General features: G+C 43.4%; 2 protein-coding genes across 3 annotated transcripts; one reads left to right on the forward strand and one right to left on the reverse strand.

Annotated features, from left to right (window-relative positions):
- Positions 1-44,356: 44,356 nt before the first annotated feature.
- Positions 44,357-68,979, reverse strand: ppm1h (protein phosphatase, Mg2+/Mn2+ dependent, 1H). The gene is given in 10 exon segments (NM_001140246.1): positions 44,357-46,009; positions 47,633-47,784; positions 48,086-48,193; positions 55,094-55,157; positions 55,324-55,442; positions 56,157-56,241; positions 56,824-56,936; positions 57,239-57,574; positions 58,800-58,917; positions 68,624-68,979. Coding segments are annotated over 10 exon segments (1,512 nt in total). The 5' UTR covers positions 68,884-68,979; the 3' UTR covers positions 44,357-45,852.
- Positions 68,980-85,511: 16,532 nt separating this feature from the next.
- Positions 85,512-226,301, forward strand: LOC106566044 (chemokine-like protein TAFA-2). Of its 2 annotated transcripts, none has more exons than XR_001319791.2 (5): positions 85,512-86,051; positions 172,351-172,463; positions 195,350-195,499; positions 200,379-200,516; positions 225,375-226,301. XR_001319791.2 is itself a non-coding variant. In XM_014133851.2 (5 exons), the coding sequence occupies exons 2-5, from the start codon at positions 172,352-172,354 to the stop codon at positions 225,384-225,386; spliced, it is 399 nt and encodes a 132-aa protein (XP_013989326.1). In that variant the 5' UTR covers positions 85,512-86,051; position 172,351; the 3' UTR covers positions 225,387-226,301. The 2 variants fall into 2 exon arrangements, 1 of the variants encoding a protein (XP_013989326.1); XM_014133851.2 differs by having other exon boundaries at positions 200,379-200,503.
- Positions 226,302-288,358: the final 62,057 nt, after the last annotated feature.

Genomic DNA, 288,358 nt, shown 5'->3' on the forward strand with positions numbered 1-288,358 from the left:
TTTATACCTGTGTTTCCTGTCTTTCTGTGCCAGTTCTTCTTGTATGTTTTCAAGTCAACCAGCGGTTTTCCCATTTGCCTGATTTTGGATTCTCCTTTTTCTAGTCCTCCTGGTTTTGACCCTTGCCTGCTTCTAGACTTTGTACCTGCCTGCCTGATCATTCTGCCTGCATTGACCACGAACCTGTCTGCCACTCTGTACCTCCTGGACTCTGATCTGGTTTTGACCTTTTTGCATGTCCACAACAATTCTCTTGCCTACCTCTTTGGATTAATAAACATTGTAATACTCCAACCATCTGCCTCCTGTGTCTGCATTTGGGTCTCGCCTTGTGCCTTGATATTATGAGCGTTTCCTACACACAGTTCCACTGCTGCAGTTGATGGGATTATCATTAAATTAATGTGAACAAAGACGGAGCATATTTATTTTACATAAAAGTTTGTCATTCAGCAGACACTCTTATCCAGAGCAATTTACAATTAGTGCGTTCATCTTAAGATAGCTAGGTGGGACAACAACACATCTCAGTCATATTAAGTACATTTTTCCTCCAAGCTAGTCGGGGGAAAGAGTCAAGTGCAAGTATTAGAAGGCATTTTTTTGGTGGGGGGGCTGTGGGATTATTTAAAATGAAGAGGTGGGGTTTCAGATATTTTTGGAAGATGGTCGGGGACTCTGCTGTCCTAACTTCAGGGGGAAGCTGGTTCCAGCATTGGGGTGTCAGGACAGAGGAGAGCTTTGGGCTGAGCAGGAACTGTACGAAGTGTTGAATCTTGCGTCGGTTTAAATATCAACTCATACATCCTGTGCCATGGAATCAGTGTATTTATTTTCTTCTCAGCTATTTTACAATCTGTATAGCACAGCGGTCCACATCCCGGTCCTCAAATGGAACTGGTATACTGTCCTATTTCTGCCGTTATTTTTTCTCTGCCAGTTTTGATTCTTTGTATTGGGCAGACAGACCAATTCCCTACGTTCTCCCGCTGACTCCTCCATTTTTGGGGTATTGCTGTAATCAATTGGTTGTAATTGAGTCTGTGTTACGTTCCCCAGCAAGAAAACCAAAAATGTCACTCACTATAATGGCGCCGGAGGGGATGGCTGCCGTTTTATGGGCTCCTAAACAACCATGCAATTTTCATTTTATTTCGCATTGTTTGTAACTTTTGTACATAATGTTGCTGCTACCGTCTCTTATGACCAAAAAGAGCTTCTGGACATAGAAGTCTTCTTTAATGAGTCGGATGAGAGGGATTTACTCCAGACACCCAACAAAGTCCTCATCCACGTCATTCACAGGAGAAAGAGACGGAGATATCGAGGACAAAGGTCGGGGTGCCTTGTAAGGATCCGACGCCGAGAGGGTAATCTGCCTTTACCATCGGTCCTATTAGCTAACGTACAATCATTGGATAATAAAATAGGACGAACTACAAGCACGTATATCCTACCTACGGGACATTAACTGGAATATCTTATGTTTCACTGAGTCGCGGATGAACGACGACATGAATAACATACAGCTGGCGGGTTATACACTGTATCAGCAGGATAGAACAGCAGCCTCTGGTAAAACAAGGGGTGGCGGCCTATGTATATTTGTAAACAACAGCTAGTGCACGATATCTAAGGAAGTCTCAAGGTTTTGTTCGCCTGAGGTAGAGTATGTCATGATAAGCTGTAGACCACACTATTTATCAAGAGAGTTTTCATCTATATTCTTCATAGCTGTCTATTTACCACCACAAACTGATGCTGGCACTAAGACCTCACTCATTGAGCTGTATATGGCCATAAGCAAACAGGAAAACGCTCATCCAGAGGCGGCGCTCCAAGTGGCCAGGGACTTTAATGCAGGGAAACTTAAATCCATTTTACCTAATTTCTACCACCATGTTAAATGTGCAACCAGATGGAAAAAAACTCTAGACCACCTTTATTCCACACACAGAGACGTGTACAAAGCTCTCCCTCGCCCTCCATTTGGCAAATCTGATCATAATTCTATCCTCCTGATTCCGGCTTACAAGCAAAAACTAAAGCAAGAAGCACCAGTGACTCAATCAATAAAAAAGTGGTCAGATGAAGCAGATGCTAAGCTATAGGACTGTTTTGCTAGCACAGACTGGAATATGTTGTGGGATTCTTCCGATGGCATATAGGAGTACACCACATGAGTCACTTTCTTCATCAATAAGTGCATTGATGATGTCGTCCCCACAGTGACTGTAAGTACATACCCCAACCAGAAGCCATGGATTACAGGCAACATCTACACTGAGCTTAAGGGTAGAGCTGCCGCATTCAAGTAACGGGACTTTTTTTAACCTTTATTTAGCTAGGATAGCCAGTTAAGAACAAATTCTTATTTACAATGATGGCCTACACCGGCCAAACCCGGATGACGCAGGGCCAATTGTGCGCCGCCCTATCACGGCCGGTTGTGATACAGCCTGTATTCGAACCAGGGTGTCTGTAGTGACGCCTCAAGTACTGAGATGCAGTGCCTTAGACCGCTTAGTTTAAACTGAGGTTTCCTTTGTTCTCTCTATGTGTCTCTCTTTCTCCATGGCCAGGGGAAGAGTCTCTTCCAGGAATTTGCGACCCGAGATAACAGAACCTGGGTGTACGAGAGAGAGAGGGGGATGCCACGATCTATACCCAGAAAGGGCCACGTCATGACACAAGTCTAGGTTCAAAAGGCTTCTTAACAGCTTTTACCTCCAAGCCATAAGACTCCTAAACAGCTTATCATATGGCTACCCAGACTATTTGCATTGCCCCCCTCGCTATTTTACGCCACTACTCTCTGTTTATTATCTATGCATAGTCCCTTTAACTCTACATGTACATATTACCTCAATTACCCTGACTAACCGGTGCCCCCACACATTGACTCTGCGCCGGTACCCCCTGTACATAACCTCACTATTGTTATTTTAATACTGCTCTTTAATTATTTGTTACTTTTATTCAAAATCGGGAGAGCCAACTAAAGGTGTTGACCCTCCACATCTATAAAGACAATTGGAGCACTGGGCCAGCCATTCTCAAATAGCACCTGGGCCATCACAGGTGAAATACCATCCCACTAACAAAATGGCAACCAGCACAGGTGTAACACATACTGACTAACGAGGTGACGCCAATCGGTGAGCCCTACATGCTAACAAGCTATACGTGCTAAAGTCCAACCTCAAAACATCAAAGGAAAAACCAAAGCCTGTAACAGTCTGTAACTTTGTCACTCATCATTATTCACCATTCATTCAGCATTATACGTAATCATGGTAGCATCCACATTAATGTAGAAGTGTTTAGAAACATATCATATTCTTATTTACAATAAAAGCTACTCCAAAATGACACAATACATTATTTACCATTCATTTCTATTGGGCACAAAATAATCTGAAACACAACCTAAACAAACTGTAAATGCATCCAACAAATATGAAGAGTCACAAGCTTGATGTAGTCATTGCGTGCTATGAATATGGGACCAAAAATACTGTACATAACATTTACTACTTTAATACACATACTGTATAAGTGAATCTGTCCCAAAACTTTTGGTCCCCTAAAATGTGGGGGACTATGCAGAAAAAGTGCTGTAGATTCTAAACGGTTGACCCGATATGGATGAAAATACCCTCAAATGAAGGCTGACAGTCTGCACTCATAGTCATGTATTGTATCAAATCCAAAGTGCTGGAGTAGAGAGACAAAACAACCAAAAATCTGTCACTGTTCCAATATTTTTGGAGCTCACTAAGTATTCTGTGTTTTTCTCAATGATATTCACCAGGCCCAGGGTGTGGCAGAGAATAGGCCATCCTGAGGTGTCTGTCCTGAAGGTGTCCAGGTCTGAGGACAAGGTCCAACCCATCACAGTGTACACAGGCTATCTTCACAGAGTGAAGCTAGAGAGAATAAATCTGGACTTCTCAAAGATGAGAGAGACCCTCATAATGCAATGTATGATCTGTGTCTATCTGTAGGATACTTTCCAACCCCATTCTCTCTGCCTTTCAGGCTGGTGCAAAGCTTCATCAGTAACATGAGGTTTGACTTAGAGTTTACCATCAACCGTTTCCCCTTAAAGCTGCAGCACAAGGCGGTGGACCTGGCAGAGAAGCACCAGCTGGACGAGGTGCTCCTCCTTTTGGGCTCTGGGATCTGGACTGCCCCCATACCCAAACTCAGGTCTTGGTCTTCCCTTCCAGCCAATAGCAAAGCACTCAAGCTGGCTTTCTGAATTAGTTCCCTAAGCTCTGTTGTTGTGGGTAGATGGTTTTGTCATTACACAAGAATAGAGACATCCTTATTCCACTTGTAATAGCAAAAACTCAATTAGTATGGAATCACAAGACCAATTACTATTATGTAATTGCAGTAATGAGTGTTGCTACAGACAGAATCTTTGGTGGGATTCCCATTATACAATGCCATTTTGTAAAATGAAGTGTCACAAATATTTTATTTCAAAATGTATATTGTGAATTGCTCCTCTCATATTTCTCGTTGCTCCCTCTGGCCTCTTGGTTTCATGTCAGTGGCTAGACTTTCTCATTAATGAGTCTAGATGGTATGCCTTTTGTCAGCCTAAAAAATCCCACTCTTCTCACAAGATAGGCTGACATTTTCCCAAGGAGGTTTTATTCAAATAAAGGAACCAACTGGCAGCTTTGCCTCTGTCAAGTTGGTATGGCCAATTTCTTGATTTTACATGACATACAGTTCAGTGTGCTTTCAAAAGCACATTTTCCTATACCGCTTCAAACAGTTGATGACAGCAGAAAAGTCTGGCATCAGAACAGAGTGACCATTCTCTCCTTGTGCCTTCAGCATCTTCTTTTTAAACATACAGTATACAAAATACAGTATACAAAATACAGTATACAGTATACAAAATACCTTATACAAAATACCTTATACAAAATACTGTATACAAAATACTGTATACAAAATACAGTATAACACAGTTCATGAATCTTCTTACATCTATGATGTGTGTTAATATTCGTCTTCGTTCGCTGTTATGGGGCAGAGGGCGATACCATATGTATTACATTACATGTACATAGCATAACACAGCATCACATAAAAACAATAGAAACAATGTATTTTCCCCCTCAAACCTGCCTTAAATGTTATGCGTGTTGCAGCTAAACAGAGTGGATCCTTCATGCCACATCCTGGCATTTGCTCCATCTAACAGTGCATCAGACCTGCTGTGTGAGAGGTTACTGGGTCACATGACACCCACTGTGTATTCCGTCTCTACACCAGCAGCAGAGACCTCAGCAATGAGCCCCAAAACCCTCCTGGTGAGACTCTTGTGTTTTAGAAAAATACAGGTTCACACATATTACATGACATTGTAAATGCAATAGAATTAAAGTCCACAGAGAAGAATGCAAGTCTCAACAGATTTTCAAACTCACTGACATTTCACTGTGTAATGTCTCCCGATGTCTCTCCCTCTAAGAAACACTGTAACTGAGACTCGAGCCAGGTTAGCTTTGTGTTTCCAACGAAGGAGGTTCTGGTGGGCTACAAGGATACCATCAACACACTGGTGACAACAGGAAGGTACGGTTCACTTTTACAGTAGAAAGGCCTAAGGGATTTAAACTGCTCTAAGAACGGATTTGCATTGAGTCATTACAGTAGTTGTTACATTGTTCTTCAAATTCGGAGTGTTTACATGTACAGGTTTGCAGGTTTAATTGCAGGGTACAGTGTAAATCTTATGTTCCAACATGCAAGACTGAGTGAAATAAAATAATGAAAATGGTAATTAAATAGAAATAGCACTATAGACACTGAGTGGACAAAACATTAGGAACAACCTTCACAATATTGAGTTGTAGCCCCCTTTGCCCTCAGAACAGACACAATTTTTCAGGGCATGGACTCAAAATCAAATCAGATTGTATTGGTCACATGCACGTGTTTAGCAGATGTTATTGTGGGTGTAGCGAAATGCTTGTCTTTCTAGCTCCAACAGTACAGTAATATCTAACAATTTCACAACAATACACACAAATCTAAAGTAAAGGAATGGAATTAATAATATATAAATATTTGGATGAGCAATGTCAGAGCGGCATAGACTAAGTTAAAGTTGAATAGAGTAGAATACAGTATATAGATATGCGATGAGTAATGCATAGACTAAGATACAGTAGAATAGAGTAGAATACAGTATATAGATATGAGATGAGTAATGCAAAATATGTAAACATTATTAAAGTGACACTTTACAAGGTGTCGAAGGTGTTCCACAGGGATGCTGGCCCATGTCGACTCCAATGCTTCCCACAGTTGTTGGCTGGATGTCCTTTGGGTGGTGGACCATTCTTGATACACACGGGGAAACTGTTAAGCATGAAAAACTAAGAAGCGTTGCAGTTCTTGACACAAACCGGTGCGCCTGGCATCTACTTCCATACCCTGTTCAAAGGCATTTCAAGCTTTTGTCTTGCCCACTCACCCTCTGAATGGCACACATACACAATCCATGTCTCAATTGTCTCGAGGCTTAAAAATCCTTCTTTAAACGGGATCATAGCTTTCACCTGGGATTCACCTGGTCAGTCCATGTCATAAAAAGAGCAGGTGTCTGTAATGTTTTGAACACTCAGTGTACATCATAACTGTACCAGTGATGAATAAATAAATGTCCATTGTGGTGGAGGCAGAGTAAAGACTGTTTAGGAGGTGTGGGGGAATGACCATTACACAAAATAACACCTTTGTCCTGATGAAGTCTCTATGGTTGACCACACTGTGCTGGTGTTCCTCCACCTAGGCTTGTGTCCGGGTCGTCCCAGTCGGTCACCTCATCCTCGTGTTCATAGATGATTCGGGTAAAGCAGTGGAGCCAGAGACAATCATTGGGATTTCAGGTAAGAGAGAAAATACCAAGCATTTCGCTACACCCGCTAAATATCTGTATGCGACCAATAACATCTGATACCAGTGAGGGTAATGCTCAATGTGTGAGCCCTATAGTAATCTGTGCATGAAAAGCCTGGCTTGTGGCACAACATTTTGAAACAGAGAACAGCCATTTTTTACCTTATTGGACAAGTTGCTGTTGCACTTCATTTTTATTTGTTTAACATTTTAGCAGATGTTCTTATCCAAAGTAGTGAGTGCATACATTTTCATACTGGTCCCCCATGGGAATCAAACCCACAACCCTAGCGTTGCAAGCGCCACACTTTAGCAACTGAGTCACATGGGACCTCCGTTTAACTCTATTTCAAAACGCTTCATCCAGTTTTGGCCTAGTCAACATTACCATGTAGTCTGTCTACTATCCAGTAGCCAATGGCTGCCTCTTGTTTCCACAGGCCTGCTCCATCCACAGGCCTGCTCAGTCCAGACGAAGGCTGGTGTTGGCTGGAGACCCTCAGCAGCTAGGACCCATCTTACGATCACCCTTGGCCCTGCAGTATGAAATGGGTAGGGACTAATATGCAATCAATTAATCATACTGTTGCGTCAAAAGACAGGTATTCATATTCAAGGCGTTCAGATTTTCAACTGATTTCAAAGATAAAACACCAACAGAGGGCGAAAGAGTGTATGCATTGTGGAACCCATCATTAGCTTGTGTTTCCCTGGGGAACATATATACTGGTGCACCTTTGTGATAGCAGGTGGTGAAATGTTTGGTGGAAAAGCATTTCACTGGAAGTCCTTCACGGAAGAGGAGACTCTCATCCATACACATTCAGCTCATTTAGGATTCTGGAGACTCAACCGGTAGGCACATGGACATTGTTGTGTCAAATTGTGGCCAGTTTGGTGTTTATTTGTGTTGAGAATTGAGAGCAATTGTCTAATTTAGTATATAGTATAATTTAGATAATATGACTATATTAAGATTATATATTTAATTTGAAATGACCTTACTTGAAGTAATGTATATTTATTTTTGTGTTTTGCCTTTAAAGGTTATCAACCTAACTAACTAATTAACTAACTAACTAACTGACTAAAGAAATAAAATAAGTCATAAGAAAATTGAGTTGTCCCTTGCGTCCTTCAGTCCTTAAAGGCCTTTTTCAAGTTTGGGCAAAGAGCTGCAGTGTGAACCATACACAACTTGACAGTTGATAACCGCGTGGCAGTGAAGACAAAAGGATTAACGGCCTGAAGTCAGGAAAGCTGTCGTCGCAGAGAGGAATATTGACTGACATCTCAACATGGCGGAGGAAGCTCTTGGAATAACAGGGAAGGAGCTGAAGCAAAAAAGAACTTTAGCTAAAAGCACTTTTACCAAGCAGGCAAACTTCCTCAGCAGAGTCGCAAAGCACATGACTAAAAGAGAACTACAAGAGGAGTACAAGAAGCTCAAGTCGGAGGCGAGGACGGTCAGTGAGACAAATGACGAGTACAGGGCTGGCCTTCTGGCAGACATTGAAGCTGGAACCGATGAGGGTGAAGAAGCTAAACTGAGCAAGGAGAAGCAGACTGAAGTTGAGAAGACGTTCCAAGAATGCGAAGCACGATTGGATGAGGTCAGGGAGATAGTCCAGTCCAATCTATGGCCTAGATATGGCAAAAATGAGGTGAAGTCTGCAATCCATGAAGCCGAGACAGCCTGTGATGGAGTTGCTCAGATACCTGTTACCGCTGTAAACAGAGATGGCTTTGAGCTACGGTGGGATTGTGTGAAAACACAAGTCCAAAATGCAATCGCAAGCCTAGCAGAGTGGGAGATGTGGATTCCGGTGGCAGAAAGGAAAGGCTCGGAGGGAGAGTGAAGGATCTGAAGGCATTCGGCAACAACCTTGAAGCAAGGAGGGCAGGATTTCTCACAGCACAAAGAATTGCAGGAGACGAGAGAGACAGAGGGAGAGTGCCGCAGGTGCCCATGCCAGCTCCACAAACGACACTGAGGATAAAGCCAATCTGTCTTCCCAAGTTCAGTGGGTATAAAAGGAACTTCCATCGATGGAGAAGAGACTGGGAGAGTCTGCAAAAGCAGGGGGAACCAACAGGCTCAGTCGAAGTAAAGAGGATCCAACTCATTGACAGTATAGATGAGAGGATATGCAGAGGCCTCCGTTTGTCTTCCTACAACACTGCTGAGGACATGTTCAGGCTGCTGGAAAACAGATATGGAAACAAGTCTACAATTGCCTTGGAGATAATGGAGGATCTGGAGAAAATTCCTGCTTTAAGGGCAAATCAGCCTAGAAAAGTTATCGACATGATCCAAACTATAGAGAAGGCCCTGGATGACCTCACGGAGCTTGGAAACACAGGAGCCATCAACAACCCTCTAGTGATCAGATCCATAGAAAGCAAGTTACCTGACGACATCAAGAGAGAGTGGCTTGTCTTCATGGTTAATCCGAGGAATAATGTCACACCAGATAATCACTTTGAGAACCTTCTTAAATTCCTGAAGACACAAGAGGAAATTCTTGAAAAACTGGAGCAGCTGGGAGTGAGTGAAAGGCCAGAAAAGTGAAATGCTTGCATGGAGAGGAAATATGCGTCCACGCGGTCCACAACGAAAGGAGGCTGTGTTGTGTGTGGTGATGAAAAGCACAGAGAACATATATTCTTTTGCAAGCGTTTCAAGGAACTGAAGCCGGTGGAAAAGTTGGCTGCTGTAGAAAAGCTGGGGGCCTGCAAGAGGTGCTTGGTCTGTCATGGAGAAGATGATGAATGCAAAGAGACATACCTGTGAAGGAACAGAAACTGTAAAAAAGACAATTTCTTTCTATGCCTGAAGGGAGACTTCAGGAGGAGTGACTCAGAAAGAAGACAATTCAATGTGAGAACGCGGACTGAGGAGCAGGAGGAATTTGTATCTAAACTCTCCCCAGAGATGGCGGACAAATTCAAGAGAGCGTTCACCAACATCACCGCAAAGACAAACTGTGGTGAAAAGATCCAGCTTGGAGAGATTGTGTCAGGTGCAGTAGAAGAATTGCCAGTTATTCTAATGCTGCTCGAGGTAACTGCCAATGCAGGACAAAAAATTGGAACCCTGATCGACTTGGCATCAGACACAAATTATATCACCCACAGAGCTGCCAGGAGATTAAATCTTCGAAGTGAAAACATCACTTTAGTCGTCCATGGAGTTGGGGGGATGGCCATGAAGGTTAAAACCAGAAGATATCTCCTCAGAGTGAGGGTCAAAATGCCTAGAGGCACAGAAAGAGCCCATGAGCTTGTCTGCTATGGTTTGAATGAAATTGCCAACATCCACAGAGTCATCAAACCTGAGCAACTCAAGAAGTTCTTCCCAGAAGTCAGTCTAGGAGATCTGAGGAGACCGGAGAGCATTGAGCTACTGATAAGCCACCGCGAAGGAAGACTTGCTCCGCAAAGAGTGAAGGTGATTGGAGACCTTGTCTTATGGGAGAGCCCGCTAGGAAAGATTGTTGGTGGAGCACATCCAGATCTGTTTGAAGAAGTCGATATGGCCGCGCACAGGTCTGGAACGCACTTTGCTCGATCCATGAGAGCAACCGCTGTCAAGTATCAAGAGATAATTAAAACACGAGTTCACAGCTGAAACCAAAAGCACAGTTGCTCGCAGAGAGTTCTTGGATTGGTGGAAATGGGATAGCATTGGAGCAGCTTGCGAACCGAAGTGTGGAGGATGCCGGTGCGGCAATTGTCAACCAGGAGGCAAGGAAATGACTCTGAGTGAGGAAAGGGAGCTGGGGATCATAAGGAAAGGCCTCACCTACATCAAAGCAGATGCTCACAGCGATGAACCGCACTGGGACACAAAATACCCCTGGATTCAAGATCCAAGTTCCCTTCCCTACAACAGGAGTGGGGTTGAAGCCACCTTTTTAAGAACAGAAAAACAACTCAAGAAAGAGCCAGAGTGGAAAATAGCATACACAGCTCAAGTGCATGAAATGGTGGAGAGAAGAGCAGCAAAGAAACTCACCAAAGAGATGATCGCCAGCTGGAAAGGACCAGTATGGTATGTCAGCCACTTGGTGGCACCAAACACACTCTGTCACAACACCTGTGCGACTGGTATGGAACAGCAGCCAGAAGTTTAGAGGGGTCAGCATGAATGACCTGCTGCTGAAATCAAATCAAATTCAAATTTATTTTTATATAGCCCTTCGTACATCAGCTGATATTCTCAAAGTGCTGTACAGAAACCCAGCCTAAAACCCCAAACAGCAAGCAAAGCATGTGAAAGAAGCACGGTGGCTAGGAAAAACTCCCTAGGAAAAACTCCCTAGAAAGGCCAAAAACCTAGGAAGAAACCTAGAGAGGAACCAGGCTATGAGGGGTGGCCAGTCCTCTTCTGGCTGTGCAGGGTGGATATTATAACAGAACATGGTCAAGATGTTAAAATGTTCATAAATGACCAGCATGGTCAAATAATAATAATCATAGTAGTTGTCGAGGGTGCAACAAGCACGTCCGGTGAACAGGTCAGGGTTCCATAGCCGCAGGCAGAACAGTTGAAACTGGAGCAGCAGCACGGCCAGGTGGACTGGGGACAGCAAGGAGTCATCATACCAGGTAGTCCTGAGGCATGGTCCTAGGGCTCAGGTCCTCCGAGAGAAAGACAAAGAGAGAATTAGAGAGAGCATATTTAAATACACACAGGACACCGGATAAGACAAGAGAAATACTCCAGATGTAACAGACTGACCCTAGCCCCCCGACACATAAACTACTGCAGCATAAATACTGGAGGCTGAGACAGGAGGGATCAGAAGACACTGTGGCCCCATCCGATGATACCCCCGGACAGGGCCAAACAGGCAGGATATAACCCCACCCACTTTGCCAAAGCACAGCCCCCACACCACTAGAGGGATGTCTCCAACCACCAACTTACCATCCTAAGACAAGGCCGAGTATAGCCCACAACGATCTCCGCCATGGCACAACCCAAGGGGGGGGCGCCAACCCAGACAGGAAGACCACGTCAGTGACTCAACCCACTCAAGTGACACACCCCTCCCATGGACGGCATGGAAGAACACCAGTAGGCCAGTGACTCAGCCCCTGTAAAAGGGTTAGAGGCAGAGAATCCCAGTGGAAAGAGGGGAACCGGCAAGGCAGAGACAGCAAGGGCGGTTCGTTGCTCCAGCCTTTCCGTTCACCTTCACACTCCTGGGCCAGACTATACTCAATCATAGGACCTACTGAAGAGATAAGTCTTCAGTAAAGACTTAAAGGTTGAAACTGAGTCTGCGTCTCTCACATTGGTAGGCAGACCATTCCATAAAAATGGAGCTCTATAGGAGAAAGCCCTACCTCCAGCCGTTTGCTTAGAAATTCTAGGGACAATTAGGAGGCCTGCGTCTTGTGACCGTAGCGTACGTGTAGGTATGTACGGCAAGACCAAATCAGAAAGATAGGTAGGAGCAAGCCCATGTAATGCTTTGTAGGTTAGCAGTAAAACCTTGAAATCAGCCCTTGCCTTAACAGGAAGCCAGTGTAGGGAGGCTAGCACTGGAGTAATATGATCACATTTTTTGGTTCTAGTCAGGATTCTAGCAGCCGTACTTAGCACTAACTGAAGTTTATTTAGTGCTTTATCCGGGTAGCCGGAAAGTAGAGCATTGCAGTAGTCCAGCCTAGAAGTAACAAAAGCATGGATTAATTTTTATGCGTCATTTTTGGACAGAAAATTTCTGATTTTTGCAATGTTACGTAGATGGAAAAAAGCTGTCCTTGAAACAGTCTTGATATGTTCTTCAAAAGAGAGATCAGGGTCCAGAGTAACGCCGAGGTCCTTCACAGTTTTATTTGAGACGACTGTACAAGCATCCAGATTAATTGTCAGATTCAACAGAAGATCTCTTTGTTTCTTGGGACCTAGAACAAGCATCTCTGTTTTGTCTGAGTTTAAAAGTAGAAAGTTTGCAGCCATCCACTTCTTTATGTCTGAAACACAGGCTTCTAGCGAGGGCAATTTTGGGGCTTCACCATGTTTCATTGAAATGTACAGCTGTGTGTCGTCCGCATAGCAGTGAAATTTAACATTATGTTTTCGAATGACATCCCCAAGAGGTAAAATATATAGTGAAAACAATAGTGGTCCTAAAACGGAACCTTGAGGAACACCGAAATTTACAATTGATTTGTCAGAGGACAAACCATTCACAGAGACAAACTGATATCTTTCCGACAGATAAGATCTAAACCAGGCCAGAACTTGTCCATGTAGACCAATTTGGGTTTCCAATCTCTCCAAAAGAATGTGGTGATCGATGGTATCAAAAGCGGCACTAAGATCTAGGAGCACGAGGACAGATGCAGAGCCTCGGTCTGACGTCATTAAAAGGTCATTTACCACCTTCACAAGTGCAGTCTCAGTGCTATGATGGGGTCTAAAACCAGACTGAAGCGTTTCGTATACATTGTTTGTCTTCAGGAAGGCAGTGAGTTGCTGTGCAACAGCTTTTTCTAAAATTTTTGAGAGGAATGGAAGATTCGATATAGGCCGATAGTTTTTTATAATTTCTGGATCAAGATTCGGCTTTTTCAAGAGAGGCTTTATTACTGCCACTTTTAGTGAGCTTGGTACACATCCGGTGGAGGGCCTGATGTTCTCAATCCCATCCGAGCAGTACTACTCAGGTTCAGAAGAGGAGTCCATGCTGCTCTTGGCGACATCAGGAAGATGTACAATTCGGTGTGGTTAGAAAACCTGGAGATGCATCTCCACAGATTTCTCTGGAGAAACACTGAGGAGGAATAGATTGAAGAGTATGCCATCACCAGAGTCAACATTGGCGATCGACCAGCAGGGTGCATTGCACAACTGGCCATGAGAGAGACAGCAAAACTGACCATGTTCGCTCACCTGGAGGAGGAACGTAGGATCCTTGAAGAGGATGCCTATGTCGATGACATCCTGACTTCCCATAATGACTTACAAAAGCTGGACAAGGACACCAAAGGAGTTGAAGAGATCCTGAGGACAGGCGGATTCTTCCTAAAACCCTGGGTCCGGTCAGGCCAAAGTGGGAGGCAGGAGATCGTACCAGGAGAACAAGGAGCGGTGTCTGGCACAGTACTTATTCTCCCAAACCAGATAAGGAAAGAGACAATAAAGCCCTTGGAGTTGGATACCTTGTTGAAGAGGACAAACTGTACCTTATGACTTCAATCAATTTCTCAAAGAGGAAAAAGAAGATGAGTCAGACAAAATCTCCTTGAAGAAGAGGTGAGAGGGAAAACTCCAAACCCACTGACAAGAAGAGAACTGCTAAGCCAAGTAGCTAGCCTGTATGACCCAATAGGCCTCGTCACACCTGCCAAACAAAAGGGCGCCATTCTTGTCAGGAAGGCGTTTCAAGAAGCTGGAGGCAAAACTCTGACCCGAAACACATGGGACAAACCTCTGTCTGAACAATTGAGAGAAGAAGCCATCAAACTGTTTGAGGAGTACACACGTCTTAGCCAAATCACCTTCCACAGAAGCCTCACACCAGTCAACTGGCTTGGTAAACCTTGGGGAATAACATTCTCTGACGGAAGTGAGAAGAGCTATGGAGCCGTAGTGTACTTCAGATGGGAAACCGAGCAAGGCATCCAAGTCAGGTTGGTTGAGTCCAAAGCAAAACTCACACCCTTGGACCAAAAGGGGGAGGCAGTGAAAGCTGAAATCTGCGGTGCTGTCTGCGCAGCACGACTTCGAAAGTACATTGAAAAACACAGTCATATAGAAATTGAACGATGGCTCCATCTGCTGGACAGTCAAACTGTGGTGGGAGCTATCCAGAGAGACAGTTATGGGTATCAATCTTTCTTCGCAAACAGAGTTGGAGAGATCCAGAAATCCACATCCGTCGAAGACTGGTGGTGGATCCCGGGAGGCCTGAACAGTGCTGACATCATAACAAGAGGGGCAGCCCCGGAAGACCTCCAAGAAGATTCCATGTGGCAAAATGGACCAGCGTTCCTGCGGCAACCCATGGAAGAGTGGCCACAGAAGTCAGCCAAAGCAATTGCAGCTTATGCCAAGGAAGGCATAAACAAACTTCAAAGGAAATATTTCTCTGCAGCACTGACCAGAGCGCAGGCCAAGAGAAACAAGAATGATATACTTCCTGAAGTGGGAGTTCAGAAGGAAAATCAGAGTGATGCACAGCAAAGCAGGTAAAAAACTTCCGGTTTGGAGCGAGCAGCCGCACCACGCTTCGCTCCACAGGTAATATTACACTTCACTACATTACAACGGCTTGATTTGTTTGGTCTGAGCAATTCTTCTTAGCTAGCTACATAGCCGTCTTTGTATCAAAGATAATTGTGTAGTTTAGAGTAACTGAGTAATTATCGAGGCTAGCTATCTTCGTCCTCCTAACGTAGTCAACACTGCTAGCTGCTAGCTAGCTAGTCATCACTGCTAGCTAGCCAACTTCTACCGACTAGCAGCACTGCAGAAACTATTACATCGTAACGACTTGATTAGTGTGGTGTTAGTGTTAGTTAGCCAGCTACATAGTTGTCTTTGCTGTCTCTGTATGTAAGATAATTGTGTAGTTTGAGTTTGAGTATTATCGAGGTGAGCCAGCCGCGACGCGGCGCCAGACTTACTCAACACACCTAGTCATCATTAACCCACTGCCAGCTAGCCAACCGTTACCGACTAGCAGCGCTGTAGATACTAATACTTTACAACGGAACGATTTGACTAGTGCAGTGTTACCTAGCTAGCTACTTAGTTGTCTTTGTCATAGCTTGATAATTGTTAGCTAGCCAGCCATCGAGGTTAGCTAGCCAGCTATTTCCGTCCCCCGCGACGCCATTTTTCCTAACCCAGCCAACTATTACCGACGAGCAGCATTGTTGAAACTAAATACACTACAAGGAACGTCTTGATTAGTGTTATGTTAGCTAGCTAGCTACAAAGTTGCTTTGTATCATGACAAGGTGTAGTACTGAAACTACCGAGGTTACCTAGCCAGCTACACGTTCAAAGTCAACAACGCAGCCACTGCTAGCTAGCCTACTCCACCAGCCAGCAGTACTGTATCATTTTAGTCAATAAGATTTTTGCAACGTAAGCTTAACTTCCTGAACATTCGAGACGTGTAGTCCACTTGTCATTCCAATCTCCTTTGCATTAGCGTAGCCTCTTCTGTAGCTTGTCTACTATGTGTCTGTCTATCCCTGTTCTCTCTTCTCTGCACAGGCCATACAAACGCTCCACACCGCGTGGCCGCTGCCACTCTAACCTGGTGGTCCCAGCGCGCACGACCCACGTGGAGTTCCAGGTCTCCGGCAGCCTCTGGAACTGCCGGTCTGCGGCCAACAAGGCTGAGTTCATCTCAGCCTATGCTACCCTCCAGTCCCTAGACTTCCTGGCGCTGACGGAAACATGGATTACCACAGATAACACTGCTACTCCTACTGCTCTCTCCTCGTCTGACTACGTGTTCTCGCATACCCCTAGAGCATCGAGCCAGCGGGGTGGTGGCACTGGAATCCTCATCTCTCCCAAGTGGACATTCTCTCTTTCTCCCCTGACCCATCTGTCTATCTCCTCATTTGAATTCCATGCTGTCACAGTTACCAGCCCTTTCAAGCTTAACATCCTTATCATTTATCGCCCTCCAGGTTCCCTTGGAGAGTTCATCAATGAGCTTGACGCCTTGATAAGTTCCTTTCCTGAGGATGGCTCACCTCTCACAGTTCTGGGTGACTTTAACCTCCCCACGTCTACCTTCGACTCATTCCTCTCTGCCTCCTTCTTTCCACTCCTCTCCTCTTTCGACCTCACCCTCTCACCTTCCCCCCCTACTCACAAGGCAGGCAATACGCTTGACCTCATCTTTACTAGATGCAGTTCTTCCACTAATCTCATTGCAACTCCCCTCCAAGTCTCCGACCACTACCTTGTATCCTTTTCCCTCTCGCTCTCATCCAACACTTCTCACTCTGCCCCTACTCGGATGGTATTGCGCCGTCCCAACCTTCGCTCTCTCTCTCCCGCTACTCTCTCCTCTTCCATCCTATCATCTCTTCCCTCTGCTCAAACCTTCTCCAACCTATCTCCTGATTCTGCCTCCTCAACCCTCCTCTCCTCCCTCTCTGCATCCTTTGATTTCCTCTGTCCCCTATCCTCCAGGCCGGCTCGGTCCTCCCCTCCTGCTCCGTGGCTCGACGACTCACTGCGAGCTCACAGAACAGGGCTCCGGGCAGCCGAGCGGAAATGGAGGAAAACTCGCCTCCCTGCGGACCTGGCATCCTTTCACTCCCTCCTCTCTACATTTTCCTCTTCTGTCTCTGCTGCTAAAGCCACTTTCTACCACTCTAAACTCCAAGCATCTGCCTCTAACCCTAGGAAGCTCTTTGCTACCTTCTCCTCCCTCCTGAATCCTCCTCCCCCCCCCCCCTCCTCCCTCTCTGAGGATGACTTCGTCAACCATTTTGAAAAGAAGGTTTACGACATCCGATCCTCGTTTGCTAAGTCAAACGACACTGCTGGTCCTGCTCACACTGCCCTACCCTGTGCTTTGACCTCTTTCTCCCCTCTCTCTCCAGATGAAATCTCGCGTCTTGTGCGGCCGGCCGCCCAACAACCTGCCCACTTGACCCTATCCCCTCCTCTCTTCTCCAGACCATTTCCGGAGACCTTCTCCCCTACCTCACCTCGCTCATCAACTCATCCTTGACCGCTGGCTACGTCCCTTCCGTCTTCAAGAGAGCGAGAGTTGCACCCCTTCTGAAAAAACCTACACTCGATCCCTCCGATGTCAACAACTACAGACCAGTATCCCTTCTTTCCTTTCTCTCCAAAACTCTTGAACGCGCCGTCCTTGGCCAGCTCTCTTGCTATCTCTCTCAGAATGACCTTCTTGATCCTAATCAGTCAGGTTTCAAGACTGGGCATTCAACTGAGACTGCTCTTCTCTGTGTCACGGAGGCTCTCCGCACTGCTAAAGCTAACTCTCTCTCCTCTGCTCTCATCCTTCTAGACCTATCTGCTGCCTTTGATACCGTGAACCATCAGATCCTCCTCTCCACCCTCTCCGAGCTGGGCATCTCCCGGCGCCGCCCACGCTTGGATTGCGTCCTACCTGACAGGTCGCTCCTACCAGGTGGCGTGGCGAGAATCTGTCTCCGCACCACGTGCTCTCACCACTGGTGTCCCCCAGGGCTCTGTTCTTGGCCCACTCCTATTCTCGCTATACACCAAGTCACTTGGCTCTGTCATATCCTCACATGGTCTCTCATATCATTGCTATGCAGATGACACACAATTAATCTTCTCCTTTCCCCCTTCTGACAACCAGGTGGCGAATCGCATCTCTGCATGTCTGGCAGACATATCAGTGTGGATGACGGATCACCACCTCAAGCTGAACCTCGGCAAGACGGAGCTGCTCTTCCTCCCGGGGAAGGACTGCCCGTTCCATGATCTCGCCATCACGGTTGACAACTCCCTTGTGTCCTCCTCCCAGAGTGCTAAGAGCCTTGGCGTGACCCTGGACAACACCCTGTCGTTCTCCACCAACATCAAGGCGGTGACCCGATCCTGTAGGTTCATGCTCTACAACATTCGCAGAGTACGACCCTGCCTCACACAGGAAGCGGCGCAGGTCCTAATCCAGGCACTTGTCATCTCCCGTCTGCATTATTGCAACTCGCTGTTGGCTGGGCTCCCTGCCTGTGCCATTAAACCCCTACAACTCATCCAGAACGCCGCAGCCCGTCTGGTGTTCAACCTTCCCAAGTTCTCTCACGTCACCCCGCTCCTCCGCTCTCTCCACTGGCTTCCAGTCGAAGCTCGCATCCGCTACAAGACCATGGTGCTTGCCTACGGAGCTGTGAGGAGAACGGCACCTCCGTACCTTCAGGCTCTGATCAGGCCCTACACCCAAACGAGGGCACTCCGTTCATCCACCTCTGGCCTGCTTGCCTCCCTACCTCTGAGGAAGCACAGTTCCCGCTCAGCCCAGTCAAAACTGTTCGCTGCTCTGGCACCCCAATGGTGGAACAAGCTCCCTCACGACGCCAGGACAGCGGAGTCAATCACCACCTTCCGGAGACACCTGAAACCCCACCTCTTCAAGGAATACCTGGGATAGGATAAAGTAATCCTTCTAACCCCCCCCTTAAAAGATTTAGATGCACTATTGTAAAGTGGTTGTTCCACTGGATATTATAAGGTGAATGCACCAATTTGTAAGTCGCTCTGGATAAGAGCGTCTGCTAAATGACTTAAATGTAAATGTAAAATAACCCAGATGAACCTAAGACTAAGATCCGAAGACCACCAGCTGGCTCTGCGGTAACAAAACTGATTGACATCAGGAAATTCAGCAGCCTGACCAGGCTGATCCGAGTCACTGCCTGGGTTTGGAGAGCTGCAACGAAATGGAAAGAAGTGTTGACCAGGAATTCAGCCTCAGATAAACCAAAGTGGGAGGAAATTCTTTCAACAAACTGGAAGTCCAGAGGCAAACAAGCTGTACTCACTGTTGGGGAGTGTGAAGATGCACTAAGAGACCTGTTCCTTGCAGCACAAGAAGGTATAACCTTTCAAGGCACCACTCTCAACAGACTCGCTGTTTACAGAGATGAAGAGACTGGGCTCTTGGTTTGTGGAGGGAGGTTCAAGATCTTTGATGAGGACAAGACTGCTGTACCAATTCTACCATATGAGGCATGGATATCCACTCTCCTAGCCCAAGAGGCCCATGATGCAAACCATGAAGAAATAGCAGGTACACTCCTCCGGATGAGGAAGAAGGCCTGGGTCATAAAAGGCCGGAAGCTGGCTAAAAAGAGAGTTGACAACTGTGTGGTGTGCAGAAAGGCTAGGGCCAGAAAGTGCCAACAAATCATGAGTGACCTTCCACCCGAGCGTATAACACCAGCCAGACCATTTGAGTACACAACAGTGGACTTATTTGGACCATATGAAGTCAAGGACGAGGTGAGAAAGAAAGTCAAGCTCAAGGTGTGGGGAATTGTCTTCTGCTGTATGGCATCCAGAGCTATACACACAGATGTTGTCAGTGACCAGTCAACTGAAGGCTTCTTACTAGCCTACCAAAGATTCACGGCACTGAGAGGGCATCCAAAGAAACTGTGGTCAGATCCTGGAAAGAACTTTGTGGGTGCCAGACCTGCCCTCAAAGAGCTCTACCACTTCCTGGATCAACAAATTACATCTGAGCTTGAAAATGAAGCTTCAAAGCATGGAACAGAGTGGAGCTGGAAGATCCACCCAGCAGACTCCCCTCACAGGAATGGCGCTGCAGAAGCAGTTGTTCGCACTGTGAAGTGGGCCTTGCACAATATGAGAGGGGAAGGACTCTTCACATGGAGTGAGTTTCAAACATTTATGTTCATGGCTGCTAACCTTGCCAATGAAAGGCCCATAGATGCCAGGACTCAGAGCCGGGAGGACTGCATAGAATACATCAGCCCTAATTCTCTTCTGCTTGGAAGGACTGGACCTAGGGGAGACTTAGGAAGCTTTGAGTTTGAAGACTACTCCTACAAAAGGTTAAGAGTCATTCAAGCAGAAGTTAACTGGTTCTGGAGGAAGTGGAGTCAGTTGGCTGGACCTAACCTGTTTGTGAGGAGTAAGTGGCACACAAAGCAGCGAAACGTGGCCGTTGGAGACGTCGTCTGGCTTGCAGACCAGAACGCTTTGAGGAGTCAGTATAAGCTTGCTAGGGTCGTCAATGTCAACGCTGACAAGGAGGGCATTGTGAGAGATGCAAATATACGAACCTTCCCAAGTTATCCCATCTCAACTTTGAAGCATGTTTGTGGAGACAAAGCAAAGAAACGTTCAACCAAAATCCCTGCTACAATTCTTCACAGGGACGTCAGGCGTTTGGTTGTGTTATTACCTGTAGAAGAGCAGAAGTAAAGCCATCGAAGATGGAGCCGATGTGACCTCCTTGGGTTCAAGAACCAGGAGATCAAGTGGGAGGTGTTGCGTCAAAAGACAGGTATTCATATTCAAGGCGTTCGGATTTTCAACTGATTTCAAAGATAAAACACCAACAGAGGGCGAAAGAGTGTATGCATTGTGGAACCCATCATTAGCTTGTGTTTCCCTGGGGAACATATATACTGCACCTTTGTGATAGCAGGTGGTGAAATGTTTGGTGGAAAAGCATTTCACTGGAAGTCCTTCACGGAAGAGGAGACTCTCATCCATACACATTCAGCTCATTTAGGATTCTGGAGACTCAACCGGTAGGCACATGGACATTGTTGTGTCAAATTGTGGCCAGTTTGGTGTTTATTTGTGTTGAGAATTGAGAGCAATTGTCTAATTTAGTATATAGTATAATTTAGATAATATGACTATATTAAGATTATATATTTAATTTGAAATGACCTTACTTGAAGTAATGTATATTTCTTTTTGTGTTTTGCCTTTAAAGGTTATCAACCTAACTAACTAATTAACTAACTAACTAACTGACTAAAGAAATAAAATAAGTCAGAAGAAAATTGAGTTGTCCCTTGCGTCCTTCAGTCCTTAAAGGCCTTTTTCAAGTTTGGGCAAAGAGCTGCAGTGTGAACCATACACAACTTGACAATCATTATTGTCAATACACAATCCCTATTGCCATCATGTCTCATAGCTAGGAATCACAGGAGGTTGGTGGCACCTTCATTGGGGAGGACGGGCTTATGGTAATGGCTGGAGTGGAATGGTATCAAATACATCAAACACATGGTTTTCATGTGTTTGATGCCATTCCATTTGCAGCATTCTGGTCATTATTATGAGCCATCCTCCCCTCAGCAGCCTCCTGTGACAGAAATATTAGCAAATGACATCAAACGCACCCTTTTTGAAATGCTGCTTTTGACATGTTGTGGTTTAAGACCAGATGAGGCTGCAGAGGGGAGGACGGGTCTTAAACTTTTTATTTTTGTATTTTTTATTACACTAATTAGATTTATATGGGGGCGTGAACATCGACCTTAGTTTTTTTTTGTTTGTGTGTTTTCTCAAATGTAGTGCGTACTAGATTCTAATCTGAGGTCTGAGAGGTGTGTGAGTTAGTGTTGTCACACCCCCGGAAAGGGACTCTTCTCCCCAGGCAGCTCACTAGTTACAATGTCTGTCTGTCTGTCTGTCTGTCTGTCCACAGAGCTATTCCTGAATCCTCATTAACATAAGCAGCAGTATATTTAACAAGACATCTTCCTCTGTCTAAAACATGCAGCTACAGGTCTGTTTCGACACCTTTTTCTCCTGATTTCTTTCCATTAATATTTCAAAATAAAATGCTACAACAAATATGAGTGCCCATGTTGCAGGAAGCTGTATGGTAATCATGGGTTAAGTTGTGATTGTGTGGGGGGTGGAAAAGTCTCCAGTATTGGATGAATTCCGGTGGTGCTTCTGTACAGGGATTCCCAGGGATATTCTATGGAGTGATGGGGAAGGATGAGAGAAAGGCCAACAGTCCGTCCTTCTTCAACGTGTTGGAGGTGGAGGTCCTAGTGGACTACCTCACCAAGCTGATGGAGACCAAGGGCAGACTCTCCCTTAAAGACATCAACATCATCGGTCCCTACAGGAGAGTTAAAGCACCCATCACTAAATATCTTATGTGAAGGAACAAGAGTTTTACCTACGTTCATCTGCTGTTTTGAACAGGTTGAGAAAATCCAGAATGCTCTAAAGTCTGTCAAAGAGTTGAGTCAATGGAAGGACATCAAGAAGCTCAAGGTGAGTCCCGTCTTAAAATCTGAGTGTGTACGGGGCCCTAGTTCAGACGAGGCCTTGAGTGTTGACGATTGTTGTTGTTTCTTAACCATGTTGTTGTTCCAGGTGGGTTCAGTGGAGGAGTTGTAGGGACGGGATAGGACGATCATCATGGTGTCCGCCACAGGAGCTTCGTGGCACCTTAATGACTGGAGTGGAATAGGTGGAATGGTATCAAATACAACAAACACATGGTTTCCAGGTGTTTGATGCCATTCCACTGGCTCCGTTCCGGACATTATTATGAGCCGTTCTCCCCTCAGCAGCCGCCACAGGTGTCTACTTCAAGATAGACCAAGACTTTAACCTCAGCTTCCTCACTAACAAGGTCTTTCACTGCACTTCCAGAACCTTTTACTCACCCTTTCCCTGAATGACATCTGTGTCGGCATGCATAAATCATAGTCTAGTAGTTATAGCCAAGAGAAAATGTTAGCTTTTCACCATGTCCCGCAGCTTTAAATCAGCACCCTCTGTTCAGAAGTCAGCTGACCCTACCATTTCCTCTCTCCTCTTTTGTTTACATTTTAGTCATTTAGCAGACGCTCTTATCCAGAGCGACTTACAGTAGTGAATGCATACATTTCATTTCTCCGTACTGGTCCCCCGTGGGAATTGAACCCACAACCCTGGCATTGCAAACACCATGCTCTACCAACTGAGCCACACAGGACTACTTGTTGTTGTACTTTTTATCGCTTTTTCTCCCCAATTTTGTGATCTCCACAGAGGTTCAAAGTGGCCATGACCAGAGCCAAGGCCCTGCTGATTGTGATGAGAAACCCTGTTATCCTCAACAAGAACCTAACCTGGGAGCAGTAACACCTCTGTTCTTCTAAGGGCCAAGAGTAGTTAACCTGGGTACACTATTTACATTTTAGTCATTTAGCAGACACTCTTATCCAGAGCGACTTACAGTAGTGAATACATACATTTCATTTTCATTTCATGCATTTTATTATTTTATTTTTTTTCTGTACTGGCCCCCCGTGGGAATCAAACCCACAACCCTGAACCCACAACACACCATGCTGGCGTTGCAAACACCATGCTCTACCAACTGAGCCACACATCCTCCACACACTGTACACCTACTGGTTAGTGTTCTGAGACTGTTCACTATCCTCCACACACACACCTGTTTGGTGCTCTTTTCTTCTTCTCTGTTCTTACATAGCAAATCAGAAAACAGAACCCAGGAAAACTACTTGTCCTCGTAGTTATAACACTGAACTTTGATAGGCTTTTTAGCTCATTCAACATTCTCTGTGTGTTCAGGTTAATCAGCTGTTGTGTGGAGGAGGAGGCGTACACTGGCTTCTCTTAAAATCCTGGTGGAGTCCGGCTCAGGTCCGACAGAGGAGAAGGACCTCCAGCAGCAGGTCCATCCAGAGTGGAGGACTGGGCAGTAACCCTCTGGACACCAGCAACGTTGCGCAGGTACTACTAAGATCATACTGGAGGTACTTCTCAAACTGACATTCAAAATACAGATTTTGCTGCCTTTCTGAACTTTATACCAAAATGAAGTATCGCAATGAAATATATAGGCAAGAACTGCACTTTAGAACATTTTGGGATGGGTTGAAAGTTTTGCCTTGATGGGTGACTAAAATCCTTGCTCAGTAGAAACTGGATGAAATCTTCAGCCTGATCACTTCAATGTTTGGTAATCTGAAATGTCCCACTGACAAGTGACCAATAAAAACAAACATATAATTCAAAGGGCAGCATCTCCTCAGAGCATATGATGGAAGAGTGTTTTATCAACTATTTAATATTCACAATACATTTGATATTTTCTGTTTTTGTCGGTCTTTTTAAGCCTCCACTGTATTTTTAGTACGCGGACAATTGAATCACTACATTTTAGATGCAGTAGTATGATGACTACTGGATCAGTGTCACCTGGTCTAACGTAATTACATCATGTTTCAGTCATTTATCCACAATAGTTGCTATCCATCTCTCAGGAATCTATAACCATGCATGTTCATTTCTCACTACTGCGCCCCTAACTGAAACAGTGGCTGCTAAACTGGAAAACAAGCAATACATGTGTAAAATAGTCTGTGTAAAATGGAAAAACTGAACAAGGAAGGCTGTGTATAATTGTCTCAAAAATAATTTATTAACATTGTTTTGTGTTCACTTTAAATCAAACATTCACTACAACACTTTCCTTTTACAAAGCATTATTACAATGTTCTTTCATATAAACCTGGATTATGAATTGAAACACTTCCAGAAAGAGGAGAGTTACAGACACTGAGCAGATAGAAGCTGTTCCCATAGTTGAGCCATAGTGTCCTGTAGACCATGGAAATACTGACATGATAAAGCCATTCTTAGTTTAGTAGCAGTGTGATCTTTAGCTTACACAAAACAGCAGTATACATGCTTCTCTTGGTGATATGTGGTTTGCCTTCTGCTTTGTGGGTGCGGGTTGGTTTTAACATTTTGTTGTGCTGTTAGTATTATGCTGGACTTCTACAGCCTCACAAATGCCTTCATCTAGCTCAGTGTTTCCCAACTCCAGTCCTCCAGTACCCCCAACAGCATACATTTGTTGCTGTAACCCCAGACATGCACACCTGATTCAACTTGTCAACTAATCATCAAGCCCTCAATGAGTTGAATCATGTGAGTTTGTCTGGGACTACAACAAAACATTTGTTCTGTTGGGGGTACTGGAGGACTGGAGTTGGGAAGCACTGAGATAGATGTCCCAGAATTCCTTGGCATTTAGGTTAGCGTAAAGGTCTGACATCTTAAACGTTTCTATCCTTGGTGTCCTTATCATGGCGTGGCAACACTGTTTACACATACACCCATACAAAAAGGTCATTCAAATCACACATTTTATTAATATGTTCTATGTTGTGTAGACAAACATACTCCTGAAGGAGCAAACTCATATTCCTCTGAGCTACACGGTACTGGGCGATACTGGGAGAGCGCTAGTAACACAGCCCGGATTCTGTCTGCTTGAACATGAAGTAATTTTCCTACCACAGTAGAATTTCTGTTAACATGGATGCGTGGCCAGCAGAGGGCTCTGTCCAGCCCTGCTACACGATAGCCAGTTAGATCAAAACGACTCAAAATGCCAATCAAACCATCCGATATGCTTCCGTTGGCATTGTGGAATACCGGTTATCACAAGCATCACACAACAGGTCGCACGCAACACTTAAAACACGTCATGTGACATTTCTGATATGAGACATTTGGAAAGTTGGACTGACCGTGACGGACAGGTTGAACGACAGACAGACGCACGTCAGGAGAACTAGGGATCCTGTGAAGAATCAGTACAGAGGAAAGCTTATCGGGCTACTGTTAGACGAAGGGTCAACATCATAAGATACAAAAGAGTCAACTTCAAAGGTCATGTCCATGCAAGTGAAACGTCTAATCCAGTCCAAGCAGTACAGAAAACACAGACCATGCACATTGGAGTTGTTGTGTTATGTTGTAGCCAGGGAGGACACAAGTAAAAGGTTTCATAGAAAGAGGTGGTTTATGAGCTAAAGACAAACACACGAGGATACAGTATATTCCAGCCCCAGAATGTCTCTGGCATGTTAAAGCTCCAGTGATGTTACATTATGTAAATCAAGTCAAATGACAAACACTTCCAAAAACCACAGCCCAGCTTGATCAGTGACCTCAACACCCCCCGATGTATGTTATTGTTCTCAGCAGTGAAATAAAATGACGGAAGACAAGCAATTGTGTCTGAATGTCACAACATTTCCAACTCCCATACACACGTTACAGTTAACACAACAAGGTGCAGAGCACGTCATTTTGACTGAATTCTGTGGGAGAATTTCTTGGTAGCCGACAAATGTCTCACATCTTCAAAAAATATATATATTTAGGCTACCAATTTCTATTCAGACAGAACAGAGACAGAAGAAACAGAATTTATAAACCAGTTCCTGAAAATCATGCAAAGACACACTTCCTTGATTGAAATACAATATACTTCTCTGCTCTGCTCTCGGGGAGGGGAAAGCCAAAGGCATACAGGTTGCCAGGAAAGAGAAGGCACTGAAAAACACTCATGTGGCTCTTCACTTAGAATGCTGCTTTAGAATGCAGTCAGACTGGAAATCCACAGGCCAGTCAAACCTGACAGGGTCACTTCAGACGGGATCCACCAGTCAGTCCCCAATACCATGTCCCACATACCCCAGCCTTGTGATAATACATTTACATTTTCATTCTAAAAAGAGGATGGCATCAACTCATACAAATCTATACTGTAGCTATGTTCCTCTATTCATGCGACACCTGTTTCAACTTGTCCCCCTGTGTGGTGGGTCCGTTAATTTCATTTTATTGTTTATTTAACCTTTATTTAACTAGGCAAGTCAGTTAAGATCAAATTCTTATTTACAATGACAGCCTACCAAAAGGAAAAAGGCCTCATGCGGGGACGGGGACTGGGATTAAAAATATATATAAATAAATACATATAGGACAAAACAGACAACACAACAGAAAGAGGAACATAAGACAACAACAGCAAGGCAACAACACATGACAACATAGCATGGTAGCAATACAACATGGTAGCAGCACAAAACACAGTACAAACATTATTGGGCACAGACAACAGCACCAAGGGCATGAAGGTAGAGACAACAATACATCACCAAAGCAGCCACAACTGTCAGTAAGAGTGTCCATGATTGAGTCTTCGAATGAAGAGATTGAGATAAAACTGTCCAGTTTGAGTGTTTGTTGCAGCTCGTGCCAGTCGCTAGCTGTAGCGAACTGAAAAGAGGAGTGACCCAGGGATGTGTGTGGTTTCAGGACCTTTAACAGAATGTGACTGGCAGAACGGGTGTTGTATGTGGAGGATGAGGGCTGCAGTAGATATCTCAGATAGGGGGAGTGAGGCCTAAGAGGGTTTTATAAATAAGCATCAACCAGTGGGTCTTGTGACGGGTATACAGAGATGACCATTTTACAGAGGAGTATAGAGTGCAGTGATATGTCCTATAAGGAGCATTAGTGGCAAATCTGATGGCCGAATGGTAAAGAACATCTAGCTGCTCGAGAGCACCCTTACCTGCCGATCTGTAAATGATGGTCATCTGAATCAGGGTTAGTCTGTACTGTACAGTCAAGTCGGCTTCGGTTTGTGGGGCTATTCTTTAAAAAGCCGGTCAAGCTTCTCTCTGCAGGGGTTCAGAACGACTGTGAGGACCAGCTGTTTATTTGAGGGGCGGATTAACCTCTCCTCTGCACCCACATCTGTAGGGCTTTGTTAGTGCCTTGAGGTGCTCCGACTAACAGTCATTTACCGTGTGAGGTGGACTGATTTCAGACTATGTATGCTATACCAATTGGCCGACTGATGCTTTACGCTAAGTAAAATTAAGTCTGAAGTTGTTTCTTGCAGTGGTGGAAAAACTACCCAATTGTTATACTTAAGTAAAAGTAAAAATACCTTCATAGAAAATGACTCAAGTAAAAGTGAAAGTCATCGAGTAAAATACTACTTGAGTAAAAGTTTAAAAGTATTTGGTTTTATTTATACTTAAGTATCAAAACTAAATAATCACTGCACCTGTACACAGCCCATCTGTAAATAGCCCACCCACTATCTCATCCCTATATTGTTTTTTTGTTGTTGCTCTTTTGCACCCCAGGATCTCTACTTGCACATCATCATCTACACATCTATCACTCCAGTGTTAATGCTAAATTGTAATTACTTCGCCACTACAGCCTATTTATTGCCTTACCTCCCTAATCTTACTACATTTGCACACACTGTATATAGACTTTTCTATTGTGTTATTGACTGTATGTTTGTTTATCCCATGTGAAACTCTGTTGTTTTTGTCGCACTGCTTTGCTTTATCTTTGCCAGGTCGCAGTTGTAAATGAGAACTTGTTCTCAACTGGCCTACCTGGTTAAATAAAGGTGAAATAAATAAAAAAAATACAAATGCATGTAATTGCTAAAAATATTCTTAAGTGAAAGTATTAATCATTTCAAATTCCTTATATTAAGCAAAACAGACGGCACCATTACATTTTTTATTTACGGATAGCCAGGGACATCATTTACAAACTAAGCATGTGTTTAGTGAGTCCGCCAGATCAGAGGCAGTAGGGATGACCAGGGAGGTTCTCTTGATAAGTCCGTGAATTGGACCATTTTCATGTCCTGCTAAGCATTCAAAAGTACTTTTGGGTGTCAGGGAAAATGTATGGAGTAAAAAGTACATCATTTTCTTTAGGAATTTAGAAAAGTAAAAGTTGTCAAAAATATAAATAGTAAAGTACAGATACCTAAAATCACTACTTAAGTAGTACATTAAAGTATTTTTACTTAAGTACTTTACACCACTGATTAAACCTAGATTTCATCAGTAGGGCCTGATATACAGTATCTTCTGAGGGTGGAAAACACCCCTAAAACCACTGAAATATAATCATACTAGCCATAATGGAAATGCCTCTGCCTATGATTACAATTAATGAAAGTAGAAAGACTCATATTGATGCTGCGCTCCTGGTCTTGGCTGCTTGCATTCATAAAACATGAAGATTACTACTTAAAAACTATTATGCAATCTTGGAAAGTTAATGAAACTACTCTAAGGAGTTAAAATAGGCCTAGCTAAACAAATGGTTCTTGACATAAATACAAAAAACATACACAATGCAAACCTCCCTTATACTCCTGTTGTTAAAATGCTGGTTGTGTGGAACCACCAGGCAGCTTCAGAATAACTCAGAGAGAGACGCCTACATTTTAGCAGACGCTCTTGTCCAGAGCGACTTACAGTAGTGAATGCATACATTTCATCTCATGCATTTTTGTTTGTTTGTACTGGCCCCCCATGGGAATCAAACCCACAACCCTGGCGTTGCACACACCATGCTCTACCAACTGAGCCACAGGGAAGCTACACTCATGCTACACAGGGATGCCTACACCCATGCTTCAACTTCCCTCTCAAAACATTATCCTCTGGAGCCATCAGTTGGTTAAATACACATCACTAGCCAGTATCCACTACATTGATGAAGAGACTGACATTTGATTAACAGCCTTATATAGCAATCTAATAAGAATTGAGTCCTCAACAGAACTTAAGACTGTACTAGGAAAACATAGCCTAGTTGTTTTCTATTCACATTAGAGCACAATAATACAGGTGGCTCCAAGGGATAAGAATGTGTGTAACCTTTAAATATATTTAAAAACAACAATACAAAAATATTTGTATCCAGTGGGATGGCAGGCATGTTTTAATTGACCTAGCATACCATTGAGACATATCCAGCTAGATATGGAGGAATTTGTATACCTCCACTAATATACACTACATGGCCAAAAGTATGTGGACACTGCTTGTCGAACATCTCATTCCAAAGTTGTGGTCATTAATATGGAGTTGGACCACCCTTTGTTGCTATAACAGCCTCCTCTTCTGGGAAGGCTTTCCACTAGATGTTGGAACAGTGCTGCGGGGACTTGCTTCCGTTCAGCCACAAGAACATTAGTGAGGTCGGGCACTGATGTTGGGTGATTAGACCTGGCTCGCAGTCGTTGTTCCAATTCATCCCAAAGGTGTTCAATGGGGTTAAGGTCAGGTCTCTGTGTAGGCCAGTTAAGCTCTTCCACACCGATCTCAACAAACCATTTATGTATGGACCCGCTTTGTGCACGGGTGCATTGTCATGCTAAAACACGAAAGGGCCTTCTCCAAACTTTTGCCACAAAGTTGGAAGCACAGAATTGTCTAGAATTTCATTGTATTCTGTAGAATTAAGATTTCCCTTTACTGGAACTAAGGGGCCTAGCCCGAACCATGAAAAACAGCCCCAGACCATTATTCCTCCTCCACCAAACATCACAGTTGGCACTATGCATTCGGGCAGGTAGCGTTCTCCTGGCATCCGCCAAACCCAGATTCGTCCATTAGACTGCCAGATGGTGAAGCGTGATTCATCACTCCAGAAATCCAATGGCAGAGAGCTTTACATCAGTCCAGCAGATGCTTGGCATTGCGCATGGTGATCTTAGGCCTGTGTGCAGCTGCTCGGCCATAGAAACCCATTTCAAGAAGCTCCTGACGAACAGTTCTCCTGACGAACAGTGCTTCCAAAGGCAGTTTGGAACTCGGTAGTGAGTGTTGCAACCACTCGGCCGTCCTGTTCTGTGAGCCTGTGTGATCGACCACTTCACGGCTGAGCCGTTGTTGCTCCTAGACGTTTCAACTTCACAATAACAGCACTTACAGTTGACCAGGGTAGCTCTAGCAGGGCAGAAATTTGATGAACTGACTTGTTGGAAAGGTGGCATCCTATGATGGTGCCACATTGAAAGTCACTGCGCTCTTTAGTAAGGGCCATTCTTCTGCCAATGTCAGAGATTGCATGGCTGTTCCATCGATGGAGATTGCATGGCTGTTTGTTTTTATACACCCGTCAGTAACGGGTGTGGCTAGAATAGCCAAATCCACAAATTTTAACAGGTGTCCACATACTTTTGTAGTGTATCTGTGTTGACTGTGGAGAAGGCATAACACTCTGACACGGAACCCAAACCGGCTGCGCGCGTGCATAAATGTATTTTGTCCCCCCACAGCAAACGCGATCACGACACGCAGGTTAAAATCTCAAAACAAACTCTGAACCAATGATATTAATTTGGGGACAGGTCGAAAGGCATTAAACATTTATGGCAATTTAGCTAGCTAGATTGCACTTGCTAGCTAATTTGTCCTATTTAGCTAGCTTGCTGTTGCTAGCTAATTTGTCCTGGGATATAAACATTGAGTTGTTATTTTACCTGAAATGCACAAGATCCTCTACTTCGACAATTAATCCACACATAAAACGGTCAACCGAATCATTTCTAGTCATCTCTCCTCATTCCAGGCTTTTTCTTCTCTTGACTTTATATTGCAATTGGCAACTTTCATAAATTAGGTGTATTACCGCCACTGACCTCGTTTGTCTTTCAGTCACCCACGTGGGTATGACCAATGAGGAGATGGCACGTGGCTACCTGCTTCTATAAACCAATGAGGAGATGGGAGAGGCAGGACTTGCAGCGCGATCTGCGTCAGAAATAGAACTGACTTATATTTTAGCCCTTGGCAACGCAGACGCTCGTTGACGCTCGCGAGCAGTGTGGGTGCAATAATTGAATAATATAGATTTCTACATTTATTTTGCAACACTCGCGCAAGCGACGTGAGCGGTGTAGTCAGCCTGTGAGCTGTTTGCTATTCTCAGTTACACTTCCTCAAAACCAGAAAGACACTGAGGTACAAAACAAGGCACTTTCGCAGGTTTATAACCAGTGCTTAATTTGTAAATCGGGAGGTGGGGAAACAGAAAGTGAGCGCAAGAGGGGGGTGACCTGGGGAGCTCTGAGGTACCGGAACTCATGAGGAAAAAAATAATAATTGCATGCATATCATCGTATTTGCGTAGTGGCATAGAGCAGTAGACTTGAGGAACTTACATTCCGGGAAAAATGTGGCCTTTTATAAACGCATTTCATGCAGTTCTACTTCATTTTACACGACTGGAGACTCATGCTCCCTCACCCATGCTATAGTCGCCCAATTGAAAATGGCTTCCGTTTTTTTATCGCTTCCCATCATGTTCAGTTAACACATATTGTAACTTCACATTTCTATGCAACAAGCTTAGTAATGATCTTATGATTTGGGCCTAGGATCCTTGGTCCTTAACAGACAGAGTGCATTTGGCCCTACAGTCAGACCTGGCGCAAGGATAAAGTGACTAAGGGGGCAGTTGAAATCAGTGAAGGTGCAAAACGTTTTTGGGGTTCTTGCATTGGAATTATATTTTATCACGCTATACCACAATAAACACAGTTCACATGCCGAGACTCCGAGACCATTGAGTGCTTTTGTAGTGACAGGTTGGCGCAAAATCTGTAGCCTATCAGCACAATGGACAGCGTCCCACACACTAAATCAAGGCCGTTTTGGTGATACATATACATGTAGGCTACAAGATAGATAGGGTAATTGACCTATTACAAACAGCGTATGTGAATGCAACCTGTTAGCTGTCTTACCAGAATTATGCAAACTAAATGCTGATAGTAGTAGCCTAGTTATTTATGCATGCAAACAAAAATACTGAATAGCAGTTTGGCTTAGAATACTGATGCAAATGCGAACAAATTAATGTGAACAGAACAAAACAGTGGTACCAGGTAGGCCTATAAAAATATCATGACACACTGGCTATACCACCAAGATTTGGATAAAAACCAACCAGCTAGATTGTTACTTACCTTTTCAGAAGAGTCACACACCAGCTTCTCGACGCACTCCAGACCAGTGTAAAGATACGCTACTTTTGCCTGGAGTAATTAGTTTGGAGGATGGAGAAAACTGAGGATTCTGTGTACCATGGTGACTGTAAACTTAAAGCTGGGGTCCTTCACCGCCGTTAGCAGCCCTGTAGCCTCCAGTCGTCTGTTGTACATGTCAGAGAAGAACTTCACAATGCTCACAACTTAATTTTTTTGCGCTTTTTCTCCCCAATTTCGTGGTATCCAATTGGTAGTTACAGTCTTGTCTCATTGCTGCAACTCCTGTATGGACTCGGGAGAGGCGAAGGTCGAGAGCCGTGCGTCCTCCGAAACACAACCCAACCAAGCCAAGCCGCACTGCTTCTTGACACAATGCTCACTTAACCCGGAAGCCAGCTGCACCAATGTGTCGGAGGAAACACCGTACACCTGGCGACCGTGTCAACGTGCACTGTGCCCGGCAAGCCACAGGAGTTGCTAGTGCGTGATGGGACAATGACATCCGGCCAAACCCTCCCCTAACCCGGACGACGCTGGGCTAATTGTGCGCAGCCCCATGGGTCTCCCGGTCGGCTGCGATAGAGCCTGGACTCGAACCCAGAATCTCTAGTGGCACAGCTAGCACTGCGATGCAGTGCCTTAGACCACTTGGGAGGCGCCTCAATGCTTACAACTTTTAACAACTATTGACACAGTATTCAGGTTCTTCTCCTTTGGTATTGTTTGGGTACTTTGGCAAAGTCCATTTCTGGTATCCATCGTGGCAATGGCAGATTAGCTGGTTTGAGCCTGCTGAATAGTCTAAGGCTGATAACACTAATGCTTTTTACAGATAGCCTACAAGCAAACTAAACTCTGTAGTGGTGGATTGTGAGGCAGAGTTGAGTGAAGCAGCTTCAACCGTAAACTCAACCCCGCCCCTAATAAAAATCTAATATTACAGGCAGAGGCGTAACGCTATTCACTTAGCCTACCAGTTTATGGAAAACCCCAAGGAGTCATACCTAATCGCCCCAGTGGCTTTCCATAGCCCCCCTACACACACCTCGGCGCGCTCTGTCCATTGTGCTGTCACTCAATCATTTGAACTTTTTTGCTTATATAGGAAGATAAAAAAACTGAGGGGGCCCCTCGTGGAACCAGGCCTGCCTATAGTTCCCATGGCTGCCACAGATTAGGCTATTTCATTTTATAGAACAGTTTCTCAGTGTAAATGGTATTTCTTCCCATGGGCTTATACAGGTTACAGAGATTAATCCTGGCAGTGTGTGAAATTAGCATAATACTGTGTGTGGACTGGAAATGCTGCATCATTTCATTCTCGGTCAGTGATGGGTCTTACACAATATCACAATATAAATGATGTTCTTTCTCCTCTATTTCAATACTGTATAAGCCTATTTCCCTTACCGGAACCTTGGATGTAAGAATCCAATCATCCACTTCTAGAAATCCAAAGACGTGGAACAGAAACCTTCCTGTCCTTATAATGTACTTCCCTTTCAATAATCAATGTTTATTAGAGCAATGAAGGACATATTTGATACTTTTAAGAGGAATGCACTCTGTGCCATGTTCAAAAAGAGAAAACAAACAGTGGATTTGTCGGTGTGTGCGGCCATTAGAAATCCAAATAGGGCCTCCCGAGTGGCACAGTGGTCTAAGGCGTCACTACAGAAGGATGTGTCGCAGCCTGCCGCGATCGAGAGACCCATGAGGCGGCGCACAATTGGCCCAGCGTCGTCTGGGTTAGAGGAGGGTTTTGCGTGTCAGGATGTCCTTGTCCCATCGCGCTCTAGCAACTCCTTGTGGCGGGACGGGCGCATGCACGGTGTTTCCTCCTACACATTGATGCGGCTGACTTCCGGATTAAGCAGCCAGTGTGTCAAGAAGCAGTGGCGCTTGGCAGGGTCGTGTTTCGGAGGACGCTTGCCTCTCCCGAGTCCGTACAGGAGTTGCAGCGATGGGACAAGACTGTAATTACCTATTTGGATCTCACGAAATTGGGGAGAAAAATAGAAATCCAATTGATGAAATAGTTGGCTACAACAGATGACATACACTCTGCTTTACCATTGAAAATGTTTAGCATTAGGCTCAGGGATAGTGAAACAGACAAGATAAAAAAGTGTGTTGTCCGACATAGTGACCCTGAAAGGTATGCCATTGGCAATCTCTCATGTGGAGATGCAGAAGGCTGATATCTCATCATGGGAGACCCAGACTAAACTCAAGTGGATTATGGAATATTTAAAATGTTATTGTAATTTTATTTACATGGCAATTTCCTACCTTCCACTATGGGCAATGCAAGCACCAATTACTATCTAGTAGGCTTGTGACGAGCTAGGGCATTGTGGTTGGGGTTAAATCGCAAGCTAAGACTGAGGATCGCAGATTCAATCCCAGTGATAGGCACTTGTTTTGTTATTTTTGTTTCTGTTACTTTAACCATTTGGAATTAATACTTAAACTTAACTATCGAGGTTAGTTTCCATTTGACTGACAGCTAACATATGTCAAAAATAAACGGCAACACACTCCATAATCTACAGACGGCATCACACACCATAACTAAAACATCCAGACATGCCATATCTCTGTTGCTGAAGTTATGGCGAGGTATGGTGTTTTCTTCAGAGCTTGTGTTGCGGAGACCAGACACTTCATGACTCAATGTCACTTTTACTCAACAACAGGGAAAGCAGCCCTAACAGGGCTGGATGGCTGACAGGTCGGCTCTGCAAGCTTCCCATTACAGCTCTCTTCATGAAGGGCCACTGGCACGTCGCCTACATTCCTTTCCAAATCACAGAACAGCCCTTAGCCATTCACCATGACCGATCTTTTTTTTTTTAAGTTGGGGATTTGTTTTAGCTATTCAACTTAAAGTTGAACAAGGTCTGTTCACAAATGAGTAGGCTAGTAGGCTTATAAGACCAGCAAATTACTGTTTTGTTTTCTGACACTTTTATTATTTGGAAATCCCTCTGTCATATTTTCTTCCAGGATCAGGCTGAAACTCAGACAGTGCCCTCGCTTGAGTTTAGGCTACATTATTCAATTCCTAAGCCAAAGAAGCTCAACAAGGCCTGCGTGTTTTAAATTGACCACTTTTAAAAATAGCTAGGCCTATTGTAAACCTTTCAAATGAACATCAATCGTTATACGACTTGTCAGTGCAGTATGAAAAACCAAGGCAACAGAAAACATGTTGTACCCCATGAATGATGCAGCGTCCCCCTTGGGCCAATTGAGATATTGCGTGTGACTAAGACATTTCAGTTAATTACTATAGCTCCACAGACACCTCCCCGATCATTTCATTGAAACGGTACTGGGCGGTAATAAAAATGACTGAGTCGCTCTGGAATAACCAGGAATAGATTATATATAAAGAAAATAAGAAATGTAGTCTTAACTTGTCGATTGACTAACTTTGGTCCAGTGGTGTCAGTTCAGTTAAACCTAGGGTATGGTAAAATTCCCCTCCAAGGAATTCTTTGGAAGTTGGAGCTCATTTACTGCATTTTTACTAAAATGCTATTTGGAGAACAGCAAAAACAAACAAAAATGACCCCAGACATTAATTACCAATGCAGTATAAGGTTTAGAGGTCTGTGGAATGACATACCATAATTTCCAGACTATTGAGCGCACCTGAATATAAGCCGCACCCACTGGATTTAATTTTTTTTTAAATTTTGAACATAAATAAGCCGCACATGTCTATAAGCCGCAGGTGCCTACCGGTACATTGAAACAAATTAACTTTACACAGGCTTATAATGAAACACGGCTTGTAACAAAAATAAATAGGCTTTAACGAAACACGGCTTGTAACAAAAATAAATAGGCTTTAACGAAGCACGGCTTGTAACAAAAATAAATAGGCTTTAACGAAACACGGCTTGTAACAAAAAATAAAACATTTGCAGTAAACAGTAGCCTACCAAGAAAGTCATTGGTCACTATCTTCCTCCTCCTGTGCACTGAAACCACTGAAGTCATCTCCTTTGGTGTCGGAGTTGAATAGCCTCAGAATTGCTTCATCCGATAATGGATCGTTTTCATTGTTGCTCTCGTCATTGTTTGACCTTAACCAGTTCGGCAATTTCATTGGTCTAATGAAAGCTTCATGCCGGCAAAAAACTGAGCACGTCACAGAATGTGTTTAAAAAAAAATAAAAAATTGAAAGCGGGAAAAATCCATATATTAGCCGCGTCATTGTTTAAGCCGCAAGGTTCAAAGCGTGGGAAAAAAGTTGCGGCTTATAGTCCGGAATTTACGGTATACAATGTCAACCACTGCTCAACCTCATCATAAATGCACTCATTTACTTGTGGAACGGCGCATACAGTGCAACATGAAATAGATACATAATACACGCTAAGTCACAGTAAGACCGACTTCAAATACCGACATCCATAAGCGGCGCTTGATTTTCAAGTTTGGGGAAGCTATTTTTTCACCACAAGATTGCAGCTTTATAATAAAGGACTGCATGCATCTATCATCTAATCTGCAGACTAATGTACAATATGATGTCCATCTAGCCTGGAGGAGGAAATGATTGACCCAAAAAAAGCATTCCAGTGGTACTGATCAATGAGGGAGCGGTGGTCGTGTCAGTCTCGTTGCAAAACTAAGACCATCGCCGTCACAATTCTCTCTCTCTCTCTCTCTCTCTCTCTCTCTCTCACACTCTCACACTCTCTCACTCTCTCACTCTCTCACTCTCTCACTCTCTCACTCTCTCACTCTCTCACTCTCTCTCTCACTCTCTCACAGCTTGGTGGCTCATTGCAATCTTACGGAATTGGGCTGTGGGCAGCTAAGTGAAAATGGAGGAAAACTAAATTTCCGAAGGACCTATAATCCTTTCACTCCCTCCTCTTCCGCTGCTAAAGCAACTTTCTATCACTCTAAATGTCAAGCTTCTGCATCTAACCCTAGGAAACTATTTTACACCTTCTCCTTAATCCCCCACCCGTCCCTCTCTGCAGACAACTTTGTCAACCACTTTGAAAAGAAAGTTAACGACATCCGCTCCTGATCCACTCAGCATATTGAGTCCCCTGGTCCAACTCACACAGTATTACCCTACGCCTTGACCTCTCACCTTTCCCTCCAGATGAAATCATGCGACTAGTGAGGTCTGGCTGCCCAACATCCTGCCCACACGACCCCATCCCCTCTTCCCTTCTCCAGACCATCTCTGGTGACCTTCTCCCATTCCTCACTTCCCTTATCAACTCATCTATGACCACTGGCTGTGTCACCTCTGACTTCAAAATGGCCCGAGTATCTCCCCTCCTGAAGAAACCAATACTCTACTCCTCTTACGTCAAAAACGACAGACCAGTATCCCTTCTATCTTTTCTTTCCAAAACACTTGAGCGTGCTGTCTCTGGCCAACTCTCTCACTATCTCGCTCAGAACGATCTTTCTCACGCCCCAAAGGGGTGCACATTTTGTGTTTGCCCTAACAATACTCAGCTGATTAAAATTAACAAAGCTTGATTAGTTGATTATTTTAATCAACTGTGTAGTAGTGCCATGACAAAAACCTAAATGTGCACCCCTTAGGCTCCCGAGGACCATGTTTGGGGAAACCCTGGCCTAACCAGTAAGGCTTCAAGACGGGTCACTCAACCAACACTGCTCTTCTGTGTCATGGAGGCGCTCCACACTACCAAAGCTGATTCTCTCTCCTCTGTTCTCATCCTAGATCTATCCGCTGCCTTCGACTCCATGAACCATCCGATCCTCCTCTCCACCTTCTCAGGGCTGGGAGTCTCAGGCACTGGACACTCTTGGATTGCATCCTACCTGGCAGGCTGTTCCTACCAGGTGACATGGAGAGGATCTGTGTCTGCACCATGTACTCTCACTACTGGTGTCCCCTAGGGCTTGGTTCTAGGCCCTCTCCACTCTCTATCCACCAAGTCATAACATCGGTAGCACCGTACCTCACACAGGAAGCGGCGCAGGTCTTGATCCAGGCACTTGTCATCTCCTGTCTGGACTACTGCAACTAATTGTTGGCTGGGCTCCCCACATGTGCCATCAAACCCCTCAACTTATCCAGAACTCTGCAGCCTGCCTAGTGTTCAACCTTCCCAAGTTCTCCCATGTCACCCCGCTCCTCCGCACACCTAGCTATCTTAAGATGAATGCACTGACTGTAAATCGCTCTGCTAAATGACTAAAATGCTCTCTGCTGGTGCCAATAAAATAGGCTACTGTCAACACAATTTGTCAGTTGATAATTTTAAGGCAGAGAATCTAGAGACAGATTAGTATTTTCTTTGTCTTCTCTTTTCAGCAATAGCATTTGCTTTCTAAACTTTTTCTTATGATTCCTATGTCTGTATACTGTAGGCACGAGTAATTATATAGCTAATGTGGGCAAGTTATATTTAATTTACTGGGGAATCTGTGCCACCTACATTATGCCAACATCAATGGGAAAGTAACTGCGCCAAGGCTCTCTCAGGGCTAGAGGCGTCACTACAGACCCTGGTTCAATTCCAGGCTGTATCATAACCGGCCGTGATTGGGAGTCCCATAGGGCGATGCACAATTGGCCCAGTGTCGTTAGGGTTAGGCCGGGGTAGGCGGTCATTGTAAATAAGAATTTGTTCTTAACTGACTTACCTAGTTAAATAAAGGAATATTAAAATGGCTGGCTACAAAGACACATTCAAATGCTGACATCAAGTTTCCAGTTTTTCTCGATTGCATAAACACAAACTGGTTCCTGTAACACAAAAACCCCATACCCTTACATCATTCCCAAAAACAAACACACATTTCCCATAACCAAAAACACTATTCACCTGTTTAAAACATGTTTCAATATTCAAAACTCTTTCTGCAAAACCCTACACAAAAGTGGCCAAATAAATCATTCATTGCACTATATATTCATTCAGCAAACACATGCTCTCAATATAATTAACTCAAGTCCTCACAACCTAAACTAAAAAAGCACACCTTTCTCCAGGTGCAAACACTAAGCCTCAAAATTGTTAACACACCAATCAGAATTGCAGGATCAATAAATAGGGCTTAGAGGCATGTCCATGTGCTTTGCAACAATGGATCCTAACAATGTCGAAGTTGCAAGACAGCAGAGAGGAAGAGGACAAGTACGACGATGACAACAACAACAACAAAGACAAGTAATCTCAGATGAAATCCGGTTGCATCCATTACCCGTACTTTCAGAAGGGAAACAGATCATTTTCCTTGTTGCTACTGTGATACATGTAATGTTGTAGTGCGTATAGACTGAATCTCCACTTTGTTCTCAGTGTATTTTTTACCACAGTAATGGATGACCATAGTTCAGTAATGGTCAAATTTCATTTTTGAAGAACTGAGAGGCGGCCATCTATTGGAGGGAGGTGGAGACTTCTCACAGCTGAGCAGGAGACTGCCCTGGTGAATATCGAGGTTAGGTGGAGACTTCTCACAGCTGAGCAGGAGACTGCCCTGGTGAATATCGAGGTTAGGTGGAGACTTCTCACAGCTGAGCAGGAGACTGCCCTGGTGAATATCGAGGTTAGGTGGAGACTTTTCACAGCTGAGCAGGAGACTGCCCTGGTGAATATCGAGGTTAGGTGGAGACTTCTCACAGCTGAGCAGGAGACTGCCCTGGTGAATATCGAGGTTAGGTGGAGACTTCTCACAGCTGAGCAGGAGACTGCCCTGGTGAATATCGAGGTTAGGTGGAGACTTCTCACAGCTGAGCAGGAGACTGCCCTGGTGAATATGGTGATTGCCAATACTGTCATCTGTTCGAGGGAAATTCAAACCCAAATGGTTGCAGACCAGGTAGTCTTCCAAGGAATTGACAGCATCAGCATTTCCGCCATTGACCGGATCATTCAGAAGAACCACATAAGGACAAAGCAGCTGTACCGTGTTCCTTTTGAAAAGAATTCAAAGAGTTAAGGAGCGACGATTCCAATATGTGCAGATAATTGCTATACTGAACAGATTTTTTACAGCATGAAGAGTATGGCCCATCACTCCAGCATATCAATACAGTACTGTGTGTACTGCAGTTACTGTAACACATTACTATAATCTTTCATTCCAGTACAGTAGTGTGTTTGTAGTACAGTAAAATGTGTTTTTACTAATGTAGTGTCACGACTTCCGCCGAAGTCGGTGCCTCTCCTTGTTCGGGCGGCATTCGGCGGTCGGCGTCACCGGTCTTCTAGCCATCATCGATCTACTTTTCATTTTCCATTTGTCTTGTCTTTCCACACACCTGGTTTCAATTCCATCATTACATGTTGTGTATTTAATCCTCTGTTCCCCCCCCATGTCCGGAATTGTTTATTGTAAGTGCTTGTGCACGTTATGTCTGGTGTGCGACGGGTTTTGTACCCATTGATTGTTCTGTTTTCCGGTGGTTTTTATTATTAAACTGCGCCATTGTCAACAGTTTTTGCTCTCCTGCGCCTGACTTCTCTGCCGCCAGTACGCACCCCTTACATGTAGAGAATCTTGAGCTGGATGCCATGGCTGACCCACAGGAGTACATCTTCATCGACGAGGCATGGTTCAACCTAACAAAGGCGCAAAAGGGGACGCAACATCATTGGTCACCATACAAGTTCCTGGCCAGAGGGGAGGCAACGTCACCCTATGTGCAGCCATCAGCAATTGTGGCGTATTCCACCGCCATGTCAAAGTGGGTCCATACAACACGGAACAACTCCTTAAATTTCTAGATCAGCTGCACAATAACATCCTTCAACAGGAAGGGGAGTCAGGGCAACCAGAACAAGCTCAATATGTTGTTATTTGGGATAGCGTGAGTTTACATCAAGCTGCTCTGGTTCGCGCCTGGTTCAATGACCACCCCAGGTTCACTGTTCTTTTTTTGCCAGCATATTCCCCATTTCTGAATCCGATTTGAGGCATTTTTCTCTGCATGGTGGTGGAGAGTGTATGACCGCAACCCCTACGCACAGCAAAACCTCCTGGAGGCAATGATGGTTGCCTGTGGTGATGTGTCTGTGGAGTCTATCCAGGGTTTTCTAAGGCATGCAAGGGCATTTTTCCCACGCTGCCTGGCAAGAGCAAACATAATGTGTGACGTTGATGAGATATTATGGCCTGAGATGAGAACGCTGATGCTGAGTAACCTGTACATTTGCTGCATTTGGAAGTAAAGCTTTTGTAAATTGGAAATTTTACTGTGCATGGACTCTTCCTTACATGTTTTGTCATTGTGACATTTCAAAGGTCAGGTTTTTGACCAAAACAGCATATACAGTAGTGTTCCCTTATCCACTAATGTAAGAAATATTTATTACGGTACTGTTTTCAAGTTCTCTTGCTAGGGTGTTCCTTAAAGGGTTATCTGGATAGTCAGTGCTGTGATTTTACAAAGTTTCTCTGAAATCCTATTCTAAACATTTTGGTAGCAGTGTTTTGAATTAATCCCTCCAGTGTGTAACTAACAGTCATGTAGTCTGTGTTTTTGACAGCGTGTGTGTGTGTTGTCTGAGGGCAAAGTTTGATTTGGGACCCAGAAGTTACATGTTTGTACCGTTGGGTGAGTTTTTAAAATTGTGTGTGAAGATTTAAGAAAATTGAATTGTTCCAGGAATTGTGCCTAAGCAATTGAGAAACTAATGCAATCTCTGCACTGCCTAAACAGCTGACCATCAAAGTAAACTGTATCTGTTTTGAGAGAAAGGCGTGCAGGCTGCCATCTGCTCTCTAAACGATTGTACTAAAGCAAGCCAACCAATAAACTAAACAGCCAACAGCCGGGATTGGAATGATTAGACTTTAACATTTCTGGTCTTCAGCTATCCTGCCATACCCAACTGACGCCCCTGCTATGGTCACGAGCCACCACCTACTTTTCCACTCAACGCAAAGTAACCTAATCACTTATTTCCAAATGGACAATCCTAGTCCACACCAGTAACTGTAACACTTGAAGATGATATTTAAACGAAAAATAATTAACCTCTTCTGGTCACTATTCAGATTTGACTCCTGTCTTGTCTTCATTCCCTCTGAATCGTGCCATCCTTTCTGCAGTATTCAGTAAATTAGTCCATTGTTTCTTAAACCTCTCGTCAGGGACCCCCAGCCGTTCCAGGTATTTGATCTATTCCAGAGAGCACATCTGATTAAACTTGTCAACTAATCATCAAGGCCTTGAATAGGTGAATCAGGTGAGCTAGTTCAGAGCTACAACGAAGCTGTGAAACGTCTGGGGGTCTCCGAGTGAGGAGAGGTTTGAGAACCACTGAATTACTAGCCTACATAGAGGGTTCTAAGAAACAGGCCAGATGAGGTGCAGCCGTTGGAATCAGTGAGGTCCTTTCCACGGTCAAAAATAATGTCAATGGTGGAGTTCGTTTTGCATTATACGGTGCCCTGGGTGGGTGGAGATTTCACATAAGGACTAATGAAATGGCTTAAAATATGCAAACTCCGTTCACCCGGGGCACCGGGCCATGCAAAACGAACTCTATGATTGTCATTTTTTTTACCGTGGAAATGGAGGGGACCTCACTGATTCAAAAGACTGCATGTCATCAAGCCAAGGGGCCAAGGAAGTACACTTCCTTTCTAGGGAGTTCCTAGCTACCAGGATTCTACAACGGCATTGCTTGCTGTTTGGGGTTTTAAGCTGGGTTTCTGAATAAGCACTTTGTGACATCTGCTGATGTAAAAAGGGCTTTATAAATAATTTGATACACTAGTAGGGTGTGGATAAAATGGTAACCTAAACAGTTCTTATTTAACAGCATCCTCAGAGCTATTACTGCCCTATAAAATATAGAATATATTATATATGTGGCTTACTGTGTTGCAGGATTTGTATTTAGGGTAGTAATTTAATTTTCCATAGCCTATAGTTACAGTATTACAGACGATTCCTTCTTTTTGTCATCTGGATTAAACATCTAAGAAATGATTATAATTAACAACCCATCAAAATGAACATAAACTAAACACTGGTATCACCTAGTAATTTATTTAATAAGTCAAAATGGTTTTCCTCTACCTTCCCTTTCCAGATGTAGAGGCCAGAGATCTCTGTATAATTGTAATGGATTGCACACATTTCTGAAAGATTAACAGGGTTTATTCCTGGACTTAATGGACATTATCTAACTGCATTAGGCATAATTCCATAATTTACCAAATGATTAGTTCAACATACGGTTCAGAATTACTGGGAGTATGTTCAAAGGATATGGGGAAATGAGCAAGGAACATAGCGTACTTCTTATTTTGGTATTAAAATATACTTTATTCTCTACCTCTTTTTATTATAAATAAAGCAATGTATGATACCGTTTTTAACCAAAGTTCTCAAAAGCTCTGGATAACGTACCTAGTGGCTACAGAGAGATGTAAGACATTTGAGGGCATACATTTGTCTTAGCAACTTTTAACATGACTGAAATGAAGTATTTGATATGAATGAGTTAACATTAACATACAGGCCCTGGCACAGTGTCCCTCGAGTGTTAGTAAGGCAGTCAAGTGAAATTGATCACATACTGACAGATACTCTACTACAGGTTGTCAATCCAGAAAATAAAGTAGAAGATAACACATCCAGTGCACTATTTAATTGCAGCATAAAAGTGTGTATCTTTTTTAAATCTGGGAGAAAATACTCAAACTGATGCATAGGATCACTTTGAGAGGAAAGAAAGCTTTGTTTCATTCAAATTCAAAACGACATTGCGCCTATATGCCAAAAGACCCTTTGATATTTGAGTTGGATCGAATTACATTACAACAGACTAATGTCATGAACATCTCAGTCCAGCTTAGTCATTTCTGACACAAAAAAATACAATCTACTTTCTTGGTGACAACAATAAAAATCTAAAAGATATCTCTAAACATACATAATTTAAGAAAGGCCATTGAATTTATAACCACTAAACAGACAGACTGTCTTAAAGTGCTTCAGGTTTCACATCTTAATCATCATTCACTGCTGCTTTGACATTGGACATTGAAACATTGGCACGGGACAGGTCACAGACTTTTCCCTCTTCATTCTCTGTGTCTTCCTCATCCCTGTCCGTGTTTCAGACGCATCTCCCGACCTTTGACATGGGGCTTATATAGATATTTTCTCACAGTGCTCCACTGCCTTCTGAGAAGTGGCGTCACTCCTACTTGAGGCTAGTCACGCAATCTGCGTTAAACAATATGCATGGCCATCTACCTTCACCTGTCATACTGTGCTCTACCCAAACCATAAGTTAGATTATTTTACCAATTTAGCATGACATAAATCACATGTGGGGGTCATAAGCTAATAGGCAGATTTTACTCAGAAAGGCGTACCTAGCACTGCTATAAGATGATGGCCAAACCAACCCTGATGAAATGATCAGCCATTCAATTAGAGAGATTCAAATGTGAAACTACAGGGGCAGATGTCTGGTTAAATAGCGATCATAAAGAGCAGGTTTCAGAAATGGACATGTGTCAGTCGGTTGGTCGGGTAATGTTATTGAACACTGGTTACAGGAGTACCAAATATAAACAATAAGGAGAACCCGGTGGGTGAGTGTGTTGTTGTAGGAGCCAAGGGAATGGGCCGGTCAACACGTGTTAGTGGCCGGCTCTCCAACCTGAGGCTTCCCTACAAGAGAGGTGTTTTCTTTCCCCCTCCCCCAGGCTAGGGTAGGGGGGACGGAGTGACACTGGTCGGTCCTAGGGAACTAGTCCTCTCCTGGCGGGGTGGTGGGACAGGGCCTGTCATGTCTCTGTCTCGGGCCCTGCCGGTCCCGCCAAGGGGATCACATAACAAGTGATGTCGTCTCCTGAACCCAGCCTCTCATTGGGTAACCGCCAGCCCCTCTCTTTCAGGACCCCTCGCGACCGCATCAACAGGTCCTGGGCAGCCAGCGTGTATCTGGATGAGAAGAGTTGGGGTCAAAACATGGAAAAGTGCAATTTATTTCAAATTAGTATTTTTTTAATGTTCATGAATTGAATTTGCAATGCATCCCAAATATGTGTTATGTGAAGGTGTTTGTCAAAAAGGTATTGCCATTTCAAAAGTACCGTAGTCATTTGTACAGGCTAGATACTGGCCTCTAGTGGAGATATCATTTAAATACTCCTGATTTACTAACCGATATTCAGTAGTTTTTTTCAAGGCTACCTGAATATTCAATATTTAGCAGTGGAGGCTGCTGAGAGGAGGAGGGCTCATAATAATGTCTGGAACGAAGCCAATGGAAACCATGTGTTTGATGTATTTGATACCATTCCACCTATTTCCCTCCAGCCAAACCACGAGCCAGTCCTCCTCAATTAAGGTGCCACCAACCCCCTGTGATATCTACACTGTTTTAATTGGTAGCAACTGTAATAGTATGAATCACATCTTTCTATGACAAGGCAACCAGCCATTCTCTGCCTCAGGTGTGTCTCCCTGGCTCCGCTGCCTTGGGCGTCAGGTGAGTTTAGAAAAAAAGCAGGGAAATGGGCATTCGGTAACACCAGTAGTAGAGATGGCCTAGTTGTAGTTTAAGTAGTGAGTACTATTCATTCAATGTTGACTGTGCTTACATAGTTATGATACTTCTGAACTTCACGTATGGCTCTTACCTATATGACCACATGTCCTGGTATCGTTTCACACTACCGCAATAGTTTATTAGATTATGGTTCATAAAAAAGGCATTGCCATATTTATGTCAAGCTATTTATTGTGGCACTCATAGTTCTGCCTACCAAGCATGTTATTATATGTGTCTCTGTGTTTGGTTAGTTTCTGAATGTGGCCAATCCATTCTTATGTTGGCCTAGTCCAGATATGACTCAGTACTCATGTTCAGGTTTTAGCTGGCCTCTTTAGGCCTATAGCTGTGGCATATTCTTCATTGAATTGGCCATTCATTCAGAGCCATTCATTGCTCTGTTCTTGCCTGGCATCCCTGTGGTCCGTCAGACATCTCTGAATCAGTGCATAGTTCAATGCCTCTCAAAAGTGAAGTACATTGCAAGGATATTAATATTTATCTTACAAATGCAATGCAGCAATGTTTTGTTCTAGCTTTATGTGTTTCCTTTACTACCTGTCTGGGCTAGCACCTGTCCGTTTATAGGGACTCATTAGCTGACAACAGACAGGTGTGAACCACAGACAGGTGTGAACCACAGACAGGTGTGAACCACAGACAGGTGTGAACCACAGACAGGTGTGCGGGCAAAGAGAAATAAAAACGTTGACATTCATATTATATTTTGATTTGGGGAGGGGGGCGGCATCTAAAAACTGGATTGAATGGTTTATTGTTCACTGCTCGGCGACGCAAACAGCGATTCTTCAATCAGGACCGTCTACCGATTATGGATGTAGCTTCGAACGTGGGACACATGCTGCTAACAGGTACAGTCTTTGACCCGTGACTTATCTCGAACGCAGTCACTATGGAATACCCTTAGACCTCATCTTATTAATTAATTCAAGAATTAATCAGAGGTCTAATATTGTGTAGATTACAGACTAGAGATTACAGTACAGTACCTCACAGGATCAGTGGGCTCGCAGCAGGACAGGAAGCCTGAAACTGTGTCTGCTACCTCCCTGTCCGTGGTCACGTCCCACAGCCCATCTGTACCCATCACCAGCACGTCGTCAGGGCCGTGCTCGTATTCAGACATGTCGTACACTATCACCTGGAGGAGATACAGGAGGGAAGGAGTGCAGATCGAGTGTTAAACACGGCTGTAATAATATGATAAATCATAGAGGCCTCCCATCTATCAATGAATTTGGATCAGATATCTTTGCTTTTCAGGATAATCAATAAAATACTGGACAATACATAGATTGATTAGCCAAAATAAAGTAAACTTATGTCATTAGATGTCAGCCAAGATTTGGAACACACTAGGATGCTTCTAGACAAGTCTTGATCTTGCAGATAGTGGGCGATAAATGGTCCTAGACACAAACAACATAACATCTCTCATTCACCTCTGGGCAGCAGGAGAGAAAGGGCTTGATGTAGATGTTGGAGTTGTACACCTTCAGGTCATGATCCCCTAGGCCACGTGTTACCCCAATGGTGGCCATGACACGGGCCTAACACACACACACACACACACACACACACACACACACACACACACACACACACACAATGTGAATAATGTGGGTTAGTGCCTGTGGATATGCTTAGATTTTAGAAAAATCCACTTATGAAGGATTCGTGACTCAGGAGCACTTATCTTTAACCACACAGCTAAAGACTGGGAGAGTTCAGTAACAACCATGAAATCCTCCCACACATACAGTGGAATGAACAACTAAAAATGATATCTTGTTATGTCTGTCCTGCAGGTGAACTGTCCTGCAGCGTAAACAAGGCAACAGTAAACATGTCGTCGTCCCCCCGGGCCAAATTAGATGTGTGACTACCACATTTCAGTTAATTACTGTAGCTCCTGCCTTGGGCCAATCTGTGTAATTTTGTAAATGCCAGATCTTTATGGTAAGACGCATCATTCACCCAAGTTTAGTCAAAATTGGACCAGTGCTGTCTGAGACATCGTGTGTGACGAACATACGAACGAACGGAGACAGATTCACAGTTCGGGGAGGACAACTAAGCTAAGCAGCTAAGCAATATTCCTGTCAGGGAAACATGACGAGGGCGGGAGGATAACCGAAACTCTACATGTGGTTTGAAGACCCAGCTATACTTTACTGTATAGCCAATCCAATGTCCCATGACTTGGTCAGGGTTTTACCTGGTCAGGAAAAATAATGTGGATCTACCTACAGTACGGTAGACCTTACAGCACCATATATCTACTGTTCCCTACCCATGGTAGACCTTACAGCACCATATATCTACTGTCCCCTACCCATGGTAGACCTTACAGCACCACATATCTAATGAAAACATACCCATGGTAGACCTTACAGCACCATATATCTACTGTCCCCTACCCATGGTAGACCTTACAGCACCATATATCGACTGACCCTACCCATGGTAGACCGTACAGCACCATATATCTAATGTAAACCTACCCATGGTAGACCTTACAGCATCATATATCTACTGTCCCCTACCCATGGTAGACCTTACAGCACCATATATCTACTGTCCCCTACCCATGGTAGACCTTACAGCACCACATATCTAATGAAAACATACCCATGGTAGACCTTACAGCACCATATATCTACTGTCCCCTACCCATGGTAGACCTTACAGCATCATATATCTACTGTCCCCTACCCATGGTAGACCTTACAGCACCATATATCTACTGTCCCCTACCCATGGTAGACCTTACAGCACCATATATCTAATGTAAACCTACCCATGGTAGGCCTTACAGCATCATATATCTACTGTCCCCTACCCATGGTAGACCTTACAGCACCATATATCTACTGACCCTACCCATGGTAGACCTTACAGCACCATATATCTAATGTAAACCTACCCATGGTAGACCTTACAGCACCATATATCTACTGTCCCCTACCCATGGTAGACCTTACAGCACCATATATCTACTGTCCCCTACCCATGGTAGGCCTTACAGCACCAAATATCTAATATAAACCTACCCATGGCAGACCTTACAGCACCATATATCTACTGTCCCCTACCCATGGTAGACCTTACAGCACTATATATCTACTGTCCCCTACCCATGGTAGACCTTACAGCACCATATATCTACTGTCCCCTACCCATGGTAGACCTTACAGCACCATATATCTACTGTAAACCTACCCATGGTAGACCTTACAGCACCATATATCTAATGTAAAACTACCCATGGTAGACCTTACAGCACCATATATCTACTGTCCCCTACCAATGGTAGACCTTACAGCACCATATATCTACTGTCCCCTACCCATGGTAGACCTTACAGCACCATATATCTACTGTCCCCTACCAATGGTAGACCTTAGAGCACCATATATCTACTGTCCCCTACCCATGGTAGACCTTACAGCACCATATATCTACTGACCCTACCCATGGTAGACCTTACAGCACTATATATCTACTGTCCCCTACCCATGGTAGACCTTACAGCACCATATATCTACTGACCCTACCCATGGTAGACCTTACAGCACTATATATCTACTGCCCCCTACCCATGGTAGACCTTACAGCACCATATATCTACTGTCCCCTACCCATGGTAGACCTTACAGCACCATATATCTACTGTCCCCTACCCATGGTGGACCTTACAGCACCATATATCTACTGTTCCCTACCCATGGTAGACCTTACAGCACCATATATCTACTGTCCCCTACCCATGGTAGACCTTACAGCACCATATATCTACTGTCCCCTACCAATGGTAGACCTTACAGCACCATATATCTACTGTCCCCTACCCATGGTAGACCTTACAGCACCATATATCTACTGTAAACCTACCCATGGTAGACCTTACAGCACCATATATCTAATGTAAAACTACCCATGGTAGACCTTACAGCATCATATATCTACTGTCCCCTACCCATGGTAGACCTTACAGCACCATATATCTACTGTCCCCTACCCATGGTAGACCTTACAGCACCATATATCTAATGTAAACCTACCCATGGTAGACCTTACAGCACCATATATCTAATGTAAAACTACCCATGGTAGACCTTACAGCATCATATATCTACTGTCCCCTACCCATGGTAGACCTTACAGCATCATATATCTACTGTCCCCTACCCATGGTAGACCTTACAGCACCATATATCTACTGTCCCCTACCCATGGTAGACCTTACAGCACCATATATCTACTGTCCCCTACCCATGGTAGACCATACAGCACCATATATCTACTGTTCCCTACCCATGGTAGACCATACAGCACCATATATCTACTGTCCCCTACCCATGGTAGACCATACAGCACCATATATCTACTGTCCCCTACCCATGGTAGACCTTACAGCACCATATATCTACTGCCCCCTACCCATGGTAGACCTTACAGCACCATATATCTACTGTCCCCTACCCATGGTAGACCTTACAGCATCATATATCTACTGTCCCCTACCCATGGTAGACCTTACAGCACCATATATCTACTGTCCCCTACCAATGGTAGACCTTACAGCACCATATATCTACTGTCCCCTACCCATGGTGGACCTTACAGCACCATATATCTACTGTCCCCTACCCATGGTAGACCTTACAGCACCATATATCTACTGTCCCCTACCAATGGTAGACCTTACAGCACCATATATCTACTGTCCCCTACCCATGGTAGACCATACAGCACCATATATCTACTGCCCCCTACCCATGGTAGACCTTACAGCACCATATATCTACTGTCCCCTACCCATGGTAGACCTTACAGCACCATATATCTACTGTAAACCTACCCATGGTAGACCTTACAGCACCATATATCTAATGTAAAACTACCCATGGTAGACCTTACAGCATCATATATCTACTGTCCCCTACCCATGGTAGACCTTACAGCACCATATATCTACTGTCCCCTACCCATGATAGACCTTACAGCACCATATATCTACTGTCCCCTACCCATGGTAGACCTTACAGCACCACATATCTAATGAAAACATACCCATGGTAGACCTTACAGCACCATATATCTACTGTCCCCTACCCATGGTAGACCTTACAGCACCATATATCGACTGACCCTACCCATGGTAGACCGTACAGCACCATATATCTAATGTAAACCTACCCATGGTAGACCTTACAGCATCATATATCTAATGTAAACCTACCCATGGTAGGCCTTACAGCATCATATATCTACTGTCCCCTACCCATGGTAGACCTTACAGCACCATATATCTACTGACCCTACCCATGGTAGACCTTACAGCACCATATATCTAATGTAAACCTACCCATGGTAGACCCTACAGCACCATATATCTACTGTCCCCTACCCATGGTAGACCTTACAGCACCATATATCTACTGTCCCCTACCCATGGTAGACCTTACAGCACCAAATATCTAATATAAACCTACCCATGGCAGACCTTACAGCACCATATATCTACTGTCCCCTACCCATGGTAGACCTTACAGCACTATATATCTACTGTCCCCTACCCATGGTAGACCTTACAGCACCATATATCTACTGTCCCCTACCCATGGTAGACCTTACAGCACCATATATCTACTGTAAACCTACCCATGGTAGACCTTACAGCACCATATATCTAATGTAAAACTACCCATGGTAGACCTTACAGCATCATATATCTACTGTCCCCTACCCATGGTAGACCTTACAGCACCATATATCTACTGACCCTACCCATGGTGGACCTTACAGCACCATATATCTACTGTCCCCTACCCATGGTAGACCTTACAGCACCATATATCTACTGTCCCCTACCCATGGTAGACCTTACAGCACCATATATCTACTGTCCCCTACCAATGGTAGACCTTAGAGCACCATATATCTACTGTCCCCTACCCATGGTAGACCTTACAGCACCATATATCTACTGACCCTACCCATGGTAGACCTTACAGCACTATATATCTACTGTCCCCTACCCATGGTAGACCTTACAGCACCATATATCTACTGTCCCCTACCCATGGTAGACCTTACAGCACCATATATCTACTGTCCCCTACCCATGGTGGACCTTACAGCACCATATATCTACTGTTCCCTACCCATGGTAGACCTTACAGCACCATATATCTACTGTCTCCTACCCATGGTAGACCTTACAGCACCATATATCTACTGTCCCCTACCAATGGTAGACCTTAGAGCACCATATATCTACTGTCCCCTACCCATGGTAGACCTTACAGCACCATATATCTACTGACCCCTACCAATGGTAGACCTTACAGCACCATATATCTACTGTCCCCTACCCATGGTAGACCTTACAGCACCATATATCTACTGACCCTACCCATGGTAGACCTTACAGCACCATATATCTAATGTAAACCTACCCATGGTAGACCTTACAGCACCATATATCTACTCTCCCCTACCCATGGTAGACCTTACAGCACCATATATCTACTGCCCCCTACCCATGGTAGACCTTACAGCACCATATATCTACTGTCCCCTACCCATGGTAGACCTTACAGCACCATATATCTACTGTAAACCTACCCATGGTAGACCTTACAGCACCATATATCTAATGTAAAACTACCCATGGTAGACCTTACAGCATCATATATCTACTGTCCCCTACCCATGGTAGACCTTACAGCACCATATATCTACTGTCCCCTACCCATGGTAGACCTTACAGCACCATATATCTACTGTCCCCTACCCATGGTAGACCTTACAGCACCATATATCTACTGCCCCCTACCCATGGTAGACCTTACAGCACCATATATCTACTGTCCCCTACCCATGGTAGACCTTACAGCACCAAATATCTAATATAAACCTACCCATGGCAGACCTTACAGCACCATATATCTACTGTCCCCTACCCATGGTAGACCTTACAGCACTATATATCTACTGTCCCCTACCCATGGTAGACCTTACAGCACCATATATCTACTGTCCCCTACCCATGGTAGACCTTACAGCACCATATATCTACTGTAAACCTACCCATGGTAGACCTTACAGCACCATATATCTAATGTAAAACTACCCATGGTAGACCTTACAGCATCATATATCTACTGTCCCCTACCCATGGTAGACCTTACAGCACCATATATCTACTGTCCCCTACCCATGGTAGACCTTAGAGCACCATATATCTACTGTCCCCTACCCATGGTGGACCTTACAGCACCATATATCTACTGTCCCCTACCCATGGTAGACCTTACAGCACCATATATCTACTGTCCCCTACCCATGGTAGACCTTACAGCACCATATATCTACTGTCCCCTACCAATGGTAGACCTTAGAGCACCATATATCTACTGTCCCCTACCCATGGTAGACCTTACAGCACCATATATCTACTGACCCTACCCATGGTAGACCTTACAGCACTATATATCTACTGTCCCCTACCCATGGTAGACCTTACAGCACCATATATCTACTGTCCCCTACCCATGGTAGACCTTACAGCACCATATATCTACTGTCCCCTACCCATGGTGGACCTTACAGCACCATATATCTACTGTTCCCTACCCATGGTAGACCTTACAGCACCATATATCTACTGTCTCCTACCCATGGTAGACCTTACAGCACCATATATCTACTGTCCCCTACCAATGGTAGACCTTAGAGCACCATATATCTACTGTCCCCTACCCATGGTAGACCTTACAGCACCATATATCTACTGACCCCTACCAATGGTAGACCTTACAGCACCATATATCTACTGTCCCCTACCCATGGTAGACCTTACAGCACCATATATCTACTGACCCTACCCATGGTAGACCTTACAGCACCATATATCTAATGTAAACCTACCCATGGTAGACCTTACAGCACCATATATCTACTCTCCCCTACCCATGGTAGACCTTACAGCACCATATATCTACTGCCCCCTACCCATGGTAGACCTTACAGCACCATATATCTACTGTCCCCTACCCATGGTAGACCTTACAGCACCATATATCTACTGTAAACCTACCCATGGTAGACCTTACAGCACCATATATCTAATGTAAAACTACCCATGGTAGACCTTACAGCACCATATATCTACTGTCCCCTACCCATGGTAGACCTTACAGCACCATATATCTACTGTCCCCTACCCATGGTAGACCTTACAGCACTATATATCTACTGTCCCCTACCCATGGTAGACCTTACAGCACCATATATCTACTGTCCCCTACCCATGGTAGACCTTACAGCACCATATATCTACTGTCCCCTACCCATGGTAGACCTTACAGCACCATACATCTACTGTGCTGTTCTGTTATGTCCACCAGTACCCAGTCCATAAACATGACCAAGTGTTTCACCTTTTTGCCCTCTCCATATATGAGTGGGAACTTGAGGTCGTCTTCTACGATGGTTTTGTAAGCCCTGCAACAAATAGGATTAAGGGTTAGGGATTAGTGATTCTATTCTTTCAAGAAGTATATTATTTTCCTGGTCAGGTTATGTGGTCTGTAAAAACTCCTGGCCCTAATCATAAAAAATACAATGGCCTGAAAAGTAACACACATGTTCGACAACAGCTGTCATTTACCAGCCATTCATTGTGTGGTCCCTGAAGAGCATCTTCCTGCCCAGCTCCCTGTACTGGATCCTGCGAGGGAACTCCATGGGCGTGAACTCGTTCCCAAGCAGCTCCGGTCTCAGGAAGCCCTGCAGGGACACACAGAGCAGAGAAAACAGTGACAAAACTTTACATGACAAACTTTCATGTCAAATTGACTTGTCTTGTGACAAAATGGATCATTCATTTAATATATTTTTAAGATGTGAATAGAGCAATAATCATCAGAGTTGGGGTAAATTCCAGTCAATTCAGAAAGTAAACCAAATTCCAATTCCACATTTTCCGCATTGGAAAGCAATGAAGAGAATTGGAATTTCAGTTTACTTCCTGAATTGTCTGGAATTGAAATGGGATCGTCCCCAACCCTGATAAACATATCATCAAGGAAGTGTCATGGCAGTAAGAAAAGTGAGAGGGGAACATTATATAGCTGTGATGCACAATCAACACACAGTATCATTCATCTCTCTCCTTGAGGGTTCCACCACTCTCCCACACAGCCAGCCACCCACCAAGCAGACAGTAAATTAATAAAAATGTAGTCTGAATCAGACATTAAATAACATCACCCTCCCTCTCCCCTGCATCTTCCTTTTTGTCCAGGGCACCGTTGGAAAAGCGGTTCATATCCCGTGGTGATGGGACTCACCTGGTTAAAGGGACATTCCACTTTAAAATCAAAGTTACTCAGATGTTTTCAGAACTCTAAAGTCTGAAAACATCTGACAAACTCTAATTTATGAGTGAATCTCCCTTTTAAATAAGTAATTCATAAATACATGCATTAACCCCGTCCTCACCAGAAGCTGCAGGCGCTGCCTCTCAGACTCTGGTGTGAACTCGTTGGACATGGGGATGACCTCACCGTTACGGATGATGATGGCTCTGTAGAGACAGAGGAAGAACCAAAGTAGAATGAATAGTGATTCTATTTCTGTGGGAGGGACAACAACATACTGTATGATGACAAAGACAGACACCATAATGTGACCCCATATTAGGAGGACCCTCAGACAGATAATGTGGTGTAAAGAGGGATGACACAGCATGAAGTCCAGGGATGTTACTGGATGATTATTGCCCCTAGATGCTGATCTAAGGTCGGTTTAGACTAAGATTGACAAACAGTATACTGATCCTAGATCTGTGCCTATGGGCAAGTTCTACCAGGAGCTTACGGTTCACAATGAATGGTGTTGCAGTACAAAGAGTGGCCAACAGAGGTCGAAAGAACTGCTGTGTGCCATTATTATGAGCATGACCAAAGGAAACCTCTGAATCAATGGCTATGGGCATCATGTTATCACTACCTTTAACCTCTGTTTCAGTCATTCAACTCTGCATTGAGTGACTGAAATCAAATATATTGAGTTGAATGTGTACAACATGCAGGCCTGTAATACATCAGTCATTAGCCATTAGGGCATTAATCATTCCTGCTGCGATCAGTTTGACGTTTTGACCTACCTGCTGTCTCCTGCATTGGCAACGTAGAGCTTCCCCATCAAATGAATGGCAGCCAAGGCACAACAACCACCAGAGATGGTATAGGACATCTTCTCTTTCTCTATCAGTTCATCCTGTAATCAACAGAAAAGGAACAGAAAACAAAAGGTCATTCATTCAATGGCTTGCAGAATGAAGTCAGTAGCACTTATTGCATTAAAGAGGTTATACTTAACTTGAGAGATAACGACTACCAAAAGATAAATAATCAATGCTTTCTGTGAAACCCATTTTGCTCAATAGCTACTGTATCCCGTCTCTAATGTGGTAAAATGCTAGCCTCAGATACCCAGGCTTCGCTGAGAGGAGATTTGGAAGAATGGTCTCGCGAGACTAGTAGAAGGTGATATGCTGTGAGCGTACGCCTGTGTCTTACCATCTGTTTGAAGGCGTTTTCTATGACACCCATGATCAGACTCTCCAGACTGACAGCCTTCTCCATGTGGAAGCGGATGGAGGGATCAGAGATGGCGTCAGGATCCTCTGGGTCCTGGGTGGCATTCGCCCCCTTCTTCACCGACACCTGGTAGGGGCTGCCATTCTTGGCCAGGCAGATAGGGAGCGCCGCAGAGGTGTTCTCCAGCAGGTGGGCGATATCCTCCAGTCTGTCTCTGATAAGGCGATGGAGGAGTTTGGACGCCATGATGGCACACCCTGAGCCGGCGTGGCCATCGAACATGCCCCAATACTGCAGAGGGATTCCTGTGCCATCCTGGAAAAGGTTTAAGTCAAATCAAGATCAAATCATATCAAACATGCATTTAGATATATCAATATAAATAGGCTGACAGTAAGAAAGGAGATAAATAGCCTGAAATAATAACACTGGCCACATGGGTCTCTCTAACAAGTCTCTTGCAAGATTTTAACTCAATGAGAATTACAAGCTCAGTGAATGCCTAAAGGATTTCCAGTGTGGAAATTTCTGTCAGAAAATGGATGGGAATAATTCTAACTTCATGACACTACATCATAGTATATACGTGCACAATGACAGCAGTTACTGTGCCACAGAAAAACCTCCTAAAGAGAGTGAATATTAAGACAGTGAATATCCCACTTGATTTTATTCCCTTCCACAGGATTTCTTTATGCTGGTAAATCCCACTAACTAGATTTCCACCAAATCGGTGAATCTTACCTCTCACCATCTTCTTTTGCACCTATGCCAAGAAGTAATAGTGTTAAGTATAGTGTAGTAGTGAATGTATGTTCAGACGGATAGGACATATCTAAGAGCCCAGTGCACAGAATGGACAGCAGTATGGAACTCTGTTAACCTCTTACTGGACTAGAGGAGGATGGGCACACGAAGCAATGATGTAATTAATTAACGGGAGGGACAGAGGGTGAACATGGAGAATAGAGGAGGGGAGGGGGTTGGGAGGCCAGCAGAAGGACGGGAGCGATTGACCCGACATGACACAACCCTTTGAACAGCACTGTATCGACTGCTATAGACTCTGCTGTGTAAATACATTTGAGAGATTATGGAGCCATCTCTTAGTGAGTGGGTTTTTGGCTTTGTGTGCTAAAGGCGGTTAGCTGCTCTACGGACCCACACAAAGCTGTTTCTAAATACAGCAGCGTACAACGGGCAGTCTTAAGGAGATTGTCGTTGCTTTGCCAGGAAAAAAAAACAAATCCCCAGCCACCCAATGACGTCTGGTTCTTCGAAGTTTGGACTGGAGACATTTAAACAGACATGGCTGTATTAGAGAGAGACCTGGGTGAACCTTGCTGTAGCATGTCACCAAGGGTCCAACCTTCACTATAGAGGCAGTAGTACATAGAATACAGACATTGGACCAGGATGTGTGCATGCTTTGCCTTCTCTCCTATTGTAGTACTGTAGGCCTAGTCTATGGGCCGTCTACAAATATAATCATAATTACTAGAACTAATGCTCAACATTCTATGATTTCAGGTAGTCTCACCCCATTGTCATCCAGCAGTGTGGAGTTGCGCTGTTTTTTGTCGCTCAGCTTATTCACGTAGAGCAGCTCACAGGACGCTTGGTCCTCATTCAGTATGCTCTTCCCAGCATTGATGGTCCTGGGGAGGGAGGGATGGTGGTAAAGAAGGTATGGGGATATCATAAATCCATGAGAAAATATATACACATCTCCTTGGTTCAGGTGCTGGACAGACAAATCCCCCAACCAAGGTGCATCTCAGATAAATCACTAATGAGAGCCTATCAGTGTGGCAGACATTGTTTCATTTTGTCATGGTGAGATAGTAATGTTATGATCTATGTAAAAACATAAAGTGGAACAGATAGTGCTGTAGGACTGGGATTAAGTGTTTTCATTACTGGCCTATGCTGCTTAACGATAATGGCTTTGTGCAGCATGACTTCATATTCTGACCATCTCAGCGGACTGGGGCTCAGTGGGCATGTGACTGTGTTTGCAGTATGTGGGAGTAGACACTGCAGTACTCTGAGCAGAGGTGGAGTGTTTTTTTTTTCTCATACTTGTATACTATTACCATAGTTAATATCATACTATTCATTCACATGTATTAGATACAGTATAGCCCCTTTAAGAATATTTTGCCACAGAGGACAGTTTCCAGCTCTCTCCCTTCACCTCAGATCACTGCAATGTTTACTCTTTTCAGGACACTGAAATGGAATGAAGTCATGCATTACATTACAACGCCATTATCCTTAGGGCTTTGTGATTCGGAAGAGGGGCTGCCAACAGGTTTCACCCCTGTTGTACCATTAAAGCTGAGAAACAATGATTCTCTGCCACTTCGGTGCGAGGATCCAACAGGGTCAAGCCACTTTTATAGCCTTTTCAGATTCAATTAGCGGTATTTATAACAATGGCTATTAGCTGGATCGTATAGTAAAAATGTATTGCACAAATTGGAGCATAATCCTTAAAGTGTCCCTAACTATTACAGAGGTGGCCTAGGGGATAGACCATTGGGCCAGTAACTGAAAGGTCGCTAGTTCAAATCCCCGAGCCGACAAGGTGAAAACTCTGTCGATGGTCGCCATTGATAATGGCAGATCCTGGCCGTGACTCCACTCTCCAAGGGTGTCTCAGGGAGAGTTAGATTACACAAAAAAACACATTTCCAATACACATTTGTACATGTGTGAAATAGGACAAATATAAGCACCCACCAAATGATTATTATTAATGATGTACTAGGAGTAGTGTGGAGAAAGAGAGAGTCTGTTTTCTACAGCTGTGCCCTTACCCCAGTCATAAAGAAGAGAGATACTTCATCACCTGAGAGGATGGGGGGTATCTAACCAACAGGTTTACAAGCTGGTCCATCATGTACATTAGCCACCTGTCTAGGATCATGATGATCATGATGATGATGGTGGGCAGAGTCAAGATACTGACTTTCATCTTTTCACAATGGTCTTGCACTAAACAAGTTATAACTTTAAAGGCTTAGTTAAGCCTATACATATTCTTCAGAAATCATTCTTAAAGCTGAAATATGTAACTTTTTGGGCGACCTGACCAAATTCACATAAAAATGTGTGTTATAGATCTGCCATTCTCATTAAAAGCAAGTCTAAGAAGCGGTAAATCTGTTCTATGTGGGCTATTTCCATGCTTCCCGTTCTTAAGTTTTGTTTTTGCGTCTTTTACTTTCGGTTTTGTACACTAGGTTCCAACAGCTGAAACTCCAATATTTTTGGTTATGGAAAATATACTTGCTTGTTTTGTCACATAAACGGAAATTAAGGAAATGATTAGAATTTTAGCAATCAGGAAATGGCATATTAATTTTTGCATAGTACACTTTTAAGCAAATGTCTTGCTATATAAAGGTGGCAAAAGGGCTATGTCAAATTTGGAAAAATAAATGCTATTTCAACAGGTAGAGGGAAATTATCCCTATTTGGTTTGATGTTCTGATATCAGTGTTCTAATATGAGGTAGAAACAGCAATGGCTGCCCAAATCATGATTATAAAAAGCCATCCAGTTTGTAATCAGTAAGCTGGCACCGTAGAGCAGTGGCCAGGGGAGCATTAGTCCTGATGACAGGGACATGAATTACAAGTCATCGTGGTCATGTCAACTTTGATGTCAACTTTGAGGCCAGTTCATGTTGTTTCATAACCAATGATGTATATAAACCCTGGATTGATGATGCTATGTATTGGGCTTTGAAGTCACCAGTCAGACATATTGACACTTTTATTTAACTAGGCAAGTCAGTTAAGAACAAATTCTTATTTACAATGATGGCCTACCCCGGCCAAACCCAGACAAACCTGGGCCAATTGTGCACCGCCCTATGTGACTCCCAATCACAGCCAGATGTGATACAGCCTGGATTCAAACCAGGGAACCAGCGATGCAGTGCCTTAGACCGCCGCACCACTCAGGAGCAGTCCTCCATAGGAATGAATGAAATTCTACAGTATTTCAATTAAATGTTTCAAATGTTTAAGTATTTTTTTGTTGTAGTGGGGACAGTAATCTTAAAAGATCTCAAACAATTATACTTTAAGGATGATTTAATATTTGTAAATTTTTTAAAAATGTTTATGTTTAGCTCACATAATATAAAGTATGCACTGAAGTGGCTGTAATAGAGTAAATGTGGCCAAAAACGAATGTATTGTAGACATTAATAAATGCATTTCTGTATTTTTTACAATCTTGGAGGAGTGCCAAGATATATTCACGGTGGCTTCAACACAGCACCCCCTATCAGTCATCTAGTGCATTATATAAATAATTGTTTACAACACATCTGCAACTGGTTTGTCAATATCATACAATGGGTTAGAGAGGCCTGTTTTTTTTTGCCTGCTGGATGCTAAAGTCAATTCCTTTGTCCGAGCTTGCAGCTTTTTCAAAATGTTCACAAACATTTTACATTCACAATTCATGGGATTTATTTTGTATGTGTCACATATGCAATGTCTATTTCATTATAACTACTTTGGCAACCAAGGAATGTACTTTATGCCTACGAGTAAATAGACATTAATTTCAGTGAGTCCATTAAAGTGCAAACCAGTCATTCCCTGGTCTTCATGATGTACGAGATCAAAACAATGAAGATCATGTTCTACTCAATTTGTGACATATTTTCTCATCAAGGCACAGTTTCAGTCATTGTAAACATGTGACTGAAATACTTTGTCTGCGTTAAACAGAAGAACATCTGTTTTTTTTTAAATCTTGCTAACTCATGTAGGAGAATTTCAAAAGAGGAAGCCTCCAGTTCCACTGAGTTCCTCATCAGTTGGGTAAGTTATTTTGTTGCTGGTGAAAATCGTTCCTTCTTTTTTTCTAAGAAATTATGACATACTGTAGAAAACATCTACATTTTGTGCTCTATTTGTTGTATAATTCATCCTCTCAAGAGAATTTAGCATACATCACAAACCACAGTGATGATGATTACAATTCAATAAACCAAATCAAATCAAATGTTATTGGTTGCGTACACATATTTGCAGATGTTAGAAGCAGCTGCGGAAAAATGCTTGTGTTTCGAGCTCCAACAGTGCAGTAATACCTAACAATACAAAACAATACACACGAAACCGGAATATAAATATATATGTGTATGATGGTGTGTTTAGACAGTATGGACAGTATATGAATAGAAAAGGTGTGTACAGCAGTAGTTATATTGGATGATCCTTGACTAGAATACAGTATATACATATGAAGTGGGTAAAACAGTATATATAAACATCATTAAAGTGGCCAGTGTTCAATGACTATGTATATAGGGCAACAGTCTCTAAGGTGCAGCAGGATTGAGTACGGGTGGTAGCCAGCTACTAACAGTGACTGAAGTTAAGGGCTGGGTACTGGGCAGAAACCAGCTAGTGGTAACTATTTAACAGTCAGATGGCCTGGAGATAGAAGCTGTTTTTCAGTCTCTCGGTCCCAGCTTTGATAAACCTGTACTGTCTCCTCCTTCTAGATGGTAGTGGGGTGAACAGGTCATGGCTCGGGTGGCTAGGGGCCAAGCCAAATTTCTTCAGCCTCCTGAGATTGAAGAGGCGCTGTTGCGCCTTCTTCACCACACTATCTGTGTGAATGGACCATTTCAGGTCGTCAGTGATGTGCACGCTGAGGAACTTAAATCTTTTCACCCGCTCCACTGTGGCCCTGTTGATGTGGATGAGAGAATGCTCTCTCTGCTACTTCCTGAAGTTCACGATCAGCTCCTTCATTTTGTTACATTGAGGGAGAGGTTATTAACCATTGCACTGCCTCATGTTTGATTTCATCTCATGACAAAAATGAGAAAGAGTCACATTTCTTTAACAAAGTGAACTTGGTGGTCAAAATAACTCTGATTCTAACTTCATTCATAATCAGTTTTCTAAGAAAGCCATACAAGTTTATCAGCAGAACTCAAGATGATCTCTTCCTGCCTGAGGTGACTGTGGTTTCCTGTCACAGTTTCTCAAGCATGCAGTGAGTCGTTGTAGTGTAGGAGGACCTGCATGACAATGGCCTACAAACTTCTGAAACTATTCAACTTCTGAGAAGAAAATATAGTAGTAAAACCGTTTATTCAAGTTAATATATTATCTTATGAACACGTGATAGTTGATCTGATATAACATTTGGAGGTGGTAAACTGTTCGCTCTATTACATTCAGAGTGAGATAAGGAGGGTGGTACAAAATATATTGAGGGGAAATATGCTAATAGTATAGTCGAAACCTTGTACTTACAAGGTTATACAATTATATCCTGAACAAAAACATGAGTTACAGTTCATACAAGGAAATCAGTCAATTTAAATAAATTCATTAGGCCCTAATCTATGGATTTTACATGACTGAGCAGGGGTGCAGTCATAGGTGGGCCTGGGAGTGCATAGCCGGATGTGGAGGTCCTGGGCTGGCGTGGTTACACGGTTTCTGCGGTTGTGAAGCCAGTTGGATGCACTGTCAAATTCTCTAAAACGACATTGGAGGCAGCTTATGGTAGAGAAATTAACATTACGTTCTCTGGCAACAGCTCTGGTGGACATTCCTGCAGTCAGCATGCTAATTGCACACTCCCTCAAAACTTGAGACATCTGTGGCATTGTGTTGTGTGACAAAACTGCACATTTTTAAAGTGGCCTTTTATGGTCCCTAGCACAAGGTGAACCTGTGTAATGATCATGATATTTAATCAGCATCTTGATATGCCACACTAATGGATTATATTGGAAAAGTTGAAATGCTCACAAACAGGGACGTAAAGAAATCCATGCACAAAATTTGAGAGAAATAAGCTTTGTGCGTATGGAACATTTCTGGGATTATTTATTTCAGCTAATAAAACATGGGACCAACATTTTACATGTTGCGTTTATATTTTTGTTCAGTATATATAACGATTGAACTTTCAAAAGTAGTTTACAGGTAGAAACAACTGAAAGTAAACACACAAACATTTATACTCTGAGGTCTTGTTTAGGCAGTGTTCACAGCCTATTTGGTTTAGGCAGTGTTCACAGCCTTTTTGTTTTTGGCAGTGTTCACAGCCTTTTTGTTTTAGGCAGCGTTCACAGCCTTTTTGTTTTAGGCAGTGTTCACAGCCTATTTGGTTTAGGCAGTGTTCACAGCCTTTTTGTTTTAGGCAGCGTTCACAGCCTTTTTGTTTTTGGCAGTGTTCACAGCCTTTTTGTTTTAGGCAGCGTTCACAGCCTTTTTGTTTTTGGCAGTGTTCACAGCCTTTTCGGGCGATTTGTAAATTGTGCTTCTAATATAATTTGACTGAAGGCTTTTAAAGTGGAAAGCAATGGAAGGTAGTTCCGGGTTACAGATAATTGATGCCAGGCTCACTGAGATGGATTGCTACTGTATGAGTAATTCAAAAGGCTTCTGAGCTCCAGCATGCCAACTTTGAAAAAAGTTAGAGCCGTCCTTTGAATTCCTGTACAGTAAGCCTTACTGTGACTCTCTGTTCCCACCTAAAAGCTTTCACAGACAGATGACAGATCTGTTGTTTGCTAATTGTTTATACTGTGAGGCAACTGCTTTGAGGAAGTGTTGTGTGTGAATGCACTCTGGGTATGCACCCAATGTGAAAATATTGACATAGTATGCAGTATAATGGCTCCAAACAGTTCCAAGGCTGGAAAAGCATTGGTAGCTGTCTGGTTTGCCATAGGTGTCACAATTTAACAATATAATCAACTGTACTGCAATGATGAACATCAGCACACTGGCCACAGTCGTGCTGCTTAACATTTATCTCAGCCTCACTCAGTGAATCAGTGAAGGATCTGTCAATTGATGCCACGAGGAGATTACATTGACATTATCATTTAGCAAACGCTCTTATCCAGAGCAACTTACAATAAGTGCATTCAAATGAGGGGCCATGAACAATTGTATAACATGAATCAAATCCAAAGGCAGAAACCACAGTAATGTGTGCGACATGGTTAAGTGCCATTCCATAAGGGATCTAGGTAAGACAAAGCTATAGTAAGTGCCATTCCATAAGGGATCTAGGTAAGACAAAGCTATAGTAAGTGCCATTCCATAAGGGATCTAGATAAGACAAAGATATAGTAAGTGCCATTCCATAAGGGATCTAGATAAGACAAAGCTATAGTAAGTGCCATTCCATAAGGGATCTAGGTAAGACAAAGCTATAGTAAGTGCCATTCCATAAGGGATCTAGATAAGACAAAGATATAGTAAACGCCATTCCATAAGGGATCTAGATAAGACAAAGATATAGTAAGTGCCAAGAGCCGGAGGAGATGGAAGCTGAGGGACTCTCTGGAGTCTAAAGTTGCTGGAGGCCAGAGTGCTTTCAGTCTGAAGAGACCGTTCTTTAGTCTGCTGTCCTGACCGTAGTGAAGACGAGGTCATTAATGTAGAGGACAGAAAAGAGTTGTGACTGTCTGCAAATTCTGATATCAAAATGACCACATCTGAACTTGCATAGATAAGTTTGACCAGCTGGAGCGTCCAGAGTCCATCTTCACTGTGTGCTCATTGTTTCCACCCTGTCCTGACTAGAGTGATTTGGACTGCACTTTAAAAAACAGCATGGAGGATATCAATGGACTTAGTAATGATCATCCGTACAGAGGGAGCAGCTAAATTCTTCTCCATTCTAAAATGGCTGTACCAAACTAAATTCACACTTTTAATGCCACTAATTTAGCTGTTGCAGTTTGATGAAATAATACATCCATTGGAAAATCAAAAGAAATCAGCCAAGACCTCAGAACAAAATGTTGGGGACGACGATGCAGATTTCCACTTTGCATCTTAATATAAATCCACAAGTGTTCTATAATTACACTATTAGTTTGTGTATCTAACTGTCTGCAAACAGCTAGTTTGTATTTTCTTAGTAAGTTGTGACTAAAATAAACTGTTGGCCGATAAATGCTAATTGCTAGTTAGCTGGCTAACAAGCTAGCTAAATGTACAAAGAGTCTGGGCAAACGTAGCTAGCTAATACAGGCTATTGTCAGTGCTGGTATAGGTCTAGATCAGCATGTTGTTTGTGCAACGGTATCTTTTAAATCAGAGAGGAATAGAGCTCGCCAGCTTGTAATCCTAAAAACTGGAAATAAGTTACCTTTGGTTTGTTCAGCCATTCCTATGGGGGGAAATTAATGGGGATAAATGCTGGAAATAAGGTCTGAGGTTAATACAGGCTTAGAGTTTATGCGGTATGTTTTGTTTGTATGAGATAATATCAGTCAGTTAACATTACCTTTATGAATTATAAAGGTCTATAGTGGAAGCATGAATATGTTAGCTAGCGCTAGCTAGTTTTCATGTTTTATTAGTTATATGTATGGGACACACATGGTATACACACCTTTAAATGAACTTATTTCATTGGTAGCACTGGTGCTCCTAATTTTAAAATGTAAGGAGCACCAGACAAAATCTTGGAGCACCAGATTGCATTTATTAATTTTTTACTACAAATGACTCTCCTATCATTCTTAATTGTCATCAGTTGTTACCTTGATGATGTAGAATACATCACTAGAGAGTGGGCAATACAAATTAATTAAAATAACTTTTAATAATTGTATTCAAAAGTTCAACTGCAAACATATTTACATAGGTGATTCATTTTGGACAAACAAATGTAATATACAAAACAGAACATTTGTAGCAGTATGATTGGTTATGATTGGTAAACAAGGTATCAGCCTGTCTTGTTTGAGCAGTGAAGAGAAGAGTGTTGTTGTTACACATTTCGTTTTTTATTGGATCATTTTTTGGATGCTCCCAAAATAAAAGTACTGGTCGCACAGCAACATTTTAAGTCGCATGTGCCACCAAATTGGTAGCACTTTAGAGCCCTGGGTTTACACCATCCAACAAAATGCTTACTTACTGGTTCTTGACAATGCAACAACAAGTTAGCTATATGAAGAGAAAACCTGTCATGTAACATCTACTTAGGGTCCCCTGGGAAACACTGACCGACACGGTTCATACCCTGTCACAATAATTCCTCCCTGGCATTTTTCATCAAACAACAATGTATTTAAAGTGCTGCCCACTATATTCCAACTATAGAATTAGAATAATCATTCTATTTCCATGATTCTAACAGTTCAACAATGAATTAGGCCTAGCTTTTTCGACCCATATCATACAGCCCCATGTGGCACAGTGTGGAAATTATAACAAGTGCAGGAAATGCAGACATTGATGAAAATGCTGAAAATTGATTTGGGTTGAAGTTGGATTGAACAGTATAAAACAATCAGAATGGCTAAAATCACTTATAATTGAACTGTTGCCACCCTGGGGTCATGAACTACTTATAAAAACTATTTAGAACTTCTATTATTCAAAAACATAAAATACTGTCAAATACCATCACAAATGTGAAAAATATTGTGATATGATATTTTGGCCATATCTCCCAGCCCTACAAAAGATGAAACACATTTTGGCCAAAGGATCTGTGGATAAAAAACATTTAGAGGGTGTAATACAATACAATGTAACATTATTCATCTACAATTTATATTCTTCACCCTGGGCAACATGGGCCTGGGAGGTTTACAGGTATCCACAGTAATCCACCAATTCTACATTTTTCAACTCCCTATTTCTTATACTCTTGTAATGTGCCGAATTGCAGGAAATTTGATGAAAACAGTAACATTTTCTCTCGATGCCAAGGGCCCTTTCCAAGGCCCAAGACTTGATTGGTCTGGCCATGTACTGACAAAGTCATAGCAAACTAAAACAAAAACACAAAAACAAAAACCCCCTGAACTATGCGACTTATTGAATCTTTATGAAAGATACCAAACGTATTTTAGTAGTACACAGTCCATCCATATCCTATACGACACACATTTCTAGCAATAGCTTTAAGTCACATGATTTCTATTATTTGATGTCCAATTAAGAAAGAAAATGCTTATAATAGATCATTAGTGACGTGGACAAATTATCATTGACTACTACTGGATATAACATACTGTGAGTCTGTAGCGTTTCAACGTTTTTGTTTATCCTACATTTTGCGAGATCATATTAAATACAAGATCCCAAAAAATATTGAACTGCAACAACTGTAGCAGTTCATTGTTTGTTACACTGTTTCATAGTAACCAGACAGTGGCTGCTACAGCATCAGTTTCAGCAGCAGCAGAAGGCTGTGTGCTATTTGGTGAATTTGCAATAGCAACACCGTGTCCGTATTCGCCACACACCGTTAACTGCGTGCTCTACTGCAACACTAAAACGGTTTTATTGTCAACAGTGCATATGAATGACCAGTCGAGAAACCACTCACTCTGCGTATCCTGTCCGCCAGGGAAGCCTGCTGTCCCTCTTCAACGTCAGCACAGGTCGAGATGCATGTTCTGTCGAGTATTGAAGAAGCTCCGATGTAAGGTCCAGAAACTCGGGTCGACCGTATGGGAACCGTGGAGGCAGACCGTCCTGGTGACAGTTCTGGTGATGAACGTTCCCGGATCCGTGGTGCTGGTGATGACCGTGGGGTATCATTCCTCCCACCAGCGTGGACATCGCATTTTTTACTTTACTTATCATTGCGGTGGGAATAATAACCTAACCCGACAACAGAAATTAATTAATAACCCAATACTAACGTAGCAAAGAACAAAATGATCCTATGATTATAAACAGCATTTCAGGAAGCGATCGTTTCCGGCCTCATGTGACGTTTGACAGACACTGTTTTCCTCACTGTAAATATAGCCTACCACTTGCACACTCAGTGCATATAATAACCAAGGAGTCCCTCAGAAGGCAGGGGTTTAGTGAACGCTGCTGTCTGTGGGGGGGACACACTCCAAATTGCGCGCTAGACTGTCCATTTATCAAAACAAATTGATAATCTCTATCAGGGATGGGCAACTTTGATGGGGTTGGGGGCCCTAAGCGAAGTTTAAAAGTTAATTTCCTGCAATTCTACACATTTTGCCATGGGGCGTAGAGAACATTTAGCAATTGAATAACTACATTCATGCAATTCGACTCATTTTACCATGGGGCGTAGAGAAAAATGTGCCATTTTTTACAGTTAATTTCCTGCAATTCTACACATTTTGCGATACGGTGGAGAACAATGTTGCAGTTTTTAATATGATATCTGACTAAGAGTGACTAACAAAATCAATGGGCCCCCCCCTCCCGGTTGGTAATTCGACCATGATTACAGTTTAGATAGCTGGCTGCGAGACTAATTTACAATCTAAAACATTTTAGCTGACGTGGGCTAATTGAGTGACTGTCAGTAGCTAGGTTTCCACCCAATTGGCGACAGATTTTTATGCGAATATTCTAAAATCTGCATAAATAAAATATTATAATTTTCCCACCAGAGATGTATTTCCATCAAATTAACTTGTTGCGGATAAAAGTCTGTGCGTGATGAGGTAGTACACGTAAAAATACATTTTGCGGTTAAATTTCCATGTACTGAATAAAAAATACAAATTAAATGGGTTTTCCTTGCATTTTCAACTTTTTGATTTTGTCACAAAAAAATACTGTTTATAGCAAATGTGCCCACTCTGGTATTGGCATGTGCGCTCTAGCCAACAGCTGGCAGATACAGTGCGGGTATAGCATACATGATGAGATTACTTTGGACAAAAGAGAGAGATTATTTTAATTTGTAAAACGGCAGCCAAGCATCGATCATTGTGTCACCAGAATAAGACCCTTGATATGTATTGGAAAGGAACATCAAGCTCATTACTTTGCACTTTCACCACCCTGTGAAGTTCATCATAATTTATTTCATCTGTAGCCTAGTAAACTGCATGCTTTCCAGAGTTGAACATGGATCTGTGGGCCTACAAAATCCCTGGCCTATATCACATGGAGAAATTCACATTCACCTGCATTATTTTTGTGATGATACATTTCAGTCTGATTTAGATATGAAAGCCTGGGGGGTCTGGACCTTTATGACACGGCCTGTTTCCCTACAACGCTACACTGGTGAGAGTGGTGGGACAATCCCTCAGTCTTTGTTCCCATTGGGGCACAACAACACATGAGATATAATATAATATATCATATAATAGATATAATAGTGTTGCCTCCTTGTATCTAAACATAGGCCTACTACTGTCTCTGTAAAGAGGTCTGGACCTGGCACAAGACAGGTTGTTCAAGTTCCAGAGCTGATGGAGCTGTTCCCCTTCAATTGCTACACTACTGCAATGATTTTTGGATGAGGGTCTGCCAATTCCACCACGGTTCGGTTTTTCCACGTCTAGGATGATGCATATATTTTAAGGTCTTCAGTCTTTGACAGAAGAACATAATTAAAAAACGTGTTGTTTTCAGTTAAAAGTGGTAGTCTAATCACAGAGAGATCAAGTCACCTTTTCTCTGTAATTACTCTAGGGTCATGTAGTTTAAATATTTCCCCAATAGAGGGAGCCAGAGTATAGGAGATGAGAAGCAGTTTGGCTCATCAGCTGATGAACAGATGAAAATGTAATGTAGTAATGGTTATTTAGCAGACGCTTGTAAACAAAGTGATTTGCAGTTACCACACATTTTAAACTAAGTATCTATGACCCATGCAAGAATCAAATCCACAAATATGTTGTAGCAAACACTATGCTCCAATCAACTGGGCCCTTGGAGCCAAATGTTTATGAAGGGATACAGGCCATATTTGTACTTACTGTTAATGCCTGATAGCCATTATGTTGCTGAATAGAATGCATTCAAATTAAATTTTATGCATGTTTTTGCTTACCATAACTAATAACTGTGGTTATGTTGCTGCGATCACTGTTGGTGATCTAGATATGCCAAAATACATGCTGCCAGCAATGCCAGGAAGCAACCCTGGCAAATTATACCAGAAAACAAAATTAGAATTTTAGCCTCAAAGGACAATTTTTAGTAATTTTCTATTTTGTCTAAGATAGAGTATTCCCAACTTCCCAACTGACTGTGGTTGGCATTGAAGATGTAATCTCTGAGCTGATAAAAGGCCCTCTACTTGCCTGCCAGAGGAATGATTTACTGGGTCCAAATGTGTAACCCCAGACCTGAGCTGTATCATATTGGAAAAAGGGAAAATGACACGTGACTTAGTTTCTTTGATCTCCTCTCTCTCGCTCTCTGTGGGGGTGTGTGCTCTGGGAGAGGCAGCCAAGACTGACAGGTAAAGCTAAGTTGGGATAGAGGGGGAGGGAGGGAGTGAGCGAGATAGAGAGAGGGAAAGCGGGGGAGAAGGAGAGAGAAAGAGAGAGGGAGAGAGAGAATGCCAGGTGGGTGGGAGTGCAGAATAAGGACAGAGAATGAGATGAAAGGCAGTCCTGTGTAAGTGATCTGTGGTTCATCTTGGCTAGATTTACAGTACATCATTGAATCATATGTTGGCTGGTTATAGTGTAAATCAATCATTACATTTGGTATGGCAATGTATACCATGGCATTGTTGAATACTTCTTTCTGATTGGCTTGAAGGGCATTCTAAAGCGTGCATTATTTCCCTTTATAAACTGGGTGGTTTGAACCCTGCATCCTGATTGGCTGAAAGCCGTGGTATATCAAACCGTATATCATGGGTATGACAAAACATTTATTTTTACTACTCTAATTACGTTGGTAACCAGTTTATAATAGCAATAAGGCACCTCAGGGGTTTGTGATACATGGCCAGTATATCACGGCTGTACGCAGGCACTCCGAGTTGCATCATGCGTAAGAACAGCCCTTAGCCGTGGTATATTGGCCATATACTACAACCCTTCAGGCCTTATTGCTTAAATAAAGCACAGTATATTTGCATGGAAGAATTCAATGACTATAGTCCATTCTTACATGTTCTATATTTGATCTGGTTTTGAAAGCAAACATAGAATTGAAGACACATTAGCATTGTTGAATTCAAGTTTCATAATGGCAAGCTAAGATTGATGGTTTGGTTTGCCAAACTAGCAAGCTGTGGTGGAAAAAGTACCCAATTGTCATACTTGAGTAAAAGTAGATACCTTAATAGAAAATGACTCAAGAAAAAGTGAAAGTCACCCAGTAAAATACTATTTGAGTAAAAGTCTAAAAGTATTTGGTTTTAAATATACATAAATATCAAAAGTAAATGTTACTGCTAAAATATACACTGCTCAAAAAAATAAAGGGAACACTTAAACAACACAATGTAACTCCAAGTCAATCACACTTCTGTGAAATCAAACTGTCCATTTAGGAAGCAACACTGATTGACAATACATTTCACATGCTGTTGTGCAAATGGATTAGACAACAGGTGGAAATTATAGGCAATTAGCAAGACACCCCCAATAAAGGAGTGGTTCTGCAGGTGTGGACCCAGACCACTTCTCAGTTCCTATGCTTCCTGGCTGATGTTTTTGTCACTTTTGAATGCTGGCGGTGCTTTCACTCTAGTGGTAGCATGAGACGGAGTCTACAACCCACACAAGTGGCTCAGGTAGTGCAGCTCATCCAGGATGGCACATCAATGCGAGCTCTGGCAAGAAGGTTTGCTGTGTCTGTCATCGTAGTGTCCAGAGCATGGAGGCGCTACCAGGAGACAGGCCAGTACATCAGGAGACGTGGAGGCCGTAGGAGGGCAACAACCCAGCAGCAGGACCGCTACCTCCGCCTTTGTGCAAGGAGGAGCAGGAGAAGCACTGCCAGAGCCCTGCAAAATGACCTCCAGCAGGCCACAAATGTGCATGTGTCTGCTCAAACGGTCAGAAACAGACTCCATGAGGGTGGTATGAGGGCCCGACGTCCACAGGTGGGGGTTGTACTTACAGCCCAACACCGTGCAGGACGTTTGGCATTTGCCAGAGAACACCAAGATTGGCAAATTCGCCACTGGCGCCCTGTGCTCTTCACAGATGAAAGCAGGTTCACACTGAGCACATGTGACAGACGTGACAGAGTCTGGAGACGCCGTGGAGAACGTTCTGCTGCCTGCAACATCCTCCAGCATGACCGGTTTGGCGGTGGGTCAGTCATGGTGTGGGGTGGCATTTCTTTGGGGGGCCGCACAGCCCTCCATGTGCTCGCCAGAGGTAGCCTGACTGCCATTAGGTCCTGAGATGAGATCCTCAGACCCCTTGTGAGACCATATGCTGCTGCTGTTGGCCCTGGGTTCCTCCTAATGCAAGACAATGCTAGACCTCATGTGGCTGGAGTGTGTCAGCAGTTCCTGCAAGAGGAAGGCATTGATACTATGGACTGGCCCGCCCGTTCCCCAGACCTGAATCCAATTGAGCACATCTGGGACATCATGTCTCGCTCCATCCACCAACGCCACGTTTCACCACAGACTGTCCAGGAGTTGGCGGATGCTTTAGTCCAGGTCTGGGAGGAGATCCCACAGGAGACCATCCGCCACCTCATCAGGAGCATGCCCAGGCGTTGTAGGGAGATCATACAGGCACGTGGAGGCCACACACACTACTGAGCCTCATTTTGACTTGTTTTAAGGACATTACATCAAAGTTGGATCAGCCTGTAGTATGGTTTTCCAGTTTAATTTTGAGTGTGACTCCAAATCCAGACCTCCATGGGTTGATAAATTGGATTTCCATTGATTATTTTTGTGTGATTTTGTTGTCAGCACATTCAACTATGTAAAGAAAAAAGATTTTAATAAGATTATTTATTTCATTCAGATCTAGGATGTGTTGTTCAAGTGTTCCCTTTATTTTTTTGAGCAGTATACTTAAGTATCAGTATCACTTTTCTTGGGCCACTTTAACTAACTATTTTGCCAACTTGGACAGGTCCCCCCTTCCACACGGAACCCCACTAACCCACAGACGGAAACGCACGAGCTGGCTAAAAACAGACCTCCCTCCCATCTTCCACCAGCTTGCTACCTATGGCCCGGCTAGCTGTCTGAATCTTACTGGACCCTTTGATCACTCGGCTAAGCATGTCTCTCTTTAATGTCAATATGCCTTCTCCATTGCTGTTCTGGTTAGTGTTTATTGGCTTATTTCACTGTAGAGCCTCTAGCCCTGCTCATTATACCTTATCCAACCTCTCAGTTCCTCCACCCACACATGCTATGACATCTTCTGGTTTCAATGATGTTTCTAGAGACAATATCTCTCTCACTATCACTAAATGCCTAGGTTTACCTCCTCTGTACTCACATCCCACCATACCTTTGTCTGTACATTATACCTTGAAGCTATTTTATCGCCCCCAGAAACCTGCTCCTTTTTCTCTCTATTCTGGACGTCACAGACGACCAATTCTTATAGCTTTTAGCCGTACCCTCATACTTATTCTTCTCTGCTCCTCTGGGGATGTAGAGGTGAATCCAGGCCCTGCAATGCCTGGCTCCACTCCTACTCCCCAGGCGCTCTCTTTTGATGACTTCTGTAACCGTAATAACCTTGGTTTCATGCATGTTAACATTAGAAGCCTCCTCCCTAAGTTTGTTTTATTCACTGCTTTAGCACACTCCGCCAACCCGGATGTCCTAGCTGTGTCTGAATCTTGGCTTAGGAAGTCCACCAAAAACTCTGAAATCTTCATCCCTAACTACAACGTTTTCAGACAAGATAGAACGACCAAAGGGGGCGGTGTTGCAATCTACTGCAGAGATAGCCTGCAGAGTTCTGTCCTGCTATCCAGGTCTGTACCCAAACAATTTGAACTTCTACTTTTAAAAATCCACCTCTCCAAAAACAAGTCTCTCACCGTTGCCGCCTGCTATAGACCCCCCTCGGCCCCTAGTTGTGCTCTGGACACCTTATGTGAACTGATTGCCCCCCATCTATCTTCAGAGCTCGTGCTACTAGGTGACCTAAACTGGGACATGCTTAACACCCCAGCCATCCTACAATCCAAGCTTGATGCCCTCAATCTCACACAAATTATTAATGAACCCACCAGGTACAACCCCAAAGCCGCAAACACTGGCACCCTCATAGATATCATTCTAACCAACGTGCCCTCTAAATACACCTCTGCTGTTTTCAACCAAGATCTCAGCGATCACTGCCTCATTGCCTGCACCCGTAATGGGTCAGCGGTCAAACGACCTCCACTCATCACTGTCAAACGCTCCCTGAAACATTTCAACGAGCAAGCCTTTCTAATCGACCTGGCCCTGGTATCCTGGAAGGATATTGACCTCATCCCGTCAGTAGAGGATGCCTGGTTATTTAAAAAAAAAATGCCTTCCTCTCCATCTTAAATAAGCATGCCCCTTTCAAGAAATTTAGAACCAGGAACAGATATAGCCCTTGGTTCTCCCCAGACCTGACTGCCCTTAACCAACACAAAAATATCCTGTGGCGTTCTGCATTAGCATCGAACTGCCCCCGCGATATGCAACTTTTTAGGGAAGTTAGAAACCAATACACACAGGCAGTTAGAAAGGCCAAGGCTAGCTTTTTCAAACAGAAATTCGCTTCGTGCAACTCCAACTCTAAAAAGTTCTGGGACATTGTAAAGTCCATGGAGAATAAGAACACCTCCTCCCAACTGCCCACTGCACTGAGGATAGGAAACTCTGTCACCACCGATAAGCCCACTATAATTGAGAATTTCAATAAGCATTTTTCTACGGCTGGCCATGCTTTCCACCTAACTACCCCTACTGCATTCAACAGCACTGCACCCCCCACAGCTACTCGCCCAAGCCTCCCCCATTTCTCCTTCTCCCAAATCCATTCAGCTGATGTTCTGAAAGAGCTGCAAAATCTGGACCCCTACAAATCAGCTGGGCTTGACAATCTGGACCCTTTCTTTCTAAAATTATCTGCCGAAATTATTGCAACCCCTATTACTAGCCTGTTCAACCTCTCTTTCGTGTCGTCTGAGATTCCCATAGATTGGAAAGCAGCTGCTGTCATCCCCCTCTTCAAAGGAGGTGACACTCTTGACCCTAATTGCTACAGACCTATATCCATCCTACCCTGCCTTTCTAAGGTCTCCGAAAGCCAAGTCAACAAACAGATTACCGACCATTTCGAATCCCACCGCACCCTCTCCGCTATGCAATCTGGTTTCAGAGCTGGTCATGGGTGCACCTCAGCCACGCTCAAGGTCCTAAACGACATCGTAACCGCCATCGATAAGAAACAATACTGTGCTGCCGTATTCATTGACCTGGCCAAAGCTTTTGACTCTGTTAATCACCACATCCTCATCGGCAGACTCAGTAGCCTTGGTTTCTCAAACGATTGCGTCGCCTGGTTCACCAACTACTTCTCTGACAGAGTTCAGTGTGTCAAATCGGAGGGCCTACTGTCTGGACCTCTGGCAGTCTCTATGGGGGGTACCACAGGGTTCAATTCTTGGGCCAACTCTTTTCTCTGTATACATAAATGATGTCGCTCTTGCTGCTGGTGAATCTCTGATCCACCTCTACGCAGACGACACCATTCTGTACACTTCTGGCCCTTCTTTGGACACTGTGTTAACAACCCTCCAGACGAGCTTCAATGCCATTCAACTCTCCTTCCGTGGTCTCCAACTGCTCCTAAACACAAGTAAAACTAAATGCATGCTCTTCAACCGATCGCTGCCTGCACCTGCCCGCCTGTCCAGCATCACTTCTCTGGACGGTTCTAACTTAGAATTTGTGGACAACTACAAATACCTAGGTGTCTGGTTAGACTGTAAACTCTCCTTCCAGACTCACATCAATCATCTCCAATCCAAAGTGAAATCTCGAATTGGCTTCCTATTTCGCAACAAAGCATCCTTCACTCATGCTGCCAAACATACCCTCGTAAAACTGACCATCCTACCAATCCTCGACTTCGGCGATGTCATTTACAAAATAGCTTCCAATACCCTACTCAACAAGCTGGATGCAGTCTATCACAGTGCCATCCGTTTTGTCACCAAAGCCCCATATACTACCCACCACTGCGACCTGTACGCTCTCGTTGGCTGGCCTTCGCTTCATAATCGTCGCCAAACACATTGGCTCCAGGTCATCTACAAGACTCTGCTAGGTAAAGTCCCCCCTTATCTCCGCTCACTGGTCACCATAGCAGCACCCACCTGTAGCACGCGCTCCAGCAGGTATATCTCTCTGGTCATCCCTAAAGCCAACTCCTCCTTTGGTCGTCTCTCCTTCCAGTTCTCTGCTGCCAATGACTGGAACGAACTACAAAAATCTCTGAAACTGGAAACACTTCTCTCCCTCACTAGCTTTAAGCACCAGCTGTCAGAGCAGCTCACAGATCACTGCACCTGTACATAGCCCATCTATAATTTAGCCCAAACTACTACCTCTTCCCCTACTGTATTTATTTATTTTATTTATTTTGCTCCTTTGCACCATATTATTTATATTTTATCTTTGAACTTTCTTCAAACTACAAATCTACCATTCCAGTGTTTTTCTTGCTATACTTTATTTACTTTGCCACCATAGCATTTTTTTGCCTTTACCTCCCTTATCTCACATCATTTGCTCACATTGTATATAGTCTTATTTATTTATTTATTTATTTATTTATTTTTTTCTTCTACTGCATCATTGATTGTATGTTGTTTTACTCCATGTGTAACTCTGTGTTTTTGTATGTTGTCGAACTGCTTTGCTTTATCTTGGCCAGGTCGCAATTGTAAATGAGAACTTGTTCTCAACTTGCCTACCTGGTTAAATAAAGGTGAAATAAATAAATAAATAAAAATCAAAAGTAAAAGTATAAATCATTTCAAATTCCTTATATTAAGCAACCCAGTCAGCATTATTTTCTTGTTTTTAATATGTATGGATAGCCAGGGGCACACAGCATTCAGACATAATTTACAATCAAAGCATGTATTTAGTGAGTCCGCCAGATCAGAGGTAGTGGGGATGACCAGGGATGTTCTCTTGATAAGTGCGTGAATTGGAGCATTTTCCTGTCATGCTAAGCATTCAAAATGTAACGAGTACTTTTGGGTGTCAGGGAAAATGTATGGAGTAAAAAGTACATTATTTCTTTAAGAATGTAGTGAAGTATAAATAAAAGTTGCCAAAAATATAATTAGTAAAGTAAAGTACAAATACCCCCAAAAACGACTTGAGTAGTACTTTAAAACCTGTTAGGGACAGACGTTCCGCTAGCGGAACGCCTCACCAATATTCAATGGTAGAGCGTGGCGTGAAATACAAATACCTCAAAAATGCTATAACTTCAATTTCTCAAATATATGACTATTTTACACCATTTTAAAGACAAGACTCTCGTTAATCTAACCACATTGTCCGATTTCAAAAAGGCTTTACAGCGAAAGCAAAACATTAGATTATGTCAGGAGAGTACCCTGCCAAAAATAATCACACAGCCATTTTCAAAGCAAGCATATATGTCACAAAAACCAAAACACAGCTAAATGCAGCACTAACCTTTGATGATCTTCATCAGATGACACTCCTAGGACATTATGTTATACAATACATGCATGTTTTGTTCAATCAAGTTCATATTTATATCCAAAACCAGCTTTTTACATTAGCATGTGATGTTCAGAACTAGCAAACTTCCGGTGAATTTACTAAATTACTCACGATAAACGTTGACAAAAAACATAACAATTATTTTAAGAATTATAGATACAGAACTCCTTTATGCAATCGCGGTGTTAGATTTTAAAATAGCTTTTCGGCGAAAGCACATTTTGCAATATTCTGAGTACATAGCCCGGCCATCACGGCTAGCTAATTTGACACCCACCAAGTTTGGCCCTCACCAAACTCAGATTTACTATAAGAAAAATTGGATTACCTTTGCTGTTCTTTGTCAGAATGCACTCCCAGGACTTCTACTTCAACAACAAATGTTGTTTTGGTTCCAAATAATCCATAGTTATATTCAAATACCTCCGTTTTGTTTGTGCGTTCAAGTCACTATCCGAAGGGTGACGCGCGAGCGCATTTCGTGACAAAAAAAATCAAAAATATTCCATTACCGTACTTCGAAGCATGTCAAACGCTGTTTAAAATCAATTTTTAAGCTATTTTTCTCGTAAAATAGCGATAATATTCCAACCGGGCGACGTTGTATTCATTCAGACTGAAAGAAAAAAATGGAGTCGTCTCGTGAATGCGCATCCCTAGTGTCACTGTTCTCAGCCTGACCACTCACAAAAACTCCTGCTGTTTTTCGCCCAGAGACTGCAGAGACGTCATTCCACTTTCTGGCGCCTTCTGAGAGCTAATAGAAGGCTTAGAAAATGTCACGTTACAGCAGAGATGCTGTATTTTTGATAGAGATGCCACAGAAGGAGAACAAATTGTCAGACAGGGCACTTCCTGTATGGAATCTTCTCAGGTTTTGGCCTGCCATATGAGTTCTGTTATACTCACAGACACCATTCAAACAGTTTTAGAAACTTTAGAGTGTTTTCTATCCAAATCTACTAATTATATGCATATTCTAGTTTCTGGGCAGGAGTAGTAACCAGATTAAATCGGGTACGTTTTTTATCCGGCCGTGAAAATACTGCCCCCTATCCCAAACAGGTTAAAGTATTTTTACTTAAGTACTGTAGTGACCCGCCCAGACATCTGTGTGTTAGGAGTTATACTGTTCGTTAGTTGTGTTGTACTTACCAGTACCTAGTGTTCGCAGGGTCCGACATGCCAGCCAACCTGATATCTGCCAACCACAGGAATGCCCGGAATATATACTGTTCCCTCATCCTTGTCCCCCATGTCCTGCCTTCATCCCCTGGGCCCCAGAGGGGCAGCCCCCTACCATGGACCGAGCCCCCTGTTCCACATCTGGACACTCTATCTCCCATCCCGGCCACGCAGGCAAAGGAGACATCCAGGTTGCTTCGGAGACTTTGTTTGTTCCCTCGGGACGAGGGACTTTGTGGTGGAGGGGCTGTGTAGCGACCCGCACAGACAGCTGTGTGGTAGGAGTTATGCTGTTTGTTTGTTGTGTTGTACTTATCAGTACCCAGTGTTCACAGGGTCCGACATGCCAGTCAACCTGATATCTGCCAACCACGGGAATACCTGGAATGTTCCGGTGCCAGGCATCCTTGTGGTTGGTGGAGCAGCGGGGGGGTTTGGAAAGGGGGAGGATTATAGCAAATTTAAGACCATGCTTAGCCAGTGTTCTCTCTCTTTACGTCTGGTCAGAGATGGGTCACTGTTGTTTAATACTGTTTTCCTTGGTTTATTTGGCGTGGACTACGGCCAAACAGTAGCCTGTGTTGAGTTTGGTTAATAAACCGGGAATTCGTAACGCAATCCTCTGTCTGGACATTTGTTCATTTATGATCGAGCCAGGTCATTACAGTACTTTACACCACTGCTAGCAAGTCTGTTTGTTTGGTTACCACGGTAACTACTGTAGTTATCTAGTAAACTTGCTAGCTACTTCAATGGATGTTGAACACGTTTCTACCACAAATGAACACATTTACTGTATAGCGGCAATTGTGTTAAATTATAGCCATGGTATGAAAGGGATAATCAACTCGGGGCTCTATGCGTTCTCTGGTAAATAATGCAACTCAGTGGAAAGTCAGTTCCAGTCCACTAGCATGTCGTGGAACACACCTTGCACATTGTTAATTATTTCCCATAGAATGCAAACCCCCTCGCTGATTATCCCTTACATACTTTCATCCAAAATACCACATCATTATAGTTATATTAACAGATGAAGAGGCAGCACTGATTACCAATCTGTGGATTAGATCTTAGAATTTTACTGTAGTCTGATTTGTGGAACTTAAAGTTTCTTATTGATATGAAGCATTGTTGTGGTATTAAATGGTCAAATTAATTTGACAAACCAGGACATATTGGTTTCATATTATTACAGCACAAGGCTTTCTTATTGTTTCAACTTTTCATCCTGTCTTTCGCATTTAGTTATGTTACTTTTGATGAAAAACAGAAAGGGTGGAAAACTCTTGAAATATGATAGCACAGAGCCCAATGGAGGGGCTTTCTCTTTTATTAGCTTATATGCAACAAATTGCAGCAATATCTTCACTAGTCTTCTATTTTCCATATTCGTGCAGTTGAGAGAATTGCCACTGGGAGCAAAGGTAGTTTGAAAAGTGGAAACTACAGTACATTTACAATGCCACTTGATGCAAACCCATTAGTGAAGGCTGCAGCCAGTATTTGGATGGAGTAGCTACTTGGAAAGACCTGGTACAAAGACTATTGTAGTAGCCGTAAAGCCTAATGCCTCTCTCTGCCTTTCTCCTGAGTATCCTCTATCTGTGGTCAAAATGACGGAAGACGAAAATAAGTGTCTGTGAGTCTGCGGACCTGTTGAATCAAGGGGCATTAACTGCTGCTGCTGCTGAATAATTGATGGACAGCTACATCCCAGAGGCCATTATGCCTCCTATTTTACCTCCTGCACTTTTTTGCTGGATGTCACACCGTCTTCATCCCATCCACGGTGAAGACAGGAAGGGGTTCAGGACGAGGTCTGCCTGGGGAGGTGGCAAGGAGGTTACTCCACTCGCAGGGCCTGTTATTTTAAGCAGAGCCACCACAATAATTTCCCTCCATTGGGCCTGGGAGTTTTTCAGTGTTATTTTCCCCCCTGCTGAATTGAGAGAAAGCAGGGGCTGACATTGTAGTCTATGCGGGGTCGACACAGAAAACTCCTCAGTCCCACTTTGTACTCACTGCTTTCACTATTATTCACAGCTGAGGTCCTTCACGGGAGATGTCAAATGCGCATATGATAGCATCCCCATATAATTGAATTCCCCCTCATTGCTTTAGCTACAGAAGTTGCCCGTTATTTGACCCCGGCACATATTAGGAACAGTGTTGAATGGCCATGAGGCTTCATGGCAATCCCTCTATCTGTCTAATGCTGGGACCTTGGTGAAGTATGCCGATAATAAAGATGTGTGGGTATGGCTCCAGGGCTGGGATTGCTTTGATCTCTCCTTGTGGAGCCTTACCTCATGGCTGAAGCCATCCAATCACATGACTTAATGAGAGCAGTGTGTCCACAGAAATGTGTCAGTGGAATGAGCTGCTGCTCCCCTTACAATGTAAATACACATTAGCACCGGAGATTAATGAGAAATCTCATTTTAGTATGCATGTGTGTGCATGCATGAGTGTATTTGTGCGCACTTATGTTATGTGTGTGTACTGGTGTGTTTATGTGTGTGTGTTTATGTTTGTTTGTGGTGGGGAGGTTGTTGACAGGCTTCTAGTGATCCAAAGCTCCCTGTTAAATCTACACATTCTGGTTTGTGTTTTGATAGACACATCAAAACACAAAGTGTATGATGGTATAATTCAAAGGCATGGATTTTTACAATTACACATTTTGTAAGGAGTGATGCGATGTCTGTAGCCATGACTTCAGTAAGTTCCTTCAATAACAACACAGAATATAATGTCATAAGTCAATTAAAATGGCCAGATGTTTTTCCCCCAAACATGAATTATCAGTCATGCAGTGATTTTCATGTCCTGCCCACTGGCTCTGTTCACTGTGTGTGTGTGTGTGTGTGTGTGTGCGTGTGTGTGTGTGTGTGTGTGTGTGTGTGTGTGTGTGTGTGTGTGTGTGTGCGTGTGTGTGCGTGTGTGTGTGGGGGGGGGGGGACAGTGTGTGAGTGTGTGTGCGAGTGTGCGTACGTGTGTGTGTGTGTTCTCTGAGAGGTAGATGGCTTGAGTTTATGATGATAACACTCCGAGGGTGTCCAAAAGCAATCAAAGTCAAATCCAAATGTTTGCCTCTTCTCTCCGGAGGCGATTTCAAAGCATTATCTTGATTATTCCGCCCATTCCTGTCTTTTGGGGAAGACAAAATACAACGCTTGAGAAATGGAGAGATAATAATGCAATTACTAGAGAGAAACCCTTTTAGACTGAGTGGTAATGCTTTGGGAGGTGAGAGAGTGAGTCTGAGAACAACAGGAGCGTACTCCCAACCTGAGTATATCAGGGACATAATGCATATTATAACACATCAGCTGCTCTCTGAAGATTTTTTCATGCAGACAATCAAAGTCAGGGCTTCTCTGAAATCCTAACAAATAGTTATCCTTTTGCTGCTTTGTGTTACAGCCTTTCCAAGGCACCTCTTTCAACCTCTCCTTGTTGTCAGTTTCCTCCAGGTTTCTACTCCGTTCAAATCAAATCCAATTTCATTTGTCACATGCGCCGAATACAACAGGTGTAGACCTTACAGTGAAATGCTTACTTACAAGTCCTTAACCAACAATGCAGTTTTAAGAAAATACGGAGAAAAAAAAGGTAAGAGATAAGAAAAACAAGTAATTAAAGAGCAGCAGTAAATATATACTATATACACTATATACAATATATACTATATACAGGTGGTACCGGTACAGAGTCAATGTGTCAATGTGCGGGGGTGTAACCGATGTGAAATGGCTAGCTAGTTAGCGGTGGTGCGCGCTAATAGCGTTTCAATTGGTGACATCACTCGCTCTGAGACCTGAAGTAGTTGTTCCCCTTGCTCTGCAAGGGCCGTGGCTTTTGTGGCGTGATGGGTAACGATGCTTCATGGGTGTCAGTTGTTGATGTGTGCAGAGGGTCCCTAGTTCAATCCCAGGTTGGGGCGAGGAGAGGGACGGAAGCTATACTGTTACATTGGTGCCGTGACCCGGATCACTGGTTGCTACGGAAAAGGAGGGGGTCAAAAGGGGGGTGAGGGTAACCGATGTGAAATGGCTAGCTAGTTAGTGGTGGTGCGCACTAATATCGTTTCAATTGGTGACATCACTCGCTCTGAGACCTGAAGTAGTTGTTCCCCTTGCTCTGCAAGGCCCGCAGCTTTTGTGGCGCGATGGGTAACGATGCTTTGTGGGTGTCAGTTGTTGATGTATGCACAAGGTCCCTGGTTCAAGCCTAGGTTGGGGGGAGGAGAGGGACGGAAGCTATACTGTTACAGGGGCACAAACAGGCATTCTCAGACATAGTTCCTGTGTCTGAGAATGCCTGTTTGCTACCTTCCTTAGGGCTTCCTGAAGGCTATTGTCAAAATGAGTTATAAATGCACATGTTAATACATTTAGTAAGGTACTTTCTTGGATGAGTTTGAACATTTAAAATGAAACAATGGATTAATTAGTAGTGTTTTTTTTTCATTGAATCTGAATTTATGTGCATTAGCAATACCATCATCCCAAATTGGCAGTAGGCTAGATCTGGGTCTATTGGGAGTTCAAGTTTCAGCACCATAATGTAAGTTACTCAAGTCTGGCTTATTGTGAGGTCAATAACTCTGATAAATAGGCCTACATCATGGGCAAGAAACATTGTTTTTAATAAAAAATATATTATAGTAGTAGCAAGCTATCAAAGTTGACCTCTGGTCCTCCTCATCTTCGCGCTCTCCTTCTCAAACTGAACGGAACGTAGGCTACAGGCTAGTCCATGCACAAGACTAAGCCTAATCAAAATATATTTTCGGAATAAGCCTTTGACTCTCCTCATGAACTGGCACCATAGACCTACACAGCACAGACATTGGTTAGGCAGCACACAAAAACGGTTTTGATCAGCAACAGCATAGCAGGCTGGGTGGGGCTCAGCGTTGGAATATCCATTGCAGTGTGTAATGCAGCCTAGTTTTATTCATGCCATCCCAGCAGCTACCTTAGAAATCAAATTTTGCTCTGTGCTTCTCAGAGCATGCAGTTTGTAGCCTATAGCCTATGGATCATTTGATTGAGACCACACTAAATAGCCTACAGGTACACTTGATATTGCGAGCCCAGCAGAGAATCAGAGATGAAAGGCAGCACTGGGCACACATCGATATATAGCCTAATAAGCAAGTCATTGTAAAACACTGAGAAATATAGAAATTTCATCAATTACAAATTACATTACCCTCCCCTGGACAACATTTTTAAAATAGATATATATACTAAATCCTATCCTTGACTGAAATTTCGTCCAGGTAGGCCTACCCATTATTTCGATCCAACCCTAATATGCAATTATTTACAATGTGCATGTGTGACAGGCCACCTCTTTGTACTTGCAATTTCCTTGGCACCATACAGTATATCAAATATACATCAAATCTTCAATAAACCATCACATTTAAGAGGATACATCTAATTTCCTATTATTAGCGCTTTATGAGCCATATTTTATTGCACGAGGCCAAGGCCGGAAGGGAAAATGCCACCGAGTGGCGCCAAATCATCGTAGTCCGTATTTTACCGGGCTCACTGGTAATGTTGCTTGAAATAATACACTTGTCTCAGGTGCGTATCCTCCTCTGCCTGCCGCTGCTAACGCTCCGGAGTGGACCCATCATCTGAAATGCGTCGTCTGGACCGTGAAGAGACGTAGACTACACACAACAAATGAACAAAACAATACTGGATGAACTGCAATAAGAACAATCTGTTCTGTAGAAACAATGATTGACTATCAGTCGTTGCTTTCAAGCTCTCTCGCTTTTGCGGTTGGGAAGTTGTGAAAAACCGCTAAAGGACCAGGAACTTTAGAAGACTTCAGAGTTGCTATATATGCACTCGACCGATTAAGCCGGGAGCCCGGTCGAGCTTGAAAGTCTATGCAATAGGCTACATTTTCTTTTGACTTCTTTTGACTCAGGGATTTGGCGTTTTGAAAGCTTGATGTCTACACATTTTTCCTAGGTTATGTTTTGTCGTGGTGGGCACATTCACGGGCTAAAGGAAATTGTATTTCTTTAACATTACCCTGTTTTTGTTTTTGAAAATGGAGAGCAAATGAGAGGGGCATTTCCCGGGATTAATTGACAGCACAACGACAGGTAGGTTTAACGATTTTCTCAATAGGCTACATAATTTCGATCATGTCTAAATCACTTGGTATTTTTATATATCCAAATTATTAACGCTTATTGTGTAAGCATAACACGTCTGTGCACTGTATGGAATAGCCTACATCAATCTCATTCTGTGGACTTAATATATGAATTTACAGCGATTTCTACAGACTTATGTGACTTTGTTTGCATACTGAACAATCTATCCGATGTTCAAATACCTTTTTGTGGTTATTATTATTTCTGTTTACGAAAACTATAATTTTACATGTGTGCTTCATTTGTGATAGGGATGGTGGCATGCAAACCAATATCATAGATGGAGATGCAAACCAATACAATCCCTATAAATAATGGTTGATGACTAAAGCGTTCACGTGTGTCTAAACATGTTATCTAGAGAGGTGTTGGGTATTGGTTTCTTCTCTTTATCATGTGTGTAAAACACCGTGTTCCATATGGGTAGCTGCGTATTAACCCACAGAATATTCATCGAAAGTTGGCACGCGAGGTTATGAATGAGATCCATATGAACATAGGCCTAATATAGTTGTATTTCAATGATGCTGTAAATTAGTTGTGATGGGTTTCATTTCAATAATAAAATTAGAAGAAACATTAAATAATTCTATCCAGTGTATATCACAGTTCCCGGTGCAGCTCAGATACAGGTCTGTGAGTGGATAACTTCACTCATAATGTGAATCCTATAACTGAGGGCATTTTGAAGAAATTCTAATAATTAACGCATGCAATGGCAGACCCCCTTCCTCCCTCTCTCTCTCGCTCTCTCACACACACACACACACACACACACACACACACACACACACACACACACACACACACACACACACACACACAGACTGTTTTATGTACCCCTCATTGTAGGCCTATATAATATACTGTATATTGCTGCATGATGGAGTGGTGAATGGTGGAGACCCTTACTCGCATACTCAACTGTAATCACATGGATGTGTGATGAATTGCCTTTAATCTGTCCTTCCTGTTTGGGTGCAGCACCATTTTTTGGTGCAGTTCAGGGAATATTTCACACTAATGTTTGCATCAATGAATCAGCATAACACAGATAATCATGACTTGTATGACTAATAACTTGTTTTTTTAACATTAAACTCAAAACAAAGTCTTTGATCAATTCAAAAATGAAGTCTTTGATCAATTCAAAATCAAGTCTTTGATCAATTCACAATCAAGTCTTTGATCAATTCACAATCAAGTCTGTTTCTCAGAAGTTATTATCAAAACAATCTGTGTGTTGACAACTAGGAAAAGATGAGCTCCCTATGCTAAGACAATGCACATTGGAGGAGGCAGTAGATTTGACTATTCACATTATGGGATCTGTCTTTTAAATGTGACTTTTTCTCTTTACTCTCAATGCTCCAACAAATCAGGTGTCTGATGAAGGAGACAGAGAAACAGTGGATTTGTGATTTGGAGAAACAAACACTGTCCTCATAGGAAATCAGCCTTGCTTTTCCTTGTCTGGCACTGTAGATATTTATGCTTATGCCACACACCACCACAGCACAGTGGTGCATATTCCTTCTTCTGTTCTCTCTCTCTCTCTCTCTCTCTCTCTCTCTCTCTCTCTCTCTCTCTGCTCTCTCTCTCTCTCTCTCTCTCTCTCTGTCTCTGTCTCTCTCTCTCTCTCTCTCTCTCTCTCTCTCTGTCTCTATCTCCCCCTCGCTCTCCAATCTCTCTCTCTTCCTCCCTCCTTTCTTCAACATCCTCAGTTCTTTATCTCCGTCTGACTATATGATCCTTCCTGGTTCTCCTTTCTTTCATCTGTCCTTCATCCCCCTGATATGCATTGTGCGGTCAGCTGTTTTTCTGCAATTAGTGCTATCATCGCATTTCATCCTGCGGAACACTGATGGTAATAACCTTATGGATCCTATTGCGTGGCGGCGATACAGCTCTGCTGTGATTAATTGAAGTCCCTCCAGAGAGTCAGAGGAGGGTTAGATCTTCCCTTTCACACCCGCTGACAGGCAACCCATTACAGTGTTTTATAGATTGCCGTCAGTAGCCCCCGGAGCTGCTTGTTCTGAGGGGGGTTTATTGGGCTGTGTTATTGGTAGGTATTGCTGACAGATGGAGCAAAGGCCACATTGGGATTATTTGGGCGTCATTGCCTGTGACAGTTAAACTGGATGTAAACGATGGTGGACAATTCATGAGAATGGATTGGGGTGGAGGGTTAGGATGGTGGGTGGAGGGTTGAGGGTTAGGATGGTGGGTTGAGGGCTAGGATGGTGGGTGGAGGGTTGAGGGTTAGGGTGGTGGATTGAGGGTTAGGATGATGGGTGGAGGGTTAGGATGGTGGGTGGAGGGTTGAGGGTTAGGGTGGTGGGTTGAGGATTAGGATGGTGGGTGGAGGGTTAGGATGGTGGGTGGAGGGTTGTGGGTTAGGATGGTGGGTAGACGGTTGAGGGTTAGGATGGTGGGTGGAGGGTTAGGATGGTGGGTGGAGGGTTAGGGTGGTGGGTTGAGGGTTAGGATGGTGGGTGGAGGGTGGAGGGTTAGGATGGTGGGTTGAGGGTTAGGATGGTGGGTGGAGAGTTGAGGGTTAGGGTGGTGGGTTGAGGGTTAGGATGGTGGGTGGTGGGTTGAGGGTTAGGGTGGTGGGTGGAAGGTTAGGATGGTGGGTGGAGGGTTAGGGTGGTGGGTTGAGGGTTAGGATGGTGGGTGGAGGGTGGAGGGTTAGGATGGTGGGTGGAGGGTTGAGGGTTAGGATGGTGGTTGGAAGGTTAGGATGGTGGATGGAGGGTTAGGGTGGTGGGTTGAGGGTTTGGATGGTAGGTTGAGGGTTAGGATGGTGGAGGGATAGGGTGGTGGGTTGAGGGTTTGGATGGTGGGTTAGGATGGTGGGTTTGGATGGTGGGGTGAGGGTTAGGATTGTGGGTGAAGGGTTAGGATGGTGGGTTGGGATGGTGGGTGGAGGGTTAGGATGGTGGGTGGAGGGTTAGGATGGTAGGTTGAGGGTTAGGATGGTGGAGGGATAGGGTGGTGGGTTGAGGGTTTGGATGGTGGGTTAGGATGGTGGGTTTGGATGGTGGGGTGAGGGTTAGGATTGTGGGTGAAGGGTTAGGATGGTGGGTTGGGATGGTGGGTGGAGGGTTAGGATGGTGGGTGGAGGGTTAGGATGGAAGGTTAGGATGGTAGTTGGAGGGTTTGGATGGTGGGTTGAGGGTTAGGATGGCAGGTTGAGGGTTAGGATGGCGGGTAGAGGGTTAGGATGGTGGGATGAGGGTTATGATGGTGGGTGGAGGGTGGAGGGTTCGGATGGCGGGATGAGGGTTAGGGTGTTGGGTTGAGGGTTTGGATGGAAGGTGGAGGGTTAGGATGGTGGGTGGAGGGTTAGAATGGTGGATGGAGGGTTAGGGTGGTGGGTGGATGGTTAGGAAGGTGGGTGGAGGGTTAGGATGGTGGTTGGCAGGTTAGGATGGTGGGTTAAGGGTTAGGATGGTGGGTGGAGGGTTAGGATGGTGGGTGGAGGGTTAGGATGGTGGGTGGAGTGTTAGGATGGTGGGTGGAAGGTTAGGATTGTTGGTGGAGGGTTTGGATGGTAGGTTGAGGGTTTGGATGGTAGGTTGAGGGTTAGGGTGGTGGGTGGAGGATTTGAATGGTGGGTGGAGGGTTAGGATGGTGGATTAGTTAGGATGGTGGGTGGGAGGGTGGAGGGTTATGATGGTGTGTGGAGGGTTTGGATGGTGGGTTGAGGGTTTGGATGGTGGGTGGTGGGTTAGGATGGTGGGTTGAGGGTTTGGATGGTGGGTGGTGGGTTAGGATGGTGGGTTGAGTGTTAGGATGGTGGGTGGAGGGTTTTGATGGTGGGTGAAGGGTTTGGATGGTGGTTTGAGGGTTTGGATGGTGGGTTGAGGGTTAGGATGGTGGGTGGAGGGTTAGGATGGAGGGTTAGGATGGTGGATTAAGTGTTAGGATGGTGGGTAGAGGGTTTGGATGGTGGGTGGAAGGTTATGATGGTGTGTGGAGGGTTTGGATGGTGGGTGGAGGGTTTGGATGGTGGGTGAACGGTTAGGATGGTGGGTGGAGGGTTTAGGTGGTTGGTGGAGGGTCTGGATGGTAGGTTGGGGGTTTAGATGGTAGGTTGAGGGTTAGGATGGTGGGTTGAGGGTGGAGGGTTAGGATGGTCGGTGGAGGTTTAGGATGGTGTTTTGAATGTTTGGATGTTGGGTGGAGGGTTAAGATGGTGGTTTGAGGGTTAGGATTGTGTATTGAGTGTTAGGGTGGTTGGTTGAGGGTTTGGATGGTGGGTGGAGGGTTAGGATGGTGGGTGTAAGGTTAGGATGGTGGGTGGAGGGTTAGGATGGTGGGTGGTGGGTTAGGATGGTGGGTTGAGGGTTTGGATGGTGGGTTAGGATGGTGAGGGGAGGGTTAGGATGGTGGGTGGAAGGTTAAGATGGTCGGTGGAGGTTTAGGATGGTGGGTGGAGGGTTAGGATGGTGGGTGGAGGGTTAGGATGGTGGGTTGAAGGTTAGGATAGTGGGTAGAGGGTTTGAATGGTAGGTTGAGGTTTTTGATGGTAGTTTCAGGGTTAAGATTGTAGATTGATGGTTAGGATGATGGGTTGAGGGTTATGGTGGTGGGTTGAGGGTTTGGATGGTGGGTGCAGGGTTAGGATGATGGTTGGAGGGTTAGGATGGTGGGTTGAGGGTTGAGGGTTAGTATGATGGTGGAGGGTTATGATAGTGGGTGGAGGGTTAGGATGTTGGGTGGAGGGTTAGGTTGGTGGGTGGGTGGAGGGTTAGGATGGTGGGTGGAGGGTTAGGATGGTGGGTGGAGGGTTAGGATGGTGGGTGGAGGGTGGAGGGTTAGGATCGTGGGTGGAGGGTTAGGATGGTTTGTTGGGTTTTAGGATGGTGGGTGGAGGGTTAGGATGGTAGGTTTAGGGTTAGGATGGTGGTTGGAAGGTTAGGATGGTGGATGGAGGGTTAGGGTGGTGGGTTGAGGGTTTGGATGGTAGGTTGAGGGTTAGGATGGTGGAGGGATAGGGTGGTGGGTTGAGGGTTTTGATGGTGGGTTAGGATGGTGGGTTTGGATGGTGGGGTGAGGGTTAGGATTGTGGGTGAAGGGTTAGGATGGTGGGTTGGGATGGTGTGTGGAGGGTTGGGATCGTGGGTGGAGGGTTAGGATGGAGGGTGGAGGGTTTGGATGGAGGGTGGAAGGTTAGGATGGTAGTTGGAGGGTTTGGATGGTGGGTTGAGGGTTAGGATGGCGGTTGAGGGTTAGGATGGCGGGTAGAGGGTTAGGATGGTGGGATGAGGGTTATGATGGTGGGTGGAGGGTGGAGGGTTCTGATGGCGGGTTGAGGGTTAGGGTGTTGGGTTGAGGGTTTGGATGGAAGGTGGAGGGTTAGGATGGTGGGTGGAGGGTTAGAATGGTGGATGGAGGGTTAGGGTGGTGGGTGGATGGTTAGGAAGGTGGGTGGAGGGTTAGGATGGTGGTTGGCAGGTTAGGATGGTGGGTTAAGGGTTAGGATGGTGGGTGGAGGGTTAGGATAGTGGGTGGAGGGTTAGGATGTTGGGTGGAGGGTTAGGTTGGTGGGTGGGTGGAGGGTTAGGATGGTGGGTGGAGGGTTAGGATGGTGGGTGGAGGGTTAGGATGGTGGGTGGAGGGTGGAGGGTTAGGATCGTGGGTGGAGGGTTAGGATGGTTTGTTGGATTTTAGGATGGTGGGTGGAGGGTTAGGATGGTGGGTGGAGGGTTAGGATGGTAGGTTTAGGGTTAGGATGGTGGTTGGAAGGTTAGGATGGTGGATGGAGGGTTAGGGTGGTGGGTTGAGGGTTTGGATGGTAGGTTGAGGGTTAGGATGGTGGAGGGATAGGGTGGTGGGTTGAGGGTTTGGATGGTGGGTTAGGATGGTGGGTTTGGATGGTGGGGTGAGGGTTAGGATTGTGGGTGAAGGGTTAGGATGGTGGGTTGGGATGGTGTGTGGAGGGTTGGGATCGTGGGTGGAGGGTTAGGATGGAGGGTGGAGGGTTTGGATGGAGGGTGGAAGGTTAGGATGGTAGTTGGAGGGTTTGGATGGTGGGTTGAGGGTTAGGATGGCGGTTGAGGGTTAGGATGGCGGGTAGAGGGTTAGGATGGTGGGATGAGGGTTATGATGGTGGGTGGAGGGTGGAGGGTTCTGATGGCGGGTTGAGGGTTAGGGTGTTGGGTTGAGGGTTTGGATGGAAGGTGGAGGGTTAGGATGGTGGGTGGAGGGTTAGAATGGTGGATGGAGGGTGGAGGGTTCTGATGGCGGGTTGAGGGTTAGGGTGTTGGGTTGAGGGTTTGGATGGAAGGTGGAGGGTTAGGATGGTGGGTGGAGGGTTAGAATGGTGGATGGAGGGTTAGGGTGGTGGGTGGATGGTTAGGAAGGTGGGTGGAGGGTTAGGATGGTGGTTGGCAGGTTAGGATGGTGGGTTAAGGGTTAGGATGGTGGGTGGAGGGTTAGGATGGTGGGTGGAGGGTTAGGATGGTGGGTGGAGTGTTAGGATGGTGGGTGGAAGGTTAGGATTGTTGGTGGAGGGTTTGGATGGTAGGTTGAGGGTTTGGATGGTAGGTTGAGGGTTAGGGTGGTGGGTGGAGGATTTGAATGGTGGGTGGAGGGTTAGGATGGTGGGTTAGGATGGTGGGTGGAGGCTGGAGGGTTACAATGGTGTTTGGAGGGTTAGGATGATGAGTTGAGGGTTTTGATGGTGGGTGGAGGGTTAGGATGGTGGGTTGAGTGTTAGGATGGTGGGTGGAGGGTTTTGATGGTGGGTGAAGGGTTTGGATGGTGGTTTGAGGGTTTGGATGGTGGGTTTAGGGTTAGGATGGTGGGTGGAGGGTTAGGATGGAGGGTTAGGATGGTGGATTAAGTGTTAGGATGGTGGGTAGAGGGTTAGGATGGTGGTTGGAGGGTTAGGATGGTGGGTGGAGGGTTAGGATGGTGGGTGGAGGGTTAGGATGGTGGGTGGAGGGTTAGGATAGTGGGTGGAGGGTTAGGATCGTGGGTGGAGGGTTAGGATGGTTTGTTGGGTTTTAGGATGGTGGGTGGAGGGTTAGGATGGTAGGTTTAGGGTTAGGATGGTGGTTGGAAGGTTAGGATGGTGGATGGAGGGTTAGGATGGTGGGTGGAGGGTTAGGATGGTGGGTTAGGATGGTGGGTTGAGTGATAGGATGGTGGGTGGAGGGTTTTGATGGTGGGTGAAGGGTTTGGATGGTGGTTTGAGGGTTTGAGGGTTTGGATGGTGGGTTGAGTGTTAGGATGGTGGGTGGAGGGTTATGATGGTGTGTGGAGGGTTTGGATGGTGGGTTGAGGGTTAGGATGGTGGGTGGTGGGTGGTGGGTGGTGGGTTAGGATGGTGGGTTGAGGGTTAGGATGGTGGGTGGAGGGTTAGGATGGTGGGTTAGGATGGTGGGTTGAGTGTTAGGATGGTGGGTGGAGGGTTTTGATGGTGGTTTGAGGGTTTGGATGGTGGGTTGAGGGTTAGGATGGTGGGTGGAGGGTTAGTATGGAGGGTTAGGATGGTGGATTAAGTGTTAGGATGGTGGGTAGAGGGTTTGGATGGTGGGTGGAAGGTTATGATGGTGCGTGGAGGGTTTGGATGGTGGGTGGAGGGTTTGGATGGTGGGTGAACGGTTAGGATGGTGGGTGGAGGGTGGAGGGTTTGGGTGGTTGGTGGAGGGTCTGGATGGTAGGTTGGGGGTTTAGATGGTAGGTTGAGGGTTAGGATGGTGGGTTGAGGGTGGAGGGTTAGGATGGTCGGTGGAGGTTTAGGATGGTGTTTTGAATGTTTGGATGTTGGGTGGAGGGTTAAGATGGTGGTTTGAGGGTTAGGATTGTGTATTGAGTGTTAGGGTGGTTGGTTGAGGGTTTGGATGGTGGGTGGAGGGTTAGGATGGTGGGTGTAAGGTTAGGATGGTGGGTGGTGGGTTAGGATGGTGGGTGGTGGGTTAGGATGGTGGGTTGAGGGTTTGGATGGTGGGTAGAAGGTTAGGATGGTGGGTTAGGATGGTGAGGGGAGGGTTAGGATGGTGGGTAGAAGGTTAAGATGGTCAGTGGAGGTTTAGGATGGTGGGTGGAGGGTTAGGATGGTGGGTGGAGGGTTAGGATGGTGGATGGTGGGTTAGGATGGTGGGTGGTGGGTTAGGATGGTGGGTTGAGGGTTTGGATGGTGGGTAGAGTGTTAGGATGGTGGGTTAGGATGGTGAGGGGAGGGTTAGGATGGTGGGTAGAAGGTTAAGATGGTCGGTGGAGGTTTAGGATGGTGGGTGGAGGGTTAGGATGGTGGGTTGAAGGTTAGGATAGTGGGTAGAGGGTTTGAATGGTAGGTTGAGGTTTTTGATGGTAGGTTGAGGGTTAAGATCGTAGGTTGAGGGTTAGGATGATGGGTTGAGGGTTATGGTGGTGGGTTGAGGGTTTGGATGGTGGGTGCACGGTTAGGATGATGGTTGGAGGGTTAGGATGGTGGGTTGAGGGTTAGGATGATGGTGGAGGGTTATGATAGTGGGTGGAGGGTTAGGATGGTGGGTTGAGGGTTAGGATGATGGTGGAGGGTTATGATAGTGGGTGGAGGGTTAGGATGGTGGGTGGAGGGTTAGGATGGTGGGTGGAGGTTTAGGATGGTTTGTTGGGTTTTAGGATGGTGGGTGGAGGGTTAGGATGGTGGGTGGAGGGTTAGGATGGTGGGTGGGAGTTAAGTTGGTCTATGAAAGGCTTTGATCCAATTAGACCCCCCAATTGTCCTGTTATCATGGTCAAATTGGGAGAACTATGTTTGTGCAATTGGTTTCAAATCTGTACTAGCTCGACGTATGATGAAAGTGTTTGACAGTGGAGATGATTGCACTGCAACTTGGTGCAGTGTTGTAATTGTTGGTGCTTACGTGTAGAACAGAGTTCGTCAACTAGGTTTGACTTCGGGCCAAATTGTCTCTGAGCTAATAGTTGGCGGACCAGTACATAATTAGCAAATAAAAATAGCACAATTAATTTAAATTCAGTGACAATAACATAGTAATTTCTGATCTGATTATGCTCCTATTATTACTAATGTCGCTATTCAATTATAATTTTTTTCTCTATTTCTCTGTGTGTTGATTGGTTGGGAAAAACAGGTCTGAGTAGCCTACTGTAGTCTACACACCTTTTTTTAATGTCAACATTCGTTCAGAACAATTAGCTTGATAGCAAGAGAAAATGTTGCTCTTAAAAACTATCAAAAGAATGGTGGATGATGAAAATCCAAGTTTCAGGCAAAAAAGGACAGGGAGATATGCGTTTATCTCACCATCTTTCTCCAATGCCAAGCCAGTGTGTCTTATTTGCAATGACAATGTCGCTGTTTGCAAAGAATTCAATCTCAGACGGCATTATGAATCTAAGCATGGTACTTTCAAAGTGGCCTTCCCACCCCAGACAGAGGCCCGGCGCAGAAAATGTAAGCATTGACTGCAAGCTACACACATGGAAGCAGAATCCTCCTTCGTGGCCTGACCCAAGAACAGAAGGTCACAAGTGCCTTCACAAAAGCATCCTGGGTTATAACCAATCACAACATGTCCATCACAGATGCGGATATATTTAAAAAGTGCATGGTGACAGTTTTGGAGGAATTGGCTACCGACAAGTCTATGGAAAGCATAATTGCGTCTGTCAAACAGGTGCCCCTGTCTGCGTCAGCAGCCACCTTTATGTTCTGGCGGATCATCTGCATAGGATTGTTCTGGAGGGGCTCAGTCATGCTGAGCATTTTTCCCTGGCTATTGATGAGAGTACTGACAACACCGATGTAGCACAGTTGTGTCTATATGTCTGTTATTTTCATGGAAATTACTTTATAAAAGAGCTACTGGCACTTGATTCCCCTCAAAGGACACATATTCACAAATCTGGAAGAATTGTTTATGCAGCATGGCTTGTCATTCAAAAAAGTCAACTTTGTTGTCACCGACGGGGATCCTGCTATGGTGGGCAGATACAGGGGCCTGGAAATCCCCCCACAAATGAATGGCTTGCATTGTCACATCCATCAGAGTGTGCTGTGTGCCAGACTAAACGGTGAGCTAAAAGATGTGATGGATAAAGTAATGCGCATAATCAACTTTGTCAGGGGGACATCAAGCAACACGACACCATCTTTTCCGCAAGCTGGTGACAGAATCAGAGGCCACCCATGATGATCTCCTGCTTCACAACAATGTGCGCTGGCTGAGTAAAGGAAAAGCTCTATTTGGCTGACATATTTTGGTTAAATCTGCAGTTACAAGGAAGGAAAACAGTTGTGGTCATGGTGGAAAAACTTGAGGCCTTTACTAGGAAGCTTGAGTTGTTCAGTTTGGAATTGTCATCTGGAAGGCTACTGCACTTCAGCACACTGAAGAAACGATAGGCAGAGGGACCAGGCCGAAGCATGGAAGATTTCATCAAGCAGCTGAGGGACATCTTCTCCACCAGATTTGAAGACTACAGCATGCACAAGGATATCATTGTGTTTGTACGTGATCCTTTCACACTCCCCCTTGGTGGAGAATTCTCCTCCCTTGCTAGGAAAACGATACCCTCGCTGGATGAGGCCGCAGTTCAAACTGAACTGATTGAACTCCAGACATCAAGCACAATCAGGGATGCGCTCAGGAGTGCCGAGTCCTTGTGTGTGTTTTGGGTGGCATGCTTAGAGGAATACAGCACAATAAAGGAACTAGCATTTTATGTTCTAACAAAGTTAGGATCGATTTACACCTGCGAGTCCTCCTTTTCCAGTATGACTCACGACAGGAACCGACTTTCACAAAGGTTAATCGAGGACTGCCTGCACATCAAAATCACATCCCTCTCACCAGACATCCACAAGATCGTGTCCGAGGGGAAATGCAACTTTTCCCATTAAGTAAGTAACGTAGTATTTAATAAATAGTTATAGGTTACTAACATTATTGTGATTATTATTATTATTATTAGTGCTTATCCAGCAATATTTAGGTCTCTAGGTCTCATGCTGACAGTATTTTCTGTTTGTTTTGTTATTACAGGAGCAACCTACGAGACTCCCTATACGACATTCAGACACAAACGTCGCCTTTTTTCTTTCAATTATTGTCTTATGTAGGATGCTATGTTTTTGGCCAGTTGTAGTTGTAAGTAGGCCTAATAAAAATAAAACACTTCTATTAGGCCATTTTTTTTCTACTGAAATATGCTGTTCAGCCACATAGTCTACCTCAGCAAGTTAAGTTATTTAATATGGGCCTTGGTTCAGAATTAATAAACTCCAATGAAGCCCTCTTGTTGTTTGTAAAGTCAAATGAAAATTAAGATTATTGTTGAAATGAATTATTCGACTGGTGTAGTTCTTCCTCCATCTGTTGCTGGGCAGTTGGGCTCCATCTGTTGCATAACAAGTTAGCTATATTTTCAGCACCAGGCGCCTTCTATTGATTGCGCTGTGGTTGTAGCTTTACGTTTCAGCACCAAAAAATGGTCCGCTGCCTGCTTTATTAGTTGACTGTCTCCTGCATTCTCTCTCCTCATTAATTAAGTTAAAATGTAACTTTTGCATTATTTAGGTAGGGTTACTTCCTTCTTGGTACATTGCATTTGGGACTTTTTGCATCTCAGGTCCAAGATAATATACAGTTTAAGTCGGAAGTTTACATACACCTTAGCCAAATACATTGAAACTCCGTTTTTCACAATTACTAACATTTAATCCTAGTAAACATTCCCTGTCTTAGGTCAGTTCGGATCACCACTTTATTTTAAGAATGTGAAATGTCATAATCATAGTAGAGAGAATTACTTATTTCAGCTTTTATTTCTTTCATCACATTCCCAGTGGGACAGAAGTTTACATACACTCAATTAGTATTTGGTAGCATTGCCTTTAAAAGGTTTAACTTGGGTCAAATGTTTTGCGTAGCCTTCAACAAGCTTCCCACAATAAGTTGGGTGAATTTTAGACCATTCCTCCTGACAGAGCTGGTGTAACTGAGTCAGGTTTGTAGGCCTCCTTGCTTGCACATGCTTTTTCAGTTCTGCCCACACATTTTCTATAGGATTGAGGTCAGGGCTTTGTGGTGGCCACTCCAATACTTTGACTTTGTTGTCCTTAAGACATTTTGCCACAACTTTGGAAGTATGCTTGCGGTTATTGTCCATTTGGAAGACCCACTTGCGACCAAGCTTTAACTTCCTGACTGATGTCTTGAGATGTTGCTTCAATATATCCACATATTTGTCCTCCCTCATGATGCCATCTATTTTGTGAAGTGCACCAGCCTCCTGCAGCAAAGCACTCCCACAACATGATGCTGCCACCCCCGTGCTTCACTGTTGGGATGGTGTTCTTCGGCTTGAAACTCTCCCCCTTTTTCCTCCAAACATAATGATGGTCATTATGGCCAAACAGTTCTATTTTTGTTACATCAGACCAGAGGACATTTCTCCAAATAGTATGATCTTTGTCCCCATGTGCAGTTGCAAACCGTAGACTGGCTTTTATTGCGGTTTTGAGCAGTGCCTTCTTACTTGCTGAGCGGCCTTTCAGGTTATGTCGATATAGGACTCGTTTTACTGTGGATATAGATACTTTTGTACTTATTTGTACCTCCAGCATCTTCACAAGGTCCTTTGCTGCTGTTCTGGGATTGATTTGCACTTTTCACACCAAAAGTACGTTCATCTCAAGGCGACAGAACGCGTCTCCTTCCTGAGCGGTATGACGGCTGCGTGGTCCCATGGTATTTATACTTGCGTACTATTGTTTGTACAGATGAACGTGGTACCTTCAGGTATTTTGAAGGGACCAAAATGAGGTCTTGGCTGATTTATTTTGATTTTCCCATGATGTCAAGCCAAGAGGCACTGAGTTTGAAGGTAGGCTTTGAAATACATCCACAGGTACACCACCAGTTGACTCAAATTATGTTAATTAGCCTATCTGAAGCTTCTAAAGCCATGACATCATTTTCTGGAATTTTCCAAGCTGTTTAAAGGCACAGTCTACTTAGTGTATGTAAACTTCTGACCCACTGTTATTGTGGTACAGTGAATTATAAGTGAAATCATCTGTGTGTAAACAATTGTTGGGAAAATTACTTGTGTCATGCACAAAGTAGATGTCCTAACCGACTTGCCAAAACTATAGTTTTTTAACAAGAAATTTGTGGAGTGGTTGAAAACAAGTTTTAATGACTCCAACCTATGTGTATGTAACCTTCCGACTTCAACTGTATATATATATATATATACACTGATCAAAAAAATAAAGGGAACACTTAAACAACACAATGTAACTCCAAGTCAATCACACTTCTGTGAAATCAAACTGTCCACTTAGGAAGCAACACTGAGTGACAATAAATTTCACATGCTGTTGTGCAAATGGATTAGACAACAGGTGGAAATTATAGGCAATTAGCAAGACACCCCCAATAAAGGAGTGGTTCTGCAGGTGGGGACCACAGACCACTTCTCACTTCCTATGCTTCCTGGCTGATGTTTTGGTCACTTTTGAATGCTGGCGGTGCTTTCACTCTAGTGGTAGCATGAGACGGAGTCTACAACCCACACAAGTGGCTCAGGTAGTGCAGCTCATCCAGGATGGCACATCAATGCGAGCTGTGGCAAGAAGGTTTGCTGTGTCTGTCATCGTAGTGTCCAGAGCATGGAGGCGCTACCAGGAGACAGGCCAGTACATCAGGAGACGTGGAGGAGGCCGTAGGAGGGCAACAACCCAGCAGCAGGACCGCTACCTCCGCCTTTGTGCAAGGAGGAGCAGGAGAAGCACTGCCAGAGCCCTGCAAAATGACCTCCAGCAGGCGACAAATGTGCATGTGTCTGCTCAAACGGTCAGAAACTGACTCCATGAGGGTGGTATGAGGGCCCGACGTCCACAGGTGGGGGTTGTGCTTACAGCCCTACACCGTGCAGGACGTTTGGCATTTGCCAGAGAACACCAAGATTGGCAAATCCGCCACTGGCGCCCTGTGCTCTTCACAGATGAAAGCAGGTTCACACTGAGCACATGTGACAGACGTGACATAGTCTGGAGACGCCGTGGAGAACGTTCTGCTGCCTGCAACATCCTCCAGCATGACCGGTTTGGCGGTGGGTTAGTCATGGTGTGGGGTGGCATTTCTTTGGGGGGCCGCACAGCCCTCCATGTGCTCGCCTGAGGTAGCCTGACTGCCATTAGGTACCGAGATGAAATCCTCAGACCCCTTGTGAGACCATATGCTGGTGCGGTTGGCACTGGGTTCCTCCTAATGCAAGACAATGCTAGACCTCATGTGGCTGGAGTGTGTCAGCAGTTCCTGCAAGAGGAAGGCATTGATGCTATGGACTGGCCCCCCCGTTCCCCAGACCTGAATCCAATTGAGCACATCTGGGACATCATGTCTCGCTCCATCCACCAACGCCACGTTGCACCACAGACTGTCCAGGAGTTGGCGGATGCTTTAGTCCAGGTCTGGGAGGAGATCCCTCAGGAGACCATCCGCCACCTCATCAGGAGCATGCCCAGGCGTTGTAGGGAGGTCATACAGGCACGTGGAGGCCACACACACTACTGAGCCTCATTTTGACTTGTTTTAAGGACATTACATCAAAGTTGGATCAGTCTGTAGTGTGGTTTTCCACTTTAATTTTGAGTGTGACTCCAAATCCAGACCTCCATGGGTTGATAAATTGGATTTCCATTGATTATTTTTGTGTGATTTTGTTGTCAGCACATTCAACTATGTAAAGAAAAAAGTATTTAATAACATTATTTATTTCATTCAGATCTAGGATGTGTTGTTTAAGTGTTCCCTTTATTTTTTTGAGCAGTACATTTTTTTATGAAACAAATATTCCTAATTAATTTGGGGAGCTTTGTGGGGCCAAATAATATTGCTGGCGGGCCAGATTTGGCCCACATGCCGCCAGTTGGGGAACCTTGGTGTAGAGCGTAGTGACCAAGTCCGTTCTACAATATGAAGCAGCAGTACTAACAGAAGGTAGGAAGGTGGCTCTCGCAGACACATTTCAGCCTGACTCAGAAGCACATCATCTGTACCTATCCAGTGTGTGACAATAAAACATGTTTTTTTTGTTTCTCTTTCTCGCTCTCTCATTCTCTGACCTAATATTGTCCCGGTGTTAAAAGAGACATTGTGGTGGAGCGATACACCAGCAAGGATACATTCAGGGTTTTGTAATTTGAAAATAAAAGCTGTCACATTGGCAACAAAGAGAGGAGTCTGAGCGTGGCAGGCCGACAGTGCTGGATCTGTGAGCACTTGATATGCATAAGACAGCAGGTGATTTCTAGAAGAAGAGAACATTGGGGATAAGAGGCTTGTGTCTAGTTTTAAGGAGCAACCCCTAGGCAGTATTTGTGCTCTGTGCTAGCTCTTGGCTGTCAGATCAATATGAAAAGGCACTGCGCTCAGTTTGCATGCATGAGACAAGCAAAATATGTATTTTACATTTTCTTTGAAGTCCAGTCTGAAATTGTACAGTTAACTTACTTAGGCATACCCGCACATACTCAGGCATACTCAGTTATACTCAGGCATACTCGCACATTCTCAGACATACTCAGACATACTCGCACATACTCAGACATACTCAGACATACTTGGGTATACTCGGTTATACTCAGGTATACTCGGACATACTCGCACATACTCAGACATACTCAGACATACTCGCACATACCCGGACATACTCGGACATACCTGGGTATACTCAGTTATACTCGGGTATACTCAGACATACTCTCACATACTCGCACATACTCAGACATACTTGCACATACTCGGACATACTTGGGTATACTCAGTTATACTCGGACATACTCAGACATACTTGGGTATACTCAGTTATACTCGGACATACTTGGGTATACTCAGTTATACTCAGGCATACTCGCACATACTCGGCCATACTCGGGCATACTTGGACTTACTCGCACATACTCAGACATACTCAGACATACTTGGGTATACCCAGTTATACCCGGGTATACTCAGACATACCCAGACATACCCAGACATACTCGGGTATACTCGGTTATACTTGGTTATACTCAGGTATACTCAGGCATACTCGCAAATACTCGGGCATACTCGGACATACTCGCACATACTCAGACATACTTGGGTATACTCGGTTATACTCAGACATACTCAGACATACTCAGACATACTCAGGCAGCCAGAAGCGAAGATCTTGTGATTCTTCTTAAAAATGAACCAACTCACCATTTGGCAGATTAACACGTACATGTACAGTACATCAACTGTCCCTACAAACAGCATCTACTGCTTATGTCACTTTTAGGATAAAAAATGAGTACAGTACTACAATGTCCCCTTTAACCAATCACATACCCAAAGCACAGTCAAAGACGCTTTACACTGTCAATATGCCAGTTCATTACCACGACAGCTCAAAGGGTAAGAGTGCCTTCAAGTGTTCCTTCAAGTGACAACAATACAATGTAGACTAGTGTGATGCAACTATGCAGAAAGCATATTTTGCTTCGGTATTTTGTTGCTGGGGAGGCTTTAGGTTTGGCATCAGATGTGTAGTACTTTAGTCTTCACAAGGCAGCTGGCCATACACAGGATTTCACCATATTTTAGCAGTTCAAAATACTTTAGTGCAGGGCCTGTTCATGGGTGTTCTTTATGGGCTAATATGTTTAGGTGTGCCGTATATCACGTTATACAGCATGTCCCACCTCCCGGTGCAACCACTGAGGTGGATCTGAGAGGGTTTCAGAAGAACGTCTAAGCTCCATCATGGCTAGTGAGAGAGCGAGTGGCAGCAGCATCATCGTGCCGCTGTACACTCTGCTCTGTCATGTGAGGAGGTGGGGGAGCAGATCCCATGTTTTATAGATGACATTAAAGAAGCATGCCTAAGCTGGTCTGGCTGCAATGAACTATAACCACGCCAAAACACCAAGACAATAAACAAACAAATTGGTTGCCTGGGAGCCAGCAGGGTCCCAGTCACTATGGGCTGATGCTGTGTACAGTATGGAGCAGTACAGTGCAGGCGGGCTGCTGCTGGCTGCTCCTCAGATTAGACAGTGAAACACAACTCTATCTCATATTTATTTATGATTATTTGGTGTCACTCTACTACTGCAGTTTCCCATATATTCATTTTCCAGATGCAAATACAAATAAAACATATTTTTAAATGACCTTAAATGACTAAAAGCAGATATAAATTATATAGAAAGATAATGGAGCTGTATCATTTTTTTATGTGATCATCTTTGAGAACTAACAACCACCAGAATAAAACTACACAGTGAGGGAGAATCTAAAATTCCCAATATTTCATGGCATGGGGCCCCCATTGATTTTGTTATAATGTTTGAGTCACTCAGATAGCATGAGAACACATCATACCCCATGGAAAAATGTGTAGAATTGTAGGAAATTAGCTTTAAGGTAAAGTGTCTAGTGTTTCCAGTTTCCTATGATATATGACCTACAGTGCCTCCACATGTTGTTGTGTTACAGCTTGAATTTAAAATGGATTCAATTGAGATTTTGTGTCACTGGCCTACACACAATACCTCATAAGTTCAAAGTGGAATACATTTTTTGCTAAATGTTTACAAATTAATTAAAAATGAAAAGCTGAAATGTCTTGAGTCAATAAGTATTCAACCCCTTTGTTAGACAAGCCTAAATAAATTCAGGAATAAAAAATTGCTTAACAAGTCACATAAAAAGTTGCATGGACTCACTCTGTGTTCAATAATAGTGTTTAACATGATTTTTGAATGTCTACCTCATCTCTGTACTCACACATACAATTATCTGTAAGGTCCCTCAAACGAGCAGGGAATTTCAACCACAAATTCAACCACAAAGACTAGGGAGGTTTTCCAATGCCTCGCAAAGAAGGGCACCTATTGGTAGATGGGGGGAAAAAGCAGTCATTGAATATCCCTTTGATCATGGTGAAGTTATATATTACACTTTGGATGGTGTATCAATACACCCAGTAACTACAAATATCCAAGTATCCTTCCTAACTCAGTTGCCAGAGAGGAAGGAAACCACACAGGGATTTCACCATGAGACCAATGGTGACTTTAAGACAGAGTTTATTGGCTGTGATAACTGAGGATGAATCAACATCATTGTAGTTTCTCCACAATACTAACCTAATTGACAGAGTTAAAAGAAGGAAGCCTATAAATAACACAAATATTCCAAAACATGCATCCTGTTTACAACAAGACCCTAAAGTAAATTAGCAAAAAAATGTGGCAAAGCAACAAACTTTTTGTCCTGAATACAAAGTGTTATGTTTGGTGCAATTCCAATACAACACATTACTTAGTACCACTCTCCATATTTTCAAGCATAGAGGTGGCTGCATCATGTTATGGGAATGCTTGTAAAAATAAACGGAATGCAGCTAACCACAGGCAAAATCCTAGAGGAAAACCTGGTACAGTCTGCTTTCCACTAGACACTGGGAGATGAATTCACTTTTCAGCAGGACAATAACCTAAAACACAAGGCCAAATCTACACTGGAGTTGCTTACCAAGAAGACAGTGAATGTTCCTATGTGGCTGAGTTATAGTTTTGACTTAAATCTGCTTGAATATCTATGGCGAGACCTGGAAATGGTTGTTTAGCAATGATCAACAACCAATTTGACAGAGCTTGAAGAATTTTGAAAATAATAATGGGCAAATGTTGCACAATCCAGGTGTGGAAAGTTCTTAGAGACTTACCCAGAAAGACTCAAATCAAATCAAATCAAAGTTTATTTGTCACGTGCACTGAATACAACAAGTGTAGACCTTACAGTGAAATGCTTACGTACAGGCTCTAACCAATAGTGCAAATAAAGGTATTAGGTGAACAATAGGTAGGTAAAGAAACAAAACAACAGTAAAAAGACAGGCTATATACAGTAGCGAGGCTATAAAAGTAGCGAGGCTACATACAGACACAGGTTAGTCAGGCTGAATGAGGTAGTATGTACATGTAGATATGGTTAAAGTGACTATGCATATATGATGAACAGAGAGTAGCAGTAGCGTAAAAGAGGGGTTGGCGGGTGGGACACAATGCAGATAGCCCAGTTAGCCACAGTGCGGGAGCACTGGTTGGTCGGCCCAATTGAGGTAGTATGTACATGAATGTATAGTTAAAGTGACTATGCATATATGATAAACAGAGAGTAGCAGCAGTGTAAAAAGAGGGGTTGGGGGGGAGGGACACACAATGCAAATAGTCCGGGTAGCCATTTGATTACCTGTTTAGGAGTCTTATGGCTTGGGGGTAAAAACTGTTCAGAAGCCTTTTTGTCCTAGACTTGGCACTCCGGTACCGCTTTCCATGTGGTAGTAGAGAGTACAGTCTATGACTGGGGTGGCTGGGGTCTTTGACAATTTTTAGTGCCTTCCTCTGACACCGCCTGGTGTCAGAGGTCCTGGATGGCAGGCAGCTTATCCCCAGTGATGTACTGGGCCGTATGCACTACCCTCAGTAGTGCCTTGCAGTCAGAGGCCGAGCAGTTGCCGTACCAGGCAGTGATGCAACCAGCCAGGATGCTCTCGACGTTGCAGCTGTAGAACCTTTTGAGGATCTCAGGACCCATGCCAAATCTTTTTAGTTTCCTGAGGGGGAATAGGCTTTGTCGTGCCCTCTTCACGACTGTCTTGGTGTGTTTGGACCATCCTAGTTTGTTGTTGATGTGGACACTAAGGAACTTTAAGCTCTCAACCTGCTCCACTACAGCCCCGTCGATGAGAATGGGGGCGTGCTCGGTCCTCCTTATCCTGTAGTCCACAATAATCTCCTTAGTCTTGGTTACGTTGAGGGATAGGTTGTTATTCTGGCACCACCCGGCCAGATCTCTGACTTCCTAACTATAGGCTGTCGCGTCGTTGTCGGTGATCAGGCCTACCACTGTTTTGCCGTCTGCAAACTTAATGATGGTGTTGGAGTCGTGGCTGGCCATGCAGTCGTGGGTGAACAGGGAGTACAGGAGGGGACTGAGCACGCACCCCTGGGGAGCTCCAGTGTTGAGGATCAGTGTGGCAGATGTGTTGGTACCTACCCTCACCACCTGGGGGTGGCCCGTCAGGAAGTCCAGGATCCAGTTGCAGAGGGAAGTGTTTAGTCCCAGGATCCTTAGCTTAGTGATGAGCTTTGAGGGTACTATGGTGTTGAACACTGAGCTGTAGTTAATGAATAGCATTCTCACGTAAGTGTTCCTTTTGTCCAGGTGGGAAAGGGCAGTGTGGAGTGCAATAGAGATTGCATCATCTGTTGATCTGTTTGGGCAGTATGCAAATTGGAGTGGGTCTAGGGTTTCTGGGATAATGGTGTTGATGTGAGCCATTACCAACCTTTCAAAGCACTTCATGGCTACAGACATGAGTGCTACGGGTCTGTAGTCATTTAGGCAGGTTGCCTTTGTGTTCTTGGGCACAGGGACTATGGTGGTCTGCTTGAAACATGTTGGTATTACAGACTTAATCAGGGACATGTTGAAAATGTCAGTGAAGACACCTGCCAGTTGGTCAGCACTTGCCCGGAGCACACGGGTATGTTGACCTGTTTAAAGGTCTTACGCACATCAGCTACGGAGAGCGTGATCAAAGGGGATTCTTACATGTATTGACTCTGGGGGTTGAATACTTATCTAATCGAGATATATTAGTGTTTTATTTTTTATGTATTCTTTTACAAATGTTAGAATTTTTCTTCCACTTTGACATTGCAGTGTATTTTTTTGTAAATTGTTGACATAAAATGACAATTCAATCCATTTTACTCCCACTTTGTAACACAACAAAATGTGGAGAAAAGTCAAGGGGTATGAATACTTTCTGAAGGCACTGTATAATTGCTTACAATATGATTGAAATAGTTTTCCTTCCAAAAAATGGTATGTAAGTATTTTAAAAGCAGCTTTTCTGTGTTTGAATGATGTGGGCGTACCCCAACAACAGAATGGTATGGGCATATACACGTCATAAAAAATATGAATACGAGTAGACCGCTGATTGGCCAGCTCATCCTCATCTAGAATGCTAATTGGCCAGCTCATCTTCCTCAGGAGTATGACATCATGCTCTATAAGGAAATAGCAAGCATTTTTTAAACGGTCTGTTTGAGATACACGTTTGAGGTGGGGTTTTTTAAGTGGTTTTTTTCTCAAATTTATGTTTTGGCCACAAAAACAATTATAGGTGTCAACAACATATTAACAGAATATGATTTTAACTGGACAGTTACTTTAAAACTGCAAATTTTCTTGCAGTTTATGGCAAACTGTGCAGAATTCAAGGGAACTAGCTTTAAAACTACATTTTCTCACCTTCCCATGGCAAAATGTGTAGAATTGCAGGAAATTAGCTTTACAACAGCAAAGTTTTGTCTCTGCGGCCAAGACGAGGGCCTCTAAAATTTCTGTCTAGACTGCAATATTGTTGCCCCCCCACACTACCACGCCCCCCTCCCCGATCCCCCCACCCCTATGCTAACTTTTCCACCGCTGCGGGAAAAACAAATCAGAGAGAAAACAATGTACTGTGTGTGTGTGTGTGTGTGTGTGTGTGTGTGTGTGTGTGTGTGTGTGTGTGTGTGTGTGTGTGTGTGTGTGTGTGTGTGTGTGTGTGTGTGTGTGTGAGTGGACGAATGTGTTTGCGATGGAGGGGCACCAGCTTGCTTTGGCACCAGCTTGCATTGTTATAGGTTTGTCAAACGGAGCGGATCTCAGCTGCATCTGTTGTCCAGCTAGTGTACCTGATGTGGCTGCAGATTGGAGTCCTGCGGGGGTCTTTCACATAAAGTTCATATGGCATTGTTGTGAAACGCTGGGAAACAGCTTGCACAGTGCCCGGGGGGCAGGATGCCACATCGCATTCAACACATTTTTGTTTGAACTATTTTGAACTTAAATTAGATTCCAAGTTATATCATCAAACACTCAATGTGTATATATACGATTGTAACATTTGTCAACCCGACTGTAACTGTATTGCAACCATTTATTTAATGCTGGGTCATAATTCAAGTCAAGCAAAGCAAGAAAAACATGCATAATTCTCTGTCATAACTCAATGGCTTTCACCCAGCAGCACATACACATTCAAGAAACAAAACAATTCAGTCGTTTTACCATATCATTTAATGTCTCTTCCAGCCCATTCCCACCATATGAAGGACTACAGTACAATGAAGGAATTAGTGGAGTGTCCTCTATCCAGGGCCTGGATGTGGACAGCACTCAGCAGGAGTCTGAGCCCTGAACACCCAGCAGCTTCAGGATAGCTCAGGAACTCACACACACTTCTATAGAGGTTCAGCACCGCTAGCTGGCAACCCTTCTCCCCATCCTTCTTCATCCCAATCCCCTCCCTCTCCACCTTGCCCCGTTTGAGTCTCAGTGATTGGCAGCCTTCACTCCCAATACTTTGCCATTGCAGTGAATTCCTATTAACTCCCTCTCCACGGCAACAGGCAATGCTAGAGAACTCTATCTCTCTTCCTCCCTCCTCCAAGCCTTTACCATCATCACTGCGAAAGGCCTGGATGGGGAATTGAAGCTTTAGAGAGATTCAGTTCTACACTGCGCTCCCTTTGGGAGGAAGAGAGCAGTCATTTTCTCTCATATTTTTTTTTCTTAAATGCCCAAGGCTCCCTGGCAGAGATGTTTCTTCTTTCTCTTTCTGCTGCTGTTGTCAGGCTCCACCTCATGCCTGTAATCATTAGGCTGCAATTTGGGCAGAAAATTGCAATTACAGGGTTTAAAAATGTGCCTGTTGTTTTCTACGCTTGTTATTTTTTTGTTGAGAAAGGCTGGGGGAAGGCAATCCAGCTCTGATTATAATTAAGGGAATAAGATGCAATAAAACTGTCGATTATGTCAAAGTTCTCTCCTTTAAGGGCCTGATTCCATGCGGTTGTTTGCTGCAATTTAAGCTGAACTGACTCTCCTATAAATTGGTGTACAATATGCTCTCTGACTAGGGGATTGACTCATTCACACCAACCTGCAAAAAATGGAAAGGGGTGTTGATTTCATGACATAACACAGACTGTTCAAGTTTCTCATCATCAGATCCCTTTACAGAAGAGCTGGGACTTCAAAGAAAAGCCTATCATGAAAAGAATGTACCCGTGTCATTAGATATATTGTGCCTTGATCTATCTGCAGTAGAAGATGGGAAAGACTTGATCTATCTGCAGTACAAGATGGGAAAGACTTGATCTATCTGCAGTAGAAGATGGGAAAGACTTGATCCATCTTCAGTACAAGATGGGAAAGACTTGATCTATCTTCAGTACAAGATGGGAAAGACTTGATCTATCTGCAGTACACGATGGGAAAGAGAAACTGAAATCAGACATAGCGCTGCTGTTATCTTCCTGTTGATGGAATTAGCTGAAAGGCAACTTCAGTTCCTCGCTTCAATCAAATTCCAACATTATAATTTTGTCTTATGTATATGTGGCAAAATGTACTTGACTTGTACTAGATGCTGGGGACCCATCTTTCATTGTTTATTTGAAAGAACTGTCAATTTGATTTGATTCAAATGCATGTAATACTTTGTGTATGTTAAGTTTTGACAGACAAGCATTCCACTTGTCTTTAAATATGTATTAATGGAATGGGAGAGAAAAAATGTTGAGATTTATACAACGTTTGGGTCTAATCCTGAATGCTGATTTATTAAATCCGCTTGGTCTAAACTTGGTCTCCACTATAAAAAGCATAAAGACATTATCTCACATTTCTTTTTAATATTTAGTTCACAACAGCAGAGATCTGTATAAACCTTGCTGTCTGTTTCTCCGACATTTGCAACGTTGCTTAAATATTCAAATTTGATCTCCAGCTGTCTCATAGTAATGTACTTGTCGGGAGTCAGGACGAGACAGACAGGCAGGCCGCTTTTCTCAGCCAGTGAAAATCATGAATCAGCATCATTTAAAAAAAATCGTATCATATCACATTTTATTTGTCACATGCACGTGTTTATCAGATATTATTGCGGGTGTAGCGAAATGCTTGTGTTTCTAGCTCCAACAGTGCAGTAATATCTAACAGGTAATATCTAACAATACACACAATCTAAATTAAAGGAATGGAATTAATAATATATAAATATTAGGACGAGCAATGTCAGAGTGGCATAGACTAAGATACAGTAGAATAGAATAGAATACAGTATATACATATGAGATGAGTAATGCAAGATATGTAAACTTTATTAAAGTGACTAGTGTTCCATTATTAAAGTGGCCAGTGATTTCAAGTTTATGTATATAGGGCAGCAGCCTCTAATGTGCTAGTGATGGCTATTTAACAGTCTGATGGCCTTGAGATAGAAGCTGTTTTTCAGTCTCTCGGTCCCAGCTTTGATGCACCTGTACTGACCTCACCTTCTAGATGATAGCGGGGTGCACAGGCAGTGGCTCGGGTGGTTGTTGTCCTTGATGATGTTTTTGGCCTTCCTATGACATTGGGTGCTGTAGGTGTCCTGGAGGGCAGGTAGCTTGACCACGCCCCCCTCTAGAGAGCCCTGCGGTTGTGGGCGGTGCAGTTGCAGTACCAGGCGGTGATACAGCCCGACAGGATGCTCTCAATTGTGCATCTGTAAAAGTTTGTGAGCGTTTTATGTGCCAAGCCAAATCTTATGGATATATACAATGAAATATCAATAGAAAATAGGTGAAATGAAACAAAATGCAGCTAGTTTGCAGTCTTTTCAGTTTGAAGGGATTGTGTTAGCTGTGTTGTTGACTAGCTCCTCTGAACAACAGTATCCTGACAAGAGAGCACATTTTCTATTCCAGGTGAAATCGTGCCTCATTAGCTCATTGTTATGGATGTATCCAAATAAATGTCACTAGAAAACGGCTTAAACAAATGCAAATGCCGCTACTTTGTTGTTATTCTAGCTGCACTGTTTGACGTGACTGTAAGTTAGCCATAGTTGGCTAACTAGCAAGCAAGGGATAAGAACGTTGGCAGCCAGTATGGCAATGGAACATTTAGAACAAACGACTGGGTCCATAGATACAGAACAAAAAGACTTAACAACTGGGTCGCATCTCTGGCAACTGAACCGATAGAACGAACGACTAGCCTGCTTGGGTAGCAACCCTAGATTTGTGTCTGGACTATATCTTGTGAAAGGATGGAATAGTATGAATAAATTAATCAAAATAAGGTTTTTAATGAAAATCTGTAAATCATTATTTGAAAGGGTTACCAGACTTCGTCTCGAGCCTAACATCACCCATGCTGCTATATCCTCCAAACACCAGCTTCTCGGGCATTATCACTTAAATTGAATATATGAGGTAGGTACTTGATAGGTTTATAATCAAGGGGGACAGACAGGGCCTTATGCTATAGAAATGTTTATAATAACAATGTTGGAAAATATGGATTCGTTCTCCACCGCATTTCATCTGCTGAAAGATATATATGAAGAACTTGCTAAAGGATTGATCTCAATAATGCATATGCAAATATAGAAATTGGGATTTGCATGATAAAAATACTCATCATTTTCTTTTGTTTTTGTGACTTGTTAATTACATGATAATTACTGCGCTACAGCCTAAAGGGACTTTATCCCGGTCCCGTCTGTAGCTCTTGCCTTTTCCCTTGAGACCAAATTCTTTCAACTTTAGCTTTTAAATCTTCTGTCACCCCGATACGTCCTTTTTTAGGGTTTCAGAGACTTTTGACTGGTATCAATTTCCAGAACCAGGGCAGAATTATGAGCCATCCAAGGGAAAACATATATCTTTTTTTCTCACTCTCTCTCTCTCTCTCTCTCTCTCTCTCTCTCTCTCTCTCTCTCTCTCTCTCTCTCTCACTCTCTCTCTCTCTCTCACTCTCTCACGCGCTCTCTCTCTCTTTCGCTCTCTCTCACTCTCTTGCTCCCTCTCTCTCGCTCCCTCTCTTTCTCTCTCTCTTTCTCACTCTCTCTCTCTCTCTGGCTCCCTCGCTCTCTCTCTCTCGCTCCCTCTCTCTCGCTCTCTCTCTCTCTCGCTCCCTCTCTCTCGCTCCCTCTCTCTCGCTCTCTCTCTCTCTCGCTCCCTCTCTCTTGCTCCCTCTCTCTCTCTTTATCGCTCCCTCTCTCACGATCTCTCTCTCTCTCTCGCTCCCTCTCTCTCACTCTCTCTCTCTCGCTCTCTCTCTCTCGCTCCCTCTCTCTTGCTCCCTCTCTCTCTCTTTATCGCTCCCTCTCTCACGATCTCTCTCTCTCTCTCGCTCCCTCTCTCTCGCTCTCTCTCTCTCTCACTCTCTCTCTCTCTCTCACTCTCTCTCGCTCTCTCTCTCTTTCGCTCTCTCTCACTCTCTTGCTCCCTCTCTCTCGCTCCCTCTCTTTCTCTCTCTCTTTCTCACTCTCTCTCTCTCTCTGGCTCCCTCGCTCTCTCTCTCTCGCTCCCTCTCTCTCGCTCTCTCTCTCTCTCGCTCCCTCTCTCTCGCTCCCTCTCTCTCGCTCTCTCTCTCTCTCGCTCCCTCTCTTGCTCCCTCTCTCTCTCTTTATCGCTCCCTCTCTCACGATCTCTCTCTCTCTCTCTCCCTCTCTCTCGCTCTCTCTCTCTCTCGCTCCCTCTCTCTCGCTCTCTCTCTCTCGCTCCCTCTCTCTTGCTCCCTCTCTCTCTCTTTATCGCTCCCTCTCTCACGATCTCTCTCTCTCTCTTTCTCTGTCTCGCTCCCTCTCACTCATTGCCTCAGCTTTCTTTGTACAGTGTGCAGGTGACTAATTTCTCTTGGGCTTTGGACTTTGGAGTGAGAGAAGGGCGAAAGGGAGGAGAAAATTAAGGGGAAAGAGGAGATGGAGAGGCAGTGCTCGGCTTGGCAGCTTAGAGAAGGCTGCCAACATCATAGAAGCCGGATATCTCCTCTCATCTTCCCTGTAGGTCCCTCTCTCTGTTCTCTCCCCAGCCCTGTGTGAGCCCAGCATGCGAGGCCTGCTAGTATCTTCAGTGTCACTGTGTTCACAGTATGATCAGTGTTTACTCTCAAAGAGTTCAAGGCACTGGATCTATCGTAAGGCAACCGTGAGCCTCTTCTTTCTCTGGAGAAAGACAACGCAGATGTTTTTGCTTCTTCCTGATTCTGTTCTTCTATGTGGATGTCAGTAGAGTGGAAAGCAGCTGTCACTCAAAAGGGCAGTGGGTTCTCCTCTCCATCTGTTATCAACCTCCTGTCGGAGTTCAGCGGAGTTCAGCATGGATTGACAATAAATGCTCCTTTTTGACCAAATTTTTGTTACATTTATATCAGAAAGACTCAAGTTCAACCACATCTGCATTTGCATACAAGTGCAACAGTGACAGTAATTGATTATCCGTTAAGGTGTCTGTTCCCACTAGATAAAATATGGGTAGAAAAGATATCAGATTAAAGTTTTGGCTGTGATAATTCACCAAGCAGGTTCTGATACATCTTTAAAGGAAGCATATGTAAGTGAACTTGTTCACCCCAAAAAGTGAAAACTGCTAATTAAGTGGGTACCAGTACAAGTTCAGTCTCAGCTTTTTTGGGGGGGTAGTTATTGAAGTGGAATAGTACGCTGTTACGACAGTGAGCCCACCACACACCCCGCAACACCCCACAGCCCCTCCAACTTCCATAATTAGTAACATAATTGAGATGTATTCTTCCTGCATGTCTTTTACCCCCCCCCCCCCCTCCCCAGTCCTAATTCATTTAAACTTTTAAAGCAGGGGCTTCAATTATTCATGTCCCCCATGGTGGCCCCCTCTTCCCTGGGTAACACCCGAGCAGAGTGTGTCTGTATGAATGCTGCCAGGCCTCATTAATTGATGCCACAGTCGATGCCCCAACTCTCCTTCACTAAAGCACTCTCTTTCTCCTGTTTCCCTCCCTCTGTTACCACGTCCTGTCTCTCTCCCCGACAGAGGGATGAGGGGTTTCAGCAGAGGTGTAATGTCGTGATGTTGTTCTGTAGAGTGTGTTCATCCCTCAAACCTCAAGGGAACCCAGGCCTCTCTGTACAATGAGGGGTGAGATTGAAAGAGAGGAATTTCAGCAATGGTAAGACTACATGAGTGTCAGTGGATAGGTTCTTTCTTTCTTACTTTTTTCCTTCTCTGGTACGCTTACTGCCCTCCTTTTGTTCCCCAAGAGCCAGGTCCTACATTCCTCCCCCTGTCAGTCTGGTATGAAGGTGGTTACTGGACCTTGAGGAGGAGGCTAAGGGCCACACTTACTAATTCTTTTCCATAGAGATTAAAAGTGAAGGAGGCTGAACGGAAGGTCAAATAAAGACTACAGGAAGGAACTTGGTGAAGTGTGTCAAATACGATTCTAGAACACCACAGCAACATTAACAATGTCTTCTCTTAGTAACAGTTGGCTTGATTATCGACACAAATTATACTGTTTACAGTAGAGGTTTAGGGTGCATATCTGTAAAACCATTGATCGCACCCAAAGAGGTATTTTCTACAAGGGTTTGGGTAACATTGTGTGCGTAACGTTGGCCCCCATAATGAGACTGAGAAGAAAGAGGGGCCGCTGCCTTTACTCTGAATGGGACTAAGTGTTCTGCTTTTAAAACACAGTAAAGAGACTGTCAGGGATGCTGTGTGAGTGTGTGTTTGTGTGTGCGCGTGTGCGCTGCTTTGAAACACAAAGCCTACGGGAAGAAGGCTGACACGGACCCCTCTGTGCATGCCTGACCACTGTGTTAGAACTGTGTAAAAAATCAATTCAGGAAATATAGAGGCAATTATTTAGTCCCCCACACATGCTGACAAAACAAGGGCCAATGGAGGCGAGAAGAAAACTACAGCATTAAACAGGGAAGTAAGTCTGGGCTGGGTGGGGACTACTGCATGCATGTGGGTGATTGAACATCTTGCTACTCTTCCTGTGAAGGTAGTCCAGTTAATGAAGTGTGTGAACTGATTGTCTAATTAAAACCATCAGTGCTTTTATTATTCAGTCCTATAATAGGAGAGGAGTACCAGGCCTTACGATGCAGGAACCTTATAATGAGAGGGGATTTCGGAATGGATATTGCCATTAATAAATCATGTTCTATTTGATGCTATTTTGGTGCTTGAAGCTATCTTTACTGACAACAGGTCAATATATCATACTGTGTGTTAACTACAGTATCTCTTTCTGTGCTGATTCACATAGCAGAACACAATGACCTGCCAAAATGTAAATGACCATAGCAGTATTTATTTTTGTGGCACACGTCCACATCACAGAACGTTCAGATGGATCTTTAGCCCAGAGATGTTGGCTTCCAGCTCTGGACACGCTCCCCCATTCATTTGACTTTCAACCCAGAATAGCCCTCATTTTTTAAACACTGATAATCTATCTGTTTTTAAGCACTGAGTGTAAATTCTGTCATTTAGATCTCTAATCTGCTCTCAACAGTTTAATAAAGCCATTCTACGCAGGTGTTTGGTACATAAAGCGTCACACTTCATTTTGATGATGAAATAAGATGTGCAGGGCTCACCACTGTAATCCATGCTGAAGAGAGGCCAAATGGAAGACAAATGTTGTCAGTCCTTATGCAAAGATGTACAGTTAGTTCATCCTACCTTTATTAACAGTTTGGGAACAGCCCAATTCCATAATCCAGGGAGATTAATTAAAGGGCCACTATTCCACCGGCTGACAGTCCCATTGTTTTTGAATGGGGAGGTCCAGCTAAGGAGAAATCTGGAGTAGAGTGGTTCATCTCATTGACAGTGTGTATGGACTTTATTGAGTCCATACATTGAGGAGGAGCTGTCTTGATCTTGATGGACAGTAGCTAAATCAGCATTAGGAGGAGTTGGATCCATCTCTGACAGAGCCTGGCCTAAGCCTTTGGTCCTAAGGCACCGCTGGGAATGGAATAGAGTGTTGGTGGTGGTGGAACTAGACTGACATGGACACTCATATCATGGTGATGGTTCTAATCTGAAGGCATCTCCCCAAGCGTCACTAGAGCTTCTGGAAGCTTGAAGCTTGTTGTGGGAAGGCTTGCTTATCCTTTTCAAAGAGCATGTTTTGTTCTATGACGTAACCAGACGATCCTTACAGGATCGTCTGTGACACTGCAGTGGTCCAGTGTTCCAACCACTAAGGAGAATAAATCTGCCCTGAAAAGGGAGGAAATATAATGATTATGGTTCATTGCTAATGAACAGTGGTATAGAGCTGGCCACGCTCTTTCTCTCTCGGTTACTCTGACAAAAAGACTAAAGTTTCATGTATTTTATGTATTTTCTCTCTTAACAAAGATGTATGTGTGTATTGGGGTGGATATCATGGTATTTTGGGGCTTTAGATTCAGTTTGAAAAGGCCTGTTGGAAGCATCTTCTGTGGTGTCAGACAGAGAGCTCTGACACACCTATTCATCACCCTCATTAAAATAGCCTCAGCAGTCTCCTCAGAGCCACAGCCGGCCTCCTGGCTCTCTCCCTAACTCAACAAGCAAGCTGAAATAAAACAGCTTCAGCCCAAGCAAACACACACACACACTCACAACTATGTGGATACAAACACACGATACACACACACAGCAAACTCTGATCCTGTACTGACTGAAACACACCACAAATATACTGTTTTTCTCAATAGCTTTGGTGCAATTGTCACAAGTATGTGGTATATTTTCACAGCTCTTAGTACAAAACTCAAAACATTGCTGTACTAAAATATCACTTGGCCAATCCAGTACTGTAATACTGTAATATATGCCATTTATATAGAAGACAACAGTCCACTTTGGCTATGTGACCCCAGTGGGAATCAAACACACAACTCTGGTGTTGCTAGTGCCATGTTCTTATGAACTGAACCACAATACATAAATACAATACAATATAAACAGTACCAGTCAAAAGTTTGGACACACCTACTCATTCCAGGATTTTCTTTATTTGTACTGTTTTCTACATTGTAGAATAATAGTGACATCAAAACTATGAAAAAACACATATGGAATCATGTAGTAACCAAAAAAGTGTTATAAATATTTTATTTCATCTTTGAGATTCTCCAAAGTAGCCACCCTTTGTCTTGATGACAGCTTTGCACACTCTTGGCATTCTCTCAACTATCTTCATGAGGTAGTCACCTGGAATGCATTTCAATGAACAGGTGTGCTTTGTTAAAAGTTAATTTGTGGGATTTCTTCCTTCTTAATGCGTTTGAGCCAATCAGTTGTGTTGTGACAAGGTAGGGGTGGTAAATGTAGGTAGGGGTGGCAGGTAGGGGCGCCAGGTAGCCTAGTGGTTAGAGTGTTGGACTAGTAACCGAAAGGTTGCAAGCTCGAATCCCTGAATTCTGCCCCTGAACAAGGCAGTTAACCCACTGTTCCTAGGCTGTCATTGAAAATAAGAATTTGTTCTTAACTGACTTGCCTAGTTAAATAAAGGTAAAAAACAGAAGAAAGCCCTATTTGGTAAAATACCAAGTCCATTTTATGTCAAGAACAGCTCATATAAGCAAAGAGAAACGACAGTCCATCATTACTTTAAGACATGAAGGTCAGTCATTCCTGATAATGTCAAGAACTTTTGAAGTTTCTTCAGGTGCAGTTGCAAAAACCACAAGCGCTGTGATGAAACTGGATCTCATGAGGACCTCCACAGTGCTCAGCATATGTGGGAACTCCTTCAAGACTGGAAAAGCATTCCAGGTGAAGCTGGTTGAGAGAATGTCAAGAGTGTGCAAAGCTGTCATCAAGGCAAAGGGTGGCTACTTTGAAGAATCTAAAATCTAAAATCTATTTTAATTTGTTTAATGCTTTTTTTGGTTACTACATGATTCCATATGTGTTCTTTCATAGTTTTCATTCTACAATGTAGAAAATAGTAAAAATAAAGAAAATCCTTGAATGTGTAGGTGTGTCTAAACTTTTGACTGGCACTGTATATTTTTTGGTTGTAATTCTTACCCCCTTTTTCTCCCCAATTTCGTGATCACGATCTTGTCTCATCGCTGCAACTCTCCAACGGGCTTGGGAGCGGCAAAGGTCGAGTCATGCGTTCTCCAAAACACGCTTCTTAATAACACCCGCTCGCTTAACCTGGAAGCCAGCCGAACACCATTCAACTGACGATCGAAGTGAGCCTGCAGGCGTACGGCCCGCCAAAAGAGCACACTGAGCCAAGTAAAGCCCACCCTGGCCAAACCTTCCACTATCCCGGATGACGCTGGGCCAATTGTGTTCCACCCTATGGGACTCCCGGTCACGGCCGGTAATGACACAGCCGGGGATCAAACCCCAGGCTGTAGTGACGCCACAACACTGCGATGAAGTGCCTTATACCACTGCGCCACTCGGGAGGCCTATAATACAGTACTTTAAAATACAATACACGATTACAATACGGGTGGAAGTTGTATGATTGCCATCCCCATGAGCATACCACGCTCCTTGAGGCCATGGATGAGGCATGCAATGATTTCAATCCAGGCAGTGGATTTGCCATTCCAAAAGGTTTTTCCCCTGGTGCATGAACAATGACGATATTTACTGTGATTTCGATGAGAGCCTATGGCCAAATGCTCAAGACAGGCTTGATGCAAACTAGTGCCTGCTAAACAGGATGTTCCTTTAATTTCTTTCATTTGATTACATTGTGAAAGATGTCTTCAAGGGTCACACCTTTGATCAGACATGGGATAGAAATTATAGAAATTTGATGTTCAGTCAATTATATTGGGTAGTGCAAGTGTATTGCCTAATATGAAAACAGTGTAATGAACTGTAAAATACAGTACTTCTAAAACATGTATTTTACATGTTCTGCTATTGGATTAACTGGTTGTTAAAAGTACTACATTGAGAATATATCATTATGTTGTGTTTTGGTGATTAAACCAATGTACTCATTATATTTCACAGTAAACATATGTCTACAAACAAAATGAATGCACAGTGAAAGGTTTTGAATGTAAGACTGGCTGCGTTACAAGTGTTTACCAGTTTGGAGTTTTGTACTAAGAGTTTGAAAAATGTACCACATACAGTGCCTTCAGAAAGTATTCATACCTTTGACTTTTTCCACATTTTGTTATGGAAGTACAGCCTGAATTTAAAATGGATTTCAATTAGATTCTTTGTCACTAGTTTACACACAATACCCCATAATGTCAACATGGAATTATGTTCTTTTTTAATGTAACGTGTGTTTAGATGACTTAAACAGATAGAACACACTAATCAAAGCTAAATTAGACTATTCTGGAAATAGAACACATATACATTTACATTTAGCTGCCATTTATTGAATACATAGATTAGTGCACTTCAAGAAAATAATAAACCCTAATACAAAAAAAAATTATTCACATAAAAATAGAAACCCTAAGGTCAAGCCCAAGTCCAATAACAGCCCTTGACGCTACAGTATGTTAGTACTGTCCCTTTAGGAGGTGGAGAGCTGTTCATTTCAAAGTACCGAAAGAAACAAGTAAAACATCTACCCAGGTAGTGTGTTATAGTGAAAGAATGTTGGAGATCTCTTAATAAGTTTATCTGTTGTCCGATTGTCCACTTCTGTTTATGAATGGGGGGAAAGCAGCAGCAGTGGTGATGAACACAAGGATCTGTGGTTCCACTCCCACAAGCGCTGTTCAATGGCTTGCTGTGGGTCTGGTCTCTCAAAATCTGAGAAAAAAACAATATAATGTATCAGTAAACTTCTATCCACAATAACTCCAGATCTGTTACAATATCTCTACTTTTCCTAAAGAACTAGCTTAGGAAACCAACTTACAGCTAAAATAAATTACTGCAGTCTCACATTGGCATCGGACTACCAAAACGTGGTCACTTACTAGCTCAATGAAGCCAACTGCAACAAAATTCAGTTACAAGCTGATTTTTTCCTACATCACACATTACAATAGATATTCTCTGATAGTTCTTTGGGGGTATTAACATACCTAGGTTTACATTTGACAAAAACCTGAATCACATTCTCAAAATAAAGGAAAATACTCTGGTAGCTTGATCAAAGGCAACCAACTTAGTTGGCTAATTGCGTGATGCTAGGGTTAGCACACATGGATACATATGATAAAACTCTCCGGAGAATCAGGATAAACAACCCACAAGGTCATCTTTTGGGGCATCTACTGTAGAAACAGCAATAAATAACTTTAATCTGTTGGTTTTTACGCTATGTAGCTAACATTAGCTCGCTCATTCGATTGTTTTGAACTTCACTTTCTCTCTCTGAGCTGCTTTTCTAAAATCACCGTCATTCCACTCTAGAAAGTTCAGACACAGTTCTCTATTGCAATACACTACTAGCACCCTGTTACTGGGACTAGATAAAACATACAAGGCAACAATTAAGCCTTCTCTGACGGTGATAACATTTTTTACAAATGAATTAAAAATGAAAGCAGACGTATTGAGTCACTAAGCCCAAAACATGCATGGAATGCAGCTAAGCACAGACAAAATCCTAGAGGAAAACCTGGTTCATGCTGCTTTCCACCAGACACGGAGATTAATTCACCTTTCGGGAGGACAATAATCTAAAACACAAGGCCAGATCTACAATGGAGTTGCTTACCAAGAAGACAGTGAATGTTTCTAATTGGCCGAGTTCCAGTTTTGACTGAAATCTACTTGAAACTCCATGGTAAGATCTGAAAATGGCTGTCTAACAATGATCAACAATCAACTTGACAGAGCTTGAAGAATTAAAAAATCAAATAATGGACAAATGTTATACAATTCAGGTGTGAAAAGCTCTGAGAGACTTACCCAAAAAGACTCCCAGCTCTAATCGCCACCAAAGGTTCTTCTACATAGTATTGACTCGGGTGTGAATACTTATGTAAATGAGATATTTCTGTATTTCATTCTCAAAACATTTGCAAACATTTCTAAAAACATGATTTAACTTTTTTCTTTATGGGGTAGTGTGTGTAGATGGGTGAATAAAATAACATCTATTTAATCAATTTTGAATTCAGTCTGTAACACAACAAAATGTGGGGTATGGGGGTATGAATACTTTCTGAAGGCACTGTGCTTATGAAAATAGTACCAAAGCGATAAAAAACTGTAATACCCTCCCTATGGATGACCAAACAGTGGGAAGGGAATGGAGGAGGGAGAGCACCACTGGGATTGGTGTCCGGTTGTCCAGTCAGTGGGCTGAGAGCAGACAGGTGGCCGGAGTCTGATGGAGATTAATCTGGTGGTCTGCAGTCACCATGGGCCGGGGTTGGTCTGTGAAGCCTTGCGTCAGTGACCTCCTGGGATCTCCCAGGCTCCCAGGCCCCAGCCTGCTGTCGAACACCAGCCCTAGACATGTGACTCTCTCCAAATGCTTTACTGTACCATGACCTAAAAATGAGGTTGGATTGGGCATCAGAGTTTTTTCTGCTGTGTGTGTGTGTGTGTGTGTGTGTGTGTGTGTGTGTGTGTGTGTGTGTGTGTGTTTGTGTGTGTGTCTGTGTGTGTGTGTGTATTCTGCAGTGTTTCAGTGTGTGTGTGTGTGTGTGTGTGTTTGTGTGTGTGTGTGTGTGTGTGTGTGTGTGTGTGTGTGTGTGTGTGTGTGTGTGTGTGTGTGTGTGTGTGTGTGTGTGTGTGTGTGTGTGTGTGTGTGTGTGTGTGTGTGTGTGTGTGTGTGTGTGTGTATTCTGCAGTGTTTCAGTGTTTGTGTGTGTGTGTGTGTGTGTGTATGTGTGTGTGTGTGTGTGTGTGTGTGTGTGTGTGTGTGTGTGTGTGTGTGTGTGTGTGTGTGTGTGTGTGTGTGTGTGTGTGTGTGTGTGTGTGTGTGTGTGTGTGTGTGTGTGTGTGTGTATTCTGCAGTGTTTCAGTGTCTGTGGAGGGCGGCGCGGAGCAGATGTGGAATTTAAATGGCCTGCTTTTGGGAAGCAGGTGGTTGAGTGTGATAGATCATTCATGTCATCGCCAGCTTGGCTTTGTTCTGTAGCTGTTATACTGAGGTGGATCCTCTGTGAATCGTGCTTTGACAGGCACTGCAGGGAGAACTCAGGGCCAGAGATGATGAAGGAGCATTTTCAACCTGAAACCCATCCAGACTGTGGTGGATCTCTACTATTTTCTTTCATGTTCTGTAAAAACAAACATCCACTACGTGTGGCAGCACACAGGACATATGAGTTATCATGTGATGCAATGGGAAGAGTGGAGTTTATACAGGGGTTGGAACTTTTCCAATCGTTTCGTTCTGAACACAGAACCACTATATTTTTTTTGTTAATAAATCCAACGTGATAACTAGGCCTATAGTATCCTTATCTAGCATTGAATAAGTTAATCCATTCTTCTCTAGCTAATTAAACAGCTCTCTCCCTGTCTTCTGAATCACACATGTAACATCAGTACAGTAGCCTATGCTTTGAAGGGGGGAGGGGCAGGTAGCCTAAACACACACAGGAAAAGATGTTCAGTTTGCAAGCAGACACTGGAATAAGTTTCTGAGTGACAGAGTGAGGACTTTGCATTGGTGCTTTGATGCTTTTTGTTGTGGGACTAGAAAAAAATACAACGTAAAATAACGTTATTAACCGGTTCCCATGCATTTGAAATGACAGTTCTGTTCCGGAACAGTATGGATGATTTTCGTTCCAGGTTCCTTTTATGTTCCTTAAAAAATGTAGTTTGGTCCTGTTCCCTGAATAGGTTCCAACCTCTGGTTTATAAACAGAATTACGATAAACGTTCATCCTGAAACACTAAGCCCATTTTAGTCCCTTACAATGTCTATTTTTGCGATTTTATCTCTGCGCTGTAAAATGAACTGAACTGATTATAATTATGTTGCATCTGATTTTATAATGGTGTGTGCTCTCCTTGGGGCCTGTTCCATTTCTCTTCTCTTTTTTTCTCTCTCTCTATTCCTAGGGAAGAGAAGGGCGAATGTTCCAACAGCCCCACAGTAAACAGGACTAAAAATAATGACTCTGGTGGCTCTGTTTGAGCTTTGCTGCTCTTTGCCTTCCCCTCAGGAATAGCTTTCTAAATACACAGCACAAATCCAGCTCTGCATGCTATCCCTGCCACTCTCTGTTTCCAAACATCCAGAAGCTGTTTGAACTGGCCCGCCGTCATCCCAGAGTCATGGAAGTCTGTCTGAAATTATTTTTCAACCTGCGTGAGTGTGTGCGTGTGCATAGTGAATGTGTGGTTTGTGTGTAAAATAGAGAGACAGACATACAGACAGCATGATTCAGAAATAATAAATAAAGAAAAAGAGAGTAGAGAGAGAGAGACAGACAGACAGCATGGGTGAGAGAGAGTAGAGAGAGAGAGAGACAGACAGACAGACAGCATGGGTGAGAGAGAGTAGAGAGAGAGAGATAGACTGACAGACAGCATGGGTGAGAGAGAGTAGAGAGAGAGAGATAGACTGACAGACAGCATGGGTGAGATATGGTAGAGAGAGAGAGAGAGACCGACAGACAGACAGAGAGCACGAGTGAGAGATGGTAGAGAGAGAGTAGAGAGATAGATACACGTCACATTTAAGCGAGATAGTGAAATTGAGTTGAGTTGAACACTACTGAGAATATAAGGGAGCTTATTATTTGTTTATAATGACAACATTTCTGCTGGGATTGAGGGTTTTCTCAATGTAATTCTATTTTTGCAGCCAGCTCGCTCTGCTCACACTCCCCATGTAATTATGCATAATCAAATGTTTACTATTCTCTAACAGCTTGCCATTCCATGTAATAATACAAAATCATCCCTTGTTTGAAATGATCCCCCAACAAACACTCATTAGCTTATTTAAGGAGGTGAGATCTTCCAGCTCTCCAATCAGGAGTGGCGGCTGTATCAGCAGGAAATGGGGATAATTGAACCCCTACTGCTCTTAATCGCCCCCCACCCCGCAGTCCCCCATTCCCCCGGCTCTCAATTCAATTGAAAGGGGATTTATTGGCAAAGCAAATTATGTTGCAAAGCAAATGAAAAACAATAAACAAACGTGAAAATAATCAGAAATTAACAGAAAACATTACACTCACAAAAGTTTCAAAGGAATAAGGCCGTCTCCAAGTGTTATATTATTAGTTATGTACAGTGTTTTAACAATGTGCCAATAGTTGAAGTACTGTATGAATGGCTGTCTCTCTATCTCTTTCTCTTTCCACCACCCCCCCAGCTCGCCCAGTCCTGTTCATAGAAAGGAAGCTGCTGTAGTCCTAATGTTGTCCACTGATCTGTGGTTAAGACTCAATTCATGGATCAGTGGAACTTGTCTTGAGGAGTGTGACTGTGTCCAATCCCCTTAAGACGGCAGCCTCACTCAGCCTCTCTGGACGGCCAGGGCTGGCTGGACCACTGGATTCTCAGCTGTAGACAGCCAGGGCAGGATTCTACTGCATGGATAGTCAACAAAGTGTATGGCTGAGTGATAAGAGATGGTCAAACCCCAAGTATAGGCGGGAGAAAAAAAGACAAAATGAGCAGATCCATCATTGATTAACCAATGGTGAGATCGGGCTACCTGGCAGTTTGACTAATTGTGCTTTCAGTAAAAGAGACACGCTTAGAGCTGTGAAACTTCCAGAGCTTCTTGTTGAAAGACGAGGGCAGAAGCTCATTGACAGCTAAGTGTTCTCTGTGAAGTCAAAATAGAAACATCCCAGCAGGATCCTTCAATGGGGGCATTGTGGAGCTGTCTCCCTGTCAGACGTGCAGTATGCCTACTTCAGGTCAATCACTACACCTCAGACTAGATCAAACTCTCAGCTTTTACAGCTCTATGTTCTCTCAAGCAAGCCCAACTCCTTTGACAGTTTCTAACCCTCAGTACTTCATAGTCATGTTACAATGTAAGAACATACTGTATTCACGCCCTTGTGTAGCATTTTGTCAAAATATAAAAGCTTCTATTTATCTCCCTTTGTATCAATACAGATCACAGTATGATGGCAAGCTCCATTTTGTGTCTTGTTCTGCTGAGATGTTCAGTGTGTCGCTGGTAATGAGCCCCATTTTGTGTCTTGTTCTGCTGAGATGTTCAGTGTGTCGCTGGTAATGAATAGCCTTGAGGTCATTAGGAACACAAAGTAGTGAGGCTGTACATCCAGGGAAAACCGATTGAGAAGAAATTAGGATGAGTAAATGAAAGAGGGAGGGAAACAATAGGAGGATGGGAGAGATGGGCCCCTCCTGGCTGAGAAACAGATGCCTGGGCTATATAGCTGCTGTTTGGCAGAGGACGTGGTGAGACACTGCCAATTCATTAAGCAACTTCTCTGTTCGCGCAACAAGAAGGCTTCACACTATCTCTAGCAGAGCAAACACTGTCTGCTTGTCTTGTCACTTTCTGGATGTCTGTGTGATGGAGGGAGGAGGAGAGGAGGTGGGAGGTAGATTAGATGTCATCACCACCCATCACATGTCTGAACTGAAGTGAACTTTAGATTGCCGGGCGTGTTTGTGATGCATGTGCTGATTGTTTTGGAAGCACTCCCGTTTCTCTCAGGAAGACAATGCGGAGGCAGCACAGACACTCTGTGTCATGTCGTCCTCTGACTGCCCCCCCACACCACACAACACCACAACACACAACACCACAACACACCACCACAACACCACAACACACAACACCACAACACACCACCACAACACACTACACAACAGCAGTGGAACTAGAATCCATTAAATAGAATCCTTGGAACACCATGTTAACACTGACTAAATACTTGTTGTTTTCAGGCCTTTTTTGTCTTGTGTTTGGTTTGTGATAAACCAGTAGTATGCTTATAGTTTCTATATAGTAGGTCTAAAAGGTTGCTGTGGTTTGTAACTACAGTACACCTGATGTACCCCACCGCAGACACCTGAGAGACCATCTTCTGACTTGGTTCAGGAGCCTATAGGAAGTGCTCCGTTATTCCTGGTCAGGTGACATGGTCCTCAAGAGAAACTCAGGGCCCTACTGACCATATCACCATTGTCTCACCGATTGTCTCAGGTCAGATGGTCGTCACTCCTCCGCAACGCTTGTCTCTCAATCGATCAATCAGTGCAGGCAATGCCATTGACCAGTAGAGGGGGTCAGCTCACAAACCCATTTTGTGCTGCTTCAGTGGACAGTCTCTTTTACTGTTTATGTTCTTACCTCTAAAGGCTGTTAAGGGATGTTGACATGAAATACCTTTTAGGATGAACATTACAGCCGGCCTTGTCCGAGGTATGCAACACAACGGAAATGTCAAAACCCCAGAGTGCTTCTAGTTTGTTTAATCTCAATGTTTACCGTTGGACCTGAATAATGTGTGACGTGTGCGCAGTCTGAGCTGTAGAGCTGCCTGTCTGTCTGCCTCGGTGTGGTGGAGGACACATTTCAGCAGTGCCACGCATTGTGACAGGACATGGTTCAATATGACAAGGCTCTCAGGTTACAGGCTGATGCCGATAGCAGATTGCCACTAAGCTGCCTCTTCTGAGGGACGACCCAGGGGAACGCGTCTGTACTTCCTGATTAACCAGTGTTGTTGAATTATGTAGTAATAGTTCTAGGTATGGCTTTTAGCTGGGGTATAAGCCACGTTAAGCCCAGTCAAGAACCTCTATGAAGATGTTCCACTAGTCACGGAATGTAGCACTTTTGTAAAAAGAATTGCTTTTGCTGTAGGTGCCAGTGGTTAGTTTTCTTTAGATTCTCACTGCCTATGTTATCGCATTTGTGTGGCACGTTTTTTAGGTGGTGGTCCACATTTCTGAAGGTAATGTCTTGAAATAGGTGCGGGTGTGAAATGTTCACAAATGTTCTGTTTTCATGCTCCGACATTGCTTGTGGGAATTTCCTTTTGATTCTGTTATTGAATGTTTAATCATAAAGGAATTCAATAAGTTGGAAGAAAAGCACATAGAGAAACAGGAGAAAAACACTTTGATCATATCCTAGATTAACAGGAGATGGAAGCTGGCTAAAACAAACTAACCCATGGTTCACACACTATTCCAGCTATAGGAAGGAACATGCTATTTTTCACGTTGTTTTCCATGTTCTACTTAATTTGGTTCTAGACATTTCCTCTACCAAAACATGGCCAACCAGAAGATGGGGGTTAGATTTTCAGACAGAATAAGAAACACATAATCTCCAGTCTGCATACAGTATTTCCTCACTAGTATGTTTGTTGTTAGATTATTCCCTTGATCCATGCTAATGCTGGCTTTCCTGTTGCTTTTTTTTCTGTGGAGAAATGAGAAAAGGTCAGTCTCACAATAAACCTTTCTGTGCCTTATCTTTCAACCCTGCTACCAACTAATAATGAGAAAATAGGCTTAGGTATTTCTCTCAGCTATAGGTGATACTGGTGTAGGTGATACTGGGACTGAGGCAGACAGTCAGATAGTCAGATAGTCAGATAGTCAGATAGTCAGACAGACAGACAGACAGACAGACAGACAGACAGACAGACAGACAGACAGACAGACAGACAGACAGACAGACAGACAGACAGACAGACAGACAGACAGACAGACAGACAGACAGACAGACTACTGCTGGAGAGGAGAGGCCTGGGAGACAGCAGTAAGCAGTCCACCACAGCAGTCAAACTGCCCCATGCAGGAGTATACCGCCTTAGTATTCCTTCTTTGTACCTTGTTTACAGATTATATCTGATAAATACAAATCTACATACGCTAGATGTGTACACAGAGGAGGGCTGGTTGCTATTTTATTAGACCTATTCAATTAGTTATATTGTGATGGAATAACAGCAGTAGTCCTAAACTTCAGTCTTCAATGTTATTTTAAGGAAGAATCATGTGTTAGATACCTCCAGATGGTATAGAGACAAGATACAGTCAGCTGAAGAACAGTGCTGTCAACACACACTTCTATTTTCAGTCGTAGTCGCTAAAGTTCATTTGCACGCCTCACTTCCATTATCAGTACTGAGCTATAATGTTTCATAATGTCTCATGTTCATCTCAAGTCAAGCTGGTAGGATAATGACAGCTCCTTGTCAGACGTTAAACACTGATAAAAGCACAGTAAATATATTCCATTTTTTCCATTGACTTTCTTTTGACTCTAATGAGGCTATCTTTATTCTCCCTTGAAATGGACCTCATCTCATCTGTCATGATTGCCTAATTCTTCTGACAGCTTACAATGATTATTGCTTTTGGGCTAATATACGTTTCAGCCCTCATTTTATGTTTATTTTACATGCACCAATGATTCAGCTGATATTCATTTTGACCCCCAAAAAAGTCTACCCAATAATCAACAACTCATAAGTGAATCATGACACATCATACTTCAAAATATTGATCTTATTGTTCAATGTATAGACATTTATTTTAATTCCTGTCATTGCCAGTGAACAGTCATTATTGCTATAGCAACAACCATAGGCCTATACCACCCAGGTTCACTAGTCTTGTTCACATCTCATCTCACCTGTTTGTGTAATGAAATGCTACTGGCTATGATCTCCTCTCCCCTCCTTTCCACTCCCCTCTTCCCTCTCCTCTCCTCTCCTCTCCTCTCCTCTCCTCTCCTCTCCTCTCCTCTCCTCTCCTCTCCTCTCCTCTCCTCTCCTCTCCTCTCCTCTCCTCTCCTCTCCTCTCCTCTCCTCTCCTCTCCTCTCCTCTCTTCCCTCTCCTCTCTCCCCTCCTCCTCTCTCTCTCTCTCTCTCTCTCTCTCCTCTCCTCTCCCCTCCCCTCCTCCTCCCCCCCTCCTCTCCCTCTCCTTCTCTGTGCTATATACAATGTGCTCCCTGCTGCTGGACTCTGTAAACAATGTCTAAACTGGATTGATTAAAGCTTCTTTCTTTACTAAAAGCCATCTGTTGGGCCAATCAGCTCCCCTTCCACTGCATCACCCAATCTGTGTCTCTGAGCTGTGTTTAATCCTGGGGCTTACATTAACAGAGCAGGCATGGAGTGAAGTTTCACTCGCCACGAGCAGGACAGCACTTATTCGGATCCGCTTTCAAAGCAGTGGTTAGAGCCTCAGCCAGCCGCACCAGCCACCAGCAGCCCTCACTGAATGAACTGTTGAATGAAGTATTTCATAGCCCCAGCCTCCACATTCCCAACATATGTGCATTACTTGTTTTTGTCGGGCATTAAGCGGCAGCGCTTAGTAGAGAAGAATGTTAAGTATGGTTAAAGGGGATAGAGGATAGGGGACAGGGAATAGGAGGAAACTCCCCTCTCTCTCTCTCTCTCTCTCTCCAGGACCGTGGAGTTATACTTTAATGAGCACCAGTCACCAGATCACAGTGCTGCTCACTCAACCGAGTCTCCCAGGCTGAGCATACGGCTGCATTGTAGAGACACTACTACTCAAGGTCCAAATCGCATATGACATGTGGACTCAGATGAGGAAATGGTGCACGCTGTTAGTGGGTTTTGATGCATCTGGCTCACAGGCATGGGGTTAATTGACACACAGTAATTAGCTACACCTCTCTTGATATCTATCTCACTGCTGCACGTTGACAGCACACATGTTGCAATGCACATGTACAGTTGAAGTCGGAAGTTTACATACATCTTAGCCAAATAAATTTAAACTCAGTTTTTCACAATTCCTGACATTTAATCCTAGTAAAAATGCCCTGTTTTAGGATTCACAGTTAGGATCACCCCTTTATTTTAAGAATGTGAAATGTCAGAATAATAGTAGAGAGAATTATTTATTTCAGCTTTTATTTCTTTCATCACATTCCCAGTGGGTCAGAAGTTTACATACACTCAATTAGTATTTGGTAGCATTGCCTTTAAATTGCTTAACTTGGGTCAAACGTTTTGGGTAGCCTTCCACAAGTCTCCCACAATAAGTTGGGTGAACTCTGGCCCATTCCACCTGACAGAGCTGGTGTAACTGAGTCAGGTTTGTCGGCCTCCTTGTTCGCACCTGCTTTTTCAGTTCTGCCCACAAATTCTGTATGGGATTGAGGTCAGGGCTTTGTGATGACCACTCCGTTAAGGCAAGTGTTCATGTTTCTGAATAACAATGAGCAACAGCTAAATGTGCATTTTAAAGTGAGGCATGGGGAGGGTTCTACGCAGGGTTTGCCAGCATAGATAGTCTACTGTGTTTTGAGTGTGGGGATTTGGGGCATAAGAGCTTTGCGTGCCCACAGAAAGGCCGTAGACAAGGTGAGGGTACAAGCGCCCCCAGTGGGGGAAATCGAGGTCAACGTGCAGGGGACATTGAGACGTAGGCAGCAGAGGCTGGGCCTAGTCATGCCAGTGATGGTGGTGTAGATGAGGCTGGGCCTAGTCAGGCTAGAGATGGTGGCGTAGCTGAGGCTGGGCCTAGTCATGCTATGGATGGTGGTGTAGATGAGGCTGGGCCTAGTCAGGTTATGGATGGTGGTGTAGATGAGGCTGGGCTTAGTCAGGTTATGGATGGTGGTGTAGATGAGGCTGGGCTTAGTCAAGTTATGGATGGGGGTGTAGATGAGGCTGGGCTTAGTCAGGTTCTGGAGGGTGGTGTAGATGAGGCTGGGTCTAGTCAGGTTATGGATGGGGGTGTAGATGAGGCTGGGCTTAGTCAGGTTCTGGAGGGGGGTGTAGATGAGGCTGGGCTTAGTCAGGTTATGGATGGTGGTGTAGATGAGGCTGGGTCTAGTCAGGTTATGAATGGGGGTGTAGATGAGGCTGGGCTTAGTCAGGTTCTGGAGGGGGGTGTAGATGAGGCTGGGTTTAGTCAGGTTATGCTAGTGGATGAGGAGAGTATAGTGGGGAAGTGTAAGAGACTGGGGGGGAGGAGGAGGGTGTCAAGCGGAAAAGGAAAAAGGGGGAGAAGAAAGAAGTTGGGAGGGGAGAGGCTGCTGTGGTCAAAGGTAGAGGTCGACCGATTATGATTTTTCACCGCTATTAACGATACCGATTATTGGAGGGCCAAAAAACGTCGATGCCGATTAATCAGCCGATTATTATCATGATTTTTTATTTATATGTATATATATATATACACACACATGCACACACACACACACAGCTCTGAAGTGACAACGATACTGAAGAGTCTGCTTAGGAGACAAATACTCTCAACTGTTTGAATAATAAAAATAGAGTTTAAGTTACCTGTGATGAATGCTGAAAACAAAAACTGTAATTTCTATATGGAGGAAATCCTATTTTAATAATGGGCATGGTAAGAATTGACTACCAAAGTGCGAGTCATAATTCCCATGACACCTTCTAGCAAAATCTGAAAAGCGGTTCCTTCATTTATTCCATAGGATATTTTTAGATTAACTTAAAATAATTTTATAACTGTGTAGATATCCATAGGATATAACTCTGATCAATATAAGCGAAGATAATTTTTTTTGTAGAGTGGGTTTATGAAAATATGTTGACAAACGTTACCTAGTGAGATTTACACGGGTATCAAAACGCTGAGGCGGTTTAAGTACAAAACACAGACCTTATTTGAAGTAGATCAAGACATTCTCTATGGAAGACATGAACGGTAAAATAACGAAGGAACCCCTTTCAAGTTCAGCCGCAAGTTATTACAGGAATTATGACGCGTCGACTATTTCTCTCTAAACCATATACCTTTGACTATTACGAGCCTGCTGCTGCCTACCACCGCTCAGTCAGACTGCTCTATCAAATATCAAATCATAGACTTAACTATAATATAATAAACCTTAGGTCATTAATATGGTCAAATCTGGAAACTATCATCTCGAAAACATTATTCTTTCAGTGACATACGGAACCGTTCCGTATTTTATCTAACGGGTGGCATCCATAAGTCTAAATATTCCTGTTACATCGCACAACCTACAATGTTATTTCATAGTTCTGTAAAATTCTGGCAAATTAGTTCGCAACGAGCCAGATTCTGTATACCCTGATTCTGCGTGCAATGAACGCAAGAGAACTGACACAATTTCACCTGGTTAATATTGCCTGCTAACCTGGATTTCTTTTAGCTAAATATGCAGGTTTAAAAATATATACTTGTGTATTGATTTTAAGAAAGACATTGATGTTTATGGTTAGGTACACGTCGGAGCAAAGACAGTCCTTTTTCGCGAATGCGCACCACATTGATTATATGCAAAGCAGGACAGGCAAGATAAACTAGTAATATCATCAACCATGTGTAGTTAACTAGTGTTTATGATTGATTGCTAGTTTTTTATAAGATAAGTTTAATGCTAGCTAGCAACTTACCTTGGCAACGTAAAGCAGGTGGTTAGAGCGTTGGGCTAGTTAACGTAAGGTTGCATCCCCAAGCTGACAAGGTAAAAATCTGTCGTTCTGCCCCTGAACAAGGCAGTTAACCCACCGTTCCTAGGCCGTCATTGAAAATAAGAATGTGTTCTTTAACTGACTTGCCTAGTTAAATAAAGGTTTTAAAAAAATAAAAAAATAATCTGCAAATCGGTGGCCAAAAATACCGATTACCGATTGTTATGAAAACTTGAAATCGGCCCCAATTAATCGGCCATTCCGATTAATCGGTCGACCTCTAGTCAAAGGCACCAAGGAACCTTTGCCTGGTGCTGGGGGGAGGCCCTGACCAGAGAGGAAGGGCAGGTGGTCAGGATGGGAGATGAAAATGAGGAGGAGGAAAGTGAGTCTGAGGAAGAGGATGATGAGGAGGCCTTTTTTCAGACTCCTCTTTAATGGGTCTGGAGCTGACAGCCAGTCAAGCAGAGGGGTCAATGTATACGGTGAGGGAACTGACAAGGTTCCTGAATGAGACCAAGGGGAAAAAAGTTCATGTTGAGCCGTTTTTTTCTGATTCGAGAAAGTTTGTAAGATCAGTACAACATGCTATGAAAAATGAGGGGCATGGTGTCCTCTCACCCAGGAAGGTTGAGGAAAGTGGTCACAACAGTTCGTAAAGGTCTACCTTCAGACACTGTTTAGATTAATAGTTTCTTTCTGGCACTGTGTTTTTTTTAGCTTTGCTATTGGTCTCTTTCTTTGCTGGCTTATCTCCCACTTCTTATGGAGACTCTTTGGGTAGGCTCGCTTAATATAAATGGCACCAGAGATGCGGGAAAGAGGAGTGTTTTGGGTGAATATGTAAAACCCCAAAAAGTACAGGTATTTTTTCTGCAGGAGACGCATAGTGATGTGGTGAATGAAATCGATTGGGGGCTCTGGTGGAAAGGGGCAAGTGTGCTGAGCCATGGGATACATTTTAGTGCAGGGATGGCAGTCCTTTTTGTACCAGGTCTGTCTGTAAAAATTTGCTCCTCAAAGGTGTGTAGGGGTAGGCTGCTTGTTGTAAAAGCAGAAATTAACAACGTGGGTTTTGTCTTTATACATGTGTATGCGCCTAACACAGGGAGAGAGAGAGGGGTTCTATTTGGGTGTCTTAGACAGGAACTCTCACAGGTAGCGCCTGAGGAGACGCTGGTGGTCGGCGGGGACTGGAACTGTAAAATGGATTTTCTGAAAGACAGAAATGGGGAAGAGCCACATTCAGGGTCAGTGGGAGTGTTAAGGGACAGAATTAATCAGTTCAACCAAGTGGATGTTTGGAGAACTAAACATCCTGACACAAACATAAACATCCTACATGGGTGAAGGTTTTTGGGTCTAGGGTGAGTGCAGCCCGACTTGATTGTTTTCACATGTCCAGGAATCAGATCAATAGGCTGTTGGGCGCTACCATTCTCCCGGTGGGTTTTTCAGATCACCACATAACCATGGCTCGGCTGTCTACTTCACCAGGGCCTCGGCATGCATCCTATTGGAAGTTTAATGTAAAGCTCTTACAAGATGCTACTTTTTGCTCAGGTTTCCGGATTTTTTGGGAAAGGTGGAGGCAGCAAAGAGAGGAGTATGAGTCTCTGAGTCAATGGTGGGATGTGGGGTAAGTCCAAATTTTGCTTTTCTGTCAACAGTACACAGCTCTCTCATCCTCAGAGGCTAGGAGAGTATTGGGGGAACTCGAGCATAGTATTAGTGAGATGGAGGTAGAGATGGTGGGGCAAGGAAATGTAGGCCTCCAGGCTAATTTAGCTGAATTACTTAGTGACCTGGGAAATCTTTTCCAGGTTAAAGCAAAGGGAGCACTTGTAAGAGCTAGGTTCTCCATGCTCTAGGAGATGGACGCTCCCAGCTCCTTCTTTGGTTTGGAAAGACAGAGTGGTGAAGCCAAGGGTATGCATTGTTTACGGCTGTTTGATGGGCAAGTGACCAGTGTGGTGGGGGAGATGCAGGAGCAAACTGTGGAGTTTTATACTGAGTTGTATAGGGCAGAACTGTGTGATCCTATGTGTGCTCAGGTCTTGTTTGCAGAACTCCCTAAGCTCTCTCTGGCACAGAGAGATGAAACGAACATTCCCCTGTTGTCCCATGAACTGGCAGAGGCCGTAACCCAGATGTCCCTCGGCCGTGCTGCGTGGACTGGACTTCTTTTGCGTGTTGCGTGAATGCGTCGGGGTAGGAGAGCTGCCGATGAGCAACTTGTTAGTAATCAGGGACATGTTGGACTTTTCGAGAGGTTCTAATGTGAACTTTGGACTGGTCTCTTCAGATCAAGAGAAGCATTTTGATAGAGTGGACCATGAGTATCTGTTTAACCTCTCTAGGGCAGGCGGGACGAATTCGTCCCACCTACGTAACAGCCAGTTGAATCCTGTGGCGCGATTTTCAAAACCTTTGAAATGCTATTACTTCAATTTCTCAAACATATGACTATTTTACAGCTATTTAAAGACAAGACTCTTGTTCATCTAACCACACTGTCCGATTTCAAAAAGGCTTTACAACGAAAGCAAAACATTAGATTATGTCAGCAGAGTACCAAGCCAGAAATAATCAGACACCCATTTTTCAAGCTAGCATATAATGTCACAAAAACCCAGAAGACAGCTAAATGCAGCACTAACCTTTGATGATCTTCATCAGATGACAACCCTAGGACATTATGTTATACAATACATGCATGTTTTGTTCAATCAAGTTCATATTTATATCAAAAAACAGCTTTTTACATTAGCATGTGACGTTCAGAACTAGCATACCCCCTGCAAACTTCCGGCGAATTCACTAACAATTTACTAAATTACTCACGATAAACGTTCACAAAAAGCATAACAATTATTTTAAGAATTATAGATACAGAACTCCTCTATGCACTCGATATGTCCGATTTTAAAATAGCTTTTTGGTGAAAGCACATTTTGCAATATTCTAAGTACATAGCCCAGCCATCACGGGCTAGCTATTTAGACACCCGGCAAGTTTAGCACTCACCAATATCAGATTTACTATTACAAAAGTTTGATTACCTTTTGTTGTCTTCGTCAGAATGCACTCCCAGGACTGCTACTTCAATAACAAATGTTGGTTTGGTCCAAAATAATCCATCGTTATATCCGAATAGCGGCGTTTTGTTCGTGCGTCCCAGACACTATCCGAAATGGTAAATCAGGGTCGTGCGCAAGGCGCAATTCGTGACAAAAAAAATCTAAATATTCCATTACCGTACTTCGAAGCATGTCAACCGCTGTTTCAAATCCATTTTTATGCAATTTTTCTCGTAAAAAAGCGATAATATTCTGACCGGGAATGTCCATTTAGCTAAACAGAGGAAAGAAAACAAAGCTTTCGGTCGACGCGGGCACGAGCCTGAGTCTCACAGTACTGTAACCAGCCACTACCCAAACGCGCTACTTTGTTTCAGCCAGAGCCTGCAAAGCCACGATTCAGCATTTTGCCGCCTTCTGAGAGCCTATGGCAGCCGTGGGAAGTGTCACGGTACAGCTAAGATCCTCACTCTTCAATAAACAGAGACAAGAAGAACGACACCTTGTCAGACAGGCCACTTCCTGCATGAAATCTTCTCAGGTTTTTGCCTGCCATATGAGTTCTGTTATACTCACAGACACCATTCAAACAGTTTTAGAAACTTTAGGGTGTTTTCTATCCAAAGCTAATAATTATATGCATATTCTAGTTACTGGGCAGGAGTAGTAACCAGATTAAATCGGTTACGTTGTTTATCCAGCAGTGTCAATACTGCCCCCTAGCCCTAACAGGTTAATGTGATGTCTGTTTTTGGGTTTGGGAAAAGTTTTTTGACCTGTGTGAAGATGTTGTATGCTGGGGCGTCATGTATGGTCATGGTGGGAGGGGGGCTCAGTAGACCAGTCTGGGTGAGGCGGGGCATTAGACAAGGATGCCCTCTATCGGGGCAGTTATATACACTAGCCATTGAGCCTTTTTTGGGCCTGCTACGCAGGAGACTGCAGGGAGTGTGCTGGACAGGTATGGGTGTGGTGACAGGCATAGCAGTGTCAGCATATGCAGATTATGTTTCTGTGATGGTCAGGGATGGTCAGGATATGCAGGCACTAGAGACTAGTCTGAGGGTGTATGAGGGAGCTTCGTCAGCTAAGGTAAACTGGGGTAAGAGCAAAGTTCTGTTATGTGGTGCATGGGGGATAGGGCCCTCTGCTTCCAGGGGGTTTGCAGTGGGGTTGGAGGGCTTAAAATGTTGGGGGTGTACCTGTGTTCGGAGAGGTGGGTCAGGAAGAATTGGGAGGGCTATCACAGGCATTGGTGTCAAGACTGGCCGGTTGGAGGTGACTCCTGTCCCATGTGTCATATAGAGGGAGGGGGCTGATAATCAACAACCTGGTGGCATCTTCCTTTTGACATAAACTGGCTGTGTCGTCTGTAAACTGATAAAAAGTGTGGAGGTGTTTCAGGAGATATGGTGTGTTAGGGGGCTGTCTGTATAGATGGGGAATATGTTTTGGACATACGGTTGTAGAAATGGTGAGGTTTTTGGTTATTGTGATGTGTGGTGTTGTTTTGTATCATCAAATCAAATCAAATCAAATGTATTTATATAGCCCTTCTTACATCAGCTGATATCTCAAAGTGCTGTACAGAAACCCAGCCTAAAACCCCAAACAGCAAGCAATGCAGGTGCAGAAGCATGGTGGCTAGGAAAAACTCCCTAGAAAGGCCAAAACCTAGGAAGAAACCTAGAGAGGAACCAGGCTATGAGGGGTGGCCAGTCCTCTTCATGTGTTAGAGGGCAAGGTGAGTATGGTACATGTATGCAGTACAGGATATATTTTGGTGATTTATTTTTGAGGGGGGGGTGAGGTTTAATGAAATGAGAATGTTTCATTAAAGAAACACAATAAGTCATAGTTTGTTTCTCTCTTTCTTACTCTCTCTCCCTCTATCTTTTGTTCACTCTCTCTCAATCTCATTCTCTCTCGCCCTCTCCTCTCTATCTCTCTCTGTGTTTCTCTTTCTTTCTCTCTCTATTTCCCTCTCTCACTCTACCTCTCGCTCTCTCTCTCATTCTCTCTTTCAGTTTCTCTTTCTTTCTCTCGCTCTCCCTCTCACTCTACCTCTCTCTCACTCTACCTCTATCTTTTGTTCGCTCTCTGTTTCTCTCTTTCTCTCTCTCTCTCTCTCTCTCTCTCTCTCTCACTATCTATTTATCTATTCAATTTCAATTTAAGGGGCTTTATTGGCATGGGAAACATATGTTTACATTGCCAACCAAAGCAAGTGAGTGTCTCTAATATGGTCATATATTTGGCAGGAGGTTAGGAAGTGCAGCTCAGTTTACACCGCATTTTGTGTGCACATAGCCTGTCTTCTCTTGAGAGCCAGGTCTGCCTTCGGCAGAATTTCTCAATAGCAATGCTCATGATTCTGTACATGATCAAAGTTTTCCTTAATTTTTGGTCAGTCACGGTGGTTAGGTATTCTGCCACTGTGTACTCCCTGTTTAGAGCCAAATATCTGTCTCGGTCTCTCTCTTTATCTATCTCTCTATCATTTTCATTCTCAATCTTTGTCTCGTTTGATCTTTCTCGATCTCTTTCAATTCAATAGACTTTATTGGCATGTCAAGTTAAATTACTTACATTGTCGAAGTATACAGTTGAAGTCGGAAGTTTACATAGACCTTAACCAAATACATATAAACTCCGTTTTTCACAATTCCTAACATTTAACCCTAGTAAGAATTCACTGTTTAAGGTCAGTTAGGATCACTGCTTTATTTTAAGAATGTGAACTGTCAGAATAATAGTAGAGAGAATGATTTATTCTTCCGGCGCCGACAGAGATGGCCGCCTCGCTTCGCATTCCTAGGAAGCAGAATTTAGTTTTTTTATGTGTTATTTCTTACAATGTTATCCCAGGAAATCTTAGGTTTTATTACATACAGTCGGGAGGAACTATTGGATATAAGAGCAACGTCAACTCACCAACATTACGACCAGGAATATGACTTTCCCGAAGCGGATCCTTTGTTTGGCCTACCACCCAGGACAATGGATCAGATCCCAGCCGGTGACCCAAAACAACGGTCAGTCTCCGTAGACGGGCACATCGCGCACAGCTCCCGAGCATACTACTCGCCAATGTCCAGTCTCTTGACAACAAGGTAGACGAAATCCGAGCAAGGGTAGCCTTCCAGAGAGACATCAGAGACTGTAACGTTCTTTGTTTCACGGAAACATGGCTCAATCGAGACACGCAATCGGAGTCGGTACAGCCACCTGGTTTCTTCACGCATCGCGCTGACAGAAACACGCATCTCTCTGGTAAGAAGAAGGGCAGGGGTGTATGCCTTATGATTAACGAGACGTGGTGTGATCATAACATCATACAGGAACTCAAGTCCTTTTGTTCACCTGACTTAGAATTCCTCACAATCAAATGTCGACCGCATTATCTACCAAGAAAATTCTCTTCGATCATAATCACAGTCGTGTATATTCCCCCTCAAGCAGACACATCGACGGCCCTGAAAGAACTTCATTCGACTCTATGTAAACTGGAAACCACATATCCTGAGGCTGCATTTATTGTAGCTGGGGATTTTAACAAGGCTAATCTGAAAACAAGGCTCCCTAAATTTTATTGTAACGGCTGTCGTATAGAGGGGACCAAAGCGCAGCGTGTTGCGTGCTCATGATGATAATTTATTATAACTCAAAATACTGAAGCAAAATAACAAAGAGAAAAAATGACAACGCACAGTTCTGTCAGGTACAGAGACTAAACAGAAAACAACTGCCCACAAACACAGGTAAAAAAAAAAACTACTTAAGTATGATCTCCAATTAGAGACAACGCGGACCAGCTGCCTCCAATTGGAGATCATCCCCCCCAAAAAAACATAGAAATAGAAACCTAGAACTTAAACATAGAAAAACACAAAACACCCCCTGTCACTCCCTGACCTACTCTACCATAGAAAATCACATCTTACTATGGTCAGGACGTGACATTTATCAGCATATCGATTGCACAACCTGGGCTGGCAAAACCCTGGATCATTGTTATTCTAACTTCCGCGACGCATATAAGGCCCTCCCCCCGCCCTTCTTTTGGAAAAGCTGACCACGACTCCATTTTGTTGCTCCCAGCCTATAGACAGACTAAAACAGGAAGCACCCGCGCTCGGTCTGTTCAACGCTGGTCCGACCAATCGGATTCCACGCTTCAAGATTGTTTCGATCACGTGGACTGGGATATGTTCCGCATAACGTCGAACAACAACATTGATGAATACGCTGATTCAGTGAGCGAGTTTATTAGCAACTGCATCGGTGATGTTGTACCCACAGCATCTATTAAAACATTCCCCAACCAGAAACCGTGGATTGATGGCAGCATTCGCGCAAAACTGAAAGCGCGAACCACTGCTTTTAATCAGGGCAAGGTGACCGGAAACATGACCGAATACAAACAGTGTAGCTATTCCCTCCGCAAGGCAATCAAACAAGCTAAGCGTCAGTATAGAGACAAAGTGGAGTTGCAATTCAACGGCTCAGACACGAGAGGTACAGTGGGGGAAAAAAGTATTTGATCCCCTGCTGATTTTGTACGTTTGCCCACTGATAAAGAAAGGATCAGCCTATAATTTTAATGGTAGGTTTATTTGAACAGTGAGAGACAGAATAACAACAAAAATATCCAGAAAAACGCATGTCAAAAATGTTATAAATTGATTTGCACTATAATGAGGGAAATAAGTATTTGACCCCCTCTCAATCAGAAAGATTTCTGGGTCCCAGGTGTCCTTTATACAGGTAACGAGCTGAGATTAGGAGCACACTCTTAAAGGGAGTGCTCCTAATCTCAGCTTGTTACCTGTAAAAAAGACACCTGTCCACAGAAGCAATCAATCAATCAGATTCCAAACTCTCCACCATGGCCAAGACCAAAGAGCTCTCCAAGGATATCAGGGACTAGATTGTAGACCTACACAAGGCTGGAATGGGCTACAAGACCATCGCCAAGCAGCCTGGTGAGAAGGTGACAACATTTGGTGTGATTAGTCGCAAATGGAAGAAACACAAAAGAACTGTCAATATCCCTCGGCCTGGGGCTCCATGCAAGATTTCACCTCGTGGAGTTGCAATGATCATGAGAACGGTGAGGAATCAGCCCAGAACTACACGGGAGGATCTTGTCAATGATCTCAAGGCAGCTGGGACCATAGTCACCAAGAAAACAATTGGTAACACACTATGCCGTGAAGGACTGAAATCCTGCAGCGCCCGCAAGGTCCCCCTGCTCAAGAATACATATACATGCCCGTCTGAAGTCTGCCAATGAACATCTGAATGACTCAACTGGTGAAAGTGTTGTGGTCAGACTGCCTATGACCCCAAGTACACCATCTCCACCATCAAACATGGAGGTGGAAACATTATGCTTTGGGGGTGTTTTTCTGCTAAGGGGACAGGACAACTTCACCGCATCATTTGACAGGGCCATGTACTGTCAAATCTTGGGTGAGAACCTCCTTCCCTCATCCAGGGCATTGAAAATGGGTCGTGGATGGGCATTCCAGCATGACAATGACCCAAACACACGGCCAAGGCAACAAAGGAGTGGCTCAGGAAGAAGCACATTAAGGTCCTGGAGTGGCCTAGCCAGTCTCCAGACCTTAATCCCATAGAATATCTGTGGAGGGAGCTGAAGGTTCTAGTTGCCAAACGTCACCCTCGAAACCTTAATGACTTGGAGAAGATCTGCAAAGAGGAGTGGGGCAAAATCCCTCCTGAGATGTGTGCAAACCTGGTGGCCAACTACAAGAAACGTCTGACCTCTGTGATTGCCAACAAGGGTTTTGCCACCAAGTACTGTCATGTTTTGCAGAGCAGAGGGGTCAAATACTTATTTCCCTCATTAAAATGCAAATCCTTTTATAACATTTTTGACATGCGTTTTTCTGGATTTTTTTGTTGTTATTCTGTCTCTCACTGTTCAAATAAACCTACCATTAAAATGATAGACTGATCATTTCTTTGTAAGTGGGCAAACGTACAAAATCAGCAGGGGATCAAATACTTTTTTCCCCCGCTGTATGTGGCATGGTCTACAGTCAATCACGGACTACAAAAGATAAACCTGGATAGATAGATAGATAGATAGATAGATAGATAGATAGATAGATAGATAGATAGATAGATAGATAGATAGATAGATAGATAGATAGATAGATAGATAGATAGATAGATAGATAGATAGATAGATAGATAGATAGATAGATAGATAGATAGATAGATAGATAGATAGAGTAGGGAGTTTTCTTAGCTCTTGCAAGCCAGCACTCGATGCTAAACAAACCACAGTTAGAGGAGAAGCTCTGCTACATTTATTAGTCAGTGACTGCCCCTGGAAGTAATCGTCTGAGGATGTCTCGAGTCGGGAGTCTCTTAAACAAATTCCTCCTCCTGGTGTTGAGCCCTTTCCCTTGACCCATATGATGGTGTTATTCAGTTCACCACGATAACAGGAAAGGATTTCGTTGAAAGAATACACTGTAGTGCTTTGTGTAAAGAAACAATACCAGAATATTATCCTGAGACTGAAGGCCATATTTAGTGTTTTCATGTTTTCTGTTTATGTCCAAACAGTAGATGTTGAAACACAAATCATTGAAGGTCACACACCCTTGATGGGGAGATAAACGTTTCATTTGTAGAAAGAAGAACAAAAGCGCAGAAAAAGCCTTCAAAGGATGGCTATGAAATTGATAACACAGCACATATCCATATTTACCTGACGTTAGGTGTAATGTTATTATAATATGTGCTGTGCTATCATTTCACAGTGAACGCACTGAAAGCATTTTTTTTACCTTGAGCCTCTCGAAGCGTGGCACCACACTCCACCAGGTGTTTGACTACAACATCAAGGTTGCTCACTTTTCAATTCTTCAGTTGAGGTTTTTACTACTAAGCTTTCCTCACTGCATCGTCTTCGAAATCATGAGTGTCTGAGTTATACCGTATTTCAACACTAACTGGTGAGATAGAGTGAGAGACAGAGTGAGAGACAGAGTGAGAGACAGAGTGAGAGACAGAGAGAGAGACAGAGAGAGACAGAGAGAGACAGAGAGAGAGACAGAGAGAGACAGAGAGAGAGACAGAGAGAGAGACAGAGAGAGAGACAGAGAGAGAGACAGAGAGAGAGACAGAGAGAGAGACTGACAGGACGAGAGAGACTGACAGGGCGAGAGAGAGAGACACACAGTTAGGCCCAACTAAATCATGAGAAAACAGAAAGATAAGATGCTGTTGTTCCCACCATTTTTGTTATATGTATTCTTTGACAATATAAGTAATTTAACTTGCCATGTCAATAAAGTCTATTGAATTGAATTGAATTGAATTGACAGAGAGGGCGAGACAGAACACACACATTTCTTTACACGGGGCCGGGGGTGAGACAGGGATGCAGCTTAAGCCCCACCCTCTTCAACATATATACCAACGAATTGGCGAGGGCACTAGAACAGGCTGCAGCACCCGGCCTCACCCTACTAGAATCTGAAGTCAAATGTCTACTGTTTGCTGATGATCTGGTGCTTCTGTCCCCAATCAAGAAGGGCCTACAGCAGCACCTAGATCTTACATTTTTACATTTTTAGTCATTTAGCAGACGCTCTTATCCAGAGCGACTTACAGTAGTGAATGCATACATTTCATTGTATACATTTCATACATTTTTTTTCTCCGTACTGGTCCCCGTGGACCTGTGCAGATTCTGTCAGACCTGGGCCCTGACAGTAAATCTCAGTAAGACAAAAATAGTGGTGTTCCAAAAAAGGTCCAGTTCCCAGGACCATAAATACAAATTCCATCTAGACACCGTTGCCCTAGAGCACACAAAAAACAATACATACCTTAGCCTAAACATCAGCGCCACAGGTAACTTCCACAAAGCTGTGATTGATCTGAGAGACAAGGCAAAAAGGGCCATAACATTTGACATAACAATTAGGATCTGGCAAAAAATACTTGAATCCATTGCCCTTTATGGTTATGAGGTCACCAACCAAGAATTCACAAAATGGGACAAACATCAAATTAAGACACCAAATTGCAGAATTCTGCAAAAATATCCTCTGTCTACAACGTAAACCACCAAATAATGGATGCAGAGCAGAATTAGGCCGATACCCACTAATGATCAAAATCCAGAAAGAGCCATTAAATTCTACATCCACCTAAATGGAAGCAACTCACAAACCTTCCATAACCTGTCTGGGCTAGGGGGCAGTATTTTCACGGCCGGATATAAAACGTACCCAATTTAAACAGGTTACTACTCTGGCCCAGAAACTAGAATATGCATATTATTAGTAGATTTGGATAGAAAACACTCTGACGTTTCTAAAACTGTTTGAATGGTGTCTGTGATTATAACAGAATTCATATGGCAGGCAAAAAACAGAGAAAAAGTCAACCAGGAAGTGTAGGATCTGAGAAATGTAGTTCTTCTTTTGATTCTCTATCGAAGCTCCAGTGTCTGTGGGGTGACGTTGCACTCCCTAAGGCTTCCATTGGCTGTCTAAAGCCTTCAGAAAGTGGTTTGAGCATTTTCCTGTCACTGGGCAGAGTATAGGAGCTCAGTTACTGAGTGGTCTGCCTGGCAACAAAGGGATTGGATATGGTCGGTCCCGCAAGCGCACCTCCTTCTTTTTCTACTTGAATGATGATGCGATTGTCCGGTTGGAATATTATCGCAATTTTACGTAAAAAATACCATAAAGATTGATTTTAAACAGCGTTTGACATGCTTCTAAGTACGGTAATGGAACATTTTGACTTTTCGTCTCTCATTCCGCGCTCACGCGTTATGACTTTGGATAAGTGATCTGTACGCACGAACAAAACGGAGGTATTTGGACATAAATATGGATTATTTGGAACAAAATCAACATTTCTTGTGGAAGTAGCAGTCCTGGGTGTGCATTCGGACGAAGATGAGCAAAGTTAATATAATATTTCTAATACTAATTCTGAGTTTAGGTTGCCCCGAATTTGGCGGGTGTCTGAATAGCTCGCCGTGATGGCTGAGCTATGTACTCAGAATATTGTGCTTTCTCCGTAAAGCTATTTTAAAATCTGACACAGCGGTTGCATAAAGGAGTAGTCTATCTATAATTCTTAAAATAATTGTTATGTATTTTGTCAACGTTTATGATGAGTATTTTTGTAAATTGATGTGCACATTCACCGGTCGTTTTGGTGGGAATACATTTTCTGAATATCACGCGCCAACATAAAATGCTGTTTTTGGATATAAATATGATCTTTATCGAACAAAACATACATGTATTGTGTAACATAATGTCCTAGGAGTGTCATCTGATGAAGATCGTCAAAGGTTAGTGCTTCATTTCGCTGTGTTTTGGGTTTTATTGACACATGTCCTTGCTTGGAAAATGGCTGTGTGATTATTTTTGTCTATGTACTCTCCTAACATAATCTAATGTTTTGCTTTCACTGTAAAGCCTTTTTGAAATCGGACAATGTGGTTAGATTAAGGAGAAGTGTCTTTAAAATGGTGTAAAATAGTCGTATGTTTGAGAAAGTTGAATTATGACATTTTGTTGTTTTTGAATTTTCCGCCCTGATATTTCACTGGCTGTGTCCCGCAGGTGGGACGCTAGCGTCCCACCTAGCCCATAGAAGATAACAAAGCCATCACCTACAGAGAAATAAACCTGGAGAAGAGCCCCCTAAGCAAGCCTGGGGCTCTGTTCTCAAGCGCCAGGACAGAAACACAATTAGACCTAACCAAATCATGAGAAAACAAGAAGATAATTACTTGACACATTGGAAAGAATTTACAAAAAAACAGAATACCTGACCACTGACTGACCCAAAATGAAGGAAATGTTTGACTATGTACAGACTCAGTGAGCATAGCCTTGATATTGAGGAAGGCCGCCGAAGGCATACCTGGCTCTCAAGAGAAGACACCGCCCACAAAATTAGGTGGATTACACAGACCCACAAATAATTCGAAAACAAATCCAATTTTGATAAACCCATATCTATTGGGTGAAATACCACACTGTGCCATCTAGAGTTGCAAAGGGTCGGAAACTTTACGGTAAATTCCCGGTAATCATGTGCGGTGCACTCTTCCCTCACATGTACAGCTGATTCTCAAGATCTTGCACACTAATGAGATGCTATTGAGCCCACACTACTACACTGTCTGAGCGAAGGACTACATGCTTTCTGGTAAGTTTTGATTACAATACTGGGTGGGGTGAATATATTTTATATGTCATACTTGATTTTTTTGTTAACAAGTAAATAGTAGCCTCCAGCAAAGTGTGTTTAAATAATTTGTAACTTGTTAACAATTTCTGCTAGTTCGTTTTTGCTAACCATGTGGGTTTTAGCTTGCTTGAGCCTGCTAACTGAGAAGTATTAATTCACCTGTTTCCATACATGTTTCCTCTTAAAACATTTATCTTACAAAGGAGTTGTTTAATCTAACTGCTTAACTATTTATCTGTACATGGAATTGTATTTATTTATTTTTTTACTCATTTTTTTCTAATCTTTACAGGAAAATGCCACGGTCACTTTCTGATGTGTGGAGACATTTCACTGCAGCTAATGTAGAAGGAAAAGCTGTGTACATTTGCAAATACTGTGCCAAATCATATGTGAAGAATGCAACAAAGATGCAGAATCATCTGGCCAAGTGCATAAAGTTCCCTCAGCTCTCACAACAAACAACCTCAGACAAAAGTCCCCTCTACTTCTAATCGAGGTGAAAATGATGAATGAGACACCTTATCGATAGCAACAGCTCATTGTCCTCCTGGAATCAGAAGTTATTTTGACTCAATGGAGGAACATAGTCAGAGAAATGCTGATGAATATCTTGATCTAGCTGTGTATGTAACTGGTTCACCTCCAGTGCTCACAGGCAATGTGTATTGGAAGAGATTTCTGAATTTTCTTCGCCCAGCATACACTCCTCCAACCAGACATGCTTTATCTACTCATTTGCTGGATGCAGAGTTCAGCACAGTTCAAGTGAAAGAATCATCTCTGATGGGTGGTCGAATGTTCGTGAGCAAGGAATAATTAACTACATCATCTCCACCCCTCAACCAGTATTCTACAAGAGCACAGACACAAGGGACAACAGACACCCCGGTCTCTACATTGCAGATGAGCTGAAGGCAGTCATCAATTACCTTGGACCACAGAAGGTATTTGCACTGGTGACAGACAATGCTGCGAACATGAAGGCTGCTTGGTCTAAAGTGGAGGAGTCCTACCCTCACATCACACCCATTGGCTGTGCTGCTCATGCATTGAATCTGCTCCTCAAGGACATCATGGCACTGAAAACAATGGACACACTCTACAAGAGAACCAAGGAAATGGTTAGGTATGTGAAGGGTCATCAACTTATAGCAGCAATCTACCTCACCAAGCAAAGTGAGAAGAATAAGAGCACCACATTGAAGCTGCCCAGCAACACATATGGGGGTGGTGTTGTCATCATGTTTGACAGTCTCCTGGAGGAGAAGGAGTCTCTCCAAGAAATGGCCGTTTCACAGTCTGCTGATATGGGGATCTTCCTGGATGATGTATTTTTGGAGAGAGTGGTAAGCAGCCTGAAACCTATAGCAATAGCCATTGCACGGATTGAGGGAGACAATGCCATCCTGTCTGATATTCAGACTCTGCTTGCAGATGTAAGAAAATAAATCCGTACTGCTCTGCCCACTTCACTGTTGCTCTATACAGAGGAAACTGCAGTTCTGAAATACATCAAAAAGCCTGAAGCCCATACACGCCGCAGCGTACATGTTGGACCCTAAGTATGCTGGCAAGAGCATCCTGTCTGGTGCAGAGATCAACAAGGCATATGGTGTCATCACTACCGTGTCTCGCCATCTTGGCCTGGATGAGGGCAAGGTTCTTGGCAGTCTGGCAATGCAATATGGCAGTCCCACGGGGGACCAGTACGGAGAAAAAAAATGTATGAACTGTATGAAATGTTTGCATTCACTACCGTAAGTCGCTCTGGATAAGAGCGTCTGTTAAATGACTAAAATGTCAAAATGTCAAAATGTGCCAACATATCTCATCAGCCACCTGGTGGAAGGGACTTTGTGGATCTGAGGCACTTTCCCCTGTTGCCTCCATCATCCTCCAAATCCCACCAACATCAGCCGCCTCAGAGCGCAACTGGTCCTTGTTTGGGAAAATTGGTGGCCATCCGGGCAAATTTTAGGCTTTTTGAGCCTGACAGCGAACCATCCTCAACAAGGTTGGAAAGTGACAGTGAAGATGAGGCCTCAGAGTCTGATGTTCAAGAGGTGGACATTGAGGAGGTCCAGGGAGAAGACATGGAAGTCTGAGAGGAAGACAACCAAAGCTTTAGTTTCTAGACTATCATTTTACAGATGTATGTTGAAAACGTATTTTTTTTTGAGATGCGATGGATCATTGGGGATCATTCAATATTCCCTTTCTTTTGTTGTTAAGTGAAATCATCCCATGTGAAGAGTCAACTAATTTAATTAAAGTTCAATTCGTAACTTTTATTTCTGTTGGAAGGATTTAATCATTTGCAATTATGTCTACTTATGACAAGGCAAAATGTTTGTTTCTGGCTCCATATGATATGGTAAATATATCCAATGCAAAAAAACATCTACATTTAAATGGTATTAATATTAATTTGCATATTTCTGTTAATTCCCACATAGTCCCGTAAATTCCCAGTGAAAGTTTCCACCTCTGAATCATACCCAAAATGTGCAACCCTAGTGCCATCACAGCAGCAACATTTGTGACCTGTTGCCACAAGAAAAGGGCAACCAGTGAAGAACAAACACCATTGAAAATACAACCCATATTTATTTATTTTCCCTTTTGTACTTTAACTATTTGCACATCTTTACAACACTATATATAGACATAATATGACATCTGAAATGTCTTTATTCTTTTGGAACTTTTGTAAGTGTAATGTTTACTCTTCATTTTTTGAAGTTTATTTCACTTTTGTTGATCTATTTCACTTGCTTTGGCAATGTAAACATATGTTTCCCATGCCAATAAAGCCCCTTACATTGAAATTGAGCAGAGAGACAGAGGGTAAGAGACAGAGAGAGAGAGAGAGCGAGAGAGAGGGTAAGAGAGAGGGTAAGAGACCGAGAGGGGGTGAGAGACCGAGAGAGGGTGAGAGACCGAGAGAGGGTGAAAGACCGAGAGGGTGAGAGAGACCGAGAGGGTGAGAGAGACAGAGAGAGAGGGGGTGAGAGAGACAGAGAGAGGGGGTGAGAGAGAGGGGTAAGAGACAGAGAGAGGGGGTAAGAGACAGAGAGAAGGGGTAAGATACAGAGAGGAGGGGTAAGCGACAGAGAGGAGGGGTAAGAGACAGCGAGAGAGAAGGGGGGTAAGCGAGAGAGAGAGAGAGGGGGTAAGCGACAGAGAGAGAGGGGGTAAGCGACAGAGAGAGAGAGGGGGTAAGAGACAGAGAGAGAGGGGGTACGAGACAGAGACAGAGAGAAGGGGTAAGAAACAGAGAAGGGGTAAGAGACAGACAAGGGGTAAGAGACAGAGAGAGAGAAGGGGTACGAGACAGAGAGAGAGGGGGTAAGTGACAGAGAGAGGGGGTAAGCGACAGAGAGAGAGGGGGTAAGCGACAGAGAGAGAGGGGGTAAGCGGCAGATAGAGAGGGGGTACGAGACAGAGAGAGAGAAGGGGTAAGAGACAGAGAGAGAGAAGGGGAAAGAGACAGAGAGAGAGAAGGGGTAAGAGACAGAGAGAGAGAAGGGGAAAGAGACAGAGAGAGAGGGGGTGAGAGACAGCGAGAGAGGGGTTGAGAGACAGCGAGAGTGGGGTAAGAGACAGCGAGAGTGGGGTAAGAGACAGCGAGAGAGAGGGGGTAAGAGACAGCGAGAGAGAGGGGGTAAGAGACAGCGAGAGAGAGGGGGTAAGAAAGCGATAGAGCGGGGGTAAGAGACAGCGAGAGAGAGGGGTAAGAGACAGCGAGAGAGAGGGGGTAAGAGACAGTGAGAGAGGGGGGTAAGAGGTCAGGGAGGGAGGGGTAAGAGACAGAGAGGGAGAGGTAAGAGACAGAGAGAGAGAGAGTGGGTGAGAGAGAGCGAGAAAGGGGGTGAGAGACAGCGAGAGAGGGGGTGAGAGACAGCGAGAGAGAGGGGGTGAGTGACAGCGAGAGAGAGGGGGTGAGTGACAGCGAGAGAGGGGGTGAGAGACAGCGAGAGAGAGGGGTAAGAGACAGCGAGAGAGAGGGCTAAGAGACAGCGAGAGAGAGAGGGGGTAAGAGATAGAGAGAGGGGGTAGGAGACAGAGAGAGAGAGTGTAAGAGACAGAGAGAGGGGGTAACAGACAGAGAGAGAGAGTGTAAGAGACAGAGAGAGGGGGTAACAGACAGAGAGAGAGAGAGACAGAGACCGAGAGAAGAGGTAACAGACACAGAGAGAGGGGGTAACAGACTCAGAGAGAGGGGGTAAAAGACAGAGAGAGGGGGTAAGAGACAGAGGGTAAGAAACAGAGGGGGTAAGAGAGACAGGGGGTAAGAGAGACAGAGGGGGTAAGAGAGACAGAGGGGGTGAAAGAGAGGGGGTAAGAGAGACAGAGGGGGTAAGAGACAGAGAGGGAGGGGGTAAGAGACTGAGAGGGAGAGAGTAAGAGACGAGGGTAAGAGACAGAGAGGGTGAGAGAGAGGGTAAGAGACAGAGAGGGTAAGAGAGAGGGTAAGAGACACAGAGAGAGGGTAAGAGACAGAGACAGAGAGAGAGAGGGTAAGAGAGAGGGTAAGAGACAGAGAGAGAGATGGGGTCAGAGACAGAGAGAGAGCGAGAGAGAGGGGGGGTAAGAGAGAGAGGAGTGGCAGCTCGTTAAGTATTGCTCTATGTCGTGGTTCACACTGCAGTAATCCAACATGACCCTATAGCCACTGAAGACCAGGATGATACATAGGGGGCTCACAAATGCATGTGCAGGATATCATAGATTTCATTGTGCTGGTTAACAGATCATTTGACACTGTAATTAAAAACACCTCACTGCTGCTTGGAATGAATCAATCCCCCTGAGAGGAGAGGAGAGGAGAGGAGAGGAGAGGAGAGGAGAGGAGAGGAGAGGAGAGGAGAGGAGAGGGACAATAAACTGAGAGGAATATCTTCAGAGCTGCTAGAGTGCCAGAGGCATGTAGATACCATGTAGAGAGACAGGGAGATAGAGGGAGGGAAAGCAGAAACAATTATATTGTTCACACACACAGACCATCTGGGCAGCCCCTGGGCTGTTCCCTGTAGTACCTATCACAGGTCTGATAATGTAGGGACATGTGGACATGCTCAATGAAGCAGTCATTAGTTCTGGGGGGTGACATCTCAGCCCCAGGTCACCTGCAAGGGACTAACTGGCAATTATGTACGTGTACAGTAGGAGTAGGACTTCTGTCATGGTTTACCTTTCTCCCCTTCAATGGTGCTGTTTCCAATGGCACATTTATGCACAACTATTTGCATTTAATGAACATAGCCTACTGTGGCATTCCAACAACTATAGAGATCACCCATCCTCCCTCACTCCTAAAGTGTGTTGAAATTGAAATTGAAATTTTATTAAATCTATCTCACTAAACTCACGAACAGTGTAGATAGGAGAGCAGCAGAGGTTCCAGTCACGCGACACTTGACTCCTCAACTCCTCATCTTGTCACTTTTCTTCTGTAGCGCCAGGACACAATCCCAGCAGTGTCCATGCTTGGCTGGCGAGCAAATTTGTTCTTGATCTGAGCTGCGTGTAGGGGACTTGCTGCTGGGAGCAAGAGCGTTAAATGTCCTGTATATATTGCAGTGTTCTTTTCAACGGATTAAGACTCAATTTGTTGTGTACTATTACCATCTTAGTTTATTGTTGGGACGTGAGCACTTAATTTGTCTTGAAATTGTGCTTTTCTCAGATTAATAAAGGCAGTGTAGTTGTAGAATTAAAATATATTTGTATTTAATGCTGTAAATACCACTTTATTATATATAATTTATGGATTTTCCCATATGCGGCCAGTAGATTTTCTGTGATTATATTCAGCAGTATTTCCTTAAGGAGTCGAGGGAGAGCCGGCATTCTCATTTACCCGGCTATAGGCGAAATGAATAACCAGTCAACTCTATTCCCACTTGCAATTGTGTGCACATTCACCAAAAAGCACGCCCTCATTTATGCTGGAAATTATCTCGCATAAATAGGCTGAAGCGTGTCCTCAAAACACAAACAACAGAAGACTCCCTGCAGGAAATACACAACGGAGGAGCACTGAACAAAATCTCTTGAAGGGACTTTAAAAGGGAATTAAGCAGGCCTGTCCAAAAATTCAACTGGCTTTGGGTTGAAAAGAGATTCTTTTAGCTTTCCCTCTTCTGCCTCGCTGATTTTCCTTTTCCCAGAATGGATGGGGCGCTGCCAAGTGGCAGCAGCCAGACGTACAGCGGCTCACTGCAGATCTATTGTGCAAAGAAACCAACCTCACACAGAATACAGCATCACTAGTTAGCGCATAATATGAGGAAACACACTCGCTAGCTACCCGACGGATGTTCTCGCATCTAATTAGTGGGTTCCCAGCTCATTGCTCGGATGTTGTTGTCTTGGTAACAGATTTTTCATCTTGTGTTTTTTTTTTCTTCACAAAATCCTTGCATGATGTTGTACTTCTACCAATCTTTAGGGATTTGGTTAGCTGACCTGTAGCAGGCCTTGAGAGGCTGAAGTTGGGGGTGGTTAAATGCCATGTCTGTACTCTGTGAAGCCAGACCCCATTGGGTCCTCCTTGCTGTTGAGAACAAAGACTCGAAGCTGGTAATAAGTCAAATTAAACCTCCAAATTGCTCAGAGAATTAGCTTGTCCAAACATGTCAGGCAAGTCAATTAGCAGACACCCAATTATTGTTGAGCTGCTCTCACAGGGGATGGTGTTGTAAACACTTTCATTAACTACCAGCCAAATGAATATCATTTAAAATTATTAAACTAAACAACAGCAGTACATGGTTGACTTGTTAGTCCTCTTTAATTGTTGAATTCTAATTAATCTGAACCTGAAAATTCTTGATTTGTTCATTCTAATGGAATTTTATATAAACAATAGTCAGTTGATGTTGAACAGCAACAGTTGTGCTAAGAAGTTATGATCCATCACAGTATTACATTTAGTTAGAGTAGGGGTTCTCAAAGTGGGTCCGCGGACTACTGCTGGGGGTCCTGGACATATCTCTCTCTCTCTCTCTCTCTCTCTCTCTCTCTCTCTCTCTCTCTCTCTCTCTCTCTCTCTCTCTCTCTCATATATATATATATATATATATATATATATATATATATATACAGTGCATTCGGAAAGTATTCAGACACCTTGACTTTTTCCATATTTTGTTATATTACTGCCTTATTCTAAAATTGATTAAATTGTTGTTTTTCCCCATCAATCTACACACACTAACTCACAATGACAAAGTAAAAACAGTTTTTTAGAAATGTTTGCAAATGTATTCAAAATAAAAATGGAAATATCACATTTATGTAAGTTTTCAGACCCTTTACTCAGTACTTTGCTGAAGCACCTTTGGCAGCGATTACAGCCCCAGTCAGAGGTCCTGAGCGCTCTGGAGCAGGTTTTCATCAAGGATCTCTCTGTACTTTGCTCCATTCATTTTTCCCTCAACCCTGACTAGTCTTCCAGTCCCTGCTGCTGAAAAACATCCCCACAGCATGAAGCTGCCACCACCATGCTTGATGGTGCCAGGTTTTCTCCAGACGTGACACTTGGCATTCAGAATCTTGTTTCTCATGGTCTGAGTCCTTCAGGTGCCTTTTGGCAAACTCCAAGAGGGCTGTTATGTGCCTTTTACTGAGGAGTGGCTTCTGTCTGGCTACTCTACCATAAAGGCCTGATTGGTGGAGTGCTGCAGAGATGGTTGTCCTTCTGGAAGGTTCTCACATCTCCACAGAGGAACTCTGGAGCTCTGTCAGAATGACCATCAGGTTATTGGTCACCACCCTGACCAAGGCCCTTCCACCCCGATTGCACAGTTTTGCCGGGTGGCCAGCTATAGGAAGAGTCTTGGTGGTTCCAAACTTCTTCCATTTAAGAGTGATGGAAGCCACTGTGTTATTGGCGACCATTCAATGCTGCAGGAATGTTTTGGTACCCTTCCCCAGACCTTTGCCTCGTCACAATCCTGTCTTGGAGCTCTATGGACAATTCCCTCGACCTCATGGCTTGGTTTTTGCTCTGACATGAACTGTCAACTATGGGACCTTATATAGACAGATGTGTATCTTTCCAAATCATGTCCAATCAATTGAATAGGTGGACTCGAATCAAGTTGTAGAAACATCTCAGGGATGATCATTGGAAACAGGATGCACCTGAGCTCAATTTCGAGTCTCATAGAAAAGGGTCTGAATATGTAAATAAGGTATTTCTGTTTTTTATATTTAATACATTTGCAAACATTTCTAAAACCTGTGTTCGCTTTGTCATTATGGGATATTGTGTGTAGATTGATGTGAAATTTTTGTTTTTAATACATTTTAGAATAAGGCTGTAAGGTAACAAAATGTGGAAAAAGTCAAGGGGTCTGAATACTTTTTGAATGCACTGTGGGTAAAGGGACTATATATATATATATATTCCATCCCTACGGTGCAACATGGTGGTGGCAGCATCATGCGTTAGGGATGGTTTTTAGCAGCAGGGACTGGGAGACCAGTCAGGATCGAGGGAAAGATGAACGGAGCAAAGTACAGAGAGATCATTGATGAAAGACAGTCATGAAGAGGGCACGACAACGCCTATTTCTCCTCAGGAGACTGGAAATATTTGGCTTGGGTCCTCAGATCTTTAAAAAGTTCTACAGCTGCACCATCGAGAGGATCCTGACTGGTTGCATCACCGCCTGGTATGGCAACTGCTCGGCCTCCGACTGCAAGGCGCTACAGGGGGTAGTGGGTATGGCCCAGTACATCACTGGGGCCAAGCTTCCTGCCATCCAGGACCTCTATACCAAGTGGTGTCAGAGGAAGGCCTTGGCCATGGTCACTTTACCCTTACCTACATATACAGTGAGGGAAAAAAGTATTTGATCCCCTGCTGATTTTGTACGTTTGCCCACTGACAAAGAAATGATCAGTCTATAATTTTAATGGTAGGTTTATTTGAACAGTGAGAGATAGAATAACAACAAAACAATCCAGAAAAACGCATGTCAAAATGTTACAAATTGATTTGCATTTTAATGAGGGAAATAAGTATTTGACCCCCTCTCAATCAGAAAGATTTCTGACTCTCCGGTGTCTGTTATACAGGTAACGAGCTGAGATTAGGAGCACACTCTTAAAGGGAGTGCTCCTAATCTCAGTTTGTTACCTGTATAAAAGACACCTGTCCACAGAAGCAATCAATCAATCAGATTCCAAACTCTCCACCATGGCCAAGACCAAAGAGCTCTCCAAGGATGTCAGGGACAAGATTGTAGAACTACACAAGGCTGGAATGGGCTACAAGACCATCGCCAAGCAGCTTGGTGAGAAGGTGACAACAGTTGGTGCGATTATTCGCAAATGGACGAAACACAAAAGAACTGTCAATCTCCCTCGGCCTGGAGCTCCATGCAAGATCTCACCTCGTGGAGTTGCAATGATCATGAGAACAGTGAGGAATCAGCGCAGAACTACACAGGAGGATCTTGTCAATGATCTCAAGGCAGCTGGGACCATAGTCACCAAGAAAACAATTGGTAACACACTACGCCGTGAAGGACTGAAATCCTGCAGCGCCAGCAAGTTCCCCCTGCTCAAGAAAGCACATATACATGCCCGTCTGAAGTTTCCCAATGAACATCTGAATGATTCAGAGGACAACTGGGTGAAAGTGTTGTGGTCAGATGAGACCAAAATGGAGCTCTTTGGCATCAACTCAACTCACCGTGTTTGGAAGAGGAGGAATGCTGCCTATGACCCCAAGAACACCATCCCCACCATTCCACCTCCGTCAAACATGGAGGTAGAAACATTATGCTTTGAGGGTGTTTTTCTGCTAAGGGGACAGGACAACTTCACCGCATCAAAGGGACGATGGACAGGGCCATGTACCGTCAAATCTTGGGTGAGTACCTCCTTCCCTCAGCCAGGGCATTGAAAATGGGTTGTGAATGGGTATTCCAGCATGACAATGACCCAAAACACACGGTCAAGGCAACAAAAGACTGGCTCAAGAAGAAGCACATTAAGGTCCTGGAGTGGCCTAGCCAGTCTCCAGACCTTAATCCCATAGAAAATATGTGGAGGGAGCTGAAGGTTCGAATTGCCAAACGTCAGCCTAGAAACCTTAATGACTTGGAGAAGATCTGCAAAGAGCAGTGGGAAAATAATCCCTCCTGAGATGTGTGCAAACCTGGTGGCCAACTACAAGAAACGTCTGACCTCTGTGTTTGCCAACAAGGGTTTTGCCACCAAGTACTAAGTCATGTTTTGCAGAGGGGTCAAATACTTATCTACCTCATTAAAATGCAAATCATTTTATAAAATTATTGACATGTGTTTTTATGGATTTTTTTGTTGTTATTCTGTTTCTCACCATTCAAATAAACCTACCATTAAAATTATAGACTGATGACGGCTGTCAGTGGGCAAACGTACAAAATCAGCAGGGGATCAAATACTTTTTTCCCTCACTGTACATATTACCTCAATTACCTCGACTAACCTGTACCCCTGCACATTGACTCAGTACCCCTGTATATAGCCTCGTTATTGTTATTTTATTGTTGCTCCTTTTTTTAAACATTTCTTGATTTTACATTTTTTTATATATAGATTTAAAGTGGGAAGTTTACATACACTTAGGTTAGAGTCATTAAAATTAGTTTTTCAACAACTCCACAAATTTCTTCTTAAACTATAGTTTTGGAAATTCGGTTAGGACATCTACTTTGTGCATGACAAAAGTATTTTTTCCAACAATTGTTTACAGACAGATTATTTCACTTATAATTCACTGTATCACAATTCCAGTGGAAGTTTACATACACTTAGTTGACTGTGCCTTTAAACAGCTTGGAAAATTCCAGAAAATGATGTCATGGCTTTAGAAGCTTCTGATAGGCTAATTGACATCATTTGAGTCAATTTTAGGTGTACCTGTGGATGTATTTCAAGGCCTACATTCAAACTCGTTGCCTCTTTGCTTGACATCATGGAAAAATCAAAAGAAATCAGCCAAGACCTCAGAAATTTTTTTTTAGACTTCCACAAGTCTGGTTCATCCTTGGGAGAAATTTCCAAACGCCTGACGGTACCATGTTCATCTGTACAAACAATAGTATGCAAGTATAAACACCATGGGACCACGCAGCCGTCATACCGCTCAGGAAGGAGACGCATTCTGTCTCCTCGAGATTAATGTACTTTGGTGCGAAAAGTGCAAATCAATCCCAGAACAACCTCAAAGGACCTTGTGAAGATGCTGGAGGAAACGGGTTCAAAAGTATCTATATCCACAGTAAAACAAGTCCTATATCGACATAACCTGAAAGGCCGCTCAGCAAGGAAGAAGCTCCAAAACCGCCATAAAAAAGCACATGGGGACAAAGATCGTACTTTTTGGAGAAATGTCTTCTGGCTTGATGAAACAAAAATAGAACTGTTCGGCCATAATGACCATCGTTATGTTTGGAGGAAAAAGGGGGAGGCTTGCAAGCCAAAGATCACCATCCCAACCGTGAAGCACGGGGGTGGCAGCATCATGTTGTGGGGGTGCTTTACTGCTGGTGGGACTAGTGCACTTCACAAAACAGATTGCATCATGAGGAAAGAAAATTATGTGGATATATTGAAGCAACATCTCAAGACATCAGTCAGGAAGTTAAAGCTTGGTCGCAAATGGGTCATCCAAATGGACAATGACCCCAAGCATACTTCCAAAGTTGTGGCAAAATGGCTTAAGGACAACAAAGTCAAGGTATTGGAGTGGCCATCACAAATCCCTGACCTCAATCCTACAGAAAATGTGTGGGCAGAACTGAAAAAGCGTGTGCAAGCAAGGAGGCCTACAAACCTGACTCAGTTACACCAGGAGGAATGGGCCAAAATTCACCCAACTTATTGTGGGAAGCTTGTGGAAGGCTACCTGAAACGTTTGACCCAAGTTAAGCAATTTAAAGGCAATGCTACCAAATACTAATTGAGTGCATGTAAACTTCTGACCCACTTGGAATGTGATGAAAGAAATAAAAGTTGAAATAAATCATTCTCCTTACTATTATTCTGACATTTCACATTCTTTAAAAAAAAGTGGTGATCCTAACTGACCTAAGACGGAGTTTTAACTAAGATTACATGTCAGGAATTGTGAAAAACTGAGTTTAAATGTATTTGGCTGAGGTGTATGTAAACTTCCGACTTCAACTGTATATATATATATATATATATTTTTTTTTTAATATTTTTTTTATTTTGTTTATTGAGTAAATATTTTCTTAACTCTTTCTTATCTGCATTGTTGGTTAAGTGCGTGTAAGTAAGCATTTCAGGGAAAGGTCTACACCTGTAGTATTTGACGCGTGTGACAAATAACATTTGATTTGATTTATATATCTAATATTTTTTACATTTATTTTTTTGATGAATATTGCTAACAACGGAGGTGTAATACAATACAATACAATGTAATATTATTCATCTTCAAATATGTCCTCTGCATCATGGGTCTGGGAGGCTCACAGGGATATTGGTATCCACAGTACTCTGTTTTTAACCCTGGGCAACGTGGGCCTACGAGGCTTACATTGATATTGGTATCCACGGTACTCCACCAATGCATTTTTCAACTTGATAATTCTTCTATTCCACAAAATTCCCCAGAACCACTTTTTTTGTACATAAATCAACTGTTATTTAAGCTTTAAAACCGCAAAGTTTTCTCTCTGCCTTATGTCAATGTGTGTAGAATTACAGGACATTAGCTTTAAAGCTGCAACAACAAAAAATATTTGTCCCCCATGATAGAATTTTTGGAAATTTGCTAAATGTTTTCTCTGATGCCAAGGAAGCAGTTCTTTAAAATGTTCCTTCCAGGGCCCGAGACTTGGTTCGTCGGGCCATGCAATGTCGAAGTCATAGATAAACTCCTAGTATGCTATTTTTTTTTATCTTACTCGAGTTGTGTTTTGATTATGAAGAGGTCCCTGATGAATTTATTATCACAAAAGGAGTCCCCAGTCCCAAAGAGTTGTCGTCCTGACCGGCAGTTGGATCACATCAGCACAACGGAAGCACAACCAAATGTGGCCTTGTTTTTTTGTTTCGCTTTTGCAGCCTCCTCACCCTTGTTGTTTTTTTTGTCTCTGTCATCAACCAGTGCTTTGTGCGTGACTGGCTAGGGCTAACACAGACTTTGTTTTCAGATGCCCAGATTAGCCTGCTCATCCTCAGTCTGTCTGTACTCTCATGCATGTTTGTGCAATTGGGCAGCCCATTTTTTTTGCCATTGCTCTTTCCCTTTTCCCACGCACTGTGGCCGTGGTCACCGGTCAATAATACATGAGTGCATGCAAAGTTACTTCTGGGGAAGCAAATGGAACGAGAACCTGCCTGCCTCCATTGTAAATTATTCAGCAGGAATTAACCTCAGTCACTGGAAAGTATTAGTAGACATTTAGGTGCTAGAGCATATTGTTTTGTTAGGGTCTGGGAGTCCTGGCCTCTGTCCCAATCAGGTGGTCGAAGGAGGCACTCAGCTGCTGCCATAGGGTCACTGATGAGGTCCTTTCTGATTATTTGGGCACTGCCCACAATGTGAGCAGCCCTTGTATTTATGAATCCACCCGGGTTTGCACTCACAGCAACACTGAAGGGGTGCTGAGCAGTATTTAAAGGTTATTATTAGAAAGTATAATTTGTTTAATCAGAACAGAAGCCTATCGTGTGTCACAAGCGTCATTAGTGTCTATGACCTGTAGGTCTATGGTGACTCACAAAGAGCCATGCCTTAGAACCATGCCTTAGAACCATGCTTTAGAGCCATGCTTTAGAGCCATGCTTTAGAGCCATGCCTTAGAACCATGCCTTAGAGCCATGCCTTAGAACCATGCCTTAGAGCCATGCTTTAGAACCATGCCTTAGAGCCATGCCTTAGAGCAATGCTTTAGAGCCATGCCTTAGAACCATGCCTTAGAGCCATGCTTTAGAACCATGCCTTAGAGCCATGCTTTAGAGCCATGCTTTAGAGCCATGCCTTAGAACCATGCCTTAGAGCCATGCTTTAGAACCATGCCTTAGAGCCATCCCTGGTGTTGCAAGCATCATGCTCTTCCAACTGAGCCACACAGGACATGTCAGTACTGACTAGACATTACAGTATGACTGGAAACATTAGCAGAATTTTTTTTTTTAATACGATAGTAGCCTAGGCCTGCTCTGACAGCAGATAAATAAAAACGACCTTGTCTTGAATTCAACATGTAATCTAGGCCGAAAAGTGGTTCTGGCTAAAAGGGATCCAGCTTTTGTCAAATTAACGTCAAAAGTATTTTTTATTTTTATTTTAGCTAACCTTAAACTTTTTCCTAACCTTAACCTAATTCTCCTAACCTGCTACGAAATGTCAAATATTACATTAATTTGACAAAAGCTGAGCCCCTTATAGCCATGACCATCATTTAAAAATATATATATATATTTAACCTTTATTTAACTAGGCAATTCAGTTAAGAACAAATTGTTATTTACAATGACGGCCTACCCCGGCCAAACCCGGACGACGCTGGGCCAATTGTGCGCCGCCCTATGGGACTCCCAATCGTGGCCGGATGTGATGCAGCCTGGATTCGAACCAGGTACAGCAGTGACGTCTCTTGCAATGAGAGGCAAAAAGGGAGACATAAATTGCATAATATGATGTCCATATAGCCTGGAGGACAACTCCAGTGGTTATCATATATTCATATAATAACACAATGGTAATTCCTTGAGAACTTTATTCATAAGAGGGAAAATGTATGAACATTACAGAATAGGGCAAAGGCCTCAATGGGATAGGACAACCTGCTGTGTCGACTATTGGTTGTTCCAGCCCAACAATAGATTTAATCTTTATATGACACTAAAAGACTTAGGTTCCCTGATGTCACGTTCGTTTGTAGAAACGGACCAAGGCGCAGCGAATGTTGAGTTCCACATGATTTATTAGAAAGTGAAACTAAGCAAACACAAAAACAAATAAACTAACAACGAACTGTGACTAACAGCGAATGCTACGTGCACTAACTCAAAACACAATATCCTATAAACAGGTGAGGAAAAACAGCTACTTAAATATGATCCCCAATTAGAGACAACGATTACCAGCTGCCTCTAATTGGGAATCATACAAATCACCAACATAGAAAATCAAACCTAGAATCCCACATAGAAATAAATAAACTAGATCAACCCCAGTCACACCCTGACCTACTCTACCATAGAAAATAAGAGCTCTCTATGGTCAGGACGTGACACCTGATCGTATAGGTGACCTGCGGAAGTGATGTTCGAACATCAGGAGTGCTTTTCATTTGTTTATGTACAACTGTAGGTTCACCAGCTGACCTCTATCAAGACACCCATGTCGACTGGATTCCCACTGTGAAGATGAGCAATGCTGCAGCAGCATCCGTTTCTACTTTTACTTCGGCCTTTTCCAGATATGAATTATATGAGATGGGTGTCATTTGCTGTGCTTTGGACTATCTGAATGATTCTGTTGTGCCATTTGAGTAGAGAGCACCTTCACCTTGTCGTCACAACAAAAGTGCCCCTTAAACCATATGAATATATAAAATGTAATTTGGAATGTGTAAAAGATTGTTTATGATATTGTAAACATACAGTACTGTACTTTAATAATAGGTTATATTGTTGTATGGGTGAAATTAAATGTATTTGATCATCTCTGCTTTGCCTTGCCCCGTTGAATAAAATGTATTTCTTATAGCTCAAACGGTTTGATTTATTTTACAATTTAAACACATTTATCATAGACAATGTAATTGTAGTAGTAGTCTTACGCAAACCATCTTCATTATCACAGTGGCACCTCCAAGTGCCTCTCAGACCTTCTGGGAGAAAAGTATCTGGCATTAAACTTGGTGGTAGTAGTCATGTGTTTGAAGGTAAGGATCCCATCCTCTCCTGCCTCCAGACATTTCACCACCTAGATTACAAGGGTTGGATTTACACTAAACAATTTCATGTCAGCACAAGGCATGTACAAAATCCAATATAATGATTAGCCTCATATACATTGTCTACTGGAATGGTTTTTAAATTGAGAACATATAGCTGAGCAATATGTAAACAATGTGTGAGTTAAGCTATTTTCTGCTTCAGATGCACAATGTCAAGGGCTGCATTGCAAGTGCCCATAAGGCTAATGTCATCATACTGTAGGGCAGTGGTTCCCAACTCCGGTCCTCGAGTACCCCCAACAGTACAGTTTATTGTAGCCTCGGACAAACACACCTGATTCAACTTGTCAACTAATCATCAAGCCCTCAATGAGTTGGGGGTACTGGAGGCCAGGAGTTGGGAAGCAGTGTTGTAGGCCTATGGCTTGGCTAACTAGTTAGATAGCTGGCTCATTGTTTTTGTTTGAATGATGCATCTGGACGATGTACCAGCTTTTTTGCTTCACCTGGATGCAGGTTCCTGATCTTTTGAAAACATCAATTGAGGAGTCACCTGAAGCTTGAAAGTAATGGGAGATGCAGTAGAGGAACGCAGTGCTGAGGCAGAGGACTCATGGTGAGGACGACTGGCTACTACTCTGAACTTTGTGGTGGTGAGCTTTCAGGCGGCCAGAGCTGCTGAGACATCACCCAATTGGCTGCTACACAGAGTGAAAGAGAAGTTCAGTAGCTACATGACTCACGCTGGTTCCCAGAGTAGCCCTCTACATGATCGTCACCAGACTCTTCAACAACCATATCCCTGACCACCTTCCTCTGATCAAGCCATGAACTGTCCTCTCCAACTTTAGATGAAGCATACACTCAAATACTTGGCCTTTATTGGTTAACCTAGCTAACTATAGCTAGGTTACTCATGATGACGTATTGGTTGTTTGTTTTTTCTTTTGAAACACTTTGAGATTCTTATGAAAACCGCTAAAGTAAAGTGCAAGTGTTAGTTCATAAAAGGCTTTATTTATACATTTCTGGGTGGGTGGCTGGGGGGGTTCACGGTGCGAGAGGGGGTGCTGTGGGATTATTTAAGATACTCTTTATCACATGAATATAGTTTTACTCTGAAGATGCAATGTCAGTTTGAAAAGTTTTTGCTAAATCTTGAATGCTTTCAAGTTTAACCTATTTAAGACTCAATGTAGGGCTTCACTGTGGGAAAAAAAAGTGCTTGCTAAAGGAGAAGTAGCATCAAGATTCTGTCATTCCTCTAAGAGGGATGAAAGGTTACCTCATGCAACATTTCATTTGGAGGTGGTATTGGGGTCAGCAGAAAGTCCTCCCATTACTTTGTAATTGCCAGCCTGGTCGGGCACAGCAACCAGTGGACTTCATCACGTTCCACATCATGTGACTCTAGAGTTAGAATATTATGCCAGTAAATCATTGAGGATCATTGAAGGAGAGATGTAAGAGACAGGTCCACGGTGTAAGAGGCTGGTGCTTGGCATGGCTGGTTAGCCCCATAGTCAGTCACTTTCTATGAGATCAGTTTCCTGATAATTCAGATCTGGGCATTCAGTCGTATTGGAGTTTAATCATATGAGTATGAGCATCACAGTTTATTGTGTTTATTCTAGAGTGACTTATATTGCTTTAAAGCAGCAGTATAATTTTCTGCTTCAGCAGACACATTGTTGGATGAAATGTGGAAATAAAGCTTGAAGATCCACTTAGCATGACTTTGATCTTATTACAGCTCATGCATTCAATTTATGTGTTCTCTTCACGGTTTTGAATATTCATTTAGGGGAATGGAACACACAGTCCAAAAATGTCATTTGATGTGTGAGTCTATATCAGAAGTGACAACTGCTTTGACGAAAAGCCCCCCGCATAGAACCAACGAGCAAAGCTTATTGGGAGTTAATTCCACTAAAATGCTAATAACTCTGCCATATATCCGCAAAATCTTTAATCCAGTCGTGGAAATAATGGCAACGTAACTGAGAGTAGGGTAGTTAGCATGCGGTTCTAAGGAGTGGATTCTTTCTTCCAAATATTTGAAAATACCTTTTAAAAGACGTTTGAAAATACATTATACAATCAGGTAAACCAGAATAGGAAAAAAAACATGCATGATGATATCAAGGTGTCTGGGAAAGAAGTCATGTTTTGTCAGTGTAGAAAGCGTCTTTTTACAGCAAATACCTGACAATGACGTTATATAAGATGTCATCCTGACATCAATGCAACTAATTTTGCCCACTGGGTAGTCCAGCTGTAGCCTGGCATACTGTCAGTCAGAATCACTAGGTAGTCCCACTGTAGCCAGATATGCTGTTTGTCAGAACCACTGGGTAGTCCAGCTGTAGCCAGATATGCTGTTTGTCAGAATCACTGGGTAGTCCAATTGTAGACAGGCATGCTGTCGGTCAGAACCACTGGGTAGGCCTAACTGTAGCCAGGCATTTTATCAGTCCCAAGGGAGGGGTGCTGTGGGATTATTTACAATACTCTTTGAAGAGGTGGGGTTCCAGATATTTTTGGAAGATGGTCAGGGACTCTGCTGTCCTAGCTTCAGGGGGAAGCTGGTTCCACCATTGGGGTGCCAGGACAGAGGAGAACTTGGACTGGGCAGAGTGGGAGCTGTGCTCTCATAAGGGTGGGAGGGCCAAGAGACCAGAGGTGTCAGAACAGAGTACTTAGGTTAGAGTGTAGGGTTTGAGCATAGCCTGAAGGTAGGGAGGGGCAGTTCCTCTTGCTGCTCTGTTGCCAGCCTTGTGGTCTTGGGTGTATTCTGTAGCAACACAATAGTTATCTGAGCCCTCACCTCTTCCCTAGGTTATCCACCCTGACTGCACTGCCCAAAACACGCTGGGAGGAGAGTGGATGAGTCAGGAGTGTGTGTGCGGGACCATATAAACCCAGAGAACTCCGAGAGTGCAGCCAGGCATTATGGACTAACCGTGGCAGGCAGGGGAGCTCCAACATTATTGAGATGACCTCTGCCATATTAGAAACTGGAGGGGATCTTTTCAGCCAGGTCAGCCTTCCCAAATTTAGCTCCGTTAACAGGGCCAACAGGGCTTTGTCAGCCTCTTCCTGTACTGGAACTAATGTTGCCAACTCTGAGAACCCAGTGGGGAGTGAACTCTGAGATTCAGCCGCATTTATCTACTCTGGTTTGCTGAATTCTGTTGGGGCTTCATTCAACTTCTAACCCCAATTTGGTTGTCAGCTTAAGACGAGCTAAAGGTTGCCAGTCGCTCTCAGTGTGTTTGTGGTGGGTTATTGAACCAGAAAGAAGTATGCAAATCAGTGGGGTTTAGCGAGGAGAGAGGGGGTAGAGAGAGAGAGGGGGGAGAGAGAGGGCCGGGATAGAGAAGGGAGAGAGAGACGGGAGAGAGATGGGGAGAAAGAGGGGGATATAGAAGGGGGAAAGAGGGGAGAGAGAGAGAGAGAACCAGGGGAGAGAGTGTCTGTCTCTGTAAAGGGGAGCAGATATCTTGGAGCCATTGTTAAATAGTGCAAACTAATAGCTCTAAGAATGCTGTTGCTATTTCCCTGGAAGCACAATGGCGCTAGTTCTAATTGATTGGTTCAGAAACAGAACCGTGGGAGCATGGCAGGAGTTTTCTACGCACCACAGACTAGCACTGGGTGGGTGCCTTGGACTCATAAGCCTCACCCCAAATATGTTTTCTAAATCCATACTTCCAAGACCGAGGGCAACAGAGCTGAGTTAATCTTCACCCATTCCAACTGGTAGACAAATACTTTTTGTGTGTGCAGAATTGATCCAAGATTTAAACCAATCTGTTATACATTATAAGGCAGTGTTTTGACTTGAGATCCGTGCACTTAAACTGGAAGTTGAACTCTCACAAAGTCTCCCATTGACATAAATTCACGAGTTGTATGTGAAAGTCTGAGTTTAGAACATCGCCCATAGTGTTTCTGTTTTCAAAATGATTTCTTGGGATGTATACAATTGGGTGTCAACAAGCTACCCCTGGGTCATGGTTAAAGACCCAACTGAAGTCTTCCCATGATGTTCTTTACTGGTTGTAACCTTAACTTTTAGACAAGACGGATCAAGGGTGGATGCATCATTGACTATGCATCACTTCAAATCAATCTGAAATAGATCTACATATTTTCTTAAAAGCATTGAAATTCCCATCTCTGTGGGTTATGCTTTTGGTTCTTAAGTCTTTGGCTCTTACCAAAGTAGGGTGATGCCATAAATAGAAATCCACTCAACTCTGCATTCCACTGCCAATCTAGCCATATGCTCCAATGTTAATTGCATTTAAGTTCCAGAATGTTTGGGTTTTGTTTCCTTGATTGCATGCCACAGACCATGCTTAAGTATTCTCGAAGAATCTGTAAATGTGTCAGTTACTCAGTGTGGAGCAAAGGCGAGGGCTGGCACACCTTCATGCCTAGTGGTATTGAGAATGACCATCTCCACCATTGGCAAGTACATTACATGCTAATGATGTACTCACCTGTGTGCTACATTTTGAGTCTGGGTTATCCATAGGGTTCAGTAGGGTGCTACAAGGACATCTACTGATTATCTACCGGTGATCTACTGGTGATAAACTGGTGATTTACTGGTGATTTACTGGTGATATACTGATTATCTTCTTGTGATATACTGGTGATATACCAGTGATATACTGGTGATATACTGGTTATATACAGGTGATATACTAGTGATATACTGGTGATATACTAATGATATACTAATGATATACTGTTTAACTACTGATGATCTACTGGTGATATACTGGTTTTCAACTGGTGATATACTGGTGATCTACTGGTAATCTACTGGTGACATACTAGTAATATACTGGTAATATACTGGTTAACTAAGGATGATCTACTGGTGATATACTGGTGATATACTGATGATATACTGGTAATCTACTGATGATATACTGGTGATAACCTGGTGATATACTGATTATCTACTAATTATCTACTGGAGATATAATGGTGATATACTGGTCATCTACTGATTATCTACTAGTGATATACTGGAAATATACTGGTGATATACTGGTTTTCAACTGGTTATATACTGATGATATACTGGTGATATACTGGTGATATACAGGTGATATACTGGTAATCTACTGCTGCTAACCTGGGGATATACTGGTAATCTACTGATTCTCTACTGGTGATATACTGGTTTTCAACTGGTGATATACTGGTGATATACTGGTTTTCAACTGGTGATATACTGGTGATCTACTGGTGATATGCTTGTGATTTACTGGTGATATACAGGTGATATACTGGTGATATACTGATGATTTACTGATTATCTACTGGTGATATACAGGTGATATACTGGTGATATACTGGACAGAACAGGATGAAATACTGATTATATACTGGTGATATACTGGTGATAACCTGGGCATATACTGGTTATCTACTGATGATATACTGGTAATCTACTGATTATCTACTGGTGATATACTGGTGATATACTTGTTAACTACTGATGATATACTGGTGAAATATTGGTGATATACTGGTGATATACTGGGGATATACTGGTTATCTACTGGTAATATACTACTGATATACTGGGGATATGCTGGTGATATACTGGTAATATACTGGTGATAACCTGGTGATATACTGATTATCTACTGGTAATACACTGCTGATATACTGGGGATAGGCTGGTGATATACTGGTAATATACTGGTGATAACCTGGTGATATACTGGTTTTCAGCTGGTAACATGCTGGTGATATACTGGTAATCTACTGGTTATCTACTGGTGAAATACTGGTAATCTACTGATTCTCTACTGGTGATATACTGGTAATCTACTGATGATATACTGGTAATCTACTGGTGATATACTGGTAATCTACTAGTGATATACTGGTAATCTACTGGTGACATACTGGTCATGTACTGATTATCTACAGGTTGATATACTGGCAATCTACTGATTATATACTGGTCTTTGGGTCATGAACCATGAACCTGTAAACCACCTGAGGCCTGGATTAGCATGCCCTCCTGTTTTGCTATCTGGCTTCCTGCCATGAAACCATTCCAGTCATTTCCTCTTTACATCTCATCCCTCTGTGTACTATACTGTAGCAGATGTCTGGGTCTAAATCCAAAGCTGGTCCAGACCCAAACTGTACTACAGCCTAGTTTAGCGTGTCCAGGCAGAGAGCCCAGCGGGTAGGAGCTCAGCGGAGCACAGACACACCTCACCCACCATCATACCATCACACACCCACCACTACACACAGGAAGGAAGTTAGAAGGATGGCTGCCTGGTTCAGGGCTGCTAGTGATGCCACCATAGAGTCAACCCACATTCTCACCAGCTCAATCCTGTTCCATCCTGAGTCACATCTACAGTTTGGCTGCAGGACATCCTGTTCCATCCTGAACATCTCTACAGTTTGGCTGCAGGACATCCTGTTCCATCCTGAACATCTCTACAGTTTTGCTACAGTATATCCTGTTCCATCCTGAACATCTCTACAGTGTGGTTACATAACATCCTGTTCCATCCTGAACATCTCTACAGCGTGGTTACAGTACATCCTGTTCCATCCTGAACATCTCTACAGTTTGGCTACAGTATATCCTGTTCCATCCTGAACATCTCCACAGTTTTGCTACAGTATATCCTGTTCCATCCCGAACATCTCTACAGTTTGGCTACAGTACATCCTGTTCCATCCTGGACATCTCTACAGTTTGGCTACAGTACATCCCTTCATGGAGGAATGAGAGAGAGTTTAGAAGCAGGAACAAAAATAAATATGTCAGGCATCTTCCCACATGTAGGGAAGAATTCCAAAGGGACTAATTAGAGAAAATAAGCCAGCTGAGCCACTCATCTGAAACCATACCACTCTTCTAGAAAATCAGGTGCAGAGTGCAACCCAAGCCTGCATTGCTGACTCACTCGGTCCAGTATGTTGGAGTGTTTGTTGGGAGAATTCTTCTTACCTCGGTTAAAGTAGCATTTCACTTTGTATTTAATTTGTTTGCCTTTTAACTTTCCTTCAAAACAAACTTGATAAGGAGATTCAATGTTGATACTGTATGTAGGTTTGGTCAAATCACTGTACAGTATGCTTTTATTTACAATATATCGTATGAAAAATGTATTGAAGTTCCATGTTGTGGTTTAATTTTTAGGAATTGAGAGCTGCTATACATAATGTATTGCCTTTGGTAGGCACAACACATTGGGGAGAGTCATTTGTGAATAACGTCTGATTTCTGTGCAATATGATTCATTTCATAACCAGAAAACATTTAATGATCGACCCTTATAAATACAATTCAATGAAGCCGGTTTGGTATGCTATTTATTATGCCCAGATGTTCTCTATCTAATTCATTAGAAGGATGCATGTTTATCTAGGTTCTGTTGCGAGAGAGTAGTCATGGCTTGGCTTGGCTCGGGGGCATGACAAGTGGCACACAGCCAGCTGCATCACACAGAAAAAACAATCCTCAACAACAACAACACCGGTTTGTTTTGCCCTCCAACCACGACACGTCAGCTTTGTCCACCCAGCTGCCCGATTGGTCCCAAAGACTCATCTCTGTCATTAACCTTTGGAGATGTACTGTGGAAAAATCTCAATTGCATACTCCTCACGTCCTCTCTCCTCGTTTCCTTCTCAAAAACCCATTGGATGAGAAAGCCAGAGGTCCCTCGCCTCTGACCTTCTCCTCCAATGGGTTTTGAGAAGGAGACGTGTATTATACAGTTTGTATACAGTATGTATGGCATGTATGCAGAAAGACCATCCCTCAGCCTCCCTCAACTAACCTGGTGGTGTCATGTCCCAGACCTGTATGTGCCTGAGCCAACTCCTCTATAATTGTCATGCCATGCATGTGTTACCATGCATGCCACATGCAAGGAGTTGAGCCAACTCGTCTGACAATCGTTGTCATGCCATACATGCATGGTGTGACAACAATAGTCAGAGTTGGCTAAATAAAGCACATACAGGTCTAGGACCAGTAGTCACCAAGCGATATTTTCACCTGTTCAGCTGGTTTTCCATTCCTCTCCCAACCGTTCTGATACGCCACCTGGTCCCATCTTCACTGTTTTCCAAGTCCTTTCAGCCACCTGAACACAGTGGTCTGGTCTGGTCTGGTTAGGTAGATGGAGGTTGTGCCCAGACTTGGGTTCAAATAGTATTTGTTTTATTTCACATTCTTACGGTGCTTAGTTCAGCTTACCTGGTGGCGCAATATAACCAGGTGTCAAAATGGAATTGCTCCAAAACGGTTAAAAAACCCACCCATCTGGCACTCAAGGCTGGCTGAATGAAACGCTCAAAGAAAGGGAAAAAAAATACTATCCGAATCCAGGTCTGGTTGTACTTGACAGAAGCCATCAAAGAAGCCTCCTCTACATAGGCTACAGTAGATAGAACCTCCCATTAGATGCCACCCAGCTCTACAACTGTAGATGTCTCCCTCTCTACTCTCTTCACCAGCCACTGCCAAATAAGCAAGAGTTAAGCTCTTTGCTTGAAAACAATATTTTCACTAATTCAAGTGGATACACTGGCAAGGCGTTGAAAGGATGCCTGTGATTTGTGACAGTTTTTTTCTGTGAGAGGAGCATGCTCTGTTGGCAATAAGATGAGCCTCTGATTGCATTGTTTGTAGTCCTCTCCCAGGACCTCTTACACAGCCACACTGTATTACTGGACAACAGACCCTGAACACTACATGAAGATTAGTGAACTGGGAAATGCTAGGCAAGACAGACCACCCAAACACTATTACCTAGTAACCTCCCTCCCGGTTCTAGGGAGAGGAGGGGGAGGAGGGGGAGAGGAAACAAGGGAATGAGTGAAAGACAGACGTCATTTATAAAGAGGGAAATGGGATAAGGGACAGTCAGACGTCATTTATAAAGAGGGAAACGGGGGAATAAGGGACAGTCAGACGTCATTTATAAAGAGGGAAACGGGGGAATAAGGGACAGTCAGACGTCATTTATAAAGAGGGACACGGGGGAATAAGGGACAGTCAGACGTCATTTATAAAGAGGGAAACGGGGGAATAAGGGACAGTCAGACGTCATTTATAAAGAGGGACACGGGGGAATAAGGGACAGTCAGACGTCATTTATAAAGAGGGAAACGGGGGAATAAGGGACAGTCAGACGTCATTTATAAAGAGGGAAACGGGGGAATAAGGGACAGTCAGACGTCATTTATAAAGAGGGACACGGGGGAATAAGGGACAGTCAGACGTCATTTATAAAGAGGGAAACGGGGGAATAAGGGACAGTCAGACGTCATTTATAAAGAGGGAAACGGGGGAATAAGGGACAGTCAGACGTCATTTATAAAGAGGGAAACGGGGGGAAAGGGACAGTCAAGCGTCATTTATAAAGAGGGAAACTGGGGAATAAGGGACAGTCAGACGTCATTTATAAAGAGGGAAACGGGGGAATAAGGGACAGTCAGACGTCATTTATAAAGAGGGACACGGGGGAATAAGGGACAGTCAGACGTCATTTATAAAGAGGGAAACGGGGGAATAAGGGACAGTCAGACGTCATTTATAAAGAGGGACACGGGGGAATAAGGGACAGTCAGACGTCATTTATAAAGAGGGAAACGGGGGAATAAGGAATAAGTCAGACGTCATTTATAAAGAGGGAAACGGGGGAATAAGGGACAGTCAGACGTCATTTATAAAGAGGGAAACGGGGGAATAAGGGACAGTCAGACGTCATTTATAAAGAGGGACACGGGGGAATAAGGGACAGTCAGACGTCATTTATAAAGAGGGAAACGGGGGAATAAGGGACAGTCAGACGTCATTTATAAAGAGGGAAACGGGGGAATAAGGGACAGTCAGACGTCATTTATAAAGAGGGAAACGGGGAGAAAGGGACAGTCAAGCGTCATTTATAAAGAGGGAAACTGGGGAATAAGGGACAGTCAGACGTCGTTTATAAAGAGGGAAACGGGGGGAAAGGGACAGTCAAGCGTCATTTATAAAGAGGGAAACTGGGGAATAAGGGACAGTCAGACATTCTATTTGTAGATCTTCTTGGACTATAGAGAAGTACAGTACTGGAGGTTGTGGTGGGTTTGTGGTTGCTGCAGCGTTCCTGTAGCTATGTTTTGGTAAGATAATACAACACAATTTTTGAAGAAATGAAAAGCACCTGTCTACTGTATGTTTACACGTGAATACTAACAAGTTATTTACCTAAGTCAGTTTACACTGAATCAATATGGGTGTGTTCGTCTCTGTGAAGAAAGCTATGCGAAACACGAATCCTTGCAGTCGATCAAACGGTAAACTGGAATTCACAGTGGTCATAAAATGTAAATGTAAATGTAATCAAATTAATATCCTGAATCTGTTATTCTGGTTTGTGGGAAGGAAGCCACATTGTACTGTATCAGCAGGATGGGACAGATGATGCTGATCACTAGTGCTCATAAGGGGTCCAACGCACAAAGCCAGTTGCTTTCTCCATGGTGATTCTGTCTTGCTGTCTCTGTGCAGGGCAGAGCTGACATGGAACCTACTCTTATTCAAATCAAATTGTATTTGTCACATGCGCCGAATACAACAGTGAAATGTGTGGAGTTGTACTGTAGTGCTGTATATTGAGTGTTGTCGCTACGCCACTCCTGTATGACACCCCAAAAATGCCCTAATGACTGATATGTGACTGACCAAGTTTTCCCCACCGTCTTTTCAGAATGCGGGAGAGAGACCTACGGAGCGTGTGCAGAAGGGTGCTGCTGCTGGCCGTTTGTCTCGTGTCTCTCTGGGGACAGCTGACCCTCGCTTCGTCACACAGAAGTCACATAGGTATGTCAACACAATTACAGTAGATACTGTATGCATCTCTATGGGCACGTCGAACACATCCTCATCATAATGACGTGTGTAATTACTGTCAGCAAATTGTGTAATAACTTAATCAATATGTGCAATAACGTAAACTGTTCAACTATTACGGGGTAAATGCAAAGCACCTACTATGTAACAACATGTTATAACACAGTACTTAATGTAAAATATTTCCTATACAGTATGATGGATTTGATTTACATGGCTTAACATATCTCTTCCACCAGGTCTTCAAAGCACTTGACATTGTATGGCTTTAGTAGCTTCCAACTAGTCGATGTCAGGCAGACATTTTGGGCCAGAAAGCTCACCACAACACATTGCTATCAGCTATCACAGTGAAGAGGTGAGGTTGTTTACAATGGTCAGGTGCTAGGATAATGTAGCCTACTGTAAAAGCAGTCATATGGATCAGTTTTTCGCTCCAACAGATCTCACTGTAAAAGCAGTCATATGGATCAGTTCTTCACTCCAACAGATCTCACTGTAAATAATGAATGGACACGTATTAGTTGTGTGACAGTGAAATGAGGAGAGGCTGATGTAGATAGGAATGTACGGTGCTCTGGGGTCACGTATTGATTTGGAGTTTTTTTGGCTTCGAACAAAAAGCCAATATAACAAATCAACAGACATTTGAAGCTTTAGGAGAACCGTTGTGAAGTTCAGAGTGATTTTAGTGATTGGGAGAGAGTGAGTGCTCCCCAGGGCGAAAAGGTAGAAACTGTGACATCACATTGAAATAATGAGGTCATAACGACAGCCGACTGGAGAGACATCTCTGCATTAGACAAAACAACAACACTGGAACAGCAACACTGTGATCACAGATTAAATGAAACCCCAGGCTACTAGAGACAGGGAAAAGACCTAAAGTTTCAAATGTTCTCATGATAAACTCACTTGAGTACATTATTAGTCTTCCAAAAATCTACTAGTATCCAAGCGCCTGTAGTATGGCCACAAGCCATGTTCGTTTCCATAGAGGTGGGTGCACCACTATGCGGAGTGAGTGTGATTGATTTTGAAGAGATGGCCAGACCACACAGCCACTCGACAGCCCTGGGAAGTGGACTAGTTGCCAGCCACTGGTCTCTGAGGGCAGGGCCAACACTGAGGTAATCACAAGGCAGGTTCCGCAGCTTCAGAGGTCAAGCCAAGGTCTGCCCAATAAACAAACCTCTTTAGCACCGCTGTTTATTGAGGTGGGGGCCTCGCCAGAGCAATTGAACCTTTCACCGTAACCTGACGAGAGCACAGCCGAGCACATTAATAAGACTGCAAGCCCCCAAAGCACCATCCACATTCATTAGTTATAGTCATGAGAGGGAGACGGGGGGGGGAGACAGAGAAACCAGTTTTTCTTTTTGCTGGTGTGATCTACAGTGTACAACTTAGATCCATGAAATCGCTAGATCAAAAGTGCGCCTGAATCACACACAACACATCAATCGTGTGGATATCTTTCAATGGCTTTATTTCATTCAAATAAAAAACATTACTACGAGCAGATCCATTTTTTATCTCATTTTGAAAACAGCAATCAGGCTCTCTCTGATTTGTTAGTCAGTCAGCAGCCGGATGGCCAGATGCTGAAATGCAGTGGAAAGTAAAGCGGGCGTGAAAAACACATTGGCCAAGCTGATTGTGTGATGCGGTGTGACAGCTCTGCTTTTCTGGAGATGAAATGCTCACACTCTGTTACATCTCACAGTGTAAGGGATTAAACCTTACTGCTCATATATGCTGTAAAACTCTGAATCCCAAAATGTATTCAAATTTTTTATTTATTTTGTTGGTTTATGTTGGGTTTAAGGTTTAACTAACATCACATGAGACTGTGCAGATATGCTTATGAGTTGAAATTGTGCAGTCATTCCCCCTCATTTGCATTCCAGCGCCATATTTGCATATTTGCTTATGGTGAATACTTTCTAAAACTGTGTAATGCACTCTAATGGATCATTCTCACACTGGTTCTTATGCTCCATGAGATTCTTGTTTTTATATGCAAATATGAATTAGCATTTTAGTCAAAAACATGTTTTTTTTATTTAACCAGGCAAGTACAGTTAAGAACAAATTCTTATTTACAATGACAGCCTACCCCAGCCAAACCCAGACGACGCTGGGCCAATTGTGCGCCTCCCTATGGGACTCCCAATCACAGCCGGAGGTGATTCAAACCAAGGACTGTAGTGACACCTATTGAACTGAGATACAGTGCCTTAGACTGCTGCGCCACCATTCTTTCATATCATGAGGAGACAGTTCCTTTACAAATCAGAATGGATATTTAAAACTGATCTTGGTTTGTTCATCATCACAACAGCATATCATGGTAGTTTGGATACTTATGTCTTATTTGAGATTTTCATTTTTGAATTTCTACAGTGAGCTACTGTCAGTCGCAGTGATATCACCTGACACCCAACCACACAGGTCTTGTGTGACCAATGAGTAATTAACGAGAATCTAACAACCATATAATGCGCACCATAGATGTTTCAATGAGAAAGGTCAGATCGACAGAGATGTCGACCAATCACAGGGTGCAGAGGTAATTCGTATGACTAGCATTATGTGAACCAGCCATGACTTGGCTGTCTAATCTCTTGTATGTTTAGAATAGAAACCAAATATTTAAGTCAGCCTACCGATATTTACTATTTTGTTCTGTGTTGAAACAACCCATAACCTGTTCCTGCCTTCAGCTTTTCCATTTTAATAATCAAATCACATTGACTCTGTACCGGTACCCCCTGTACAGTCATGGCCAAGAGTTTTGAGAATGACACAAATATTAATTTCCACAAAGTTTGCTGCCTCAGTGTCTTTAGATATTTTTGTCAGATGTTACTATGGAATACTGAAGTATAATTACAAGCATTTCATAAGTGTCAAAGGCTTTTATTGACAATTACATGAAGTTGATGCAGAGTCAATATTTGCAGTGTTGACCGTTCTTTTTCAAGAGCTTTGCAATCCACCCTGGCATGCTGTCAATTAACTTCTGGGCCATATCCTGACTGATGGCAGCCCATTCTTGCATAATCAATGCTTGGAGTTTGTCAGAATTTGTGGGTTTTTGTTTGTCCACCCGCCTCTTGAGGATTGACCACAATTCTCAATGGGATTAAGGTCTGGGAAGTTTCCAAAAATATTGATGTTTTGTTCCCTGAGCCACTTAGTTATCACTTTTGCCTTATGGCAAGGTGCTCCATCATGCTGGAAAAAAGGCATTTTTCATCACCAAACTGTTCCTGGATGGTTGGGAGAAGTTGCTCTCAGAGGATGTGTTGGTACCATTCTTTATTCATGGCTGTGTTCTTAGGCAACATTGTGAGTGAGCCCACTCCCTTGGCTGAGAAGTAACCTCACACATAAATGGTCTCAGGATGCCTTACTGTTGGCATGACACAGGACTGATGGTAGCGCTCACCTTTTTTCCAGATGCCCAAAACAATCGGAATAGGGATTCATCAGAGAAAATGACTTTACCCCAGTCCTCAGCAGTCCAATCCCTGTACCTTTTGCAGAATATCAGTCTGTCCCTGATGTTTTTCCTGGAGAGAAGTGGCTTCTTTGCTGCCCTTCTTGACACCAGGCCATCCTCCAAAAGTCTTCGCCTCACTGGGGCGTGCAGATGCACTCACACCTGCCTGCTGCCATTCCTGAGCAAGCTCTGTACTGGTGGTGCCCCGATCCCGCAGCTGAATCAACTTTAGGAGACGGTCCTGGCACTTGCTGGATTTTCATGGGCACCCTGAAGCCTTCTTCACAACAATTGAACCGCTCTCCTTGAAGTTCTTGATGATCCGATAAATGGTTGATTTAGGTGCAATCTTACTGGCAGCAATATCCTTGCCTGTGAAGCCCTTTTTGTGCAAAGCAATGATGACGGCACGTGTTTCCTTGCAGGTAATCATGGCTGACAGAGGAAGAACAATGATTCCAAGCACCACACTCCTTTTGAAGCTTCCAGTCTGTTATTCGAACTCAATCAGCATGACAGAGTGATCTCCACCCTTGTCCTCGTCAATACTCACACCTGTGTTAATGAGAGAATCACTGACATGATGTCAGCTGGTCCTTTTGTGGCAGGGCTGAAATGCAGTGGAAATGTTTTTTGGGGATTCAGTTCATTTGCATGGCAAAGAGAGACTTTGCAATTAATTGCAATTCATCTGATCACTCTTCATAATATTCTGGAGTATATGCAAATTGCCATCATACAAACTGAGGCAGCAGCCTTTGTGAAAATTAATATTTGTGTCATTCTCAAAACTTTTGGCCACGACTGTATATAGTCTCACTATTATTATTTTACTGATGCTCTTTAATTATTTGTTACTTTTATTTCTTATTTTTCTTAAAACTGCATTGTTGATTAAGGGCTTGTAATTAAGCATTTCACTGTAAGGTCTACACCTGTTGTATTCGGCGCATATGACAAATAAAATTTGATTTGAAATCAAACAGTCACTGTAATGCATTTCCTGCTTCCGTATCCCCCCTCTGAAAGATATAGTATACCGTCTTCTAACAGTGAGATAATGACATCAGACTGGTTCTGACTGGCTGACTGATGTCTGTACTCTGTACTCTGAATGCCATGTGTGTCTTTAGGGAGCCTTGGAGATTTGTAATGGTGTACATCAAGTAGCCTACAGCCAAAATAGGGCAGAGAGAACAGCATAGCTCTGGGACTAGTGCTGTCATTCTGCTGGGCAGCAGGCAGGCAGTGGCGGCAGAGCAGGTCATGGCCTCCCTAGGGACAGAGCTGAACGTGGTGTAGAAGACAGAGCGTGTGTGTGGCCCATGTCAATGTATCGGGATGAGGAGATAAAGATGAGGAAACGGAAATGATGGAGATGTGGGGCCTGTTTGAAATGCGCTGTTGGTGACAGACAGGGGAGGGGGTCAGGTCAGGTGGCTCTGTTTCCTAGTGGCAGACCATTGAGATTAGTCCTATGCTATAGACCTCTCTGAATGGCAGCTGGTTATATGAGCTGGGAGGATGTGAGGTTTGATGCAGTGTTTATCCATGAAGGACTGAGGTTCTGGAGGAAGACATTTGATATAGAAATACCATTTGTTTAAGAAGTGGATAGTAAACGCTTAGAGATTTGAATCTTTCATATGCAGACTGCAGTATGTTGTTGTTGTTCTTCTGTGCTTTGTGAGGTGTTTAGGAACGTTGCCACATTAGGTGAATTATTTATCGTGTAAAAGGTTGAGTCATAACAGAAAGACATATGAGTTGATTTGCTTGAAAGTTAACAATACCTTACAAGCATTGTTGGGTTAGTATGAATAACAACAACTATCACACAAGAGTGGTTACTACTGTAGTTATCAGGTCAAGAGTGGTTACTACTGTAGTTATCAGGTTAAGAGTGGTTACTACTGTAGTTCAGGTCAACAGTGGTTACTACGGTAGTTATCAGGTTAAGAGTGGTTACTACTGTAGTTATCAGGTCAAGAGTGGTTGCTACGGTAGTTATCAGGTTAAGAGTGGTTACTACTGTACTGTAGTTATCAGGTCAAGAGTAGTTACTACTGTAGTTATCAGGTTAAGAGTGGTTACTAAGGTAGTTATCAGGTCAAGAGTGGTTACCACTGTAGTTATCAGGTTAAGAGTGGTTATGACTGTAGTTATCAGGTTAAGAGTGGTTACTACTGTAGTTATCAGGTCAAGAGTGGTTACCACTGTAGTTATCAGGTTAAGAGTGGTTACGACTAGTTATCAGGTTAAGAGTGGTTACTACTGTAGTTATCAGGTCAAGAGTGGTTACTACTGTAGTTATCAGGTCAACAGTGGTTACTACGGTAGTTATCAGGTTAAGAGTGGTTACTACTGTAGTTATCAGGTCAAGAGTGGTTGCTACGGTAGTTATCAGGTTAAGAGTGGTTACTACGGTAGTTATCAGGTCAAGAGTGGTTGCTACGGTAGTTATCAGGTTAAGAGTGGTTACTACGGTAGTTATCAGGTCAAGAGTGGTTACCACTGTAGTTATCAGGTTAAGAGTGGTTACGACTGTAGTTATCAGGTTAAGAGTGGTTACTACTGTAGTTATCAGGTTGAGTGGTTACGACTGTAGTTATCAGGTCAACAGTGGTTACTACGGTAGTTATCAGGTTAAGAGTGGTTACTATGGTAGTTATCAGGTTAAGAGTGGTTACTACTATAGTTATCAGGTCAAGAGTGGTTACTACTATAGTTATCAGGACAAGAGTGGTTACTACTATAGTTATCAGGTTACGAGTGGTTACTACTGTAGTTATTAGGTTACGAGGTATTACTACTGTAGTTATCAGGTTAAGAGTGGTTACTACTGTAGTTATCAGGTCAAGAGTGGTTACTACTGTAGTTATCAGGTAAAGAGTGGTTACTACTGTAGTTATCAGGTTAAGAGTGATTACTACTGTAGTTATCAGGTCAACAGTGGTTACTACTGTAGTTATCAGGTTAAGAGTGGTTACTACTGTAGTTATCAGGTTAAGAGTGGTTACTACTGTAGTTATCAGGTCAAGAGTGGTTACTAATGTAGTTATCAGGTGAAGAGTGGTTACTACTGTAGTTATCAGGTTAAGAGTGGTTACTACTGTAGTTACCAGGTCAAGAGTGGTTACTACTGTAGTTCAGGTCAAGAGTGGTTACTAATGTAGTTATCAGGTGAAGAGTGGTTACTACTGTAGTTTTCAGTTTAAGAGTGGTTACTTCTGTAGTTATCAGGTCAAGAGTGGTTACTAATGTAGTTATTAGGTTAAGAGTGGTTACTAATGTAGTTATCAGGTGAAGAGTTGTTACTACTGTAGTTATCAGGTCAAGAGTGGTTACTACTGTAGTTATCAGGTCAAGAGTGGTTACTACTGTAGTTATCAGGTTAAGAGTGGTTACTACTGTAGTTATCAGGTTAAGAGTGGTTACTACTGTAGTTATCAGGTCAAGAGTGGTTACTATGGTAGTTATCAGGTTAAGAGTCGTTACTTCTGTAGTTGTCAGGTCAATAGTGGTTGAATTAGACAAGTCATTAGTTGAGTGTCTCTAAATGATCTCAAATGATCTTTCATTGTACTACTGAACCCCCTGCTGTGGCCCAGCGGTTCACACATCTCTGCAGTGATCACTCTCTCCTGTCCTTCTCCAATTAGAGTTCCAATAGAAAGCCATTATCCCACACCACATTGGAAGCTAGTTACCTACCTCTAACTACCCTGTAACTCAAAAGAAACCTGGTGGTTTTTAGATTTTGATAGAAATGAGGGACGGGGATGAGATCCTCGATCTTCGACTCGATGATAATGAATTTGCAGTGATGATGAATGCAATTAGCGGAGAAGTGCTAACAGCGTAGCAGTAATTGGTTCTACACTGAGAGCCTTGCCCTTACCTGGCAATTGGAACCCCTTTTAAGTTCAGTCAATTGTGTTGTTGTTAACTGGAAACGCTTGGTTGAGGCTGAGGATATCACCTTCCAAATTGGCCACCGTCCCATTCTTTTGCACTCGGATTTTAACACTCTCTGTTGAATTTCTAATGCCTTGAATAATTTAGAGCAATAAATATGCCAATGATGGGCATTATATACTATAAAGATTATATGGTGGTAATGTGTCAAAGTCAGGATTATGGTTCAGAACATGTTCCTCTTGGTTGTGTGTGATTAGCTCGTGATTGAGCTGAAATATTCAGCCCATGTAGTCTATATATGTAGGCCTATGTGCTATTTACAGGGAGCAGGTTTAGTACATGGGTAAAGATAATGATTTGTGTCAGTTCAATATATTTTTCAAATTTTCTCTTGGTGATTGAAAACATTTCTTCAAGTGCTCATTAAGATTATTATATTTCTACAGCGAGGGATATTAGCATTTTGGAGGAAGTATGCCATTGGCAGAAGACCATGGATATTTCTGTTATCCTTGACGTCATGATTCTAATCAAATGTGGTGAGTGATGATTGGTTCGCTTCATGGTGAGCTATAATTGGCTCATACCACTTCCTAGAATACATTTTATTTTCTAAGGCCTATTCAGTTTAAAGTAGAAGCTAATGGGGATCCAAATATATACACCATCGTACAACATATCTCTTCCATTCCCTCTGGGTAATATGTTTGTGGGCTCTTTATTGTGATTATGCTTTATTTCCCTCCCACAGCCGAGGCATAGCTTAGCATCTGACTGAATGTTTCAAATAGCTTAGCATCTGACTGAATGTTTCAAATAGCGTAGCATCTGACTGAATGTTTCAAATAGCTTAGCATCTGACTGAATGTTTCAAATAGCGTAGCATCTGACTGAATGTTTCAAATAGCTTAGCATCTGACTGCACGTTTCAAATAGCTTAGCATCTGACTGAATGTTTCAAATAGCGTAGCATCTGACTGAATGTTTCAAATAGCTTAGCATCTGACTGCATGTTTCAAATAGCTTAGCATCTGACTGAATGTTTCAAATAGCGTAGCATATGACTGAATGTTTCAAATAGCTTAGCATCTGACTGAATGTTTCAAATAGCTTAGCATCTGACTGAATGTTTCAAATAGCGTAGCATCTGACTGAATGTTTCAAATAGCCTACCATCGGAGTGTTTTGTCACAGTGCTATCCCAACATTGCTGACAATAAGTCAGGCAAGTTTAATGTCCTCTTCTAAACACTAATTCCCATGCTGTTATTACTGTTGCAGATTGACGGCCCCTGATCGTTAATTAAAGAAATGTGCTTTAATAACTGTCCTTTGAAGTGCAGTTAGATAATATAAATCCTTCCAGACATTTACCAGTGCTCATTCCCAGCCAAGCAACATTGAACAGGGTTTTCAGTGGGAGAACCCCACCCCAGCAGCAATCACAGAGCCATGGGTAGTCTCTTCTTCCACTCCTTTCTTTCCAGCCATGCAACGATGGAAATGTAAGCTTCTAAAATTCAGTCTATCAATCGCCTCTCCATCTCTCAGCTGTGCTCGATGTCTCCTTTACCCCCCGGCTTGCATCTCTCTGCTGGAATGAAGTACAGCACAGCACGGCACAGTGTCCACATCGAACCCATAAAAAACAACCAAGGCTGAGCAGCACGTTTTATGTGAATGGAGCATAAAATATAATGGGTGGGACTGCTGGAGAGATTCTGGAAATTGCTTTTTTTTAAAGGTCTCTTGACATTGTTCTGCAGTGTGGCCTATTAGGGAAAGGCACATATTGTGAGTTGAGAGAAAATTGTCAGGTCATATTCACCTTGACCTGGGGGTGACTATAGCAACTCAGCAGCTGGGCACTACAGGTTGGTTGGTGAATACTCAAATCTATTGTTCTCCAAGGCAATCCACTATTTAGAATGAGAACGGATATTACTGCAAATAGTATAGGTAATATTCCACCTTTGGTCATAAGTGGATTTCTAAACATATACAGTGCCTATGGAAAGTATTCAGACACCTTTACTTTTTCCAAATTTGTTAGGTTACAGTCTTATTCAAAAATGTATGAAATCGTATTTTCCCTAATCACTCGACACACAATAACCCATAATGACAAAGAAAAAACAGATTTTTATACATTTTTGCTAATTTATATTTAAAAAACTGAAATATCACATTTACCTAAGTACTGTATTCAGACCCTTTAATCTGTACTTTGTTGAAGCAATTTTTTCAGCAATTACAGCCTTGAGTCTTCTTAGGTATGACGCTACAAGCTTGGCAACACTTGTATTTGTTTCTCCCATTCTTCTATTCTTCTATGCAGATCCTCTCAAGTTCTGTCAGGTTGGATGGGGAGCGTCGCTGCACAGCTATTTTCAGGTATCTCCAGAGATGTTTGATTGGGTTCAAGTCCGGGCTCTGGCTGGGCCACTCAAGGACATTCAGAGACTTGTTCCGAAGCCACTCCTGCGTTGTCTTAGCTGTGTGCTTAGGGTCGCTGTCCTGTTGGAAGATGAATCTTCGCCGCAGTTTGAGGTCCTGAGCGCTCTGTAACAGGTTTTCATCAAGGATCTCTCTGTACTTTGCGCCATTCATCTTTGCCTCAATCCTGATTAGTCTCCCAGTCCTTGCCGCTGAAAAACATCCCCACAGCATGATGCTGCCACCACCATGCTTCACCGTAGTGATGGTGCCAGGTTTCCTCAAGATGTGACGCTTGGCATTCAGGCCAAAGAGTTCAATCTTGGTTTCATCAGACCAGAGAATCTTGTTTCTCATGGTCTGAGAATCTTTAGATGCCTTTTGGCAAACTGCAAGCAGGCTGTCATGTGGCTTTCATCTGGCCACTCTACCATAAAGGCCTGATTGGTGGAGTGCTACAGAGATGGTTGTCCTTCTGGAAGGTTCTCCCATCTCCACAAAGGAACTCTGTCAGAGTGAAAATCAGGTTTTTGGTCACATCCCAGACCATGGCCCTTCTCCCCCGATTGCGCAGTTTGGCCAGGCGGCTAGTTGTAGGAAGAGTCTTGGTGGTTACGAATTTCTTTAATTTAAGAATGATGGAGGCCACTGTGTTCTTGGGGACTTTCAATGCAGCAGATTTTTTTTAGTACCCTTCCCCAGATCTGTGCCTCGACACAATCCTGTCTCGGAGCTCTACGGACAATTCCTTCGACCTCATGGCTTGGTTTTTGCTCTGACATGCACTGTCAACTGTGGCACCTTATATAGACAGGTGTGTGCCTTTCCAAATCATGTTCTATCAATTGAATTTACCACAATGGACTCCAATCAAGTTGTAGAAACTTCTCAAGGATGATCAATGTTGTTCCATTGCTCAATTTTGAGTCTCATTGCAAAGGGTCTGAATACTTATGTAAAAACATTTTATTTTGCAAAAAAAATCTAAAAACCTGTTGTCTCTTTGTCATTATGGGGTAGTGTGTCTAGATTGCTGAGGACATTTTTTAAAAATAAATTTGAGAATAAGGCTGTAAAGTAACAAAATGTGGAAAAAGTCAAGGGGTCTGAATACTTTCCGAAGGCACTGTATATGCAGCCTGTTCAACTGATTATATCTACAGTAGCAAAACTCAGAGAGATAAAGACACCTCTCAGTATTCAAATCATGATTCCCTTATTGTAGCCGACTGGAGATAGAACTGGAAATATGTGCCACTCTCACGCGGCGAACAAGGGCCTTATCCCCCCTTTGTTGCTCCACAGCTCTGGGTGTCTGCTGACATTCTGGGTGTCTCCTGACATTCTGGATGTCTCCTGACATTCTGCCTGTCAATCAACCCCGAGAGTGGAGCGTTAGCACAATCGGTTTACACTCTGAGAGAGGAGTCTGCAACCCATTTAGAGGTGACATGACGGCTCTCTGACAGATAACGAGTATGTGTAGCGTGTGAGATGAGAGAATATAGAAATGAACAAGATTCACATGCTGCTACACTATACACTATGAACTCTCTCCTGCTATGGCCTCTTGGAGGGTTGTCACCACACTGCAGACGACAAGGGTGAGAAGGACAACTGAGGCCATTGCTGTTGGGGATATTTTGAGAGAAAGCGTATCTGTTTTATGGTAATGAACCAGAGAGGATTAATAATGGTTAATGATACAGTTTAACATGTTATATACAGATAATACGCTTTGGTGAATGGAACTACAATGCCAATGTGTGATAGAGTAGATTAGCCAAATAGCAAGTGTCTGTGCAATGCTGCAATGCAGACTCTAAACAAACCCTGGTAGAATGTGCATGTACTGCAGAATAGCTCTTTATGTTAACACAATAACGCATAGCGGTGTGTTCTGGAGTTCCCAGGTTTACACAGTAGTTATTGATTCTACCAAGGAAAAGGAGCTTCACAATCAGAAACACCTCTACTCATCAACACAGTGGATTTCGAGGCATACGATGCTCTCTGAGCCAAAGTTGAATAATGTTCTCCTCCAGTCCTGCATTTACAACGACTGTCAAGAGTCTGGCTTGTGACTGAGGGTGTCAAGATACAGTTGATGTTGTAGTGATGGTCAAGTAAGGCGTACTCATCTGTCTGAAGTCCATAGTTTATGGCTTATGTATAGTATCATATTATGTCCTCTATATTTGCTCCTTGTTGCTTTAAGAGCACCTTATAGAGCACCTTATATTTCTCAGTAGGCCTTATGCTAACTATAGTTTAGTACTATACCTGTGCAACAAAACAAAACCATGGGAAAACTGTGGAAGCCTGTATAAAGTCATCCAAACATTTGGTTTGGTTGACTTTTTACATTCTTCTATAGTTTTGTTTTGTTGCACAGGTAAAACTATTGAAAAGCGTCAGTTAGGCCTACTGCAAAAGTATACTCAGAGACACTTTGGCATCTGTGGAGCTTTCTCTAGCCTGTCTCTGTGATGTGGGCTTATTTCCTGGGCACAACCAAGTGTGATTGTCGAGCTCAGCAGGTTTACAGCAGGAGAGATATGAGTCAATCTCTTCAGAATACCGTAAGCCAATTAAGCATAAGTCTTCTGAGACGTACTCCCATTGCTCAGGAAGCTTGAGGGATGAATGTCTCAGGGAACCAATATTTCTATGCCTGCTTTAAATGCTATAACATGATAGAGGTGGAAAAAAACTATCTCCACTATCTCTTTTTCATATACCTCTTTCACCTAGTCCATACATCTCTCCCTCCTCGCTCTGTCCTCTCTTTGTTTCTCTTTTTGCAAATGTTTAACTGCCGTTATGAGGACCTTAGGATTGATCCCAGGTATTACATCACTGCTTAGACTTTTGACAATACAAAATGTAGCAGACAGACAGTCATATACTCAGCATTTTGTGGCTGTACTGTACAGTACCATCTCTCCTTAGTCTTAAATGCTTCATGAGCAGCTTGAGCATAAAATCTAGTCATCATTTATTCATGGTGTTTCTATTGTCTACCTGTTTTGCTGGCTGCTGTGGTCTGGGCCCACACTGGCCTGTGACTCTGTTGACAGTGTTGTGATTTAGCATCCCTATTCCGTGGGTTGAAAAGGGAGAGCAGCACAAACAGGAAATGCGGTTAAGGACATTTTGTTTTCTTCCTTTTCTGGTTAAAAAAAGGAGTCAGTGAAGCTAAACCAGAGGCTTGGTTCCGTTTGTGCCTCAGTGGACAGAGAAGTTAGTTTCCTGTCTGTCAGGAAGATGCAAACACAGACTATTGCTGTCAACAACACGGTCAGGAAACAACGTTTACATTTGTGACATTAATTCAACTTGAACATTTTAGATCAGCCTACTAACTCAGCCTCCCTGATAGTGTGACCCAGCCTGGGTCCTGTCGTGCGAGTGTGTTTGAGCTCTGTTCCTGCGCAGCCCAGATGGTCAGCTTGGTTCTCTCATTAGTTCATACCCGTTTCATAAGTGACTGGCTGTAAATTGCTGTGGCGGTGACTAGGTAATTGGGTTCTATCTATCTATCTATCTATCTATCTATCTATCTATCTATCTATCTATCTATCTATCTATCTATCTATCTATCTATCTATCTATCTATCTATCTATCTATCTATCTATCTATCTATCTATCTATCTATCTATCTATCTATCTATCTATCTATCTATCTATCTATCTATCTATCTATCTATCTATCTATCTATCTATCTATCTATCTATAATCTATCTATCTATCTTTTCCTATCTATCTATCTATCTATCTATCTATCTATCTATCTATCTATCTATCTATCCAAAAAGCTTTTAATGCCCTCAGCAGTGTCTGTGAGTGAGTAATAATAACCATGAGGATGTGCTGGCTACAGTATTAGATCAAACTGTGCAAAACACAGTAGTCCTAACTGAATGTGTCTTGTTTGATCTTATACTGTAGCTTCTACAGTGCTCTAACCCTCTTTAACCTGGTTTCAGTTAAGCCTTTGTATATATTGACGATTTCTGCAGTAAAAAGCCAGTGGATGCTTTAAAAGCCTACAGGCATTTAAAACGCCCCTCTCTCATGTTGCCGTATTATAAGCCCTATGTCTGTGTCAGTGAGCCAATAGATATGATATACAGAACTGTGCTTAAAACAACCCTCAACGATTGCTGCACATTGACCAGAATGAGGTAGTTAGTTAGACTTCTCTTCAAGGTTGTTGCAGTGGTGAAGGCTGATGTGATGGCGGAACACGGTGTCCTCTCCTTCTCCTCCTTGTGCTAGACTGAACTGCTGAGTCTGATGCACACTGTCAGAAGGGTACAGTTAGAAGGCAGTCTTACTCTCTGTCTGAGGTGCATTTGAAGTAGATGACCGTTGAAGAACATTCCTTTAGAATGCTTTTGAACCCCTTAGTGTTGCAAAATTCCCAAGTTTTACAAAAGTCATGGTTGGAGGATACCAGATTTCCTGCTTATTGCCTCCTGATTCTGGGAATCTTCCAATCAAGCTTTCTGGGAACCTGAGAATTTTGAGAAAAGCTAGCAGAATTTTGCCACCTTAGAGCCCATTCTAGTAAGGGCCTGGGAAACAAGTCAGCTCTGGAGTTAATTTAGCCAGAGTAGGGAAAGGGGGATACCTAGTCAGTTGTACAACTGAAATGTATCTTCCGCATTTAACCCAACCCGAGTCAGAGAGGTTCGGGGGCTGCCATAATGGACACCCATGTCTTCGACCCCCGGTTAACAGTGGGTTATCTGCCTTGCTCAGGGGCAGAATGACAGATTATTACCTTGTCAGCTCGGGGATTCAATCCAGCAACTTTTCGGTTACTGGCCCAACACTCTAACCACTAAGCTACCTGCCGCCTACATACTGGACAGTCATTTATTCACCTCCTGATTGAAACTTGTTCACGGAGAGGAGGCATGGTAAATGGTTAGTACTATTCAAGATCGTTGAGACATCCCTATTCTAAACCCAACTCCTACCTTAACCCTAAACTTAACCATAACCCTTACCTAACCCTAACCCTTACCTTAACCATAAAATGTATACTTCAATTGGGTAGGGATGTCCCAAGGATCCCAGATAGCATGGACCCATGGTAAATGTTGACCAAAAGCAGATGTTTGCTTCGAAGGTTTCACTGAAGATTTTCCACAATCACCATAATTTTATGATGCGTGTGTGCCATTTTTCTGCGTTATTTTCACTTAGTATGACTGACAAGTTAAAAGGTACATTTCTTTTATCTAGGATGTTGTATGAACTGAAATTCTAATATTCACAGCGATGCAGTTTTCATTGCTATTTGGTTCAATGCGGAATTCTCTTTATTTTCTGCTGCGGCTTGACTTTCTCAACCTCTTTGTCAGTGTTTTGTATGCTGCACAAAACAAACGCCTGAGACACTTTCTGGAGAATACAGGGTGTATCAAGACAAGTGACTGCCACACTGCAATGCTAATTTCCCCCATGAACATATATCATAAATAAACTCACAGGAAATGTGGCTATTCTTTTCCATTTGTTTTTGTTTATTATTTGTCATCATGTTAGCAAACAATTGATGAAAAATATGACAGCAACTCAAAAAGAATATCTTTGAGCAGGGAAATTGAAAGGAGAGCACATCCATCAAATATTCCTTTTTTGTTTGAGGCTACATGCAGACTGACTATGCACAGTTTTATTTTTAAATGGCTCATAGGTCACATTTCTATTTTTCGATTTTAGACGTTTCCACCAATCATTCTCATACATTAATTGAAAACAAACATATTCCTGAGAAGAAAATAGCTTTCGACAAGTGTTAGTCTCCAAACCTTAAAATTGCCTTGTGTCTGGAATTGCTTGTCAACATAAATCCTTCAGCGTCATTTACATTTTGTTACAGCTGTTTGAATATATTACAGAACATTTTAATATTATTTTTTTTACCACAAAACTAGCCACACATACTATAATGTGCTGTTTTTTGTCTACTTTTTGTACAGGATGAATTTAATTAACAAGCGTTCAGCAATACAGTTTGCAGTTATTTATGACATAACATGTGTATGACAGTAAAGAACATTTGCAAACTACAGGTCCACTGGGTAGATTATTGTAAACAAATATATAAAATATAATTGTGTGTGTGCTATACTTGTCAGTTCAATAAGAAAATATTCCGAATTTATTGCAACAGAATTTATTAATTCAAGCTGTGCCTTTAAAAGCAAAGCTCCCCATGCCATAATACTATGAGACAATCTGAAAACATACTCGTTAGCTGCTTCTTGCCTCCACTAGATTTATCAGTGTTTCTCTCTTCTGTGACTCATCAAAGCTCTAAATAACTTCTGGATGCATGTTGGCACTTATCATTCAGGGATCAATTAATATGATTGCAGAGAGGAGCACTGTGCTTAAAGTGCTATTGATTGCCCGGAGGTCCGGACCTCACGCCAGTCCTCATTAGTCTCTCCTTCCTGCTGACGTGGGTGCTGGGGGATTCTAACTGATGACAATCCTAATATACATTGTTTAAGTGAAACGTATTGATCACAGGTGTTGGGAGCCATTTGGTCCAGCTGTCTGGACCAGCACAGCAGGGCAACACTGCAAGAGAAAGAGGAGAAGCTTCTATCTAGCTGGCACATTGAGACATTATCCTGACTATACTATTAATACTTTGCATCCTCTCCACTGATCTCAAAGAGATCCTAATGAGCCTGATGGTACACTATATATACAAAAGTATGTGGACACCACTTCAAATTATTATTATTATTATTATTATTATTAGAATATATACAGTACTAGTCAAAACTTTGGACACACCTACTCATTCCAGGGTTTCTATTTATTTTTACTATTTTCTATATTGTAGAATAATAGTGACATCAAAACTATGAAATAACACAAATGGAGTAATGTAGTAACCAAAAAAGTGTTAAACAAATCAAAATATATTTTATATTTGAGATTCTTCTAAGTAGCCATCCTTTGCCTTGATGACAGCTTCATGAGGTAGTCACCTGGAATGCATTTAAATTAACAGGTGTGCTTAAAAGTTCATTTGTGGAATTTCTTTCCTTCTTAATACGTTTGACCCAATCAGTTGTGTTGTGATAAGGTAGGGGTGGTACAGAACATAGCCTTATTTGGTAAAAGACCAAGTCCATATTATGGGAAGAACAGCTCAAATAAGCAAAGAGAAACGACAGCCCATCATTACTTTATTACATGAACATCAGTCAATCCGGAAAATTTCAAGAGCTTTCAAAGTTTCTTCAAGTGCAGTCGCAAAAACCATCAAGCACTATGATTAAACTGGCTCTCATGAAGACTGCCACAGGAAAGGGAGACCCAGAGTTACCTTCATTAGAGTTAACTGCACCTTAGATTGCAGCCCAAATAAATGCCTCACAGAGTTCAAGTCACAGAAACATCTCAACATCAACTGTTCAGAGGAGACTACATGAATCAGGCTTTGGTGGCCGAATTGCTGCAAAGAAACCACTACTAAAAGATACCAGTAATAAGAAGAGACTTGCTTGGGCCAAGAAACATAAGCAATGGACATTAGACCGGTGGAAATCTGTCCTTTGGTCTGATGAGTCAAATGTGCAATTTTTGGTTCCAACCGCCGTGTCTTTGTGAGACGCAGAGTAGGTGCACAGATGATCTCCGTGTGTGTGGTTCCCACCGTGAAGCATGGAGGAGGAGATGTGCCGGTGTGGGGGTGCTTTGCTGATGACACTGTCAGTGATTTATTCAGAATTCAAGGCACACTTAACCAGCATGGCTACAACAGCATTCTGCAGTGATACGCCATCCCATCTGTTTTGCGCTTAGTGGGACTATCATGACAATGACCCAAAACACACCTCCAGGCTGTGTAAGGGCTTTTTGACCAAGAAGGAGAGTGATGGAGTGCAGCATCAGATGACCTGGCCTCCACAATCCCCCGACCGCAACCCAATTGAGATGGTTTGGGATGAGTTGGACCACAGAGTGAAGGAAAAACAGCCAACATATGCTCAGCATGTGCTCAGCACTCCTTCAAGATTGTTGGAAAAGCATTCCAGGTGAAGCTGGTTGAGAGAATGCCAAGCGTGTGCAAAGTTGTCATCAATGCAAAGGGTGGCTACTTTTTTAATATATATTTTTTTGGTTTAACACTTTTGTTGGTTACTACATGATTCCATATGTGTTATTTCATAGTTTTGATGTCTTTACTATTATTCTACAATTTAGTAGAGAATGAAAAACCTTGAATGAGTAGGTGCGTCCAAACTTTCAACTGGTACTGTATATTTTTTGGAACCCTTGGAACCCTAATCTGGGGAATAGTTACAGAGGAAAAGAGGAGGGATGAATGAGCCAGTGGATTTGGCTATTTCAGCAACACCCGTTGCTGACAAAAATTGGCAGTAGAATGGCTTCACTGAAGAGCTCAGTGACATTCAATGTGGCACCGTCATAGAATGCCACCTTTCCAACAAGTCAGTTCATCAGATTTCTGCCCTGCTAGAGCTGCCCCGGTTAACTGTAAGTTCTGAAGTGGAAACATCTAGGAGCAACACCGGCTTTGCCGCGAAGTGGTGGGACACACAAGCTCACAGAATGGGACCACCGAGTGCTGAAGAGCGTAGCGCGTGAAAATTGTCTGTCCTCGGTTGCAACACTCACTACCGAGTTCCAAACTGCCTCTGGAAGCAACATCAGCACAACAGCTGTTCCTTGGGACCTTCATAAAATGGGTTTCCATGACCGAGCAGCCGCAAACAAGCCTAAGATCACCACCCCGGTTAACTGTATACCAAGTATACCAAGCGTAGGCTTGAATACCAAGCATAGGCTGGAGTGGTGTAAAACTTGCCGCCACCAGATCGGTGTGAAAGAACTTCACTAGCCTGCACAGAGCACTGACCTCAAACCCATAGAACACCTTTGGGATGAATTGGAACGCTGACTGTGAGCCAGGCCTAATCGCCCAACATCAGTACCGAACCTTACTAATGCTCTTGTGGCTGAATGGAAGCCGCAGTAATTTTCCAACATCTAAGTGGAAAGCCTTCCCAGAAGAGTGGAGGCTGTTATAGCAGCAAATGGGGAACCAACTCCACATTAATGCCCATGATTTTGGAAGGAGATGTTCAACGAGCAGGTGTACACATATTTTTGGTCATGTATACACTGTGCATTCGGAAAGTATACAGACCCCTTACCTTTTTCCACATTTTGTTATGTTACAGCCTTTTCTAAAATTGATAAAATAAATACAAATCTCATCAACCTACACACAATACACCATAATGACAAAGCGAAAACAGTTTTTTAGTTATTTTTGCAAATGTGTAAAAAAATATGTTTTTACAACTTATTTGGAGTCGACCTGTGGTAAATTCATTTGTTTGGACATGATTTGGGAAGGCACATGCCTGTCTATATAAGGTCCCACAGTTGACAGTGCATGTCAGAACAAAAACCAAGCCATGAGGTCAAAGAAATTGTCTGTAAAGCTCCGAGACAGGATTGTGTCGAGGCACAGATCTGGGGAAGGGTACCAGAAAATGTCCCCAGTGGCCTCCATCATTCTTAAATTGAAGAAGTTTGGAACCACCAAGACTGTTCCTAGACCTGGCCGCCCGGTCAACCTGAGCAATTGGGAGAGAAGGGCCTTGGTCAGGGAGGTGACCAAAAACCTGAATGTCACTCTGACAGAGCTCCAGAGTTCCTCTGTGGAGATGGGAGAACCTTCCAGAAGGACAACCATCTCTGCAGCTCTCCACCAATCAGGCCTTTATGGTAGAGTGGCAAGACAGAATCCACTCCTCTGTAAAAGACACATGACAGCCCACTTGGATGTTGCCAAAATGCACCTAAAGCTCTCTCAGACCATGAGAAAAAAAATTATCTGTCTGATGAAACTGAGATTGATCTCTTTGGCATGAATGCCAAGTGTCATATCTGGAGGAAACCTGGCACTATCCCTAATGTGAAGCATGGTGGTGGCAGCATCATGCTGTGGCAATGTTTTTCATTGGCAGGGACTGGGAGACTAATCAGGATCAAGGGAAAGATAAACAGAGCAAAGTACAGAGAAATCCTTGACGAAAACCTGCTCCAGAGCGCTCAGGACCTCAGACTGGGGCAAAGGTTCATCTTCCAACAGGACAGCGACCCTAAGAACACAGCCAAGACAATGCAGAAGTGGCTTTGGGACAGCCAGTGCAGCGACGCTCTCCATCCAACCTGACAGAGCTTGAGAGGATCTGCAGAGAAGAATGGGAGACTCTCCTCAAATACAGGTGTGCCAAGCTTGTAGCGTCTTACCCAAGAAGATTCAAGGCTGTAATAGCTGCTAAATGTGCTTCAGCAATATACTGAGTAAAGGGTTTGAATACGTATGTAAATGTAATATTTCCGTAATTGTTTTTGTATACCTTTGCAAAAATGTCTAAATACCTGTTTTTGCTTTGTCATTATGGGGTATTTGTGTGTAGATTGATGAGGGAAAAAAACAACTGAATCCATTTTAGAATAAGGCTGTAATGTAACAAAATGTGGAAAATGTCAAGGGTTCTAAGTACTTTTCCAAATGCACTGTTTAACAGGGAATCTAGCCCATCTACAGTATGGGCATCCTGCCCATCTACAGTATGGGCACCAGGACCATCATATTTCTCACACTTCACTTCCACCTTCTCCCAATATGCTGAGGGTGTAGTCTGAGGGCATAGGATCAGCAGTCAGCCAGCTTATGGCCTTTTCTTTGTTGTATGTAGTTACCAGCCCAGGCTCGCCTCACCCCTCACCTCACCCCTGTAACCCACACCCTAATCTCCCTCACCTTGCCCCCCTACCCCCTCCCTACCGTGCACACTGCTTGGTGTGGGGTTTGACTCCTGAGTCAGTGACCTTGACCCGTAGAGGGCTGCTGAGGCCTGAGGTTTAATCAGTAGTTTTCACAGGTTCCTCTCCTCACAGCTCTGGCTGCATGCTGCCAACTGCACCTTAATGAGTAAACCCTTCCAGTCTTCCAGCTATCCAGCCCAGACCCAACCCTGTACGGTAGCTCTGTTGCGCTGGCTCTCCTTCTCTCAGACCACAAATAGCCTGGTGGGCGTGCTGGGGGTGGAGGCGCAGCCGATGAACCGGGTGACTTGGCAAAGCTAGCCATGCAGGGCTAGCAGACATGGCTGCTCGGTTTGGAGGTTGAAGCGCTGAAGCAGTAAGTTCTCTGCTGTGGAGTGCTCAGTACTTTTTAGTGAACAAGTTGATCAAATTATTATGGCGAAATCACAGGTAGCTATTGTTATGACATTTCACAGTTCTCTGAATCTATTGTGTGTTCTCAAATTCTCAACTCTGACATTCGATTGTTCTGTTTATCTCCCAGTGTAACAGAGTGACTGAGTGTCACAGAGCTTTACTGGACCGTTATTGATTCCGTATCAGTCACACACAGCTATCTCCCCCTCTTCAAAAAAGTTGGAATACTCAATTTGAGCAATTGAAACTATGACCCAGGGGTATGCCTGTGGCTTAAAGATAATCACATCACAGGCGAAGACCCTCACCTGTGTTTGCATCAGTAAGGTTGTGTTGGCTGGAAAGCACTCAATCACCAATTGTTAACTGGCCTTTTGTTGGAATTTGAATTGCCCCTTATTGATTGGAAGCAAAATGTTTTTAATGTTGTAGATTAGATTTTTGGATTGCTCACTAATGACAAGATGGAGGCCCATTTTCAATCTATTTTCAATTCAGGTCCCAAATTGAAAATCTTTACAGGCGTAATTAAGGCTGATCTGAAAATAACACTGAAACTTTTAATCGTTTTCCCCCTTGACAATGATGTGTAAAAAACGAAAGACTTTCACGTAGGCCTACTAAGAAGGAAGGTAATGAATATAAAATAGACACAAATAGATTTTTTTTTTTATTATCTAAAAAGACAACTGTGTACATGAAGGATATCATCACCCGCAGTAAATTATTATTCTAAATATTAAAAAGCTCATTCTTTAAATGGTATAACACAGGTCATACTGTTATAGATGTAAACTCAATTGACACAATAATTCTGTGATCTTTCAGTCCACGATTACTTACATCAAAGGAGGCATTTAAAAACACATCATTGACAACCTATTTCTGTTAACGTTGCTGTGGATTGATGCTTTGCTAGTTCAAACATCTCCACAAAAAAAAGTCTACATTTTATACTTGGAATTAATAATTCAGCACCAATCTATAAGGGGTATTTTTATATCCCTTACTTCAAGAAGCAATGACTATATTGTCCGTGTTCTCACCACTGAAATTGTGGCCCTCTCAGCTTTTAAAGAAGGATTTTCCCTATGCATAATTCATCAGTTGCAGGAAAGAAAAGGCCCCCTACGTGGAGAACAATTTAAGCATGAAAGTACACGAGAGATGTATCTTTGCAGTGAGCTGCAGGTCAGCTATATAGAGGTCCCTGCCTGGTAGGTTCTAATACACTTCCTCCTCCCCACTCTTTTCTGGATTTTTTAAAGGCCATTTAAGATCAGGAGGGATATTCCCAATCAATATACTCATTGCTTTAGTGGGATTAGACTCTGAAGTGTACATACTGTAGAAAGATTTCTTATAGACTCTGTAGGGTACAAACAAAGATGTGTCTGATAGACTCTGTAGGGTACATACAAAGAGTATGTGTTTCAAAGCCTCTGTAGGGTACAGTCTTTGTCTTCCTGTATCCCTCAAATTCAGATATGGACCTCAAAGCCAGTTACACTGCTTTTTTCATGCTCTGCCCTATTCTGACCAGAGCCCAATGTGGCAGCCCTATGTGACTGTTCAAACCTGGGCCAAACATACAAAGTGCACTAATGAGAATAGGGTCATTTGAGATCTGTCCTTGCAGACACAGCTGTAGCTTACAGTATTTGTTCTGCAGGAGCTGGAGTGTTGAACATGATTCTAACATGGAACCACCTCTGTGTTTGCAGTGCATGTCAAAGCAGGGACCTGTGAAGTGACCGCCGCCCACCGCTGCTGCAACAAGAACAAGATCGAAGAGAGATCCCAGACGGTGAAATGTTCCTGCTTCCCCGGACAGGTTGCCGGGACAACAAGAGCGGCCCCATCTTGTGTGGACGGTACGGTCGTTGTTTTTTCTCTCGTATTTTTGAATTTTTATTGACAGGATTAACACCACAGTAAGAGGCTGTATATTGTACCAACATTGGTCTAGTTTCACTCATGTATCACTTAGAAATAGTGTTGTTTCAAATGCTTTTTTCAAATTTTCTAAATGTGTTACCCGTTTAAGATGCCAGGAGTATGTGCACGCCACTACTTCACAGGAAAGACATTTTAACGTTTTTTTTAAAGACTTTTTTTAATATATGCGTTTTTTGGCCGAAATGCCTTCTGGAACATGTGAACTTTCATGTGCCTTAATAGCAAACTTGTATGCCATCTGTAAATTTGAATACAATTTTTAAATTCTGAGCCTAGTTGGTTTAGCCACGGAAAAATACAGGAACCTTCCTGCTATCCATTATTGGCTGAGAAAATGGATAAGCTGGACATGTCGAGAGATGAGTTCGGATTGGTCTGCCATGTAACATGCTTCTGTCTACAACATGAGCTGCTCAATATGTGTGGATAATCCTTTCTACCGCAGCATTCTTTTTTAAGATATCATGAATAACTGAAAAGGTGTTGCATTGCTGCCCTGAAGTTAATTGCGCTATTGACAAAGATCAGTGGGAAAAGGTTGTGATGGACTACTTTCTGGAGGATGATTGTGCCATGTTGACTCTCCCTGACTAAATCAGACGATGAGGAAATACCTGATTTAGGTAAAAAAACATTTTCATTGAACTAGAAATTGTAGAGTCTTCTGATGACCGTGATAGGGGAAGAAACAACGATCAACAGTGTTGTTGTCATGGAAGAAGTTGACTGATATTAGTAATCAGTGGAATGCCCGGTGGAAGCAGAGAGATGATTGCCAAATACGGAGAGAGTCAAAAAGAGAACAGAGGAGGCTGTTGTATAAAACACCTGTCTCTGGATTACATCTTCAAATTAAGGGCAACCATGGCATCTATGACAGAGGGAGAAGTGTTCATCAATGTATATGGGTAAGAGTTTAGCTACATTTTCAGATATTATACGTTTCAAATTTTTTGCTGAAACTTGTTTTTCATTGCAAGTTAAAGCGTACTGTTAGCTAGCTCGCTAGCTAACGTTATGTGTATGATCTGTTTAGTAATATTATTTGTATCTCAGAAAGCCATTTGTATTGCTAGTTATAGCCTAATATTAGCTGGCAAACATTGAACCTAGTTGGTTAGCTTTAGTTACCTGCAGATTCATGCATGGTGCGTGGTATTATGAGTTGGGATGATGATTAATTGTTTAGCTAACACCACTATGCAAGACTCCACTGTGCAAGTAACCATTTCACTGTACCGTTTATACCTTTTGTATCCTGTGCATGTGACAAATAAAGTTTGATTTTATTTGATAGAGTGTGTGTTTACCAGAGACCGTAATGTAAAGTACAACATGACCTGCACCAAAATCAGATTAGGATATAGGCCAATATACTACTACCTTTTGCCTCTACTTTCACCACTTTTAGTCTTGAAATCTTCGGTTGTTTACTACTCTACGTATTCACTCTGTTTAGCACATGGCCTCACATGTGAAACCTTAAAGTAATGGGTGGGGCTAAGGCTTAAGAGGGTGTGAACAATGCTGAATGGTTGTAGACAAAGAAGAGCTCTCCAGTAGGTGTACCAAAAATATAATGGGTCATTTTCTAAAAAGTGGGGTTACAAGTTTATTAACTTTCAATGCAGACTCACTTTCCCGTTGTTCCTCAACTGCAGTGTATGATATACAAATTTCTAGCTCTGAGTCTACTTTTATCCAATGTAGAAAATACCATTTCAAATGTTGCTACATAGGACCGAATCCAGGTGGTGGGTCACATTTAGGGTAAGATATTTTCTTCTACTGATCAATCTACTGATCAATCTAACCATTTAATTGGTTAAGAGCTCTTTAGAGTACTTGTCTTAGAGCATTCTGTATGTGATCTGTTTGGGATCAAACCGACCCAGTCAACTTCTTACTGAGCCAGCCAGCTATATGCTGTCTGTCTGCAGTCTGTCTGCTGGATTATGAGACACTAAGACCTGGGGAGCTGCTGCGCTGGCTCGCTGAAGTAGAGAGGGGGACCGGTCATTTAATATCATGTCCTCAGTGGCCCCTCCGACAGGTGAATCGATCCCTGTCTTGTGTTCTGTACTGTAATGGCTCTGACAGGGGCTTCCTCGCGTCTTGACACTGCTTGCTGAAGCATTAGAAATCTCAAGGGAAGCCTTACCCCCTACAGGCCTCCTTAGAGGCAGCTGTAGACCTTGGAGCTCTGCTCCTCCCCCACCTCCACTGTGCCGCTCTGTTTATTCCGCTCCTGCCACTGTGTTCATCGGCTTGACATTGACCCACGGCCTGTAATTCACTTCTGGAAACACACAGCCCTGCCAGGCAGCCAGGCAGCCAGTCAGCTCGCAGTCATGGAGGATCTCTCACTACTGTCATCTATAAGTCTTTGCTAGGTAAAGCCCCGCCTTATCTCAGTTCACTGGTCACCATAGCAGCACCCACCCGTAGCAAGCACTCCAGCAGGTATATTTCACTGGTCATCCCCAAAGCCTATTCCTCCTTTGGCCGCCTTTCCTTCCAGTTCTCTGCTGCCAGTGACTGGAACGAACTGCAAAAATCGCTGAAGCTGGAGACTAATATTTCCCTCACTAACTTTTAACATCAAATATCTGAGCAGTTAACCGACCGCTGCAGCTGTACATAGCCCATCTGTAAATAGCCCATCCAATCTACCTACCTCATCCCCATATTGTTTTTATTTACTTTTCTGCTCTTTTGCACAGCAGTATATCTACTTGCACATGATCATCTGCACATCTATCACTCCAGTGTTAAGTTGCTAAATTGTAATTACTTCACTACTATGGCCTATTTATTGCCTTACCTCCTCATGCCATTTGCACACACTGTATATAGACTATCTTTTTTTTCCTATTGTGTTATTGACTGTACGCTTGTTTATTCCATGTGTAACTCTGTGTTGTTGTTTGTGTCGCACTGCTTTGCTTTATCTTGACCAGGTCGCAGTTGTAAATGAGAACTTGTTCTCAACTAGCCTACCTGGTTAAATAAAGGTGAAATAAAAAATAATAATAAAATAAACTGTACTATCATTCATGGAGGATCTCACTTCTCTACTGTCAGTCGTGGAGGATCTCTCACTACTCTACAGTCAGTCATGGAGGATCGCTCACTACTCTACAGTCAGTCGTGGAGGATCTCTCACTACTCTACAGTCAGTCGTGGAGGATCTCTCACTACTCTACAGTCAGTTGTGGAGGATCTCTCACTACTCTACTGTCAGTCGTGGAGGATCTCTCACTACTCTACTGTCAGTCGTGGAGGATCTCTCTACTCTACTGTCAGTCGTGGAGGATCTCTCACTACTCTACTGTCAGTCGTGGAGGATCTCACTACTGTAATGTCAGTCGTGGAGGATCTCTCTACTCTACTGTCAGTCATGGAGGATCTCACTACTCTACAGTCAGTCATGGAGGATCTCACTACTCTACAGTCAGTCATGGAGGATCTCACTACTCTACTGTCAGTCATGGAGGATCTCACTACTCTACTGTCAGTCATGGAGGATCTCACTACTCTACTGTCAGTCATGGAGGATCTCACTACTCTACTGTCAGTCATGGAGGATCTCTCACTACTGTCAGTCATGGATGATCTCTCACTACTCTACTGTCAGTCATGGAGGATCTCACTACTCTACAGTCAGTCATGGAGGATCTCTCACTACTGTCAGTCATGGAGGATCTCTCACTATACTGTCAGTCATGGAGGATCTCACTACTCTACTGTCAGTCATGGAGGATCTCACTACTCTACTGTCAGTCATGGAAGATCTCACTACTCTACAGTCAGTCATGGAGGATCTCACTACAATACAGTCAGTCATGGAGGATCTCACTACTCTACAGTCAGTCATGGAGGATCTCACTACTCTACTGTCAGTCATGGAGGATCTCACTACTCTACAGTCAGTCATGGATGATCTCACTACTCTACAGTCAGTCATGGAGGATCTCACTACTCTACAGTCAGTCATGGAGGATCTCACTACTCTACTGTCAGTCATGGAGGATCTCATGACTCTGCTGTCGTTCATGGGGGATCTCACTACTGTACTGTCAGTCATGGAGGATCTCTCACTACTCTACTGTCAGTCATGGAGGATCTCTCACTACTGTCAGTCATGGAGGATCTCTCACTACTCTACTGTCAGTCATGGAGGATCTCTCTACTCTACTGTCAGTCGTGGAGGATCTCACTACTGCACTGTCAGTCATGGAGGATCTCACTACTCTACTGTCAGTCGTGGAGGATCTCTCACTATTCTACTGTCAGACATGGGGTATCTCTCACTACTGTACTGTCAGTCATGGAGGATCTCACTACTCTACTGTCAGTCATGGAGGATCTCACTACTCTACTGTCAGTTATGGAGGATCTCACTACTCTACTGTCAGTCATGGAGGATCTCACTACTCTACTGTCAGTCATGGAGGATCTCACTACTCTACTGTCAGTCATGGAGGATCTCACTACTCTACTGTCAGTCATGGAGGATCTCACTACTCTATTGTCAGTCATGGAGGATCTCACTACTCTATTGTCAGTCATGGAGGATCTCTCTACTCTACTGTCAGTCGTGGAGGATCTCACTACTCTACTGTCAGGGTGGATCAAAATGCCTTCCATTCACTTTCATTGACATGTTTGTAGAAACAGTCATATTTTTGTTGGTTCAGTTGTTACTGCAGTCTACTAGTGGATGTATCTTTTCACTGCCTTGTAAAGGGCACACATTAACCGTTTGTGTCCCTGTCTTGTTGCCTCTTGCAGCATCCATAGTTGCCCAGAAGTGGTGGTGTCAGATGCATCCATGTATGGATGGGGAGGAGTGTAAAGTTTTGCCTGATCTGAAAGGCTGGAGCTGCAGTACGGGAAACAAAGTGAAGACGACGAAGGTGGGTGCATAATGTAAGCAAATGCATCACATGTACTGTTACACACACATACACACACACACACACACACACACACACAGAGAAACGTACACACACACACAAACGTACACACACACACACACACACACACACACACACACACACACACCATTTTGTTTCTTCTAAATTCCACCATGATGTAGAATCTTCAGTAAGTTAAGGTGTTGATTGGTCCTCTACATAGCCAACTGTAGTCACCTACTGGTTGTGTGTCTGTACCTGTCAGGACGAATACATTCAAAGTTCATATGATCAAAAAGGCTCAATTTTGCTGAGATACAGTCAAATATGTGTATATTGAAGGAGGAGTATCTAGAGGTTGCAGTGAGAGACCCACACACGCAAACTTAGCCACTTATCACGTATTACGTAACACAACGTTTTATTAAGGGTGATAGGTGCAGTACTCGTCACTGCATACTTTACAGAAAGTAGGCTGGCCCTCTTTGAAGTTATGTAGGTCAATTCAATGATTTATTTTATCTGTAAAGCTCTTACAAAAACTCCAGCCGTACCTCACATCAGTGATTCCCAACCTTTTTCGGTTACTGTACCACCAACTGAAATGTGCACTGCCCAGAATACCCCTGATTTACCTTCTAATGTAATGCCTGTGGATAGGCCAAGTACCCCCAGGGGTCCAAGTACCCCTGGTTGGGAACCAGTGCCTCACATAATTAAGGGAATGGCCTTAATTCAGGGACGGCGACCTGTGGAAATCCCTTCGGTCTCCTCAGAGTTGGGTAAATCTGCTTTTAGTTTCTTTGCACCAATGTTTTTATTTCACCTTTATTTAACCAGGTAGGCAAGTTGAGAACAAGTTCTCGTTTACAACTGCGACCTGGCCAAGATAAAGCAAAGCAGTGCGACACAAACAACAACACAGAGTTACATTCACATTTTAGTCATTTAACAGACGCTCTTATCCAGAGCAACTTACAGTAGTGAATGCATACATTTCATTTCATAAATTTTTTTTGTACTGGCCCCCCGTGGGAATCGAACCCACAACCCTGGCGTTGCACACACCATGCTGGCATGGCAAACAGCATGCTCTACCAACTGAGCCACAGGGAATAAATAAGCGTACAGTCAATAACACAATAGAAAAAAAGATAGTCTATATACAGTGTGTGCAAATGGCATGAGGAGGTAAGGCAATAAATAGGCCATAGTAGCGAAGTAATTACAATTTAGCAACTTAACACTGGAGTGATAGATGTGCAGATGATGATGTGCAAGTAGATATACTGCTGTGCAAAAGAGCAGAAAAGTAAATAAAAATAATATGGGGATGAGGTAGGTAGATTGGATGGGCTATTTACAGATGGGCTGTGTACAGCTGCAGCGGTCGGTTAGCTGCTCAGATATCTGATGTTAAAAGTTTCAGCGATTTTTGCAGTTCGTTCCCGTCATTGGCAGCAGAGAACTGGAAGGAAAGGTGACCAAATGAGGTGTTGGCTTTGGGGATGACCAGTGAGATATATCTGCTGGAGCGTGTGCTATGGGTGGGTGTTGTTATCGTGACCAGTGAGCTGAGATAAGGCGGAGCTTTACCTAGCATAGACTTATAGATGACCTGGAGCCAGTGGGTCTGGCGACGAATATGTAGCAAGGGCCAGCCGACGAGAGTATACAGGTCGCAGTGGTGGGTGGTATATGGGGCTTTGGTGACAAAACGGATGGCACTGTGATAGACTGCATCCAGTTTGCAGAGTAGAGTGTTGGAGGCTATTTTGTAGATGACATCGCCGAAGTTGAGGATCGGTAGGATAGTCAGTTTTACGAGGGTATGTTTGGCGGCGTAAGAGAAGGAGGCTTTGTTACGAAATAGGAAGCAGATTCTAGATTTAATTTTGGATTGGAGATGTTTAATATGAGTCTGGAAGAAGAGTTTACAGTCTAGCCAGACACCTAGGTATTTGTAGTTGTCCTCATATTCTCAGTCGGAACCGTCCAGAGTAGTGATGCTAGTCGGGTGGGTGGGTGCGGGCAGCGAGCGGTTGAAAGGCATGCATTTAATTTTACTAGCATTTAAGAGCAGTTGGAGGCCATGGAAGGAGTGTTGTATGTCATTGATGCTCGTTTGGAGGTTTGTTAACACAGTGTCCAAAGAAGGGCCAGATCTATACAGAATGGTATCGTCTGCGTAGCGGTGGATCAGGGAATCACCTGCAGCAAGAGTGACATTGTTGATATATACAGAGAAAAGAGTCAGCCCGAGAATTGAACCCTGTGGTACCCCCATAGAGACTGCCAGAGGTCCGGACAACAGGCTCTCCAATTTGACACACTGAAGTCTGTCTGAGAAGTAGTTGGTGAACCAGGCGAGGCAGTCATTTGAGAAACCAAGGCTGTTGAGTCTGCCGATAAGAATGTGGTGATTGACAGAGTCGAAAGCCTTGGCCAGGTCGATGAAGATGGCTGCACAGTACTGTCTTTTATCGATGGCGGTTATGATATCGTTTAGTACCTTGAGCATGTCTGAGGTGCACCCGTGACCAGCTCGGAAACCGGATTGCACAGCGGAGAAGGTACGCTGGGATTTCGAAATGGTCAGTGATCTTTTTATTGACTTGGCTTTCGAAGACTTTAGAAAGGCAGGGCAGGATGGATATAGGTCTGTAACAGTTTGGGTCTGGAGTGTCACCCCCTTTGAAGAGGGGGATGACCGCGGCAGCATACCAATCTTTAGGGATCTCGGACGATACGAAAGAGAGGTTGAACAGACTGGTAATAGGGGTTGCAACAATGACGGCGGATAATTATAGAAAGTGAGGGTCCAGATTGTCTAGCCCAGCTGATTTGTATGGGTCCAGGTTTTGCAGCTCTTTCAGAACATCTGCTATCTGGATTTGGGTGAAGGAGAAGCTGGGGAGGATTGGACAAGTAGCTGCGTGGGTGCGGAGCTGTTGGCCGGGGTTGGGGTAGCCAGGAGGAAAGCATGGCCAGCCGTAGAAAAATGCTTGTTGAAATTCTCGATTATTATGGATTTATCGGTGGTGACAGTGTTACCTAGCCTCAGTGCAGTTGGCAGCTGGGAGGAGGTGCTCTTATTCTCCATGGACTTTACAGTGTCCCGAAACAGGACACTGTAGGAGTTAGAGCTACAAGATAAAAATCATCTCCAAAATAATGTTCTTTTTTAAACAAAGCAATTATTCGTATTAATTTAGAATGATATAAAAGCCCCTTGGATATTCTCACAGATATATTATTAACCTTGTTATTCGCTAGACAATATACACTACCGTTCAAAAGTTTGGGGTCACTTAGAAATGCCCTTGTTTTTTAAAGAAATGACATTTTTTGTCCATTAAAACAACATCAAATTGATCAGAAATACAGTGTAGACATTGTTAATGTTGTAAATGACTATTGTAGCTGGAAACGGCTGATTTTGTTATGGAATATCTACATAGGCGTACAGTGGCCCTTATCAGGAACCATTCTCCTGTGTTCCAAAGGCACGTTGTGTTAGCTAATCCAAGTTTATCATTTTAAAAGGCTGATCATTAGAAAACCCTTTTGCAATTATGTTAGCACAGCTGAAAACTGTTGTCCTGATTAAAGAAGCCATAAAACTGGCCTTCTTTAGACTAGTTGAGTATCTGGAGCATCAGCATTTGTGGGTTCGATTACAGGCTCAAAATGACCAGAAACAAAGAACTTTCTTCTGAAACTTGGCAGTCTATTCTTGTTCTGAGAAATGAAGGCTATTCCATGCGAGAAATTGCCAAGAAACTGAAGATCTTGTACAACGTTGTGTACTACTCCCTTCACAGAACAGCACAAACTGACCCTAACCAGAATAGAAAGAGGAGTGGGAGGCCCCAGTGTACAACTGAGCAAGAGGACAGGTACGTTAGTTTGAGAAACAGATGCCTCACAAGTCCTCAACTGGCAGCTTCATTAACCCTTCTGTTGTCTTAATGGTCAAAAATGACCCGCCACTATGTTTAACAGCAGAGAAACCCCCTAAATGATATATTTTCAACTTGAAATTGTATGACTTTTCCTAGAGTGACCCCAACATTTGAAAAAGTGAAACATCGCCTTTGTTCACATTCCCATGAAAGCTGTACACCACTGGGTACAAAGATTGTCTTAAAGTCATTTTTGACCCTGCAGTTATAAAATCATTTACACACCACAAAAACCAGACACACACATATGCACACACACACACACACACACACACACACAATGATAAATTGAGATGATGTGTGCTACTGATTGAACTCAGACAAAACTTAAACGTCCTTGTGCTTGTGCAGCATCTCCCCTCCACGACCCCACACATGACTCAAGTTCACAGACAATAAAAACAACTTCAGACAAAATAAACAACATTTCAGACAAAATAAACATTTATTGAAAGCATTGTTTACTAATGGGGAATGCAGTCAGAGGTTATAAAGGTGCTGCAGATGACAGTCCCCCCAGTTCTCTCTTTGCTGAAGCCATGAGTGCACGTTTCTGTGCCCAACAGGTCGTGGATCAGATTTTTTCAGATGTCCAGGAGGAACTAGAGAACAATGATTTAGAAGAGGAGGAAGTATCTGAAGAAGAAGATGGGGAAGAATACACCCCAGAGCACAATGCATCATCTTTAGATGAAGAAGAAATCCCCCAAGCTGAGAGAGAGACATTTTTGTCAAAGAACAGCAAAATAACATGGTCCTTGTCACCATATGACAACCAGGGCAGGATGGCAGCACAAAATGTCATAATGATGACCACAGGGCCCACAAGACATGCAGTTGCCCATGCCCAGGACATCACCTGAACATTCTACATGTTCATCACACCAGCCATAAAAAAAATCATCCTGGAGTAAATATGGAGACAACTGGAAAAGGATGGATGAGATTGACCTGCGTGCCTACATAGGGCTGCTAATCTTAGTGGGTGTGTATAGGTCCCGAGGCGAGGCTACACGTAGCCTCTGGGATGCAAGGAGTGGAAGGGCGATTGTCCGTGCCACGATGCCACTGAAAGTCTTTCACACTTTCTCAAGAAGGCTACAATTTGATAACCATGAGTCAAGACCTGCAAGACGAGTGAGAGACAAACTGGCGGCCATAAGAGAGGTTTGGGAGAAGTGGGTGGAGCGTCTGCCGTACTTCTACAAACCTGGGCCCGAATTAACAGTGGATGAGCAACTGGTTCCATTCATAGTTACATTTTTATTTTCATACCTGTAATGTAAGTGATTTTCACTGTTAATTAATCAGGGGTGCGTGCTCAGCCCCCTCCTGTACTCCCTGTTCACTCATGACTGCACGGCCAGGCACGACTCCAACACCATCATTAAATTTGCCAATGACACAACAGCGTTGTGATCACCGACAACAACGAGATAGCCTATAGGGAGGAGGTCAGAGACCTGGCCGTGTGGTGCCAGGACAACAACCTCTCCCTCAACGTGATCAAGACAAATGAGATGATGGTGGACTACAGGAAAAAGAGGACCGAGCACGCCCCCATTCTCATCGACGAGACTGTAGTGGAGCAGGTTGAGAGCTTCAAGTTCTTTGGTGTCCACATCACCAACATACTAACATGGTCCAAGCACACCAAGACTGTCATGAAGCGGGCACGACAAAACCTATTCGGTCCTGGAGCGCCAAGTCTAGGTCCAAGAGGCTTCTAAACAGCTTCTCCCCGCAAGCCATAAGACTCCTGAACATTTAGTCAAATGGCTACCCAGACTATTTGCATTGCTCCCCTCCCTCCCTCCCCTCTCCACACCACTGCCACTCTCTGTTGGCATCTATGCATAGTCACTTTATTAACTCTACCTACATGTACATACTACCTCAACTAACTAGTGCCCCCACACATTGACTCTGTACCGGCACCCCCCTGTATATATTGTTATTTTTTACTGCTGCTCTTTAATTACTTGTTACTTTTATCTCTTATTCTTATCCATATTTTTGAAACTGCACTGTTGGTTAGGGGCTCGCAAGTAAGCATTTCACTGTAAGGTCTACACCTGTTGTATTTGGCTCATGTGACTAATAACATCTGATTTGATTTGTAATATCATTGATTTATGTGATTGTTTTCTGTGACACTGATACTAATTACTGATAGTAATCTCTTTATTCAAAAGGTTGCTGTCCTTTCTGGTAGTATATGCCCAGCATGCCAGCAAAGTATGGCATCAAGATGTGGGTGGTCTGTGACGCACAATCCAGCTATGCTTGGAAGATGCAAGTCTACACAGGGAAGCTGACCAGTGGAGGCCCAGAGAAGAACCAGGGTATGCGGGTTGTGCTTGATGTGACAGATGGACTGAGGGGGCACAATGTCACGTGTGACAATTTCTTCACTTCTTATGAACTCAGCCAGAAGCTCCTGAAGAGGACGATTGGCATGGTTGTGGCACAGTTAGAAAGAACAAGCCTGAGCTCCCCACTGCACTCCTCACAACAATGGGGAGAGAGGCCTTCTCATCAAAGTTTGCCTTCACCCCCACCACTCTAGTTTCTTACCTCCCAAAGAGGAACAAGAATGTGGTCCTCCTGAGCACACTGCACAAAATGGCTGAGATCAGTGATTGGGAGGACAGGAAGCCAGCCATCATCCTGGACTACAACCACAACAAAGAAGGCTTGGACAACCTGGACAAGGTGATTGGAACTTACAGCTGCAGGAGGATGACTGCCCGCTGACCCCTGGTCATCTTCCATAACATCATTGATGTGTCCTCATACAATGCCTTCGTGATATGGAACAAGATCAACCCTACCTGGATGCCTGATAAGCAGAACAAGAGGGTGTTCCTGGAGCAGCTGAGAAAGGGACTTGTAACCCCACACATTCAAAGAAGGGAGCGCCTCCCCCGCACAGCAGCCTCTGCAGCGCTTGTGCAGCTGTTCAGGGGGCAGAATCTTGTCCTGATCCACCCAAGGCTGCAGCTGGGGCAGGCAAGAGGAGGAGATGCCAATTCTGCTCCCAAAAGAAGGACTGTAAAACAAATACTATGTGCTGCACATGTAAGAAATACATCTGCAAAGTCCATGCACACATACTTGCGTACTGTGCTAATTGGAGTTGATTGATTTATGTTCTTCACATTTTTGTTTTGTATCTATTATCTTATTTTATTCTTATTTATTGTTGTTGTTTATACACATTGTGGGTGGGGGCAATGGTTAAAAAATGGGAGAAGACTAGTATTTTGTAGTTTAATTCCTCATTGTACAGTATATAAGAATATATTGCCAAATGACAGGTTGTTTCTTCATGCAAAATAGATTTGGGGTTTAAAATTCAATTAAGCTGCTTTATTTTAGGGGTTTAGTGAAGGCGGGACATTTTTTACCATTAGGAAAAGGGGGGTATACAGAATGTTAAGACTACACAAGGGTTAAATAGTACCCGCAAAATACCAGTCTCAACGTCAACAGTGAAGAGGTGACTCCGGGATGCTGGCCTTCTAGGCAGAGTTCCTTTGTCAAGTGTCTGTGTTCTTTTGCCCATATCTTAATCTTTTCTTTTTATTGGCCAGTCTGCGATATGGCTTTTTCTTTGCAACTCTGCCTAGAAGGCCAGCATCCCGGAGTTGCCTCTTCACTGTTGACGTTGAGACTAGTGTTTTGCGGGTAGTATTTTATGAAGCTGCCAGTTGAGAACTTGTGAGGCATCTGTTTCTCAAACTAGACACTCTAATGTACCTGTCCTCTTGCTTAGTTGTGCACTGGGGCCTCCCACACCTCTTTCTATTCTGGTTATAGCCAGTTTGTGCTGTTCTGTGAAGGGAGTAGTACACAGCGTTGTACAAGATCTTCAGTTTCTTGGCAATTTCTCGCATGGAATAGCCTTCATTTCTCAGAACAAGAATAGACTGATGAGTTTCAGAAGAAAGTTCTTTGTTTCTGGCCATTTTGAGCCTGTAATCGAACCCACAAATGCTGATGGTCCAGATACTCAACTAGTCTAAAGAAGGCCAGTTTTATGGTTTCTTTAATCAGAACAACAGTTTTCAGCTGTGCTAACATAATTGCAAAATGCCAATGTTTATTTAGTTATTGGATCCATAACGAATTAATATGGGAATAAATATCACTGAATTACAGAAATATTGGAACAAAGTTGTCTAATGAAGGTTAACAAATTGTTGCTTACTGGGAAATGCTCTTTCAAACACACATTGTACAGTGCCATTATGGCTATTAGCAGGTAGCTGGACAATAGACTTGTGTAGAAGGAGGGTAGGGGGAGAATTCTATCGTCAAATGTATTTCTAAGTTAGGTTGGCTGCATCACAACCGGCCGTGATTGGTTGCAATTTCAGTTTAATCCATCAGAAAAAAATAAACAAATAATACCACAAGAAGTATTATTATGTATCATATCCGACCGTGATTGGGAGTCACATAGGGTGGCACACAATTGACCCAGCGTTTCCCTCCCTCTAAAAACAGAAATAAATGTTTTCGCCTTTATTCAGATTACAATCGCTCACTTTAATAAAAAAAAAAAAGAAATATCCTCCAAAATATTATTATATATTATCAAGTTGATGGGACTGACATATAGAGGTACCTACATAAATCTGTGTGACTCACTCATTCATGGCTTTGGATCAAAATGATGGGCTATTAGCAGGACAATATACCTTTACCAACACCTTTCTGTATTTTGATACTTGGTGGATGGTACCTCCCCAGTGGCGAAGCTGTCTAAGTCACAAGCTGTCTAAGTCACCAGCTGTCTAAATCACCGCATTTTGAAACCCGTGCCGGCTGCCATCGGGAGACCCATGAGGCGGCTTTTGGTTTTCATTTAGAATCCTTCAATCCTCTATATGTAATTATTGATGGAGAGTCATATTTTTCGATATCCTGTAGGCCTACCGTAGGCGACATGAGTCTCACTAGGGTTGAGTAATATGCTATTAAAAGTGGTGTAGGTTTTATTTATTTAAAGAGCATATTGATGTTAGAAGCAATAGGATTTGAAGCAATAGCCTACAACTATTTTAGCACCATTTGGCTCTGCTCTGAGACAAGCATGGGGACTGGTCTTATAAATCAATTAGATTTTTATTTTGACTGAATCTCCATTTGGGTATTGGTTGGACTTCAATTATGGTGTAGAAATGTTATACTCTTAGTGTAACCTTTATTTAACAAGGCAAGTCAGTTAAAAACACATTCTTATTTACAAGGACAGCCTACTCCTTCCTCCCTGTTGGGGAATTGGACCTTGGTCTCCCACATGCCCGCACAACATGGGGATTCTTTAGCTAAATAGCCCAGTACCGTAGCCTACTCCTGACCGTCACATTGTAAAGCGCCATATTTTCCGTTCCATCCTAATGGAAACCCAGAGGGTTTTTCGTTTTTCTTTGAATAGAAACAACATAATATTAATCAAATTAATCCCAAACTCTAAAAGTAATTGGAAAGGTAGATACAAATTATTTGTGACATTGTGGTTATAATAAAGAATGTAAACAAGATGTGAACAAGATGCTGTGTTTTTATTTACAGTATTGATGGACAGCTGGTGGCATTTTGAAAACAGGTTTTCAAACACTTGTAGGCCGATTAGCAGGACAGTATACCTTCATCAACGCCACTCTGTATTTTGATACTTTGTGGATGAGCGCTTTGGAGTGGATGGGGTCTCCCGCAGTGCAAAATGCGTTGCTACAGATGCAGGTTCGATACCCGTGCCGGCCGCCACCGGGAGACCCATGAGGCGGCTTTTGGTTTTAATTTACAATCCTCCAATCCTCTAAAAAAGTATTTGATCCCCTGCTGATTTTGTACGTTTGCCCACTGACAAAGAAATTATCAGTCTATAATTTTAATGGAAGGTTTATTTGAACAGTGAGAGACAGAATAACAACAAAAAAATCCTGAAAAACGCATGTCAATAATGTTATAAAATGATTTGCATTTTAATGAGGGAAATAAGTATTTGACCCCTCTGCAAAACATGACTTAGTACTTGGTGGCAAAACCTTTGTTGGCAAACACAGAGGTCAGACGTATCTTGTAGTTGGCCACCAGGTTTGCACACATCTCAGGAGGGATTTTGTCCCACTCCTCTTTGCAGATCTTCTCCAAGTCATTAAGGTTTCGAGGCTGACGTTTGGCAACTCGAACCTTCAGCTCCCTCCACAGATTTTCTATGGGATTAAGGTCTGGAGACTGGATAGGCCACTCCAGGACCTTAATGTGCTTCTTCTTGAGCCACTCCTTTGTTGCCTTGGCCGTGTGTTTTGGGTCATTGTCATGCTGGAATACCCATCCACGACCCATTTTCAATGCCCTGGCTGAGGGAAGGAGGTTCTCACCCAAGATTTGACGGTACATGGCCCCGTTCATCGTCCCTTTGATGCGGTGAAGTTGTCCTGTCCCCTTAGCAAAAAACACCCTCAAAGCATAATGTTTCCACCTCCATGTTTGACGGTGGAGATGGTGTTCTTGGGGTCATAGGCAGCATTCCTCCTCCTCCGAACACGGCGAGTTGAGTTGATGCCAAAGAGCTCCATTTTGGTCTCATCTGACCACAACACTTTCACCCAGTTGTCCTCTGAATCATTCAGATGTTCATTGGCAAACTTCAGACGGGCATGTATATGTATTCTTGAGCAGGGGGACCTTGCGGGCACTGCAGGATTTCAGTCCTTCATGGCGTAGTGTGTTACCAATTGTTTTCTTGGTGACTATGGTCATAGCTGCCTTGAGATCATTGACAAGATCCTCCCGTGTAGTTCTGGGCTGATTCCTCACCGTTCTCATGATCATTGCAACTCCACGAGGTGAGATCTTGCATGGAGCCCCAGGCCGAGGGAGATTGACAGTTCTTTTGTGTTTCTTCCATTTGCGAATAATCGCACCAACTGTTGTCACCTTCTCACCAAGCTGCTTGGCAATGGTCTTGTAGCCCATTCCAGCCTTGTGTAGGTCTACAATCTTGTCCCTGACATCCTTGGAGAGCTCTTTGGTCTTGGCCACGGTGGAGAGTTTGGAATCTGATTGATTGCTTCTGTGGACAGGTGTCTTTTATACAGGTAACATGCTGAGATTAGGAGCACTCCCTTTAAGAGTGTGCTCCTAATCTCAGTTTGTTACCTGTATAAAAGACCCCTGGGAGCCAGAAATCTTTCTGATTGAGAGGGGGTCAAATACTTATTTCCCTCATTAAAATGCAAATCAATTTATAACATTTTTTACATGCGTTTTTCTGGATTTTTTGTTATTCTGTCTCTCACTGTTCAAATAAACCTACCATTAAAATTATAGACCGATAATTTTTTTGTCAGTGGGAAAACGTACAAAATCAACAGGGGATCAAATACCTTTTTCCCTCACTGTATGTTGACATAACCTGAAAGGCCACTAAGCAAGGAAGAAGCCACTGCTCCAAAACCGCCATAAAAAAACAGACTACGTTTTGCATCTGCACATGGGGACAAAGATCGTAGTTTTTGGAGAAATGTCCTCTGTTCCGATGAAACAAAAATAGAACTGTTTGGCCATGATGACCATTGTTATGTTTGGAGGAAAAAGGGGGAGGCTTGCAAGCCGAAGAACACTATCACAACCGTGAAGCACGGGGGTGGCAGCATCATGTTGTAGAGGTGCTTTGCTACAGGAGGGACTGGTGCACTTCACAAAATAGATGGCATCATGAGGCAGGAAAATTATGTGGATATATTGAAACAACATCTCTGAGACATCAGTCAGGAAGTTCAAGCTTGGTCACAAATGGGTCTTCCAAATGGACAATGACCCCAAGCATACTTCCAAAGTTGTGGCAAAATGGCTTAAGGACAACAATGTCAAGGCATTGGAGTGGCCATCACAAAGCCCTGACCTCAATCCTATAGAGAATTTGTGGGCAGAACTGAAAAAGCTTGTGCGAGCAAGGAGGCCTACAAACCTGACTCAGTTACACCAGCTCTGTCATGAGGAATGGGCCAAAATTCACCCAACTTATTGTGGGAAGCTGGTGGAAGGCTACCTGAAACGTTTGACCCAAGTTAAACAATTTAAAGGCAATGCTACCAAATACTAATTGAGCATATGTAAACTTCTGACCCACTGGGAATGTGATGAAAGAAATAAAAGCTGAAATAAATCATTCTCTCTACTACTATTCTGACATTTCACATTCTTAATAAAGTGGTGATCCTAACTGACCTAAAACAGGGAATTTCTACTAGGATTAAATGTCAGGAATTGTGAAAAACTGAGTTTAAATGTATTTGGCTAAGGTGCAAATGCCTTTTATGCTAGCTTCGAGGCATGCAACACTGAAGCTTTCATGAGAGCACCAGCTGTCCTGGATGATTGTGTAATCACGCTCTCCGTAGCCAATATGAGCAAGACCTTTAAACAGGTCAACATTCACAAGGCTGCGGGGCCAGAAGGATTACCAGGGCGTGTACTCATAGCATGCGAGGACCAACTGGCAAGTGTCTTAACTGACATTTTCAACCTAGTCCCTTTGCCCAAGAATGTGAAGGTATCCTGCGGAGACTGAAAAGATTTGGCACGGGTCCCCACATCCTCAAAAAGTTATACAGCTGTACCATCAAGAGCATCCTGACCGGTTGCATCACCGCCTGATATGGTAACTGCTCGGCATCTGACCATATAGAGGGTAGTGTGTACAGCCCAGTACATCACTGGGGCCAACCTTCCTGCCATCCAGGACCTATATACTAGGCAGTGTCAGAGGAAACACCAAAAAATTGTCAAAGACTCCTGTCACCCAAATCATAGACTGTTTTCTCTGGGGGTGAAGTGACTATGCATAGTCACTTTACCCCTGCATACATGTACAAATTAACTTGATTAACCTGTACCCCTGCACTTTGACTCGGTACTGGTACCCCCTGTATATAGCCTCGTTATTGTTATTGTGTTTTTATAATTTTTTACTTTAGTTTATTTAGGGCATATTTTCTTAACTCTTTCTTGAACTGCATTGTTAGTTAAGGGCTTGTAAGTAAGCGTTTCACGGCGCATGTGATAAATAAGAATTGATTTGATAATCCTCCACCCGAGGGAGGTGATGCCCCTTGGATAACGTCGAGACGCTGCAGAACGAGGAGGACCTCTTCCATAGCCATTCCCAGTTGAGCCAGCTGGTTGTGGTGTTGGCGAAGTAGGTTTCCCTGTTCGCTGACCATCTGGGAGAAGCCTTGATCAACTGCTGCTTCCATAATATTGAGGCGTTATTTTGTAACATAGACGCTGGGAGTCAGGTGCATTTGGAGAGTTTAATAGAACACGAACAATAAACAATACAAAAACAGGAGTAGCGTTGGGACATAGGAACAGTCTATAATGGCTGATGGGAAATAACAACAGAGTGCTATATATATGGGGAGTAATCAGGAAGGTGATAGAGTCCAGATGTAACTGATGATGAGGCGCAGGTGTGCGTAATGATGGGTAGCCAGGGCCGGTGGTTGTAAACTGGAGACGTCGAACGCAGGAGGTGAGGATCAGATGTGACAATTGCATTTGACTTTATTTTGTAAATTGTGTATATGCAGGGCTCCCTTGTAAAAGAGACCTTTGTCTGAATAGTGACTCCCATTCAGATAAAGGTAAAATAAATAAATATTATATTCACCCATTTTGTACATTCTTTTCATATGAAAAGTGTAATTCTGAAGTACATATTTGAAGTACAGTTTGACAGCAGACTCTGGTGATAAATATGAAAAAGAATCACCTTGAAATAGAAAATGCAAGTCTATGGCTAAAATGACTGTATATCCCAGCTCCTACAGCGGCTGAAAACATGCCCACCTTGGAAAGCCAACATTATCCTTAAAGGCCCAGTGCAGTCAACATTCATTTTTTCAGTGTTTTATATCATATTATACAACATCTGTTGAAACTAACACTGTACAATTCTGAAAACATTTTATCGGTGTTAATTTATGATAGTTGCTGGTTGAAAATACAATCTACACAGCACCTTCTAATCAGCAGGTTTGCATGGGCTGGAGTTTCCGATTTCCATGGTGACATCACCATGCTGTAAATTGGTAAATAGACTAATAAAAAAGAGAGTTCCAAACATCTTTGCCAATAACAGCTAATTTTCAGTTTTCCTCTTCCCACTCAGATCCAGCAGTCCTAGCAAAATTCTTGCTTGAGATTTTAATGGAAATATTTTATAGTAAGGTACCTAATTTTTACCCAGAAATTATTAGAAATGTACATAAAAATGGCTGCATTGGGCCTTTAAACATCTCTGCCTGCCAGCCTGCCTGCCTGCCTGCCTATCGGTATACAGAGAACTCTGACGCTTCCATCTGACCCACTTGCATTTGGCAATGGGATAAGAGAACAGGCTTGGGTCGGGGCCTGCCTTTGAAAAAATCTGAGTAGTCTTGGATGTAACTTCAAACGTCAGCAAGGAAACAAAACAGGCAAAAAACAACAAAGAAACAAACAAACAGCCTGTGAAGAAAAACTGAGCCGTGGAGGTGGATGTTCAGAGCGGGATAGGGTGATTCCAGAGGTTATGTGTGTCTGTGTTTGGGGTGGGGTTGGGGGTGAGGGAGGAAGGGGGTGTGTGACACAGTGGGCCAAGAGCCATCTATCACGGCCTGGTGTTTGACTCACCAAACGCCTGTACTTGAGCTGCATTCTCCATTATTCATTGTGTGGAGGGCCTGGGTGAGGCAGACTTTTTTTATTTTAGCCAGGTTAATAATGTATACCTCCTCTCTCTCACACAGGCAGGCAGACAGGCAGACAGGCAGACAGACAGACAGACAGGCAGACAGGCAGGCAGGCAGACAGGCAGGCAGACAGGCAGGCAGACAGGCAGACAGGCAGGCAGACAGGCAGGCAGAGATGTAGGCAGAGATGCAGGCGGAGATGCAGGCAGAGATGCAGGCAGAGATGCAGGCAGAGATGCAGGCAGCCTGGTGTGCAGGTGACTGCTACATTACTGTTGGGCTAGACAGGAGCTCAGTTTGTTTGATTTGGGGACCCTGAGGGCTTCCCTCCATGTTGACAACCACCACCACCCCCCACGGAGAGACAGTGGGAGAGGGACACCATACACTAGATTAGGGGGCTCAGTGACATGTTTTCGCCAAGGACTTAGCTACATGGTTCTGTAAACAGGTGACATCTGTGAAAAATGATTATGGGCTCAATTGAATGGAACCTGCATTGTGGTATTTAAAGGGCGACTGCACTTCTTGATTTGGCCTCATTTAAGTTTTGGTTCATTAAGAAAAGGTAGCGGCCATGGCTGAATTCAAACATCAGTTGGTTTGGGGCTGTGTGTTGATGTAGGTGTCTCCTGTGTGTGTTCACAGGTGGGAAGAGTTTGGCAAATTATTTAGCCAATTATCTTCAGCTAGTGTGCGAACATGGCAAAGTTGGTTTAACTTTGGGTAGACCATCTCCAGGGCTAGTTAGGGACCGTCAATAAATTACACAATGTAAATGAGACAATATTTTCATATCGCACACCTTTTAGTTTTCCCATTCAATATCATTATTTGAATTTCTACAATTTATAGTTGGTTTGAGGTTTTTAAGTCATTGAAATTTGAGCCATTGGAATTTAACATATTGTCTCCTGTACATTGTGTAATTTACAGATGGTCCCTAACTAGCCCCATAGGGATATCCAAAGTCAACCCAATTTACCACAGGCATTACGATTGGTTCGCGTGCAGCTTCACTTCGAATTGATAATTACTTGTGTGCTGCCAGATGTGGGCAGGATTGAAACAAACCTTAATTGACTTTGTGACGCAGTCAAGAACACAAGTCTCACAAAACAATATTGGGTGACTTGACTTTATTACAAAAATTATCCTATTAATCTTTGTAGCATCATATCGATGCCACATAGGCTGTTTTCTAAATTAGAAGTTTGTTTTTAAGCAGTAGGTTTTTGTTCAATGGTCTAATAAAACTCTGATTTTTTGGGGGTTCTGTAAAAACCTACAACATGGTAAGCTCCTAAAAAGATAGATACTTACAGTTTTCAGAATAAGAAGTGTGCGTGGGTAGTAGCATTCATTGAATTATTTGTTTTCTATATGTGCTAATGTGTGTTTTTACGATGTTAAAGTGGTAATACATTATTTTGTAATAAATAGAGTCCCCCTATAAATCAACAAACTATCAATAGACTATCAGTGGCTCACCATCTCTCCATATTGATCCAAGTCCTATTTATGGCTGATACAAATGACGGTGTCACTTCACATCACTGACAGATTCACAATAACAAATCACCTCCACAAAGCCCCCAGGGCATCTCTCGAACGACCTTAGCAGCTCTCCATTCTCCCCATGTCAAAGAGCAGACACAGAGCCTCACACTGGCCAGGCAAGACCAGACCAGGGGTTAGAATCCTTCCGGTAATGTCACCAGTCATGCCCTCACCTCTGCTTTCACATCATATCAATCAACACACATCACACATAACAAGCGTCACAGAGCAATTTCACAGGACAAGTGTTGTGATGTAAGAGAGAATTAGTTGGATGTCTGTGATGAGAAGCTGGATAAGTTTGCAAAATAACAGGCCTACAAAGGGCTTACTGTGTTTGGACTAAGGATGTGACAAATGGAATTAATGTTAACTGAACACAGGACTGAGGTGAGAGAAGCTGGATAAGTTTGCAAAATAACAGGCCTACAAAGGGCTTACTGTGTTTGGACTAAGGATGTGACAAATGGAAAACATTTCTTAACTGTTAAACTGCCATTTTTTTTACGGTTTTCTTTTAAAACGATAATAAAAATCATAAAATTCCACGTCAATTCACATTGCAGAATAATGTTCCTATTAAGGCTATATGACCACTGAAGTTCTATCTACCGCGACCCTTTACAGACACAGAACGCAGCTACAGTAACGTGGATAATTTAACTTTTCAGACAACTAAAAAAAGTGTAGCATTAGAAGCGTCGGTCTCTTTTCAGACAGTAGAATTCTGCTCCGGCATGATGTTCTATTGTTTCCCTGACAACAATAAACATTGCTGATTGATGTGCTGCTGTGTTGTTTAAGCAGTTTTTTATGTAGGATAGCTAGATGTGCTTTCGTTCTATTAAATGTCTTGATAAGTAGCGATATTTAACTAACTTGAAATTACTTTTTTAGGAAAGAGTGGTCTGCGCTCAGGCAGCAGGCACGCTAGGATTGCGAGTTCAGTCGCCAAGTGATGGAAGTTAGGAATTACTTTACAGACAAGTAAAATCTCATTCATGTCTCCAGAGACGGTTTCGTGTCTGCGTTGAAAAAGCTGTAGTCTACCCTAAAAGCCAAATCATCCCAGCTCGCACAGTGGAACTGGCCCGATTCCGGCTGATAGTAGTGGCACTCGGCTGACACGGAACCCAAACCGGCTGTGCGCGTGCGCCATCGTGCATATATTTATTTTGTCCCCCTACACCAAACGTGATCACGACACACAGGTTAAAATATCAAAACAAGGTTGAAAAGCATTAAACATGTATGGCAATTTAGCTAGTTAGCTTGCACTTGCTAGCTAATTTGTCCTATTTAGCTAGCTTGCTGTTGCTAGCTAATTTGTCCTGGGATATAAACATTGAGTTGTTATTTTACCTGAAATGCACACACATAAAACGGCCAACCGAATTGTTTCTAGTTATCTCTCCTCCTTCCAGGCTATTTCATCTTTGAACTTATATGGTGATTGGCATCTAAACTTTCATACTATTACCACGACAACCGGCAACACAGTTCGTCTTTCAATTACCCACGTGGGTATAACCAATGAGGAGATGGCACATGGGTACCTGCTTCTATAAACCAATGAGGAGATGGGAGAGGCAGGACTTTCAGCGCGATCTGCTTCAGAAATAGGAATGACTTCTATTTTAGCCTTTGGCATCGCAGACGCTCGCGAGCAGTGTGGGTGCAATAATTGAATAACATGGATTTCTAAAAGTATTTTGCGACGCTCGCGTACGCGACGTGTCCGGTCTGGTCAGCATGTGAGAGTCAGACTCGGCCAACGTCATTTGGCCCGAGTCTGGGTCGCCTTCGGCAGTATTACTTATGGCTAGGATGCGGGGATTGAGCTCGGGATGATTCTGGTGTGAGTTATCTGGTCCAAATGTATTACTTAGGGCTCGGTCCGATTGGGGCTACTCTCTGGCAGATGATTACACGGCTGCTTTATATAATTAACATTTCATGATTTATTTTTCCATATTTTCTCATTGTTTCTGTGATAAAAAAAATTCTATTAACATTTAAGTGAAATTCTTTAAGAGTCCTGTGTAGTATTTCAGTATTTTGATACTTTGTCAAGGCACTTGATAAGCATTAAAAACTTTGTGGAAGGAACTTCCCGAGTGGCGCAGCGGTCTAAGACACTGTGTAACCATGCAAACTGCATTTCTACAGATGCTGGTTCGAGACCCATGAGGCGACACACAATTGTCCCAGTGTCATCCGAGTTAGGGGAGGGTTTGGCCGGCTGGTATGTGCTTGTCCCATCGTGCTGAAGTGACTCCTGTGGCAGGCTAGGCGGATGCACAGTGACACGGTCACCAGGTGTACAGGTGTATGGTGTTTCCTCCGAGACATGTTTCTTTGTGGATGGGTATAATTTGCATGTGTAAAATGTATAATAGTAATATTTAAAATGACTAAATCGGGTAATTTTGTATACATTTATTTACATTTGCATCTGCCCACTTCTGGGAGGATTCTGGTAAGATGCCGGCAAAGTAGGCTGAATTCTGGTAGACGGAAACGGCCAGATGTATTGGGCCGATTCTGAGCAGTCATTCATTTTGATTCCGGGCCGAGTCCGACACCCGATTCCGGGCCGATGCAATCAGTTCCGGCCCCGGGAAGCGGGCCGCTTCTGGCTGCTCCTCATTGCTAGCTGGGATGCTTGCTCTGGAAATGCGATCAGGAGGCTCCTTACGGAGGGTTTGACACAATCACGGAGGGTTTGACACAATCACAGAGCTTGCGGAGGCCAAATCGAGCTCCATACTGCATCGCTGTGCTTCTCCCAAATGTTTTAACAATGTGGAGGGCTCTGTAAAGCTCTGTATAGCTCTGCATTGACATGATTGGTTGACGGTAGGTTGGGACGAGAGGTCCTGTATAAACACTCACTTCCTTGACAACTTTCTACTCAACAGCTCTGCTCTGACTTCTGCGGAGGCACAGTAAATGCTATATACGGCCACTGCAGATGTCAGATTGACCATGCAGAGCCTTTAACAGCCAAACAAACACGCAGTAGCCGAGGCGCTTTCAAGGGGCCACCTACCATTATATTATAGGGTAATCGATATAGGCTATACCGGTTGCCTACTGTAATTTCATGTCATGAGCGAAAAACGCCTCACCCATTCAGAAACGAAGAGGAGCCTACTCTGTGCTCGCAAGACTGGCCCGAAGATACTTCTGTACTATGGAGACATCAGTCACATGAATAGTCTAAACTAGGATATTCTGCATGCATCAGACCGAATACAGACTGAAGACTGAATACACACCTGTGTCATTAGCTAAGAGAAAGAGCAGGCAGGCAGGCCAGCTGGAGGGAGAGAGAGGAGGGGCAGGCAGAACCATGTGGATATGTCTTGCTAATCTGCATCTTGCAATGTCTTAATTGTCTTGCGTGCCTCACATATTCACCAAAGTAGCCTAAAGTTTGCCTCTTCCTCTCTGGCTTGATTTAAATTACACAACTTTCCCCAGGCCTTTATAGCCATATAATCTGGTTAGGCTATAACATGGAAAATAATGTTTTGTGATAACTTTACTGTGATTTTAATTGTTTTTTCATTTAGGGTTTTTTCTTAATACTAAGGATACCAACTTTGTTTAAATATTGTAATGTTTAAACTGTTCACACCCCTAGTTTGGACTAAGATAATGAAGCAGGGTGCTTGGGACCCATGTTGATTTTCTGTACTGTAGGTCCACTGTTATGGACGTTCTTACTCATTGTAAGCCTTGCCACACGTGATATTATATGATTGAGCCTTCAATGCTAGTGCAGCTACTATGTCAATCCTACTGTGTCATTCAATCCCTATTGGTGACAAGCAAAGAACAAAATTGAAATAACAACATCATTTAGTTTCTTTATCAGGGGTAGGCAATTGTTTGTTTGTGTGTTTGTTTTTTGTTTGTTTGTCCATGAAGCTTTGAATCAGGGCTTAGTTTGAGCCTGACCAAAGGTGGTCTTTTATCCCAGCTTCCTGATGAGTCTCACTGACATGTGAAGATTAAACTGTACCTCCCGAAACGCGAACAGAAAATTACAGCCTAATGTATTTTTAGATGTTAGATGTTGGTGTGTGAGGTCTGTTAGAAAGTGAGACTCTACATGTATCTCAGTCTATGCAGCTCTGACATTGCTCGTCCATATATTTACATATTCTTAATTCCATTCCTTTACTTAGATGTGTGTGTATTAGGTATTTGTTGTGAAATTGTTAGATAATACTTGTTAGATATTGCTGCACTGTCGGAACTAGAAGCACAAGCATTTCGCTACACCCGTATTAACATCTGCTAAACACGTGTATGTGACCAATAACATTTGATTTGATTTGGATTAAGGCATATCTTGGAACAGTGTGCATTGGTGTACTGACACATCCTGTCGCCTGGCTCCGAGCCCTACGCTCCGTGCTGCTTTTCAGGCCAAGAGCATGGAGCCTCCGCCACTCACTAATTGAATGACACTAATATGTGCCAATACACAAATAGGAACACCTATGAATGTGTGTGATAACGAGACCCACTTATACTTCTTCACACTAAATATGTTAGCATGTTGTACTTAAAGGGGATTGTTACTATGACCATGTTAACAGTAAAGAGAGGACAACTAACATAACTGTTACTATGACCATGTTAACAGTAAAGAGAGGACAACTAACAGAACTGTTACTATGACCATGTTAACAGTAAATAGAGGACAACTAACAGCACTGTTACTATGACCATGTTAACAGTAAAGAGAGGACAACTAACAGCACTGTTACTATGACCATGTTAACAGTAAAGAGAGGACAACTAACAGCACTGTTACTATGACCATGTTAACAGTAAAGAGAGGACAACTAACAGCACTGTTACTATGACCATGTTAACAGTAAAGAGAGGACAACTAACAGCACTGTTACTATGACCATGTTAACAGTAAAGAGAGGACAACTAACAGCACTGTTACTATGACCATGTTAACAGTAAAGAGAGGACAACTAACAGAACTGTTACTATGACCATGTTAACAGTAAAGAGAGGACAACTAACAGAACTGTTACTATGACCATGTTAACAGTAAAGAGAGGACAACTAACAGAACTGTTACTATGACCATGTTAACAGTAAAGAGAGGACAACTAACAGCACTGTTACTATGACCATGTTAACAGTAAAGAGAGGACAACTAACAGCACTGTTACTATGACCATGTTAACAGTAAAGAGAGGACAACTAACAGAACTGTTACTATGACCATGTTAACAGTAAAGAGAGGACAACTAACAGAACTGTTACTATGACCATGTTAACAGTAAAGAGAGGGCAACTAACAGCACTGTTACTATGACCATGTTAACAGTAAAGAGAGGACAACTAACAGCACTGTTACTATGACCATGTTAACAGTAAAGAGAGGACAACTAACAGCACTGTTACTATGACCATGTTAACAGTAAAGAGAGGACAACTAACAGAACTGTTACTATGACCATGTTAACAGTAAAGAGAGGACAACTAACAGCACTGTTACTATGACCATGTTATCAGTAAAGAGAGGACAACTAACAGCACTGTTACTATAACCATGTTAACAGTAAAGAGAGGACAACTAACAGCACTGTTACTATGACCATGTTAACAGTAAAGAGAGGACAACTAACAGCACTGTTACTATGACCATGTTAACAGTAAAGAGAGGACAACTAACAGAACTGTTACTATGACCATGTTAACAGTAAAGAGAGGGCAACTAACAGCACTGTTACTATGACCATGTTAACAGTAAAGAGAGGACAACTAACAGCACTGTTACTATAACCATGTTAACAGTAAAGAGAGGACAACTAACAGCACTGTTACTATGACCATGTTAACAGTAAAGAGAGGACAACTAACAGCACTGTTACTATGACCATGTTAACAGTAAAGAGAGGACAACTAACAGCACTGTTACTATGACCATGTTAACAGTAAAGAGAGGACAACTAACAGAACTGTTACTATGACCATGTTATCAGTAAAGAGAGGACAACTAACAGCACTGTTACTATGACCATGTTAACAGTAAAGAGAGGACAACTAACAGCACTGTTACTATGACCATGTTAACAGTAAAGAGAGGACAACTAACAGCACTGTTACTATGACCATGTTAACAGTAAAGAGAGGACAACTAACAGAACTGTTACTATGACCATGTTAACAGTAAAGAGAGGACAACTAACAGAACTGTTACTATGACCATGTTAACAGTAAAGAGAGGACAACTAACAGCACTGTTACTATGACCATGTTAACAGTAAAGAGAGGACAACTAACAGCACTGTTACTATGACCATGTTAACAGTAAAGAGAGGATAACTAACAGCACTGTTACTATGACCATGTTAACAGTAAAGAGAGGACAACTAACAGCACTGTTACTATGACCATGTTAACAGTAAAGAGAGGACAACTAACATAACTGTTACTATGACCATGTTAACAGTAAAGAGAGGACAACTAACAGCACTGTTACTATGACCATGTTAACAGTAAAGAGAGGACAATTAACAGCACTGTTACTATGACCATGTTAACAGTAAAGAGAGGACAACTACCCAGTTAGCAGTGAGCACTCCGGAGGCCGGCGTCCCTCCAGAGTGGTCGAGCGACGTGCGACAGCTTTTTTGCCCATCTTCTTCATTCACCCCCGATATGCCGCTTTGTAAATTGGCAGCCGTTCTCCTGCCATTCACTTGCCGTTTTCCTCACACAAAACGTTCGGTGGTGATAAATACAAACAATTCAACCGATCTTTAGTTCCAGTGTTCCTTTTTATTTTATGAAAGCTAGTTACTGGCTACTATCAAGGCGTCAAAGACGGGTCTGAAAACTCGATAAAAGAAAGGAGGTAACAAGGATAACTTCCTGGTGAAGGTTTTTTGGCTTCTTCTGTGGTGTTTAAGAGGTGCCACCACCAATATTGTACGTAGTGATCAACACTTTTCTTCAAGTGTGTGAGGCGGTTTAGGGAATGGCATTTATTGCTAGAAAGGAACTGTTTGTATTGCTTCAAATATAGTATATTAACTCAATGGCAAAAATGTAGGCTATTTTTGGTCATAATCATGATATCATGAATCTACTGTAAATTATTAGGTGTATCACTTTTTGTGTCATCCTCTATGATTTTAGATGCAGTATGGCCACATGTGGTTGTATTGTGTTTTTAAATTGGCAAAAAAATCGAATCATATTAAAATCACAACAAATGTAAGGTATTTATAGAAACAACTAAAACAGCTTGCAGCCTCTGGCTGGCTGTGATTAGCTGGAAGGTGGCAGGCCGAATTTGAGGTTAGAGAAATTCCTTGCTATTGTCTTTCAAATTAACTCATGTCTAGATGGCTTGCCTAGGGCTTATAGCTGTCCTCTGAGTGGAGGATAAACGCCAGAGATGCAAAAGTGGCCTGCCAAGGGATTATACCGGACCTACTGTATGAGTGGAGGCTACCCACCAGAGATGCAAATCATGTCTTGAATGGCAAATTCCCCTCGCCCGCTGGTAGTAGGAAATTATAGTTTTGGCCGTAGGGAAAGCAGAAAATAGCAAGCGGGAGGAATTTTTCGCGTACTCGGTAACAGCACTGTTATTATGACCATGTTAACAGCAAATATGGCACATGTCATACTGTACTTTGTAAAGGCCCTTTGGATTAATATTCACAGGTTGGCATTTATTGTAGGTAGCTCTGCAGGGTAGTCATCAAATCTGATTTTAAACCTAACCTTAACACTAACCTTAACCACATTGCTAACTCTAATGGCTAATCCTAGCCTAAGATGAAGAACAAAATATATTTTTTTTTACGATAGGCCTATTGCCAATGTTGACTTTGCAGCTGGGCCATCTAGCGGAAACCACTTAGTTCTGCCTCTTGGGCAAGACTCATGACAATAAACGTCAACCTGCTTCTTTGTGAGGGCCCTTTGGGTTAATGTTCAGTGAAATACTTGGCGTAATAGGGTGTCAAAATGAATCATGTGCAGTATGTTTTGAAATTACATATGCTGTACCATACGTACTGTACCACCAAGCAGGGGCTGATGTCATAGACCTTCATAGTTCCAGAATTTGCTGATGATGGCAGCTGTTTTGGTGAAGCAGGAATCCAAACTAGTCTAATTGGAATGCATAGCAATAGAGTTCTAATTCCTAATACTACAGTACAATGTGTTTGACTCTGACACCCTAGGACAGGTGAGTGATGGACATAGCAGCTGGGGATTCAAACTCAGCCTGGTGTATGCAGCCCGTTTGACAGATAGATCTACACTGTATGACAGATATAGAATATAGATTTACACAGTAACAGGCAGTGTGGTGTGGGTCTTACTTTGAGATGGATCTTTTGGAATAAACAACGTTCTATCTATGTTGTGTAATTAATCACTCAATCTTCTTCTGGTTTTGTAGCCCAGCAGCCAGGTCAGACTGACTGAGGTTTTTACACACTGCCTGTGTCATAAATAGCTGCAAATCCTAGTTTAATCTGTAGTGTCCATTAATATGAACTAACACCTTGCTATCTCCCCTGTTTACAGGTCACGCGATAGTGCTGTCTGTCCTGGATCTGAAGACTTGGTGTCGTCAGTCGTTTCTTCCTTGACAGAAACCACTGGGTCTTCTTGGATGTGAGAACTATGTATTGAATGATTTTGGGAAGGAACCAGGGACCAGTAAGGGAACATGGAAAACTCCTGAAATTCTACTGAACGGATGCAGAGTAAAGACTTGACCTGGAAATAACATAGAACCACCTATCCAGACTACTGGACTACCGATTACATCCAATTCCTAGCCGTTATTGTATCACCCACCAAATTCCTGTTTGTGTTTTTTCCTTCAACGGACTACTACAGTAGGAGATCCAACCTGCAAGGTATTTATTCATTAAAAAGACAAACTGTGGATTACGCAAGCAAGATAAACCTTAATTCGAAACATGTGACGTGACATTTTCAAATCTTTTTCCTCTTTTTTGTCACTGAGAGCTCAGTGACTCCAAAACAATGTGTCTGTGTTCAAGATCGATTTTAGATCATAAGCATTTCCATTCATTTTTAGCCTTATGAAGCAGATGTCTCTTCTTTTTAAGGTTTTTGATTTGGAAAAAAAATATTAAGTGTTTTTGAGAATTTGAGACATCAAAGGAGATGGCACAGTAGAAAAACAGTTCTAACTACTACGTTTCAGTGTTTTGAATGAAAAGACACCATCCCACTGGGCACAGACATCAATTCAACGTCTATTCCATGTCGGTTCAACGTCATTTCATTGATTGGACGTGTAAACAATGTTGATTTAACCAGTGTGTTCCCAGTAGGATGGTTTCACCAAACCAATTAAAATGACATAAGCTGAGCTCCAACTGTTTTAATAACTGTTTTACTATCTGTTTTTAAAAGCCTGGTGACCAACATTGAGTAAAAGTGTCAGTATTATCTCAATAAACCTATTTCAAAAGGATACCACTGGATGAAAAATGGTTTGGTTTTGTATCATAGTTTCAAACGTCTCTACAACACAATAGATTTTACAACATTGCCGAGGCCACCATCACAAGACCATCAAATACTGTAAATAAAAAATAAAAAGCCAAGAATTTCAACACCCCTATTGTGCATATAAACCCCCACAATACAAGCACAAAATGTAATTTAAAAAAAATCTTTCCATGCACTTGTTTGTGCTATATCACAGTAGCGCAATACTGAATGTTAACGTTACTGTGAGGCAGGATATCAACAACACTAAAAGTGGTAATTCTGACATGGTCCTGTCATGGGGATTGATGACGCATTATGAAACAGAGGTCAGAATGGGAAACCATGAACTGCGTGAAAAGGAGGCAACCTGGATAGGAGGCAACCTACTGCACTGACGTCATATAGCACCTCTCCCACAGGTAGCCTAGCAGTTAAGAGTGTTGGGCCAGTAACCTAAAGGTATCCCCTTTTTTCATTGCATTCTCTCAGAAACCATCAACTGTCACAGAGTTGGCATATGCATGAACTTAGATTACATGAAAAAAGTCCCTGTATGTCACAGTCCCAGACAACCTCTGTGGGACTTGTCTTGTGCAAGGGTAATGATGTTAGCATACTATCATTTTCCAGTATCCACACTGGAACTCATTTACAATTAGCCAGTCCTGCAAATAGTGGACTAATTGAAGTGGAAGAGCGCTGATCATTAATTCAGAGTTGTATTAATTTAGAGTTGTGTTAATTCAGAGTTGTGTTAATTCAAAGTTGTATACATGGCACACTGTTTTTCCTCTGGTCTTCACCCCCCTTCTGAAGACTGTGTTTGTGCTTTTTATGAAGAAATTCACACAGCGAAGAAAAATACATAAAAATATAATAGTAGACGTTGATTAACCCACAGTGGAGTGGTATAAGAACACCAAATAAATTAAATAAAGACATGTTTTAAGGGTAACCAAAACAAATACTGTAAAATGGACCATTCGGGTTAGTTTCTTAAACCAACTGCTGGCGTTTTTTTGCCATTTAGCGAGTACCCTGTTTAGTGAGTACCCCATTACCCTGCCTTCTACCAAAGTTGTTCAACGAAAGCCCTTTTGCACAAAGCTGCTCTTTCCTTCTGAACGATTTCCTGTTTGGAAGCCACCTCCGAGAAATCCCAAAAACGTTGTTAGTGCATGTCATTAAAAGCTTACAGAAAATAAACCGGAATTCAAGACATACAGTCTCGAGCAGGGGTAGAACTGGATGGAGCGCAGAGAAAGAGTGAGAGAGAGGGCCTAGCAGCAATAGAGAAGAGAAGGCTTAGTCCTGCCTGCTGAACCTTCTGACTGTTTGTGTTGCAGCCTTAATCTGTGGGGGGCCAAGGGCGAATGGCACACTTCCATTTCCACACCGATATATACTGCGGCCATTGTAATTTTTGATGTTCTTATCAACATGCAGCTCTATTCCCCTCCCTGTGGAAACCAAATACAGGTTAGAGGCAGGCAGGCTGCTCACAGGAAGCACAGAGATACGGCGGACACAGGTGGAGCTGTGTTGATTTTGCCCCTATGGCTTTCCTAACCCCAGCACACCCCGTAATGTTATGATATGTAACCTTATAATGTGGGGTTCTGCTTCTACTGGTATGATAAGGATGATTGGGACATGTAGATACATAGATATGGTTCCTGGGTATAAATTGGTGACAATATGTATGGAAATTCCTGTATGTCTGTGATGCCGCTCTGATGGTAAAGTCTGATACATCAGTGACAGATTTGATGAAGCATAAAGGTACTTGTGTAACAGCTGTAAGTCTTGGTGTGGGAGTGGTTGGATGGTGCATTTGGAGATGTCAGTTCAGTAAATGTTTAGTGGAAAGGAATAACTCTTAGAGAATATAAACTTGGAAAATATACTGAACAATGTTGTGCACAAATTTGCTAACATCCCTGTTTGTGAGCATTTTATCCTTTGTCTAAATAGTCCATCCACCTGACAGGTGTGGCATATCAAGAATCTGATTAAACAGCATGATTATTACTGGGTGCAATTTGTGGTGTGGACAATAAATATGCAGTTTTATCACACAACACAATGCCACAGATGTCTCAAGTGTTGAGGGAGCATGTACTTGTCATGCTGACTGCAAGAATGTCCACCAGAGCTGTTGTCAGAGATTTAATGTTCATTTCTCTACCATAAGCCGCCTCCAACGTCGTTTTAGAGAATTTGGCACGCCAGCCCAGGACCTCCACATCCGGCTTCTTCACCTGCGGGATCATCTGAGGGGGTGGAGTGCGGTGCTGAGGAGTATTTTTTTCTGTAATAAAGATTTTTGTGGGGAAAAACTAATTCTGATTAGCTGGGCCTGGCTCCCCAATGCGCCCTTGCCGAGTCATGTGAAAACCATAGATTAGGGTCTAATACATTTATTTAAATTGACAGATTTTTCTTATATGAACTGTAACTCAGCAAAAATCTTTGAAATTGTTGCATGTTGCGTTTATATAACTATACTTTAGAGCAGATGCTTAATCTCTATTTGTACTCTATTTGCCATTCAATGGCTTAATCTCTATTTGCCATTCAATGTTTCAGTAACACATTTTTATTTACATTCATGAATTACTGTATGTGTGAGAATGCAGCTCATCTGTTGCTAAAAGTAGCTCCATCAAATTAATTTAGTCAGTGTGAAGAGAAACTCACAGTGTATTTTTATCTTACGTCACGTTACCTTTTCCAGTAGACCTACTGGTATTTATGTGAACCAAAAAGCCCTTTATCATAATGCAACACAATACAGCGTTTCCAGACTCTCTTCAGGCCGGGGCTTCAGTCAGGGCATTTAATATTTTGTCTGTCAATTGAAACAGTACATTCACCACAGGATTCTCCGGATGATGAACACAATTAATTAAGTATACATTTAGGCGAGACATGCTCTCAAAGACCAGACCGCAGGGAATAGAGCGATACGGGGTGATACGTTTAGTGATCCAGGTTGACTCTTGTTTGGTTAGAAATCATTAAATTACAGTAATGACTAATTTCTTGTTCCTGCATGCAATACGCCAGAGACCACCAAGGATTTTATAAAGAGCTCGCAATGAAGAACAAACACTGCCTCTCTCATAAAACGGCTCAGAGAAGAGCTTCGTGATTATACAGGGTGAAAAAGTGCATTAATAAAACAATACAGAAACATTCCTAAATTATTTGAGATAAAGGCAATTTCCATAACTCATTAAGATTAATCAGACGGCAACCCACTGTGGCGTTTTGTAGAAGAGAAAGAGGACACATGAAGCCGGTCCCAGAGAAAGGCCCTTTCAATCTACTAACAATGATTTGAATCTACCCTTGGATAGGAGAATGAACCTGTTCTGCACTATGACGTCCCGGACGTATTAAAACACAATCCTTCAGTGATTTACCTTTATGTGCTCTAATATTCTATTAACACTGGAAAGCTTTTTCACAAATAAATCCTCTGGGTTTTGCATATCAAGGCATAAAAGGCTTTCAACGAAAGCTTGAGAGCAAGAAATAATTTCAGTGTGTTTTGAAAACCACAGCTTGAATCTAAGAATGTAATTGACATTTCGAAAAGACACTCAGAGTTCTCAAGCCGGTAACCTTGTGAGCTTATCACAGAAAAAACTAATCTGACTAGGGGAGTGGAGTTTTTTGTTTGTGCCATATTCACTGCAGTATTTGCTGAGCTTTTGCTATGATTGGATGTCCTTTGTCTGCAAGGATGTGTAAATGGTCAAATGTGTCATATGTTTAAGAGATCCTAGATTTAGGGAGATAAGGCTTACTATGTAGTTAACAGCATAGTCCAGTGCACAGCTGGATAGTTGAGGTTAGGCTTAGGCTTACTAAATCAAATCTAATTTTATTTGTCACATACACATGGTTAGCAGATGTTAATGCGAGTGTAGCGAAATACTGTGCACTTTCTTAGGCCTGTCTGAATATGATTGCAGTACTATCACTATTATAGCGGTACCTTTCGTGTATGTTCATCAGCCCCAATACGCATGGAGATCTCCAAAAACATATATGATTGAATTTCAGAACAGGAACAGAGGAAGCTCTGCTGATTAAATAGGTCTATGAAGGAGAAGACCTAATTTATAAACAGAAAAACGAATAGCTAAGTAACTAGTAGCTAAGCAACTAGTAGCTAAGTAACTAGTAGCTAAGTAGCTAGTAGCTAAGTACCGCACTTGACTTTAAGAGACACATGAACAAGAAACACAAGCTCCAACACACATAAACACCATATGGTGAGTTTGTTGAGGCTGCACCTTGACAGGATGAATTAGTCTGAAAAACTGTCAGATACATGGAACAAAATTAGATTTTCTCACCTCGTAATGAAATCTGACTGAGTGTAATGAAAAACCATTGGATCTTGAAAACACTTGAGATGAACTGTAGAAGTCTGCCTGTGAAGTTCCTCCTACATGTTGATCTAATTGTTTGGCCTCTCTCCGTTCTCAATATCTCACCATGTCTTCCCCATATCATCTAAATTGGATGTTTTCCCTAATTCACTTTAGGTGGGAATTTGATGTTATTCTGATGGTTGTTTTGTGTTCTTCTCATCAGAAGAAGCAATTTAGTTTGAAGTGAGGCAGCTCCACTTCTCTCTCTGCTGTGACCTGCAGCACAATGAGATTATTGTGCTCGGGGCCAAGGCATAGCGGCTAGCATTTTAATATCAAACTATTCCTGTACCTGACACTTCCTCCTCTTCATGTTCCTCACGCTTGCCTGGACTGAGGCTATTCATCGTGTGTATCACACAACATGGCCCTCAAGCTTCTACATCCAGTCAGTCATTCACACTGTATGTTCCCCCCTTTCAAAGGATTTTCTCTACCTGCTCTGGACAACTCCTCTCCTTGCGTACACTAATGATGGATTCAGGAGGAAGTAGGTGACAGCTGATTATACAGGCCCTCACTCATCGATTTTGCCCTCTCCATGACACATAATGAATGTATGAATCTGTCCAACTAGGTTCGATGGAGCCCTTCCCTCCCATTGTGTTACTGTAGAGGTCCCGTATCCTTGTGTCCGAATATACTGTTGTCTGTCAGTCTGGCATTAGTGCTGGCCAGCGCGTCTGTTTCTGTTAGGAACCCTCATCATAGACTCTCTCCACTCCCACACTGCATTATCACAATGCCCAGGGATCATAACAAAGGGCCTGCTGTAATTTAAAAAGGAAATTATCTTTTGTGATAGTTACTGAGACAGATGGAAAGTGGGAGAGAACAGAGAGAGATAGGGGAGGAGGACAGAAAATAAGAAAGTAACACTCCTCTCCTTGCAACCTGTGAACAGGTTAATGGGAGTGAGACTTGGAAAGAGCTAATGCCTATCAGGACGGGGCAAGAGGAAGAGAGGGAAAGAGAGAGAGGGAGAGAGGGAAAGAGAGAGAATCAGAGAGAGGAGAGAGAGAGGGAAAGAGAGTGGGAGCGGGAGAGAGAGAGAGGAGGGGAAGGAAAAGAGAGAGGGAGGGGGAGAGAGAGGGAGAGAGAGTGAAAGAGAAAGGGAGGGAGAGAGAGGGGGAACGAGACAGGGAGGGAGAGAGGGAGAGAGAGAGGAGGGAAAGAGAGAGAGAGGGAAAGGGAAAGAGAGAGGGAGGGGAGAAAGAGGGGGAGAGAATGAAAGAGAGAGGGAGGGAGAGAGGGGGGGAGAGAGTAAAAGAGAGGGAAGGAGAGGGAGAGAGAGAGGGAACGAGAGAGCGGGAAAGAGAGGGAGAGAGAGAGCGGGAAAGAGAGAGGGAGGGAGAGGGAAAGAGAGAGCAAGGGAGAGGGAGAGAGGGGATGAGAGAGCAAGGGAGAGGGAGAGAGAGAGGGAGGGCGAGAGAGAGAAGGAGGGAGAGGGAGAGAGGCACGAATTGACATTCTGATGTATTTCTGTATTTTTTCCATCCTTGGCCCCATTTCTTGATGCATGTGCATTTGGACAAGTTACCGTAGCATGATTTGGGTTGGGTCCAATGAGGCAGTTAACGATTCTGGGGAAATTAAAGATTAATTTCCAAAGTTACCCTTCGATGAGGTCAATGGCCCATCATTTAGAAGATGGCAAAAGATTGATGACGATTAGAACAAACTGAAAATGTATCTCATCAAATGTTCTCTCACCTGTTTCAGTCATAGACGGGTTGTTTTCGTTTGTTATCATCACTGGCATGGTCAGTCATGCTGATGTGTAGCTATTAAATTGGAGACTGAAATCACAGGGAAGTAGTGCAACTTGAAGCTATAGCTCCATGCTGGTTCTCCCCGACTGAACACTGCAGTGTGCACAGCGTCTTCCCTCCAATACAGACGGCCAGGCTCTCCTTACATAAGCTTGGCAGGGATCTGAGAAGATATCTGTTCTTGCTTTTGATGTAATTTGCAGAGATAGCATGTGTCCACATTTCAAACAAAATCGACTCTGGTAGAAGATTATATCACCTCTCCACAGTTCATTTTAAAAATGCTGTTTTATTAGAGGGGTGAAACGAGAGATGCTTTTAAGGGAAGATAAGGTCTGGAGGAAAATTGGGGCTTGTAGAATGTTTAATTTGTTTCTATCTTGTTTGATTCTTCGTCAGATATATATTTTTTAATGACATTGAACTTCTTGAACTACTTGTAAAACATTTGAGGCAACTTGCCACCCTATCATAACCATATGGCATTACTGTACATGTAAACAAGTGGACCTTGATGATGAGCACAAACAATTAATTAAAGTAAATAAGAAAAGCTCACCATGGTTTCCACCGCCATAGAGTGATTTAAGATTATTTTCCAACTGAGGTACTGGGGAACCTCCTCTAACAGATGTTCCAAACGAATGATCTATTGTAGCGCAGATCTCACATATCCCTGAATCCCATCCTGTGGGAGGCTGGTCATCTGTGTTTCATATCCTTGGCTCTGTCTCCGGTTCTCCTGTTACCTGGGGCACTCCCCTCCATCTGTACAAGGGAACCAGAAGCACTGAGTCTAGCCTACCAGCAACACACTCAGCTACCTGCAGTCTACTATATACAGTGCCTTCAGAAAGTACTCACACCCCTTGACTTTTTCCAAAGAAAATTGTGTTACAGCCTGCATTTAAAATTGATAAAATGTAGATTTTTTTTTAGATTTTCTTTTACAAATTAGTAATAAATTAAAAGACGAAATGTCTTGAGTCAATAAGTATTCAAGTCTAAATGAGTTAAGGAGTAAAAATGTGCTTAACAATTCACATAATAATAGTGTTTAACATGAGTTTTGAATGACCCCCTCATCTCTGTACCCCGCACATAAAATGATCTGTAGGTCCCTGAGTCGAGCGGTGAATTTCAAACACATATTCAACCACAAGGTTCTCTAATGCCTCACAAAGAAGGGCACCTATTGGTAGATGGTTAAAATAAAAAAAATGCAGACATTGACTATCCATTTGAGCATGGTGAAGTTATTAATTATACTTTGGATGGTGTATCAATAAACCCAGTCACTACAAAGATACAGGCGTCCTTCCTAACTCAATTTCTTGAGAGGAAGGAAACAGCTCAGGGATTTCACCATGAGGCCAAAGTTGGCTTAAAAACAGTTACAGAGTTTAATGGCTGTGCAGTGGTGTAAAGTACTTAAGTAAAAGTACTTGAAAGTACTACTTAAGTCGTTTTTGGGGTATCTGTACTTTACTTTACTATTTATATTATGTACTTTTTACTCCATACATTTTCCCTGACACTCAAAAGTACTCATTACATTTTGAATGATTACCAGGACAATAAAGTGGTCTAATTCACACACTTATCAAAAGAACATCCCTGGTCATCCCTACAGCCTCTTATCTGGAACAGGCCCCTGTCTATCCTTAAATAAAAATAAATAAAAGTATAAAACCAAATACTTTTACTCAAGTAGTATTGGATTTGCCCAAAAACATAACACTTTGTATTCAGGACAAACAGTTAATTGCCACATTTCTTGCGGTATTACTATAGTTCCTTGTTGCAAACAAGATGCATATTTTGGAATATCTTTATTCTGTACAGGCTTCCTTCTTTGCACACTGTCAATGAAGATAGTATTGTGGAGTAACTACAATGTTGTTGATCCATCCTCAGTTTTATCCTATCACAGCCACAGTGGTGGAAAAAGTACCCAATTGAGTAAAAGTAAAAATAAAGATACCTTCATAGAAAAGTAAAAGTGAAAGGTTGACAGATTTTGAAAATAATAATGGGTAAATGTTGCACAATCCAGGTGTGGAAAGCTCTTACATGCTGACCACACCGCTCGCGTCATGTGAGTGAGCGTTGCAAAATAAATGTACATACATGTTATTCAATCATTGCACCCACACTGCTCACGCGTGCCAACGAGTGTCTGCGTTACCAAAAGCTAAAATAGAAGTCAGTTCTATTTGTGACAATGAAGGCGGTGCAAGTCCTGCCTCTCCTTATTGGTTCATAGAAGCAGATACCCACGTGCCATCTCCTCATTGGTTATACCTACGTGGCTGATTGAAAGATGAAGTGAGGTCGGTCGGTCGTGGTAATACTACGAAAGTTAGATGCCAATCACCATATAAAGTCCAAAGAAGAAATAGCCTGGAAGGAGGAGAGATGACTAGAAACGATCCGGTTAACCGTTTTATGTGTGGATTAATTATCAGAGTAGAGGACCTTGTGCATTTCAGGTAAAATAACAACTGAACATTTATATCCCAGGACAAATTAGCTAGCAACAGCAAGCTAGCTAAATAGGACAAATTAGCTAGCAACTGCAAGCTAGCTAGCTAAATTGCCATAAATGTTTAATGCTTTTCGACCTGTTCCCAAATTAATATAATTGGTTCAGAGTTTGTTTTGAGATTTCAACCTGCATGTCGTGATCTCGTTTGGTGTGGGGGGACAAAATCAATTTGTGCACGATGGCCCACGCGCCGTCCGGTCTGGGCATGGTGTTAGAGACTTACACAGAAAGACTCACAGCTGTAATTGCTGCCAAAGGTTCTACTACAATGTATTGACTCAGGGGTGCTGTAACGTTCGTCGTATGGAATGAACCGAACTGCAGCGGATATATTTAACATCTTCTTTATTCGAAGGAAAATAAAACACTTACACAAAACAAACGACGAAAACAGTCCCATAAGGTGCACAGACTAAACAGGAATCAGCCACCCACAAACACAAGAGAAAACTAACCCACTTAAATATGGCCTCCAATTAGAGGCAATGACAACCAGCTGCCTCTAATTGGAGATCATTCCAAAACCCCAACCTAGAAATAGAAAAACGAGATAAACACATAGAAATAGAAAATATAGAACATAAACCAAAAACCCTGAAACACACTAAACAAACACCCCCTGCCACGCCCTGACCAAACTACAATAACAAACAACCCCTTAACTGGTCAGGACATGACAGGTGCGAATACTTTTGTAAATTAGATATTTCATTTTCAATACATTTGCAAAAATTGTTGAAAAACATGTTTTCACTTTTTAATTATGAGGTATCGTGTGTAGATGGCTGAGAAAAAGATCTAGTTAATCAATTTTGAATTCAGGCTGTAACACAACAAAATGTGTAATAAGTCAAGGGGTATGAATACTTTCTGATGACACTGTACGCCTACTGGATAACTGTCCTACTCTACATGGCTTAGAATAAAGTCATTGCACACCAAGTTTTGACTGTGTGTATATTTAGTGCTTCTCAACCATACAAAAACTCAAGGAAAGATTTCACAATAGCAAGATTTCACAATAGCTATACATAAATGTGTGGTTTATGCTAGACTGGACTGTTATGGGAACATACCTTTTTTAAATAGATGTGATCAAGTATCTAACCACACAGTGATGGCTAGCCCTAACATGACTAATTAGCAATCAATTCATCTATGACCTATGAGACATTTCAGAACTACACAATAAACTTTACATTATTAAATTCAATAATTTGTGAGAAATGCAAGCCCAAGCGATTTGAGTCAACTATAACTCCTAATCTTGTGTGAATCCTTTCCAAAAGGAATTTAGGATCTGAACATTGTAATCAAGTTCTCTGCTCTTAACTTAACAGTACAGCCTGCGATGAGCATGTTAGCACATTTACGTAAATTAATAATTTAACAAAGAAGTATTTACAAGAGGATCAAATTAAAACAGCGCACAAAACTTTCGCAAACACCATCTGAACGTTTCAGAAGGTGAAGGTCAGTGGAAATAAGAGTGTTTTTAGCTTCATAACACAGAATGACCGAACATTTCTGGTTATGCCAGTTGTCTACAAACCCACGGACGCTACAGTACCTAGTGTGCTAATAGGCTGAATGATAAAACAAACGGTAGTAGAGGGAGGTTCAACATCTAAAATAACCTACTCAGCCAGACCATGTGACGACAGCTAGAATGGATTAATCTATGGTTGGCTGACTTTGCAGTCCTGTCAATGTTAGCGTTGGGGTGGCTGTCTTTTCTCTACAGATCACAGGGAATCCGTAAGGTCACTGCCACTGGGAAAAAGGAAGCAGCATTGTCATGATATGGATGTAGAGTGACTTCTGCAACCCCCTGGGGCTGTGTTTTAGATAATGCTGTATTGTTGGTAGAGAGAGGAGGTGAGGATAAGGGAGGTGGAAGAGGGTTATGTGCTGACTGGCTGGTGTTGCTGTCTTTAATTCATGGTCATCTGGCTACACTAAATCCCACAGGAGGATGCTCATGTAACATGTTAGAAAGACGTTCCCAAACATAATAGCTCTACTGTAACACTACCGTTCCTTCTGACTCCCAACCCTCCCCACCTGACTCCCATCTCTCCTGACTACATTAAGATTCAGAATCATTTGAATTAAAACATTTTATAATAACTGGATAATTGGATAATAATTGGTGATGATTCAGAAAAATTGGTTAGAATAGATATGAAACATTCCCTTGTTCGGTGTTTACAGTGAAACACAGTTGGTGTCTAACAGCTCACCCTTCAGTCACATATGGTTCATTTGGATCCCGAAGCCAAAATCTAGAATAGTCATTACCATTCAGTCCAGCCTGGTCTCCTAGACTAGACGTAACATAGTAAACGTAAATAAGTCGTTGCAAAGTTGCTAATTACGTTACCAGTGGTGTAGTGCTATTTTGTTCATGATGTTATCATTTCTCAATCAAAGTTTGTACAGAGAGTTGTAGACTATTGAATATCGTTGTAGAATAGGCCTATGGATAAAATGTATTCTCCAATTGCAACGTCTTCCTATGCCCACACGTTTTTCTATTTTTAATACCCACAAAACAAAGTTAGGCATAACTAATTTAAAAGAGGCTATCAATCACAGTCAATCGTGAATGATAACTCTTCACATTTTACCAGTGAAATATCCAAACTCTGTCCGCATGCCAATCACCTGATCTCAATCAGTTTCATGGAAAGATGCATTTAGATCTTCTTGAATGACTGTTTCGTGGGCGAATTGAAGCAGATGGTGTTAACAAACTATTAGCCTTTCTTGTAGGCCTATTTAGTTTCAATCAAAGCCTATCCTGCCTAATTGCACGCGCTGTTACTGTAAAGACCGATGCTGGAGTCGAGAACCAGGTACGGGGAGTTGACATTTAATTGGAACAGATACAGAAACAAGGCAGGAACACCGTCAGCACATGGATACACAATGACAATCAACAATCAATGCAGCAGCGGCGAACAGAGATGGGGAACTGACAAATATAGGGGAGGTAATAAACAGGTGATTGAGTCCAGGTGAGTCCAATAATACGCTGATGCGCGTGACGGGGAGGTATGCGTACTGATGGTGACAGGAGTGCGTAATGCTGGGGACCGGGAGCAGGCGTGACATTTTGGCGGCATGAGGAAATAAATGTCACTATTCAGCTTCAGATAAAAAATGTACTGAGGTGTTTTTGGTGTAACATACTGTATTATAGGCTTACTGCTACAGTAGCCTTTACACTTTCATATTTGGTTCTGATATGTAAAATACTAATTCATCATTGTGATCTTGCAAGCCATTAATTCAGCTTTGATGTAACTTCACTAAACTGGCACCACTGTGAGAAGTGAATCTTCTATTTGTGATTACGCACCACGTATTGTAATAATAAGTGAAGAGTAGGACTATTAGGTGAAGGCAACAGATCTTGATGAGGGTTATTTTATGCGATATGAGCGCCCTTTAAATCATGATATATGGGTTCCACTGCCCAATCGGGGTCCCGTGGAGGTTTGTGAACACCAAGGCAGACAAGCAGGGAATTTGGATCCTAGATCTTGTTAGTGTGATGATAAGGTTCATGCAGTGGATCAGTTTGTCTGTATATGCAATAGAGGTGGTACGTTTCTGTAAGCTAAGCACTCAGACAGTAGTCCGAGTTCAAATGCGTCGTAGCCTTACATGAGCCCCAAGTACATAACAAAATGTTTTGAGGACAGCCGTTTTAGCAACCCCTGGTAGAGTTTTCTGTCTGTGGCTGTTCTGTCTGATTTGGCCTGCTCAAAGTGGTCAAGCCTCCGACCGACGGGGCTCTGCACACACGTCTACAGTTACTCATCATTTGTGCCACCTTCAGAGAGAGAGAAGACAGGGAAGAAACCAACATTTACCCACCTATAGGCTGCTATAGCCTACATATTTATTAAGTTTGTCATTCTATCGTTTTCGTGGAATGGTAATGAAATATACTTCATTTCGAATTTACCAGAATAACTTTTCCTGAAATATTTTTACAAGCTCTGTGTATTCTTGTAATGGCCGTCGTTAGAATTAGACCAAGGTGCAGCGGAGGATGTGTTCATCTTCAGGAATTTATTAAAGAAAGAACACGTTAGACAAAAAACAAGAAACCGACAGCCAAACAGTCCTGTCAGGTGCAAACACTAACAGAAACAGAAAACATTTACACACAAAACCCAAAGGAAAAACATGCTCCTTATGTGTGACTCCCAATCAGCAACAACGAGCTTCAGCTGTGCCTGATTGGGAGCCACACACGGCCCAAAACAAAGAAATACAAAAACATAGAAAAAGGAACATAGAACGCCCACCCAATGTAACACCCTGGCCTAACCAAAATAAAGAACAAAACCCCCCCTCTATGGCCAGGGCGTTACAGTACCCCCCCCCCAAGGTGCGGACTCCGGCCGCAAAACCTGACACTGAAGGGAGGGTCCGGGTGGGCCTTCTTACGGCGCGCCGAATGTCTGGTGGGCGACCCTGACTGCGCCCGGCTGGCGGGCGGCCCTGGTTGCGCTCGGCTGGCGGGCGGCGATGGCTGCGCCCGGCTGGCGGGCGTCCCTGGCTGCGCCCGGCTGGCGGGCGTCCCTGGCGGCTCCGGTGGCACTGACCCAGGATTCACCAGGCTGGGGAGATATGAAGGAGGCCCTGGGCGCAGGCACAGGACTCACCAGTCTGGCGGGCGGCTCTGGCGGCTCCGGCGGCTCTGGCGGCTCCGGACAGGTGGGCGGCTCTGGCGGCTCCTGACTGGCGGGCGGCTCTGGCGGCTCCTGACTGGCGGGCGGCTCTGGCGGCTCCTGACTGGCGGGCGGCTCTGGCGGCTCCGGACTGGCGGGCAGCTCTGGCGGCTCTGGACTGGCAAGACCCACTGGAGGCCTAGTCCTGGGAGGTGGTACAGGACGGACCAGGATGGAGAGACCCACTGGAGGCATAGTCCTGGGAGGTGGCACAGGACGGACCAGGATGGGGAGACCCACTGGAGGCCTAGTCCTGGGAGGAGGCACAGGACGGACCAGGATGGGGAGACCCACTGGGACCTGGTCCGTGGAGCAGGCACAGGACTGACCAGGATGGGGAGACCCACTGGAGGCCTGGTCCGAGGAGGAGGCACAGGCTTAACCAGGATGGGGAGACCCCCTGGAGGCCTGGTCCTGGGAGGTGGCACAGGACGGACCAGGCTGGAGAGATCCACTGGAGGCCTGGTCCGAGGAGGAGGCACAGGATAAACCGGGCTGTGGGGGAGCACTGGAGTTCTAGACTTGACGCTCTTTACCCATACTCCAGGCTGAATGCCCACTTTGGTGCCGGCACGGGCGGAGAGCAGGCATTGGGCAAACTGGACCCTCCCAGCGCCCTGGAGACACAGTGCGCAGAGCCGGTGCAGGATACCCTGGCCCAAAAAGGCGCACTGGAGACCAGACGCGCTGAGCTGGCACAACCCGTCCTGGCTCGATGCCTGCCCTCGCATGGCACTTGCGGGGGGCTGGCCTATAGCGCACCGGGCTATGCACGCGTACTGGGGACACCGTGCGCTTTACCGCATAACACGGTGCCTGACCAGTACTGCGCTGCCTGCCGTAAGCATGGGGAGTTGGCCCAGAATTCCTTCCTGGTTCCGCCACACTCCCCGTGTGCCCCCCCCAAAGAAATTATTGGGGCTGCCTCCCGTGTCCGTCACTCTCCCTAGGCAGGTTGTTGCAGTGGTCAAATAATTGATCCCATGTCCAGTCAATCCTGGACTCCAACACCTCCAGCGACTAGGATGCCATGACTTCCCGAACGCACTGCTTCCTATAGTCCTCCTTGTGCTGCTCCTTCCTCCGCTGCTTGGTCTTCTTGTGGTGGGTAATTCTGTAACGGCCGTCGTTAGAATTAGACCAAGGTGCAGCGGAGGATGTGTTCATCTTCAGGAATTTATTAAAGAAAGAACACGTTAGACAAAAAACAAGAAACCGACAGCCAAACAGTCCTTTCAGGTCCAAACACTAACAGAAACAGAAAACATTTACCCACAAAACCCAAAGGAAAAACATGCTCCTTATGTGTGACTCCCAATCAGCAACAACAAGCTTCAGCTGTGCCTGATTGGGAGCCACACACGGCCCAAAACAAAGAAATACAAAAACATAGAAAAAGGAACATAGAACGCCCACCCAATGTAACACCCTGGCCTAACCAAAATAAAGAACAAAAACACCCCTCTATGGCCAGGGCGTTACAATTCTCAAATTGAAAAAAGTGAGGGAGCGCCGCTCCACCGCACTATGGCAGCAATACATCCATGGAGGTAATATATAATACTAATTGGAGTGTCCCGGATTTACATTCACTATGTTACGTCTACCCAAGTCCAGGTTGTTCAGACATATCAAGAACTTTACATTACTACAGTACTATTTCTGAATGATATGCAGAGCAAAATATTTTCTACGAACAAATGGTTTCCTAAAATATGTATCCTATATGACAATCAATATCGTTCTGTAGGACAGAACAGCTACTGTACGTCTATTTACTACCACAAACCGATGCTGGCACTAAGACTGCACTAAATTAGCTGTATGAGGCCATAAGCAAACAAAAAAATCCTCATCCAGAAGCGGCACTCAGTGGTCGGGGACTTTCATGCAGGCAAACTTAAATCCGTTTTACCTCATTTACAACCAGAGGGGGAAAAAAAGCTGTGGTCAATAAATATTTTCTTAACTCTATTTCTTGAACTGCAAGCATTTCACTCTAAGGTCTACACATGTTGTATGTGGCTCATGTGACAAATAAAATTTGATTTGATCCCTGAGGATCAAAGCTGCCCACTGCAGCTGCCCACTGCACTGAGGATAGGAAACTCTGTCACCACGATAAATCCACCATAATTGAGAATTTCAAGAAGCATTTTTCTATGGCTGGCCATGCTTTCCACCTGGCTACCCCTAACCCGGTCAACAGCACCGTATCCCCCACAGCAACTCGCCCAAGCCTTCCTCATTTCTCCTTCCCCCAAAATTGACTCAGCTGATGTTCTGAAAGAGCTGCAAAATCTGGACCCCTACAAATCAGTCGGGCTAGACAATCTGGACCCTCTCTTACTAAAATTATCTGCTGAAATTGTTGCAACCCCAATTACTAGCCTGTTCAACCTCTCTTTCATGTCGTCTGAGACTCCCAAAGATTGGAAAGCAGCTGCGGTCATCCCCCTCTTCAAAGGGGGCACACACTCTTGACCCAAACTGCTACAGACCTATATCTATTCTACCCTGCCTCTCTAAAGTCCTCGAAAGCCAAGTCAACAAACAGATTACCGACCATTTCGAATCCCACCACACCTTCTCCGCTATGCAATCTGGTTTCCGAGCTGGTCATGGGTGCACCTCAGCCACGCTCAAGGTCCTAAACGATATCTTAACTGCCATCGATATGAAACAATGCTGTGCAGCCGTATTCATTGACCTGGCCAAGGCTTTCGACTCCGTCAATCACCACATCCTCATCGGCAGACTCAACAGCCTTGGTTTCTCAAATGATTGCCTCGCCTGGCTCACCAACTACTTACTTCTCTGATAGAGTTCAGTGTGTCAAATCGGAGGGCCTGTTGACCGGCACTCTGGCAGTCTCTATGGGGGTGCCACAGGGTTCAATTCTTGGGCCGACTCTTTTCTCTGTATACATCAATGATGTCGCTCTTGCTGCTGATAAGTCTCTGATCCACCTCTACGCAGACGACACCATTCTGTATACTTCTGGCCCTTCGTTGGACACTGTGTTAACTACCCTCCAGACGAGCTTCAATGCCATACAACTCTCCTTCCGTGGCCTCCAACTGCTCTTAAATACAAGTAAAACTAAATTTATGCTCTTCAACCGACCGCTGCCTGCACCTGCCCGCCCGTCCAGCATCACTACTCTGGACGGTTCTGACTTGGAATATGTGGACAACTAAAAATACCTAGGTGTCTGGTTAGATTGTAAACTCTCCTTCCAGACTCACATCAAGCATCTCCAATCCAAAGTTAAATCTAGAAGTGGCTTCCTATTTCGCAACAAAGCATCTTTCACACATGCTGCCAAACATAACCTCATAAATTTGACCATCCTACCGATCCTCGACTTCGGTGATGTCATTTACAAAAGCCTCCAATACCTTACTCCAATACCCTACTCAATAAATTAACAGTGCCATCCGTTTTGTCACCAAAGCCCCATATACTACCCACCACTGCGACCTGTACGCTCTCGTTGGCTGGCCCTCGCTTCATACTCGTCGCCAAACCTATTGGCTCCAGGTCATCTACAAGACCCTGCTAGGTAAAGTTCCCCCTTATCTCAGCTCGCTGGTCACCATAGCAGCACCCACCTGTAGCACGCGCTCCAGCAGGTATATCTCTCTGGTCACCCCCAAAGCCAATTCCTGCTTCGGCCGTCTCTCCTTCATGTTCTCTGCTGCCAATGACTGGAACGAACTACAAAAGTCTCTAAAACTGGAAACACTTATCTCCCTCATTAGCTTTAAACAACAACGACGTTTTAGTCTTTTGAGCTTCTAGTCATGAAATCTAGGCAGCCTACTCAATCACTTTTTATAGCTACCGTTTACAGGCCTCCTGGGCCATATGCAGCGTTCCTCACTGAGTTTCCTGAATTCCTATCGGACCTTGTAGTCATCGCAGATAATATTCTAAGTTTTGGTGACTTTAATATTCACATGGAAAAGTCCACAGACCCACTCCAAAAGGCTTTTGGAGCCATCATCGACTCAGTGGGTTTTGTCCAACATGTCTCTGGACCTACTCACTGCCACAGTCATACTCTGGACCTAGTTTTGTCCCATGGAATAAATGTTGTGGATCTTAATGTTTTTCCTCATAACCCTGGACTATCGGACCACCATTTTATTACGTTCGCAATCGCAACAAATAATCTGCTCAGACCCCAACCAAGGAGCATTAAAAGTCGTGCTATAAATTCTCAGACAACCCAAAGATTCCTTGATGCCCTTCCAGACTCCCTCTGCCTACCCAAGGACGTCAGAGGACAAAAATCAGTTAACCACCTAACCGAGGAACTCAATTTAACCTTGCGCAATACACTAGATGCAGTTGCACCCCTAAAAACTAAAAACATTTGTCATAAGAAACTAGCTCCCTGGTATACAGAAAATACACAAGCTCTGAAGCAAGCTTCCAGAAAATTGGAACGGAAATGGCGCCACACCAAACTGGAAGTCTTCCGACTAGCTTGGAAAGACAGTACCGTGCAGTATCGAAGAGCCCTCACTGCTGCTCGATCATCCTATTTTTCCAACTTAATTGAGGAAAATAAGAACAATCCAAAATGTATTTTTGATACTGTCGCAAAGTTAACTAAAAAGCAGCATTCCCCAAGAGAGGATGGCTCTCACTTCAGCAGCGATGAATTCATGAACTTCTTTGAGGAAAAGATCATGATCATTAGAAAGCAAATTACGGACTCCTCTTTAAATCTGCGTATTCCTCCAAAGCTCCGTTGTCCTGAGTCTGCACAACCCTGCCAGGACCTAGGATCAAGGGAGACACTAAAGTGTTTTAGTACTATATCTCTTGACACAATGATGAAAATAATCATGGCCTCTAAACCTTCAAGCTGCATACTGGACCCTATTCCAACTAAACTACTGAAAGAGCTGCTTTCTGTGCTTGGCACTCTTATGTTGAACATAATAAACGGCTCTCTATCCACCGGATGTGTACCAAACTCACTAAAAGTGGCAGTAATAAAGCCTCTCTTGAAAAAGCCAAATCTTGACCCAGAAATTATAAAAAACTATCGGCCTATATCGAATGTTCCATTCCTCTTAAAAAATTTTAGAAAAAGCTGTTGCGCAGCAACTCACTGCCTTCCTGAAGACAATGTATACGAAACGCTTCAGTCTGGTTTTAGACCCCATCATAGCACTGAGACTGCACTTGTGAAGGTGGTAAGTGACATTTTAATGACGTCAGACTGAGGTGCTGCGTCTGTCCTCGTGCTCCCAGATCTTAGTGCTACTTTTGATACCATCGATCAACACATTCTTTTGGAGAGATTGGAAACCCAAATTGGTCTACATGGACAAGTTCTGGCCTGGTTTAGGCCTTATCTGTCGGAAAGATATCAGTTTGTCTCTGTGAATGGTTTGTCCTCTGACAAATCAACTGTACATTTTGGTGTTCCTCAAGGTTCCGTTTTAGGACCACTATTGTTTTCACTATATATTTTACCTCTTGGGGATGTCATTCGAAAACATAATGTTAAATTTCACTGCTATGCGGATGACACACAGCTGTACATTTCAATGAAACATGGTGAAGTCCCAAAATTGCCCTCGCTACAAGCCTGTGTCTCAGACATAAGGAAGTTGATGGCTGCAAACTTTGTACTCTTAAACTCGGACAAAACAGAGATGCTTGTTCTAGGTCCCAAGAAACAAAGAGATCTTCTGTTGAATCTGACAATTAATCTGGATGGTTGTACAGTCGTCTCAAATAAAACTGTGGAGGACCTCGGCGTTACTCTGGACCCTGATCTCTCTTTTGAAGAACATATCAAGACTGTTTCAAGGACAGCTTTTTTCCATCTACGTAACATTGCCAAAATCAGAAACTTTCTGTCCAAAAATGACGCAGAAAAATGTATCCATGCCTTTTGTTACTTCTAGGTTGGACTACAGCAATGCTCTACTTTCCGGCTACCCGGATAAAGCACTAAATAAACTTCAGTTAGTGCTAAATACGGCTGCTAGAATCCTGACTAGAAACCAAACATTTGATCATGTTACTCCAGTGCTAGCCTCCCTACACTGGCTTCCTGTTAAGGCAAGGGCTGATTTCAAGGTTTTACTGCTAACCTACAAAGCATTACATGGGCTTGCTCCTACCTATCTTTCCGATTTGGTCGTGCCGTACATACCTACACGTACGCTACGGTCATAAGACGTGGGCCTCCTAATTGTTCCTACAATTTCTAAGCAAACAGCTGGAGGCAGGGCTTTCTCCTATAGAGCTACATTTTTATGGAATAGTCTGCCTACCCATGTGAGAGACGCAGACTCAGTCTCAACCTTTAAGTCTTTACTGAAGACACATGTCTTCAGTAGGTCCTATGATTAAGTGTAGTCTGGCCCAGGGGTGTGAAGGTGAACGGAAAGGCTGGAGCAACGAACCGCCCTTGCTGTCTCTGCCTGGCCGGTTTCCCCTCTTTCCACTGGGATTCTCTGCCTCTACCCCTATTACGGGGGCTGAGTCACTGGCTTACTGGTGTTCTTCCATGTTGTCCCTGGGAGGGGTGCGTCACTTGAGTGGGTTAAGTCACTGACGTGGTCTTCCTGTCTGGGTTGGCGCCCCCCCTTGGGCTGTGCCGTGGCGGAGATCTTTGTGGGCTATACTCGGCCTTGTCCCGGGATGGTATGTTGGTGGTTGGAGATATCCCTCCAGTGGTGTGGAGGCTGTGCTTTGGCAAAGTGGGTGGGGTTATATCCTACCTGTTTGGCCCTGTCTGGGGGTTTCATTGGATGGGGCCACAGTGTCTCCTGACCCCTGTCTCAGCCTCCAGTATTTATGCTGCAGTAGTTTATGTGTCGGGGAGCTAGTGTCAGTCTGTCACATCTGGGGTATTTCGCTTGTCTTTTCCGGTGTCCTGTGTGAATTTAAATATGCTCTCTCTAATTCTCTCTTTCTCTTTCTTTCTTTCTCTCTCTCGGAGGACCTGAGCCCTAGGACCATGCCTCAGGACTACCTGGCTTGATGACTCCTTGCTGTCCCCAGTTCACCTGGCCGTGCTGCTGCTCCAGTCCCAACTGTTCTGCCTGCAGCTATGGAACCCTGACCTGTTCACCGGATGTGCTACCTGTCCCAGACCTGCTGTCCCAGACCTGCTGGAACCCTGCTCTATTCACCGGACGTGCTACCTGTCCCAGACCTGCTGTTTTCCACTCTGTAGAGACAGCAGGAGCGGTAGAGATACTCTCAAAGGTCGGCTATGAAAAAGCCAACTGACACTACCTCTTGTGTTACTGACTTGTTGCTCCCTCGACAACTACTATGATTATTATTATTTGACCATGCTGGTCATTTATGAACATTTGAACATCTAGGCCATGTGCTGTTACAATCTCCACCCGGCACAGCCAGAAGAGGACTGGCCACCCCTCATAGCCTGGTTCCTCTCTAGGTTTCTTCCTAGGTTTTGGCCTTTCTAGGGATTTTTTCCTAGCCACCGTGCTTCTACACCTGCATTGCTTGCTGTTTGGGGTTTTAGGCTGGGTTTTCTGTACAGCACTTTGAGATATCAGGTGATGTAAGAAGGGCTATATAAATACATTTGATTTGATTTGATTCAAGCTCCAGCTGTCAGAGCAGCTCACAGATTACTGCACCTGTACATAGCCCATCTATAATTTAGCCCAAACAACTACCCTCTTCCCCTACTGTATTTATTTATTTTGCTCCTTTGCACCCCATTATTTCTACTTTGCACTTTCTTCCACTGCAAATCTACCATTCCAGTGTTTTACTTGCTATATTGTATTTACTTCGCCATCATGGCCTTTTTTGCCTTTACCTCCCTTATCTCACCTCATTTGCTCACTTTGTATATAGACTTATTTTTCTACTATATTATTGACTGTATGTTTGTTTTACTCCATGTGTAACTCTGTGTTGTTGTATGTGTCAAACTGCTTGCTTTATCTTGGCCAGGTGTCACATCCTGACCAGTAATAGGGGTTATTGGGTATTGTAGTTTGGTCAGGACGTGGCAGGGGGTATTTGTTTTATGTGGTTCGGGGTGTGTGTTTATGTAGAGGGGTGTTTGATTTATGTATTCCGGGGTTTTGGTCTATGTTCTATGTTAGTGTACTTCTATGTTCCGTCTAGTCATTCTATTTCTATGTTTAGGTAATTGGGATTGGGGCCTTCAATTGGAGGCAGCTGTTTATCGTTGCCTCTGATTGAGTGTCCTATAATTAGGAGTGTGTTTGTTATGGGAATTGTGGGATTTTTTTTTTTTTGCATAGCTGTGTGTTGCCGAGAGTTTGTTTTTTTTTCTTGTTTTGTTTAATAAGTGTTGTAATAAAATTAAAATGAGCACTCAACCCGCTGCGCCTTGGTCCACTTACTACGACGGCCGTTACACCAGGTCGCAATTGTATCCAGTACCAGTACCAGCCCCACGCACTAGGCTTCCAGTGCATCAGCCCAGTCCAGTACGTCCTGTTCCCGCTCCTCGCACTAGCCTTGGGGTGCGTGTCTCCAGTCTGGTACCTCCAGTACCAGCCCCACGCACCAGGCTTCCAGTGCGTCAGCCCAGTCCAACTCATCCTGTTCCTGCTCCTCGCACTAGCCCTGAGGTGCGTGTCTCCAGTCTGGTACCTCCAGTACCAGCCCCACGCACCAGGCTTCCAGTGCGTCAGCCCAGTCCAGCTCGTCCTGTCCCTGCTCCTCATACTAGCCCTGTGGCGCGTGTCCTAAGCCAGCCCCACGCATCAGGCCTTCCGGCAACAGTGGCCCGTCCAGAGTGTCCGGCAACAGTGCCTCGCCCAGAGTGTCCGGCAACAGTGCCTCGTCTAGAGCTTCCGGCGACAGTGCCCCGTAGAGACGGCCCACAGTCCGGAACCAAGAGAGACAGCCCACAGTCCGGAACTGAGTGAGACGACCCACAGTCCGGAACCGAGTGAGACGACCCACAGTCCAGAACCGAGTGAGACGGCCTACAGTCCAGAACCGAGTGAGATGGCCAACAGTCCGGAACCGAGTGAGACGGCTTACAGTCCGGAGCTCTCAGAGTTGGCCTACAGTCCGGAGCTCTCAGAGTCGGCCTACAGTCCGGAGCTCTCAGAGTCGGCCTACAGTCCAAGGTCTAGGGTGACGCGCTTCAGGCCGAGGTATTCAGCAGGGGTGGACTGGTTAGGTGGGGGACAAAGGCCAGAGCCTGAGTCACTTCCACAGTAGGAGGTTTGGGGGGGGGTGTAGCACGGGAACCGTCGGAGACGGCAGCCACCCTCCCTTCCCTCCCTTTTGTTTGGGGAGTTTATTTTGTGTTTATTTGGTCAGGACGTGGCAGGGGGTATTTGTTTTATGTGGTTCGGGGTGTGTGTTTATGTAGAGGGGTGTTTTGATTTATCAATTGTGATTATCTCCAGGTGCTACCTGTTAGTAGGGGGGTGGGGTTTTCCTTTTGAATACCCAGTTTTTCCCCTGTGTCCAGCAGATCTCTGTTATGTGTTTACAGGTTTGCGTGTGCTGGAAGGATGAGAGTGGGGACTGTGTCATAGTCCAAATTCAGTGGAACCAGAATTTGTGGGTGTGCGTGAGTGCCCATCTCCCTCCAGATCCGATCTCCTTCTCCCAGGGCACGCTCTCCTTAATTGTGTGCACTTATTGTGAATACTGATTGACTGTTTAGTGTTTAGTGCTGAAACTAATATTGAATATGTTTATTGGATAGCTTGTTGTATGAAGATTATGTTTGAGATGTGATGATGTTTAAGATGTGATGACAATTGAGATGTGATGACAATTGAGATGTGATGACAATTGAGATGCGATAACAATTGAGGTGTGATGACAATTGAGATGTGTTGATGTTTGAGATGTGATGACTTTAGAGATGTGATGACGTTTGAGATGTGATGACGTTTGAGATGTGATGACAATTGAGATGTGATGACGTTTGAGATGTGACGGCATTTGAGGTGTGATGACAATTGAGATGTGATGACAATTGAGATGTGATAACAATTGAGTTGTGATGACTTAAGAGGTGTGATGTCTTATGAGATGTGATGACTTATGAGATGTGATGACTTATGAGATGTGATGACGTTTGAGATGTGATGACGTTTGAGATGTGATGACGTTTGAGATGTGATGACAATTGAGGTGTGATGGCAATTGACGTGATGACAATTGAGATGTGATGACAATTGAGATGTGATAACAATTGAGTGTGTTGATGTTTGAGAAGTGATGACGTTTGAGATGTGATGACAATTGAGATGTGATGACTTATGAGATGTGATGATGTTTGAGATGTGATGACGATTGAGATGTGATGACAATCGAGATGTGATGACGTTTGAGATGTGATGACGTTTGAGATGTGATGACAATTGAGATGTGATGACAATTGAGACGTGATTACAATTGAGATGTGATAACAATTGAGTGTGTTGATGTTTGAGAAGTGATGACGTTTGAGATGTGATGACAATTGAGATGTGATGACTTATGAGATGTGATGATGTTTGAGATTTGATGACGATTGAGATGTGATGACAATCGAGATGTGATGACGTTTGAGATGTGTTGATGTTTGAGATGTGATGACGTTTGAGATGTGATGACTTATGAGATGTGAGGATGTTTGAGATGTGAGGATGTTTGCGATGTGATGACTTATGAGATGTGATGATGTTTGCGTTGTGAGGATGTTTGAGACGTGATGATGTTTGAGATGTGATGATGTTTGAGATTTTAGGATGTTTGAGATGTGATGACTTTTGAGATGTGATGACTTATGAGATGTGAGGATGTTTGAGATGTGAGGATGTTTGAGATGTGATGACGTTTGAGATGTGAGGATGTTTGAGATGTGATGACTTATGAGATGTGATGACAATTGAGGTGTGATGACAATTGAGATGTGATGACAATTGAGATGTGATAACAATTGAGATGTGTTGATGTTTGAGATGTGATGACGTTTCAGATGTGATGACAATTGAGATGAGATGACTTATGAGATGTGATGATGTTTGAGATGTGATGACGTTTGAGATGTGATAACAATTGAGATGTGATGACGTTTGAGATGTGATGACGTTTGAGATGTGATGACGTTTGAGATGTGATGACTTATGAGATGTGATGATGGTTGAGATGTGAGGATGTTTGAGATGTGAGGATGTTTGAGATTTGAGGATGTTTGAGATGTGAGGATGTTTGAGACGTGATGACTTATGAGATGTGATGACTTATGAGATGTGAGGATGTTTGAGATGTGATGATGTTTGAGACGTGAGGATGTTTGAGATGTGATGACTTATGAGATGTGAGGATGTTTGAGATGTGATGATGTTTGAGATGTGAGGATGTTTGAGATGTGATGACTTATGAGATGTGAGGATGTTTGAGATGTGATGATGTTTGAGATGTGAGGATGTTTGAGATGTGAGGATGTTTGAGACGTGATGATGTTTGAGATGTGAGGATGTTTGAGATGTGATGATGTTTGAGATGTGAGGATGTTTGAGATGTGAGGAGCGCTCCTATTATTTATTGATAATTCATTGATCACATTGCTGCTTGTCTGCTTCTCATTACCTTGCAGTAAATAAAATATTTCTATAGCAATATGTCTTGTACTTTTCATGCTCCAGCCCTGATGTGAAGAACTTGTGTTTTTGTTATTTAATGTTTAATTGTATTTAGTTATTTATTCAAAGACCTCACCTCATTAAACAAGGTGGCGTAGTGGCAACTTCCTCCTGTGACAATTAGTATGTACACTGGCAGTACTGTCTGCGGTGTCATGTCAATGTCCAGAAAGGCAATGGTAGCACTCTCCACTTGGTGTGAGTTAGGGTTGTTAGGCATTTTTTAATTTCCCATTAGATTCAAGTTCTAAATTCAAGTTCTCTCCCAGGTAAGTCATTAATTAGCTGTGATGCATGTGAAGCTCAGAGTGAAGGCTTTTTGCCAAGAATTGGTTAGCAGTTTATGCATAAGAAATTTACAGAAGAACAGATGGTTACGTTAGGGACTAATGATATTGACACGTGTGTGTGTGTGTGGTAATGTGAATGCACAGAAGGCAGACTACCATCTACTGTATCTGTGTTGGCAAAAGAAACACATGTAATGAAAAGAGCTACAGTAGATACAAGTTGACAATGTATTACAATAACATTTAAGAGAGAGAGAAAGGGAGAGAGAGAGAAAGAGAGAGAGAAAGAGAGAGAGAGAGAGAGCGAGAGAGAGAGAGAGAGAGAGAGAGAGAGAGAGAGAGAGAAGAACACTCATACAGTATGGTGCAATTCTACACTATAGTTTCAGAACACATCAACAGAAGGTTTGTGTGCTAGAGTTTCAGAATACATCCCAACAGAAGGTTTGCGTGCTAGAGTTTCAGAATACATCCCAACAGAAGGTTTGCGTGCTAGAGTTTCAGAATACATCCCAACAGAAGGTTTGCGTGCTAGAGTTTCAGAATACATCCCAACAGAAGGTTTGCGTGCTAGAGTTTCAGAATGCATCCCAACAGAAGGTTTGGGTGCTAGAGTTTCAGAATGCATCCCAACAGAAGGTTTGGGTGCTGGAGTTTCAGAATACATCCCAACAGAAGGTTTGCGTGCTAGAGTTTCAGAATGCATATCCTAACAGAAGGTTTGCGTGCTAGAGTTTCAGAATGCATCCTAACAGAAGGTTTGGGTGCTAGAGTTTCAGAATGCATCCCAACAGAAGGTTTGCGTGCTAGAGTTTCAGAATGCATATCCTAACAGAAGGTTTGCGTGCTAGAGTTTCAGAATGCATCCTAACAGAAGGTTTGGGTGCTAGAGTTTCAGAATGCATCCCAACAGAAGGTTTGGGTGCTAGAGTTTCAGAATACATCCCAACAGAAGGTTTGGGTGCTAGTTTCAGAATTCATCCCAACAGAAGGTTTGGGTGTTACGCTATGCATGAGTTGTCTTTCGTTAAAGTCCAAGTGCGATCCTCTCGGTTCTAGAATGTTTACCTTTGTTCAGTGTTCTCGGCATAGCACTGTTATTTTTCACTTATCTCATTAAACAAGTGATTGCACTTTCCTTTTAAGATCTCTGTGTTTGTCCTTCACAGCCTAATATAGCCACAGCAATGATTCATTAATAGAGTATAGGCTATGAAAATAGAAATATGGATGGTGTCAATCATCATTACTATTCTTATATCATCCACGTCACATGGGTTTGACTTAGGCACAGCCTTCAGGCAGTGAAGTGGTAGCTTTGGATTGTTAGTGGTTTCGCAACATACATTTGTGAATTATCATATTTGGGTCTTTGATACTTACTGAGTGAACATTCCATCCCTGTTTGGAATATACAGTACACAGTATACTGTTTGTATACATATATATATACTGCTCAAAAAAATAAAGGGAACACTTAAACAACACAATGTAACTCCAAGTCAATCACACTTCTGTGAAATCAAACTGTCCACTTAGGAAGCAACACTGATTGACAATAAATTTCACATGCTGTTGTGCAAATGGAATAGACAACAGGTGGAAATTATAGGCAATTAGCAAGACACCCCCAATAAAGGAGTGGTTCTACAGGTGGGGACCACAGACCACTTCTCAGTTCCTATGCTTCCTGGCTGATGTTTTGGTCACTTTTGAATGCTGGCGGTGCTTTCACTCTAGTGGTAGCATGAGACGGATTCTACAACCCACACAAGTGGCTCAGGTAGTGCATCTCATCCAGGATGGCACATCAATGCGAGCTGTGGCAAGAAGGTTTGCTGTGTCTGTCAGCGTAGTGCCCAGAGCATGGAGGCGCTACCAGGAGACAGGCCAGTACATCAGGAGACGTGGAGGAGGCTGTAGGAGGGCAACAACCTAGCAGCAGGACCGCTACCTCCGCCTTTGTGCAAGGAGGAGCAGGAGGTGCACTGCCAGAGCCCTGCAAAATGACCTCCAGCAGGCCACAAATGTGCATGTGTCTGCTCAAATGGTCAGAAACAGACTCCATGAGGGTGGTATGAGGGCCCGACGTCCACAGGTGGGGGTTGGGCTTACAGCCCAACACCATGCAGGACGTTTGGCATTTGCCAGAGAACACCAAGATTGGCAAATTCGCCACTGGCGCCCTGTGCTCTTCACAGATGAAAGCAGGTTCACACTGAGCACATGTGACAGACGTGACAGAGTCTGGAGACGCCGTGGAGAACGTTCTGCTGCCTGCAACATCCTCCAGCATGACTGGTTTGGCGGTGGGTCAGTCATGGTGTGGGGTGGCATTTCTTTGGGGGGCCGAACAGCCCTCCATGTGCTCGCCAGAGGTAGCCTGACTGCCATTAGGTACCGAGATGAGATCCTCAGACCCCTTGTGAGACCATATGCTGGTGCGGTTGGCCCTGGGTTCCTCCTAATGCAAGACAATGCTAGACCTCATGTGGCTGGAGTGTGTCAGCAGTTCCTGCAAGAGGAAGGCATTGATGCTATGGACTGGCCCGCCCGTTCCCCAGACCTGAATCCAATTGAGCACATCTGGGACATCATGTCTCGCTCCATCCACCAACGCCACGTTGCACCACAGACTGTCCAGGAGTTGGCGGATGCTTTAGTCTAGGTCTGGGAGGAGATCCCTCAGGAGACCATCCGCCACCTCATCAGGAGCATGCCCAGGCATTGTAGGGAGGTCATACAGGCACGTGGAGGCCACACACACTACTGAGCCTCATTTTGACTTGTTTTAAGGACATTACATCAAAGTTGGATCAGCCTGTAGTGTGGTTTTCCACTTTAATTTTGAGTGTGACTCCAAATCCAGACCTCCATGGGTTTATAAATTGGATTTCCATTGAATATTTTTGTGTGATTTTGTTGTCAGCACATTCAACTATGTAAAGAAAAAAGTATTTAATAAGATTATTTCATTCATTCAGATCTAGGATGTGTTATTTTAGTGTTCCCTTTATTTTTTGGAGCAGTGTATATGTAGAGAGAGAGAGGGAGAGAGAGAAAGAGAGAGAGAGAGAGAGAGAAAGAATAAACGTATTCTACAAATAGTAATAGTTGAAAAATATTCACTAATGTTATTTATACTGAACAAAAAATATAAACGCAACATTTAAAGTGTTGTTCCCATGTTTCATGAGCTGAAATAAAAGATCACAGAAATGTTCCATGCGCACAAAACGCTTATTTCTCTAAAATGTTATGCACAAATGTGTTACATCTCCACTAGTGAGCATTTCTCCATTGCCAAGATAATCCATCCACCTGATAGGTGTGGCATATCAAGAAGCTTATTAAACAGCATGATCATTACACAGGTGCAGCTTGTGCTGGGGACGGTGGCGATTGTAGCATGTAAATCTTGATGGGGCAAACTCAGAAATGTTTTTTTAGATGCATGCCAGCAAAGCCACTCCACTACACAACCCAACACAACACTAAACAATACATTAATTGCACTATAATGGTAACAAATGGTGCCGACAAACTGTTAGGGCCTCCATAAAGCTGTCCCTACATAAGAGCTTTCTATTCAGCACCATGGAGTGACTCCTTACCACCGCTACACCTGGCTATCAGCAGAGCCTTGTCAGGCAGCGAAACAGTTCATTCAGCCTCTTTTACTGCCATTTAAAAAAAACATAGCTGATATGGCTGACTTGCTTAAACAAATGTGGTTTCTATTGATAATTGAGATGTACGTATAAACTATGGTAAAAGGGAATGACGAGCAGATAAGAAGCAATCTGTAATTTCGAATAAGACATTAATAAGCGAGCTAGGACAGACGTAGTGAATTTACCTATTTGTTTAGCACTTTTGAAATGTACAGCGACAGAATTCAGAACATGGGCCGCTCTTACAGTATTCTTCCTGTACACAAAGTCAGAACCGTAGGATAAGTAAAGGGGGCAAATAAGCAGACAATGAAAGCTCTTACAATGAAAGCTCTATAGGCTACATGAGCACCACCAATTTAGAACAGTAGGCTAAGTTAAGATGGGGATAGGGACCAAATTGTTAGGGTGAGGCACATGGGCTACTAACAGTTTACTACACAACATACACTTAGTATTACTTTCTTAGCTAAAGCATACATAGCTCCCTGGCATAATACATCATTATGCAGCAGCATACAATACATTTTTGGACTCCACTTTTTGTTCTGGGCTCACTTGAACAGTAATGTGGCGCGGCGGTCCTTGCAAATTTTCTCATCAAACTTTGTCATCAAAGTCTGCCACTTTCTGGATTTATGGTGCTTTCAAGACTACTGGGAATTTAAAAAAAACAAGGTTGAATGATGATGTCAGTGATCTTCAGGTTGGAGGTCTAGAAAGACGCCAGAGTTCCTGACTTGGAATTCCAAGTTGGATGACTGTTCAAAACGTATTATCCCAGTCGGAGCTTGTTCTTTTCCGAGTTCCCAGTTGTCTTGAACTCACTGAAGTCTGAGATTTCCCAGTTCCAAGTTTCCAGTTGTTTTGAAGGCGGCAGAAGTTATGCAGGATTGACAACATGGCCAATGTATTCAACCTTTTCTGGCCAATGGTGTTGTATGTGAATGTGTATCCTTTTTAAGCTTGGAAAAGAGACCTTTAAACCCAGACTTGGTCCACACACCCACTCCACTGAATAGCAGGCTAGTGATTGCTTTGCAATGCTTGAAGTTAGCCACTGATTCATTCCAAACCACTCATTGAATTTGCGATTTCCAACTTGTTGTGTATTGTTTATGTCTAATGGCCAATGAGCAGTGATACGTTTTATCTATATCTTTTCTTCATATGACAACAATTGAAAAGGATTTGCCAGTAGATTGTTGACTTGATTCATGATAATGACTGCTCATCTTGCCTGCTAGCTAAGATTTTGAAAGTATGATGTAGACATCATTAGTCCAATCAAAGCTATGGTAGATATAACTTGATTTGACGTCATTTTATCTGTGTCCAATTACCGTGAGCCTTCAAAATAACATGCAAAACAAGCAATACAAACATATATACAGTACCAGTCAAAAGTTTGGACACACCTACTCATTCAAGGGTTTGTAGAATAATAGTGAAGACATCAAAACAATGAAAGAACACATGTCAAATCATGTACTAACCAAAAAAGTGTTAAACAAACCAAAATATATTTAACATTTTAGATTCTTCAAAATAGCCACCCTTTGTCTTGATTACAGCTTTGCACACATTATCTCAGCTAGTTTCACGAGGAATGCTTTTACAACAGTCTTCCCACATATGCTGAGCACATGTTGGCTGCTTTTCCTTCACTCTGCAGTCCAATTCATCCCAAACCATCTTAATTGGGTTGAGGTCGGGTAATTGTGGAGGCCAGGTCATCTGATGCAGCACTCCATCACTCTCCTTCTTGGTCAAATAGCAGACTGGAGGTGTGTTTTGGGTCATTGTCTGGGTGAAAAATAAATGATAGTCCCACCAAGCGCAAACCAGATTGGATGGCATATTGCTGCAGAATGCTGTGGTAGCCATGCTGGTTAACTGTGCCTTGAATTGTGAATACATCACAGACAGTGTAATCAGCAAAGCACCCCCACACCATCACACCTACTCCGTGCTTCACGGTGGGAACCACACATGCAGAGATCACCCATTCACCTACTCTGCGTCTCACAAAGACACGGCGGTTTGAACCAAAAATCTCAAATTTGGACTCATCATGCCAAAGGACAGATTTCCACTGGTCTAATGTCCATTGCTCGTGTTTCTTGGCCCAAGCAAGTGTCTTGTAATTATTTGTGTTCTTTTGTAGCGGTTTCTTTGCAGTAATTTGACCATGAAGGCTTATTCACATCTCCTCATTTACATTTTAGTCATTTAGCAGACGCTCTTATCCAGAGCAACTTACAGTAGTGAATGCATACATTTCATAAAGTTTTCTCCGTACTGGTCCCCTGTGGGAATCGAACCCACAACCCTGTTGTTGCAAACACCATGCCCTACCAACTGAGCCACACGGGACCACCTTGTGGCTCAGTTAGGACCACCTAACTCTAATGAACTTATTCTCTGCAGCAAAGGTAACTCTGGGTCTTCCTTTCCTGTGGTGGTCCTCATGAGAGCCAGTTTCATCATAGCGCTTGATAGTGTTTGCGACTGCACTTGAAGAAACTTTCAAAGTTCGTAACATTTTCCGGATTGACAGACCTTCATGTCTTAAAGTAATGATGGACTGTCGTTTCTCTTTGCTTATTTGAGCTGTTCTTCCCATAATATGGACTTGGTCTTTTCCAAATAGGGATATCTTCTGTATACCACCCCTACCTTGTCACAACACAACTGATTGGCTCAAACGCATTAAGAAGGAAATAAATTCCACAAATTCACTTTTAACAAGGCACACCTGTTAACCTGTTGGGGCTAGGGTGCAGTATTTGCACGGCCGGATAAAAAACGTACCCGATTTAAACTGGTTACTACTCTTGCCCAGAAACGAGAATATGCATATAATTAGTAGATTTGGATAGAAAACACTCTAAAGTTTCTAAAACTGTTTGAATGGTGTCTGTGAGTATAACAGAACTCATATGGCAGGCCAAAACCTGAGAAGATTCCATACAGGAAGAGCCCTGTCTGACAATTTGTTCTCCGTCTGTGGCATCTCTATCAAAAATACAGCATCTCTGCTGTAACGTGACATTTTCTAAGGCTTCCATAGGCCCTCAGAAGGCGCCAGAAAGTGGAATGACGTCTCTGCAGTCTCTGGGCGAAAAACAGCAGGAGTTTTTGTGAGTGGTCAGGCAGGGAACAATGACACTGGAGATGCGTGTCCACGAGACGACTCCATGTTTTTCTTTCAGTCTTTGAATGAATACAACATCGCCCGGTTGGAATATTATCGCAATTTTACGAGAAAAATAGCATAAAAATAGATTTTAAACAGCGTTTGACGTGCTTCGAAGTACGGTAATGGAATATTTTGAATTTTCTTCTCACGAAATGTCTCAGCCTTTGGATACTGACCTGAACGCACAAACAAAACGGAGCTATTTGAATATAACTATGGATTTGGAACCAAAACAACATTTGTTGTTGAAGTAGAAGTCCCGGTAGTGCATTCTGACGAAGAACAGCAAAGGTAATCCATTTTTTCTTATAGTAAATCTGAGTTTGGTGAGGGCCAAACTTGGTGGGTGTCAAATTAGCTAGCCGTGATGGCCGGGCTATCTACTCAGAATATTGCAAAATGTGCTTTCGCCGAAAAGCTATTTTAAAATCTAACACCGCGATTGCATAAAGGAGTTCTGTATCTATAATTCTTAAAATAATTGTTATGTATTTTGTGAACGTTAATTGTGAGTAATTTAGTAAATTCACCGGAAGTTTGCGGTGGGTATGCTAGAACATCACATGCTAATGTAAAAAGCTGGTTTTGGATATAAATATGAACTTGATTGAACAAAACATGCATGTATTGTATAACATAATGTCATAGGAGTGTCATCTGATGAAGATCATCAAAGGTTAGTGCTGCATTTAGCTGTGGTTTTGGTTTTTGTGACATATATGCTTGCTTTGAAAATGGCTGTGTGATTATTTTTGGCAGGGTACTCTCCTGACATAATCTAATGTTTTGCTTTCGCGCTAAAGCCTTTTTGAAATCGGACAATGTGGTTAGATTAACGAGAGTCTTGTCTTTAAAATGGTGTAAAATAGTCATATGTTTGAGAAATTGAAGTTATAGCATTTATGAGGTATTTGTATTTCACGCAACGCGATTCCACTGGCTGTTGACTAGGTGGGATGCAAGCAACTTGCCCAGGGAGGTTAATTGAAAAGCATTCCAGGTGACTACTGTCATGACGTTGGCCTGTGGGTAAGGTTTATGACCCCCCATAAATACCTTTCTCCCTTCCCCTCTCTTTCTGACCCTACTGAAGGACTTGAATAGCCTGTGTTAAATATAGAGAGTCTGGGAACATCAAACAAATGGGGAAAAGGAACCATATTTTGGTAATAAAACCAGTTGGAAATAAGCTTGGGAACGTAATGAGTATGGATGTCAGTTCGGTTGTCATCTGAGACATTATGACTGATGACAGGACGACATAAACTGTACCTGAGAAAGTATACACCCTCTAGTTATCAGAGTAACATGGAATTGTTATGCAATTGAAATGTTTGATATTGAAATTGTTTGTTAGAGATTAAATGTAATTTTAGCTTCCAAATTAGAGAATTGGGTTTTCATAAGGAAAGTGCCCTGCTTGATCTGTGGCCCACCCCTGTGAAGAGACAGGGGTTATAAACGACGAAACACATCCTTCCCCCTCTCCACTATATAAGCCTTTGACGAAAAGATAACCACATGTTCCAGTACGTGAGGTCTGCAGCCTCTACGTTAGAAGGACACACGTCAAGTACAGAACTAAGCCAACCTCGGCGTGAGCTTTGGTGGCGAATGGTATGAACTTTGAGCTTATTCACTACAGAAGTGATACTTCCTAGCCGTTGAGTTAGCAGCGGCCGCTGTAGACGGGGGCTAGGAAAGGACGGGCGACGGATCCAGTCTAACAGACAGACAAAGATACCACCACGTATCCAATTTACCACCAGAGACATTCTTCCGAGGACAGGAAGATCTGTTGGCCAACCCGGCCAGCATCTACGACCAATCTACCGAAGCGCAGCTCAGAGTAAATATTTATTGCATTTTCCTTTTCCAAATGGGCGTCTAATTTAGAATGCATAAGATTATGTATTTACGATAGCATAGCTGCTGTTTCTTCGTTCCTAAGTCTTCCCGCTCTTTCATTCAAGCCCAACCCCCTTTCCTTTGTGTAACCAGCCATCATACAGGTTCCGTCCACCAGGACGTTTTCTGTATGACATCATTTGTATTCTGTGTATATGTAATTCTGTGTGATTAGTTTAGGTATTTAGTAAATAAATAATTAATTCCAATTTGGTATTGCTGATTCAACTTGTTAGCCAGGGTTCGTGAAGATAGCCAAGAATTTACAACTTTCATTATGAGACTGAAAATAAGATAAGGGTTAATATTGACTGCTAGCGATGTAAAGTATTACTAAGTATTTTAAGAGTTTATTCGGAAGATAACGGCTCTATAAACGTTCTTCCGTGGTGCCCCGACTTTCTAGTTAATTACATTTACATGATTAGCTTAATCAGGTAATATTAATTAGAGAAAGAATTTTATAGGTTAGCATGTCATATCAGTTAATCCGGCATAGCCAAAGACACGACACTACCTTATGAAGCTGGTTGAGAGAATGCCAAGAGTGTGCAATGCTGTCATCAAGGCAAAGGGTGGCTACTTTGAAATATCTCAAATATAACATATATTTGGTTTGTTTAACATTTTTTGGGTTACTACATGATTCCATATGTTTAATTTCATAGTTTTGATGTCTTCACTATTATTCTACAATGTAGAAGATAGTAAAAATAAAGAAAACCCTGGAATGACTAGGTGTGTCCAAACATTTGACTGGTACTATATATAAACGTTTTTTTAAAATTCAAAATGCCGTAGCAGTAGGATGTGTGTCTTATCCCGTGTAAATAGCCTGTCTTTTTCGTATATGTCTTAATCTCACTTTCTATCTACGAACTAAATATACTTTCCTGCAACCCGCCTCACCCAATGTGGTACGGATCTGCTATTTTTATTCCTTATAACTGGAACTTCCATCAGGAGCTAGCCACCTAACTAGCTACTAGTCTTTGTTAGCCACGGCTAGCGCTCTTCACCTTTTTCTCAGTCACCAGCCAGCCTTAGTCCGGACAACACCTGCCAGTCTGCACAGCACGATATCAACCCAGAGCATATCGGACTGCTTCTCTCTACCATATCACCGGATTCCTGTCGTTCTGGATCATTACACCGGTTCATCGCAGCTAGCTAGCTGCAAACGAGTGGCTACTGTTAGCTAACACTTCTGTCCCGAAGCAAGCACCAGCTAGCCTTGAGCTAGCCTCGAGCTAGGCCCATATACCAGCTAATTCTAGGGCTACAATACCTCCTTTGCCAATTGGTCTGGACCCTTTATTGTTGACAAGGAGCCCCGACAATCCATCACAACTGGACTGCCGGCGTGATCGCCCAATGTGGTCTCAACAGGCTATTCTGTTACGATGTCGCCGAAGAGTGGCTACCGAACGGCACCCTGACTCATCTATTGCTGCTCTTTTGACCCTATGATCACTCGGCTACACAGCCGATGCCCCCTGGACTGTTTTAATAACACGGTACCTAATTTTGTTTACCTGTCGGCCCCAGCCTCGAACTCAGGTCTTGTATGTACCTAACTGACACGCTCTGCCTTCCATCGCCGTTGTTGTCTTAGCTCTCCTGATCAACACCTTTGATTGCTTTATGCCTCTCTCTAATGTCAATATGCCTTGTCTACTGCTGTCTTGGCTAGTTCTTATTGCTTTATTTCACTGTAGAGGCCTCAGTCCTGCTCAAAATGCCTTTAATAGCTCTTTTGTCCCACCCCACACACATGCGGAGACCTCATCTCGCTTAACTGGTGCCTCCAGAGACGAAACCTCTCTCATCGTCACTCAACACCTAGGTTTACTTCCACTGTACTCACATCCTACCATACATTATGCCCTGAATCTATTCTAGCATGACCAGAAATCTGCTCCTTTTATTCTCTGTCCCCAATGCACTAGACGACCAGTTCTTATAGCCTTTAGCCTTTAGCCGCACCCTTATCCTACTCCTCCTCTGGTCCTCTGGTGATGTAGAGGTTAACCCAGGCCCTGTAGCCCCCAGTTCCATTCCTATTCCCCAGGCGCTATCATTTGTTGACTTTTGTAACCGTAAAAGCCTTGGTTTCATGCATGTTAACATCAGAAGCCTCCTCCCTAAGTTTGTTTTATTCACTGCTTTAGCACACTACGCCAACCCTGATGTCCTAGCCATGCTTGAATCGTGGTTTAGGAAGGCCACCAAAAATTCTGACATTTTCATCCCCAATTACAACATTTTCCGCCAAGATAGAACTGCCAAAGGGGGTGGAGTTGCAAGCTACTGCAGAGATAGCCTGCAGAGTTCTATCATGCTATCCAGGTCTGTGCCCAAACAGTTCGAGCTTCTAATTTAAAAAAGGATGCCTGGTTATTCTTTAAAAGTGCTTTCCTCACCATCTTAAATAAGCATGCCCCATTCAAATGTAGAACTATGAACAGATATAGCGCTAGGTTCACTCCAGACTTGACTGCCCTTGACCAGCACAAAAACATCCTGTGGCGTATTGCATTTGCAACAAGCCCCCATGATATGCAACTTTCAGGGAAGTTAGGAACCAATATACGCAGGCAGTTAGGAAAGCAAAGACTAGCTTTTTCAAACAGAAATTTGCATTCTGTAGTACAAACTCCCCAAATTTCTGGGACACTGTAAAATCCATGGAGAATAAGAGCACCTCCTCCCAGCTGCCCACTGTACTGAGGCTAGGAAACACTGTCACCACCGATAAATCTACGATAATCGAGAATTTCAATAAACGTTTTTCTACGGCTGGCCATGCTTTCTACCTGGCTACCCCTACCCAGGTCAACAGCTCTGCACCCCCCACAGCAACTTGCCCAAGCCTCCCCCATTTCTCCTTCACCCAAATCCAGATAGCTGATGTTCTGAAAGAGCTGCAAAATCTGGACCCCTACAAATCAGCTGGGCAAGACAATCTGGACCCTCTCTTTGTAAAATTATCCTCCGAAATTGTTTGCAACCCCTTTTACTAGCCTGTTCAACCTCTCTTTCGTATCGTCTGAGATCCCCAAAGATTGGAAAGCTGCTGCGGTCATCCCCCTCTTCAAAGGGGGAGACAATCTAGACCCAAACTGTTACAGACCTATATCTATCCTAGCCAGCCTTTATAAAGTCTTCGAAAGCCAAGTTAACAAACAGATCACTGACAATTTCGAATCCCACCGTACCTTCTCAGTTATGCAATCTGGTTTCCGAGCTGGTCATGGGTGCACCTCAGCCACGCTCAAGGTCCTAAACGACATCATAACCGCCATCGATAAAAGACAATACTGTGTAGAAATCTTCATTGACCTGGCCAAGGCTTTCGCCTCGGTCAATTACAGCATTCTTATCGGCAGACTCAACAGCCTTGGTTTTGCAAATGACTGGTTCGCCTTGTTCACCAACTACTTCTCAGATAGAGTTCAGTGTGTCAAATCAGAGGGCATGTTGTCCGGACCTCTATCAAACTATAAGTGGTTGCCACAGGGTTCAATTCTTGGGCCGACTCTTTTCTCTGTATACATCAATGATGTCACTCTTGCTGCTGCTGATTCTCTGTTCCACCTCTACCATTCTGTATACTTCTGTCCCTTCTTTGGACACTGTGTTAACAAACCTCCAGACGAGCTTCAATGCCGCACAACACTCCTTCCTTGGCCTCCAACTGCTCTTAAATGCAAGTAAAACTAAATGCATGCTCATAAAACCATTGCTGCTCGCACCTGCCCGCCCGTCTACCATTACTACTCTGGAGAGTTATGACTTAGACTATGCCGACAACTACAAATACCTAGGTGTCTGGTTAGACTGTAAACTCTCCTTCCAGACTAAGATTAAGCATCTTCAATCCAAAATTAAATCAAGATTCGGCCTCCTATTTCGCATCAAAGCATCCTTCTCTCATGCTGCCAAACATACCCTTGTAAAACTGACTATCCTACCGATCCTTGACTTCAGCGATGTCATTTAAAGTAGCCTCCAACACTCTACTCAGAAAATTGGATGTAGTCTATCACTGTGCCATCGGTTTTGTCACCAAAGCCCCATATACTACCCAGCACTGTGACCTGTATGCTCTTGTTGGCTGACCCTCGCTTCATGTTCGTCACCAAACCCACTGGCTCCAGGTCATCTATAAGTCTTTGCTAGGTAAAGCCCCGCCTTATCTCAGCTCACTGGTCACCATAGCAGCACCCACCCGTAGCACGCGCTCCAGCAGGTATATTTCACTGGTCATCCCCAAAGCAAACTCCTCCTTTGGCAGCCTTTCCTTCCAGTTCTCTGCTGCCAGTGACTGGAACAAATTGCAAAATTCACTGAAGCTGGAGTCTTATATCTCCATCACCAACTTTAAGCATCAGCTGTCAGATCAGCTTACTGATCATTGCACCTGTACACAGCCCATCTGTAAATAGCCCACCCAACTTCCTCATCCCCTTATTTTTATTTATTTTTCTGCTCCTTTGCACTCCAATATCTCTACTTGCACATTCATCTCCTGCACATCTATCACTCCAGTGTTTAATTGCTAAATTGTAATTATTTCGCCACTATGGCCTATTTATTGCCTTACCTCCCTAATCTTACTACATTTGCACACACTGAATATAGATTTTTCTATTGTGTTATTGACTGTACGTTTGTTTATCCCATGTGTTGTTGTTTGTGTCACACTGCTTTGCTTTATCTAGGCCAGGTCGCAGTTGTAAATGAGAACTTGTTCTCAACTGGCCTACCTGATTAAATAAAGGTGAAATAAAAAAATAAAAAATATGCCCCACCTGCCCTGAATGACAGGTCACCACTGGCTGAGGACAATAAAAGGCCACTCTGAAATATGCAGTTTTGTAACACAACACAATGCCACAGATGTCTCAAGTTTTGAGGGGGTGTGCACTTGACATGCTGACTACAGGAATGTTCACCAGAACTGTTGCCAGAGAATTGTATGTTCATTTCTCTACCACAAGCAGCCTCCAACGTTGAATTTGGCTGTACGTCCAACATGCCTCACAACCGCAGACCACTCGTAACCACACCAGCCCAGGATCTCCACATCTGGCTTCTTCACTGGCGGGATGTTCTGAGATGAGCCACCCGGACAGCTGATGAGATTGGGTTTGCACCACCGAAGAATTTCTCACAAACTGTCAGAAACCGTCTCAGTGAAGCTCATCTGCGTGCTCCTCACCAGGGTCTTGACCTGATTGCAGTTTGACGTTGTAACCGACTTCAGTGGGCAAATGCTCACCTTTGATGGCCACTGGCACGCTGGAGAGGTGTGCTCTTCACAGATGAATTCCGGTTTCAACTGTACCACAGATGGCAGACAGCGTGTATGGTGTCGTGTGGGCGAGCGGTTTGCAGATGTCAACGTTCTGAACAGAGTGCCCCATGCTGGCGGTGGGGTAATGGTATGAGCAGGCATAAGATACGGACATTGAACACAATTGCATTTTCGTGATGGCAATTTGAATGCACAGAGATACCGTGACAAGATCCTGTGGCCCATTGTTGTGCCATTCATCCGCCGCCATCACCTCATCTTTCAGCATATTAATACACAGCACCATGTCGCAAGGATCTGTACACAATTCCTCGAAGCTGAAAATTACCCAGTTCTTCCATGGCCTGCATACTCATCAGACATGTTACCCATTGAGCCAGTTTGGGATGCTCTGGATCGACGTGAACAACAGCGTGTTCCAGTTCCTGCCAATATCTGGCAACTTCGCACAGCCATTGTAGAGGAGCGGGTGAACATTCCACAGGCCACAATCAACAGCCTGATCAACTCTATGCAATTGAGATGTGTCGCTCTGCATGAGGCAAATGGTGGTCACCCCAGAAATTGACTGGTTTTCTGATCCACACCCCTACTTTTTAAAGGTGTCTGTGACCAACAGATGCATATCTGTATTCCCAGTCGTGAAATCCATAGATTAGGGCCTAATCAATTTATTTCAATTGACTGACTTCCTTATATGAACTGTAATTCATTAAAGTCTTTGAAATTGTTGCATGTTGTCACGCCCTGACCATAGAGAGCCTTTTATTCTCTATTTTGGTTAGGTCGGGGTGTGACTAGGGTGGGTAATCTAGGTTGTTCTATTTCTATGTTGGCCTGGTATGGTTCCCAATCAGAGGCAGCTGTTTATCGTTGTCTCTGATTGGGGATCATATTTAGGCAGCCATTTCCCCACTGTGTTTTGTGGGATCTTGTTTTGTTTATGTGTAGTTGCCTGAGAGCACTCCAGAACGTCATGTTTCGTTTGTTCTTTATTGTTTTGTTTGTGCTGAAGTTTCACTTTATAATAAAGATGTGGAATGCTACGTACGCTGCGCCTTGGTCCAGTTCTTACGACGACTGTGACAGAAGATCCCACCACAACAGGACCAAGCAGCGTGCCCAGGAGGAGAAGGTATCCTGGGCTTGGGAGGAGATCAAGGAGGATAAGATATCCTGGACATGGGAGGAAATCATGGAGGGACACGAAAGCCTTCCTTGTAAGCAGATGCAAGGAGGTAAGGGAGGACAGCAATGACGCCGGGGTTCGCGGCCTCAAGGAAAGCCTAAAGGACACCCCCCCAAAAAAATTGGGGAGCAGGGGCACACGGGGTGGTCGGCGGAGCCGAGGAGCGAACCAGAAGAGGGAGAAATTGGAGGAGAGTGAACGGAGAGAGTCAGAGACCGTCAGTGAATTGATGGAGAAATTGGAGGAGAGAGAAATGAGAGAGTTGTTGTGTTGGTGTATGATGCACGACATTCGCCCTAAGGAGCGTGTTATCTGTTTGATGCCACCTGAGTCAGCTCTCTGTACTCGTCCTGAGGAGCGTGCTAGCAGTCTGGTAAAAACTGTGCCAGCTCCACCCACCAGGTCTCCAGTACCCCTCCACAGCCCTGTACGTCCTGTGCCAGCTCTCCGCACTCGGCTTGAGGAGCGTATCATTTGTCCGGTACCATGTGTGCCGGCTCTACGCACCAAGTCTCCAGTACGCCTTCACAGCCCAGTACGTCCTGTGGCAGCTCCTCTCTGTCGCCCTGAAGAGCGTGTCACCAGTCCGGTGCAACCTGTGCCGGTCCCACGCATCAGGCCTCCAGTACGCCCCCCCCAGTCCGGCATGTCCTGTGCCTGCTCCTCGCACTCACCCTGAAGAGCGTGTCACCAGTCCGGTGCCACCTGTACCGGCTCCCCGCACTAGGCCTCCAGTGCGCATCAACAGTCCAGAATTTCCGGCGACGGTTCCCAGTCCAGAGTTGCCGGCGACGGTCCCCAGTCCAGAGTTTCCGGCGACGGTCCCCAGTCCAGAGTTTCCGGCGACGGTCCCCAGTCCAGAGTTTCCGGCGACGGTCCCCAGTCCAGAGTTTCCGGCAACAGTCCCCAGTCCAGAGTTTCCGGCGACGGTCCACAGGCCTCCTTTGTGCCGGTGCCCAGTCCAGGCATGGTGTCCAGTCCAGCTCCAAGGCCGGAGCCTTCCTCTGCGCCGGTGCCCATATGAAAAGCATAGATAATAGAACAGTTGGGAGAAGTATAGATCCACTTCCAAGTGTGTTGAAAGTATTTATCATTTGGCCAAATGTAATTTTTCTGAATTCGTTCAGTTTTGGCCAAAGTTATCGTTTGATATGACCCAGGAGCAGTATGAACCTCTTTGAACGGCTTTGGTTGGAAATGGATAACAGGATGAATTGATGATTGCCGAGTTGTTCTTTCCCAATAAAGTCCTCTTTTTAAAATAACTCCTCTCTTCCACGCCCAGATTCACACATCTGTGTTTAGCTGCTCTGTGACACAGATAAATGGGACGATTGGGGACAGCAGAAAAAGTACTCCAAGTCCTCTCTCCCCTTCACAGAAAACAATCCATCACTAACCCCCCAACCCTGGGCCTCTCTCTGTCCTGTCTGCAAATCACTTGATTCCCAATCTTGATTCCACATTCCCATTTTCTTGTGGACTGATTGATCATACGCTCCCATGACTGCTGGTTCCTTTTAGACACACAAACCCAACCTGTGTGTAATTCTTCTCTGAGGGTCCCCCTCCAGAGAGCTTAGTTCTGCCCTGCTGTATCTAAACTTTGGCTGGTGTTTGATCACACTACGATGCCATCTCTTCTACTGGGATAGAACCATTTCACTGGAAATGAAATGGTTCTCTTTTTTTTCCTTTTTTGCTGGGGGGGGGGGTGCATAGGGTGATGGAGCTTGTCCTACAACCCAGTGCAACCCAAAAACTGGTTGAATCAACGTGGTTTCCATGTCATTTCAACCAAAAAATTTAACGTAATGATGTTGAATAAACATGGAAAATGTATTGGATTTGGAAAAATCATCAATCTAAGGGAATTTCGTCTTTTTTTTACTCTACTTTAAACCTTAATCCAATGAAAATAATTGTTCATTTCAGTGGGAAGTGTGTGCAGTGTTGTGTCTTCTTGATAAGTAAAGGAACAGGTATATTATACAACCAGCTATCTATTGAACCATACTTTCTAATATAGAGCCTGGCTTGATTAAACACCAGTGTCCTCTTTTCATACCTTTCATACATATTTTGGTTATAAAGGAACAATCCTGAAGAGAAAAGTGTGAAGTGCATATTTCATGGTGCAGTTTTTTAATTAGATATAAGTTGAGGAAGATCTTGTGAAAACAAGAGAGGAGGGGGGATTGAGGGCTCTTGTTAATTCCGTTGCTGTCCGCCTGCATTTAACTGCTCATTAATCTGAAACAGAACACACCCTGTTGTCTTACTGAGCATCTTTTGTGAAAACTAGCCGTAGCATTTTCTGCAGGCAGAGTTAAGAAATTTGGAGGCAGAGCTGTGCGGAGAGTGAGCGAGAGAGAGAGAGAGAGAGAGAGAGAGAGAGAGAGAGAGAGAGAGAGAACACTAACAGCATACTGAAGTCCTGCTCTCACTCCACACAACATGCCCAAACCTAAAAGAAATCCATACAATTTTTGAGTTCTTGTTTTTGGACTGTGACCTTCAATGTGTCCTACAGTATATGAATACCAATGAGGTTGTGCCAGTTCATCATTACAACTCATATAGTTTGAGGTCATATAACTTTCTTTAAAAATCCAAAGCTAAAGAATGGGCCAATTTCTGGGAAGACAGTCAGAGAACATATATATATATATATATACAGTGCCTTCAGAAAGTATTCATACCCCTTGACAATACCCCATAATGACAAAGCAAAAACACGTTTTTAGAAATAAATACAAATGTATAAAAATACAGAAATATTACATTTACATAAGTATTCAGACCCTTTACCCAGTACTTTGGTGAAGCACCTTTGGCAGCGATTACAGCATTGAGTCTGCTTGGGTATGACACTACAAACTTGGCACACCTGTATTTGGGGAGTTTCTCCCATTCTTCTCTGCATATCCTCTCAAGCTCTGTCAGGTTGGATGGGGAGCGTTGCTGCACAGCTATTTTCAGGTCTCTCCGAGATGTTCGATTGGGTTCAAGTCCAGGCTCTGGCTGGGCCACTCAAGGACATTCATAGACTTGTCCCGAAGCCACTCCTGCGTTGTCTTGGCTGTGTGCTTAGGATCGTTGTCCTGTTGGAAGGTGAACCTTCGCCCCAGTCTGAGGTCCTAGGGATGGTGCCAGGTTTCCTCCAGATGTGACGCTTGGCATTCAGGCCAAAGAGTTCAATCTTGGTTTTGTCAGACCAGAGAAGCTTGTTTCTCATGGTCTGAGAGTCTTTAGGTGCCTTTTGACAAACTCCAAGCGGGCTGTCATGTGCCCTTTACTGAAGAGTGGCTTCCGTCTGACCACTCTACCATAAAGGCCTGATTGGTGGAGTCCTGCATAGATGGTTGTCCTTCTAGAAGGTTCTCCCATCTCCACAGAGGAACTCTAGAGCTCTGTCAGAGTGACCATCGGGTTCTTGGTCAGCTCCCTGACCAAGGCCCTACTCTAGGAAGATTCTTGGGGTTCTAAACTTCTTCCATTTAAGAATGATGGAGGCCACTGTGTTCTTGGGGACCTTCAATACTGCAGAAATTTTTTCGGACCCTCCCCAGATCTGTGCCTCAACACAATCCTGTCTCGGAGCTCTACGGACAATTCCTTCGACCTCATGGCTTGGTTTTTGCTCTGACATGCACTGTCAACTGTGGGACCTTATATAGACTGGTGTGTGCCTTTCCAAACCATGTCCAATTAATTGAATTTACCACAGGTGGACTCTAATCAAGTTATAGAAACATCTCAAGGATGATCAATGGAAACAGGATGCACCTGAGCTCAACTTCGAGTCTCATAGCAAAGGGTCCGAATACTTATGAAGGTTTTTTTTTAATATATATATTTTTTATTATTGTGTCTCTTTTTTTAAAATTAATCAATTTTAGTATAAGGGAGTAATGTAACAAAATGTGGAAAAGTCAAGGGGTCTGAATACTTTCCGAAGGCACTGTATATACATTATTATGCATTATATATATTTTTAAGTACAATAATTTCCAATTCATGTTTCGCACACATGTAACACAAACTCCTGAAACAGTATTACTTCCATCTAGGGTAGCAAAGCTAATGGTAATTTACCAAAGTTACCGGAATCTTCAGGATTTTTGTTAATTAGCAAAAAATCTATGGCAATATATTGTAATTTTGGTCATTTATACTTAAATTACTTTTTTAACTGTATATTATTTCTGTGTCCATATTGTCCAGTTTCTAGTAGATAGACCAAATGGTTCAAGACAAAATAGCCTAATCGTTGAAAAAAGCATCTAATCAACTGTGGCATTATTTTAAATTAACTCTGCACCTCTTCAAATGATTAACTTTTTTTTTTACAACTACCACCAGTTTGACACCAAAACATTGACAACAAAAACATATTGACATAGTAAAATATATAAAGGATATTTCATGCTGAAACCCTCATATTTATTAAACACGAATGGTATTCACTAAATTGATGGTTTATATTTAGGATAATGTTTTACAGCTTTGGCATTCTATTTTTTGTAATTAAATAATCTTATTCAATGAATTCATGTTTTAGATGTGACAAGGCCACACATAGAGCCAGAGATTATTACAGACACCTGTGTTCATTTGAAGTACCTTAAAGGGCCACTATGTCTTGTGATAGATTACATAAAATCCTTGAAAGATACAAACATTCTGTTAGTTCACTGGTAAACTTCAAAAGTTTCCAATAAAATACCCTCCCTTTTCAACCTTACTTCTGTCTCTTCTCCTTGCCCCAACCTGGGCTCAAACCAAGGACCCTCTGCACACATCAACAACAGTCACCCATGAAGCAACGTTACCTATCTCTCCACAAAAACCACAGCCCTTTCAGAGCAAGTGAAACAACTAACTTCAAGGTCTCAGAACGAGTGACATCACCGATTGAAACGCTACTAGCACGCATTGCTAACTAGCGAGCCATTTCACATTGTTTACACACACACACGATTATACTATTTCAGTACTATTGATTCTTTGTATATCGATTATTTGTGTGTCCTTCCCTCACTAGATAACATGTTCATCACACCATAATTTAAACATCATTCTGTCTGCAAAGGGGTTGGGTTGATGTTGAAATAGATGCAGCATGTTTTTTCCCCATCTCAATTACACTAATGGAATATTTGCTTACTGAATACATCACCATGCATGCATAGACAACATTAATTGTAATTCCATGACACACATTTATTTTGGAGCACAGTAGCTATTTCACTGGCAATTGCACGAGAGGTTATGTTTTGGTCATTAACGGAGAGCAATTGGAAATCTATATGCTCTTTGTTGGTGTGAAGTGACCGTCATCCAGCAACACATGCACATTCATTACAGAACGTCTGGCCAACGCAAAGAGCAAAGAATCCAAAGGAAGGTGGATGAGAGAGAGAGGCCAAGCCCTCTAACAATCAGTCTGTCTGTCTGGTTAGAAGTGGTGGCCCTAGTCTGGAGAGCCAGGCCATGCTCTCTCTGTCCCTCCATCCTTGCTTTCTCCTGCAGGGTGTGGAGGTTGGGAAGTTGGGCAGGGGATATTAGGCAGTCTCCAATCTCCTGGTGCCTTGAGCCCCTGTCAATACCTCTCCAACTCTGCCGAGAGGAGCCTACCTCTCAGCTGGCTGAGTTAGGGGTGAGGGATGGTGGGGTGGGGACCCGTCTCAGTATCAGACAGCCATTAATCCACTGCCCGAGCAGACAGCATCCATCTCCCCTCGGCACATGTTTGACAGTGGGTAAAAACACTGCAGATACCGGGGCCTCGGATCAATCCCTTCGCTCCCCCTTCCCATGCCAGGAGTCATCCATCAGCCCCTGGTGCTTGTTGTTGTTGTGCTTTCTTCAGTCACCATCGGACCCTCCCGACTGGCGCAGCGGTCTAAGGCACTGCATCTCAGTGCTAGAGGTGTCACTACAGACCCTGGTTTGATCCCGGGCTGTATCACAACTGGCTGCAATCGGGAGTCCCATAGGGCTGTGCAAAATTGGCCCAGCTTCGTCTGGGTTAGGGGAGGGTTTGGCCGGGGTAAAATAAGAATTTGTTCTTAACTGACTTGCCTAGTCAAATAAAGGTTAAATAAAATATTAAAAAACAGTGCGGCCATGTGGTGCAGGGTGTGTGTTTTCCTGGTCCCGGTCCGTGTCCCACCCAGGGAAAGGGCCACGTTCACCTTCGCAGGGAGGGTGAAGGTACAGTAGAACCATTATTAGGAATAACCTGTGTGCCCTACTGTTCTCTGCTCTCTCCCCTGTATGTCCCTGGAATTCAAATGACACCTGCCTGGCTAAGGAGAGGAAGCAGTGCCCCTGTTGCTGACATGTTGGTGGCAAGCAGCAGTGAGTTTTGTCCTCTGAGTGTTTCCACCATCACACTGCATTACGCCTCAGGAGTGATTGGTGCTGGGAGGGACAGGGCCTCTCTCCTTCAAATGGCCTACAAGGAGGATGGTGATGATGTTTGGAATTGGTTATTTAGCCAGCTGAGCTGAGGTACATTACTACATACCTTTCTTTCTGGGTGTCCCTTTTAGTCTTCAGTCTTAGTTATCCTGTATTGGGGATGGACTACTGGGCCTGGGTCTACTGCAAACCAAGCCAGGGAAACAAGCAGCACCTCTAATGATGTAAATTAACTCACTTAACTTTCTTGTAGTCTCAGCTACAGTGCTGCAGGGGCTGCAGCAGGGGGCGTGAGTATCACTCAACACCAAATAAACCCACTGTGCTGTTCTCCTCCTCCAGTCTTCTAATCATTATTTCATTAGAGGAAATATGTTACCAGGCTTTAATGACTCTGGCTTGTTTAAAATGTGACGGACTGGTCTGTGCCAGTGATAAAACGTCTGATTACTTCAATAAATACTGCTACACACTAAACCCTAAAGAATGGAGCTAAATAATTGGAACAATAACTTTTGCTGAAGTTTCCTATTTTCCTATCCATTTATATGCTAAGCACGCCCCGCAGGGTCCCTCCCCTCCTCTTTAATTTCTGCTATCCTTTTTTTAATCCATTTTCTTTTTATCTCAGATAAGTTATTTGAATGCCTCTACATCTTATTTCAATCTTAGACCAAAGAGTGTGTGCGACATCAATTATTCAATGGAAACCAAGCAGTAAAATATGCCAATATTGATTAAACAGTCATTGCACCTGCAAGATTATGTTTTAATATAGTAAATACATAGTGTGGATAGGATAGGAAGCACTACCGTGCAGGGGAGAGGACGCACAGGGAGAGGAGGTAGAGGGCAGGTTAACAGGTCTTCTATAAATTGCAGTATGATGAGGGATGAGGAAGTGAGAAGGACTAGTTCAGCTAAACCAGTCAATAGGCCAACTGCAACACTGGGCCATCTCTAAAAGCCTCTCATGGAGAATATCTTTTTGATGACAGGTTATTTAGAGGTTAGTGGGCACCCAAGGCAGAGTCATAAACAGTCTAAATGACACTATGTAGTCCAGCCTAATAGTGTCAGTGGGGAGTTTACACTATCATATCGTTCACTGTTGCTGCCTGCCTGCCTGCCACCAACAGGGCTGCATGAACACCTAGTAAACCAGACCTGGGTTCAAATAGCATTTGTCTGGTGCAGTGGAACCAATGGGCTCTAGCAAACACTTAAAATACAGCATTTAACCCTTGTGTGGTGTTCATGTTTTTGTTATTCACGCAATGTTCGCAGATCAACATTATCAGGTTTTTAATAAATCTTCTTTGGGATAGGGGGCAGTATTTTGACATCCGGATGAAAAGCATGCCCAAAGTAAACTGCCTGTTACTCAGGCCCAGAAGCTAGGATATGCATATAATTGGTAGATGTGTATAGAAAACACTCTAAAGTTTCTAAAACTGTTAAAATAATGTCTGTGAGTATAACAGAACTGATAGGGCAGGCGAAACCCAAAGGACAAACCATCCCAAAAAAAAGAAATTTCAGCTTACCACTATTTTCAATGGCTAGTACTTTAATTATAAGGCCAAGTCCTCCCAGATTGCAGTTCCTAGGGCTTCCACTAGATGTCAACAGTCTTTAGAAACAGTTTCAGGCTGTTTTTTGGAAAAATGACCAAGAAATTGAAGTTTCTCTAGGTGGCTCCCATTTTGGCTCTAGTGTTTACAAGCACGTGGAGAAAAGTGCGTTCTTTCTTATTTATCTCCGGTAATGAACATACTATTCTCCGTCTTAAATTTGATTGTTTATTTGCGTATTAGGATACCTAAGGTTTGATTATAAATGTTGTTTGACTTGTTTGGAAAAGTTTATTAGTAATGTTTGGGATTCATTTTGTATGTATTTTGGAGGGAAACTGGATAGATTATTGACTGAAGCGCGCCAGCTAAACTGAGTTTTTATGGATATAAAGAAGGACATTATCGAACAAAAGGACCATTTGTGATGTAACTGGGACCTTTTGGAGTGCCAACAGAAGAAGATCCTCAAAGGTAAGGCATTTCTAATATCGCTATTTCTGACTTTTGTGTCGCACCTTCCTGGTTGAAATATGTTTTCATGTGTTTGTATTCGGGGTGCTGTCCTCAGATAATCGCATGGTTTGCTTTCGCCGTAAAGCCTTTTTGAAATCTGACATGGCGGCTGGATTAACAAGAAGTTAAGCTTTATTTTGATGTATTACACTTGTGATTTTATGAAAGTTCAATATTTATAGTAATTTAATTTGAATTTGGCGCTCTGCAATTTCACAGGATGTTGTCGAGGTGTCCCGCTAGCGGCACGCCTTTCCCAAACAGGTTTTAAAACAATACAACCATAACAATTTATGTAAAAATATTTAATATTTAGGTGTTGACTTATATCAAATACAAGGAATATAGTCAGCATACATGTTTAATATTTGCCATTTATCTCTATTTTCCCGTATACTGATTTTAACCCCAGACTAGGTTCTACTTATTCAGACCCCATTTTGATCCATTTAGCATGACATATGTATCACGTTTCAGGTAAGACCCAGATGCAGACAGTGTCAAAGTAACAAAAGTTTATTACTAGTACAGGGGCAGACAGAACGACAAGTCAGAGCAGGCAGGGGACAATAATCCAGTGTGGTGTGGCAAGGTACAGAACGGCAGAAAGGGTCAGGGTTGGCAGAATGGTCAAAACTGGGAAAACTAGAAAACAGGAACTTGAACAAGGGGAGAAACGCTGGTAGGTTTCACGAAACAAAACAAACTGGGAACAGACAAACAGAGAACACAGGTATACATACACTGGGGATAATGGGGAAGATTGGCGACACCTGGAGGGGGGTGGAGACAAGCACAAAGACAGGTGAAACAGATCAGGGAGTGTCAATATGCTTACCGTGCAGCGATCAATTCAGCCTCATGCATTCTCAATTCTATACCACTGACTAATGTCCCTAAAGTTCAATAGAGCGCTGCTCAGCTGAGCATACTGAAGGTGCAGGAGAAGAGATATGCAATAATAGTTCAACTCTCCTTTTGGTCTCTCTCTTTCTGAGAAGAGAACAGTGCGTAATTTCCCTCTTTTGCTATGCAGAACCCAGCCTGTTATTCATGTGACCCTCAGAGCAGAGCAGGGTCCTGGGGCCAGAGGTCTGGCTGACTGGCTGTCTGGGGAGAATACAAAATCAACTGAACTCATGCACTTTGACTCATTACTGTATCTCTCTCACACCTTCTTGGGGAAGATTTTACAGTATTGTACTGTAAATTGTGAATACATTGAAATGCACGTTAATTTGCATCCAATGTCTGAATGGGAGGTTTGCCGTCACAAAGTTCTAGTGTCGCTAGGACGTATGTTGCAAGTTCTGTTGCTATCTCTATTTTCATGTTGAGTAAATGGGGGTAAAGATAGAGGACTGGCAACCTGGTTAATAGAAGATCAACTAAAGTAGGTTGTATTGGGCCTATTTATTTACCAGTCCTGGTGACGATAGAATCCAGATGTTATTTACAAAATATAGCCTACAGATGATTAAAAAGAATCAGCAAAAGTGCTTGATTGAAAAACTCTAAAGTTACTGGGCCAGTACTGTATTAACTCGACCATGCCCGGCTCCAGGAAGACTTGCCCGAGGGGGCATTTTAAATCCATGGGGGACACAACTAGTATTGCTTTAGAGCCCTAATAAAAGGTAGATTGGTCCTACTACTGAAATGTAGCCATACACATCAATAACCGTTGTTTTATATAATAACATAACAAAGATATGCTCCCCACTACGACGTACAAATGTATCTGAAATGCAGCCATACACATCAATAACCATTGTTTTATAGAATAACACAAGAAAGAGATGCTCCCCACTACTACATACAAGTGTATCTGAAATGCAGCTGTAGCTGCTGTAGGGCTACACATAAATTTATGCCTAGCAACACGCACAGATCAGATGTACAGGATGAGCATTCCTGTGCTGGCAAAGATTCTTACAGCCTTCAGTCATTACAACTATAGGCTACATCAATGTAGAATTTGTGACACTACACAATGAGAGTAACATACAGTAAGAACCTACAGTAAGAACCTACAGTCAGAACCAACAGTAAGCCAAGCAGATATCTTATCCAGGCGCGCAATATTTTCCGTGTGGGAGTTTCATACACAACTGCTATAGCAAGAGAGTAGGGAAGACGCGAAAAATGTGTCTGTGTGTCATTGAAGAGAAGCCCCACGAAGACTGGTAACCCAAGATGCTCTCATTAAAACAGCATACACCGTAACAATCGATTCAGGACCATGGACAGAAGGCTACCGCCAGTCAACAAGATGAAAGGACAGCCAGGACAACAGGAGCACTGAGCCAGGTCTCACCTCAGAGCACAACCAATTAGACTACATTGGTAATTGTACATTGGTAATTGTCCCTATACCCTTCAAATAATGCAAAGCTGTATATCTATCAATAGCAATTAGACCCACAAATGCAAGCAATGGCATTAAGAATCACAGTTAATCTAAAATATGCATTGAAGTAAAAAGCAAAGGACTAAACTATAGCCTACACTACATTCAAAAAGGAACAAAACAAACAGTAGGCTTAGGCCTACATGAAGGAAAACCAATAAATGAATAATTCTGGCATGGTGGCCAGGGCTATAAAGGTTGTAGCTTACCATTTAGAAGAGCTGCAGACTCCCTGATGCTTTGTTGAAACTCATGAGAAGTTTTTGATTCCATTCTCCTTCCTGGCTAATTGTACTGTCAGGTCTCTCTCTTCTTTGATGTAACATGCTCTGTTTTTAGAATCTGGTTTCACTGAATAGGTTCTTCTGGGTGAAGAACACTTTTTCACACATTGCTGAGTAACCCCAAAATGTTTAATCGTGTTTCAATGCCAACAGCACAGTCGGCATTGGTGACAAAGGCCTGCCGTATCTTTGAAGAACACTGAGTGGGGTCCATTTGTTGTTGCTGGCTGTGGTTGCGATCTGACTTTGCAAGAATGTGCGAGCCACAATAAACTCTTCCTCCACCGGTTCAGTTTTGGATAGATTCAACAGGTCGTCAGATGCTAGTGGCTGGGATAACGGAGGTGCAGGCGCATGTTGTGATGTTACCCTGGTGCTGCTGTGTCTTCTCCATCTTATTGGTCAGCTGGTGGCGTGGGGGGGTGGGCAGGTATTACATTTGATGCTAGGCTCCTCAGCCTCAGTGGTCAGGCCTGCAGGCTGGTCGGTGAACTTGGCATTGCTCTCGACATGGTGGTCCTCAGTTTTTTTGCTCTTGGCAGTGCCCAGCCATTTTGGATGTCCATGTTGATCAAAGCTTAACCAACTAGCTATAATTATTCACCTTGCCGCTACCAAAACTTAACGAAACAAGTAGCTACTACCTAGCCTAAGCCTATTATTAGCTGTAGCTGTACGCAAAAGTTAACAACTTTTCCCCTCTCTGTTAGAAACAAATCCCCGCAATGAGCTTCCTAAACAAGGTAATGAATTCCGGTACCATATGACATTGCATGGCTTGGTGCCTAATCAGAATGCATTTGGGGATTTGAACTACTGGCTGACTCATTAAACACATGCTTCATGTGTAAATGATGTCTGAGTGTTGGATAGTGCCCCTGGCTATCCGTAAAATAATAAAACAAGAAAACGGTGCCGTCTGGTTGGCTTAATATAAGGAATGTGAAATTATTTATACTTTTACTTTTGATACTTAAGTATATTTTAGCAATTTCATTTACTTTTGATACGTACAGTACCAGTCAAAAGTTTGGACATTCAAGGGTCTTTCTTTATTTTTACTATTTCCTACATTGTAGAATAATAGTGAAGTTATAAAAACTATGAAGTAGCACATATGGAATCATGTAGGAAGCAAAAAGGTTTAAAACAAATCAAAATATATTTTAAATTCTTCAAAGTAGCCACCCTTTACTTGATGACAGCTTTGCATACTCTTGTCATTCTCTCAACCAGCTTCATGAGGTATTCACCTGGAATGCATTTCAATTAACAGGTGTGCCGTGTTAAAAGTTAATTTGTGGAATTTCTTTCCCTCTTAATGTGACACCCTTTTGCCTTGGACAAGCTCCACTACCCTGTCTCCCTACAGGGAACCACCAATGGGAGACATCAGGAGTTGCTACAGGGCCTTTGGAAGGGCTCAATTCCTTGACGGAACGCCACGACCATGGGTTAAAGGCTATTATGGAGCAAATCAGGGAGTTAGCTCAGAGACTGTCTGCTACCTCTGAAAAACCCAATCACCCAGTAATTATTTCCCTATCTGTGGTGAGTTTGTACAGCCCCGCTTACCTCCTCCAGAGCGATATTCGGGGAATCCTTGTACCTGCCAGGGTTTTCTTTCTCAGTGCTCGCTTATTTTTGAGCTACAGCCATCTTCGCTTTCTTCAGACCGATTGAAGATAGCGTATATAATTACGCTAATGTCGGGAAGGGCGCTTTCCTGGGCTACGGCAGTTTGGGAACAACAATCTGCCAGTTGCGGTCATTTGGAGGAATTCATAGCTGAGGTGAGACAAGTTTTTGAGTCTCCAGTATCCGGGAGAAAGGCGGCCAGCAAACTGCTTGACTTATGTCAAAACTCCCGTAGTGTGGCAGAGTACGAGGTGAACTTTCACACGTTGGCCGCCGAGAGTGCCTGGAATCCGGAGTCTCTTTTCGATACTTGTCTGCACGGATTATCTGAGGGCGATAAGGATGAGCTAGCTGCCCGGGAATTACCGGTGGACCTCGACTCCCTTATCGCTTTAACCATTAAAATTGACGGATGCCTAAAGGAACGCAAGAGTGAGTCTGGTCTCGGGCACATTCGTGCACGCGATATGGAACGTTCACCTCCTATGGAATCCGGAAGTTTCCGAAGGCAGCTCTTCCAAGAGGAATCGAAGCTACCCGAGCTCTGTGAATCTACGACGGCTGAGTTGGATACTCCTGAGCCTTTGCAGTTGGGAAGAACTAGGCTATCAGTTTGGGAGCGCTCACGGAGGATGAACAGTAACTGTTGTCTGTACTGTGGAGGGGCAGGACATTTTATAGCTACCTGCCCCATTAGGAAACACTTGTCTTTAGTGGGTACCAGTACCATGGTGAGTCAGACTGGGCGTTCCCTAATTCCCATCACCCGCACACCCCTTTTTGCTCTTGTGCTGTGGGGAGACCAATCTAAGTCTCTCCGAGTGCTCATTGACTCTGGGGCTGATAAAAATCTTATGGATGCCATGATAGCTTCGGAGCTTGGTTTTCCCACTCAGCCTCTCTCTGTGCCCATGGATGCCAAGGCACTGGAGAGCCGCTCTATAGGGGAAATCACCAAATGTACTGTGCCCGTTCAATTACGGGTTTCTGGTAACCACAGTGAGACAATAAAGTTCCTCTTCATTACATCTCCCCATGTTCCGGTTGTGTTGGGATTTTCCTGGCTACAAAAACACAATCCTGTGATTGACTGGACCACCAGCTCCATCCTGGTTTGGAGACTATTTTGCCTTTTCCACTGCCTTCAAGCAGCACAGCCTTCCTCAAGTCACCTTCCTCAGGATGTTAGCAAGACTGTGGATGTCTCTGCTATCCCCACAGAATACCATGACCTCCTGGAAGTGTTCAGTAAGGCACGTGCTACTTCCCCCGCACCGTCCTTATGATTGTGCCATTGATCTTCTCCCAGTCAAAACACCACCTCGGCGTCGATTTTATTCTCTGTCCGGACTAGAGACCAAAGCTATGGAGGAGTACATAGAGGAGTCTCTGGCCACTGGGGCCGTCCGTCTGCATCTCCTGCCAGCGCAGGGTTTTTCTTTGTGGAGAAGAATGAAAAGACCCTGCGTCCATGCATTGACTACTGGGGACTTAATGACATTAAGTCGAGAATCGTTACCCCCTACCTCTCCTCTCCTCGGTGTTTGAACCTCTCCAGGGGGCCACCATATTCTCCAAGTTGGACCTTCGAAATGTCTACAACCTGGTTTGGATACGCGAGGGGGATGAGTGGAAGACAGCCTTCAACACAGCCAGTGGACATTATGAGTACCAGGTCATGCCATTTGGACTGACCAACACAGGCTTTGGTCAATGATGTGCTTTGGGACATGCTAAACCAGTTTGTGTTCGTGTACCTTGACGACATCCTGTTTTTTTCCCGATCTGCACAAGAACATATTCTTCATGTCAGATGGGTTCTTCAGCGCCTCCTGGAGAACCAACTGTTCGTGAAAGCCGAGAAGTGTGAGTTCCACTGCTCTACTATCACCTTTCTGGGATATGTCATTGCTGAGGGCAATGTTCAGATGGATCCTGGAAAGGTGAAAGCAGTGGCCTCAGCCAATGTCCAGGGTGCAGTTGCAACGGTTTCTTGGTTTTGAAAACTTCTCCCGCCGTTTCATTCGGGACAACAGCACCCTGGCGGCTCCCCTCTCGGCACTCACCTCTCCCAAGCTACCATTCAAATGGTCTCCAGCTGTCGACAAAACTTTTGTAGACCAAAGCATCGATTCACAACAGCACCCATCCTCAGCACCCAACAGCACCCATCTGCCCAGGACCAGAAGCGTCATCCCTGTGCCTTCCTGTCCCATCGTCTCAATCCTGCTGAAAGGAACTACTATGTTGGCAACCGAGAACTCCTGGTGGTGAAGATGACATTGGAAGAGTGGAGGTTGGAAGGATCAGAACAGCCATTCCTGGTCTGGACCGACCATAAAAAAATTGAATATCTCCATACAGCCAAGCGCCTCAACTCCAGGCAGGCCCAGTCGGCCCTCCTGTTCACCAGATTTAACTTCACCATCTCCTACCGCCCAGGGTCTAAGAATGTGAAGCCTGATGCCCTCTCCCGCCTATACAGTTCCTCTGCCATACCCTTGACCTCTGAAACCATTCTCACTACCTCATGCCTTGCTGCCACTGTGGAATGGGGTATTGAGAACCTGGTCTGCGAGGCACAACACTCCCAGCCTGGACCTGAAGGGGGCCTGGATAACCGGCTGTTTGTCCCTAATCCAGTCTGGTCCCAGTTCCTGGAATGGGCTCACTCCTCCAGGCTGACCTGTCATCCAGGGTCCAGTCGTACACTAGCCTTCCTTCGACAATGTTTCTCGTGGCCCACAATGGTCCCTGACCTCTCTGCATTCATCACCGCATGCACTGTGTGTGCTCAAAACAAGACTCCACGGCAAGCTCCTTCTGGTATCCTGCAGCCACTACCGGTTCCCCATTGTCCCTGGTCTCATATATCTCTGGACTTTGTCACTGGGCTCCCTTCATCTGATGGCAACACTGTCATTCTGACGGTTGTCGACCGGTTCTCCAAGGTTGCCCATTTCATCCCTCTCCCCAAACTACCTTCTTCCAAGGAGACGGCCCAGCTTATGGTGCAGCATGTCTTCCGGATCCATGGACTCCCGGTAGACATGGTCTCCGATCAGGGTCCTCAGTTCTCGTGTCAGTTCTGGAAGCCATTCTACACCCTTATTGGGTCGTCGGCAATGCCTGTCATCCGGATTCCATCCCCAAACTAACGGTCAGTCGGAACGAGTCAACCAAGACCTGGAGACCACCCTAAGGTGCTTGGTCTCAACCAACCCCACTGCCTGGAGCCATCAACTGGTCTGGGTGGAGTATGCCCGGAACACCCTTCCCAGTTCTGCCATGGGACACTCCCCTTTCGAGTGCTCCATGGGGTATCAGCCTCCACTCTTCCCTGAACAAAAGCAGGAGGTCAGCGTACCCTCGGCCCAGATGTTTGTCCGCCACTCTCAACGTACCTGGAGAAGAGCCAGGGCGGCTATTCTCAAGACCAACTCCAGGTATCGCCGAAAAGCGGACTGTCGCCGGACCCCAGCTCCCACTACCGCATTAGGTAGAGTCCCGCAAACTGTCCCCTCATTTCATTGGTCCCTTTCCCATCTCCAGAGTCCTGAGTTCCACTGCTGTTCGTCTCTTGTTACCTCGTGCCCTCCGTATTCACCCTACGTTCCATGTGTCTAGAATTAAACTCGTGTCTCACAGTTCTTTGTCTTCTGTCTCCAGGCCCATCCCCCACTCCCCATGTCATTGATGGCCATCCGGCATACACGGTGAGACGTCTCCTGGGTGTTCGACCACGGGGCAGGGGTTTCCAGTACCTGGTTGACTGGGAGGGTTATGGCCCGGAGGAGAGGTGCTGGGTTCCCGCTAGAGACATCCTGGATCCAGCCCTCATCGCCGACTTCCACTGCTGACACCCCGGTCAACCAGGTTTGCACACAGGTAGGATGCCAGGTGGCGCCCCTAGGGGGGAGGTATTGTCACACCCTGATCTGGTTCACCTGTCCTCATTATTGTCTTCCAGGTGTTGCTTGTTTCCTCCAGTGTATTTATCCCTGTTTCCTGTCTGTCTGTGCCAGTTCGTCTTGTACGTCCAAGCCTACCAGCATTTTTCCTGTTTCCCTGCTTTGCATTTTCTCCTTTTCTAGTCCTTCCGATTTTGACCCTTGCCTGTTCTGGACTCTTTACCCTCCTGCCTGACCATTTTGCATGCCCTGACCTCGAGCCTGCCTGCCGCTCTGTACCTCCTGGACTCTGATCTGGTTATGACCTTTTGCCTGTCCACGACCATTCTCTTGCCAATTCCCTTTATTAACCTCTCTGGGCTAGGCGGGACGAATTCGTCCCACCTACGTAACAGCCACTTGCAGCCTGTGGCGCGATTTTCAAAACCTTAAAAATCCTATTACTTCAATTTCTCAAACATATGACTATTTTACAGATATTTAAAGACAAGACTCTCGTTAATCTAACCACACTGTCCGATTTCAAAAAGGCTTTACAACGAAAGCAAAACATTAGATTATGTCTGCAGAGTACCAAGCCAGAAATAATCAGACACCCATTTTTCAAGCCAGCATATAATGTCACCAAAACCCAGAAGACAGCTAAATGCAGCACTCACCTTTGATGATCTTCATCAGATGACAACCCTAGGACATTATGTTATACAATACATGCATGTTTTGTTCAATCAAGTTCATATTTATATCAAAAACCAGCTTTTTACATTAGCATGTGACGTTCAGAACTAGCATAGCCCCCGCAAACTTCCGGGGAATTTACTAACAGTTTGCTAAATTACTCACGATAAACGTTCACAAAAAGCATAACAATTATTTTAAGAATTATAGATACATTACTCCTCTATGCACTCGATATGTCCGATTTTAAAATAGCTTTTCGGATGAAGCACATTTTGCAATATTCTAAGTACATAGCCCGGCATCACAGGGCTAGTTATTTAGACACCCACGCAGTTCAGCCTTCACCAAAATCACATTTCCTATAAGAAAAATGTTCTTACCTTTCTTGTTCTTCGTCAGAATGCAGTCCCAGGACTTCTTCAATAACAAATGTAGGTTTGGTCCCAAATAATCCATCATTATATCCAAACAGCGACGTTTTGTTCGTGAGTTCTAGACACTATCAGAATGGTAATCCACGGTCACGAGCATAGCGCATGGCGTGACAAAAAATGTCTAAATATTCCATTACCGTACTTCGAAGCATGTCAACCGCTGTTTAAAACCAATTTTTATGCCATTTATCTCGTAGAAAAGCGATAATATTCCGACCGGGAATCTGCAATAAACTAAACAGCCGAATTAAAATACTCCACGGGGGCTAATCGCGCACGCGCCTCACTCCATTGTCACCTAATGGGACACTTGAATAAGATGATAATCTGTTTCAGCCTGAGGCTGCCTCGTCAACCTTCATGATTTTCCCGCGTCCTGAGAGCCTATTGGAGCCCTGGGAATTGTCACGTTACAGCTAAGATCTTTACTTTTCAATAAACAGATGCAAGACGTACGACTCCTTGTCAGACAGGCCACTTCCTGCATGAAACCTTGTCAGGTTTTTGCCTGCCATAGGAGTTCTGTTATACTCACAGACACCATTCAAACAGTTTTAGAAACTTCAGGGTGTTTTCTATCCAAACCTGAACAATAATATGCATATTCTAGCTTCTGAGTTGGTGTAGGAGGCAGTTAAAAATGGGCACATATTTTTTCCAAAATTCGCAATACTGCCCCCTAGCCCAAACAGGTTAAACATCTTAAACTCCAACCATCTGCCTACTTTGTCTGTATTTGGGTCTCACCTAGTGACATTATACTTAATGCGTTTGAGCCAGTCAGTTGTGTTGTGACAAGGTAGGGGTGGTATACAGAAGACAGCCCTATTTGGTAAAAGACCAAGTCCATATTATGGCAAGAATAGCTCAAATAAGCAAAGATAAATGAAAGTCCATCATTACTTTAGACATGAAGGTCAGTCAATCCAGAAAATGTCAAGAACTTTGAAAGTTTCTTCAAGTGCAGTCGCAAAAACCATCAAGTGCTATGATGAAACTGGCTGTCATGAGGACCGCCACAGGAAAGGAAGACTCAGAGTTACTTCTGATGCAGAGGATACATTCATTAGAGTTATCTGCAACTCAGATTGCAGCCCAAATAAATGCTTCACAGAGTTACAAGTAACAGACACATCTCAGTATCAACTGTTCAGAAGAGACTGAGTGAATCAGGCTTTCATGGTGGAATTGCTGCAAAGAAACCACTACTAAAGTACACCAATAAGAAGAAGAGACTTGCTCACGCCAAGAAACACGAGCAATGGACATTAGACCAATGAAAATCTGTCCTTTGGTCTGATGAGTCCAAATTTGAGATTTTTGGTTCAAACCGCCGTGCCTTTGTGATACACAGAGTAGGTGAATGGATGATCTCTGCATGTGTGGTTCCCACCGTGAAGCATGGAGGAATAGGTGTGATGGTGCTTTGCTGGTGACACTGGGATTTATTGAGAAGACCCACTTAAACAGCATGTCTACCACAGCATTCTTCAGTCATACGCCATCTAATCTGGTTTGCGCTTGGTGGGACTATGATTTGTTTTTCAACAAGACAATGACTCAAAACACACCTCCAGGCTGTGTAAGGGCTATTTGATCAAGGAGGAGAGCGATGGAGTGCTACATCAGATGACCTGGCCTCCACAATCACTCAACCTCAACCCAATTGAGATGGTTTGGGATGAGTTGGACCGCAGAGTGAAGAAAAAGCAGCTAACAAGTGCTTAGCATATGTTGGAACTCCTTCAAGACTGTTGGAAAATAATTCTTCATGAAGCTGGTTGAGATTATGCCAAGAGTGTGCAAAGCTGTCATTAAGGCAAAGGTTGGCTACCTTGAAGAATCTAAAATCTAAAATATTTTATTTGTTTGACACTTTTTTGGTTACTACATGATTCCATATGTGTTGTTTCATAGTTTTGATGTCTTCATTATTACAGTGTAGAAAATAGTAAAAATATAGAAAAACCCTACAGTTGAAGTCGAAAGTTTACATACACCTTAGCCAAATACATTTAAACTCTGTTTTTCAAAATTCCTGAAATTTAATTCTAGTAAAAATTCCCTGTTTTAGGTCAGTTAGGATCACCACTTTATTTTAATAATGTGGAATGTCAGAATAATAGTTGAGAGAATAATTTATTTCAGCTTTTATTTCTTTCATCACATTCCCAGTGGGTCAGAAGTTTACATACACTCAATTAGTATTGCTAGCATTGCCTTTAAATTGCTAACTTGGGTCAAACCTTTCGGGTAGCCTTCAACAAGCTTCCCACAACAAGTTGGGTGAATTTTGGCCCATCCCTCTTGACAGAGCTGGTGTAACTGAGTCAGGTGTGTAGGCCTCCTTGCTCGCACACGCTTTTTCAGTTTACCCACAAATGTTGATTGAGGTCAGGGCTTTGTAATGGCCACTCCAATACCTTGACTTTGTTGTCCTTAAGCCATTTTGCCACAACTTTGGAAGTATGTTTGGGGTCATTGTCCATTTGGCATTTGCGACCAAGCTTTAACTTCCTGACTGATGTCTTGAGATGTTGCTGCAATATATCCACATAATGTTCCTTTCTCATGATGCCATCTACTTTGTGAAGTGCACCAGTCCCTCCTGCAGCAAAGCACCCCCACAACATGATTTACATTTACATTTAAGTCATTTAGCAGATGCTCTTATGCAGAGCAACTTACAAATTGGTGCATTCACCTTATGATATCCAGTGGAACAACCACTTTACAATAGTGCATCTAAATCTTTTGGAGGGGGGGGTTAGAAGGATTACTTCATCCTATCCTAGGTATTCCTTAAAGAGGTGGGGTTTCAGGTGTCTCCGGAAGGTGGTGATTGACTCCGCTGTCCTAGCGTCGTGAGGGAGCTTGTTCCACCATAGGGGTGCCAGAGCAGTGAACAGTTTTGACTGGGCTGAGCGGGAACTGTGCTTCCTCAGAGGTAGGGGGGCCAGCAGGCCAGAGGTGGATGAGCGCAATGCCCTCGTTTGGGTGTAGGGACTGATCAGAGCCTGAAGGTACGGAGGTGCCGTTCCCCTCACGGCTCCGTAGGCAAGCACCATGGTCTTGTAGCGGATGCGAGCTTCAACTCGAAGCCAGTGGAGAGAGCAGAGGAGCGGGGTGACGTGAGAGAACTTGGGAAGGTTAAACACCAGACGGGCTGCGGCGTTCTGGAAGAGTTGTAGGGGTTTAATGGCACAGGCAGGGAGCCCAGCCAACAGCGAGTTGCAGTAATCCAGACGGGAGATGACAAGTGCCTGGATTAGGACCTGCGCCGCTTCCTGTGTGAGGCAGGGTCGTACTCTGCAAATGTTGTAGAGCATGAACCTACAGGATCGGGTCACCGCCTTGATGTTAGTGGAGAACGACAGGGTGTTGTCCAGGGTCACGCCAAGGTTCTTAGCACTCT

This window comes from Salmo salar, chromosome ssa12 (genome assembly GCF_905237065.1).
Source record: "Salmo salar chromosome ssa12, Ssal_v3.1, whole genome shotgun sequence".
Taxonomy (NCBI): Eukaryota; Metazoa; Chordata; class Actinopteri; order Salmoniformes; family Salmonidae; genus Salmo; species Salmo salar.

Excerpts from the sequence above, each read along its gene's own strand:
- LOC106566044 (XM_014133851.2), top strand. The coding sequence starts at position 172,352 with ATGCGGGAGAGAGACCTACGGAGCGTGTGCAGAAGGGTGCTGCTGCTG. Across the intron at positions 172,464-195,349 it reads GTCACACAGAAGTCACATAG|TGCATGTCAAAGCAGGGACC; the intron begins GTATGTCAACAC and ends CTGTGTTTGCAG. Across the intron at positions 195,500-200,378 it reads GGCCCCATCTTGTGTGGACG|CATCCATAGTTGCCCAGAAG; the intron begins GTACGGTCGTTG and ends TGCCTCTTGCAG.